The sequence below is a fragment of the Phyllobates terribilis genome, unplaced genomic scaffold, assembly GCF_046119375.1.
Source record: "Phyllobates terribilis strain yellow unplaced genomic scaffold, ASM4611937v1 Scaffold_9__5_contigs__length_417890890, whole genome shotgun sequence".
Taxonomy (NCBI): domain Eukaryota; kingdom Metazoa; phylum Chordata; class Amphibia; order Anura; family Dendrobatidae; genus Phyllobates; species Phyllobates terribilis.
Genome location: NW_027362769.1, coordinates 253594966 through 253883323, shown reverse-complemented (window position 1 = coordinate 253883323; position 288358 = coordinate 253594966). Strand labels below are relative to the sequence as shown.

At 45.1% G+C, this 288358-nt stretch overlaps 1 protein-coding gene and 1 long non-coding RNA gene across 3 annotated transcripts; both read left to right on the top strand.

The window, feature by feature from the left end:
• Positions 1-96886: 96886 nt before the first annotated feature.
• Positions 96887-259241, top strand: LOC141160950 (uncharacterized). 2 transcript variants are annotated; one of them, XR_012250592.1, is made up of 5 exons: positions 96887-96989; positions 97984-98190; positions 98692-98849; positions 218040-218112; positions 258755-259241. It is a non-coding gene; the product is annotated as an uncharacterized lncRNA (long non-coding RNA). The 2 variants fall into 2 exon arrangements; XR_012250591.1 differs by having other exon boundaries at positions 97984-98556.
• A 14633-nt stretch (positions 259242-273874) lies between these two features.
• On the top strand, positions 273875-275188 carry LOC141161339 (uncharacterized protein F54H12.2-like). Its single transcript, XM_073646150.1, has one exon. It carries the CDS (start codon positions 273875-273877, stop codon positions 275186-275188), a length of 1314 nt encoding a protein of 437 aa, XP_073502251.1.
• Positions 275189-288358: the final 13170 nt, after the last annotated feature.

The window sequence follows — 288358 nt, the reverse complement described above, 5'->3', positions numbered from 1 at the left end:
TTTTTAGGGCCACCCTGTTTCTTATGTGAGCAACTGAGCCCTGTCCCCTACCCCCACAGGTCCAAAAACAAACAAAAGTCCCAGTCTATGATGATGGGGTGCAATATGTCCTGGAAAACGCCTGCCTCATGGGACTCTGTACCTTGGGCCGTTTCAATGTCCACTCTTGCCACTGGATAGTCTTTAGCATTGTCATGAATGCAGCAGGTGCCAACCTTCTTCCCAGGGATGAGTTGGAGAGGAAGAGTGGCCCTCATGAGGGTCACCAAACTCCCTGAGTCTAGCAGTCCAGTTACTTGCCAACCATTTACTTTTACAGGACAAGCTTGTGACCCCTCACTAGGTGGACTGTTCACACTGCAGGCTGGATATTCATAGTATGAACAGCAGCGTCCCAGGCTATAGTCCATTTTCTCTGAGGCCAGGGGGAAACGGGCGGCTATATGGACTGGGTTGTAACATTTCCAGCATATAATATCACCAGCAGGGACCTTCGGCACTACCTTCCCCGCCTCTTTTGACCTTGGACGCCCAACCCCCTTTTGGGCCTCTTCCCCCTGTTGGGACCCCCAGTATGGAGTGGGATGCTTTCCAAAGGAACCCTTGACCCGATACCTCTCAACCAGTACGACCTGTTCTTCTTTCTTCTGGGAATCACCCTGGGCAACCGAAGCCTGTATTGGCCTCGGCAGTGAATGCACAAACCAGTCCATCACCACTCACTCTATCATCTGCCCAGGGGTAGAGGACTCTTGCTGCAACCATTTTTGGACCAGATGCAGTAGGTAAAACATTTGGGAGTGAGGGGGTTTGTCACGGTGATACGCCCAGCGGTGGACCCGCTGTTCCCTGACAGACATCGTCACCCCCAAGTGCACCAAAATTTCAGTTTTTAGCTTGCCATATTCCTTGGTGTCTTGCAAGGTCAACTCATAGTAGACCTTCTGGCATTCCCCCATCAACTATGGTGCCAGCACCTCTGCCCATTGCTCTGGTGGAAGTTTCTCCCTCTCAGTGACCCTTTCAAATACGGTCAAAAAGCCCTCTATGTCGTCCCATGGGATCATTTTCTGCAGGGTTCTCCTTACTGCTTTCCAGATGTAAAACTCATCCACTGACTTTGGAGATGAAGCTGTCGCCATGTCAAGAGCGGTCTCAGTGAGAAAATCGACACAATGATTGCCACTTTATTTGGTCTGAGAATATCATTTTGCCTAGAGGTTTGGCCCCATAACTTTTTTCTTGAAAGCATTGCTTAGGGCCTTAGAGAGCCAGAACAGCTTGCCACTGGTGAGTGGGTATGCCATTTGCACATACAATAGGGTGGAAACATCTGTGGCAAGGCAGAGAAGAGAGAGTATAGTAGTTGAGCGGGGATACACACTGACCCCTGGCTCCTTTTTGAGTGTTGTTTGTATTTATTTTTGGTGGTAGTGGTTATATCCTATTTTATTCACATACCGTTTGTTTGAATTTTTAAATAAATTATTAAAAGTTATATTTGATTTTTATGTAAAGTAATTTTTCACAGCACACTCAAAGGTTCCAATACAAATATTTTAATGGCTGTTCAAAACAAGTGCAAGTGGTAGACAAGGTAAATATATGTGATATAGGCGACTTTTTAATGTTTCGACCCGCTCCTGTGCCTTGTTCACATAGTCGCTTTAGGGGAGGGGGGAATAAGAACAAAATGTCAGTGCACGCATTAAACGATATATGCAAAACATTATTTACAAAAAATGATTTACAATGTTAACAGTATATACAATAAGTACAAAGGTTATTACAGTTTTAATGCAATGAATATAAAAACGTCACAGCAAACAAAGCATTGTGTGTGAGCGATGGTTGCTTGAAGTATACATCTCTTCATTAGTTCAATAAGAAACTTAGTGGAAGTGTTAACCATTGACAGTTATTAGATAAAAAATAAACAGGCAAAAAAGTAGGCAAACTATTGGCATACAACAGGCAAAAAAAATGAAAAACCGAAAAAAAAAAAAAAACAATGAAGAAAAGAAGAAGAAGGTTAGACAGAAAAAAGGAAATGATGGTAAGTAAATATGTTGTACCTGTATACGGATAGGAGGTTCAAAAGAAAAGTTCAGTGGAAAAGTATATGGCATATTCCTGGGAGGTAAGAAACAGGGCATGATGAAATGGAATCATTGACATAAAGGATTTAAAGGAGACAGTGAGTATGATGTACCTGTATGGAGATAGGAAATCCAATCTGTATAAATGGAACTCCACATGAATAGGAATGTGGCAAAATCCTGGGAGGTGAAAAATAAGGCATAGGTAATCCAGGCAATGAGTATAATGGCAAGAGCATACAACCTGTAGAGAAATTACCTTGAGGAGAGTAGTTGTCAGGGCGCACCTGCGCCTCCTGTGAACATGTCTAATGGTATGTGGATAGAATGTGGAGTTTTGAAACCATGTGGACTGGAAGTGAGGTCACAAGGGGCGGGCTTCCAAACCAGGTTATCTATCTATATAATTGTCTTATCCCGTCTGTCTGTCTGTCGGTCTGTCGGTCTGTCTTTCTGTCTGTCTGTCTGTCTGTCTGTCTGTCTTTCTGTCTTTCTGTCTGTCCTGGATATCCCGGGTCGCAGATTGGTCCGGCCGCGGCCAATCAGCAACGCGGCGTTTCAGAAAAACATGGCGGCCATTAGCGGCTCATGTGTGGCACGGAGGTCAGCGGCGATGCAGCTGGGAGATGCAGCCGGCTGCTCGCAGCATAAGTCCCCCGACCGCAGGCGCCGCTGACCTACATGCGGCTATCGTCGGAAGATCAGCGGCTACGGCCGCTTATCTCCTGAGGACAAGTGTGACGCCCCTCCCCTCCCCTCCTTTCCCGTCCTCTCCCCTAATCTCCTCTCCCCTCCCCTCTCCTCCCATCCCTCCCCCCGCTCGATCAGGACCCCGGCACCCGGCGTCATACTTACCCCACCCCGTGCCTGCGCAGCAGCTCCTGTGTCTTCCGCTGCAGCTCTGTGACGTCTCAGGTCAGAGGGCGCGGTGACATCTTTACACCGCGCTCTCTCCTGACCGGTCACAGCACACAGCGTGAAGATGCCGGCTATGCTGGAGTCCAGAGAAGCAGTGAGGTGAGTATTGGATTTTTTTTTTGTATGGGGCCATAGGGGACCTGCATGGGGCACTATGGGGGATGGGACATCCTGCATGGGGTATTATATAGGGGGGATGTAACAGCCTGCATGGGGCATTATATGGGGGGAGAGGTGACATCCTGCATGGGCCATTATTTGGGGGGAGAGGTGACATCCTACATGGGGCATTATATGGGGGAGAGGTGACATCCTGCATGGGGTATTATATAGGGGAGATGTGACATCCTGCATGAGGTATTTTATACCGGGGATGTGACATCCTGCATGGGGTATTATATGCATGGTGTATTATATACGGGGCATGTGACTTCCTGCATGGGGCATTATAAAGGAGGGTCGGGAGACATATGCTAGAATACCCGATGCGTTAGAATCGGGCCCCCATCTAGTCTCAGATAATGGAGGAGACTGGGATGAGGCGGCGGTAGAATACACACTTGTCTCTCAGACGCAGAGGTGTGTGGTGATATGAGTAGAGGGAGGAGGGGTCATGTGGTGTTGCGTCGCACACCACGTGATCAACGCTCATGGCAACTGAACTGTTATGTGGGTCGGAGCTTAAATAGAGCACGCATCCTGGCAGCTGGTGTGAGGAGTGACAACGGTCACGTATACGACGCTCACCATGTGATACGTTGCTAAGGATACTAATGTCGCTGTATGTGGAAGTGCAGTGTCTGTCTGCGGATGCAGTTAAAGGAATTCTTGTCCCTGTGTGCTAGCTATTTGGGGAAAAATTAAACCTGGTCATGCAAAAGATGCACTGCTGTCCAATGTTAAAGGGACAAAGTGATGGTACTGTGTCCAGTCAGTAGCGACCGATGCAGTGTGGGTATGGAGGAGGGAAAACCAAGCGAGCATAGCTCAGATGGTAGGTAGGGTGGGGAAGGATTTTGGTATACATGAGGGTGAGGAGGGGGAAGGAGCATTATAGACACAAGGGTATGACAAACATGAGACAAGGCACAGGTTGAGGCGGGATATGGGAAAAGGAAGGGGAAAGGGATGGGTATGAAAGGCAAGGAACTTACCATAGGCATACCACCAATGGTGGGATGTGGAAGAGGATGGGGGGTATCTCTTGCTGCCTGATTAGCAGTTCTGCAATGGAAAACAATTGATTAACAAACAATAATTATGGTAGATATAACCATAAGAATGATCAGACTAATTTTTTCATTAGTTATAGCAGAAGACCCAGCTCAGGATTAAGGCCCAGAGGGGCCAGGATTTGGTGTTTATGAATCCAAAAGGACTCTCTCCTTTTGAATAGTGTGACATGATCGCTCCCTCGGCGTGATCGAGGGACCTGTTCCAGGACTTGGAACCATAGTTGTGAAACGGTATGTCAAGCTGCAGAGAAATGGGAGGGGAGGGGTAGCCAAGTCTTGCCACATAAAATCGTGGACTTATGGCTGGCTATTCGATCCTTGATATGCTGTATGGTTTTGCCCACATAGAGGAAGCCTCAAGGGTACTTAATGACATAAACCATGAACTTAGAGTCGCATGTGTAATAACCCTTGATAGGAAATGCTTGTCCCACTTCATTGCATTTTATGACGAGGAAGCAACACAACTAAGACAAAGGATGTGCCAATTTTTCTTATATCCAGGAATTGTTGTGTGGGTATACCTGTGGTGCTGCCCATGTCTGCTCTGACATGACTATCCCTGACATTTCGGGGTCTGCTATTACACATTAGAGCAGATTGTTTAAAGGCCTCAATGGAAAGGTAAGACCGGTGTAGTAAAGGCCATTGTTTACAGATGATTCTGTGTATTTTGAGCATGGAGGGATGATAAGTGTACACAAAGGGGATGCGTTCCCTTTTGTGGTTTGGCATGTGGAGGTGGGAAGGGCAGGATCCTGTCTGTCTCTTGTTCAAGTAGGCAAGAGGGGTTATGTCTGTCCCTGAATCTATTGGACATGTCTCGTAGTCTGGATGGCAGTAAAGTTTGTCAGATAGTATCCTTGAGACCCTTTGAAATTGTGATCTTGGGAGGCTGTTCTTGGTGGACCTAGGGTGACAACTAGTGTTTTGCAGCAAATTGTTATAGTCTGTTGGCTTGGAATAAAGGTCCGTGGATAGTCTGTCATCAGGATTTCTGAGTATAATTGTGTCTAGGAATGGAATTTTATTGAGATCATGGTTGAGGGTGAAGGTCAGTTCAGGTCTTATTGCGTTGAGTGTGGTAATGAAGGTGTTGAGAGTCTTTAGTGGGCATATGCAGATGCAGCAGATGTCATTATTGTATCTTAGCCAACATTTAGCAAATTGTAGGAAGAGTGTGTTGGGGTATACATATTGTTCTTCAAACAAATTCATATATGCATTAGCATAAGTCGGGGCTATTTTCGAACCCATTGCAATCCCACAAGTCTGGAGATAGAATGTGTCGCCGAACAAGATGAAGTTCCTGAGCAAGACTATAAATAAGAGATTTAGAGAAAATTGTATGGAGTCATCCTGCATCCCAGAAGTGGAAAGTAAGTGGGAAACTGCCTCTAAGCCCCTATTGTGTTAAATGGAGGTGTAAAGGCTATTTACATCAAGGGTCATAAGTATGCCTTCATGGAGAACCAAGGGATGTTTATGGAGGGTCTGTATAAAATGTCAAGTATCAAGGAGAAAGGATTGTGTGTTTTTTGCAAGGGGTGTAATTATTTTTTCCAGTTAAATGGAGAGTGGGGACAGAATAGAGACCACAATGGGGCATCCTGGGGGATTGGTGAGTGATTTGTGTATCTCGGGAAATATGTAACATACAGGGGTAACTGGATGTACTTTAGTCAGGTAGGTAATGGTTTTCTGATCTATGATTTTCTTAGGCAAATAAGTGGAGAGTGTCTGCTGGATTTCATCTTGGATTGAGGGAGTGACTCTATAGGTATTTGTATCAGAGAGTTGTCGATTGACCTCATGTGAATATTGTATACGATCAATTATAACAATGGTTCCCCATTTATCTGCTGGCTTAATGACTATGTTTGTGTTGCGCTTGAGAGATTCTATTGCCTGTTTTTCAACTTTGGAAAGATTTTGGTGGGTGGGTAAGAGCCCTCGCCTGTGTCTCTCATTAAATAGCGGGACATCTCTTTTGATAAGATCAATAAGAGCTTCAGTAGCATGATGTGTGTGGGGTGGATAGAAATTGCTGGGGTTACATAGGCCTAGATTGAAGATAGAGAGGTCTGCAACAGGGGAACCCTCGAGTGCGGGTGTCCTGTTGACGGGTGTCTCGTCAATAAAGCCAAAGTGTGTTTTCAGTTTAATATTGCGAAAATAAACACTGCAGATCCCTCTCAAGCTGGAACGAATCCCAGTTAGGAGTAGGGCAAAAAGAGATTCCTTATTGGAGAACCGTAGTTTCTGCGGGTGAGAGGGTATACTGGGAACTATTGACTCCCAGGTCCCGCGTTATCATTCTGTCATTTCGATCTCTGTCGAGATCTCCACTTTGGTTTCATCCTCTTTGGGGTTTGGATACAAAAATGCCTGCTTTGCGGACCAGTGGAGGAAATGCTCCCAGAGCTGAACAAACCTTATGATCTTATACAAGGATTCCATGTCTAGAGTCTTGATGTAGAGGAGTCGGTCAATCGGTACACTCTTTTCTGGAGGTAGTCGCCTATCTCATGCTGGAATTTCTGTCTCTTTCTCTCCTGTAAGATTCTACGATGTTCCTTGAGGATAGTGTTGGTTTTATTTTCGAGGGTGGACCAGTCAGTGGATGGAAAGGTGTTGGAAAGCTGGGATTCGATCACTATAATGTTCTGTTGGGAGTCTTTTTTTGCCTGGTGGAGGAACTCAACAGTTAATACTGTATAATAATGTCAAGGGAATACTTATTAAGAATTCTTTGAAATTTCTTGAAGAAATCTGTGTTGTCTGAGAACAATTTAGGCCGTAAGTGGCTCCTCAGGTCTCGGGGTATTTTATTCTGTTGGTGGTAGTCCGCTAAGGGAGTGCAGTGGAGGTTGTAGATCAGTCTACACCTTTCCTTTTAATAATTTCTTGCATGAATGTCATTTGCAGGAGTTTTCAAAGAAGTCACTTGAATTGGTAACAAGTGATAGGATGCTGTTGACCGTTGTCACTCCTCACACCAGCCACCAGGAAGTGCGCACTATGTAAGAACTGCCCCAAATAACAGTTCAGTTGCCATGAGCGCTGATCACGTGGTGCATGACGTGACACCACGTGACCCCTCCACCCTCTTCTCAGATCACCACACACCTCTGCATTTGAGAGACACACGCTTCATCTAGTGCTGCCCCCTCCCCATCTCCTCCATTATCTGAGATAACCTGAAATGGAAACTTGCCCCTTGTGACCTCACTTCCGATCGACATGGTTTAAAAACTCTACACTTTGTCCACATATGCATGAGACATGCACACAGAAGGCGCAGGTGCATCCTGACAACTACTTTCCTCAAGGTGATTTCTCTAGGGTTTACATACACTTGCCTTTATACTCATTGTCTGGATTAACCATGCCTTATTTTCCACCTCCCAGGATTTTTCCACATTCCTAATCATGTGTTATTCAATTTATACAGATTGGACTTCCTATCTCCACACAGGTACATCATACTCACTGTCTCCCTTAAATCCCTTATATCCAAGATTCCATCTCATCATGCCCTGGTTCTCCTCTCCCAGGAATCTGCCATATACTTTTCCACTGTTGGATTTTTCCTAAGGCTTTTGGACCTCCCATCCATAAACATATTTATGAACCATCATTTCTTTTTTTTCTGTCTAACCTTTTCTTCTTGAAGTATCAGCCTAGGTTTACATTGGGACACACATTGTCTTTTTTGTTTTGCTTTTGTTTTTTTCGGTTTTTCAATTTTTTTTGCATGTTTGTTGTATGCCATTTTTTTGCCTACTTTTTTGCCTGTTTACTTTTTATTTAATAACTGCCAATGCTTAACGCTTCCACTAAGGTTCTTATTGAACTAATAAATAGATGTATACTTCAAGCAACCAACGCTCACACACAATGCTTTGTTTGCTGTGACCTTTTTATATTAATTGCATTAAAACTGTAATAACCTTTGTACATATTGCATATACTGTTAATATTGTAAATATTTTTTTGTAAATAATGTTTTGTATATATAGTTTAATGTGTACACTGTGTAAGGCAGCGCTAGTCATCATAATGGGGGATACTCGCTGCACCGGGTAAATTAAGCACACGTACAATGTCCTTCAGGTATTTTACAATACGGCCGTTTATTAATATCATAAACCGCAGTTCACACAGTCCATCTTAGCTTATCACCGGCATGTTTACACACTTAACATCCGGGAGTCTCTCAAGTAGCAGACAGGCCCAAATGGCCCAGGTCACAGCCTTCAGCAAGGTAATACTATTGCAATGTCCATAACACAGTCCATGTAACAAAGTGTATTACCTTTGCCGGGTTTAGTTGCTACAGTCCATTTATTCTGCCACCTCTGTGGCTTTGTGGCTTCCCAGGTAGGGGTCTCCAGCTGTCGTTCCCTCAAAGGCCACTGACATTCACACAGGATCCAAGCTTTGCCTTTCAGGACTCCTCACCAAGCCGGCTCTCCCTCAAAGGCCACTGACATCCACACAGGATCCAGGCTCGACCTTTCAGGTACCAGGCTTCACTCCAAAGCCGCTGCCTTCCAAGGCCACTAACATCCGCACAGGATCCAGTCTTTGCCTTTCAGGCTGCCAGGCTTCACTCGGCCTCACTAGGCCTCTTACAAACGGTGTCCCACACACACGGAGCACAGGCCTCACGCCTCACACCGAACACACCTGTCTCAAATCACCAGGGTTTACATATCCTGTGCACAGACACCCACATACTGACAGGACCTTGCTGATGTCACAGTCATGTGATCAGTCAGCTGTGTATATAGGTCCTGTGTGCTGTCCCAGTCATGTGTACAGACCTTTACTGTGCATACAGGACCTGTTTGATGTCACAGTCATGTGACCAGTCAGTTAAAGGGGAAGGTACATGGTCAGGTAAAACTCATCCTGGACCATTTACAGTAATGCTAGCAAGCTGCTGCATTACAACTGACATCCGATTCTTATTCCCCCCTCCCCTAGAGCGACTATGTAAGCAAGGCCCGGAAGCAGGTCGCAACGTTAAAAAGTTACCTATATCACATATATCTACCTTGTCTACCACTTGCACTTGTTTTGAACAACCGTTAAAATATTTGCTTTGGAATCTTTGAGTGTGGGGTGAAAGATTATTGTACATATGACCTAGGAGTTTGCCACTCCTTTACGCCTGCACCTCACCCTACAGCTGTGTGAGCGCCATTTTCTCTTGCAATATTTGATTTTTAGACAAACATTTAAAATAATTTCAACATTTTACCTGAAGGACCACTGTTTCCTGCAAGTGCTTTCAATAGCAATTCTACACATTTTTAAAAATCTATTCAATGGAAACATTAATTATTTACTTTCAGTGGTTAGACAAATGTATTCAGCTCTTGAAATGGCCATACATGTACAAAACTAAATACAGTTAACTAACACATTGTACAGTAGATCTGTTTTCCCACAAGCCGAAAACTTGACATGCGGCTATGACTTGACCAGAACTGATTCAGTCAAATAGAAGTTCAATGCATACAACTAATACAGAGATTATGCTTGAAAATGAGGTAACTGTTCATAGTACGAATATAATTTTTCTTTTGAAATTATAATAACCCATTAAATCATAATATATATTTTGTCAATATACATAAACAGTGTGGAAACTGGTGGAAACTTTCTGCATTGAACTTTTAAGAATGTGACCTTTAAAACTCAATGTACCATTAGGTGAATGATGTCACAATTTTGCAGTAGAGTCCTGTGTACTTCAGCCCGGTGGTATTTTATTGGAGTAATATCTTCATATATTTAGAAATGTTAATGTTTAAGGAATGCTCAGGTATAGAGCGTCTATTCTTATATACTTACTGCCTCATTAAATTCTTCATAAGATTTACAACGTGGCTATGCATCATTTGCAATAATAATTACGCAGTGATCAATTGATTGTATCTGCTTTTTCATTTGTCAGCATAGTATGCAAAATTCTTGTTTTCAACAGTGTTAACTTTTTTCTCTCTAATCATGCTCATCAGGTGTATGGAGGGTTATACTGCAGAGAGAGCACAATTTGTTAAGTGCGGTGATAAAACATTAACCTTTTTCCAAAATGAAGCATCACTTGTCATATTCTGAAAGTGGAAATTACTAAGGCAGCAATTTCTGAAAATGAGATAAAACATATTCTAATTTTATAAAAAGACTGTTCCAGTCTTACATGCATTTATTTCTATTGAGTAATACACGTATTTTAGATTGTTCGATTTTTCTCGGTAACCGAAGTAAAAATGCAGATGGAAAAAGCTTATCTTAAATATATAACGCAAATAGAATTTGAATGGCTGCAGTATATCATACAAGATGTCTATTACTGCAACGTGAGGATGGCATAGAGGCTATCTATATTCACTTTCATGTAATGTTTCTCTTTTAAGCTCCCTGGCACTTCTTATCTGTATTTTATTTTTGTGAGATTTCTTATAGTATTTTCAGTCATATTTATTGAATTGTGTTATAAGTAGTGTTGAGCATTCCGATACTGAAATATCGGGTATCGGCCGATATTCGCGGTATCGGAATTCCGATACTTAATTCCGATACTATTGCAATATCGTATACCGGAATCGGAAGTTCCCATAATGCAATGAGACATTTTCATTTTATTCAGCCAATGAGGATCCTAAGAAGTGTGGGCACATCCTGTTAGGCATGTAGGCATCTTAACTAATGGCATGGCTGTGATTGGCTGCTGAAATGATGTCATGATGCACTATAAAAGCCACCGCCGCCATTTTGAGCTCACTCTGCTGTGAATTCAGTTAGGGATAGGACGCTGTTGTTCTGAGGGACAGTTTTAGCTACCTATTTGCTCTATACTGCTTTACCCAAGCTACTTTCTAAATCACTGTGCCTTGCAGTGCTAGTGCACAGTTCCCTGTGCTGTTCACCGCTATCTGCAAGGTCTGTGTGTGTGAGTGCAGCTCACCCTGTAGTGTGTGCTTCAGCCAAGTCTGGTTGTAGTGCACTCAGTGTGTGTCACTGCCTCATACATTGTCCTTTTTTGCCAATTCATAATTTTTCCTGATATCTCCTATTAGTGTGGTGGTTCCATCTGTATTCAGCTAAATTGGTTCCAAACACACTATATAGGAGTAGATAGAGAAATTTTTTTCCGTCTTGCAGCACTAGTGCACAGTGCTCTGCATCTGTACTGTTCACCGCTGTCTGCAAGGTCTGGTGTGTGAGTGCAGCTCACCCTGTAGTGTGTGCTTCAACCCCGTCTGGTTGTAGTGCACTCAGTGTGTGTCACTGCCTCATACATTGTCCTTTATTGCCAATTCATAATTTTTCCTGATATCTCCTATTAGTGTGGTGGTTCCATCTGTATTCAGCTAAATTGGTTCCAAACACACTATATAGGAGTAGATAGAGAATTTTTTTCCGTCTTGCAGCACTAGTGCACAGTGCTCTGCATCTGTACTGTTCACCGCTGTCTGCAAGGTCTGGTGTGTGAGTGCAGCTCACCCTGTAGTGTGTGCTTCAACCCCGTCTGGTTGTAGTGCACTCAGTGTGTGTCACTGCCTCATACATTGTCCTTTATTGCCAATTCATAATTTTTCCTGATATCTCCTATTAGTGTGGTGGTTCCATCCATATTCAGCTAAATTGATTCCAAACACACTATATAGGAGTAGATAGAGGAGCCTTTCTGCAGCATTGGGCCCTGCAGCCCCAGCCAGATTAGTATTAGCCTATTTTTTGCAGCCTCATCTATTGCATTGTAGGTTACCTTCCTACATTGTAATAGCTACAAAAAGTTTGTGATACTATCGTTATTACATCTTTAGGCACATCCAGTGTCTTTTTGTGACAAAAAAAACCTAAATAAAGTTCACCAAACACTCCACTTTACAGTTGTGTAGGCCACATTAGCTCATATTAAAGTCTAGTCCACACTTTATAAAATTAGTGTTTCTTATACCTGTTAGCAGCTGTTCAGGAATAAGCACACTAAGCCCTTAGTACTTTTCTGCCTATCTTTATCAGTCTACCAAGATGAAGAAGGCAGGGAGTAAGGCATGTGGTCGTGGTCGTGGGCGTGGGCGTGGAGTTTCTGCAGGGAGAGGACGTGAGGATTCTGTGCCTGCAGGGAGAGGACGTGGGGATTCTGTGCCTGCTGCGGGCACCAGTGACTCAGCATCCCCCAGTTTTACCAGGGAACAGTCCTTTATGCGCAGCTTTGTAGGAGCTAGCCGTACCCCACTGCTGCGCGAGGACCAAATTGAAGCCGTTGTCGGATGGATGGCAGCTAACGCATCGACTTCAATTAGTTCCAGATCCTCTCAGGTCCTGAGCACTGAAGAGCACCCATCTGTCTCTTCACCACCTGCCAAATTGCCCAGGCAGTCAGAGAGCCCTGGACAGGAGCCATCTCTACTTCTGTTCTCTGAATCTCTTGGCTTGGAAAGAGGGGGCCAGCCAAGCAGAATTCGAGAATTTGAAGAAGAGGTAGTATGCAGTGATGCGCAACCGTTTTGTCTCTCTGAATCTGAAGAGGCGGGTGGGCCAGTGCCTATGGTCAGCAGCACACCTCAGTACGCATCTGATGATGAGACTCAGGTGACACTTTCTGGTGCGTACTGTGCTGTCGAGACTACCCAGGAGAAGCAGTTGTTTGAAGAGGGTGGTGTAGATGATGAGGTCCTTGACCCATCATGGCGTGAGGGACAGGAAGGTGGTGGGAGCAGCTCTGAGGAAGAGATTCCCCGAACGGCCCAAAAAGGAGGGAGAGGGAGGGGGCAGACTTGGTTGCCTGTAGCCTCCACTTCGGCACCCATTAGGAGCATGGCTCTTCCAAAATCCAAAGCGGGCGCTCCCAAGACTTGCAGTGCCTGGTCCTTTTTTGACACAGTTGCAGATGACATTTGCTTTGTCAAATGCAAGCTGTGTAATCAGAAGGTGAAAAGAGGGAAAAGTGTCAGCAACCTCAATACCACAAATATGTGGAAACATGTGCGGACCAAGCACGTGGTGGAGTTACACAAACACACTGAAGACCTAGGCCAACCTACAGCGCCACCTACCACCTCTTCAGCTCGTGTTGTAGCCTCTTCCTCCAGCTCACACACAGCTGGTTCGGCTTCCTCACAGGATCGCCATGGAAGAATCTCTGGCACTGTTGTACAGAGACACAGTGTAATTCCACCCACAGCACCACTTTCCCAGTCATCCTCACACTCCCAGGCCAGTCTACAGCCATCGTTAGCACAGGCATGGGAGAAAAGGCGCCCATACTCGGCAAACCACCCCCGAGCACAGGCTCTGAATGCTGGCATTGCTAAACTACTGGCCCTTGAAATGCTATCATTCAGGCTGGTGGAGACTGACACATTCCGTAACTTTATGGCATTGGCAGTCCCACAATACAACGTGCCCAGCCGCTTTTATTTCAGCAGGCAAGCCGTCCCTGCCCTGCAACATCATGTGGAGGGAAAAATTAAACATGCGCTACAAAACGCCGTCAGTAGCAAGGTCCACCTGACCACTGATGCGTGGACCAGTAAGCATGGACAGGGACGATACCTTTCCCTCACTGCCCATTGGGTAAATGTTGTGGAGCCGGGTACAGATCTTGAGAGTGGCGCTGTACGTGTTCTGCCAACTCCAAGGATTGCAGGAATCCAGTCTGTACACATTGACTCCTCCTCATACTCCAGTTCCTCTGAATCAGCGCTGCAGGAGCCGTCACGGTCTACCTCCACATCGACCCGTGAATGGTTACCTGTTATGATGACCGATATGAGCACAGCCGTGGCCAAACGTCAACAGGCCGTATTAAAATTAATTTCTTTGGGGAATCGAAGCCACACAGCGCAGGAGCTCTGGAATGCCATCAAGCAGCAGAGTGACGTGTGGTTTGTGCCAGCGAATCTCCAGCCAGGCATGGTAGTGTGTGACAATGGCCGAAATCTGGTGGCAGCTCTGGGCCTAGGCAACCTCACTCACATCCCATGTCTGGCACATGTGCTCAACTTGGTCGTGCAGAGTTTTTTGAGGGACTATCCGGATCTTGATGCACTGCTTCACAAGGTCCGCATAGAGTGCGCTCACTTGCGGCGTTCCAGCAATGCAAGATCACGCATTGCAGCTCTGCAGCGCCGATTATGTCTTCCGGAACATCGCATCATATGTGACCTACCCACCAGGTGGAATTCAACGTTACATATGTTGGAGAGGTTGTGTGAGCAGCAGGCAGCAGTAATGGAGTACCAGCTGCAGCAGGCGCAAACAAGTCGCAGTGAGCGCCGTTCACACTTCACCACCACTGAGTGGGCCTCTATGAAGGACATTTGCCACGTTTTGCGTGCCTTCGATTATTCCACGCGGATGGCGAGTGCAGATGATGCACTAGTCAGCATGACTATCCCCCTTATCTGCCTGCTTGAAAAAACACTGCAAGCACTAAGGGACGAGGTTTTGGAAGAGGTGGAGGATGAGGAGTCACAAATGCCATCTGCTTCTCTACAGTCTGCGCAACGTGGTTCCTCACAAAGGCCTAGGCAGGGGACACTTTGTGAGGAGGATAAGGAGGAGTCAATGGATGAGGAAGACATCTGTCCAGAGGAGGGAGGTACACAATGCTCTAGTAGTCAGTATCTAGAGCGAGGGTGGGGTGATGCAGAGCAGGCAGAGATCACGCCTCAAGCAGGGGACAGCGTTTCTTGGCCAGTTGGCAGTCTGCAGCACATGGTTGATTTCATGCTGCAGTGCCTCAGAAACGACCGCCGCATCGCCCACATTCTCAACACGGCTGATTATTGGGTGTCCACCCTCCTAGATCCTCGCTACCGGGACAACTTACAAAGCCTCATAACACCATTGAACCGGGAGCGTAAAATGCGGGAGTACCAAGACGCACTGGTGCATTCCATCATGTTCTCCATTCCAACCGAGAGCAGTGCTGCTAGTGCTTTACAAAGCAGCTCAGTGCGTCGAGGCAGTGGAGGAAGCTCTGCACAAAGAGGGAGCAGAAGCAGCGCCTCAGCACAAGGCAAGACCAGTATGGCCGAAATGTGGCAAAGTTTTGTGTCCCCGCCGCCACAAATGTCTACACCATCACAGACAGCTCCAGTCAGCAGGAGGCAACGTTTCCGTCAGATGGTGACAGACTACATGTCTTGCCCTCTTAGTGTACTCCCAGACGGCTCTTCTCCCTTCAAGTTTTGGGTCTGTAAGCTGGATACATGGCCAGAGCTTAGTCAGTATGCACTGGAGGTGCTAGCTTGCCCTGCTGCTAGTGTATTATCGGAACGCGTCTTTAGTGCCGCAGGTGGTGTACTAACAGACCGTCGCATGCGACTATCCTCCGATAACGTTGACCGGCTTACTTTTCTCAAAATGAACAAGGCCTGGATCTCTCATGAATTTGCCAGTCCTCTTCCAGAATAAATAATTGGTTGGCAACAGTATCCAGGTCTCCTGTTCTGTTCATGTTTCTACCACCTGAACTGTAATCCCTGAGCTCCAACACCGCCAGTTGGCGCTCGGAAGTGCCGTCTGCACAGTCAACACTTGCTGCCGTGTTATTGGGGTTCAGTAACGTCAGCTGTTCTCCTGCTGTGCGGACGGCAATTTCTCCTGCTCTGTCCACATTCTCACTACTACAGATTTTAAAGTTGCTCCAATTACACCTCTGGCTCCTCTGTTTTCATTCTTATCCCTGGGCTCCAGCACCGCCAGTTGGCGCTCGGAAGTGCTGTCTGCACAGTCAACACTTGCTACCATGTTATTGGGGTTCAGTAACGTCAGCTGTTCCCCTGCTGTGCGGACGGCAATTTCTCCTGCTCTGTCCACATTCTCACTACTACAGATTTTAAAGTTGCTCCAATTACACCTCTGGCTCCTCTGTTTTCATTCTTATCCCTGGGCTCCAGCACCGCCAGTTGGCGCTCGGAAGTGCCGTCTGCACAGTCAACACTTGCTGCCGTGTTATTGGGGTTCAGTAACGTCAGCTGTTCTCCTGCTGTGCGGACGGCAATTTCTCCTGATTTGTCCACATCCACTGTACTACACATTTTAAAGTTGCTCCAATTACTCCTCTGGCTCCTCTGTTTTCATTCTTATCCCTGGGCTCCAGCACCGCCAGTTGGCGCTCGGAAGTGCTGTCTGCACAGTCAACACTTGCTACCATGTTATTGGGGTTCAGTAACGTCAGCTGTTCCCCTGCTGTGCGGACGGCAATTTCTCCTGCTCTGTCCACATTCTCACTACTACAGATTTTAAAGTTGCTCCAATTACACCTCTGGCTCCTCTGTTTTCATTCTTATCCCTGGGCTCCAGCACCGCCAGTTGGCGCTCGGAAGTGCCGTCTGCACAGTCAACACTTGCTGCGGTGTTATTGGGGTTCGGTAACGTCAGCTGTTCCCCTGCTGTGTTCACGGCAATTTCTCCTGCTCTGTCCATATTCACTGTGCTACTTATTTAAAACTTGCTCCAATTACACCTCTGGCTCCTCCGTTTTTAGTATTTACCCTGGGCTCCAACACCGCCAGTTGGCGCTCGGAAGTGCTGTCTGCACAGTCAACACTTGCTGCCGTGTTATTGGGGTTCAGTAACGTCAGCTGTTCTCCTGCTGTGCGGACGGCAATTTCTCCTGCTTTGTCCACATCCACTGTACTACACATTTTAAAGTTGCTCGAATTACACCTCTGGCTCCTCTGTTTTCATTCTTATCCCTGGGCTCCAGCACCGCCAGTTGGCGCTCGGAAGTGCCGTCTGCACAGTCAACACTTGCTGCCGTGTTATTGGGGTTCAGTAACGTCAGCTGTTCTCCTGCTGTGCGGACGGCAATTTCTCCTGCTTTGTCCACATCCACTGTACTACACATTTTAAAGTTGCTCGAATTACACCTCTGGCTCCTCTGTTTTCATTCTTATCCCTGGGCTCCAGCACCGCCAGTTGGCGCTCGGAAGTGCCGTCTGCACAGTCAACACTTGCTACCATGTTATTGGGGTTCAGTAACGTCAGCTGTTCCCCTGCTGTGTTCACGGCAATTTCTCCTGCTCTGTCCATATTCACTGTGCTACTTATTTAAAACTTGCTCCAATTACACCTCTGGCTCCTCCGTTTTTAGTATTTACCCTGGGCTCCAACACCGCTAGTTGCTGCTCAGAAGTGCCGTCTGCACAGTCAACGCTTGCTGCGGTGTTATTGGGGTTCGGTAACGTCAGCTGTTCCCCTGCTGTGTTCACGGCAATTTCTCCTGCTCTGTCCATATTCACTGTGCTACTTATTTAAAACTTGCTCCAATTACACCTCTGGCTCCTCCGTTTTTAGTATTTACCCTGGGCTCCAATACCGCTAGTTGCTGCTCAGAAGTGCCGTCTGCACAGTCAACGCTTGATCCAGTGTTATTGGGATTCAGTAACGTCAGCTGATCCCCAGCTGTGTGTCCGGCAAATTCTCCTGCTTTGTCCACATCCACTGTAGTACGGATTTAAAACCTCCTCCAAATACACCTCTGGCTCTTCTGTTTTTAGTATTTACCCTGGGCTCCAGCACCGCCAGCTGGTTCTCGGCAGTTCCATTGGCTCTTGTACCTTCTGCTACCCATCCGGGTTCCAGTACCGTCAGCTGGTTCTCGGCAGTGTCTTTGGCACGGGTACTCCCTCCTGCCCAGCCTGGTTCCAGCACGCCAGCTGTTTCCGGGTAGTGTCAACGTCACTTTGCCTCCAATGCGTTGTCCTGTCGTGTTGCGGTCGGGTTAGCCGACTCTATGGTGCCTGCAGTTTAGGTGACTCCTATGTGGGCTGCGGGATCTGGCAATGAAGGCTGGTTCCATAGTGCCAATAGGACAAGCACCCTCTGTAGGACTGTGGGTTTTGGTAACTGCGGCCGGCTCGCGGCCTTGAACTTTTTTTTTACATGGGTACCTTCTGCTACCCATCCGGGTTCCAGTACCGTCAGCTGGTTCTCGGCAGTGCCTTTGGATTAGGTGCCTCCTTCTCGGTATCCAAGTTCCACCAACGTCTGCTGGTCCTTGGTAGTGCTTTCTGGCACAGGTACCTCCTGCTTAGTAACCGAGTTCCAGTAACATCAGCTGGTCCTCGGTAGTTCCATTGGCTCTTGTACCTTCTGCTACCCATCCGGGTTCCAGTACCGTCAGCTGGTCCTCGGTAGTTCCATTTGCTCTTGTATCTTCTGCTACCCATCCGGGTTCCAGTACTGTCAGCTGGTTCTCGGCAGTGTCTTTGGCACGGGTACTCCCTCCTGCCCAGCCTGGTTCCAGCACGCCAGCTGTTTCCGGGTAGTGTCAACGTCACTTTGCCTCCAATGCGTTGTCCTGTCGTGTTGCGGTCGGGTTAGCCGACTCTATGGTGCCTGCAGTTTAGGTGACTCCTATGTGGGCTGCGGGATCTGGCAATGAAGGCTGGTTCCATAGTGCCAATAGGACAAGCACCCTCTGTAGGACTGTGGGTTTTGGTAACTGCGGCCGGCTCGCGGCCTTGAACTTTTTTTTTACATGGGTACCTTCTGCTACCCATCCGGGTTCCAGTACCGTCAGCTGGTTCTCGGCAGTGCCTTTGGATTAGGTGCCTCCTTCTCGGTATCCAAGTTCCACCAACGTCTGCTGGTCCTTGGTAGTGCTTTCTGGCACAGGTACCTCCTGCTTAGTAACCGAGTTCCAGTAACATCAGCTGGTCCTCGGTAGTTCCATTGGCTCTTGTACCTTCTGCTACCCATCCGGGTTCCAGTAACATCAGCTGGTCCTCGGTAGTTCCATTGGCTCTTGTACCTTCTGCTACCCATCCGGGTTCCAGTACCGTCAGCTGGTTCTCGGCAGTGCCTTTGGATTAGGTGCCTCCTTCTCGGTATCCAAGTTCCACCAACGTCTGCTGGTCCTTGGTAGTGCTTTCTGGCACAGGTACCTCCTGCTTAGTAACCGAGTTCCAGTAACATCAGCTGGTCCTCGGTAGTTCCATTGGCTCTTGTACCTTCTGCTATCCATCCGGGTTCCAGTACCGTCAGCTGGTCCTCGGTAGTTCCTCAGCTTTCTTGTACCTTCTGCTACATTTCCAAGTTCAAGCTTTTTGAAATGGTTCTTGGTAATCACTCTGGATCTCCCTGACGAGGACCCTGAAGACGAGGACCCTGAAGACCAACCCTAAGAAGACGAGGACCCCGAAGACAATGACCCTGAAGACGAGGACCCTGAAGACCACCCCGAAGAAGACGAGGACCCTGAAGACCACCCCGAAGAAGACGAGGACCCTGAAGACCACCCCGAAGAAGACGAGGACCCCGAAGACGAGGACCCAGAAGACCAACCCGAAGAAGACGAGGACCCCGAAGACGAGGACCCCCGAAGACGACGACCCTGAAGACCACCCCGAAGAAGACCAAGAAGATGACCCTGAAGAAGTTGACCAAGAAGACAAAGAAGAGAAGACAAGCACCAAGATACAGAAAAACAAGAGACAGAAAACCAAGAAGCAGAAATACAAGAAGCTGCAGAACAAAAAGCGGAAGAACATTAAGCATAAGACTAAAAATCAGAGCAAAAGATAATATCTAAATTATAAGCAGAAGATGACTAAGCAGTGTATGGGGGTGAGTCCGTTCCTCCTCGTGGTGCCCCTGGAAAAGACCTGCTGCTGCAGGCCAAACTGAACGCGGACAAATCCTGTTGTAAATCTTTTGTGACGGGCAGAACGAAAGGTGTAATGTCCAACCTTTTATAGATAACAACTACAGGAATGCCTGTCACAAATAAGAATATGATGAAGAAGAAGAATATGAAGAAGATGAAGAAGTAGAATATGAAGAATGTAAAAAAAAGAATAATACGAAGAAGGTGAAGAAGAAGAAGGTGAAGAAGAAGTGGATGAAAAAGATGCTGAGGATGATGAAGGAGAAAGTGTGGGAGAAGTAAAAAAGAAGGTGAAGAGCATGGAAGTAGTGAAACATAAATATCTGACAAAATATAAAAATACTTAACATAGTTAATATTTCCGTAACTCAGAACATAATAAAAAAATATTAATTCCTGCTATTCCATTTGACTGGGCTAAACCTCTATGCCTTTATTGTCTCCCCCACCTCCCCCAATACATTCTACATTATTCTTAGTTGTTTTCCTTCATGTAGAAATAACCTACAAGGAAAGAAAGGGTTTATTTTAATTCCGATATTTATGTCCCATTGACTTGCATTGGTTTCCGGTATCGGAATCGGCGATATCCGATACTTTTTCGGTATCGGTCCGATCCAATCCGATCCGATATTTCCCGATATCGGAAGGTATCGCTCAACACTAGTTATAAGATATAAATGAAAAAAGTTTTCTAAGGTTGCCAATACAAATAGACTGGTCATTGACCTCCTAATGGCAGTTAGTTAAATGGTAATCTAACTTTGAAGTAACTTTTTAGAATAAAGTATCTTGCGTGTGTAAATCAGGAATAACACTATTGCTGACCAATATTTAACATGTATCCTGCATTTTCACCAAGTTGAAGACCTGCCTCCTATTTTACATAATGCATCTAGTAGTGCTGGGCTAGGTAAAATACGAGGCAGGTCAATCAGTGAGCTGTCATAAGAGCATACAGATGAATATGTAAGCAGAGCACCAGATAGAGCCCCCCCCTACAGGCCGCCCCGAAGCACAATCATATCATTATCTCCAAACTGAAAGTAAAGATTACACAAGAACCACAGGACGGATTTCATCAACCAAAGTATCATTTTAATCAGTGTAAAGTCGCCAACCTGACAGTGTATGTAGTCTACTGAGCACAATCCTGATGACAGGTGCGCTTTAAGCATACAGAGACAACAAACAGAATCGTGGAGGAAATTATACAACAGTCCTGAGCTGTTTGCCTTTGTGTCAGTCTCACATGAGAGGTAAAAGACTTGTTAGAAAGCTCAATATGATCTCTTTGTATCTCCCTCTAACTGTTTCCTCTCCCTGCTCCTCACTCCTTTTGCCCACTCACCTCTCAATATATTATAATGGCTGTATCACATGAAACCACAATATGTTGGCAGTCCATTTTGTCTAAGCAAGAAGGATTTTGAGTAATTTTTTCTAAGTTTATGGCAAGTTCAAGGGGCATGGGAGAGAGGAGAAGGGTCTGTAAGTGGGTAAGGGAGCAGATTTCTCTGAAGAGATATACTACAATGTTTCTGATATCTGCCTGTACTATTGATGTATAATAAAGTTCCTAATAATCACCTGTACTATTGATTCATACAGTTTTTGCTGACATAATGCTTGTGGCAAAATTGATAGACAATTCTCATTTTGGCAGTATGTTCTCAGTGCCAAAGTCAGCATTTTTCATTAACTTCTGAGAAGCCAGTCTAAATAACTAATATGGCAGCATTTCCTATTTTCATTGTTTGTCACAGTTATTTAACAATACCCACCATATCCACTATGTAATACATGTACGCATTTATTGTATTGTACAAATCAGTGATCCAGCACTATTTTTTTTACCATCCAATACTGGCATTGTCTGTAGCAATCTTTCCTGAACTTAATTACCTAAACCCTGGTATGTCTTGCCATGCCAAGTTCTACTTCATGTTACCACATACCCAGAGCCAGCCAAATAACTCAAACCTAACCAAAGTTAGAAGTTTTACAGAGAAAACGTCTCAGTTTGTGCCAGGAGCAGGATCCGCAAAATCTCATTATTGTCAACGTGAAGCATTACAATAAGAGCAAACATATTTATTAAAACTTGAGGTCGATATCACAAGATTCACCATTAAAAATAGTTGTACATTTTAGGTCACTGAAGTATTTTCCCCCATAATCTTGTAAAAAAAAATATATGAAAATATGCGGTATGGAGATAAGCCAAAATTAACTTTCTAGAGAATGTTAAGTGTTTTTGGATTTTACAAATTACTCTATTTATATTCAGTTTGGATGTGTACTCAAATTTACCTTAGCTCTCATCAAAAGTTCTGACTTGGTTACAGACCGGCTTCTTCATATTGGTTACTCACTATAAACTCATCAGAAATTCAGTTTATGATGTGCTGCCTCCTACCATTATAGCAAGAATGCAATGACAATAAACCATAAGAAGTTAAATCACCAGTAAAAATGAAAATGATCAGGTAACTGCCAAATACTTAGTCAAATGAACCTTGGCAAGGGGGGAAGCATGGAGAAGTTCTTTAACTTTTACCATCAATAATATTATATTTTTGCAAATTTTAATAATCACAGTTCCTTCTCATCTACACTGTGTTCCAAATTATTATGCAAATAATATTTTCTCAGATTTTCCCAAATTACCTATATGAATTGCAGTCATTGTAATTTTCCAGTCAAATAACTATTAGAGAACAATTGAAAGGTTTTTGTACAAACTGCCTATGATAACAGTATATTTTAAAAAAAATAAAACACTCAAACTGCACTCAAAATGCTTGTTCCAAATTATTATGCACAGCAGAGTTTTGAACCTTTTCATTTTAATAAAGAACAAAAAAAAGGTCATTTTTGAAATTATAAGCATTAGCAGGTTATTACAAATTGAAATCAAACAGTTTTCAACTCAAAACTTTATTCCAGGTGATGTTACATTTGCACATAGGACCCCTTGTCCGAAAGGAGCTTCTGAACTCTCTCGTCCATTGAATTTGTCAGGTTTTGGATGGTTTCTGCTTGAATTGTTTTGCATGAGGACAGAATACCCTCCCAGAGCTGTTGCTTAGATGTGAACTGCCTCCAGCCATCATAGACACTCCTTTTGATGATGCTCCAGAGATTCTCAATGGGGTTGAGGTCAGGTGAGCATGGGGGCCACACCATAAGTTTGTCCCCTTTTATGCCCATAGCAGCCAGAGATGCAGATGTGTTATGTACAGCATGAGACGGTGCATTATCATGCATGATAATGATCTTGCTGCGGAATGCACGGTTCTTCTTCTTGAACCATGGCAGGAAGTGCTGTTTGAGAAACTCAACATACATTATGGAGTTCATCTTTACCCCTTCAGGGATCCTAAAGGGGCCGACAATCTCTCTCCCCATGATTCCAGCCCAAAACATTACTCCACCTCCTCCTTGTTGGCGCCGCAACCGTGTTTGCATGGGGTGTCCATCAACCAGCCATCCTCCACTCCATCCATCTGGACCATCGAGCGTTGCACGGCACTCATCGGTGAACAAAACAGTTCGATGGTCCAGATGGATGGAGTGGGCATAAAAGGGGACAAACTTATGGTGTGGCCCCCATGCTCCCCTGACCTCAACCCCATTGAGAACCTCTGGAGCATCATCAAAAGGAGTGTCTATGATGGCGGGAGGCAGTTCACATCTAAGCAACAGCTCTGGGAGGGTATTCTGTCCTCATTCAAAACAATTCAAGCAGAAACCATCCAAAACCTGACAAATTCAATGGACGAGAGAGTTCAGAAGCTCCTTTCGAACAAGGGGTCCTATGTGCAAATGTAACATCACCTAGAATAAAGTTTTGAGTTGAAAACTGTTTGATTTCAGTTTGTAATAACCTGCTAATGCTTATAATTGCAAAAATGACCATTTTTTTGGTCTTTATTAAAATGAAAATGTTGAAAACTCTGCTGTGCATAATAATTTGGAACATGCATTTTGAGTGCAGTTTGAGTATTTTATTTTTTTAAAAAATATACTGTTATCATAGGCAGTTTGTACAAAAACATTTCAATTGTACTCTAATAGCTATTTGACTGGAAAATTACAATGACTGCAATTCATATAGGTAATTTGGGAAAATCTGAGAAAATATTATTTGCATAATAATTTGGAACACAATGTAATTCTCAGTGAAACCTATGTACAAAATTGTAAAATGCATGCTACATAGTGTTGTAAAACTGTCTGCTGCCTATTGACAGGCTGCAGTGAAGACACAAAATTGCATCTCCTTTGCTCTGAATATGAATTGCAACGGATAAACACTGAGAGGGATCTGTTAGTCATGGAAACTGTTCTTTAGGCTATGGCTATATTTCTACAAATTTGAGATATTGCATGAAGAGCTATAATAATTATCTTGGAGATGAAAGTGGTAAAAAGGTCAAATTAAGTGCAACTATTTTGCATTGCAGACAAAGACTATTAAAACTAAAAAATTAGTAATGGAACTCTGGCAAGTGACACCTAGAACTGTATCGATGTCAGAATATTATTGATACAGTTCAATCCTGTGGTAGAGCAGAGAGCCATTGGCTCCCTTCCCTACTACTCTATGTCTTGCGTATTGCAAGCTTAAGATGTTAGTGTGCTGCTACAGGAGGAGCAATTACATCACTTCTGCACTGCCAGCGCGAGCCCTTTCCTGAGCGTAGGGAAGAAAACTTGGTGTGCTAAAGGATCAGAAGCACCATTGGGTACATTATTACTAGAGAGGGCACGTTGGCATGATTTTAATGTGGGGGCAGTATTACAGAAAAGGGCATAATAGAGAGATTTTTACTGTGGGTGTATTATTATTGAAAAGGGCACAGTGAGGGCATTATTACTGGAGAAGTACTCTGTGGGCATTTTTATTGAAGTGGACACTTAGGGAACATTACTACTTGAGCTTCAGAATTAGTCATAGCAGCAGGATGGGGAGTTTGCGTAAGTTGTAAATAGCTGGGGACTGTGCGGGAAATGTGAGAAGCACATTGTGTCGGCCGTCATCCGACTGTGGACCCGCTTCCCCATATTCATGTTTTAATTGTTATGTGAACTAAAGAAGATTTTACCTCATGCAATGTGCCACCCCATGTATTTTTACGTGGCTGTAATTTTATGGACTTCACCTTTGGAGGTGCTACACCTGCTAATGAGGTTAGCTGCTTCAGCTGTCACTAACTTCAGAGCTCTGCACAGAAAGGTATGTTCTGCACGCGTGGTACCGGTTATTTCTCTGTTGCATATGACATTGTGTCTGTATTACAACATCTGTAGAAGCAATTCATCCAGATGTAGCCTTTGTTTTGTTAAGCAGAAGTATTATGTATTCACTATGTGGTGGTTATAATAATGTTTATGATGTGGCATCAATATTTTATCATAGCATAATTTTTTCGTATACAGATAATTATTATAAGATGCACCAGACAATAAGACGCACTAAGGTTTTAGAGGAGGAAAATAGAAAAAAAATGAAAGCAAAAAATATGGTCATGACTCACTGTTATTGGGGAGGGGATCTGCTGCTCACACTGTCATAGTGGTAATGCCCCCCAATTATGTACTAATATCCCCAACCTGGTACATATATATATATGTCCTCATAGTATATATGCCCCCCATCCTGATACATATATGTCCCCATCCAGGTATATAGTTACATAGTTACATAGTTACATAGTTAGTAAAGCCGAATAAAGACTTGCGTCCATCAAGTTCGACCTGTAAGTTATGTGGTTGCTAAAGTTGATCCAGAGGAGGGCAAAAACCCCAAATGATTTGGCCAATCTTCACCTGAGGAAAAATTCCCTCCCGACTCTGAAACCAGCAGTCAGAATAAATCCCTGTATCAACTTACTATTTTATTCTATTGTTAAGTATATGCTGAAATCTGCCTGGTATCTAGAAATGCATCCAGTCCCCGCTTGAACTGGTTTAGTGAATCCGACATTACCGTCTCCTCACTCAGTGAATTCCATATTCTCACTGCTCTTACCGTAAAGAACCCCTTCCTATGCTGGTGCTGGAACCTTTTCTCTTTTAGTCTTAGTGAATGCCCTCTTGTTACCGTAATATCCCTCCTTTTGAACAAATCCCGGGCAAGATCTCTATACTGTCCCCTAACATATATGTACACATTTATTATATCCCCCCTCAACCTTCTTTTTTCCAGGCTGAATAGTCCTAGTTTTGCCAACCTCTCTGGGTATTGCAGTCCCTCCTTTCCCCTTATTAATTTTGTTGCCCTCCTTTGTACCTTTTCAAGCTCGTTTATATCCTTTCTATATATTGGGGCCCATAACTGAGCACAGTATTCCAAGTGTGGTCTGACCAGTGCTTTGTACAGTGCAAGAACAATGTTCTCATCCTTTGCAGCTATACCTCTTCTGATACATCCCATTACCCTGTTTGCCCTTACAGCGGCGGCCTGACTTTGGGCACTCCAATTTAGTTTACTATCAATTAAGATGCCCAAGTCCTTCTCCATCTCTGAATTCCCCAATGATTTCCCATTCAGTGAGTACTGGTGACTTCCATTTTTCCTTCCCATATATATGACCTTACATTTCTCCTCATTAAACCTCATTTGCCATTTAATGCTCCACCTACCCAGTTTATCCAAATCCCTCTGTAGGTCTGCACTATCCTCTTTTGTATTAATTGTTTTACATAACTTTGTGTCATCTGCAAATATTGATATTTTACTATTTAACCCGTTGACTATGTCGTTAATATAGATATTAAATAATATTGGGCCTAGTACAGACCCCTGTGGTACCCCACTAGTGACGCTTACCCATTCTGAGTATATTCCATTTATAACCACCCTCTGCCTTCTATCCTTTAGCCAGTTAGCTACCCACTTGCAAACATTTTCCCCCAGCCCCATCATTCTCATTTTGTATACCAACCTATTATGTGGCACGCTATCGAACGCTTTTGAGAAGTCGAGATACACGACATCCACTGGTTCCCCCTGATCTAATCGAGAGCTAACCTCCTCGTAGAAGTCAATCAGGTTTGTTTGGCAGGAGCGATTCCTCATGAATCCATGTTGGTTCGGGGTTAATAGATTATTAGCATCAAGATGCTCCCTAATTGCCTCATTAATAAAGCCTTCAAAAATTTTGCCCACAACGGACGTCAGACTCACCGGCCGATAGTTTCCGGCGTCACTTTTTGCTCCCTTTTTGAATATTGGCACTACATTCGCCTGTCGCCAATCAAGTGGTACAGACCCAGTCTCAACAGAGTCCTTAAATATAAGATATAATGGTCTGTCTATCACATTACTTAGTTCCCTTAGTACCCGTGGGTGTATGCCATCAGGTCCTGGTGATTTGTTTATTTTAATGTTACTGAGGCGTTTCTGTACCCCAGCTTGGGTTAGATTTGTCATACTTAGTGGAGGATTAAGCTTGTCACTTCTCATTTCGCCTGTTAGTTCTTTTTCCTTTGTGAAAGTTGACGAAAAAAAATTATTTAATAGACTTGCTTTATCCTCATCTTTCTCTATGATTTTGCCTTCATCACTTTTTATCGGTCCAATATTATCCGATTTAACCCTTTTACTATTTATATACGTAAAGAACAGTTTGGGATTTGATCTACTTTCCCTAGCAATACATCTCTCTGTTTCCTCCTTCGCTATTTTTATTTGTTTTTTGCAGGTTCTCGTTTTTTCCTTGTAACACATTAGTGCCTCCTTGCTGTTTTCCTTTTTTAATCTCTTAAATGCCTCTTTTTTGCTATTCCAATCCTGGTATATAGGGCCCCCTCATCCCCATCCTGATATATATGGCCAATATATGGCCCTCTCATCCCCATCCCGATATATATATAGCCAATATATAGCCCTCTTATCCCCATCCTGGCACATATGGACCCCTCATCCCCATCCTGGTATTTATGGCCCCCTCACCTCCATCCTGCCATATATGACCCCCTCAACCCCATGCTGGTATATATGACCCCCTCATCCTCATCCTGGTACATATGGCCCCCTCATGCCCATCCAGGTAGATATGGCCCTCTCATACCAATCCTGGTACAGGTGACCCCCTCATCCCCATCCTGGTATATATTGCTACTTCATCTCCATCCTGGTAGATATGGTACCCTCATCCTCATCCTGGTACATATGGTCCCCTCATCCCCATCCTGGCATATATGCCCCCCTCATCCCCATTCTGGTATATATGGCCCCCTCATCCTCATCCTGGTCCATATGGCCCTCTCATCCCTATCCTGGTAGATATAGCCCCCTCATCCCAATCCTGGTACATATGACCCCCTCATCCCCATCCTGGTACATATGCCCCCCTCATTCCCAGGCTGGCATATATGGCCCCCTCATCCCCATCCTGGTATATATGGCCCCCTCATTCTCATCCTGGTACATATGGCCCTCTCATCCCTATCCTGGTAGATATTGCCCCCTCATCCCAATCCTGGTACATATGACCCACTCATCCCCATCCTGGTACATATGCCTCCTGCATCCCCATCCTGGTATATATGGCCACTTCATCCCCATCCTGGTATACATGGCCCTCAACACTCTGCACACATAAAAAAATAAATGATTCTACTTACCTTCCCTCTGCTTCTTGCAGTGCTGCCTCCTGTTCCGATGCCAGCAGCTGACATCAGAGTGAGAGCAGTGCATGATGTCACTGCCATGCGCCCTCACAAGCTGTATTCAGCTACCGAAATATTCACTGTTCCCCATGCCGAGATTATGGGAGCAGAGAGTGAATATTCATTCTCTTTAATAGCAGGGACACGTGACAGCCCAGCAGCTGTGGGAGCCGTGGCTGAGGAGAACAGTGTGATGGCTATTGAAGAAAATGAATATTCACTGCTCGCCATTCCCATGGGTGTGTGGAGCAGTGAATATTCATTCTTTTTAACAGTGGGCACACGTGATAGCTGCAGCAGCCGGCTACTGCCTTTGTGACCTTTTCCTCCGCCGCTTAAGCTCCTCACCCCATCCACAGCAGGTACATCCTGACTATAAAACTCATCCCCCGCTCTCCTCCATAATTTTGAAGGAAAAAAGTACGTCTTATAGTCCAAAAAATATGGTAATAAAATGAAATTATATACATGATAGTTACAGATAACATAGTTTTGTGTGAAAAGATTTATTATAATTGCATTTTATGCAATAAATTCCCTGAACTTTCGAGTCACAGAGGTCCAGTGGGAAGTCTCAATCAGTAATTACCAATTTTCCTTTTGTAAGTGTGGATGCAAAGATAGCAGTGAATCAATGATTAAAACTGCCCAATGGACCTGAGTGCACAGAAAGCAGAGATTTTATCAAATAAAATAATTTTTTTACTGTGTCTTTCCTATCAACACTATATATAAGTTTTTCACCTCCTCTTGCTCTTTAACATGCTTCTATCAGATCACCCTACATTTCCAAGCTGACAAGTGCCTTTTAAGCAGTGGGTGATGCATATGAGATGACATCCAACCAGGTTTGAGTTCCTGATAATTTAAGACCCAACCAATGTCCCTGGTCAGGACCCAAGAGAAAAAAGTGAATAATGGTTTAAGCTTCAGACTTTGTTCGATTACTTCCCAACTTCCCTGAGTACAACGCTGCAGTCTCAGCATCACAATTGAACACAGACAGCCACATTTTGTGAAAGAAAATAGGAATCATCAGAGTAGGCCACTTTCTTTTATTTTTTAATCCCATTTTATCAGCATCTTTTGGAACTGCACTGACCCGGTCATTTAACCATGGCAATTTGACTTATTAGAGTCATGAAGATCCTTTGTATACCAGTTTTTCTGCTTTCCACAAATCAAATTTGATGACTGAGGTCTCAATTCATCAAGTCTGGTGTTTTGTATGAACAGTGCACTGGAATATAATACACCAAATTAATTAATTGATGTTTACCTTTTAATGATTTTAGTATATCTTTCAGCTGCCATGTGCCAATTAGGGTCTGGAGTACTTTTCTGTGATAATTTACGCCACTCTTCTAGTGTAAATTATGATTCTCTTGCCAAACCACTCTCAGCCCCTCCCCATCCTAGCAAAGCTCTACAGACTTGTCAAAAAGTTGGTGGAGCTGTTCGGGACTTAAGTAAAAATATTCCTAATGACAAAATGAATTGCCTGTCCCAGTGTCACAAAGTCAGGTTCCAACTGAGTAAGAGGAGCAGGCCAGAAGCAGCAGCCCAACCCTGGCCCTTGTTATTTCCCCCTAGGCGACTGCAGTACCCGGGCGACGAAGGAGGGAGCAGAAAAATTAAGCTATCCGATGTCAGATTGACAGTAACGTTATGGACTCCACCTCCCGCACAATATCTGACGATGGTGAGGAAGCATTTTGCCGAAGTTTGGCTCAGCATCTATGCCAAATCCCACCACAATTAAGGATGCCCACAAAATCAGCCATCTTACACCTTCTCAATGCTGCCATCCCACCAAATACCCCATACAACATTTTTGCATATATTGAAAGAACCCATCAAACCCAAACTAAGAGACAATTAACATCCAGCATTGTCTCGTCACCAGGTCCATCTCGTCACCAGTTCCATCAAGGCTGGCATCAAGGAGTTCATCAGCAAGGCTCCTTTATTGGGCATTGCAGACAAAGAGCCTCCTGGCATTCAGAAAATGCTCCTGGTTGGCCATATTCTGTTCCAGAAGATTATGGGCATAGCCAAGAAACACTAAACCCACCCGCATCCACCCCCCTGCAAACATTGTGCCATTGCCTACAACCCACAACAACCCCCGAAACCACAAATATCCTCAACACCACCTTCCCCCTCCACATCACATCATTTATTTTTACAATTATAATTAAGTGTGATTGTTGACATTATTCAAGATTTGCCAAAGGAAAAAGCATTTTTGTTGTGCCAAAATCAAAACTTAAGTTTTAGTTGTTATAACAAAAATGTGTCTTTTCATTTAATAAGGGATGTGTGCATTCATTACATTATTTTTTAGGGAAAAAAACACATAGCCTGATTATTATAAATAAAGTCATAATCAAGAGCAAGATTATTTGACACATCATATGGAAAGATTTTCTTGCCAGGGTATGGATCCATCAGGTGTAAGAAAATAATCCTCAAGAAGTTCACAGACTCTGAGGCCTGAAAGATTCCTGTGTCTGAGCAAAGCCTGTGCAATTGAACCAGGATTGTTAGCTAATCCTCCCTCAGCATCCACAGACACAGGTGAATCGTGAATACAGGTAAAATTGTGTAGCACTACACAGACCTTAATGACACCATTGACATTTTGCTCGCTTAACTGGAGGGCACTAAGCAATACCCTCAATTTTGCGATCAAAATGACAAAGGCGCATTCTACCAGACGCCATGCCAGAGTTAGCCTGTGCTTAAATAAATATCCTATGACATCTGTCAAGATTACGTTGAGGGTGAGGCCTCATGATATAACGTGTAAGCTGAAATGCCTCATCAGCCACTTTTACATAGGGAAGTGGCTGACCAGCTGAAGCCAGATGAATCCGTGGGGGTGGCACACTCAGTTGATTGTCCTTAAGCTGCCGACCCATTAAGGAAGAACTGAAGATTTGAGAATCTCCAGTTCTTCCATAGGCCCAAATATCTACAATTATAAAAGAGCTGCTTTCAACTAATGCCAGCAGCACTATGGAAATATATTGCTTATAATTGTATTATTGGGACCCTGAGTTCGGCGGCTTCTTGACTCTGATGTGCTTCCCGTCTAAAGCACCCAGACAATTGGGAAAATGAGAAGTCTGGTACATTCCAAATGTGATCCATTCCCAGTGTTCAGAGGTTGGCGCCGGCATCACTTTCTCCTTAAGGCAATCCCAGATTTGTGAACAGGTGTGATTCACAATATTGGAAATGGTTGTCTTACCAAGAAGAAAGACTTGGGCAGCATAAGATTCTCCCATTGCAAGAAACATAAATTAAAATAATAATTAGATTTCAATAAAAGTATACATAGACTTTGAGCATATGAAAATGATGTGCCCCTTTAGGACCGTGGGGTACTCGCCACCGGGTCGGTTGGTTCCTTGGGATAGTCACGGGGGTGTGACCCGGTCCGGGGCCCTAGGCGGTCAATAAAAAGGACAGTTTATTTAGGGGAAAAGTTTTGTGACGCCACAAGTGGTATGCGGCTATAGGTGGCCCCCCATGCTGAAAGAGACTGCTGGGGCCGTTGATGACACAGCTGGGATGGATTTGCTCCCCACTGTTAGAGCGGGGCACCAAGGCTACCGGTACAGTTTATATAGGGAATTGTGGATGTTGGGGTGCTGGACTGAGGGTGCAGATAATGACTAGTGTTGAGCCACCCCTGTAGTGTTCGGGTTCGGTTCGGTTCGTCGAACACCGGGATGTTCGAGGAACTGTTCGTCGAACTGTTCGTCGAACACCTTAGAACACCGTCGAACACCGTTAAAACCAATGGCAGGCAAACAAAAACACATAGAAACACATAGAAAACACCTGCAAAGGTGTCCAAAAGCTGACAAACTGCTCAGAAGACACTCTCTTTAAAAAAGCCGGCCGGCAAATTCAGCAGCGGCATACACCGGTACCCGACAATTTAGACAAGAAGGAATAGAGCATCACACATAGATTAGATAGATAGAAACATGTCAGTCACACATATAAGAAGCACAGTGACAGTGTTGGTTACTGCACTTGTCATTTAGTGTAAAGGATTTATTAAAAAAAATATTAGTGTTTTCATGCACCGTCTCTTTAAAAAAGCCGGCCGGCAATTCAGCATCTGTACCCGACAATTTAGAACAGAAAGAATAGAGCTTCACACATAGATTAGATAGATAGAAACATGTCAGTCACATATATAATAAGTACAGTGATAGTGTTGCTTACTGTACTTGTCATTTAGTGTAAAGGATTTATTTAAAAAAATAATAGTGTTTTCATGCACTGTCTCTTTAAAAAAGCCGGCCGGCAATTCAGCAGCGGTACCCGACAATTTAGAACAGAAAGATAGAGCATCACACATAGATTAGATAGATAGAAACATGTCAGTCACATATATATGAAGTACAGTGATAGTGTTGGTTACTGTACTTGTCATTTAGTATTAAAATAAAGGATTTATTATTAAAAAAATTGGCGTGGGGTTCCCCTTAATTTTAGGCTCTAGCGGAGGTTAAGCAGACGGCTGGGGCAGATGTTTGAAGCCTGGGAAGGGGGTAATACCCACGGAGCTTCCCAGGCTACTAATATCAGCCCCCAGCTGAATACATAGCCTTTACTAGCTATTAAAATGGGGGACCCCCCAAAAAAAATGACGTGGGGTCCCCCCTAATTTAATAGCTAGCAAAGGCTAGGCAGACAGCTGGGGGCTGATATTAATAGCCCAGGAAGGGAGCCATGAATATTGGCCCTCTCCCAGGCTAGAAACACCAGCCGTCAGCCGCCCCAGAAATGGCGCATTCATAGGATGCGCCAATTCTGGCACTTACCCTCGCTCTTCCACGCTGCCCTGGTGCGGTGGCAGGGGGTAATAGGGTTGGGGTTGATGTCAGCTTATAATGCCAGCTGACATCAAGCCCAGGTTAGTAATGGAGAGGCGTCTATAAGACACCCCCATTACTAACCCCATAGTCAAAGTTAAAAAAAACACAAACACCCAGAATAAAGTCCGTTAATTGAAATAAAGACACAATCCTTTATTGTTCTAAATTAAACCATACTTACCATCACGCCCATTCCAGCTGAAGCCAACGATCTCCTGCAATAAAAGAAAAATAATAAAGCAACCTCATCCTTACCTTTCCATGGTTCCCACGACAGCTTCAGCTCTGCTACATCGAGATGACAGGCTGGACCGCAGCAGAACGCTGCCATCCAGCCTGTCATCCCGCAGACACTGAGAAGCGCAGGCTTGCTTGCGCTGCTCAGCGTCTCTCTGTGACGACATCCAGATGAGCCGAGTTCATGTCCAATGAACTCGGCTCACCTCATGCACGTAACTGACAGCGTGGGAAAATTCTCACGCTGAAGCGCTGATTGCAGGAGAATTTTCCCACGCTGTCAGTGACGTGCAGGAGGTGAGCTGAGTTCATTGGACATGAGCTCACCTCATGCACATCACTGACAGCGTGGGAGAATTCTCCTGCACTCAGCACTTCAGCGTGAGAATTTTCCCACGCTGTCAGTGACGTGCATGAGGTGAGCCGAGTTCATTGGACATGACCTCGGCTCATCTGGATGCCGTCACAGCGAGACAGTGAGGAGCGCAATCATGCCTGTGCTTCTCAGTGTCTGCGGGATGACAGACTGGATGGCAGCGTTCTGCTGCGGTCCAGCCAGTCATCTCGATGTAGCAGTGCTGAAGCTGTCGTGGGAACCATGGAAAGGTAAGGATGAGGTTGGTTTATTATTTTTCTTTTATTGCAGGAGATCGTTGGCTTCAGCTGGAATGGGTGTGATGGTAAGTATGGTTTAATTTAGAACAATAAAGAATTGTGTCTTTATTTCAATTAAAGGACTTTAGTCTGGGTGTTGTGTTTTTTTTAAATACTTTACTAGAAATTCATGGCGGTCATGTCTAATACTGGCGTGACCCCATGAATTTTGGGCTTGGGGCCAGCTGATAATACCAAGCTGGCCCTAACCCCTTTATTACCCAGTGAGCCACCGCACCAGGGCCCTGGATGAGTTGGGTACAGCGCCAGAAGATGGCGCTTCTATGAACGCGCCATTTTCCGGGGTGGCTGCGGACTGCAATTTGTAGCGGGGGGGGGCCCAGAAAGCTTGGGCCTCCCTGCGCTGCAGATTCCAGCCCCCAGCTGCCTAGTTGTACCTGGCTGGACACAAAAATAGGGCGAAGCCCCACGTACTTTTTTTTTAATTATTTCATGAAATTCATGAAAAAAAGGCCTTCCCTATATTGTTGTGTCCGGCCAGGTACAAATAGGCAGCTGGTGGTTGGGGGCAGCCCGTTCCTGCCTGCTGTACCTGGCTGGACACAAATATAGTGCGAAGCCCCACTTCAATTTTTTTAAATTATTTCAGGAAATTCATGAAATAATTTAAAAAAAATTGACGTGGGGCTTCGCACTATATTTGTGTCCAGCCAGGTACAGCAGGCAGGAACGGGCTGCCCCCAACCACCAGCTGCCTATTTGTACCTGGCCGGACACAACAATATAGGGAAGCCCTTTTTTTCTTAATTATTTCATGAAATAATTTAAAGAAAATTGACGTGGGGCTTCGCCCTGTTTTTGTGTCCAGCCAGGTACAACTAGGCAGCTGGGGGCTGGAATCCGCAGCGCAGGGAGGCCCAAGCTTTCTGGGCCACCCCCGCTGCAAATTGCAGTCCGCAGCCACCCCGGAAAATGGCGCGTTCATAGAAGCGCCATCTTCTGGCGCTGTACCCAACTCATCCAGGGCCCTGATGTGGTGGCTCACTGGGTAATAAAGGGGTTAGGGCCAGCTTGGCATTATCAGCTGGCCCTAAACCTGAAATTCATGGGGTCACGCCAATATTAGACATGACCACCATGAATTTCTAGTAAAGTATTTAAAAAAAACACAACACCCAGAAAAAAGTCCTTTAATTGAAATAAACACACAATTCTTTATTGTTCTAAATTAAACCATACTTACCATCACGCCCATTCCAGCTGAAGCCAACGATCTCCTGAAATAAAAGAAAAATAATAAAGCAACATCATCCTTACCTTTCCATGGTTCCCATGACAGCTTCAGCTCTGCTACATCGAGATGACAGGCTGGACCGCAGCAGAACGCTGCCATCCAGCCTGTCATCCCGCAGACACTGAGAAGCGCAGGCTTGCTTGCGCTCCACAGTGTCTCTCTGTGAGGGCATCCAGATGAGCCGAGTTAATGTCCAATGAACTCGGCTCACCTCATGCACGTCACTGACAGCGTGGGAAAATTCTCCTGCACTCAGCGCTTCAGCGTGGGAGAATTCTCACACTGAAGCGCTGAGTGCAGGAGAATTCTCCCACGCTGTCAGTGACGTGCAGGAGGTGAGCTGAGTTCATTGGACATGAGCTCACCTTATGCACGTCACTGACAGCGTGGGAGAATTCTCCTGCACTCACCGCTTCAGCGTGAGAATTTTCCCACGCTGTCAGTGACGTGCATGAGGTGAGCCGAGTTCATTGGACATGAACTCGGCTCATCTGGATGTTGTCACAGAGAGACGCTGAGCAGCGCAAGCAAGCCTGCGCTTCTCAGTGTCTGCGGGATGAGAGGCTGGATGGCAGCGTTCTGCTGCGGTCCAGCCTGTCATCTCGATGTAGCAGAGCTGAAGCTGTCGTGGGAACCATGGAAAGGTAAGGATGAGGTTGCTTTATTATTTTTCTTTTATTGCAGGAGATCGTTGGCTTCAGCTGGAATGGGCGTGACGGTAAGTATGGTTTAATTTAGAACAATAAAGGATTGTGTCTTTATTTCAATTAAAGGACTTTTTTCTGGGTGTTTGTGATTTTTTAACTTTGACTATGGGGTTAGTAATGGGGGTGTCTTATAGACGCCTCTCCATTACTAACCTGGGCTTGATGTCAGCTGGCATTATAAGCTGACATCAACCCCAACCCTATTACCCCCTGCCACCGCACCAGGGCAGCGTGGAAGAGCGAGGCTAAGTGCCAGAATTGGCGCATCCTATGAATGCGCCATTTCTGGGGCGGCTGACGGCTGGTGTTTCTAGCCTGGGAGGGGGCCAATATTCATGGCTCCCTTCCTGGGCTATTAATATCAGCCCCCAGCTGTCTGCCTAGCCTTTGCTAGCTATTAAATTAGGGGGGACCCCACGTCATTTTTTGGGGGGGGTCCCCCATTTTAATAGCTAGTAAAGGCTATGTATTCAGCTGGGGGCTGATATTAGTAGCCTGGGAAGCTCCGTGGGTATTACCCCCTTCCCAGGCTTCAAACATCTGCCCCAGCCGTCTGCTTAACCTCCGCTAGAGCCTAAAATTAAGGGGAACCCCACGCCAATTTTTTTAATAATAAATCCTTTATTTTAATACTAAATGACAAGTACAGTAACCAACACTATCACTGTACTTCATATATATGTGACTGACATGTTTCTATCTATCTAATCTATGTGTGAAGCTCTATTCTGTCTGTTCTAAATTGTCGGGTGCAGATGCTGAATTGCCGGCCGGCTTTTTTAAAGAGACGGTGCATGAAAACACTATTATTTTTTTTGATAAATCCTTTACGCTAAATGACAAGTACAGTAAGCAGCACTTTCACTGTACTTCGTATATATGTGGCTGACATGTTTATATCTATCTAATCTATGTGTGAAGCTCTATTCTTTCGGTTCTAAATTGTCGGGTACAGGTGTATGCCGCTGCTGAATTGCCGGCTTTTCATGTTTCACTGTTGGCACTGTTCCCATCGATTTGGGCAATCACTGTAATGCCACAACCACCATGGCTGTGGCATTACAGTGAGTGGCAGACAATCCCTGCATGATTGGTGCTCTAAATAGCGCCAGACATGCAGGACACGCTTTTGGTGCACGAACAGTTATCGAACATAACCTCGAACAGCCGAATTTTTTGCAAATCGTTCGGGTTCGTCGAACAACTCGAACACCGCCCAAAACAGCTCGAATTTGAGATTGGCGAACAGTTCTAGTCGAACACCGCTCATCTCTAATAATGACCAGACGACACAAGAATGGCAGTTTCCTCTACCTTTACTTGATGTTTGATGGTGCAGACCGAGGCACTGGTAGCAGAAGGTAATGGAGATCCGAGCAGCCTAGAAGCAATTTGGGATCCACCTTTCCAGGTGGAGTGGTAGGCCTTCCTTCTGCGCTGTCCTCTTTGGCCCTGCTGCCTAAAGCTATGCTGTGGCCCTCTTTCCTGAGTGATCATTAAATCCTAGCCCGTATGGCATGCAGCTCAAACCTTTTTCAGGTGTCGCTCTTTCGTGGCGGCTCCAGGCTCTAGTATGCTTCTGAGCCACCGGGTGTTTGGTGGGGCCATGTCCAGCAGTCTCCTGCCCTCCGGATTTAACTGCAGGGACTTCAGTACCCAAGCAACTATGGACTCCGGTGTCTGGTTTCGGGCACTTTTCTCTGGGGCAAGCTTGGTCACTGCTCCCCTCCCCAGGTTCTCCCTCGTCTCTCTCCCATCTACAACTGACTTTTCTCACTCCAGCTGACTTTTCTAACCCCCGCCTTCAGGCTCCAATTTAAAGAGAAAGCTTCCTTGAAACCGGGTTAGAGCTCCCCCTTCTGGTCAGGAGCCAGGAAATATGTTGGATGCTGGTGTTACCTGATAAGGGGACCCCTCCTTGCTTCCCCTGTGAGGGAGGCAATGCCAATGTGGCAACCGGACTCCTGGGGTGCCACACAAAGATTAGAGTTGATGGTTTGTTAATATTTCATCAAACCAATTTTTTTAGATGAACCAATCACATATGCTACATCAGAATTTTGAACACAGAGTGCAAATAAGTTTGAACTATGTAAAATAATACATTAAAATTACTTTAAGTTAAGCAGAAGGCGTTGTTCTTCTGAAATGCAAGGGCGAAAAAGTGAATTTTGAAATGTAATGGCTGGACGAAGCTCCACCAGTAGAATGTCAAAGGTCTGAAGTAACATTCTTGTGTAGGCCATAAATTTGTCAAGATGCCTGCATAGATGCCCATACAGCCTGAAAAAAATCCCTCTTGCAGGTCACTGGGAGGGGAGTGGATGCACCCAAAATCTATGACGCCTCCTCGAAGCAACAACAGGAGCATAGCCAACCCAATGCTCCTGAGATAACACCCAGTTGAAGAGGAGCTCCTCGGTAGGATCCAAACTGAGATTCCTAACATTCATACTTCCGTGAAAAAAAATGACAATACAATCCTGATGAATATATGGATGTGCTTAGCATCACACATGTTGCTAAAGTCGTTTATATAGTGATGGCACACTGCAACTCCCTACAAATCAAGGTTGCTTGTGCATTTCTATCTTCGGTGAAAAACTCATCACATACTGGGTGCATATGCGTGACATACGGATGTCATACGGATGTTCCATTTTAAAAATCGCATGACACTCCCATGACACGTGTACATTTTTTCAGTGCAGATAACAGAACATTTTTTCTCATATATGGGTATAAGCCCTAGTAATGATTCCCAGACAAGATTCCCTGAAACCTGTCTAGGAGTTCCTCAGAGGACAGGTAAATCAAAAGCTGTTACTTTTATTGCAGACCATGTTTAGATATTGGTTCTACCTGAAAAGCAGATTTTCTCTTATTTTATAAAAGGCCTGGAACTTTGGTAAAGTACAGTGCATTGTGAAAGTATTTGGCCCCCTTGAACTTTTCTACCATTTGCCACATTTCTGGCTTCAAACATAAAGATATAAAATTCAAATTTTGGGCGGAAGAATGAACAACAAGTGGAACACAATCGTGAAGTGGAACGAAATTTATTGGATATTTTAAACTATTTTAACAAATTAAAAACTGAAAAGTGGGGCGTGCAATATTATTCGGCTCCCTTGAGTTAATACTTTGTAGTGCCACCTTTTGCTGCGATTACAGCTGCAAGTCACTTGGAGTATGTCTCTATCAGTTTTGCACATCAAGAGTAGTGTTGAGCCACCCCCGTAGTGTTCGGGTTCGGTTCGGTTCGTCGAACACCGGGATGTTCGAGGAACTGTTCGTCGAACTGTTCGTCGAACACCTTAGAACACCGTCGAACACCGTTAAAACCAATGGCAGGCAAACAAAAACACATAGAAACACATAGAAAACACCTGCAAAGGTGTCCAAAAGCTGACAAACTGCTCAGAAGACACTCTCTTTAAAAAAGCCGGCCGGCAAATTCAGCAGCGGCATACACCAGTACCCGACAATTTAGACAAGAAGGAATAGAGCATCACACATAGATTAGATAGATAGAAACATGTCAGTCACACATATAAGAAGCACAGTGACAGTGTTGGTTACTGCACTTGTCATTTAGTGTAAAGGATTTATTAATAAAAATATTAGTGTTTTCATGCACCGTCTCTTTAAAAAAGCCGGCCAGCAATTCAGCAGCGGTACCCTACAATTTAGAACAGAAAGAATAGAGCTTCACACATAGATAAGATAGATAGAAACATGTCAGTCACATATATAATAAGTACAGTGACAGTGTTGCTTACTGTACTTGTCATTTAGTGTAAAGGATTTATTTAAAAAAATAATAGTGTTTTCATGCACTGTCTCTTTAAAAAAGCCGGCCGGCAATTCAGCAGCGGTACCCGACAATTTAGAACAGAAAGATAGAGCATCACACATAGATTAGATAGATAGAAACATGTCAGTCACATTTATAATAAGTACAGTGACAGTGTTGGTTACTGTACTTGTCATTTAGTGTTAAAATAAAGGATTTATTAAAATAAAAATTGGCGTGGGGATCCCCCATAATTTTAGGCTCTAGCGGAGGTTAAGCAGACGGCTGGGGCAGATGTTTGAAGCCTCGGAAGGGGGTAATACCCACGGAGCTTACCAGGCTACTAATATCAGCCCCCAGCTGAATACTTAGCCTTTACTAGCTATTAAAATGGGGGACCCCCCCAAAAAAATGACGTGGGGTCCCCCCTATTTTAATAGCTAGCAAAGGCTAGGCAGACAGCTGGGGGCTGATATTAATAGCTCAGGAAGGGTGCCATGAATATTGGCCCCCTCCCAGGCTAGAAACACCAGCCGTCAGCCGCCCCAGAAATGGCGCATCCATAGGATGCGCCAATTCTGGCACTTAGACTCGCTCTTCCCACTGCCCTGTAGCGGTGGCAGTGGGGTAATAGGGCTGGGGTTGATGTCAGCTTATAATGCCAGTAGTGTTGAGCCACCCCCGTAGTGTTCGAGTTCGGTTCGGTTCGTCGAACACCCGTGTGTTCGCCGAACTGTTCGTCGTACTGTTCGACGAACACCTTCGAACACCGTTAAAACCAATGGCAGGCAAACAAAAACACATAGAAACACATAGAAAACACCTTCAAAGGTGTCCAAAAGCTGACAAACTGCTCAGAAGACATAACTAACACATGGAAAAGTGACAAGTACATATAGTCATGCGAAAATAAAAGAGGTGGAGGAGTAAAAGGAGGGGGAGACACAGATATAGGCCTGTCATGCCCTTCTAAAATCCAAAAAGTGAGAAGCCGACACGGCCAGTCCGCTCCTGCCCGTGCCACCTCCGTGTCGCCGGGTTTGTGCCAGAGCCGCGGTGAACCCTGATGGCCAGCCCCCCTCTCCCAATACTGGTGCCTGTCCGCTGGTGGGTCGAGCGAGCCCCCCTGTGGTGGAGGCAGCTCTAAACTTTTTAATTTAAATTGTCTCTCTAATTTGAATGAATACACTTTAAATCCATTTACAAGGATCTATTGGAGGGCAAGTCTCATGCCAGCAGCCGCGTAATTCCAGCTCCAGTAGCGTCCACTAAAGCTGCTGCAGTTAAAAAGCTTTTATAAGGATCGAGCTCGGCTGTCCACCGCAAGGCATCCTACTGCCAGTCCCAGCCCCTATGCCTTGGGGTGCCTCCTGATGCTCTTCACTGAGTATCCCGTGGTCCCGAAGCATTTCCTTTGAAAAAATGAAGTGTCCAAACTACAGGTGTTGTAGCTTGCTTATCAGCCGGGATAATCCGCTGACTAGCAGACCCTGCTACTAGGCACAAAGTATTTCCTGGGCTAGATGCAGTTAAAAATTTGTAATTAGATACTCTCGTTGGATGCTGAGAAAGCATTCCATAGAGTCTCCTGGCACGCCATATATGATTCTCTTAAAAAGCTTGGGGTAGGGGTCTAGGGGACCCCTTTATAGCCAAAATCACGGCCCTGTATCGCAATACGTCACCTAGGCTGAAGATAAATGGAACTGTAGCACCCTGAGGGCTCGGTTGCTACAGAGGTATTGCACCTCACCCAGAGGTGTGATATCTCACTCTCAGGTAAGGATGTAGTGTGGATCAGGACCCGACACCTGCATGCATTACACCACATTGCCGTGGGGCAGGGCGACCAATATGCCCCTGAGATGGGCACGACAGTCCCTGTCCCTGGCTGGAGTGGGGGGAGGGAACACTGAGGAAGGGGAACCCTGTAGTGCAGGAGCAGGGAGGAAGCAGTTCCTGGGTGCATTGAGAAGGGAGTATAAAAGGTGGGCACCATCTTAGTTCAGTGCAGAGAAGTCTGAGCAGAAGTGGCAGGCAGCAGGGGCTCTGCATGAGCTCTGCTCCGGAGGCGGGCCTAGTAACAGAGGCCCAGGCCTGGAAGAGGGAGAAGGAAGGAAGAGGAGCGGAGAAGGCTCCAGGAACGAGGAACGAAGGGATCTCAGGGGTGCGGACGGGCGAGTCGCCACCGCACGCCAGAATCCACCTGCGTGGAGGGGTCAGGCCAAAGGGGGAGACCGGTCCCCGAAACTAGTGGAGGCAGGAAACGACCCTCAGCTAGAAACAGGAGGCTGTGACATTTTATGTGGCGCAGCCCCTCGCTACACCCGCTAGGAAGGCACCACATAGGGTCAGGGAAACTGGCGCCAAGTTTACCAAGAGGAGGCCCGAGGCAGCCGGACAGAAGGGTTGGTAAGAAAGGCCAGACAAAGGACACACAAAGGGGGTCCTGTGAAGCGCTCCAAAGTTATCTGGGAGTTGTCTGAGCCCTTCACCTGGTTAGCACAGTACGACGTGGGCAGCCGTTACCTGCAGACGTGGTCTGGATAATAAGAACTGTGAGTAAAGGCCCTGGACTGCATCACTGACTCCGTGTCATTACTGCTGCTGCCCTGCACCATCACCCCCATCCTCCGCATACACTGCCCTGAGGCTATACTCCTCCCGTGGGGAGTTATGCTACGCTCTGCTGCACCCACAACACCAGCCTCAGCGGTCTGCCCTGGAGCGGCGGTTCACTCTGACCGCAATCCACGGGTGGCGTAGTCGGACATTTAAACATCAAAACCACATAAATAGTTCCGCCACTGGTTTGACCGCCCTGAGCCACGGAACCGGGTTGCCGCCACGGAGACTACAACCACCAGCATCCACCAAAAAGGGTCCGGCTCCGGGTGTCCCAAGGCCCAGGGGGCGCATCAGAACATTTTCATCACCTTTCACAATCACCAATGGGACAAGGCAGGGATGTTCTCTGTCCCCTCTCTTATACATCCTACTGACGGAGCACCTGCTCTCATCAATTCGCCATAACCCCAATATTAGGTGGATTGAGGTGGGAGGCACCGAGTACAAGTGCTCTCTATTTGCTGATGATGTCCTAGTATATATCACTCAATCACATATATCCATCCATGCTGTTATGGCTGAAATAGATCACTTTGTTACATGGTCAAATTTTAAAATCAATGCAGCGAAGTCTGAGGCCCTCGATGTCTCCCTCCCCAAATCCATATAGGATTCCATCCAGTCCAACTTTCCCTTTGCCTGGCCCTCACAGGGTATCAAATACTTAGGAATTCCTATTCATAGAGACCTCTCCCATCTATGTTATCTTAATTTTGGGCCCTTTATTGAACAACTCCATACAGACCACGGTTGGCAGGTTAGAACTGTAAGATTCACTACGTGAACCACTGGTGTTTTGTGGAAAAGCACATGTACACTGTGTTCCAAATTATTATGCAAAAAGTGTTTAGGAGTGATAAGGGAAGAATTTGTTTGTTTGTCAGTTAAACTCATTGATGGTGATGTGTGTCAGGGCTCTTTATATCACTGTAAGCAATTGTAGACACCAGTGCTAATTAGTTTGTCAGGTGTGTCCAATGAAAGGCAAGACTACTTAAGAAGGCTCTCTCACATTATTCAGCAGCCTACATTTTCTGCCAAAATGGGAAAGAAAAAGGATGTGTCGGCTGCTGAGAAGCAACAAATTGTGGAGTGTTTAGGTCAAGGCATGACTACAATCAACATTGTGCGATGATCAGGATGAAGTGTCTTGGCAATCAAGAAGTATGTAGCTGATTCACAGTACACACGTGTGCGTGCTGATAAGGGCAAATTGAGGACTCTTTCCTACAGGCAATTACGTCAGGTTGAAAGAGCAGCGGCAAAAAAGCCTTGTCATAGCAGCAGACAAGTTTTTGAAGCTGCTTGTGCCTCCAACGTCCCCCGAACAACAAGATGCAGGGTCCTTCAGAGGTTTGCAGCTGTGCATACGCCATCCTGTCGACCTCCTCTATCCACTTCACACAAGCAGAAACGGCTCCAGTGGGCCAAACATTACATGAAGACTGATTTCAAAACTGTTTTGTTCACGGATGAGTGCCGTGCAGCGCTCGATGGTCCAGATGGATGGAGTGGAGGATGGCTGGTTGATGGACACCCCACGCAAACACGGCTACAGCGCCAACAAGGAGGAGGTGGAGTAATGTTTTGGGCTGGAATCATGGGGAGAGAGATTGTCGGCCCCTTTAGGATCCCTGAAGGCGCTAAAGATGAACTCCATAATGTATGTGGATTTTCTCAAACAGCACTTCATGCCATGGTTCAAGAAGAAGAACCGTGTATTTCACAGCAAGATCATTTTTCTGCATGATAATGCACCATCTCATGCTGCACATAAAACATCTGCATCTCTGGCTGATATGGGCATAAAAGGGGACAAACTTATGGTGTGACCCCCATGCTCCCCTGACCTCTACCCCATTCAGAACCTTTGGAGCATCATTAAAAGGAGTGTCTATGATGGCGGGAGGCAGTTCACATCTAAGCAACAGCTCTGGGAGGGTATTCTGTCCTCATGCAAAACAATTGAAGCAGAAACCATCCAAAACCTGACAAATTCAATGGACGAGAGAGTTCAGAAGCCCCTTTCGAACAAGGGGTCCTATGTGAAAATGTAACATCACCTAGAATAAAGTTTTGAGTTGAAAACTGTTTGATTTCAGTTTCTAACAACCTGCTAATGCTTATAATTTCAAAAATGACCATTTTTTTGGTCTTTATTAAAATGAAAAGGTTGATCGAAAAGTTTGGGGGATCTAAGAGTGTGGCAACCCAGTAGTCATGATTACTTCGAATTCTGACAATATGAGGGTCATGCTGCAGGTAGTGCAGCAAGAAGGCACTTATGTGTCTTCCGCATCTCGGAGCCCCAAAATTATTTTCCGGGCTAGATGCAGCTAAAAATTATTTTTAATTTTAAATCTGGTGGAGCTTATTATAGATGGCCTAATAGGATCAGTGCTGCACACTGCTACAAAGCCCAAATTATTTTCCAGTCAAGATACAGATAAACATGATTAGTAATTTGAAAGCTTAAAACGGTTGGTAGGGTGATTTTAAACAATCATCAAGCTTTTACTCTCCCCAGGATGACACAGGGGTAGAAAAGTCGTTTCGGATCCATGATTTGTTCATCTTTATGAACGTGAGTCTGTCTACATTATCAGTGGAGAGCCGCGTGCGCTTATCTGTCAGCACACCACCAGCAGCGCTGAACACACGTTCAGACAGAACGCTGGCTGCGGGGCATGACAAGATCTCCAAGGCGTAAGTGGCTAGCTCCGGCCATTTATCCAGATTGGAAGCCCAAAAAGAGCAAGGGTCCAGTGACACAGTCGTGGCTTCAATGTTTACTTGGAGATACTCCTGTACCATCGTCTCTAGGCGTTGACTATGTGTCAGACTTCTTGTCTCCTGTGGCCTTGCAAAGGATGGGCTAAAAAAGTGGTGAAATGATTCCGCAAAATTGATGTTACCAGCAGATACTGTGGTTCTGTTACGGTTTGAGTGCTGAACACTTGACGGTCCCACGGTTGGCAAGTTGGAACTGTGAGATTCACTACGTGCACCACTGTTATTTTGTGGAAAAGCACATGTAAGATTCTGCAACAGTCTCTGCTGATACTCCTGCATGCGTGCGTCCCTTTCTATGGCAGGAATAATTTCTGCAAATTTACTTTTGTACCGGGGATCTAACAGTGTGGCAACCCAGTAGTCAGGATTATTTCTAATTCTCACAATTCGAGGGTCATGTTGCAGGTAGTGCAGCAAGAAGGCACTCATGTGTGTTGCGCATCCAGGAGCACCAAGTCCCTGTTGTGTTGGTGGCGAAGTAACAATCATGCTTCCTTCCTCTGTCCTCTCCCCCCAACCTCGCACAACAGAAATGTGATCAAGGTCTCCCTCATCTGATGAGTCTTCCATCAGTTCGTCCTCCACTTCTTCCTGGGCTCCTGCACCTTCCTCACTAGTTTGGCTGCTACCATGCGCCCTGGTAAAACCATCTCCCCCACCCTCACATGCCTGCCGCCTTGGTGCTGCCGACCGTCTGGACCTTGCAGATGTTAGCCCTTCCGCATACAACTCCTCCTCCTCTACTTCCTCCACCTCCTCTTGTGCCACCACCTGACTCCGAATTCTGTTTAACATGTGCTCCAGCATGTAAATCACCGGAATAGTCATGCTGATAATGGCATCGTCAGCACTAAACATCTTCGTCGCCATTTCAAAACTGTGCAGAAGGGTGCATAGGTCCCTGATCTGAGACCACTCCTCCAGCGTGATTTGCCCCGCCTCTGAATCTCGTTGGCCCAGGCTATACGTCAGAACGTATTGCACCAGGGCTTGTCGGTGCTGCCACAGTCGCTGCAACATGTGCAGAGTTGAATTCCACCGGGTAGGCACATCGCATTTTAGCCGGTGAAGTGGCAGGCCCAACGACTTCTGTAGAGATGTAAGTCGCTGAGCTGCGGGATGCGAACGGCGGAAGTGAGCACACAGCGACCGTGCCCTCTGCAGAAGGCCATCTAGTCTGGGATAGTGGGCTAAAAATTGCTGGACAACCAGGTTCAACACGTGAGCCATACAAGGCACGTGTGTGACATTGCCCCGGCGAAGGGCCGCACCCAGGTTTGCAGCATTGTCGCACACGGCCTTCCCTGGTTTCAGGTCCAGTGGAGACAACCATTCATGAAATTGGTTCTCCAGAGCTGACCACAACTCCTCAGTTGTGTGACTCACATTTCCCAGACATTTCAATGTAAAAACCGCCTGATGACGTTGAGCCCTACTGCCAGCATAGTAAGGAGGTGTGCAGGATCCCTTCTGCGCAGTTAGAAAGCTTGTGGCATGACCAGACAGGCTTTGGGTGCAGGTGGAAGACCGAGAGGAGGTTGAGGAGGCAGAAGCAGTGGAGGAACTTTGACATAAAGAGGATTGACGCACAACTCGTGGGGACGGCAAGACTTGGACAGCAGCCCCTTGTCCTGCTGTCACCATAGTTACCCAGTGCCCAGTCAGCGACATGTAACGCCCCTGTCCATGCCTACTCGTCCAAGTGTCTGTGGTGAAATGCACCCTGTCACACACAGAGTTTCTCAAAGAAGCGGTGATGTTGTGTGCGACATGCTGGTGGAGCGCAGGCACACCTTTCCTTGAGAAGTAGTGCCGACTGGGCATCTGGTACTGGGGCACTGCGACGGACATAAGGTCTCGAAAATCCTCTGTGTCCACCAGGCGGAAAGGCAGCATTTCTGTAGCCAAGAGCTTGCAGATGGTGAAATTCAACCTCTTAGCTTTCTCATGGCTAGGAGGAAATGGTCTTTTACTTGTCCACATCTGAGGGACCGAGGGCTGGCTATTGTGCTTAGACGGGGTTGATAAGGGTGTCCCCGGCAAACTGCCGGTCTGTGAGGAAGATGCAGGCGGACATGTTAGGTTGCCTTGATCCAAAGGTGGTGCTATCGATGACGGACAGCGCTCAACACCAGCTGCTGTTACCACCTCCAAAGAAAATGATGACCTGCCAATCACGCTTGCTGTTGCGGGTAAAGAGGTGGCAGGTCTGCGCCCCAAAACAGGTGTGACTGCTGTCCCCCCAGTCACAGAGGATGAAGAGGCCGCGGATGCACAAGATATGGCAGACGGTGGTTGGCCCGGCCGGCTAGGCCGCATTGTAGCACACTGAGCTTCCCACTGCAACTTATGCTTCATGTCCATGTGCCGGTTCATGCATGAAGTACTCAAACTATGTATTTTTTGGCCTCTACTTAGCTTTTGCTGACAAATGTTACAGATAACACGAGTTGGGTCATCTTTATCGATCTGAAAAAATGCCCAGGCTATGCAAGGCTTAGCACCCATGCGACCTGAAGAGCCACCACGACTTGTGGTGAGAGGCAGAGTTGTGTTTGAGGATGCAGTTGTTGACGTGCTTCCAGTACTACGTCTCTGTCAAGGAAGGCGCAACCTGACCTCGTCGTCACTAGCATCTTCCTCCACCTCCTCTGCTGACCTCATCTCTTGGCTGACTGTGGGTTGACAGTAAGTGGGATCTCCAACCTCATCATCATCACCCTGTGTGTTATCACACCCGTCGTCCTCAGAGCCAACCTGTTCCTGCCCTGACAAAAAACTAAAGTTGTCGCTCCAATCAGGTATTTGAGTCTTATCATCGTCTTGCTCATTGTCTCCACCAACAGGAGTTACAGTTTGGGAATGAGGGTCTACATTATGGTCAGAACCTTCTGCGTCTGGTCCTGGATCCGACTCATAAAGATTCTGGGCATCAGTGCAGATCATTTCCTCGTCTGGATTCACAGAAGCGCTGGAGTCGACCTCTGATTCCCAGGCTATAGTATGAGTAAACAGCTCTGCAGACTCAACCATCTGTTCTACCTCATACTCAGACGGGCAGCTGGAGATTTGGGAGCTGTGAGGAAGCAAGTGCGATTTGGGTGACACCTTTGAGGACTGGAGTATTTGTGATGTTGAAGTTGATGTGGAGGAGAGCCCACTTAAAGGAGCACTTGATATCCGTTGAAGCACCTGCTGTTTTTGTGCCTCATCTGGAATTTGTAGCGATTGGCGTGGCCGTAAGAAAGGGATCTTATCACATTGACCGCTAAAAGAAGTAGACATTTTAGTTTGGCTGGAAGATGGTCTTTCTTCTGCAGATGTTACTGTTGCTTTAACACCTACCCCACGGACACAACCTTTTTTCCCCTTCCCAACACGCCTATTCCCCTTTCCACCAGCAGCAGGCCTTTTTCCACTCATTTTGGTGGTTAACTAATTCACAACTCTGGAGTTGTTGCACAAAAAAACAATGGATGGTAACCGAGCAGAGCTGAGTGGCCAAACTGTGGTATTAGGCCAAAACTATTGGCTGGGTTAGATGCAGAAAAAAATATATTCAGTTTGCAACCTGATGGAGGTCAGTATAGATGGACTAATAGAGAAAGTCCGACACACTGCTACAAGGCCAAATATTTTTTCAGAGGTAGATGCAGAAAAAAATTATATTCAGTTTGCAACCTGATGGAGGTCTGTATAGATGGATTAATAGAACAAGACCCACACACAGCTAGAAGCCCAATATTTTTTCAGAGGTAGATGCAGAAAAAAATATATTCAGTTTGCAACCTGATGGAGGTCAGTATAGATGGACTAATACAACAAGTCCCACACACAGCTAGAAGCCCAATATTTTTTCAGAGGTAGATGCAGAAAAAAATATATTCAGTTTGCAACCTGATGGAGGTCAGTATAGATGGACTAATACAACAAGTCCCACACACAGCTAGAAGCCCAAATATTTTTACAGAGGTACTGTAGATGCAGATACAAATTATTTTTAATTTGCAACCTGATGGAGGTCAGTATAGATGGACTAATACAACAAGTCCCACACACAGCTAGAAGCCCAAATATTTTTTCAGAGGTACTGTAGATGCAGATAAAAATTATTTTTAATTTGCAACCTGATGGAGGTCAGTATAGATGGACTAATAGAGAAAGTCCGACACACTGCTAGAAGGCCAAATATTTTTTCAGAGCTAGATGCAGAAAAAAATTATATTCAGTTTGCAACCTGATGGAGGTCAGTATAGATGGATTAATAGAACAAGACCCACACACAGCTAGAAGCCCAATATTTTTTCAGAGGTAGATGCAGAAAAAAATATATTCAGTTTGCAACCTGATGGAGGTCAGTATAGATGGACTAATACAACAAGTCCCACACACAGCTAGAAGCCCAAATATTTTTTCAGAGGTACTGTAGATGCAGATAAAAATTATTTTTAATTTGCAACCTGATGGAGGTCAGTATAGATGGACTAATACAACAAGTCCCACACACAGCTAGAAGCCCAAATATTTTTTCAGAGGTACTGTAGATGCAGATACAAATTATTTTTAATTTGCAACCTGATGGAGGTCAGTACAGATGGACTAATACAACAAGTCCCACACACAGCTAGAAGCCCAAATATTTTTTCAGAGGTAGATGCAGAAAAAAATATATTCAGTTTGCAACCTGATGGAGGTCAGTATAGATGGACTAATACAACAAGTCCCACACACAGCTAGAAGCCCAAATATTTTTTCAGAGGTACTGTAGATGCAGATAAAAAATTTTTTTAATTTGCAACCTGATGGAGGTCAGTATAGATGGACTAATACAACAAGTCCCACACACAGCTAGAAGCCCAAATATTTTTTCAGAGGTACTGTAGATGCAGATACAAATTAGTTTTAATTTGCAACCTGATGGAGGTCAGTATAGATGGACTAATAGAGAAAGTCCGACACACTGCTAGAAGGCCAAATATTTTTTCAGAGCTAGATGCAGAAAAAAATTATATTCAGTTTGCAACCTGATGGAGGTCAGTATAGATGGATTAATAGAACAAGACCCACACACAGCTAGAAGCCCAAATATTTTTTCAGAGGTAGATGCAGAAAAAATATATTCAGTTTGCAACCTGATGGAGGTCAGTATAGATAGACTAATACAACAAGTCCCACACACAGCTAGAAGCCCAAATATTTTTTCAGAGGTACTGTAGATGCAGATAAAAATTAGTTTTAATTTGCAACCTGATGGAGGTCAGTATAGATGGACTAATAGAATGATGCTATGCCCAAAAGATTTTACTTCACTAGGTGCAGTAAAAAAATTGGTATTCTATACACAGGTGGTATATCTTGCAGCACAGATAGGCTACTCCACTGACTAACACACTCTGCAATAGGCCAAAAAGGATTAGCTTTGCTAGATTCAGCCAAATGCTGTGAAAAAAACTTGCACAGCACTGGCACAGACCTGCCTGGCAAAAACTGATAGGAACTGATGTAACCTATTCCTGAAAAGGACTCCAATTACAATTAGTCTTTACTCCCACAACCTATCTATTTAAGAGCACAGACCTCCCTGATAAAAGTCGTAGGAAATGCTGTAACCTAGTCCTTAAAAGGACTGCAATCACAACTATTCCCTACTCCCAAGCTATCTGTATATTTGTGCGAAAATTGGCTTGAAATTAACAAGGTATAGCGCACACAGCAACAGCGGTGCCGTCTAACACGCAGCTGCAGCAGTGAGAAAATGGTGGCGACGGGGAAAATGGCTTGGTCTTATAGGGCAAGGACATGTGACATACACTGCCAATGACACATGCCCTTGCTTGTGTGAAAAAAAGCACTTCGCTCCGTGTGTGCGCTGCTGATAGGCTGACAGATTGCACCTCCCCACTGCAAATGCGGGAAAGAGAAAAAAAAATGGAGATCTTCATTGTTCCTGCAGAGATCCATCCCCTGCCCCTCCCCCCACCCCGCTGTACACTCAAACTGCGTATTAACATTAATTTTCATCATTACTGAGAAAAAATCCAGTTATGATTTTGGTGCACGAACAGTTATCGAACATAACCTCGAACAGCCGAATTTTTATCAAATTATTCGTGTTCGCCGAACGGCTCGAACACCGCCCAAAACAGCTCGAATTTGAAATTGGCGAACAGTTCGAGTAGAACAACGCTCATCTCTAAATGCCAGCTGACATCAAGCCCAGGTTAGTAATGGAGAGGCGTCTATAAGACACCCCCATTACTAACCCCATAGTCAAAGTTAAAAAAAACACAAACACCCAGAATAAAGTCCCAGTGAGCCACCGCACCAGGGCCCTGGATGAGTTGGGTACAGCGCCAGAAGATGGCGCTTCTATGAACGCGCCATTTTCCGGGGTGGCTGCGGACTGCCATTTGCAGCGGGGGGGGGGGCCCAGAAAGCTTGGGCCTCCCTGCGCTGCAGATTCCATTACTAACCAGGGCTTGATGTCAGCTGGCATTATAAGCTGACATCAACCCCAGCCCTATTACCCCACTGTCACCGCTACAGGGCAGTGGGAAGAGCGAGGCTAAGTGCCAGAATTGGCGCATCCTATGGATGTGCCATTTCTGGGGCGGCTGACGGCTGGTGTTTCTAGCCTGGGAGGGGGCCAATATTCATGGCACCCTTCCTGGGCTATTAATATCAGCCCCCAGCTGTCTGCCTAGCCTTTCCTAGCTATTAAAATAGGGGGGACGCCACGTCAATTTTTTGGGGGGGTCCCCCATTTTAATAGCTAGTAAAGGCTAGGCATTCAGCTGGGGGCTGATATTAGTAGCCTGGGAAGCTCCGTCGGTATTACCCCTTCCCAGGCTTCAAACATCTGCCCCAGCCGTCTGCTTAACCTCCGCTAGAGACTAAAATTATGGGGGATCCCACGCCAATTTTTTTTTAAATAAATCCTTTATTTTAACACTAAATGACAAGTACAGTATTAAACACTGTCACTGTACTTCATATATATGTGACTGACATGTTTCTATCTATCTAATCTATGTGTGATGCTCTATTGCTTCCATTCTAAATTGTCGGGTACCGCTGCTGAATTGCCGGCCGGCTTTTTTAAAGAGACGGTGCATGAAAACACTATTATTTTTTTTAATAAATCCTTTACACTAAATGGCAAGTACAGTAATCAACACTGTCACTGTACTTCTTATATATGTGACTAACATGTTTCTATCTATCTAATCTATGTGTGATTCTCTATTCCTTCTATTCTAAATTGTCGGGTACCGCTGCTGAATTGCCGGCCGGCTTTTTTAAAGAGACGGTGCATGAAAACACTAATATTTTTTTTTATAAATCCTTTACACTAAATGACAAGTACAGTAATCAACACTGTCACTGTACTTCTTATATATGTGACTGACATGTTTCTATCTATCTAATCTATGTGTGAAGCTCTATTCTTTCAGTTCTAAATTGTCGGGTACCGGTGTACGCAGCTGCTGAATTGCCGGCTTTTCATGTTTCACTGTGAGCACAGTTCCCATCGATTTGGGCAATCACTCTAATGCCACAACCACCATGGCTGTGGCATTACAGTGAGTGGCAGACAATCCCTGCATGATTGGTGCTCTAAATAGTGCCAGACATGCAGGACACGTTTTTGGTGCACGAACAGTTATCGAACATAACCTCGAACAGCCGAATTTTTTGCAAATCGTTCGGGTTCGTCAAACAACTCGAACACCGCCCAAAACAGCTCGAATTTGAGATTGGCGAACAGTTCTAGTCGAACACCGCTCATCTCTAATCAAGAGGCTGAAATTCTTGCCCATTCTTCCTTGCAAAACAGCTCGAGCTCATTGAGGTTGGATGGAGGGCATTTGTGAACAGCAGTTTTCAGCTCTTTCCACAGATTCTCGATTGAATTCAGGTCTGGACTTTGACTTGGCTATTCTATCACCTGGATACGTTTATTTTTGAACCATTCCATTGTAGATTTTGCTTTATGTTTGGGATCATTGTCTTGTTGGAAGATAAATCTTCATCCCAGTCACAGGTTTTTTGCAGACTTCAACAGGTTTTCTTCCAGAATGGTCCTGTATTTGGCTCCGTCCATCTTCCCATCAATTTTAACCATCTTCCCTGTCCCTGCTAAAGAAAAGCAGGCCCAAACCATGGTGCTGCCATCACCATGTTTGACAGTGGGGATGGTGTTTTGAGGGTGATGAGCTGTGTGGCTTTTACGCCAAACATATTGTTTTGCATTGTGGCCAAAAAGTTTGATTTTGGTTTCATCTGACCAGAGCACCTTATTCCACATGTTTGATGTGTCTCCCAGGTGGCTTGTGGCAAACTTCAAGCTAGACTTTTTATAGATATCTTTGAGAAATGGCTTTCTTCTTGCCACTTTTCCATAAAGGCCAGATTTGTGCAGTGTACGACTGATTGTTGTCCTGTGGACAGACTCTCCACCTCAGCTGTAGATCTCTGCAGTTCATCCACAGTGATCATGGGCCTTTTGGCTACATCTCTGATCAGTCTTCTCCTTGTTTGAGATGATAGTTTAGAGGGACGACCGGGTCGTGGTAAATTTGCAGTTGTCTGATACTCCTTCCATTTCTCTATGATCGCTTGCACAGTGCTCCTTGAGATGTTTAAAACTTGGGAAATCTTTTTGTATCCAAATCCGGCTTTAAACTTTGCCACAGCAGTATCTCTGACCTGCCTGGTGTGTCCCTTGGTCTTCATGATGCTCTCTGCACTTGAAACAGAACCCTGAGACTATCACAGAGCAGGTGCATTTATACGGAGACTTGATTACACACAGGTGGATTCTATTTATCATTACCAATCATTTAGGACAACATTGGATCATTCAGAGATCCTCACTGACCTTCTGGAGTGAGTTTTCTGCACTGAAAGAAATGGGGCTGAATAATATTGCACGCCCCACTTTTCAGTTTTTAATTTGTTAAAAAAGTTTAAAATATCCAATAAATTTCGTTCCACTTCACGATTGTGTCCCACTTGTTGTTGATTCTTCCCCCCAAAATTTGAATTTTATACCTTTATGCTTGAAGCCAGAAATGTGGCAAAAGGTAGAAAAATTCAAGGGGGCCAAATGCTTTCACAATGCACAGTATATTTGAAATTAACAGTAAACATTTAACTTCTTGAAATATTGAAACTGCATGTGGCTCTATTAGTCCATCAGTCCTTTAGGGAGTTTGACCTATGTTGCAGCATTTGCAGTTTTATTAATGGTTTAAGAAGAAGAAAACATTTTGAATTGACATAGCATGCATTTCTCAATGGAACTGGTCTTCCTTTATTTAGCATACAACATTCTTTTTCTTTCTTAAAATCCATTTGCATTTAGGTCCATAAATCAATGATTAATTACGTTAGACAATTGCATTGTATTGATATTTTGCCTTTGATAATTATCCCTTAATGAAAATAATTGTATTAATCTTCAGAAAAAAAATGTTTTACATTCTCAGAAATTTCTATCACATTAATAGCTTAATAATATGATGAATTCAGCAATTAATTTCAACATAAAATAATGTTTTGGCATTCTATTTACAAATTTTACTAAAGACTAAATAATTTTTGCAGTGACTGTCCAAGAATACTATAAAAATGCTGATGGTACCTGAACATTTATTTTCATTATCCCTAAATGATTTCTGTTATGGACTGCATAAGAAATATAAAAATCCATGCAACAATTAAACAAAAAACAGCTTATCTACATATGTTTTGACAATAGCATGCACAAATATAATAAACACCAATAAATAGTGGGTCAGGAAATAACTGTGCGGAAAACAAGGGACCATGTACACTACATTATATTTTTACACTTATACAATTGCATGGCCCTCTTCGGTAAGTTTGTATGTCTCTTTTTTTTTCATTTTATTCTAATTTACTGCACAATAAAATAAAAACCACAAATTGGAAATATTAATAATAAAAAAGAGAAATACCTTTCAGAAATCCACATTATCTCAGTTTAGTCAAATGACTCAAATGATAAATTCATCAGTTTCTAAAATGTCATGTTGAGTTCCTAATAGGGCCAAATTCTCAACTTTCCTGGTGCATTGATAGCAAAAGGAGCATCTTAAGAATAAAAACATTTTTCTCTAAAAAACATTAAAGTGGACTGGTGAATAGACTTTTTATTTTTCACTTTTTAGAAAATTCTGTGACAGTTAAATTGAACGTGTCTAAACCAAGGAGAGGCCATTTTACATAATCCACAACATTTATTCATGGACGGCTTTCTGTAGGTTAAGATCACTTGAATAGTTTTTGAAACATGCCCTTCTTAGTTGTGCGCAGCCTATTAACTTCTAAATCTTCAAATGGAGGATAGGGGAAAAAACTTATACTTGAAGAGGTTACTGTGAGGTCTAAAATCCTGAGTTCTCATCTCTAATGTCTCTACTATTCTTATGGGATGGACTATTAAAATTACTGAGGCTCCATCTCTCCTGAGTAGGTCCTAACTTAAATATGTCTCTCTATTTCTCTATCTCTATTTATATATCCACCTGGCACAGATAATACACTTATCCGAGCACTCAAGCAGCACACAATACTCGGCACTGCTCACTACTTGATTGAGCACCCCAATGCTCAAACTAGTATTGAGCAGTACCAAACATGCTTGCCCATCACTAGCAATAACTTATAAATTGCCTACTGTTGAAACACTAAGCAGAAAAGGTAACATGGCACTTCAATCCCATTTTCAGGTGCTCAAGTAGGGTTCAACACGTTATAACAAAGTGAGAAGAATTTGGCACTCGCTTTCAAATTGCAAAGTATAGCTGTTCTGTTTATTGTTTAGCAATCCAAAAATGTGACATTTTGGTCAAATTACATATGCAACCTTTCTCAAATATCTGTTGTGACAAAGTCACTGGCAAAGTACTAGAGGGGAGATATGTAGCACTACTGAGGTTGTTAAATTCAGTAATTTAAGCCTAGGAAAACTCATCCAGCACACTAAGTGCAGAGATGGGTTAAGCAGCAATGTTTAATGCTAGGATGATTCAGCAGCAGTGGGAGGAAGTCAGAGGATAAATAGCCAGTTTTCTAGAGCAGTATGTGGGGTAAGCCTGGAGTTGAAAGCTCTGGAGATGTGTTTATATGCTAAGGAAAGCTGGACCTTATGTTGATTGTTTCTGAAGTGGGCAGATTCCCGAAGCAGCAAGGACTGTGCCATACGTAATGTTTTTGTTTTCCTGTTAGGCCAGAAAGGCTGTGTTTGTTTTTTCTAACATTGCCTTGGTTTTATACAGTACTTTTACTAAAACCAGTGGAAGATTTAAAGAGAGAGTGTTCCTGTGTCTACCTCTATGTGCAGCCGAGTGAGTTAATCTACCAAACTGTGTATAATAAAAATATTAAATTAAAAACAAAATCAAAATACAGAAAGTGACATGGATGAAGATAGATCTCATCTAATATAAATATGTACAAATCTAATAAACATCATTTAATGTATTCAGGAAAATAGCATAAAGTTAAACATTCTACTCATACACAGCATACATAAGAAAGGAACCCAAAACAAAAATGTTGATTCCATAAGTGGAGTATTATTTTATAACAGAGGCAGGTTGATCGGTATAGAAATTGTCATTATTATTCAGTGCAACAGACATTTTATTGATCAACATTCTTCTTTTGGTTCCCTTCCTATTTGATATGTATGTTGTGTATGTTTTGCTTTATGCTGTTCTCCTGAATATATTTATATGATGTTTACTAGTTTACTAATCTATTTTCTTCCACGTGTCACTTTGATCATTTTGGTTTTGTTTATACTTTTGCATTATACACATATGCATGAGAGAGGTTACGTGATCTGAAAATCTGACAGAAGTGTCACATTTTTGGATTGCCTACAAACAGAACAGTTATACTTTGCAATTTGAGAGAGATTGTCAAGTTCTTTGTACTACAATATGTTAGTGAAATACTTACAGGAATAATACATTGTAATAAAGAAGCATTCCATTATATTGTTGAAGCGACCAAAAAATCACATGGTCAAGTCCCATAGTGTGACTAAATTATAATCTAAAATAAGAATAAAAAGTAAAAAAATGTTACAAAAAAATAAGAAAAAACCTTTTCACCTCTTAAGGTCACGGTCACACTTTCAGTATTTGGTCTGTATTTTATATCAGTGTTTGTAAGCCAAAACCAAGAGTGAGTGAAAAATGCAGAAGTGGTGCACATGTTTCTATTATACTTTTCCTATGATGGTTCCACTCCTGGTTTTGGCTTACAGATACTGATGTAAAATACTGACTAAATACTGAATGTGTGAATGTGGCCTTAAACACATGTTCATGACCACATATCGGTTACTGATAAATTTTTAAAAAATTGTAAAACACAGGCCCTGTTTCATCAAGATCAGCATGGTTCACACAAGTTTTAATGAGGAGGTGTAGAACCTATAGTATTCCTCTATAGATGAAATCCCCTCATTAAAAAATCTATATAGTAAGCCTATTGAGTGCAAAAAGAGTTTATGGGATACTAATGTATAAAAATATATAACTTTATTAATCCAAAATGACTCACTGCAATAATGAGGGGTTTACCTCGCAAGTGTAACCACATACATGAGATATATATGAGACAAATAATTGTAGACAGAAATCAAAAGCACAGTATGCCCCAGTATTATCTAAACATAACACTTGAAATGATGCTTAATAACTTGAAATATATACAGCCATCAATTTTACATTAGCATAATGTTATTCATTTGATTAATCTGTAAGAGTATATATAATCAGTAATATGCTATCAACATATATAACGTATAACATACGGATTATCATGTATAATGCGACAGACAAAACTCACATGTTATAGATCATAGATTGAATCGGAAATGTATAAAGCTATATAGAATAAAGTGTTGTATGGACATGCTTTGCATATATTAATTAGAGACAAGATATATGGAGGATAAGATGGCAAAAGCATATGACTTATAAAGTACATTCAGCCCATGTCCATATATCTTACCACCATGGTACATGTAACTAAAATGTATACACCTATTCAGTTAGAATAATGTTAATATTTCTTTTTAAATACTGAGTCAATATATGATCCTACTAAAAGTTACCTGTACTCATGGTGCCTGGAATGCCTGGTGTATAATAATGCCTCGACGCACGTTAGATCACATAAAACGCGGTTTTGTCAGGAGGTCGTTGATTGAGGTTGATGAGGAGATGTGTTGGATTGAGACACAGCTGATTCATTAAGATGCAACTTTCCACATTCTTATTCCAGTTGGGGACTGGAGTAAGATTTATGGTGTAAGGCATGCCATCACTCGACATGAATTACATTAGCTGGTGTTGCCATGCCTAATGCTGCTCCAGTTCTGTACCAGCTCACTCGACTTTGTAGAGCAAGTCAAAACTGGCAAGAAAATGCCAAAAGTCTCAAAAGTCAAGATTGTTTTGAAAATATGTTTTCAAAGTGCTTTATGTCAAATTTTTGGCTTAGTCGCTTTAATGAAATAGGACCAAAGTTTAAAACAAATGTGAGGTATTCTCCTATTAATTTTCTTCACTTTTACAGCAATATTGTAAAAATTCTTTGAAATACCTTCTACCTTTCTATGTCTGACATGTGGTCGACAAGCACTTTACAGCCACATACATGGCATTGCGGTAACACTGTACTAAGGAGAAAATATGCAACAAAATAAGGATTTTCTTTTCATTCCTATTACTCATTCACAAAATAAACAATAATGAGCTAAAGCTCTAATCTAATCAATACTACACTTCTCAAAAGAATAAAGGGAACGCTTAAACAACAGAATATAACTCCAAGTGAATCAAACTTCTGTGAAATCAAACTGTCCACTGTAAGGCAATGCTATTCATCTCGATATGTCCACTTGGCTCCAGATACAGCCTTCAGCAAGGTAACAATATCAATGTCCACATCAAGCAGAGTTTTTACCTTTGCCGGGTTTTAGCTTCTTCTCTGAGCTTGGTTCTGCCACCGCTGTGGCTTTACAGCTTCCCAGACGTGGTCTCCAGGACTCGTACCTTCCAAGGCTACTGATATGTTTACACACATAACATCCAGCCTCTGCCTTCCAGGACTCTTGCCTTCCAAGCCTCTCACCTTCCAAGGCTACTGGGATCCCCCACACACCCAGGGATCCAGCCTCTGCCTTTCAGGCTTCGCCAGGCTTTACCAGGCCTCTCTAGGCCTCACTCTCTCTCTAGCCTCTCCAGGCTAACGGTGTCCCACACACAGGGAACAGGCCTTGCGCCTTTTTCACACTGTTTCGAAAGCACCAAGATTTATATATCCTTCAGTGCACACAGGACCTGTGATGATGTCACAGTCATGTGATCAGTCCTTCTGTGTGCACAGGACCTGTGATGATGTCACAGTCATGTGATCAGTCACCTGAGGGGGAGGTACATGGTCAGCGAGAACACACCCTGGACCATTACAGAAATGCTGCAAGCCGCTGCATTACATATCCCCCCTTCTGTTCAAACTTGTGGGGTTGAACACATAATATACACAATCACATTATAACCCACAGTTCACACAGAGACCATGTGCTTGACAATTGCTCTGCTCAGCCCCTGGAACATTAGTCATCGACATTAGCCCATTCCTTAGGGACCTACCATCTGTCATTGTCACTGACTTCGTCAAGTCACATTTCCGGGTCGTAACCTTGTCAGAACTGCCCCGCTCCCAGCGGTCAATACAGCTGTGTGACTCACATGCCCTTGTATCCGGTTCGACTCCATACGTCCCGTACGCTATTGGGTCATTTGTATGGGCCTCTCAGATCTGAGTTACTGGAGGTCTCACTACCTCTAAACCCACACCTACTACTCTCAAGATATCTTGAAAGGTCTCTAACTTCAGCTGTAGCTGTTCTGTTATTTAGGGGGCCCTTTCTCTGTCTGGTATCACAATTTCTAGATGGATGCCACCTTCTGCTGCTCAGGCGATGCTGCCTTTCCATTCATAGTCTGGCGAGATTCAACTGTTTTACCTCTCGCAGGTAGGTCACTCGGTACTCCATCAGCATGCCTGTATATGCAAGACTTTCTTCCATTCCTACAGCGGAGAATGACACCATGCCGTCTTAATCTGGTATCCAGTCCTGACGATCACGTGGACTGCTTACTTTCATCACACAAGACTTCTTTACTAGTGTTGAGCCACCCCCGTAGTGTTCGAGTTCGGTTCGGTTCGTCGAACACCCGTGTGTTCGCCGAACTGTTCGTCGAACTGTTCGTCGAACACCTTCGAACACCGTTAAAACCAATGGCAGGCAAACAAAAACACATAGAAACACATAGAAAACACCTTCAAAGGTGTCCAAAAGCTGACAAACTGCTCAGAAGACACAACTAACACATGGAAAAGTGACAAGTACATATAGTCATGCGAAAAGAAAAGAGGTGGAGGAGTAAAAGGAGGGGGAGACACAGATATAGGCATGTCATGCCCTTCTAAAATCCAAAAAGTGAGAAGCCGAGACGGCCAGTCCGCTCCTGCCCGTGCCACCTCCGTGTCGCCGGGTTTGTGCCAGAGCCGCGGTGAACCCTGACGGCCAGCCCCCCTCTCCCAATACTGGTGCCTGTCCGCTGGTGGGTCGAGAGAGCCCCCCTGTGGTGGAGGCAGCTCTAAGCTTTTTAATTTAAATTGTCCCTCTAATTTGAATGAATACACATTAAATCCATTTACAAGGATCTATTGGAGGGCAAGTCTCATGCCAGCAGCCGCGTAATTCCAGCTCCAGTAGCGTCCACTAAAGCTGCTGCAGTTAAAAAGCTTTTATAAGGATCGAGCTCGGCTGTCCACCGCAAGGCATCCTAGTGCCAGTCCCAGCCCCTATGCCTTGGGGTGCCTCCTGATGCTCTTCACTAAGTATCCCGTGGTCCCGAAGCATTTCCTTTGAAAAAATTAAGTGTCCAAACTACAGGTGGTGTAGCTTGCTTAACAGCCGGGATAATCCGCTGACTAGCAGACACTGCTACTAGGCACAAAGTATTTCCTGGGCTAGATGCAGTTAAAAATTTGTAAGTAGATACTCTCGTTGGAAGCTGAGAAAGCATTCCATAGAGTCTCCTGGCACGCCATATATGATTCTCTTAAAAAGCTTGGGGTAGGGGTCTAGGGGACCCTTTTATAGCCAAAATCACGGCCCTGTATCACAATACATCACCTAGGCTGAAGATAAATGGAACTGTAGCACCGAGGGCTCGGTTGCTACAGACGTATTGCACCTCACCCAGAGGTGTGATATCTCACTCTCAGATAAGGATGGAGTGTGGATCAGGACCCGACACCTGCATGCATTACACCACATTGCCGTGGGGCAGGGCGACCAATATGCCCCTGAGATGGGCACGAAAGTCCCTGTCCCTGGCTGGAGTGGGGGGAGGGAACACTGAGGAAGGGGAACCCTGCAGTGCAGGAGCAGGGAGGAAGCAGTTCCTGGGTGCATTGAGAAGGGAGTATAAAAGGTGGGCACCATCTTAGTTCAGTGCAGAGAAGTCTGAGCAGAAGTGGCAGGGAGCAGGGGTTCTGCATGAGCTCTGCTCCGGAGGCGGGCCTAGTAACAGAGGCCCAGGCCTGCAAGAGGGAGAAGGAAGGAAGAGGAGCGGAGAAGGCTCCATGAACGAGGAATGAAGGGATCCCAGGGGTGCGGACGGGCGAGTCGCCACCGCACGCCCGAATCCACCTGCGTGGAGGGGTCAGGCCAAAGGGGGAGACCGGTCCCCGAACTAGTGGAGGCAGGAAACGACCCTCAGCTAGAAACCGGAGGCTCTGACATTTTATGTGGCGCAGCCCCTTGCTCCACCCGCTAGGAAGGCACCACATAGGGTCAGGGAAACTGGCGCCAAGTTTACCAAGAGGAGGCCCGAGGCAGCCGGACAGAAGTGTTGGTAAGAAAGGCCAGACAAAGGACACACAAAGGGGGTCCTGTGAAGCGCTCCAAAGTTATCTGGGAGTTGTCTGAGCCCCTCACCTGGTGAGCACAGTACGACGTGGGCAGCCGTTACCTGCAGACGTGGTCTGGATAATAAGAACTGTGAGTAAAGGCCCTGAACTGCATCACTGACTCCGTGTCGTTACTACTGCTGCCCTGCACCATCACCCCCATCCTCCGCATACACTGCCCTGAGGCTATACTCCTCCCGTGGGGAGTTATGCTACGCTCTGCTGCACCCACAATACCAGCCTTAGCGGTCTGCCCTGTAGCGGCGGTTCACTCTGACCGCAATCCACGGGTGGCGTAGTCGGACATTTAAACATCAAAACCACATAAATAGTTCCACCACTGGTGTGACCGCCCTGAGCCACGGAACCGGATCGCCGCCACGAAGACTACAACCACCAGCATCCACCAAAAAGGGTCCGGCTCCGGGTGTCCCAAGGCCCAGGGGGTGCGTCAGAACATTTTCATCACCTTTCACAATCACCAATAGGACAAGGCAGGGATGTCCTCTGTCCCCTCTCTTATACATCCTAGTGACGGAGCACCTGCTCTCATCAATTCGCCATAACCCCAATATTAGGTGGATTGAGGTGGGAGGCACCGAGTACAAGTGCTCTCTATTTGCTGATGATGTCCTAGTATATATCACTCAATCACATATATCCATCCCTGCTGTTATGGCTGAAATAGATCACTTTGTTACATGGTAAAATTTTAAAATCAATGCAGCGAAGTCTGAGGCCCTCGATGTCTCCCTCCCTAAATCCATATAGGATTCCATCCAGTCCAACTTTCCCTTTGCCTGGCCCTCACAGGGTATCAAATACTTAGGAATTCCTATTCATAGAGACCTCTCCCATCTATGTTATCTTAATTTTGGGCCCTTTATTGAACAATTCCATACAGACCACGGTGGGCAAGTTAGAACTGTAAGATTCACTACGTGAACCACTGGTGTTTTGTGGAAAAGCACATGTACACCGCGTTCCAAATTATTATGCAAAAAGTGTTTAGGAGTGATAAGGGAAGAATTTGTTTGTTTGTCAGTTAAACTCATTGATGGTGATGTGTGTCAGGGCTCTTTATATCACTGTAAGCAATTGCAGACACCTGTGCTAATTAGTTTGGCAGGTGTGTCCAATGAAAGGCAAGATTACTTAAGAAGGCTCTCTCACATTATTAAGCAGCCTACATTTTCTGCCAAAATGGGAAAGAAAAAGGATGTGTCGGCTGCTGAGAAGCAACAAATTGTGGAGTGTTTAGGTCAAGGCATGACTACAATCAACATTGTGCGATGATCAGGATGAAGTGTCTTGGCAATCAAGAAGTATGTAGCTGATTCACAGTACACACGTGTGCGTGCTGATAAGGGCAAATTGAGGACTCTTTCCTACAGGCAATTACGTCAGGTTGAAAGAGCAGCGGCAAAAAAGCCTTGTCATTGCAGCAGACAAGTTTTTGAAGCTGCTTGTGCCTCCAACGTCCCCCGAACAACAAGATGCAGGGTCCTTCAGAGGTTTGCAGCTGTGCATACGCCATCCTGTCGACCTCCTCTATCCACTTCACACAAGCAGAAACGGCTCCAGTGGGCCAAACATTACATGAAGACTGATTTCAAAACTGTTTTGTTCACGGATGAGTGCCGTGCAGCGCTCGATGGTCCAGATGAATGGAGTGGAGGATGGCTGGTTGATGGACACCCCACGCAAACACGGCTACAGCGCCAACAAGGAGGAGGTGGAGTAATGTTTTGGGCTGGAATCATGGGGAGAGAGATTGTCGGCCCCTTTAGGATCCCTGAAGGCGCTAAAGATGAACTCCATAATGTATGTGGATTTTCTCAAACAGCACTTCCTGCCATGGTTCAAGAAGAAGAACCGTGTATTTCACAGCAAGATCATTTTTCTGCATGATAATGCACCATCTCATGCTGCACATAAAACATCTGCATCTCTGGCTGATATGGGCATAAAAGGGGACAAACTTATGGTGTGACCCCCATGCTCCCCTGACCTCTACCCCATTCAGAACCTTTGGAGCATCATTAAAAGGAGTGTCTATGATGGCGGGAGGCAGTTCACATCTAAGCAACAGCTCTGGGAGGGTATTCTGTCCTCATGCAAAACAATTGAAGCAGAAACCATCCAAAACCTGACAAATTCAATGGACGAGAGAGTTCAGAAGCTCCTTTCGAACAAGGGGTCCTATGTGAAAATGTAACATCACCTAGAATAAAGTTTTGAGTTGAAAACTGTTTGATTTCAGTTTCTAACAACCTGCTAATGCTTATAATTTCAAAAATGACCATTTTTTTGGTCTTTATTAAAATGAAAAGGTTGATCGAAAAGTTTGGGGGATCTAAGAGTGTGGCAACCCAGTAGTCATGATTACTTCGAATTCTGACAATATGAGGGTCATGCTGCAGGTAGTGCAGCAAGAAGGCACTTATGTGTCTTGCGCATCTCGGAGCCCCAAAATTATTTTCCGGGCTAGATGCAGCTAAAAATTATTTTTAATTTTAAATCTGGTGAAGCTTATTATAGATGGCCTAATAGGATCAGTGCTGCACACTGCTACAAAGCCCAAATTATTTTCCAGTCAAGATACAGATAAACATGATTAGTAATTTGAAAGCTTAAAACGGTTGGTACAGTGATTTTAACCAATCATCAAGCTTTTACTCTCCCCAGGATGACACAGGGGTAGAAAAGTCGTTTCGGATCCATGATTTGTTCATCTTTATGAACGTGAGTCTGTCTACATTATCAGTGGAGAGCCGCGTGCGCTTATCTGTCAGCACACCACCAGCAGCGCTGAACACACGTTCAGACAGAACGCTGGCTGCGGGGCATGACAAGATCTCCAAGGCGTAAGTGGCTAGCTCCGGCCATTTATCCAGATTGGAAGCCCAAAAAGAGCAAGGGTCCAGTGACACAGTCGTGGCTTCAATGTTTACTTGGAGATACTCCTGTACCATCGTCTCTAGGCGTTGACTATGTGTCAGACTTCTTGTCTCCTGTGGCCTTGCAAAGGATGGGCTAAAAAAGTGGTGAAATGATTCCGCAAAATTGATGTTACCAGCAGATACTGTGGTTCTGTTACGGTTTGAGTGCTGAACACTTGACGGTCCCACGGTTGGCAAGTTGGAACTGTGAGATTCACTACGTGCACCACTGTTATTTTGTGGAAAAGCACATGTAAGATTCTGCAACAGTCTCTGCTGATACTCCTGCATGCGTGCATCCCTTTCTATGGCAGGAATAATTTCTGCAAATTTACTTTTGTACCGGGGATCTAACAGTGTGGCAACCCAGTAGTCAGGATTATTTCTAATTCTCACAATTCGAGGGTCATGTTGCAGGTAGTGCAGCAAGAAGGCACTCGTGTGTTGCGCATCCAGGAGCACCAAGTCCCTGTTGTGTTGGTGGCGAGGTAACAATCATGCTTCCTTCCTCTGTCCTCTCCCCCCAACCTCGCACAACAGAAATGTGATCAAGGTCTCCCTCATCTGATGAGTCTTCCATCAGTTCGTCCTCCACTTCTTCCTGGGCTCCTGCACCTTCCTCACTAGTTTGGCTGCTACCATGCGCCCTGGTAAAATCATCTCCCCCACCCTCACATGCCTGCCGCCCTGGTGCTGCCGACCGTCTGGACCTTGCAGATGTTAGCCCTTCCGCATACAACTCCTCCTCCTCTACTTCCTCCACCTCCTCTTGTGCCACCACCTGACTCCGAATTCTGTTTAACATGTGCTCCAGCATGTAAATCACCGGAATAGTCATGCTGATAATGGCATCGTCAGCACTAAACATCTTCGTCGCCATTTCAAAACTGTGCAGAAGGGTGCATAGGTCCCTGATCTGAGACCACTCCTCCAGCGTGATTTGCCCCACCTCTGAATCTCGTTGGCCCAGGCTATACGTCAGAACGTATTGCACCAGGGCTTGTCGGTGCTGTCACAGTCGCTGCAACATGTGCAGAGTTGAATTCCACCGGGTAGGCACATCGCATTTTAGCCGGTGAAGTGGCAGGCCCAACGACTTCTGTAGAGATGTAAGTCGCTGAGCTGCGGGATGCGAACGGCGGAAGTGAGCACACAGCGACCGTGCCCTCTGCAGAAGGCCATCTAGTCTGGGATAGTGGGCTAAAAATTGCTGGACAACCAGGTTCAACACGTGAGCCATACAAGGCACGTGTGTGACATTGCCCCGGCGAAGGGCCGCACCCAGGTTTGCAGCATTGTCGCACACGGCCTTCCCTGGTTTCAGGTCCAGTGGAGACAACCATTCATGAAATTGGTTCTCCAGAGCTGACCACAACTCCTCAGCTGTGTGACTCACATTTCCCAGACATTTCAATGTAAAAACCGCCTAATGACGTTGAGCCCTACTGCCAGCATAGTAAGGAGGTGTGCAGGATCCCTTCTGCGCAGTTAGAAAGCTTGTGGCATGACCAGACAGGCTTTGGGTGCAGGTGGAAGACCGAGAGGAGGTTGAGGAGGCAGAAGCAGTGGAGGAAAAATGACATAAAGAGGATTGACGCACAACTCGTGGGGACGGCAAGACTTGGACAGCAGCCCCTTGTCCTGCTGTCACCATAGTTACCCAGTGCCCAGTCAGCGACATGTAACGCCCCTGTCCATGCCTACTCGTCCAAGTGTCTGTGGTGAAATGCACCCTGTCACACACAGAGTTTCTCAAAGAAGCGGTGATGTTGTGTGCGACATGCTGGTGGAGCGCAGGCACACCTTTCTTTGAGAAGTAGTGCCGACTGGGCATCTGGTACTGGGGCACTGCGATGGACATAAGGTCTCGAAAATCCTCTGTGTCCACCAGGCGGAAAGGCAGCATTTCTGTAGCCAAGAGCTTGCAGATGGTGAAATTCAACCTCTTAGCTTTCTCATGGCTAGGAGGAAATGGTCTTTTACTTGTCCACATCTGAGGGACCGAGGGCTGGCTATTGTGCTTAGACGGGGTTGATAAGGGTGTCCCCGGCAAACTGCCGGTCTGTGAGGAAGATGCAGGCGGACATGTTAGGTTGCCTTGATCCAAAGGTGGTGCTATCGATGTCGGACAGCGCTCAAGACCAGCTGGTGTTACCACCTCCAAAGAAAATGATGACCTGCCAATCACGCTGGCTGTTGCGGGTAAAGAGGTGGCAGGTCTGCGCCCCAAAACAGGTGTGACTGCTGTCCCCCCAGTCACAGAGGATGAAGAGGCCGCGGATGCACAAGATATGGCAGACGGTGGTTGGCCCGGCCGGCTAGACCGCATTGTAGCACACTGAGCTTCCCACTGCAACTTATGCTTCATGTCCATGTGCCGGTTCATGCATGAAGTACTCAAACTATGTATTTTTTGGCCTCTACTTAGCTTTTGCTGACAAATGTTACAGATAACACGAGTTGGGTCATCTTTATCGATCTGAAAAAATGCCCAGGCTATGCAAGGCTTAGCACCCATGCGACCTGAAGAGCCACCACGACTTGTGGTGAGAGGCAGAGTTGTGTTTGAGGATGCAGTTGTTGACGTGCTTCCAGTACTACGTCTCTGTCCAGGAAGGCGCAACCTGACCTCGTCGTCACTAGCATCTTCCTCCACCTCCTCTGCTGACCTCATCTCTTGGCTGACTGTGGGTTGACAGTAAGTGGGATCTCCGACCTCATCATCATCACCCTGTGCGTTATCACACCCGTCGTCCTCAGAGCCAACCTGTTCCTGCCCTGACAAAAAACTAAAGTTGTCGCTCCAATCAGGTATTTGAGTCTTATCATCGTCTTCCTCATTGTCTCCACCAACAGGAGTTACAGTTTGGGAATGAGGGTCTACATTATGGTCAGAACCTTCTGCGTCTGGTCCTGGATCCGACTCATAAAGATTCTGGGCATCAGTGCAGATCATTTCCTCGTCTGGATTCACAGAAGCGCTGGAGTCGACCTCTGATTCCCAGGCTATAGTATGAGTAAACAGCTCTGCAGACTCAACCATCTGTTCTACCTCATACTCAGACGGGCAGCTGGAGATTTGGGAGCTGTGAGGAAGCAAGTGCGATTTGGGTGACACCTTTGAGGACTGGAGTATTTGTGATGTTGAAGTTGATGTGGAGGAGAGCCCACTTAAAGGAGCACTTGATATCCGTTGAAGCACCTGCTGTTTTTGTGCCTCATCTGGAATTTGTAGCGATTGGCGTGGCCGTAAGAAAGGGATCTTATCACATTGTCCGCTAAAAGAAGTAGACATTTTAGTTTGGCTGGAAGATGGTCTTTCTTCTGCACCTACCCCACGGACACAACCTTTTGTCCCCTTCCCAACACGCCTATTCCCCTTTCCACCAGCAGCAGGCCTTTTTCCACTCATTTTGGTGGTTAACTAATTCACAACTCTGGAGTTGTTTGCACAAAAAAACAATGGATGGTAACCGAGCAGAGCTGAGTGGCCAAACTGTGGTATTAGGCCAAAACTATTGGCTGGGTTAGATGAAGAAAAAAATTATTTTTATTTTGCAACCTGATGGAGGTCAGTATAGATGGACTAATAGACCAAGTCCTACACACCGCTAGAAGCCCAAATATTTTTTCAGAGCTAGATGCAGAAAAAAATTATTTTTAATTTGCAACCTGATGGAGGTCAGTATAGATGGACTAATAGACCAAGTCCCACACACCGCTAGAAGCCCAAATATTTTTTCAGAGCTAGATGCAGAAAAAAATTATATTCAATTTGCAACCTGCTGGACGTCAGTATAGAAGGACTAATAGAACAAGTCCCACACACTGCTAGAAGCCCAAATATTTTTTCAGAGCTAAATGAAGAAAAAAATTATTTTTAATTTGCAACCTGATGGAGGTCAGTATAGATGGACTAATAGACCAAGTCCCACACACTGCTAGAAGCCCAAATATTTTTTCAGAGCTAGATGCAGAAAAAAATTATTTTTAATTTGCAACCTGATGGAGGTCAGTATAGATGGACTAGTAGACCAAGTCCCACACACTGCTAGAAGCCCAAATATTTTTTCAGAGCTAGATGCAGAAAAAAATTATTTTTAATTTGCAACCTGATGGAGGTCAGTATAGATGGACTAATAGAACAAGTCCCACACGCTGCTAGAAGCCCAAATATTTTTTCAGAGATAAATGAAGAAAAAAATTATTTTTAATTTGCAACCTGATGGAGGTCAGTATAGATGGACTAATAGACCAAGTCCCACACACTGCTAGAAGCCCAAATATTTTTTTCAGAGCTAGATGCAGAAAAAAATTATTTTTAATTTGCAACCTGCTGGAGGTCAGTATAGAAGGACTAATAGAACAAGTCCCACACACTGCTAGAAGCCCAAATATATTTTCAGAGCTAAATGAAGAAAAAAATTATTTTTAATTTGCAACCTGATGGAGGTCAGTATAGATGGACTAATAGACCAAGTCCCACACACTGCTAGAAGCCCAAATATTTTTTCAGAGCTAGATGCAGAAAAAAATTATATTCAGTTTGCAACCTGATGGAGGTCAGTATAGATGGACTAATAGAATGATGCTATGCCCAAAAGATTTTACTTCACTAGGTGCAGTAAAAAAATTGGTATTCTATACACAGGTGGTATATCTTGCAACACAGATAGGCTACTCCACTGACTAACACACTCTGCAATAGGCCAAAAAGGATTAGCTTTGCTAGATTCAGCCAAATGCTGTGAAAAAATCTTGCACAGCACTGGCACAGACCTGCCTGGCAAAAACTGATAGGAACTGATGTAACCTAGTCCTGAAAAGGACTCCAATTACAATTAGTCTTTACTCCCACAATCTATCTATTTAAGAGCACAGACCTGCCTGATAAAAGTCGTAGGAAATGCTGTAACCTAGTCCTTAAAAGGACTGCAATCACAACTATTCCCTACTCCCAAGCTATCTGTATATTTGTGCGAAAATTGGCTTGAAATTAACAAGGTATAGCGCACACAGCAACAGCGGTGCCGTCTAACACGCAGCTGCAGCAGTGAGAAAATGGTGGCGACGGGGAAAATGGCTTGGTCTTATAGGGCAAGGACATGTGACATACACTGCCAATCACACATGCCCTTGCTTGTGTGAAAAAAAGCACTTCGCTCCGTGTGTGCGCTGCTGATAGGCTGACAGATTGCACCTCCCCACTGCAAATGCGGGAAAGAGAAAAAAAAATGGAGATCTTCATTGTTCCTGCAGAGATCCATCCCCTGCCCCTCCCCCCGCCCCGCTGTACACTCAAACTGAGTATTAACATTAATTTTCATCATTACTGAGAAAAAATCCAGTTATGATTTTGGTGCACGAACAGTTATCGAACATAACCTCGAACAGCCGAATTTTTCTCAAATTGTTCGTGTTCGCCGACCGGCTCGAACACCGCCCAAAACAGCTCGAATTTGAGATTGGCGAACAGTTCGAGTAGAACAACGCTCATCTCTATTCTTAACCATCATTTGCATGGTTCGGCCATTTCTCCCAATGAGCTTTCTTACCAGAGCCTGAGGCACCCGGATGACCTCTTCATGCAGACTTTGAGCTTTCCTCATAAGCTCCAGTTGTCTAATGGCTTGTTCCGTATTCAACCGGACAAACCGCTTTGTGCGAATACATTGCCAGTGCATATCACTTATGATTGCCACCCTCTTGATTCTGTGACTTTGGTTGTGGACAGGACCACCAGTTGTTTAGCTTCTGAGGTTGAGTACACCTTACAGGCTCCCACGTCCTTCTAAAACCCTTCATTCACAGACTCACTGGTGCATTTTTCTCTCAAATCCTCGAGTACATCTATGAGGCACTTGTACCGAGAGGTTTCTGTCTCACCAGTGGTCTCCAAACGATCATCTGTCTCAGGTTTCAGGGGCAACTGACTTTCAGCTTCTTCACCCTGTATGCTTCCCCTGAGCTGACTCAGAGGTACAAATTCAAGAATTTTCGTCTTGACCACTTGCATTTCATACTTATCTTCTGTTAACACTCTCTTAGCTCTCCTCAGGTCCACCTTCTCATGGTATAAAAGAGTAAGTGCAACTTGTTTGCCCTTTTCCTTCTCCAAGGAGGCCTCGTTCACTGAGTGAAACTTTGCCAGGCGATCTTTGAGCTCGAAAACTTCTTCCTCTAGCTCAGCTATTCACCTCTCAGCAGCCCATCTCTGAAGCTCTTCCTGCTTCAACTGCTCCTTTAACAGTAGAGTTCTCTCAGACCTCTCTGTCTCCAATGCGCCCACTTGACTCTCAACAGCCAGTCTGTCAAGCTTCTCTTGCTTCAAATGGGCTTGTAGCGACTCCTTGAGCTCCTTGATCTCGGCTCTAACATCCGCCGAATCATCCGAGCTCGTATTATTCGAGGAGGTATTTGTTTCATGCCTCCCATCTCCAGTGGCCAACTCCTGGCCCTGGTCTGTGGTTTCTCCGATAGACTCCTCCATCTTTTTCCGCTCAGCTTCCATCTTGCAGATTCTTTCCTTAAGCCACGTCTCTGCCCTCTGGAGATTACCACAGAACATCTGCAGCTCCTTCACCTGAGCTTCCAGACCTAGGGTCTTTCTGTGGAGATCATCATTTTCATCATGGGTGTCCTGCAGAGTGGTCTCAACCACTTGGCCCATGTGGTCTGCATCCGCCTTATCATCCTCTAGTTTTTCCTTAACCTTGAGGAGATCCTCATAGTCTCTCTTAATTTGTTGCAGTTCCCCACTGAGTTCACCATACTCCTTCTTGGATTCACACAGCTCTTTCTTCACTTGGTACAGCTCTAACTGTACCAGGGAGCAACGATCTTTCACCTCGCACAACTCATCTTCACACTCCGCTTTGTCAATCTCCAATTGAAAAACCTCCTCCTTGGTTTTGCGGCGGTCCTCCTTAATTTATTGGAACATTTCCTTCCATTGGTTAACTTCCTCGCTGCTTCCCTCCAGTTCTCATTGTAAGTTCCTCACAACCTGGTATATTTTCTGCCGTTTTGACTCCAGGCTCAGCTGGTCGGAGGACACGTTCTCCAGGTTTTCCCATAGTTGCTGCACATCATTCTGACACTGCTGCCTGATAGGCTCCAGCTCTTGGTCATGACTGGCCACCTCCTCTTTCAGGGCTGTCAGATCCTGATCCATCTGTCTCAGTACTGTACGGGAGGTTACTATTGGAAATGTCACCTCCTCTTCTGCCTCTAAATGAGGATCCACACTTGGAACAAAGGCATACAGCATTACATTTTCTTTATTTTCACTTTCAGCAAAGACTACAGGAGCAACCTTTTTGTGGCTCTTGCGCCATCGACGACGAGAGGGGTACTCTCTCCCCTCATCTAGCTCCTCCAGACTGAACTCTCTTTCTACTTTTGCAGTGTCACCGTCAGCTACGGGGTCTGTGTCACTCCCCATGGTGTTGTGGACTAACAAGTCACCTCCCACTTTGACGTCAACCCCTTCTACTGGAGCTACCCCGTTATCAATGGTCAAATTGTCATTTTTAGGGGGTACCAACCCACAACCAGTAACCAATTTTGGTTTTCTATACTCCACGCTCTTTTGAAACTCCACCCCCTTTCGAGACTCTGCCCCCTTTTGGACACCCACACCTGTAGGGGGATTTTTACAAAAAAATCAGCAATAGTCTTAGGACCCAGTTCACAACATCTCTTACCACCTCCCCGGGCACTCTGGGACAATACTGGTGCCCCCGGAGAGTGCACAGAATGGTCCACTGCCGCCATTCTATATGGTGCCAACAGCTCCTGCCATTCCTGCAGCATGTCCTGTAGACATTTCTCAAATACCTGCTGCGGTTTTAACTGGCACTTTAATCACTCAATAACTTCAGTCTCATTTGCTGCTCCATTCACAGCCATCGCGGTACACTGTTCACACTAAACACTTCACACCGCTCTCCCCGGAAATTTTTGTGGCCCCGCCGAGCCACAGCAAACCAGGTTTGAGTGCGAGGACAATTTTAGTAACCCCGCCGAGTTACAGCCAGATGCTTTAATCTTCGTGACCCCACCGAGCCACAGCAAACCAGGTTTGAGTACGACGACAATTTTCGCAACCCCACCAAGTTACAGCCAGATGCTTTCATTTTCGTGACCCCGCCGAGCCACAGCAAGATGCATGCATCCACATTCATCGTCCTATGCCATTACCCCTAGCAACCAGGCTGCAGTTGCCCCTAGCAACCAGGCTGCAGTTGCCCCTAGCAACCTGGCTGCAGTTGTCCCTAGCAACCAGGCTGCAGTTGCCCTCATTCTCCACCACATGTAAGGCAGCGCTATTCATAGGGGACACTCGCTTCACCGGGTCAATTAAAGCACACATGCAACATTTTTCCGGTATTTCACAATCCAGCAATTTATTACACTTCATATCTGCTTATAACATAGTCCATCTCAGTGGCTCACCAGCATGTTTACACACATAACATCCAAGAGCCTTTCAAGTGACAGATATGTCCACTTGGCTCCAGACACAGCCTTCAGCAACTTAACAATATCAATGTCCACATCAAGCAGAGTTTTTACCTTTGCCGGGTTTTAGCTGCTTCTCTCAGCTCGGTTCTGCCACCGCTGTGGCTTTATGGCTTCCCAGACGTGGTCTCCAGGCCTCATACCTTCCAAGGCTACTGGTATGTTTACACACATAACGTCCAGCCTCTGCCTTCCAGGACTCTTGCCTTCCAAGCCTCTCACCTTCCAAGGCTACTGGGATCCCCCACACACTCAGGGATCCAGCCTCTGCCTTTCAGGCTTTGCCAGGCTTCACCAGGCCTCTCTAGGCCTCACTCTCTCTCTAGCCTCTCCAGGCTAATGGCGTCCCACACACAGGGAGCAGGCCTCACGCCTTTTTCACACTGTTTCAAAAGCACCAAGATTTATAAGATTTATATATCCTTCAGTGCACACAGGACCTGTGGTGATGTCACAGTCATGTGATCAGTCACCTGAGGGGGAGGTACATGGTCAGCCAGAACACACCGTAGACCATTACAGTAATGCCACAAACCGCTGCATTACACCACTTAGGAAGCAACACTGATTGACAATGAATTTCACATGCTGTTGTGCAAATGGAATAGACAATTGATGTAAATTATTGGCAATTATCAAGACACACTCAATAAAGGAGTGGATCTGCAGGTGGGGACCACAGGCCACATCTCAGTACCAATGCTTTCTTACTGATGTTTTGGTCACTTTTGAATGTTGGTTGTGCTTTCACACTCGTGGTAGCATGAGATGAACTCTACAACCCACAGAAGTTGCTCAGATAGTGCAGCTCATCCAGGATGGCACATCAATGCGAGCTGTGGCCAGAAGGTTTGCTGTGTCTGTCAGCGTAGCGTCCAGAGGCTGGAGGCGCTACCAGGAGACAGGTCAGTACACCAGGAGACATGGAGGGGGCCGTAGGAGGGCAACAACCCAGCAGCAGGACTGCTACCTCTCGCTTTGTGCAAGGAGGAACAGGAGGAGCACTACCAGAGCCCTGCAAAATGACCTCCAGTAGGCCACAAATGTGCATGTGTCTGCACAAACTGTTAGAAACCGACTCCATGAAGGTGGTATGAGGGCCCGAAGTCCACAGATCGGAGTTGTGCTCACAGCCCAACACCGTGCAGGACGCTTGGCATTTGCCACAGAACACCAGGATTGGCAAAGTCACCACTTGTGCCCTGTGCTCTTCATAGATGAAAGCAGGTTCACAATGAACACATGTGACTGACGTGACAGAGTCTGGAGATGCCGTGGAGAGCGATCTGCAGCCTGCAACATCCTTCAGCATGACCGGTTTGGCAGTGGGTCAGTAATGGTGTAGGGGTGGCATTTCTTTGGAGGGCCGCACAGCCCTCCATGTGCTCGCCAGAGGTAGCCTGACTGCCATTAGATACCGAGATGACAACCTCAGACCCCTGGTGAGACCATATGCTGCTGCGGTTGGCCCTGGGTTCCTCTTAATGCAGGACAATGCCAGACCTCATGTGGCTGGAGTGTGTCAGTAGTTCGTGCAAGATGAAGGCATTGAAGCTATGGACTGGCCCACCCATTCTCCAGACATGAATTCGATTGAGCACATCTGGGACATAATGTCTCACTCCATCCACCAATGTCATGTTGCATCACCGACTGTCCAGGAGTTGGCGGATGCTTTACTCCAGGTCTAGGAAGAGATACCACAGGAGACCATCCGCAACCTCATCAGGAGCATGCCCAGGCATTGTAGGGAGGTCATACAGGCACGTGGAGGCCACACACAATACTGAGCCTCCTTTTGACTTGTTTTAAGGACATTATATCAAAGTTGGATCAGCCTGTAGTGTGCTTTTCCACTTTAATTTTGGGGGTGACTCCAAATCCAGGCCTCCATTGGTTAATAAATTTGATTTCCATTGATGATTTTTGTGTGATTTTGTTGTCAGCACATTCAACTTTGTACAGAACAAAGTATTCAATGAGAATATTTCATTTATTCAGATCTAGGATGTGTTATTTGAGTGTTCCTTTATTTTTTTGAGCAGTGTATAATCAACCCATGGGGTCAAAATGTACACATTCTAAGAAGAATCCCTACTGAGGATTAGTTTCCAAAATGGTGTCTTTTTAGATGTTTTACATGTTTTGATGTTCAAAACTTATTCAATTTTTTAGAATTCCTGTGAAAAATGTAAAAGGTCACCAAACATACAAAACTCAGTTTTGAATATGGGTGCAGTTGGTGTACTAAAATGAGGCGATATAAGGTGCTTTCTTTTTATAGGTTTCTGAAAGCCAGGTAAGAAGTAGTGTTGAGCCACCCCCGTAGTGTTCGAGTTCGGTTCGGTTCGTCGAACACCCGTGTGTTCGCCGAACTGTTCGTCGAACTGTTCGTCGAACACCTTCGAACACCGCTAAAACCAATGGCAGGCAAACAAAAACACATAGAAACACATAGAAAACACCTTCAAAGGTGTCCAAAAGCTGACAAACTGCTCAGAAGACACAACTAACACATGGAAAAGTGACAAGTACATATAGTCATGCGAAAATAAAAGAGGTGGAGGAGTAAAAGGAGGGGAGACACAGATATAGGCATGTCATGCCCTTCTAAAATCCAAAAAGTGAGAAGCCGACACGGCCAGTCCGCTCCTGCCCGTGCCACCTCCGTGTCGCCGGGTTTGTGCCAGAGCCGCGGTGAACCCTGACGGCCAGCCCCCCTCTCCCAATACTGGTGCCTGTCCGCTGGTGGGTCGAGCGAGCCCCCCTGTGGTGGAGGCAGCTCTAAGCTTTTTAATTTAAATTGTCTCTCTAATTTGAATGAATACACTTTAAATCCATTTACAAGGATCTATTGGAGGGCAAGTGTCATGCCAGCAGCCGCGTAATTCCAGCTCCAGTAGCGTCCACTAAAGCTGCTGCAGTTAAAAAGCTTTTATAAGGATCGAGCTCGGCTGTCCACCACAAGGCATCCTACTGCCAGTCCCAGCCCCTATGCCTTGGGGTGCCTCCTGATGCTCTTCACTGAGTATCCCATGGTCCCGAAGCATTTCCTTTGAAAAAATTAAGTGTCTAAACTACAGGTGGTGTAGCTTGCTTAACAGCCGGGATAATCCGCTGACTAGCAGACACTGCTACTAGGCACAAAGTATTTCCTGGGCTAGATGCAGTTAAAAATTTGTAATTAGATACTCTCGTTGGATGCTGAGAAAGCATTCCATAGAGTCTCCTGGCACGCCATATATGATTCTCTTAAAAAGCTTGGGGTAGGGGTCTAGGGGACCCTTTTATAGCCAAAATCACGGCCCTGTATCGCAATACGTCACCTAGGCTGAAGATAAATGGAACTGTAGCACCCTGAGGGCTCGGTTGCTACAGACGTATTGCACCTCACCCAGAGGTGTGATATCTCACTCTCAGGTAAGGATGGAGTGTGGATCAGGACCCGACACCTGCATGCATTACACCACATTGCCGTGGGGCAGGGCGACCAATATGCCCCTGAGATGGGCATGACAGTCCCTGTCCCTGGCTGGAGTGGGGGGAGGGAACACTGAGGAAGGGGAACCCTGTAGTGCAGGAGCAGGGAGGAAGCAGTTCCTGGGTGCATTGAGAAGGGAGTATAAAAGGTGGGCACCATCTTAGTTCAGTGCAGAGAAGTCTGAGCAGAAGTGGCAGGGAGCAGGGGCTCTGCATGAGCTCTGCTCCGGAGGCGGGCCTAGTAACAGAGGCCCAGGCCTGGAAGAGGGAGAAGGAAGGAAGAGGAGCGGAGAAGGCTCCAGGAACGAGGAATGAAGGGATCCCAGGGGTGCGGACGGGCGAGTCGCCACCGCACGCCCGAATCCACCTGCGTGGAGGGGTCAGGCCAAAGGGGGAGACCACTAGTGGAGGCAGGAAACGACCTTCAGCTAGAAACCGGAGGCTCTGACATTTTATGTGGCGCAGCCCCTCGCTACACCCGCTAGGAAGGCACCACATAGGGTCAGGGAAACTGGCGCCAAGTTTACCAAGAGGAGGCCCGAGGCAGCCGGACAGAAGTGTTGGTAAGAAAGGCCAGACAAAGGACACACAAAGGGGGTCCTGTGAAGTGCTCCAAAGTTATCTGGGAGTTGTCTGAGCCCCTCACCTGGTGAGCACAGTACGACGTGGGCAGCCGTTACCTGCAGACGTGGTCTGGATAATAAGAACTGTGAGTAAAGGCCCTGGACTGCATCACTGACTCCGTGTCGTTACTGCTGCTGCCCTGCACCATCACCCCCATCCTCCGCATACACTGCCCTGAGGCTATACTCCTCCTGTGGGGAGTTATGCTACGCTCTGCTGCACCCACAACACCAGCCTCAGCGGTCACTCTGACCGCAATCCACGGGTGGCGTAGTCGGACATTTAAACATCAAAACCACATAAATAGTTCCGCCACTGGTTTGACCGCCACAGAAGCCGGAAGGAGAAACGCGCGTCGAGGCGCTTGTGTGGATCCCCTGCCCTCTCTCCATAACGCTGTTATGTCCTCAGGTACAGCATGCATCTAACTTCTTATATTATGCTGCATTACACCCGCTTGGCGTTTTGTGCCAAGCTTACTTTGATCTTTATTTATATCTAAAGTCTTTGCTGTTCTAGAGGCTACTATACATGCTTATAATGTAAGGTGGTGGATTTCTGCCTACGTTGAGTAAGGGCAGGGAATTCTGTGGGTCTCTATGAGTCTCTATTTGCACACCATTGCTGTCAACATTTTAGCAACATATTCTTTCTCACCATTTGTGGATTTCTCTGTATGTATTATTATCTTGCCTTAATAAAATTATTTTGACATTTAAACCGTTCCCGCGGTTTTTTCTTTGGACAAAGAGTCCTTTGGTTCTTTCTCTCTCTGAGACTCACTTGAACCCATAGTTAATACTTTGATACTGTTTTAAAAAAATTTTTTTTTTTTTTTTTTCTGGGTTCAATTGCTATTATCATTTATTACAGACCTAAGGTCTTTGTCTTTCCTTTCTTCTTTGGTCTAATATATATATTCGGGTTAGATTCCACTTATAGTGGATTTGTTATAGGTTTTAAGCTTTTGAAGCTGCTTGTGCCTCCAACGTCCCCCGAACAACAAGATGCAGGGTCCTTCAGAGGTTTGCAGCTGTGCATACGCCATCCTGTCGACCTCCTCTATCCACCTCACACAAGCAGAAACGGCTCCAGTGGGCCAAACATTACATGAAGACTGATTTCAAAACTGTTTTGTTCACGGATGAGTGCCGTGCAGCGCTCGATGGTCCAGATGGATGGAGTGGAGGATGGCTGGTTGATGGACACCCCACGCAAACACGGCTACAGCGCCAACAAGGAGGAGGTGGAGTAATGTTTTGGGCTTGAATCATGGGGAGAGAGATTGTCGGCCCCTTTAGGATCCCTGAAGGCGCTAAAGATGAACTCCATAATGTATGTGGATTTTCTCAAACAGCACTTCCTGCCATGGTTCAAGAAGAAGAACCGTGTATTTCACAGCAAGATCATTTTTCTGCATGATAATGCACCATCTCATGCTGCACATAAAACATCTGCATCTCTGGCTGATATGGGCATAAAAGGGGACAAACTTATGGTGTGACCCCCATGCTCCCCTGACCTCTACCCCATTCAGAACCTTTGGAGCATCATTAAAAGGAGTGTCTATGATGGCGGGAGGCAGTTCACATCTAAGCAACAGCTCTGGGAGGGTATTCTGTCCTCATGCAAAACAATTGAAGCAGAAACCATCCAAAACCTGACAAATTCAATGGACGAGAGAGTTCAGAAGCTCCTTTCGAACAAGGGGTCCTATGTGAAAATGTAACATCACCTAGAATAAAGTTTTGAGTTGAAAACTGTTTGATTTCAGTTTCTAACAACCTGCTAATGCTTATAATTTCAAAAATGACCATTTTTTTGGTCTTTATTAAAATGAAAAGGTTGATCGAAAAGTTTGGGGGATCTAAGAGTGTGGCAACCCAGTAGTCATGATTACTTCGAATTCTGACAATATGAGGGTCATGCTGCAGGTAGTGCAGCAAGAAGGCACTTATGTGTCTTGCGCATCTCGGAGCCCCAAAATTATTTTCCGGGCTAGATGCAGCTAAAAATTATTTTTAATTTTAAATCTGGTGGATCTTATTATAGATGGCCTAATAGGATCAGTGCTGCACACTGCTACAAAGCCCAAATTATTTTCCAGTCAAGATACAGATAAACATGATTAGTAATTTGAAAGCTTAAAACGTTTGGTAGGGTGATTTTAACCAATCATCAAGCTTTTACTCTCCCCAGGATGACACAGGGGTAGAAAAGTCGTTTCGAATCCATGATTTGTTCATCTTTATGAACGTGAGTCTGTCTACATTATTAGTGGAGAGCCGCGTGCGCTTATCTGTCAGCACACCACCAGCAGCGCTGAACACACGTTCAGACAGAACGCTGGCTGCGGGGCATGACAAGATCTCCAAGGCGTAAGTGGCTAGCTCCGGCCATTTATCCAGATTGGAAGCCCAAAAAGAGCAAGGGTCCAGTGACACAGTCGTGGCTTCAATGTTTACTTGGAGATACTCCTGTACCATCGTCTCTAGGCGTTGACTATGTGTCAGACATGTCTCCTGTGGCCTTGCAAAGGATGGGCTAAAAAAGTGGTGAAATGATTCCGCAAAATTGATGTTACCAGCAGATACTGTGGTTCTGTTACGGTTTGAGTGCTGAACACTTGACGGTCCCACGGTTGGCAAGTTGGAACTGTGAGATTCACTACGTGCACCACTGGTATTTTGTGGAAAAGCACATGTAAGATTCTGCAACAGTCTCTGCTGATACTCCTGCATGCGTGCATCCCTTTCTATGGCAGGAATAATTTCTGCAAATTTACTTTTGTACCGGGGATCTAACAGTGTGGCAACCCAGTAGTCAGGATTATTTCTAATTCTCACAATTCGAGGGTCATGTTGCAGGTAGTGCAGCAAGAAGGCACTCATGTGTGTTGCGCATCCAGGAGCACCAAGTCCCTGTTGTGTTGGTGGCGAGGTAAGAATCATGCTTCCTTCCTCTGTCCTCTCCCCCCAACCTCGCACAACAGAAATGTGATCAAGGTCTCCCTCATCTGATGAGTCTTCCATCAGTTCGTCCTCCACTTCTTCCTGGGCTCCTGCACCTTCCTCACTAGTTTGGCTGCTACCATGCGCCCTGGTAAAACCATCTCCCCCACCCTCACATGCCTGCCGCCTTGGTGCTGCCGACCTTCTGGACCTTGCAGATGTTAGCCCTTCCGCATACAACTCCTCCTCCTCTACTTCCTCCACCTCCTCTTGTGCCACCACCTGACTCCGAATTCTGTTTAACATGTGCTCCAGCATGTAAATCACCGGAATAGTCATGCTGATAATGGCATCGTCAGCACTAAACATCTTCGTCGCCATTTCAAAACTGTGCAGAAGGGTGCATAGGTCCCTGATCTGAGACCACTCCTCCAGCGTGATTTGCCCCACCTCTGAATCTCGTTGGCCCAGGTTATACATCAGAACGTATTGCACCAGGGCTTGTCGGTGCTGCCACAGTCGCTGCAACATGTGCAGAGTTGAATTCCACCGGGTAGGCACATCGCATTTTAGCCGGTGAAGTGGCAGGCCCAACGACTTCTGTAGAGATGTAAGTCGCTGAGCTGCGGGATGCGAATGGCGGAAGTGAGCACACAGCGACCGTGCCCTCTGCAGAAGGCCATCTAGTCTGGGATAGTGGGCTAAAAATTGCTGGACAACCAGGTTCAACACGTGAGCCATACAAGGCACGTGTGTGACATTGCCCCGGCGAAGGGCCGCACCCAGGTTTGCAGCATTGTCGCACACGGCCTTCCCTGGTTTCAGGTCCAGTGGAGACAACCATTCATGAAATTGGTTCTCCAGAGCTGACCACAACTCCTCAGCTGTGTGACTCACATTTCCCAGACATTTCAATGTAAAAACCGCCTGATGACGTTGAGCCCTACTGCCAGCATAGTAAGGAGGTGTGCAGGATCCCTTCTGCGCAGTTAGAAAGCTTGTGGCATGACCAGACAGGCTTTGGGTGCAGGTGGAAGACCGAGAGGAGGTTGAGGAGGAAGAAGCAGTGGAGGAACTTTGACATAAAGAGGATTGACGCACAACTCGTGGGGACGGCAAGACTTGGACAGCAGCCCCTTGTCCTGCTGTCACCATAGTTACCCAGTGCCCAGTCAGCGACATGTAACGCCCCTGTCCATGCCTACTCGTTCAAGTGTCTGTGGTGAAATGCACCCTGTCACACACAGAGTTTCTCAAAGAAGCGGTGATGTTGTGTGCGACATGCTGGTGGAGCGCAGGCACACCTTTCTTTGAGAAGTAGTGCCGACTGGGCATCTGGTACTGGGGCACTGCGACGGACATAAGGTCTCGAAAATCCTCTGTGTCCACCAGGCGGAAAGGCAGCATTTCTGTAGCCAAGAGCTTGCAGATGGTGAAATTCAACCTCTTAGCTTTCTCATGGCTAGGAGGAAATGGTCTTTTACTTGTCCACATCTGAGGGACCGAGGGCTGGCTATTGTGCTTAGACGGGGTTGATAAGGGTGTCCCCGGCAAACTGCCGGTCTGTGAGGAAGATGCAGGCGGACATGTTAGGTTGCCTTCATCCAATGGTGGTGCCATCGATGTCGGACAGCGCTCAACACCAGCTGGTGTTACCACCTCCAAAGAAAATGATGACCTGCCAATCACGCTGGCTGTTGCGGGTAAAGAGGTGGCAGGTCTGCGCCCCAAAACAGGTGTGACTGCTGTCCCCCCAGTCACAGAGGATGAAGAGGCCACGGATGCACAAGATATGGCAGACGGTTGTTGGCCCGGCCGGCTAGGCCGCATTGTAGCACACTGAGCTTCCCACTGCAACTTATGCTTCATGTCCATGTGCCGGTTCATGCATGAAGTACTCAAACTATGTATTTTTTGGCCTCTACTTAGCTTTTGCTGACAAATGTTACAGATAACACGAGTTGGGTCATCTTTATCGATCTGAAAAAATGCCCAGGCTATGCAAGGCTTAGCACCCATACGACCTGAAGAGCCACCACGACTTGTGGTGAGAGGCAGAGTTGTGTTTGAGGATGCAGTTGTTGACGTGCTTCCAGTACTACGTCTCTGTCCAGGAAGGCGCAACCTGACCTCGTCGTCACTAGCGTCTTCCTCCACCTCCTCTGCTGAAATCATCTCTTGGCTAACTGTGGGTTGACAGTAAGTGGGATCTCCGACCTCATCATCATCACCCTGTGCGTTATCACACCCGTCGTCCTCAGAGCCAACCTGTTCCTGCCCCTGACAAAAAACTAAAGTTGTCGCTCCAATCAGGTATTTGAGTCTTATCATCGTCTTCCTCATTGTCTCCACCAACAGGAGTTACAGTTTGGGAATGAGGGTCTACATTATGGTCAGAACCTTCTGCGTCTGGTCCTGGATCCGACTCATAAAGATTCTGGGCATCAGTGCAGATCATTTCCTCATCTGGATTCACAGAAGCGATGGAGTCGACCTCTGATTCCCAGGCTATAGTATGAGTAAACAGCTCTGCAGACTCAACCATCTGTTCTACCTCATACTCAGACGGGCAGCTGGAGATTTGGGAGCTGTGAGGAAGCAAGTGCGATTTGGGTGACACCTTTGAGGACTGGAGTATTTGTGATGTTGAAGTTGATGTGGAGGAGAGCCCACTTAAAGGAGCACTTGATATCCGTTGAAGCACCTGCTGTTTCTGTGCCTCATCTGGAATTTGTAGCGATTGGCGTGGCCGTAAGAAAGGGATCTTATCACATTGTCCGCTAAAAGAAGTAGACATTTTAGTTTGGCTGGAAGATGGTCTTTCTTCTGCAGATGTTACTGTTGCTTTAACACCTACCCCACGGACACAACCTTTTTTCCCCTTCCCAACACGCCTATTCCCCTTTCCACCAGCAGCAGGCCTTTTTCCACTCATTTTGGTGGTTAACTAATTCACAACTCTGGAGTTGTTTGCACAAAAAAACAATGGATGGTAACCGAGCAGAGCTGAGTGGCCAAACTGTGGTATTAGGCCAAAACTATTGGCTGGGTTAGATGCAGAAAAAAATTATTTTGAATTTGCAACCTGATGGAGGTCAGTATAGATGGACTAATAGAGAAAGTCCGACACACTACTAGAAGGCCAAATATTTTTTCAGAGGCAGATGCAGAAAAAAATATATTCAGTTTGCAACCTGATGGAGGTCAGTATAGATGGACTAATACAACAAGTCCTGCACACAGCTAGAAGCCCAAATATTTTTTCCGAGGTACTGTAGATGCAGATAAAAATTATTTTTAATTTGCAACCTGATGGAGGTCAGTATAGATGGACTAATAGAGAAAGTCCGACACACTACTAGAAGGCCAAATATTTTTTCAGAGGTAGATGCAGAAAAAAATATATTCAGTTTGCAACCTGATGGAGGTCAGTATAGATGGACTAATACAACAAGTCCCACACACAGCTAGAAGCCCAAATATTTTTTCAGAGGTACTGTAGATGCAGATAAAAATTAGTTTTAATTTGCAACTGATGGAGGTCAGTATAGATGGACTAATAGAGAAAGTCCGACACACTACTAGAAGGCCAAATATTTTTTCAGAGCTAGATGCAGAAAAAAATTATATTCAGTTTGCAACCTGATGGAGGTCAGTATAGATGGATTAATAGAACAAGACCCACACACAGCTAGAAGCCCAATATTTTTTCAGAGGTAGATGCAGAAAAAATATATTCAGTTTGCAACCTGATGGAGGTCAGTATAGATGGACTAATAGAACAAGTCCCACACACTGCTAGAAGCCCAAATATTTTTTCAGAGGTACTGTAGATGCAGATAAAAATTAGTTTTAATTTGCAACCTGATGGAGGTCAGTATAGATGGACTAATAGAGAAAGTCCGACACACTACTAGAAGGCCAAATATTTTTTCAGAGGTAGATGCAGAAAAAAATATATTCAGTTTGCAACCTGATGGAGGTCAGTATAGATGGATTAATAGAACAAGGCCCACACACAGCTAGAAGCCCAATATTTTTTCAGAGGTAGATGCAGAAAAAACTATATTCAGTTTGCAACCTGATGGAGGTCAGTATAGATGGACTAATAGAACAAGTCCCACACACTGCTAGAAGCCCAAATATTTTTTCAGAGGTACTGTAGATGCAGATAAAAATTAGTTTTAATTTGCAACCTGATGGAGGTCAGTATAGATGGACTAATAGAGAAAGTCCGACACACTACTAGAAGGCCAAATATTTTTTCAGAGGTAGATGCAGAAAAAAATATATTCAGTTTGCAACCTGATGGAGGTCAGTATAGATGGACTAATACAACAAGTCCCGCACACAGCTAGAAGCCCAAATATTTTTTCAGAGGTACTGTAGATGCAGATAAAAATTATTTTTAATTTGCAACCTGATGGAGGTCAGTATAGATGGACTAATAGAGAAAGTCCGACACACTACTAGAAGGCCAAATATTTTTTCAGAGGTAGATGCAGAAAAAAATATATTCAGTTTGCAACCTGATGGAGGTCAGTATATATGGACTAATACAACAAGTCCCACACACAGCTAGAAGCCCAAATATTTCTTCAGAGGTACTGTAGATGCAGATAAAAATTAGTTTTAATTTGCAACCTGATGGAGGTCAGTATAGATGGACTAATAGAGAAAGTCCGACACACTACTAGAAGGCCAAATATTTTTTCAGAGCTAGATGCAGAAAAAAATTATATTCAGTTTGCAACCTGATGGAGGTCAGTATAGATGGATTAATAGAACAAGACCCACACACAGCTAGAAGCCCAATATTTTTTCAGAGGTAGATGCAGAAAAAAATATATTCAGTTTGCAACCTGATGGAGGTCAGTATAGATGGACTAATAGAACAAGTCCCACACACTGCTAGAAGCCCAAATATTTTTTCAGAGGTACTGTAGATGCAGATAAAAATTAGTTTTAATTTGCAACCTGATGGAGGTCAGTATAGATGGACTAATAGAATGATGCTATGCCCAAAAGATTTTACTTCACTAGGTGCAGTAAAAAAATTGGTATTCTATACACAGGTGGTATATCTTGCAACACAGATAGGCTACTCCACTGACTAACACACTCTGCAATAGGCCAAAAAGTATTAGCTTTGCTAGATTCAGCCAAATGCTGTGAAAAAAACTTGCACAGCACTGGCACAGACCTGCCTGGCAAAAACTGATAGGAACTCATGTAACCTAGTCCTGAAAAGGACTCCAATTACAATTAGTCTTTACTCCCACAACCTATCTATTTAAGAGCACAGACCTCCCTGATAAAAGTCGTAGGAAATGCTGTAACCTAGTCCTTAAAAGGACTGCAATCACAACTATTCCCTACTCCCAAGCTATCTGTATATTTGTGCGAAAATTGGCTTGAAATTAACAAGGTATAGCGCACACAGCAACAGCGGTGCCGTCTAACACGCAGCTGCAGCAGTGAGAAAATGGTGGCGACTGGGAAAATGGCTTGGTCTTATAGGGCAAGGACATGTGACATACACTGCCAATGACACATGCCCTTGCTTGTGTGAAAAAAAGCACTTCGCTCCGTGTGTGCGCTGCTGATAGGCTGACAGATTGCACCTCCCCACTGTAAATGCGGGAAAGAGAAAAAAAAATGGAGATCTTCATTGTTCCTGCAGAGATCCATCCCCTGCCCCTCCCCCCACCCCGATGTACACTCAAACTGCGTATTAACATTAATTTTCATCATTACTGAGAAAAAATCCAGTTATGATTTTGGTGCACGAACAGTTATCGAACATAACCTCGAACAGCCAAATTTTTCTCAAATTGTTCGTGTTCGCCGAACGGCTCGAACACCGCCAAAAACAGCTCGAATTTGAGATTGGCGAACAGTTCGAGTAGAACAACGCTCATCTCTAGTAAGAAGTGAATTTATTCCGAAAAAAAAAAGTTTTTGAGATTTTCTTACAAAAATGCTATAAAATGTAGGTCTTCTAATGTAATGAAAAATAAAAAGGATGTTTAAAAATTCTGGCAACATAAAGTAGACATTTGCTAAGAAACAAATAAAGTCAAACTTGTCATATGAGTTGAAAAATGGAGCTACACTATTGAAGGCCAAATGGGCTTATCCTAGATATTTCAGAAGCAGAAATGTCACCTTAAAGAGTAACCATGATGTAATTTTTATTTCAGAAATCAATCATAAATATGAAAGTAAGAAACTTTTTATTATATCTTATCAGGGAAATCTACTTCTTTCTCCACCAGGACTTATAATTAATTTTCAAAATTCTCAATTCCTGGTTAAAATCTGCATTCAATGAAGACAGATTTTTACATTATTGAGATAGGACATGGCAGTAATATAGGGAGAGAGGAAGATGATGGAGAACCAAGAATCAGAGCTCCAATCCTACTCCTCTCCCCTCCTTTCTACGTAGAATCTTATAAAAACCAACTGTATCCTCCTATATCAGTAAGGTAAAAATCTGTCTTCACTGTATGCAGATTTAACTCAGCAACTGAGATTTTTTTTAAATGAATGGTCAGTCATGTAGGAGAAAGCAGCTGATTTCTCTAATAAGATATACTGCAAAGTTTCTAATTTTTTTGTGTACTACTAATTTATTAAATAAAAATTAAAGCAATACAAAATACTGTATACTGCAAAGAGATTTTACCGGATGAAAAAACATAACTGCTTTATTTCAGAAACTTGGCTTAATTTGTTAACAGGTTTTTGCACAGGTAGTGGTGGACAAAGCATTGGTGCAAACTATACAACTACACAGTGATCCAGTAGGATAGTGAATAGAGATGAGCAGACCCGTGGAAGTTTGAGTTCTGGTACCCGACCCAAACTTTAGTTCAAAGTTCAGTTCGGGTACCAGGACAGTACATGAACTTGAACCTGAGCCCCATTTAAAACAATGGAGACCCGAACTTTGGATCTGGAAAAAATCTCTCTCTAGCTGCAATGGACTTCCCCTTGAACTCCGAAAATAGCAACGGATTTCCGGGAGAAGTCCATGTTTGACCTTTATCACTGGACCTAATTTATATGTATGACACGACAACTCAATGTATAGAAGAATATAATATATATTTTTTATTGGTTAAAAAGACTAAAAGTATAACAGAAATAGATGGAGGGATACACAACTAAGAGGGGCTGTTTGGGAAAGATGGTACTGAAATACACTTATTGTCATGAAAATTCATATTAAATGCCTGAACAGCACTTAATACATCCAAATGAGATAAAACATAAATTAAACAATAAAGTGCAAGGTGCTGATATAAATCTCATAAATGTAAACATGAGTTTATAAGATGGCTAGAACTACATAGGTGTTTATATGATCAATGAATATATATAAACAAATAAATAAATCAATAAACAGATGACTACATACAGCAGGCAGTAGATAAAAGAGTAAATGAAAGTGTATAAAGACCCAGTTGGCCCGATCCAACGCGCGTTTCGCCGAAGCTTTGACGAGGAAGAAGCTCCGGTGAAACGCGCGTTGGATCGGGCCAACTGGGTCTGTATACACTTTCATTTACTATCTTATCTACTGCCTGCTGTATGTAGTCATCTGTTTATTGATTTATTTATTTATTTATTTATTTATTTATTTATATATATTCATTGATCATATAAACACCTATGTAGTTCTAGCCATCTTATAAACTCATGTTTACATTTATGAGATTTATATCAGCACCTTGCACTTTATTGTTTAATTTATTTTCTTGTATGTCTGCCATCTTAGACCTCAGTTCACATTGTCTGGTTTTTTGACTTGTTTGCATTCTGTGCAATTTAAGGGTGTGGCATGCCCTTTGTTGAGCTGATTGGTATATATGTAGCTTACCACGGGCCTAGGTGGTCTGGAGTTGGGACCCGGTCCTATTTGTCTACCCTTTTATATGCATTACTTCAACTTTGATATACAGTAAGGTTTTTAATATAGGCAGTATAGGTACCGTCCCAATTTAGGGTCACCTTGCCGCTGGTGGGACGGCTTGTATACTTTTTTTGATCAAAAATAGTTCACTAAGTACCCTATATTTATTATGCAACTTTGCTTTACATTTATATATAATTATGGTAGGGTATGAGATATATTTTTGTCTTGCTTCTTTTTTGCTAGTGTGAACATGCCTCTGTTTCTTGTATGTCTGCCATCTTAGACCTCAGTTCACATTGTCTGGTTTTTTGACTTGTTTGCATTCTGTGCAATTTAAGGGTGTGGCATGCCCTTTGTTGAGCTGATTGGTATATATGTAGCTTACCACGGGCCTAGGTGGTCTGGAGTTGGGACCCGGTCCTATTTGTCTACCCTTTTATATGCATTACTTCAACTTTGATATACAGTAAGGTTTTTAATATAGGCAGTATAGGTACCGTCCCAATTTAGGGTCACCTTGCCGCTGGTGGGACGGCTTGTATACTTTTTTTGATCAAAAATAGTTCACTAAGTACCCTATATTTATTATGCAACTTTGCTTTACATTTATATATAATTATGGTAGGGTATGAGATATATTTTTGTCTTGCTTCTTTTTTGCTAGTGTGAACATGCCTCTGTTTCTTGTATGTCTGCCATCTTAGACCTCAGTTCACATTGTCTGGTTTTTTGACTTGTTTGCATTCTGTGCAATTTAAGGGTGTGGCATGCCCTTTGTTGAGCTGATTGGTATATATGTAGCTTACCACGGGCCTAGGTGGTCTGGAGTTGGGACCCGGTCCTATTTGTCTACCCTTTTATATGCATTACTTCAACTTTGATATACAGTAAGGTTTTTAATATAGGCAGTATAGGTACCGTCCCAATTTAGGGTCACCTTGCCGCTGGTGGGACGGCTTGTATACTTTTTTTGATCAAAAATAGTTCACTAAGTACCCTATATTTATTATGCAACTTTGCTTTACATTTATATATAATTATGGTAGGGTATGAGATATATTTTTGTCTTGCTTCTTTTTTGCTAGTGTGAACATGCCTCTGTTTCTTGTATGTCTGCCATCTTAGACCTCAGTTCACATTGTCTGGTTTTTTGACTTGTTTGCATTCTGTGCAATTTAAGGGTGTGGCATGCCCTTTGTTGAGCTGATTGGTATATATGTAGCTTACCACGGGCCTAGGTGGTCTGGAGTTGGGACCCGGTCCTATTTGTCTACCCTTTTATATGCATTACTTCAACTTTGATATACAGTAAGGTTTTTAATATAGGCAGTATAGGTACCGTCCCAATTTAGGGTCACCTTGCCGCTGGTGGGACGGCTTGTATACTTTTTTTGATCAAAAATAGTTCACTAAGTACCCTATATTTATTATGCAACTTTGCTTTACATTTATATATAATTATGGTAGGGTATGAGATATATTTTTGTCTTGCTTCTTTTTTGCTATTGTTTAATTTATGTTTTATCTCATTTGGATGTATTAAGTACTGTTCAGGCATTTAATATGAATTTTCATGACAATAAGTGTATTTCAGTACCATCTTTCCCAAACAGCCCTTCTTAGTTGTGTATCCCTCCATTATTTCTGTTATACTTTTAGTCTTTTTAACCAATAAAAAATATATATTATATTCTTCTATACATTGAGTTGTCGTGTCATACATATAGGTTAGGTCTGATAGAGACACATCTACATAATTATTATATTTTCTGTGCTTTTAATATATTCTTTATCACTGGACACCTAACTGTCGGGTACGAACCTCAAACTTTCAAGTTCAGGTTCGCTCATCTCTATTAGTGAGTCCATTGGAATCTTAATGTCAGGTTCACATCAGATTTAACCATGCATCAGTGGCTACCTTTGAGTTACCATATGAAACCTTGAAAAATGGGATTCAGGCCTATTTGCCAACTGGGGAATTGATGTTAATGAGTCATTTTGGACCTCAATTTTGGCAGTGTCTGTCTTTTTGAGGGGGGGGGGTACAAAACATGGCTGACTGTTTTTATGCCCAGTACAATAAATGAGATAACACCCATGCTAACTTACAAAAACTAGAATCAAAAGGAGGAAGGAGATTACAACATCTCCGAAACGCGTAAGGGATAGGATGAAGCTTTCCAGGCTTCCGTCAATGTGCACTTGTGTGGCCCCACACACCGTTTCTTTTCCCTACACGCGGGCCTACAAGCGGCAGGCTAGCCATCGGCCGGGGCTCCCTGCATGCTCCTACCGCGATCTATGTCTGCAAGCCCATAGCACTCTCTGCCTTCAAGGAGGATCTTCATAACAGTGTCACTGACTTTTCATCTCACCGTGCCGGCACCAGTGATGGATTTAACAGGTTTTATTCACAGTACATTGGTGTGATGAGATAAGACATGGAGAATGAAGCATAGATATTAAAGTTAGAGCTTTAGATTAGAGCGTAGATTAGAGGTAACAGGAGAATCCTCTCTTCAGTCCTGATGCATGTGTTGCCCAAAATGGCACTGATCACAAGAAGAAAGTGAGTAAACAACATAGGAGGAGTTGCAGAAAGAGAGATATTATGGGAAAGCACAGTCATAACTCACAATTATTGATTGATTGTGGGGGTTATGTTCCCACAGAGTTTTTTTCAGGAGTTTTTGGAGGAGAATCTCTCTAACTCTCTAATCAAAGCTTGTGATTTTTTTGCTCATTGTTTTTTGGAAAGAATCTTCTTCTAATTTCCTGAAAAATACCCAGTGTGAGCATACCTATAAATATTAAAAAATCAAGGAGTTTTATATGCAGATATGTAAGAAGTGGGCCACTTTGCTGCTCTTTCATATAGGTGCTCTACTGTCTATGTTCACCCTTGGTGGAAGCTGTAGCATCTCAGCTGCATTGATTTGAAAAAGGCTAAACTGCATCAAAGCTTACAACCAATGGACAGATGCGACTTGATTGTGCTTTATTCTGTTTATGTTTTTGTAATGGGGAGACCAGAAGCTGTGCATTCTCTGTAGCCTGGACTTACTCATTTCCATACAAGACACCAATACTGGCATTAACTGTATAATTTGATGTATATTTCCAAGCATCCAATATGTTGACACTTGAACTTATAGAGAGTTGCCAGCAGAATAAAACGGTTACAATTAGAGTCTCTGACTCTCTCCTTCTGTTCTGGTGCATGTAAGCTAGTTTCATCAACTGGAACAACAGTATACTTGCATTCACTTTAATTTATCAATACTTATTGCAGGCCCTGTCACAATCTTAGGATAATTTCACACTGACACTTGATGAAGCTAACTACCCTCGTCATCTCACTGCTGTTTTCATATCCAGACAGTCTACTCCTAAACATGCAGAACACCTTTCAGAGAGTCTTGCTTAACTTCATGCTACACTCCTAGGTCACTTCAAATGCTGTCTTTCTTTGGCCTACACTGACTATTCAAGGTGCACCTATCTGTTCATTCCTCTCTGCACTCATCTTAACCCTTCACAAAGGGCATTTGGCCTCAACATCTAGGACACTTACAGCATTCCACAGGTGGCTTAGGCACCATCCCCAATATCGGCTGTCATGCAGCAATGCAGTCTTCTACACTGTTCTTCCTTTCTAACTGACCCAACCACTTGGTCAGAACGCTCAATAAATACTTCCCCTCTTTGCTGATCATTTGTACCCTCCATACTTAAAAGCTTTTCACAACCAGCACTTACAGCTGGAACTCAAACAGCATTCAATTAAACCCAATCATACCTGATACATTTTTTGTGAAAATCAAGCAATAGTGGCTCTTTGGAAATGAACTTTACACATAAATGTAATTTGTGTAACATAAATTATAATGCAAATGCTTAAGCTGGCCACATTTCAACCAGAATAATTTGCCAACTTGGCAGTAAAGTGGAATATATATGTAGCGCCCCGAGGGTTCGGCCGCTACAGGGGTATTGCACCTCTGCCAGAGGAGAGATATTCCACTCCCAGGTAAGGATGGAGTATGGACCAGGGCTCAGTTAGCTGCATACAGCACACTCACCCCATTTCCGAGGGACAGCTCAACGGTACTCCCATTAGACAGAAATGCAGGTACGACAGACCATGTCCCTGGCTGGAGTGGGGAGGGGGGAGGAAAACCCAGTGATGTAGGAGCAGATAGGGGTTGGTTCCTGAGCGTAGGTAGGAGCCCATTGGTTGCTGGTCACCTGGGCTCATGGCTAGAGGGAGGTATAAAAGGTGGGCACCATCTTAGGACAGGGAGCAGAGTCAGTCTGTGCAGAGAGAGGAGGTGAAGGGGAGCTGTGGTTCCTTCTCAGCCCAGCTCCACGAGAAAGGAGAAGAAGGAGGAACAGAAAAGAGGAGAAGAAGAGACAGAGGAACAGAGGGGCTCAGGAACAAGAAGGTGGAAGGGACCCTAAGAACCCACGAGAATACCGGGTGAAGGGTCAGGCAGATTAAGGGTACCGGATCCCAAGTTGGTGGAGGAGAAACAACCCTCAGCCAAAGACCGGAGGCTGTGACCATTTATTGGTGCAGCACCTCATCAAACCTGCTAGGAAGGCACCATAAAGGACAGCGGGGAACGGGGCCCACGTTTACCCGCGCAGGTCCGCGGCAGCTGGACAAAAGTGGGTCACTGGTGAGGCAGGCCAGAGGAAGGATTGAAGGGGGTCCTGAGCCATACTTCTGAGCTGCCTGGGAGTTGACCGAGCCCCACACCTGGTGGACGCAGCACTGCTCGGGCGGTGACTGCTGACAGAAGTGACCCGGAACAAATGAATTGTGAGTAAAGACCCTGGACTGTAACTTGTTGTCTGTGTGCTCCTTCGCGCCTCCAGCACTACCGGTACTGGGACTCTCACCACCATCACTCCCACCATTCACTACACTGCCCTGGGGCTGCACTCTTCCCGTGGGGAGTCACACCACCTCAGCTGCACCCAACATCAGCCCCAGCGGTCGGCCCTGCAGTGGCGGTTCCTAATGACCGCAAATCCACGGGTGGCGTAGTCGGACATTACCTAAAACATATAAAAGGCTGCCACTGGTCTGACCACCCTGAGCCATGGGACCGGGTCGCCACTACTGCTCCCAGCATTGCCCTGATGCCCATTCCCGAGTGCCCCACGGCCCAGGGGGCGAGTCATATATATACTGCTGATAAGGGAATCTCAGTCTAATCACATAAGAAAACAACAAGCAAAAAAGTGACAAGAGTCTCCGCCCTCTAAGGGTAGGGCTACATCGAGTCATATGTCACACAACATTGAAAACACAGCGACAAATTACAACATTGGATGTAATGATTTCCTATGGTGTCAAGCTGCGACTTGCGATATACAGGTGTTTCTCACAAAATTAGAATATCATCAAAAAGTTAATTTATTTCAGTTCTTCAATACAAATACATATATTATATAGAGTCATTACAAACAGAGTGATCTATTTCAAGTGTTTATTTTTGTTAATGTTGATGATTATGGCTTACAGCCAATGAAAACACAAAAGTCATTATCTCAGTAAGTTAGAATACTTCATAACAACAGCTTGAAAACTGTTTTTAAAATCCAAAATGTTGTCCTACTGAAATGTATGTTCAGTAAATGCACTCAGTACTTGGTCGGGGCTCCTTTTGCATCAATTACTGCATCAGTATGGCGTGGCATGGAGACGATCAGCCTGTGGCACTGCTGAGGTGTTATGGAAGCCCAGGTTGCTTTGATAGCAGCCTTCAGCTCGCCTGCATTGTTGGGTCTGGTGTCTCTCATCTTCCTCTTGACAATACCCCATAGATTCTCTATGGGGTTAAGGTCAGGTGAGTTTGCTGGCCAATCAAGCAGAGTGATACTGTTGTTTTTAAACCAGGTATTGGTACTTTTGGCAGTGTGGACAGGTGCCAAGTCCTGCTGAACAGTGAAATTTCCGTCTCCAAAAAGCTTGTTGGCAGAGGGAAGCATGAAGTGCTCTAAAATTTCTTGGCAGATGGCTGCGCTGACTTTCGTCTTGATAAAACACGGTGGCCCTACACCATCAGATGACATGGCTCCCCAAACCATCACTGATTGTGGAAACTTCACACTAGACCTCAAGCAGCTTGGATTGTGGCCTCTCCACTCTTCCACCAAACTCTGGGACCTTGATTTCCAAATGAAAATTGGAACTCTTGGGCCTTGTGGAGTGTGTCAATGACTGCCTTCTGGACATCTGTCAAGTCAGCAGTCTTGCCCATGTGGAGCCTACTGAAACAGACTAAGGGACCTCTTTAAATGCTTAGGAAGCCTTTTCAGGTGTTTTTTTGGTAATTATTTTAATTTACTGAGATAATGACTTTTGTGTTTTCATTGGCTGTAAGCCACAATCATCAACATTAACAAAAATAAAAACTTGAAATAGATCACTCTATAGAATATAAGAGTTTCACATTTTGTATTGAAGAACTGAAATAAATTAACTTTTTGATGATATTATAATTTAGTGAGATGCACCTGTACTGTGACTGCGACACAGAGTTACATATGTTTCCAAATGTGTAGGATTTTCTGTTGCTGGTTACAAATCATATGTCACAAACTTGTTGACTTCAATGCAAGTCACACACTACATGCAGCTTGTCTGCAACTTGGCTATTTTATTTACACCAAAATCAGATCTCTGAAATAGTTGTGTGACAGCAGGGTGAAGACAGTTTGCACAAATGTTTTTGTTGCCCAATTTTTCTGAGAGTTAGTGTTGTGTGACACGTGTCACCATTTAGCCCTGGATATATTTTTACAAGGTAACAGTAGCAGATTTGTAATCCTTGCAGCACTGTAGCTTTGAAAGTGGAAAACTCAGACTTGCAGAAGGATCCAAACACCTAATGTAAACTCATTAAAAATAACGTAAATTAAACAAACTTCATTTAATCACAGGTCATTGTTTTATTTATTAATTACAGGTTCAGAAAATTAATTTTTTAAAATAGTCAAGATAAATGGCTCTTGAAAAATAATAATAGATCTGGATATTGGTCATTAAAATATATATTATAGCATTCTGTTTCCTCTTTCGTGTTATTTAGCAATTTAGTTCTATGACAAATATCTACAAATATGTGCTTTGTGCTTTTTTGTAGTAGTCCAGAAATTGATTGACATTACCGGTTGTTCATAAGGAAATACAAATTTGTCAGCATTTTGCGGTATGAACCTTGGGACTCTGTACAGCAGAACAATTTATTTCCAATGAGCATGCACAAAGTAAGATTTATGACTTTTGCTTCTCAGATGACATTCCTTACATAGTTGCCGAGCGACAGCAAATTAAACAGAGCTGTGAATACTATAGGGCGTGTTTTTGTAATGAGGGAGAAGAGACAGTGGCAATAAGAAGATAATTAAGGTAACAACATGTGAAAAATTAAAGTGTTTCTGTCTCTCATTTTTGAATCTCCGAGTATAAACTTTGCAGTTGTTAATTTAATTGCTGATGTTCACTGTATCCCTGTAGAATATTAAGGATTAATCATCTGCTTCATTCCAACAAGAGATAAGACCTGGGTGAATTTAAATATTACTGGTTTAACCCTATCATCGTCTAATTTGACTCAATTAACATTTTTAATTAACAGTGTATATTTATTTAGTAAGAATTGTAATTATTTTATTTCTAACTCGGCTGCTATTGCTATCACAATTCTCATGTCATTTGACACAGATCTATTTAATTCACCCATTTCTCATTATTTTGAAAACTGCCTTCAACAAATATTAATACAATCAGATTATACAAACACTGTAACAAAGATGGGATGAGATATTTTCATTATAATCGTGAAGGTAAACATCAGCATTACAAGATTCTCTCAATATGGAGGATGCAGAGGTCTGCGGTATCCTTCAGTGCCATAATCTTCTCCAACTAAAACAAAAGGTAGGAAATTTTGCTTTTCTTCCAAATAGTATGTAATATGTTAAAGGAGTTTTCTGGTCCAAATCGATAAGTCTACAGTCATTCTGTGTGACTGCAGACTTATGAATATCCCTAGTGATTGCACTATGGGCTGCAGTGATTTGCCAGTTTCAGACCCGGGAACAGAGGCTATGTATGTCTTATACATACTCCCGACAAGTGGGTGTGGCCTCTCTCCCGTACACTTGTTTACACTGGCTGGGAGTATGTATAACTCATACATACCCTCCAGTCCCCAGGTCTGAAACCGGCTCATCCCCGCAAGGCACAGTGCGCACGCTGGGGGGGATTCATAAGTCTGCAGTCACACAGAGTGACTGCAGGCTTATTGATTTGGTCCAGACAACCCCTTTAATAGTAGGGATTCAAGGGGTTGTTCAGGAATTAAATATTGAAGACCTATCCATAGAATGTGTATTGGAATTACCTTCTTATATTAGAAATTCGGGAGATGTACTTCAGAGGTTGTAGGATGTCACCTTTAAACCCGATATGTATTTAATTTCTGGGGACGTTGAGTCCCTATATACACATATTGACCATAGCTATTGTCTTCATGCGGCTTGTTTTTTTCTGACTAATAAGGGCATGGATAAGGAATTGATGGAGTTTCTGTTAAATCTTTTGGAATTTGTGCTCACTCATAATTAATTTACTTTTAAGGACCGTTTTTTTCTCCAATTGAAGGATGAGGCAATGGGGGCGACTTGTGCGCCCTCATTACGCCAACCTATTCATGGGTTTTTGGGAATGTGAGCACATGCTGCCCTGCCTCCATACCTTCTCAGGACCATTGGTGGTAAGCTGGAGGCATTTCATTGATGATGTCCTATTTATCTGGCAGGGCAACAAAAAGGAGCAAGATCAATTCCTGAAGCATTTGAATGACAATACCTGGAATGTAAAATTGACATTTAATATTACAACAAAAACAATAGATTTTCTTAATTTGCAGTTAACAATTGGCTCACTTGGGGATATACACAGAACCATTTTTTCAAAAAATGACGAGCACCAATTCACTATTACATGCGAGGTCAACTCATCCTAGACACACAATGCGGGTGATTCCAAAGGGTCAATTTATTCGTGCAAAGAGAATATGTGACACGGAGGAGGAATTTGAAGTCCAAGCTAAATCTGACTGAAAGGTTCTTACATCGTGAGTACAGACTGGATGATATAAATCAAGGATATTGTCAAGTTAAATGTATTAATCGGGATGCACTATTTCAACACAAAAATAAAAAGCAAAATGATTTTCAATTACGTGTCACCAACCATCATGCCAGATGGAAGGAGATGTCGGGAATTTTAAGTACATTCTGGCCCATTCTTAAGATCCCGAATTGGTGAAATTGATTGATGATAGACCTCATTGTGGCAAGAAGAAGTAAGACAATAGGCGACACATTGGTACACTGTCATTACGTCTCTCCAAGATCAACCTACATTTTTGATTCGAAAGGACTGAAATAGGGTTTCAGAGCATGTCGAGACTGCAGTGCATGTTATTATATGGTGAAAAGTGAGTTTTTTGTTAATTCTACCAAACAACGTACATTTAAAATTGTTCATTCTATCAATTTCAATTGTAGAACAACCTCGTGATTTACTATCTCACATGTTCATGTAACCTGATCTATATTGGTCTCACCTCCAGGCAGTTACGTGTGCGTATTTTAGAACATGTACCGGATATTAAAACAGCAAGATCAATACAGGATGGGGGAGATGAGGAAAGACAACAACTTCTGAATTTAAAAACCTTACCTGCCTATTTCCGTGAATCCCATCCGACTGGCCCCATTTGTTCTCCAGGTGAGAGGGATAGATGTGGTCCATTTAGGCATACGTGGGGTTAATCTAATGAATAAGTTGGCACGTAAAGAGTGTCACTGGATCACTACACTCTGGACAATGGAATCATTTGATCTGAATGACCAATGGGGTTTTTCGAGTTTTTTATAAGGCATGTATTGACTCTCTGGATATAAGATTTGATATCCTTAAAAACAAAAATGATATCTCTTTCTGGTTCTGAGTTGCTGCTTATCTATTCCTCGTCCCGGGCATACATATATGTTTTTAACTTTCGTTTTAGTTTTTTAGCCTTGTGTGTATTTTAACATGAGTAGTGAGCATTTTGTAAATTGCTTTTTGTAATTGGTACAGGTTTGTGTTTCACAGTAAATTGCTTTATGTAATTGGCAGACGTGGGCATCTCAGAGTCATGAGCCTTGGTTAGTATAATAGCTAAATCTTGCTGGTCACTGGATATTAGTTAATACAAGAAACCACATTCTTATTTCTTGTGAATTACAAGTTACTTTTTGCACTATGCACTTTATATTGAATCATGTCTTCTATTAGTGAAATATATAAAAGGTAAACCCTTTATCTTCTATTGGATCATGCTGCTGTAGATGCCTTTTAGCCCCCCCCCTTATTATCACACATTTTGTATCACGTCTTTTTTTAATTGTTATGTGGTGTCTCTAATAAAAATTTGTCAATTATTTGTGAAACTATTTCTGGCTATTTTTTGCTGATCTGATTAGACTGTGTAGGATTTCTATCCATAGATTTGGTATGACAGATGGTACTGTACCTCTGCAGGTCAGCATTAATTGTTAAAAAATATACAGAATGCAATAATTGTAAAGCTCTAAGATATAGGTGGAGATAAAGGCAGTTGAAACACTCCATTAAAGCAATTTGATAGTCGTAGAGAAAATGCAAAAAAGTGTTGGAGTATACAGCAGTGTAAGGCTTATGCTACTGAGACTTTATTAAGTAGATAGTAAATGGCGATGTGCAGGGCCGGCGTCAGCAAGTGCTGGGGCCCTGAGCAGATGCAGGGGCCCACTCACTGTCGGGGACCCCTGCATGCTATGAGACCCGTGAGCGGTGCGGTGCCAGCGCCAGCCTCCCCGCTTGCTCAGGGCACCGGCACAATGCTACAATACTTACCTCTCCCCGTGCCTCCGCAGAAGCTCCAGTCACTTCCACGGCTGCTGCACTGTGGCGTCTCAGGTCAGAGGGCGCGGTGACGTCTTTACACTGCGCTCTCTCCTGAGCAGTCACAGGCAGCGCAGAGCAGGAAGACGCCGGCGCGGGTGAGGAGTCTGGAGCAGCAGCAGCAGGTGAGAAGTGAGGTGAGTATTTGCTTTTTTGTTTTTTAATATATGGAGGCATGGGGCATTATAAGGTGGGGAGATGACATCCTGCATGGGGCATTATAAGGGGGGGTGACATCCTGCATGGGACATTATAAGAGGGGGTGACATCCTGCATGGGGCATTATAAGAGGGGGTGACATCCTGCATGGGGCATTATAAGGGGGGAACAGCCTGCATGGGGGATTATAAAGGGGGGTGACATCTTGCATGGGGCATTATGTGGGGGGAACAGCCTGCATGTGGCATTATAAGGGGGGGTGATATCCTGCATGGAGCATTATAAATGGGTGTGATATCGTGCATGGGGCATTATAAGAGGGGGTGACATCCTGCATGGGGCATTATAAGAGGGGGTGACATGCTGCATGGGGTATTATAAGAGGGGGTGACATCCTTCATGGGGCATTATGTGGGGGGAACAGCCTGCATGGGGGATTATAAGGGGGTTGACATCCTGCATGGGGCATTAGGAGAGGGGGTGACTTCCTGCGTGGGGCATTATAAGAGGGGGTGACATACTGCATGGGGTAATATAAGAGGGGGTGACAACCTGCATGGGGCATTATATGGAGGGGGGAGGTGACATCCTGCATGGGGCATTATATGGGGATGGGAGAGGTGACATCCTGCATGGGGCACTATAAGAGGGGATGACATCCTGCATGGGGCATTATATAGGGGGAGGGGTGACATCCTGCATGGGGCATTATATGAGGGGTGACATCCTGCCTGGGGCATTATAAGGGGGGAACAGCCTGCATGGGGCATTATTAGGTGGGGTGACATCCTGCATGGGGCATTATGTGGGGGGAACAGCCTGCATGGGGCATAATAAGGGGGGGGTGATATCCTGCATGTGGCATTATAAAAGGGTGTGATATCCTACATGGGGCATTATAAGAGGGGGTGACATGCTGCATGGGGTATTATAAGAGGGGGTGACATCCTGCATGGGGCATTATGTGGGGGGAACAGCCTGCATGGGGGATTATAAGGGGGGTGACATCCTGCATGGGGCATTATGAGAGGGGGTGACATACTGCATGGGGTACTATATAAGGGGGTGACATCCTGCATGGGGCATTAAATGGAGGGGGGAGGTGACATCCTGCATGGGGCATTATATGGGGGGAGAGGTGACATCCTGCATGGGGCATTATAAGAGGGGATGACATCCTGCATGCGCATTATATTGGGGGAGAGGTGACATCCTGCATGGGGCATTATATGAGGGGTGACAACCTGCATGGGGCATTATAAGAGGGGGTGACATCCTTCATGGGGGATTATGTGGGGGGAACAGCCTCCACGGGGCATTATAAGGGGAGGGGGTGACATCCTGCATGGGGCATTATAAGGGGGTGACATCCTGCATGGGGCATTATAAGGGGGGGTGACATCCTACATGGGGTATTATAAGGGGGTGACATCCTGCATGGGGCATTATAAGAGGGGTGACATCCTGCATGGGGCATTATAAGAGGGGGTGACATCCTTCATTTGGTATTATAAGAGGAGGTGACATCCTGCATGGGGCATTTTAAGAAGTGGTGACATCCTACATGGGGCATTATGTGGGGGGAACAGCCTGCATAGGGCATTATAAGGGGGGGTGACATCCTGCATGGGTCATTATAAGAGGATGTGACATCCTGCATGGGATATTATAAGAGGGGGTGACATCCTGCATGGGGCATTATAAGAGGGGGTGACATCCTGCATGGGGTACAATAAGAGGGGGTAACATACTGCATGGGGCATTATATGGGGGGGAGAGGTGACATCCTGCATGGGGCATTATATGGGGGGGAGCGGTGACATCTTCCATTTGGCATTATAAGAGGGGATGACATCCTGCACGGGGCATTATATAGGGGGAGAGGTGACATCCTGCATGGGGCATTATATGTTGGGTGACATCCTGCATGGGGCATTAAATGAAGGAAGACATCCTGCATGGGGCATTATAAGAGGGGGTGACATCCTGCATGGGGAAATATGTGGGGGGAACAGCCTGCATGGGGCATTATAAGGGGAGGGGGTGACATCCTGCTTGGGGCATTATAAGGGGGGTGACATCCTGCATGGGGCATTATAATAGGGGGTGACATCCTGCATGGGGCATTATGTGGGGGGAACAGCCTGCATGGGGCATTATAGGGAGAAGTGACATCCTGCATGGGGCATTAGAATGGGGTGATATCCTGCATGGGGCAATATAGGGTGGTGACATCCTGAATGGGGCATAATATGGGAGCAGAGGTGACATCCTGCATTGGGCATTATATAAGTTGAGAGGTGACATCTTGCATGGGGCATTATATGAGGGTTGACATCTTGCATGGCGCATTATATGAAGGGCGACATCCTACATGGGGAAATATAAGAGGGGGTTACATCTTGCATGGGGCATTATAAGAGGGGGTGACATCCTGCATGTGATATTATAAGAGGGGGTGACATCCCGCATGGGGCATTATAAGAGGGGGTGACATCCTGCATGGGGCATTATGTGGGGGGAACAGCCTGCATGGGGCGTCATAAGTTGGGTGACATCATGCATGGGGCATTATAAGGGGGGTCACATCCTTGCATGGGACATTATAAAGAGGTGACATCCTGCATGGGGCATTATAAGGGAGGGGAGAGGTGAGATCCTGCTTGGGGCATTATAAGGGAGGGGAGAGGTGACATCCTGCATGGGGCATTATGTGGGGGAACAGACTGCATAGGGCATTATATGGGGGGAACAGCCTGTGTGGGGCATTATTTTGGGGCCAGTATTCTGTATGGAGCATTATAAGGGTCCAGTTTCCTGTGCAGAACGTAATATGGGAGCCAGTATCATGCATGGAGAATTATTTGGAGGCCAGTATTCTGTATGGAGCATTATAAGGGGGCCAGTATTTTGTACAGAGCGCAATATTGGGGACAGCCTGTGTGCGGTTGCAATTGCCATGTCGCAATAGTACATACCTGGTCCATAAGGCCCAGGGACGTACTATTACTGACAATGTCAGAAAGGAGTTAACCATTCCAGTGTAATTTTTTTGTTTTATTGCTGAAGTAGTGCTTCTAATGTTAGCTATATGTCACCTTCCGGCGTCTTCACCTTTTTGCGTCGCAAAAAGTGCTCAATGCTAGTCTATGAGAGACTGAATTAGTCTCTCATAGACTTGTATTGAGTTGTGGATTTGTGCTCCCTCCAGCAAACACTGGAGAAATCCAATAGGAGACAAACTAGAGTGGTGGCGATAGAAGGGAAAGATGGCAGCAGGTAAGTATCAGACAGAGTGCAAGAACCTTATATTCAAAGCACTACTACAGCAATAAAATAAAAAAACACTGGAGTGGTGCTTTAAATATGCATAACCATTTCTTATCACCATTTCTCTTCTATTGCCTCTGTGTTACACTGTATATTGCTGGCAGCAGAATGAGTTAACTGAGAACCCACCTATTAGCCCATTCTGACAGTCTGATGGGGTGCTATGAGCTAGCAGACAATTGAGCAGAACACAAATAGGTGTCATTGACGGAATGAAAGTTATGCTACATACAACATTAGGTATTATGGCAGTGGAGGAATGGGACTGAGTACAATATTCACCCATCTGATGGTGTTGTGGTCAGATGCTACATCATCTTGCTGAGACTGAGACCAGTGATCTAGCATACAGTCAACTCTAAAAGTGTTGGCACCCTGAAAATTGTTCCAGAGAATGACGTATTTCCCCCAGAAAATGATTGCAATTACACATAATTAGCTATACACATGTATATTTCATTTGTGTGTATTGGAACAACACAAAAAACTGAGAAAAAAAGGCAAATTGGACATAATTTCACACAAAACCCCAAAAATGAGCGGGACAAACTTGTTGGCACCTTTCCAAAATGGTGGGTAAACAACCTTGTTGCACTCATGTGATGCTTGTTCAAATTCACTTGTGGCAAGTAACAGATTTGGGCAATATGAAAATCACACCTGAAACAAGATAAAAAGGGAGAAGATGACTCAATCTTTTCATTGTATGTCTGTACGTGCCACACTAAGCATGGAGAACAGAAAGAGGAGAAGACAGCTGTGTAAGGACTGAGAACCAAAATTGTTGAACAATGTCAACAATCTCAAGGTTACAAGTTCATCTCCAGATATCTTGATGTTTCTTTGTTCATGGTGCGCAACATAATCAAGAAGTTTACAACCCATGGCAGTGTAGCTAATCTCCCTGGACGTTGATGGCAGAGAAAATGCATGATAATACAGATGGTGGAAAAGCAGCCCAATCAAGTTCCAAAGAAATTCAAACTGTCTTTCGAGCTCTGGGTGCATCAGTGCCATCGCGAATGGTATGATATATTTATTTTTTCTCTATGACAATTTGTTGCCAGTGCCACTTGTTCATTAAACATACATTTTGGATACAAGTATAATGTTTACATAACTTAGAAAAAAAAAACATTTTTATTCTTAGTTAGCCTTGGAAAAATATGGAATCAGCCAGAAATGCTAGGTAGGGTAGACAGGATGACCAAAAATGCTAATGCCAAACCAGTTTGACTGCAATATTTGTGTGATGAGTATGTGTCTCCAATTTGACAAGCTAAACAGGTGTTCCAAAACAAACCTGCACAGATAAATGCTTTAATTTAATGTAATAATTTGCTTGCATATTTTTGCTTAAAGCAGAGTCATTTATTTTGCTCAAGAAGGGTGACATATAAACGAATGGCAAAAGACAGGAATACAGTATAAAAATTCTTCAAGAGCCGACACTATAGTTGTGGGGTGTACGTTTGAAAAAATTATAACTTTAATCCCTCTGCTTATATGGGTGTAAGCGTATGTCCACAGCAAACCGCTGTGGAACTAATGGCACTATGTAAATCAATAAAATAATAATAATAACTAATAGCATATTACGCAGCACATTGAAGTATCAGTTTTTTAACTTAACTAAATTATATAAATGGTCTAAAATTATCTCTTTTGGTGTGACAGATGCATGTATTGCTGTTTTTTCTAGACAGGTGGTGCAAATGGAATAAGGGGTGGCATTTTTACACAGCTGGGTGAAACAATTATCCCTGTTTGGGCAATATAAAGACCGATAGCTTTTTCATGTGCTGTCCAAAAATAATCTTTTTAATTAGAGAGACAAAGCAAATGTACTGTACTGTTTTGAATTTGAAAAAGTAATATCCTCTCAAAAAGAAGTGTAAAAATTACGGCGAATGATGATTAGGGAATTACAAAAGCTTTTTATCAAGCAATTAAAAAATTACACCATTTTTTCTAGAAATAAAAACCATTGCACTGCTTTGAATATAAAGAAGTTACAAGGCCTTGAAAAAAAACATAACCCTGTTTTGAGGGTTCAAAAATTTGAGAGTAGGTTTCCCAGCATCAGGTATACTGTCTAGTATTAAAAAACACAGTGGGCAGCAAGGAAGAGTGTAGTTGACATGGCTATGCAGAGGATGAGGCAGGAGTAAAAATGGGACAGGCAATGAGATGCTTGGCAAGTTAGGGCCAGCAACAGCATCCCTTGTAGCAGCAATACCACATAATATGTGTCTTGATTAGTGATGAGCGAGCATGCTCACTACTGCTCGGTGCTCACCTGAGAATCTCACTGCTCGAGATGCTCGGTGCTCGCCGGGTATTTCCAGGGTTGCTTGGCGGGAGCTCGGGTCCCCTCCCTGCATGTTTGACCCTCTTTAGAGCGCCAATCAACATACAGGGATTGTCTGCCACACACTGTAATGACACAGCCATGTTGGTTGTGGCATTACAGCGACTGGCTGGCCGCACAGCATCATCCGGTCTATATCAGACCTGGCACCGCCATGCTTGTCACAGTCTACTCTGCAATCAGGCAGTGTAGGGAGAGGTGCTGCTGAGCTAGGGAGAGATTCAGCTGCTTATTAGCTAGTGTAGGCATTCTACAAGATTCTCTACATATCCATCTCAACTAACAGTCCTTCTGAGGACTAATCCAGCTGCAGATATATCATTTCTAGGCAGACAGGGTATATAGCAGACTGCAGTGCACATAGCAAGAGGGTCCATTCCAGTTCTGTCTGCTGCTGGTGCTTTGACACATATTTGTAGAATAGCCCCAGGTATCAGGGGCCAGGAATCATTTTTTTATCTTAATCCTGATTAGTTGCTTAAAAAGCAATCAAGAGAACACCGTTTTTCTTTGCCATTTGCTTGTTGGCACTGCAGAATAAAGCCAGGGCCTTTCCATATTACAGCACTAAAAATCCAGCTATTTAAAACTGTGGTTTGTCTGTCACACGGATCACATATAATTTCGCTGAAAATATTGCCATTTCTGGCCTCCATTAAAATTTTGCTTCAGTGTGTCAGCGAAGTTATTGACACCAGTTTGCAGATAAAAATAGTTACCTACAGGCAAGCTATTTAAAACTGTGGTTTGTCCGTCACACGGATCACATATAATTGCACTGAAAATATAGCCATTTCTGGCCTCCATTGAAATTTTGTTGCAGTGTGTCAGCGAACTTATTGACATGAGGTCGCTGTTAAAAATAGTTACCTACAGCCCAGCTATTTAAAACTGTGGCTTGTCCATCACATGGATCACATATAAGTTCGCTCAAAATTCTGCCATTTCTGGCCTCCATTAAAATTTTATTTCAGTGTGTCAGTGAAGTTATTGACATCAGTTTGCTGTTAAAAATAGTTACCCACAGGCCAGCTATTTAAAACTGTGGTTTGTCTGTCACACGGATCAAATATAAGTTCGCTCCAAATTCAGCCATTTGTAGTGAGCGTGGAAGATATTGTCCTCCATTTAAAATGGGCAAGGCACGCAGCAAGGGACGGGGAACTGGATGTGATGGTGCATGCAGAGGCCAAGGCTGTGGCAAGCTGAAATTGTGCCACAACAAACACCCACATCTTCTCGATCGACCTTCCTGTCCCAATTAATAGGGGACCGCAGAATGCCACTATTGAACACAGAGCAGTGTGAAAAGGTTATTGGTTGGATAGCAAATAATGCTGCCAGTCACTTAGCCACCACCACCCTGTCTTCCACACGGTCAAGTCTCAGTAGCCGTGAGTCTGGACCGCATATTCCTCATCCTGATCCTCCTTCCTCCCACCATGCCGGGTGCTCGGAGATAAACGATCCCACACTTGGACACTCTGAAGAGCTGTTCACTTTTCCATTTATAGATTCGGACCTCTTGCCCGGTCCACTTGAAGAGGGGAAAAAGGAGATCACATGTAGCGATGCCCAAATATTTGAGCAGCCACGGTCAAACAAAGGTGACGGTGGGAAAGTGTTACAAGAGGTGGATGATGATGAGACACATTTGCCAGGAAGTCAGGAGGAGGACCAGGGTGAGGAAGTGGAAGACGAGGAGGTGGATGATATAGTAACTGACCCAGCCTGGCAGGAGGACATGCAAAGTGAGGACAGCAGCACACAGGGGGAGGGAGGCAGAGCACCCCAACAAGCAGGAAGAAGCAGTGTGGTGGCCGCAGACAGAAGGAAGGCAACCGTTTCCGGTAACACCAACATGATGGAAATTGCCAGTACAACTCTTAGGTCTTCCTGAGTCTGGTTGTTTTTTAAATACTCTGCCGATAACCCCAAAAAGGCCATTTGCACCACATGCCAGGCCAGCATCAGCAGGGGTGGCAAAACTAACAATCTGACCACCACCAGCATGATCAGGCACATGGCAGCAAAGCACCCGACTTTGTGGGCCAAACCCCAGGGTCCAGGAACAGTGTCTGCAGGTAGCACCATTGCTTCTTCCGCTGTTGTGCATGCAAGCCAATCCCCTGTCCATGGTGCATGCAAAGATGCCTCCTGCCCTGCACCTGTCCTTGCACACTCTCAAGTAGCAGCATCAGGAAGCACGTCCACGTCCTTGTCCCAGCGCAGCTTTCAGTTGTCCATACCCCAGTCCTTGGAACACAAGCGCAAATACGCAGCCAACGTCCCACAGGCCACACTTCTAAATTCTCACATTTCACGACTGCTTGTGCTTGAAATGTTGCCTTTTAGCTTGTGGAGACTGAAGCATTCTGCAGCCTGATGGCGGTGGCCGTCCCTCAGAACTCGATCCCCAGCCGCCACTATTTCTCCCTGTGTGCCATCCCTGCATTACACAAGCACGTGTCTCAAAACATTAGCCGTTCCCTGAACAACGCAGTAATCGTGAAAGTCCACCTAACCAAGGACATGTGGACAAGTGCTTGTGGGCAGGGACGGTAAATCTCACTGACGTCACACTGGGTTAACATAGTGGAATCCAGGACCCAATGGGACCTTGGGACGGAACACGTCCTCCCGACGCCAAGGATTGCGGCCCCTAGTAGTGTTGAGCCTTCCTCGTAGTGTTCGAGTTCGGTTCGGTTCGTCGATCACCCGTATGTTCGTCGAACTGTTCGTCGAACTGTTCATCGAACACCGTCGAACACCGTTAAAACCAATGGCAGGCAAACAAAAACACATAGAAACACATAGAAAACACATAGAAAACACTTCAAAGGTGTCCAAAAGCTGACAAACTGCTCAGAAGACACAACTAACACATGGAAAAGTGACAAGTACATATAGTCATGCGAAAAGAAAAGAGGTGGGGGAGTAAAAGAAGGGGGAGACACAGATATAGGCATGTCATGCCCTTGTAAAATCAAGAAAGGCTGGAGTAAAAATCTAAAATCAGCCTACCAACACCCAGACGTCGTGACAAGAAAATTAAAAAAAGAAATATCTTTAGGTAGAATGGCGGTTCCATTAAGAACACTTTCCTTACAAGACGTAGTGGTATCCCCATTGTGAGTTGTGCCAAAAATGGAACCCAATACATTCGGACTAATCCACCATTTGTCATATCCCAGGGGCAGGTCCGTAAACGACAACATCAACGCGGAACCAAGTACAGTAGTATATACTGTACATCCTTTGACAAGGCAATCAGGCAGATCAAGAAGTTGGGAAGGGTCACCCTAATGGCCAAAACAGACATTGATCCGGTGTTCCGGTTACTTACTACCTGTGCCTCCGAATAGTGTCCACCTATTGGGCTGCTTCTGGGAAGGAGCATACTATATAGATCGCTGTTTGCCCAAGGGGTGCTCCAGATCCTGCTCACTATTTGAGGCGTTTAGTGGCTTCCTCGAATGGGTTGTAATGGAAGTTTTTAAGGAGGCACATATTATCGATTACCTCGACAACTTCTTATGCCTGGGCCCAAAAGATTCGCCACAGTGTGAATACACACGGTAGTCCACCTGTGAGTAGGAGAGAGCTGGAGGGAGAGCGGACACCACAGAGCCGAGGGGTTAGATGGAGAACGGAAGAAGGAAAGAGGGCGAGGGAGGTAAGGGAGTACAGTGGAAGGCCGACCTGAGCTCCCCCATGTTCCTGCTGGGCGGGGAACAGCCCTGGGAAGAAAAGCCGCTTGCGCATCCCTTTGAGTTTACGGGCGCGTGCGGGCAGAGGGACTACGCTGGAGTGCGAAGCCGACACGGCCAGTCCGTTCCTGCCCATGCGACCTCCGTGTCGCCGGGTTTGTGCCGGAGCCGCGGTGGACCCTGACGGCCAGCCCCCATCTCCCAATACTGGTGCCTGTCCGCTGGTGGGTCGAGCCCCCCCCGCAGTGGGGGGGAGTAACATCTGCAGAAGAAAGACCATCTTCCAGCCAAACTAAGATGTCTACTTCTTTTCGTGGGCAATGTGATACGATCCCTTTCTTACGGACACGCCCATCGCTACAAATTAAAGATGAGGCACAAAAACAGCAGGTGCTTCAACGGATATCAAGTGCTCCTTCAAGTGGGCTCTCCTCCACCTCAACTTCAACATCATAAATACTCCAGTCCTCAGAGGTGTCACCCCAATCGCACTTGCTTCCTCACAACTCCCAAGTCTCCAGCTGCCCGTCTGAGTTTGGGGTAACACAGATGGTTGAGTCTCCACAGCTGTTTACTCATATTATAGCCTGGGAAACGGAGGTCTGCTCCAGAGCTTCTGTTAATCCAGATGAGGAAATGATCTGCACTGATGCCCAGAATCTTTATGAGTCGGATCCAGGACCAGATGAAGAAGGTTCTGAGCATAATGTAAACCCTCATTCCCAAACTGTAACTCCTGTTGGTGGAGACAATGATGAAGACGATGATGAGACTCAAATACCTGATTGGAGCGACAACTTGACTTTTTGGTCAGGGCAGGAAGAGGTTGGCTCTGAGGACGACGGGTGTGAGAACACACAGGGTGATGATGAGGTTGGAGATCCCACTTACTGTCAACCCACAGTCAGCCAGTCGCTGAGGTCAGCAGAGGAGGTGGAGGAGGATGTGACTAGCCCAGGGGATGGGGATGACTTCCTGCTGTGCGTACTCAGTGAGGGGCTCAGTCCACCCCCAGATAGATCCGGAGTACTTATCGGGACCCCTTTCTGTGTGTCCTTTCTCTGGCCTTCTCCCTGCACCTCACACCCAGTGACACTTCTATCTGGTATCCTCGGGCCTTGGCAGGCGACGTGTGTTCCGTCCCCTGGGTCTTTTGTGGCTACCTTCTTAATGAGACTGGTGTGGACTTTGGCCTGCAGTACATGAAATGCTGCAGCCTCCGGTTTCTAGTTGAACCTTGCTGTTTCTCCGCTAGTTGAGGGACCGGTTCCCCTTATCTGGCCTGACCCCTCTTCCTCCTGGTAGCAGCTGGCGTACGGGTGGCCTTCTGCACGGCCCGTACCCCTAGGGTCCCTTCGGTTCCTGGAGCATTCCTGCTCCCTCTCCTCTCTTCTCTCCTTCAGTCCTGGGCCTCCCAGGCTAGGCCCGCCTACGGAGCAGAGCTCATGCAGAGCCTCTGCTCCAGTCACTTCTCCTCCTCTGACTGGCTTGCTCTTTCTAAGATGGCTTCCTATTTATACTCTCCCTGTCATGTGCTCCCCTAAGCTGCTTTCTCCACCCACACCCACTACATAGGACCCTCCCACCAGCTAGGGACCAGGGACTGTGCTTTCCCTTAGGAGCAATCTCACCCAACCCCCACTGCGGACATGTGTTGGATGCAGGTGTTAGGGTCGCGAGCCATACTCCTTCCTTAGCTGAGGTTGAGATACCCCACCTCTGGGTGAGATGCAGTACCTCTGTGGCGGCTGAACCCTCCGGGGCGCCATACACCCTTCTGCACAGTTTTGAAATGGCGACGAAGATGTTTATTGCTGACGATGCCATTATCAGCATGACTATTCCGGTGATTTACATGCTGGAGCACACGTTAAACAGAATTCAGAGTCAGGTATTGGGACAAGAGGAGGTGGAGGAAGTAGAGGAGGAGTCGTATGCGGAAGGGATAACATCTCCAAGGTCCAGACGGTCGGCAGCACCAAGGCGGCAGGCATGGGAGGGTGGGGGAGAGGGATTACCCAGGGCGCATGGTAGCAGCCAAACTGTTGAGGAAGGTGCAGGAGCCGAGGAAGAAGTGGAGGACGAACTGGCGATGGGCATGTAAGACTCATCAGATGAGGGAGACCTTGATCACATTTATGTTGTGTGAGGTTGGGGGGAGAGGGCAGAGGAAGGAAGCATGATTTTTACCTCACTACCAACACAACAAGGACTTGGTCCTCCTGGATGCGCAAGACACATGAGTGCTTTCTTGCTGCACTACCTGCAACATGACCCTTGGATTGTCAGAATTCAAAGTAATCCCGACTACTGGGTTGCCACACTCTTAGATCCCCGGTACAAAAGTAAATTTGCCGAAATAACTCCTGCCATAGAAAGGGATTCACGCATGGAGGAGTATCAGCAGAGGCTGTTGCAGAATCTTACATGTGCTTTTCCACAAAACACCAGTGGTGCACGTAGTGAATCTCACAGTTCTAACTTGCAAACCGTGGTACTGCCGAGTCTTCATCACTCAAACCGTAACAGTAACACAGTATCTGCTGGTAACACCAATTTTGTGGAATCGTTTCACCACTTTTTTAGACCATCCTTTGCAAGGCCACAGGAGACAAGAAGTCTGACACATAGTCAATGCCTAGAGTGGATGGTACAGGAGTATCTCCAAGTGAACATCGAAGCTATGACTGTGTCACTGGACCCTTGCTCATTTTGGGCTTCCAATCTGGAAAAATGGCCGGAGCTCGCTTCTCACGCCTTTGAGATCTTGTCATGCCCTGCAGCCAGCGTTCTCTCTGAACGTGTGTTCAGCGCTGCTGGTGGTGTGCTGACAGATAAGCGCACGCAGCTGTCCACTGAGAATTTAGATAGACTCATGTTCATAAAGATGAACAAATCATGGATCCGCAAGGACTTTTCTTCCCCTGTGTCATCCTGGGGAGACTAAAAGCTTGAGGATTTGGTAAAATCACCTCACCAAGCAACTCTGGGGCAATTGATGCCACTTAAGTGGTGTCTGTGCCACAATATTTTAAAAAATGGAGACTCTTTTTGGAGTCCTGTTGCTGTGTTTTACGTGACGTTGGCATCGTCAATTCCAGGTGGGTTGGGTCACGCCCCCCCCTTTTTAACTGTAAGAAACTACATACACTATGGCTTGGGGTAACACAAATGGTTGAGTTTGAAGAGCTCTTTACTCAGAGGTCTGCTCCAAAGCTTCAGTGTCTGCTAGTCAGCATAGAATTTTTACCTGCATCTAGCCTAGGCAATACTTTGGGCGTAGTAGCCCAGCTGCCAAGCAAGCTGCGCCGCCTGTGTATCTAATAAGAATTTTTATATGCATCTAGCCTAGGCAGACTGTGGGGACCCCCAACCAAACCCAGACGCTCAGCCCCCCTACCGCCCCCCTTTCCTTGATAATACAATAATGTAACTCTTACAACTGGATGGGTGAGGATCGGTCACATCTTTATTAACTCTTTATACTCATTCCATTAAAAGGCATTTTATTTCTAAAATAATTCAGCTTGTTGCACCATGCCCTGGGTCTCCACACCGGCAAGTTGGCCAACAAGTGTAACTCTCCAACATGTCCTTTCTATTTCCAGGCCACGGAGGATCCTGCGTACTCGTATGCAGGACTCTGACCCCCATCCATCACTCTTAACGCTTGTTCCACTCCGTCCTGGAGTCCTGACAGGAATATGTCCAGTCCAATATCCATTAAGTGAACACCGTCGGGCCGTATGAGGCCTGCTTTATCTCCTTCCAGTTGTCGGTGAAGTATCACTACACCGCCTCTGTCTCTTCTAAATTTTGCCATCCGAATATTTATTACCCGCCTTGTCCGTTCGATGGACGTGATGTCTCGTGCACCTTGCCATACCGCTATCGGCACAGTCTCTGACCATACTATAGTTAGTTTTGTGAAAAATTCTCTGAAGCGCTCAGTGTCTAGTTTCATTATTGCCATTAGTTATGCGCACTTGTGATGACCTAGGTCGTTTCCCCCGGCCTGTATAACTAAGATGACCGGACCTCTTGCCTCTCTCCCTACCTTGATTACCTCCATTAGTACCTGTGGCCATAGCAGGCCTCTAATACCTCTCCAGTTGAAATATGTGTTATGAAACTCTAATTTCCTCCTGCTTGGGCGGACTTTCGCCCTTTTTTCTGCCCAATATATATACAAGTGGCCTATCACCCACACTGAAAATGGCGTTCCATCAATGTGTGATAGGAAGAAATTACTTTGTGATCTGATGGTTATATATGTTTTTACTATTATTACCCTACTCAGTGTACCGTTTGTGGGTTGTAGAAGTACCCAAGTGCCCCTGCCCGCTGGAACCCTTTTTGATTGGCGTATTCGTAGACGTATTGCATTATTGGCTATGACTACGTCCGGTGTAATAAGCCTCCACTGGAGGTAATTTTGGATTGAGGGACTAATTCGCTTATGCATAGCGCCCCGAAGAAGGCGATCGCAAATGCAGTAGACAGTAGTGTTGCTTCAAATTGTGAGTGTCATGTTAATGGTGTTAGGGATATGATGTGAGAAATCAGTTTTAGTGACACGGGATGGGACATCTACACTCCTGACTTGGCTGACCCCTTTTCCACTCTTTTATGGATTGTCTGATGATGAATCTCTTTGTCACATCTCCCCAATTCAGAGGTTGGAAGTGAAATGCTACTCCGGTCAGACACCGCTGCGCTGACACCCCTGATATGCCCCTCATCATTAGCTGGTGGAGAAATTCTATGGTGACTTGTAATCTGGCTTGTTTACATTGGTCAACACGTCTGCCTGCTACTAGTCATGTCCACTCTTCCCATGCCTTACCGTCTGCTTGACACGTCGACGGGGCAGCTGACGCTCTGATTAATTGCATCAACTATTCGCCACTAGATCCCATAGGGAGGGTGGGCAACTGTTGCCCGATGGGTGGGCGTTGGGGAGGAGCTTTGTGAAAATCTTCCAATTGAATTGTGATAAAGCATTAGCAGCAGCTTTAGACCCCTCAGCATCGTGGCTAGCGTGGACCCATACATTGTGTTTTAGGCACAGGAATGCTAGCCGGCGTAGTAGGCCTAGTACTGGGAGAGACGATGATGCCATCTCATTAATGCAGTGCGCTAGACTGGTATTTTTTGTTATGAAGCGTATATTTTTGTTAGCCAGGAATGCGCCCCATATTTCTATTGCTTCCACTATTGGGAAGAAAAATTATTTTCCGAGCTAGATGCAGCTAAAAATTATTATTAATTTCAAAACTGGTGGAGCTTGGTATAGATGGCCTAATACAATGAGTACCAAACACTGCTAATATGCCCAAAATTAGTTTACAGGCAAGATGCAGCTAAAAATTATTATTAATTTCAAAGCTGGTGGAGCTTGGTATAGATGGCCTAATACAATGAGTACCAAACACTGCTAATATGCCCAAAATTATTTTACAGGCAAGATGCAGCTAAAAATTATTATTAATTTCAAAGCTGGTGGAGCTTGGTATAAAAGGCCTAATACAATGAGTACCACACACTGCTAATATGCCCAAAATTATTTTACAGGCAAGATGCAGCTAAAAATTATTATTAATTTCTAAGCTGGTGGAGCTTGGTATAGATGGCCTAATACAATGAGTACCACAAACTACTACTATGCCCAAAATTATTTTTCAGGCAAGATGCAGCTAAAAATGATTATTAATTTCAAAGCTGGTGTAGCTTGGTATAGATGGCCTAATACAATGAGTACCACACACTGCTACTATGCCCAAAATTATTTTCCAGGCAAGATGCAGCTAAAAATTATTAGTAATTTGAAAGCTGGTGGAGCTTAGTAAACATGGCCTAATAGAATGAGTACCACACACTGCTAATATGCCCAAAATTAGTTTACAGGCAAGATGCAGCTAAAAATTATTATTAATTTCAATGCTGGTGGAGCTTGGTATAGATGGCCTAATACAATGAGTACCACACACTGCTAATATGCCCAAAATTATTTTACAGGCAAGATGCAGCTAAAAATTATTATTAATTTCAAAGCTGGAGGAGCTTGGTATAGATGGCCTAATACAATGAGCACCACACACTGCTACTAAGCCCAAAATTATTTTCCGGGCTAGATGCAGCTAAAAATTATTATTAATTTCAAAGCTGGTGGAGTTTGGTATAGATGGCCTAATACAATGAGTACCACACACTACTACTATGCCCAAAATTATTTTCCGGGCTAGATGCAGCTAAAAATTATTAGTAATTTGAAAGCTGGTGGAGCTTAGTATAGATGGCCTAATAGAATGAGTACCACACACTGCTAATATGCCCAAAATAATTTTACAGGCAAGATGCAGCTAAAAATTATTATTAATTTCAAAGCTGGTGGAGCTTGGTATAGGTGGCCTAATACAATGAGTACCACACACTGCTACAAGCCCAAATATTTCTTCAGAGCTAGATGCAGATAAAAATTATTTTCAATTTGCAACCTGGTGGAGGTTAGTATAGATGGACTAATAGAACAAGTCCCACACACTGCTACAAGCCAAAATATTTTTTCAGAGCTAGATGCAGATAAAATTTATTTTGAATTTGCAACCTGGTGGAGGTTAGTATAGATGGACTAATAGAACAAGTCCCACACACTGCTACTAGCCAAAATATTTTTTCTGAGCTAGATGCAGATAAAAATTATTTTGAATTTGCAACCTGGCGGAGGTTAGTATAGATGGACAATAGAACAAGTCCCACACATTGCTGCAAGCCCAACTATTTTTTCAGAGCTAGATGCAGATAAAAATTATTTTGAATTTGCAACCTGGTGGAGGTTAGTATAGATGGACTAATAGAATGATGCTATGCCCAAAAGGTTTTACTTCACTAGGTGCAGTAAAAAAATTTGTATTCTATACACAGGTGGTGTAGCTTGCAACACAGATAGGCTACTCCACTGACTAACACACACTGCAAGAGGCCAAAAAGAATTTGTTTGCTAGATTTAGCGAAATGCTGTGAAAAAAACTTGCACAGCACTGGCATAGACCTGCATTGCAAAAAGTGACAGGAACTGATGTAATCTAGCCCTCAAAAGGACTGCAATTACAATTAGTCTTTACTCCCAACCTATCTATTTAAGAGCACAGACCTGCCTGATAAAAGTCGTAGGAAATGATATAACCTAGTCCTCAAAAGGACTGCAATCACACCTATTCCCTACTCCCAAGTTATCTGTAGATTTGTGCGAAAATTGGCTTGAAATTAACACTCAAAGTATAGCGCACACAGCAACAGCGGTGCCGTCTAACACGCAGCTGCAGCAGTGAGAAAATGGTGGCTACGTGGAAAATGGCTGGGTCTTATAGGGCAAGGACATGTGACATACACTGCCAATGACACATGCCCTTGCTTGTGTGAAAAAAAGCAGTTCGCTCCGTGTGTGCGATGCTGATAGGCTGACAGATTGCACCTCCCCACTGTAAATGCGGGAAAGAGAAAAAAAAATGGAGATCTTCATTATTTATGCACAGATCCATCCCCTGCCCCTCCCACAGCCCCGCTGTACACTCAAACTGCGTATTAACATTAATTTTCAGCATTACTGAGAAAAAATCAAGTTATGATTTTGGTGCACGAACAGTTATCGAACATAACCTCGAGCAGCCGAATATTTTTCAAATTGTTTGTGTTCGCCGAACGGCTCGAACACCGCCCAAAGCAGCTCGAATTTGAGATTGGCGAACAGTTTGAGTCGAACACCGCTCATCTCTAGCCCCTAGGTCAAACAGGGTTGCCCCCATGGTCTACAGCTCCTGCACCTCATCCTCCTCAGCCTCCTCCTCCTCTTCAGCCTCCATCTCCGAAATGACCACATCAGTCACAAGCTGGAAGCACTGCAGCACTGCCTCTGCCAAGTGGCAACAGGCTGTGTTGAAGCTAATATGCTTAGGTGACAAACCGCACAATGCTGAAGAGCTGTGTACAGCTCTGAAAGAGCAAGCAGATCTGTGGCTCATACCGCTGAACCTACAGCCAGGCATGGTCGTGTGTGACAATGGCCAGAACATGGTGGCGACTCTGAGGCGAGGTGAGCTCACACACATACCATGCCTGGCCCATATGCTTAATCTTCTGGTTCAGCGGTTTCTCAAATCCTACCAGCAGCTGCCGGATCTGCTGGTTAAAGTACGCCGCCTGTGTGCCCATTTTAGAAAGTCTCCTACAGCTTCCGCCTCCCTTGCTGTGTTTCAGAAGCATTTGCAGCTTCCTGCTCACAGACTGGTGTGTGATGTCCCCACACGTTGGAACTCTACACTGCAGATGTTGGGAAGGATTTGTGAGCAGAAGAGGGTAGATGTTGAGTACCAGCATAAACAAGGTCGTCGGTATTCAGTTCTGACTCTACACATAAGACCTCAGGAGTGGACATGGATGTCAGACATATGTACCATGCTCGAAAACTTTGAGGACTCCAACAAGATGGTGAGCGGTGATGACACCATAATTAGCGTCACCATCCCCCTTCTCTGTCTTCTGAAACACTCTGTGCTCACAATCAAAGAGGATGCATTGCAGGCGGAGCACAATGAAATGGAGCAAGGAACCATACAGGATGATTACACACAGCCTAGCCTCATCTCATCCCAATGTGGATTGGGGGACAATGAGGAAGAGGAGGAGGAGGCAGAACAGGAGCTAGTTTCATGCACTATAGACGGTACTACCTGCACAGCTGTCATTCCTTCTGTTCAGCGTGGATGGCCAGAGAGGAGGAGGAGGAGAGCATGGTCAGTCATCCTCTTGGTGAGGACACGTAAGTCTTGCCTGTTAGTAGTCTGGCACACATGGCTGAGTTTATGTTACACTGTCTTTCCCATGTCCCTCGCATTCTCAAAATTTTGGGTAACAGCCATTACTGGTTGGTGAAACTTTTAGACCCACGCTACAAGGAGAAATTTATATTTCTTATTCCTGAGGCGGACAGGTGTGCAAAAATGGGGCTGTACCAGAAGGCCCTTGTTGCGGAACTATTAAAAAAATTTGCATCTGAAAACGCTGGCGGCAGTGGTCCCACTTCGTTGGACAACCAAGGAGTACAGGCGAGAGAGACACAACTTCAATCCAGCAGAGGCAGGGGAACACTGTCAAAGTTCTGGGAGAATTTTCTCTGCCCCTCCCATCGCACAAGCCCTGAGGAGCGGGGTACTCTCACAAGGAGTGCAAAGTTTGGGAAGATGCTGTGGGAGTACCTTGCCGACCATACCAACGTTCTCCATGATTCCTCTGTGCCTTTTAATTATTGGCTATCCAAGCTGGATACATGGAATGAACTGACTTTATATGCCTTGGAGGTGCTGGCCTACCCTGCCGCTAGAGTTTTATCAGAGCAGGTTTTTAATGCCGCTGGTGGAATTATAACTGATAAGCGCATCCGCCTGTCAACTGAAAATGCTGACAGGCTGACTCTTATAAAAATGAACAAGGGCTGGATTTGGCCAGACTTCTCAACACCACTGAATGATAACAGATAACAGCATAAACTCAAATCCAGTGTCTTTTCTTGGGAGGTCTATTCCCATGCACCTTTTCACACCCAGACAAGGGTAAGCCCTTCCTGATTTTGGCTGTTTGCTCTTGTCCTCCTCCTTCTCCTCATCCTCCACCTCCATATCACCAGGGTGACCGGTGATGCAACACCCACATTATTTTTTTAAAGGGTGTTTATGATCCCAGTAAAAAAAATTTTTTACACAGTATGTTCATGTATACCCCCCAGGGGTAAATGTTTGTCAGCCCAAACACTTAGTGCATGTGCATTACAAGTATAGAAGGCCCGCTCCTTTCTAATGGGAACATTTTTTTATGAGGCCCTTCTCCACTTCTCTTCCAAGGGGCATTGGAGTGCCTCCCAATTTTTGGCAGCCCTTGCATTCACTGCATAAGTCAACACTATGGGAGACCCACTTCCTAATAATGGGAACATTTTTTCATGAGGCCCTCTACGTCTCTTCCAAGGGGCATTGGAGTGCCTCCAGATTTTTGGCAACCCTTGCATAAACTGCGTAGGCAAACACAATGGGAGACTCACTTCCTAATAATGGGAACATTTTTTTATGAGGCCCTCCTCCACGTCTATACCAAGGGGCATTGGAGTGCCTCACAATTTTTGGCAGCCCTTGCATTCACTGCATAGGCAAACACAATGGGAGACCCACTTCCTAATAATGGGAACATTGTTTTCAGGAGGCCCTCCTCTAAGTCTCTTCAAAGGAGTATTGGGTGCATCCAAATTTTCAAAGTGGTATTGGGGTGCGTCAAAATTTTGGGCAGCCCTGCCACTCACTGCATACGCAATAACAGTATAGGAGACCGACTCTTTAGTAATGGAAAAAATAAAACATAGCCGATTGATGGCTCTCTAAGAATATTGAGGGCCGACTGCTGGCCTTTTAAGAATAGTAAAGGCCGCCTGATGGCCATATAAAAATAGGCTTTGTGACTTTCAGAGTCACCTTCATAAATGAAACACAATGTCTGATGATATCTCACACACCACATGGCCAGATAAGGTTGTAAAATGTTAAAATGACATTTCCTGGTGAATGCATTTGTCACGGTTGATAGCAATGCAAAAGTGAAAAAAGGCATCAAAAATGATACGTGTGAGCATAGCCCAAGGTGTGGAGGAGCATTTTTGTTTTTGGCTATTTATTTTGCTTTATATACAAGTCATTACCCTGGAATGGATGTTCCTTAACATATTTCCCAGGAAAATCCATTTTGGTTTTGTTTTGGTATGTTTTATTGTGAGTCCGTATAAGTGGCGTAATACCTCTGACAACGTTGTTGACAGAAGTAACCTGCGAGTCAGAAATACTTCCAGGGGTCTTCCATATGCTATCCTAATTTTAATTGGAGCACTGTTCCCATCGATTTGGGCAATTTTTAGGCCCTCTGCAGACCGCCGGGGGGAGCTGCCTGAAAAATGCTTGAGTTTCCCATAGACTTACATTGGGCACGTTGCTTGGGTCGAGCACCCGAGTATTCCATTGTGCTCAACCCGAGCATCGAGCACCTGAGCATTTTAGTACTCGCTCATCACTAATTACATGATTAATCTTCCTATGTGATTATTAGAATCCACAAGCGCACATCTTTACGGCTCTTTCACACGTCAGTTTCTCCGGTACGTGTGGTGACAGTTTCCACATGTACCGGAGACAATGACACACGCAGACACATTTAAAAGAATGGGTGTGTACACCTCTGTGTGTTTTTGCGGACCGTGTGTCCGTGGTTTTTTCTGGACACATGGCCGCGTAAAACGTACCACACGGATGCCATCCGTGTATGTCATCCGTGCGACACCTACCAGCTTCTAGGATTGTTGCTGTTCCCAGGCGCCAGTGCTGAACCATGCCCTCATCCTGGTTCCCTGCCAGCGCTGTGATCAGCAGCAGCAGGTACCATGATCAAGGTAGTAGTAATGTACTCTCAATGTCCCCACCCGTTAAATAAAGAATAAAATAATAAAATGCTTATACTCACCTCTCATAGGTATCCCCCGCTGTCCTCCATCCGACCGCTGCTGCAGAGAAGGCGGTGGAGAAAAAGTGGCTCCGAAGCCGCTCTCATTGAGTGACAGGACACGACTCCTGAGCTGCAGCTCCGGAGCCATTCTCTGGAGCAGCTCATTCACCCCAGCTCCTCGGCAGCAGCGGTCGCATGGAGGACAGCATGGGACACCTAGAAGAGGTGAGTCTATGAATTTTAATATTTTAGTCTTTATTTTAGAGGTGGGGACATTGAGAGTACACTACTACCCCCCTCATCATGGTCACGGCTGGCGATTATCGCAGTGCCGCAAGGGAACCATGATGAAGGCAGCATTCAGCATAGACTCCTGGCAATAGCAATAATTGTAGCATTGATTCCCAGGCACCCGTCTGTGTGATGCACACGACTGTCACACGGAAAACATACACGGCCCCACTGGCACAGATATCTCCAGTACCGGTTTTTACGGTACTGAAGATATCTGTACGTGTGAAACCGGTCTTACAGTCAGTATTCGGTCACTGTTTTTTTTCCGGAGAGGGAGTCAAAACGAGGAGTGGGTGATTGGTGACTTGTTTCTTCCTCACGTGTTTTTGTCTCCAACTCCAGAGAAAAAATAATGCCTGAATACTGACAAAAAACTGATAGTGGGGCCGTGGCAGCATATGTAGATTACAATAAAAAAAAGAAAAAAAAAAAAAAAGTTAATCGATAAAATATATATATATATAGAAATATTCATTTTAACTTACCGCAAGGTGATGAGCAGCCTTTCCTCAGCAGAGATGGCCCTTCTCTTTATGGTGTCACTGTAGTCAAGGTCGGGAGAAAGAAGTCTCAGCAAACGATCAAACGCAGCAATGGGAAGACAAAATGGCTGGAATTTTTACGGATATTTGTAAAAAAAAAAATATGTGCACACAGATTACAATATAATTTTTTTACCATAGAATAACAACTCATCAAAAAAAAAAAAATGAGGTACCCATGGATGACAATATACTTTTTTCACATATGACAATAAGTTACCTCCTTAAATCCTGATACAGCAAATTGAAGTGTCCCTTGTCCGACCGCTCCTGCACGATAGGGTGCACACACATTTTTTTTGGTCTTCTTCTCCTCCTAGACCGCTACTATGGAACAATAATTGGTTAGTACACACAACATAAAAATAAAAAAAAAATAATAATTCTACCTACATTTATCTTACCTGCTCACTGTGGAGATGCAGGAGATTTACCACAGTCATCAACAAAAGGTTCATATATGGTGTGCTGAGAGGCAGGGGCCGCTTTTCATGTGGCATTCTGTATCTTGCAAAAAGCAGAATGAAGAAGAGGGGATGGACAATGAAATTACATCAGTAGTTCCTTTTTTTCATTTTTTTTCACCTATCTTTATTTCTGTTCAAAAACGCTTACAAAATGCTTCAAAAAAAGCATGTCAAAACCGCATCAAAAACCACATTAAAAACGCATCAAAAATGCGTCAAAAACACATGTAAAGTCCGCATGCGTTTCTTCTGCCAAGGAGAGACAAAAACGCTCAGAAAATTTCTGCTTCAAATCTGCATCCTGGGCACATAGCCTTAAAATGCTACTATTACTGCCACTGCCCCTACCTCCCAGACTTAAAAAGCTAGCAACACAGCTTAACACTAGAATCATGTCCTTCATCTCCTTTGGCTCCATGTTATCTGAGTGCTAATGCTCACAGTTATTCATTTCCAATAAATCAAAAGTTGTTCTGATATAGTATGTTCCTTCCCTGGGGTGCTGTAGGTTATGAAATATGAAGCAAAATAGAAACAGGTATCAATGACAGAATGGAAACTCCGGTATGTACAACATTAAATGTTATGGCGACAGAGGAGATGGATTGAGCAGATCATTGACTTATTGTTTGCAGATTTTTGGTTAAAGCAGATTGATTCCCTGTGCCCCCAGAAAGACTACATAACAACAAACACAAAAGGTAATCAAACTGCATAAAAAAGCTGCAACAGCTGTAGTTGTGACATGTATGGTTGCCATATTTGAATATTATAACAGGTATGCAAAAAGTAAAATGAAGGGATAAAGTTTTCAAATTTCTTTGAACAATATTATATTCTCAACAAAAATTTGTATCCCAAAATGCTACGGTGGTTGTTAGGTACATCAAAAATAACTTGTGGCATTGACAGAAGATTTTTGTTGGGTGTAAGCTTGTCAAATTGTCCAGGTAAAATAGGTAAACAACTTTTGCGTTTTTTTTCTAGATTCTCTTCCTTAACAAAAAGTTCTTAACCCTAAAAATTTGTGTTGCCATTGTGGTAGACTGGCTCATTCGACTGCTCATGGAGACAGACACAGGAACATTTCTCATTTGAATCTTTTGCTGATTTATTAAAGTATGGCATAAACCAGTGCAAAGTTCATCAATATAAACATGGCCTTTCAGACATAATGGGAAAATGTATAGCACAGTCCATGTGGTTGTGGGTGTCCACCCGTTCAGGAACAACAACCAAGTTCAGCTCCATTAAGCATAAACAAAGCTCTGGAGAACTAACCTCCAGGCACACCGAACAATGAATGCTTCAGAAGGCTGACTATTTATCTTCTAAACCTCACCCTTGTATGGAGATATGGTGAATAGCCTCCCACCCACTCTTCAGCTGTTCACATAAAAACTTAGCCCTTAAAATGGCTGATTAATCCCTCTCAGCATTTAGTGTGCTGGAGCATTTTCCCTAGGTTCATATCACTGAAGCCAACAACCAGAATGATACATATCTCCCATCCAGTACTTTACCAGTGACTTTGTAATAGTATGTATGTACAGTACTGGCCAAAAGTATTGGCACCCCTGCAATTCTGTCAGATAATACTCAGTTTCTTCCTGAAAATGATTGCAATCACAAATTCTTTGGTATTATTATCTTCATTTAATTATTCTTCAATGAAAAAAAAAACACAAAAAGAATTGTCCTAAACCAAAATTGGATATAATTCTACTCCAAGCCTAAAAAAGCGGTTAGACAAAAGTCTTGGCACCCTTTGAAAAATCATGTGATGCTTCTCTAATTCGTGTAATTAGCAGCACCTGTAACTTACCTGTGGCACCTAACAGGTGTTGGCAATAACTAAATCACACTTGCAGCCAGTTAACATGGATTAAAGTTGACTCAACCTCTGTCCTTTGTCCTTGTGTGTACCACATTGAGCATGGAGAAAAGAAAGAAGACCAAAGAACTGTCTGAGGACTTGAGAAACCAAATTGTGAGGAAGCATGAGCAATCTCAAGGCTACAGGTCCATCTCCAAAGACCTGAATGTTCCTGTGTCTTCCGTGCACAGTGTCATCAAGAAGTTTAAACCCATGGCACTGTGGCTAACCTCCCTAGAAGTGGACGGAAAAGAAAAATTGATGAGAGATTTCAACGCAAGATTGTGCGGATGGTGGATAAAGAACCTCAACTAACATCCAAACAAGCTCAAGCTGCCCTGCAGTCTGAGGGTACAACAGTGTCAACCCGTACTATCCGTCAACGTCTGAATGAAAAGGGACTGTATGGTAGGATACCCAGGAAGACCCCACTTCTTACCCCGAGACATAAAAAAGCCAGGCTGGAGTTTGCCAAAATTTACCAGAGAAAGCCTCAAATGTTTTGGAAGAATGTTCTCTGGTCAGATGAGACAAAAGTAAAGATTTTTGGGAAAAAGCATCAACATAGAGTGTACAGGAATAAAAAAGAGGCATTCGAAGAAAAAAACACGGTCCCTACAGTCAAACATGGCGGAGGTACCCTGATGTTTTGGGGTTGCTTTGCTGCCTCTGGCACTGGACTGCTTGACCATGTGCATGGCATTAAGAAGTCTGAAGACTACCAACAAATTTTGCAGCATAATGTAGGGCCCAGTGTGTGAAAGCTGGGTCTCCCTCAGAGGTCATGGGTCTTCCAGCAGGACAATGACCTAAAACACACTTCCAAAAGCACTATAAAATGGTTTTAGAGAAAGCACTGGAGACTTCTAAGGTGGCCAGCAATGACTCCAGACCTAAATCCCATAGAACACCTGTGGAGAGATCTCAAAAAGCCAGTTTGGAGAAGGCACCCTTCAAATATCAGGGACCTGGAGCAGTTTGCCAAAGAAGAATGGTCTACAATTCCAGCAGAGCATTGTAAGAAACTCATTTATGGTTACCGGAAGCGGTTGTTCGCAGTTATTTTGGCTAAAGGTTGTGCAACCAAGTATTAGGCTGAGGGTGCCATTACTTTTGTCTGGCCCTTTTTTGGAGTTTTCTGTGAAATGATCAATGATTTGATTTTTACTTCATTCTCTTTTGTGTCTTTTCTTTGCAAGCAAATTAAATGAAGAGAATAATACCAAAGAATTTGTGATTGCAATTATTTTCAGGAAGAAACTGAGTATTATCTGACAGAATTGCAGGGGTGCCAATACTTTTGGCCAGCACTGTACATGCACAGAAAGCAAGTTAGAGAATCATTGCAGCACATATGCTTAATTTGGACTAGTAAAACAGTAGTGCAAAAATTCAACCTTTATTTTATATTTTTTAGATGTATTTTTTGCTTATATTTTACCTTCTTTAACAGGATCTAAGGAGTAACTTTTATCCTTGTAGAGAGAGGCATGTCTAGCCTGGCATACAAAAGTGAGGAGGCTTACAAGCCTTGCAATGCTACTATGGAAATTAAATATACAAATTGCCTCTTCAGAGAGGAGGAGCACTTAAACTCTAGTGCCACTTATTGGACGCATCAATCTTAAAAGTCACTACTGACTCTTTAACGGGCCTTGCCAAATGACTTAGGATAAAAGCCAAACCGCAATATCAATTTGAAGACATGGCAATTCAGGCTATTGCCCCTCATCAGTGCAAAGTATGAGATCTGATTTGGCTAGGTGAGAGGCTTCATAGTGGGATCTAAAGGATAAAGTTTCACCTTGTGGAGAGTGACATGCTTTGCCTGGCATGTCAATGTGAAGAGGCTTATAAGCTTTGCATTGCTCCTCTGGGAAATTAAATATGCAAATAGGCTCTTCAGAGTGGAAGTGGAATTAAACAATAGTGTCACCTATTGGAAGTAACAATCCTAAATGTCACTATCAACCTTTCAATGAGATTTGCCATATGAATTAGGCTAAAAACCAAACCAGCATCTCAATTTTCAGATATGGTGTTGGTGGGTATTACCCCTCTTTAACAAAAATTCCGGTACCCTAAAGAACTTTGTTGCTATGTAGGCACACCCACGAAAAGCTATTTACGGCAACTGCAAGCAGCATTTTTATAGCACGTATGATTGTTAAATTTGACTAGTAAAACATATATTTTTTTAATCTTTTTAAATTATCATCTTCTTGAGTAAAAAGGTAATACAACCCTGAAATGCTACATTGCAAAGAAGCTACATGTAAGTTTATGACCAGAAAAGAACATGCAGCAAAAGCAAATAGTATGTTTGTGGGATATACTGTTGTCCTTACTAAATTAGACAGTTAAAATTGAAAAGTGTCCTTTCTTTAAAAGAGTAAAAAAATAACACTCTCGGGCCTTTTTAAAAAAGGACTGAACAAGAAAAGCTTAAAAGGTTCACATCCCAAAATCAAACATCTGCATCAAGCCGCTGTATTCAAATGGCATTTATCGGTCTAATATTAGACCAGTACGATAACTAAGAGTGTGGAAAATATATCTATCTATCTATCTATCTATCTATCTATATATATATATATATATATATATATATATATATATATATATATACATATGTGTATAGATAGATAGATAGATAGATAGATAGATTACTACAAGTACACTTTGTGAGGAAGACAGTTGTTTCTAAATTCATGACTTTTATGTAGATTTTTATTTATTTATTTTTTTTATTAGAACTGCACACTAGTGATGGGTGAGCACTAAAATGCTCTTGTACTCGTTACTCGGGTCGAACAAATTGGAATACTCGGGTGCTCAACCCAAGCAACGAGCCCAAAGTAAGTCTATGGGAAACCCGAGCATTTTTTTCGGCGACCCCCCCTGGGGTCTGCAGAGGGACTAGAAATTGCGGAAATTGATGGTAACAGTGCTCAAATGACATGGGAACAGCATGGGGAAGACCCCTGGAAACTTTATGACTCCAAGGTCACTGCTGTGAACAATGTTGTCAGAGTATTATGCCACTTTTACAGACTGACAATAAAACATACAAAAACAAAAACAAAATGGATTTTCCTTGGAAAAATGTTAAGGAACATCCTTTGCAGGGTAATGACTTGTATATAAGGCAAAATAAATAACCAAAAACAAAAATGCTCCTCCACACCTTGGTCTATGTTCACATGTAGAGTTTTTGATGTGTTTTTGCATTTTTGCATTGCTTTCAACCGTGACAAATGCATTTACTGAGAAATGTCATTTTAACATTTTACAACCTTATCTGGCCATGTGGTGTGTTACACATCATCAGACACATGCATACAGTGCTGAAAAGACATGGGAACAGCATTGGGAGGACATCTGGAAGCATCTCTGACACCTATGTCACTGCAAATATGCCTTCCACCATGCACCTGTTCATGGGCGTACCCACCGTGGGGCAGTGGGGGGGCAGCTCCCCCCCCTAGAAGCAGGAATGCACGCCGCACACCAGGAACCCCTCACCGTCGGGCACCCCGCGCGCTATGGGACCCGTGAGCGGAGGAGAGCAGTGTCAGCCCTTGCTCCGCCCCGCTTGCTCAGGGCCCCGGCACCCGGCACAATACTTACCCCTCCCCGTGCCTCCGCAGCAGCTCCTGCATCCTCCGCGGCTGCTGCACTGTGACGTCTCAGGTCAGAGGGTGCGGTGATGTCTTTACACCGTGCTCTCTCCTGAGCAGTCACAGCGAAGAGCCGGATGAAGCCGGCGACGCTGGAGGCCAATGCAGCGGCAGCAGGTGAGACGTGAGGTGAGTTTTTGATTTTTTTTTTATTGTATGGAGGCCTGTGGCAGTATAAGGGAGGGAGGTGAGGTGGGGGTGTGTGACATACTGCATGGGGCATTATATGGGAGGGGAGGTGTGTGACATCCTGCATGGGGCATTATATGGGGTGGATGTGTGAAATCCTGCATGGGGTAGTATAAGGGAGGGGGGGGGTGGCATCCTGTATAGGGCACTATAAGGGGGGTGACATACTGCATGGGACAGTTTAAGGGAGGGGGGTGTGTGACATCCTGTATGGGGCATTATAAGGGGAAGCGGTGACATCCTGCATGGGGCAGTATAAGGGAGGGTGTGTGTGTGACATCCTGCATGGGGCATTATATGGGGTGGTTGGGTGACTTCCTGCATGGGGCAGTATAAGGGAGGGGGGTGTGTGACATCCTGTATGGGGTAGTATAAGGGAGGGGTGTGTGTAACATCCTGTATGGGGAATTATAAGGGGGGGTGTGACATCCTGCATGGGGCATTATAAGAGAGGTGGTGTCTGTGACATCCTGCATGGGGCATTATAAGGGAGGGGGAGTGTGACATCCTGTATGGGGCATTATAAGGGGGGGTGACATCCTGCATGGGGCATTATAAGGGAGGGGGGTGTGTGTGACATCCGGCATGGGGCATTAAAAGGGAGGGGTGGTGTGTGTCATTCTGCATGGGGCATTATAAGGGGGGGTGATATCCTGCATGGGGCATTATAAGGGGGGGTGACATCCTGCATGGGGCATTATAATGGGGGAGTGACATCCTGCATGGGGCATTATAAGGGAGGGGGGTTTGTGACACCCTGCATGGGGCATTATAATGGGGGGGTGACATCCTGCATGGGGCATTATAAGGGAGGGGGGTGTGTGTGACATCCTGCATGGGGCATTATAAGGGAGGGGGGCGTGTGACATCCTGCATGGGGCATTATAAGGGAAGGGGGTGACATCCTGCATGGGGCATTATAAGAGAGTGTGTGTGTGACATCCTGCATGAGGCATTATAACAGAGGGGGGGTGGCATCCTGCATGTGGCATTATAAGGATGGGGTGATGTCCTGAATGGGGCATTATAAGGGAGGGGTGGGTGACATCCTGCATGGGGCATTATAAGGGAGGGGGGGTGACATCCTGCATGGGGCATTATAAGGGAGGGGGGTGTGTTTGACATCCTGCATGGGGTATTATAAGGGAGGGGGGTTGTGTGACATCCTGCATGGGGTAGTATAAGGGAGGGGGGTGTGTGTGACTTCCTGCATGGGGCATTATAAGGGAGGGGAGGTGTGTGACATAATGCATAGGGCAGTATAGGGGAGGGGGAAGTGTGAGATCCTTTTTGGGGCATTGTAAGGGGGGGTGACATCCTGCATGGGGCATTATAAGGGAGGGGTTGTGTGTGACATCCTGCATGGGGCATTATAAGGGGGGGGGTGACACCCTGCATGGGGCATTATAATGGGGGGGTCATATCCTTCATGGGGCATTATAAGGGAGGGGGGTGTTACATCCTGCATGGGGCATTATAAGGGAGGTGGGGTGCCATCCTGCATGGGGCATTATAAGAGAGGGGGGCGTGTGTGACATCCTGCATGGGGCATTATAAAGGAGGGGTGTGTGTGTGTGATATCCTGCAAGGGGCATTATAAGGGAGCAGTGTGTGTGACATCCTGTATAGGGCATTATAAGGGAGGGGAGGTGTGTGACATCCTGCATGGGGCAGTATAAGGGAGGGGGAGTGTGACATCCTGTATGGGGCATTATAAGGGGGGTGACATCCTGCATGGGGCATTATAAGGGAGGGGGGTGTGTGTGACATCCTGCATGGGGCATTATAAGGGAGGGGTGGTGTGTGTCATCCTGCATGGGGCATTATAAAGGAGGGGGGGTTGTGACACCCTGCATGGGGCATTATAATGGGGGGGGTGACATCCTGCATGGGGCATTATAAGTGAGGGGGGTGTGTGTGACATCCTGCATGGGGCATTATAAGGGAGGGTGGCGTGTGACATCCTGCATGGGGCATTATAAGGGAAGGGGGTGACATCCTGCATTGGGCATTATAAGGGAGGGGGTGTGTGACATCCTGCATGAGGCATTATAACAAAGGGGGGGGTGGCATCCTGCATGTGGCATTATAAGGATGGGGTGACATCCTGAATGGGGCATTATAAGGGAGGGGTGGGTGACATCCTGCATGGCGCATTATAAGGGAGGGGGGGTGACATCCTGCATAGGGCATTATAAGGGAGGGGGGTGTGTGTGACATCGTGCATGGGGTATTATAAGGGAGGGGGGTTGTGTGACATCCTGCATGGGGTAGTATAAGGGAAGAGGTGTGTGTGACTTCCTGCATGGGGCATTAGAATTGAGGGGGGGTGTCATCCTGCATGGGGCATTATAAGGGAGGGGGGTTGTGTGACATCCTGCATGGGGCATTATAAGGGAGGGGGTGTGTGTGACATCCTGCATGGGGCATTATAAGGGAGGGGGTGTGTGTGACATCCTCCATGGGCCATTATAACGGAGGGGGGGTGTGACATCCTGCATGTGGCATTATAAGGGAGGGAGGGTTTTTGACATCCTGCATGGGACATTATAATGGGGGGTGACATCCTGCATGGGGCATTATAATGGAGGGGTGACATCCTGCATGGGGCATTTTAAGGGAGGGGGGTGTCACTTCCTGCATGGGGCATTAGAAGGGAGGGGGGGTGACATCCTGCATGGGGCATTATAAGGGAGGGGGGTTATGTGACATCCTGCATGGGGCATTATAAGGGAGGGGGTGTATGTGACATCCTGCATGGGGCATTATAAGGGAGGGGGTGTGTGTGACATCCTCCATGGGGCATTATAAGGGAGGGGGGGTGTGTGACATCCTGCATGTGGCATTATAAGGGAGGGAGGGTTTTTGACATCCTGCATGGGACATTATAACGGGGGGTGACATCCTGCATGGGGCATTATATCGGAGGGGTGACATCCTGCATGGGGCATTATAAGGGAGGGGGGTTGTGACATCCTGCATGGGGCATTATAAGAGAGGGGTGTGTGTGACATCCTGCATGGGGCATTATAAGGGGGGTGTGACATCTTTTATGGGGCATTATATGGGGGGGAACAGCCTGCATGGGGCATTATGTGGGAGGAACAGCCTGCGTGGGGCATTATGTGGGGGGAATAACCTGCGTGGGGCATTATGTGGGGGGAACAGCCTGCATGAGGCATTATGTGTGGGGAACAGCCTGCATGGAGCATTATATGGGGGCCAGTATTCTGTATGGAGCGTTATATGGGGGCCAGTATCCTGCATGGAGCGTTATATGGGGGCAAGTATCCTGCATGGAGCATTATATGGGGGCCAGTTTCCTGCATGGAGCGTTATATGGGGGCTAGTATTCTGTATGGAGCATTATATGGGGGCCAGTATCCTGTATGGAGTGTTATATGGGGGCCAGTATTCTGTATGGAGCGTTATATGGGGGCCAGTATTCTGTATGGAGCATTTTATGGGGGCCAGTATTCTGTATGGAGCATTATATGGGGCCAGAATCCTGTATGGAGCGTTATATGGGGGCCAGTATTCTGTATGGAGCATTATATGGGAGCCAGTTTTCTGTATGGAGCGTTATATGGGGACCAGTATCCTGTATGGATTATTTTATGGGGTCCAGTATACTGTGTGGAGCGATTCGCTGGTTTCTGAGCTATTATGGAATTTACAATAGATATCACTCATGTAATGTAAGAAGTTAAATCTTTGCATTGTACTATATATTTTTCTCTTCGGTATCTGTGCATCATGAATCGTGGTATGTGTTAAAGGGACCCACTTAGACTCTTTCGCCCAGGGCCCACAAAAACCTGGAGCCGGCCCTGCCGCACACACACTTAGATCACCTGCGGTCGCGGCCAGCGAAAGTTTTCTCTGCGGCAGGCTGCAGGTGACTGATCTGCTCTGCACCCGGCGGCCGGAACTGCGCAGTGTTACTGCATGGGGTCCGGCCGGGATTACCTTTGACACACGCTGAGGGACATAGCACGCTGCCTGCCTCCCCTGTTTCCTGTCTCTGAGAATCCCGCTGGAGCGGAGCGCTTGACCTGTTACTGTGGGCCGGCTGCCAGTGACTGTGGCTGCCAGCCAGTGTAAATTACACAACACACTCACTCACTGTTTAATTATTGAAATTTGGAAGGGCCTGGGCCCTGGGAGTAGGAAAACTGGTCCGGACCTGGAGAAAGGACAGGTGGTTAACGACATTGAAGTGGCTGCACTTTTTGAGGAGGCTAACATTTTTTCCCTGAAACAAGGCACGCACTCTTCATTTTAAGTGCTTTCCCGTCCACCACAGCTACTGTTGAACGATCTTTCAGCACCCTTCGAAGGGTAAAGACCTGGCTCAGAAGTACAATGGGAGAGGACAGACTGACTGGATTGTGTTTGATGAGCGTCCATCGAAAATTCTTCAAGGAAAATCAGAACTGGATTGAAACTAAAGTTTTGAACAAGTTTTCTTCAAACCCAAGAAAAATGATATTAGTATAAGACATGTAATTAGAATAAAAATCTAAATTTTTTGCAAGCAAATAATTGTAATAACTAATAAAGCACTTCTATAATTACATATAATTTTCTTAAAATTTTCATTTCATTCACCTTTTTCGTTTTAAATTTTACAACCTGAACGACCATGGCTTGCCCCCCCTAGTTTTGATCCTGGGTACGCCCATGCACCTGTCGTTGCAGACTTGCAACAATCACCGTCCATGTCCTTGTCCCACCGCAGTGTTCAGCTATCCCTACTTAATTTCTTGGAATGCAAGCGCAAGTATGCAGCCAGCCACCCACCCACAGGCTGCAATACTATGCTGCCAAATTTTTGACAGCTGCTGGCACTTGAAATGTGGCCTTTTAGGCTCCTGGAGGCGGAAGCTTTTCACAACCTTATGCTGGCGGCGGTCGAGTGTCCATACTTGGTCCCCAGCCTACACTATTTGTCCTTGTGTCGTCTCCGCCATCCACAAGCACGGGTCCTACAACATTGCATGTGTCCCCCCCAGTGCACTTACTGGGAAGGACCGCCTAACCACAAACATGGGGACAAGTGAATGTGGCCAGAGATGGTACGGAGCCATTTCACAGCTCGTCGGTGAGAGTTGTATTTCCCCACAGCCATATTCTTTAGCTTGGTGAAAGGACTTGGGAAACCGCATCTACTCCAGCTGTCATTTCTCCCCGGAAGTCCTCTAATGCATCTTCTTGCATATGCAATGGCAGCCCATCCAACATCAGCTCACACTTTTTGATGGAGCTTCGACACACAAACATCTTTCTTTGCCTCTTTAATTTCATGACTACATAGTTGGTCAATGGCCTGATCTGCAATGCAGTTTAAAAAATAACATGTATAAGCACATCCAATCCACAGTAAATAAAAAAGCAGCCATAGAGTGTCCGGGAACCTTCCCACACACTTTTCTTAGCCCGGACTGCTTCTCGGCAGGGTTGGACGGTCCCATCAAACAGTCCTCGGGTGGGCCCTTGCCTCTCCATCAGGAGAGTTCATGATGATAGCGCAAACTTTGCAGCTGCTATGGGGCTCTTGAGCGGGGGAGAAAGGTGGGCCCTCAGAATAAAATCCTCTGGTGGGCCCAATGTTTTTCAGTCTGAAACTGCTTCTCAGTGGGAGTTGTATTTCACCACAGCCATATTCTTTAGTTCAGTGAAAGGACTGGCATAGAGGGAAACCGTATCTATTCCAGCTATCTCATGAAAAATTTTTCCCATTATTAGGAAGTGGGTCTCCCAAAGTGTTTGCCTATGCAGTGAAGCAACAGGTGCCAAAAATTTGGAGGAACTCCAATGCCCCATGCAAGACACGTAGAAGAGGTGATATGGTAGATATGGTGGTGAATGATATGGTAATGGAGGAGAAGGAGAAGGAGGAGGACAAGAGCAAATAGACAAAATCAGGAAGCGTATACCCATGTGTGGGTGTGAAGAGGTACATGGGAATAGACCTCCCAAAAAATGGCACTGGATTTGAGTTTATGTTACACTTAGTGTTGAGTGAACATGCTCGACACTGCTCGGTACTCGCCCGAGCCTCACGCTACTCGAATTTCTAGGTTACTCGGGCGGGAGCTCAGGTCTCCGCCCTGCATGTTTGGCACTCTTTACAGAGCCAATGAACATGCAGGGATTGCCAGCCAGTTACTGTAATTCAGCAGCCATGTTGGTTGTGGGCATTACATTGATTGGCTGGCCGCACAGCGTCACCTCGAGTATTTAAAACCGGGCGCCGCCATCTTGGACACAGTCGCTCCAGATCAGCTAGTGTAGGGAATGCTCTGCTGAGTTAGGGAGAGATTTATACTGCAAAATAGTTAGTGTAGGGTCTGTAAAGGCTGCCAAATCAAACAAACAGTCCTTCTCGGGACTAATATCCTTCCCAAATATTGGGCAGGCAGGCTGTATAGGAGATGCAGTGGTTATACCAGCAAATGCTGCATTACAGTCCTGTGTGCTCCTGTTGCTGAAATTTCGGGACTTAGCTCCAGATCCTGGGGGGCCAGGATAAATCCTTTTTTTCATTTAAATCCTCTTTTTTTTCCTCCTTAACACTGTACAAATACCCGTCTTATTAACCGTTTGGTGTCCCCCCCCCTTCAAAAAAAAAAAATGCGTCTGTGACAGTTCAGACACAAATATATCTGTTTAAAAGAGTCTTGTGTAGGACAGAGAAACAGAAGTGTGGTTTTGCAGTTCCATGGTTCAAACCTCTGTATTATCCACTTTTGGGCAATTTTTACCTTAAAAAAAACAGTTTGAGTGTGTCGCTCACTGTTCAGCCGCAAATATATATATTTAAAAAAGTCTGGTATACACCAGTAAATTATAACTGTGGTTTTGCTGTTCCACGGTAAAAAATCTCTGTATTATCCTGCTTTTGGCATTTTTAGCCGTAAAGAAAAACAGTAATAGTGTCTCCTGATTGTTCGGACACCAATATATCTGTTTAAAAGAGTCTGGTATACACCAGTAAATTATAACTGTGGTTTTGCCATTCCACGTTAAAAAATCTCTATTATCCTGCTTTTGGCATTTTTTGCCGAAAAAAAAAACTGTAATAGTGTCTCCCTGATTATTCAGACGCAAATATATCTGTTGAAAATAGTCTGGTATAGGCCCGAGAAAAAGAAGTGTGGTTTTGCAGTTCCATGGGTCAAATCTCTGTATTATCCTGCTTTTGGCATATTTTGCCGTAAAGAAATACAGGAATAGTGTCTCCTGATTGTTCAGACACAAATATATCTGTTGAAAATAGTCTGGTGTAGGCTCGAGAAATAGAACTGCGGTTTTGCAGTTCCACGGGTCAAATCTCTGTATTATCCTGCTTTTGGCATTTTTTCCCGTAAAGAAACACAGTAATAGCGTCTCCTGATTGTTCAGACACAAATATATCTGTTGAAAATAGTCTGGTAAAGGCCAGAGATATAGAAGTGTCATTTTGCAGTTCCACGGTTTAAACCTCTGTATTATCCACTTTTGGGCCATTTTTGCCTAAAAAAAAACAGTTTGAGTGTGTCGCTCACTGTTCAGCCGCAAATATATCTATTTAAAATTGTCTGTTATACCCCAGTAAACAATAACTATGGTTTTGCCATTCCACGGTAAAAAATCTCTATTATTCAGCTTTTGGTATTTTTTTCCGTAAAGAAAAACAGTAATAGTTTCTCCCTGATTGTTCAGATTGTTTAAAAGAGTCGGGTGTAGGCCAGAGAAATAGAACTGTGGTTTTCCTCTTCCACGGTTCTAATCTACTTTTTATTACCCTTTTTCCATTGATAGTGCGAATGTAAGCTATTTTACTTTCTTTACAATGGACAAGGCGCGTGGCAAGGGACGTACAACTGGACATTCTGGTGATGGTGCGTGCAGAGGCCGGGGCGGTGGCCAAGGTGAAAATGTGCCACAACCAACAGCCACATCTTATCGCTCCCACTTCTTCACCGAATTACTAGGGAAGCACAGAACAACACCAGTATTACGAACTGATCAGTGTGAACAGGTTATTTATTGGATAGCAGATAATGCTTCCAGTTACCTAGGCACGACCACCTCCGGTCTGTCTTCCACACGGTCAAATCTTAGTAGCCGTGAGTCTCGACCGCATACTCCTCCTCACCCTGATACTCCTTCCTCCCACCATGCCGAGTGTCGTCAGACAGCAACTGATCCCACACTTGGACCCTCTGAAGAGCTGTTCACTTGTCCATTTCCATATTTGTGCCCCTCGCCTGCTCCGCTTGAAGTGGTGGAAGAGGAGATCCCATGTAACGAGGCCCAAATATTTGAACAGCCACGGCCACAGGAAGTCGATGCTGGCAATTTGTCACAAGAGGTGGACGATGACGAGACACAATTGCCAGGAAGTGAGGAGGAGGATCGTGGTCCGAAAGTGGAAGAGGAGGAGGTGGTGGATGATCTAGTAACTGACCCAACGTGGCAGGAGGACATGCAAAGTGAGGCCAGCAGTACACAGGGTGAGGGAGGCAGAGTACCCCAACAGGCAGGTAGAAGCAGTTTGGTGGCTGCACACAGAAGGCAGGCAACTGTTCCCCGTAACACCAACACGAGGGACATTGCTAGTACAACGTGTAGGTCTTCCAGAGTCTGGAATTTTTTTAAAGACTCTGCTGATAACCCCAAAATGGCCATTTGTACCACCTGCCATGCCAGCATCAGCAGGGGTGACAAAACTACCAGCCTGACCACCACAAGCATGATCAGGCACATGGCAGCAAAGCACCCGACTTTGTGGGGTAAACCCCAGGGTCCACGACCAGAGTCAGCGGGTGTCACCACTGCTTCTTCCGCTGTTGTGAGTGCAATAGTACCCCTGTTGTGTGTGCAAGGCAATCCCCTGTTCATACTGCATGCAAAGATGCCCCCTCCTCTCAGTCTTCACTTGTTATGGCAGTTTCTCAAGAATCAGCATCAACATCCATGTCCACGTCCCACCGCAGCATTCAATTGTCCATATCCCAGACCTTTGAACGAAAACGGAAATTCGCAGCTAACGACCCACAGGCCACAGTCCTAAATTTGCACATTTCAAGACTGCTTGCATTGTAAATGCTGCCTTTAAGGCTGGTGGAGACGGAATCCTTCCGTAACTTTATGGCTGTGGCCGTCCTTCGGTACTTGGTCCCCAGCCGACACTATTTTGCCCGGTGTGCCATCCCCACACCACACAATCACGTGTCCCTAAACATCTGCCGTGCCCTCAAGAACGCAGTTACTGGGAGAGTCCACCAGACAACGGACACGTGGACAAGTGCTTGTGGCCAGGGACGGTACACCTCCCTGACGGCACACTGGGTAAACATAGTGGATGCCGGGACCCAGTCGGACCTTGGGATGGGACACATCCTCCCCACTCTGAGGATTGCGGGCCCTATGTCAGTCAGAGTTGCCCCCACAGTGTACAGCTCCTGCGCATCATCCTCCTCCTCCTCCTCATGTTCAGTCTCCATCTCAGATATCACCACATCAGTTACAAGCTGAAAGCACTGCAGTACTGCCTCCGCCAAGAGGCAACTCATATGCTTAGGTGAGAAACCTCACACTGCTTGTGAGTTGTGGACAGCTGTGAAAGAGCAGGCAGGTCTGTGGCTGAGACCGCTGAACCTGCATCCAAGCATGGTCGTGTGTGACAATGGCCGAAACCTGGTGGCGTCTCTGAGGCGAGGCGAGATCACACACGTACCATGCCTGGCTCACGTGCTTAACCTCGTGGTTCAGTGGTTTCTTAAATCGTACCCCGAGTTTCCAGATCTGCTCGTCAAAGTACGCCACCTGTCAGCTCATTTTCGCAAGTCGGCTACAGCTTCCGCAGCCCTTGCTGTGTTGCAGCAGCGTTTGCAGCTTCCGTCACACCAACTGGTGTGTGATGTCCCCACACGTTGGAACTCTACTCTCCATATGTTGCAAAGGATTTGTGAGCATAAGAGAGCAGTTGTGGAGTACCAGCTGCAACAAGGCCATCGATATTCAGGTCAGACTCCACACATAAGACCCAGGAGTGGACCTGGATGTCTGACATATGTACCATATTGACAAACTTTGAGGAGTCCACCAAGATGGTGAGTGGCGATGACGCCATCATTAGCATCAGCATTCCACTTGTCTGTCTTTTGCAATGCTCTCTGCAGAGAATTAAAGAGGGGGCATTGCAGCCAGAGTATGATGAGATGAATCAAGAAGCTGTAGCGGTCGATTACACACAGCCCAGCCTCATCTCATCCAACGTGCATTGGGGGACAATGAGGGAGAGGAGGAGGAAGAACAGGAGCTCGTATCATGCGCTGTAGACGGTAGTACCTGTACAACTGTAATACCGTCGGTTCAGCGTGGGTGGCTTGAGGACAGAGGGGAGGTGGAGGAGGAGAGTATGGTCAGTCGTCATCTTGGTGAGGACACGGAAGTCTTGCCCGTTACCAGTCTGGCACGCATGGCTGACTTTATGTTACGCTGCCTTAACCGTGACCCTCGCGTTGTCAAAATGTTGGGTGACAGTCATTACTGGTTAGTGACACTTGTAGACCCCCGCTACAAGGAGAACTTTCACTCTCTTATTCCTGAGGTGGAGAGGTCTACAAAAATGGGGCAGTACCAGAAGGCCCTTGCTGCAGAACTGTTAAAAAAATTCCCATCTGAACACGCTAGCGGCAGAGGTCACAGTTCGTTGCCCAACCAAGGCGTACATGTGAGAGAGACGCAACTTCAATCCAGCAGAGGCAGGGGAACGCTGTCAATGTTCTGGGACAGTTTTCTCAGACCCTCCCTTCGGACAGACCCTGAGGCGCGGGGTACTCTCACGAGGAGTGGAAAGTTTCAAAAGATGGTGAGGGAGTACCTTGCCGAACGTACCAGTGTCCTCCGTGATTCCTCTGTGCCTTTTAATTATTGGGTATCCAAGCTGGACACTTGGAATGAACTCGCTCTGTATGCCTTGGAGGTCCTGGCCTGCCCTGCCGCTAGCGTGTTATCTGACAACTGACAATGCTGACAAGCTGACCCTTATCAAAATGAACCAGGGCTGGATTGGGCCAGACTTCTCATCACCACCAAATGACAGCAGAGTAACATAAAGTCAAATCCACTGTGATATTTCGGGAGGTGTATTCACATGCACCGCTTCACACCCACACATGGGGATAGGCTTCATCATTTCGGCTGTTTAATGTTCATCTCCTTATCCTCAGACTCCACCACCACTATACCACCAGTGTGACCGTGGTCCATGTTGCCATTATTGAAAGCTCCTCCGTCCTTATTTTTGTCATCTTTTGCTTGGAAGGCAAAAGCAAAGACTGTGGGAGACCCACTATCCAATAATGGGAATAATATTTTTAAGATGCTGTACTGTATGGCTCTTGTAAGGGTCAGTAAAACCATCTTGTTAAGCTACTGCGACCTCCACCACTTTCAAAGGGGCATTAAAACCGTCTTGTTAAGCTACTGCGACCTCCACGTCTCTTCCGAGGGGCATTAAAACCGTCTTGTTAAGCTGCTGTGACCTCCACCACTTTTCCAAGGGGCATTAAAACCATCTTGTTAAGCTACTGCGACTTCCACCACTTTTCCAAGGGGCATTAAAACCGTCTTGTTAAGCTACTGCTACCTCCACGTCTCTTCTGAGAAGCATTAAAACCGTCTTGTTAAGCTACTGGGACCTCCATGTCTCTTCTGAGGGGCATTAAAACCGTCTTGTTAAGCTACTGGAACCTCCACCACTTCTCCAAGGGGCATTAAAACCGTCTTGTTAAGCTACTGTGACCTCCACCACTTTTCCAAGGGGCATTTAAACCGTCTTGTTAAGCTACTGCGACCTTAACGTTTCTTCCGAGGGGCATTAAAACCGTCTTTTTAAGCTACTGGGACCTCCATATCTCTTCCGAGGGGCATTAAAAGCGTCTTGTTAAACCACTCTGAACTCCACAGCTCTTCCAAGGGGCATTGAAATGTTGTTTTTAATTAACTCTAACCTCCACGACTCTTCGAACGGGCATTGCATTTCCTCCTAATTTTTGGCCGTTTTTGCTTGGAAGGCATAAGCAAAGACTATGGGAGACCTACTCCCCAATAATGTGAATAATGTTTGTAATATGCTGTTCTGCATGGCTCTTGTAAGGTGCATTGAGAGTTCTTCCATCCTAATTTTTGGCAGCTTTTGCTTGGAAGGCATAAGCAAAGACTATGGGAGACCCACTCCCAAATAATGGGAATAATGTTTGTAATATGCTGTACTACATGGCTCTTGTAAGGGGCATTGCAAGTTCCTCCGTCCTAATTTTTGGCAGCTTTTGCTTGGAAGGCATAAGCAAAGACCATGGGAGACCCACTCCCCAATAATGGGAATAATGTTTGTGATATGTGGTACTGCATGGCTCTTGTAAGTGCCATTGCAAGTTCCTCCGTCCTAATTTTCGGCAGCTTTTGCTTGGAAGGCATAAGCAAAGACTATTGGGGACCCACTCCCCAATAATGGGAATAATGTTTGTAATATGCTGTACTGCATGGCTCTTGTAAGGGGCATTAAAACCGTCTTGTTAAGCTACTGCAACCTCCACCACTTTTCCAAGGGGCATTCAAACCGTCTTGTTAAGCTATTGTGACCTCCACCACTTTTCAAAGGGGCATTAAAACTGTCTTGTTAAGCTACTGCAACCTCCACATCTCTTCCAAGGGGCATTAAAACCATCTTGTTAAGCCACTGCAACCTCCACGACTCTTCCAATGGGCATTGCATTTCCTCCTAATTTTTGTCAGCTTTTGCTTTTCAATGCATAGGCGAACACTAAGGGAGACCCACTCCCCAATAATGGGTAGAAGGTTTTTAGTACACTGTAATCCACGTCTGTTTCAAGGAGCACTGCCGTTCCTCATAATTTTTGGAAAGCCTTCCATTCACTGCATACATATGGAAAAAATGGTTTAGTTAAGGCCCTCTGACCTCCGTGTCACTTCCAAGGGGCATTGGAGTGCCTCTAAATTTTTGGTAGGCATTGCACTCTGTAGCGTCGGCGTCCCTGCCTCCTGCTAGGCAGCGACTCTGTTCCCCTCACCTCTCCACTCCGGTCCCGGCGTCCTCCTCTCGCTTTGCTGGCAGCACGCGCTGCTTCCCGGCCACTGTGCTTAGGGCGCGCGCGCGCTCCCCCTCTCTTAAAGGGGCCGCGCGCGCCGTCCTAAGGAGTCCCTGGCCAATGGCCAGAGGACCTCACCATATATAAGGCACCTCCTCCAAAATGGAGGTGCCCGAGCAATGTTGTTGCAAAGCCTTCACTCTGCTTCAGCCCTCAGGTCCCGTTACCAGTTACCTGCCAGTCACTGTCAGATTCCTGCTTGATACCTGCCTGATATCCGTTTACCTGCTTGCAAGCCTGCGGTCCGACGGTCTGCCTTCTGACACCTGTCAGTCTCTCTATGGACCAGCCTGCCCACTCACCTGGGAGCGCTCATCTGCTACCTGCCAGCTAGCCTACCTGGAGGCTCCGCCGTCACTTGCCGTGACCACCTGCCTGTCCAGAGACTCTTGCCTGCTCACCTGGGAGCACTCACCTGCTACCTGCCTGCTAGCCTACCTGGAGGCCCCGCCGTCACTTGCTGTGACCACCTGCCTGTCCAGAGACTCTTGCCTGCTCACCTGGGAGCGCTCACCTGCTACCTGCCTGCTAGCCTACCTGGAGGCTCCACCGTCACTTGCCGTGACCACCTGCCTGTCCAGAGACTCTCGCCTGCTCATCTGGGAGCACTCACCTGCTACCTGCCTGCTAGCTTACCTGGAGGCTCTGCCGTCACTTGCCGTGACCACCTGCCCATCCAGAGACTCTCGCCCGCTCACCTGGGAGCGCTCACCAGCCACCTGCCGTGAGTACCCATCCTTCTACCCAGAGACTGTCCCTGTCACTTGCCGTGACTACCTGCCCTTCTACCCAGAGACTGTCCCTGTCACTTGCCGCGACTACCTGCCCTTCTACCCAGAGACTGTCCCTGTCACTTGCCATGACTATCTGCCCGTCTTCCCTGGGAGCCACCCGCTTCCTTACAAGGACTGCCCCCTTGTATAGTTGCTCAGAGGTTCCGCCTCCCAGACCCGTTACACACTCACTGTATGCCCTATAACTGTGTAGCCGAATCGCTCCTTTTGGTACAGAAACATATCCTTCAAGACATGTGTGGTTGACTGGCCAGATATTGATGTGAATAGTACCTGTTTCTCCTGCTCTTTCTCCTTTGCCACCACCTTATCCATCATTTATCAACTGAAGCTTTGTTTTAACGGGAGTCATAGAACTGGGATAGTAGCAGGAAAACATCCAGAAATCCTGGGAGAAGGTAGGATATGCGCCAAAACGCTGACCACCTCAGGCCTAGCCGCTACTACATACATGCGCTTGCATTCCAAGAAAACAAAGCAGATGCTAACTTCTATCATCATCATGCTCCTCACCTTGGCACTCTCAACTCCCCTGATGGAGAAGCCAGGGCCCACCGGAGGAGTTTGGTTCTCTGGTGGGCTCGTCCAATGCTGCCCTAAAGCAGGCCAGGCTAAGAAAAGTGTGTGGGAAGGTAACAGGAGAAATAGGGGTGGCTGGGGACCGTTTATGGACACCCGGCCGCCCCCAGGCGGCTGGGGACCGTGTGTGGACACCCGGCCGCGGGGCAGTTGAGGACCGAGTATGGACACCCGGCTGCCCCCTGGAGGCTGGGGACCTAGCGTGGACACCCGGCCGCCGGGCGGCTGGGGACTGAGTATGGATACCTCGCTGCTGAAGCAGCCATGAGGTAGTGGCCAGCTTCGGCCTCCTCCAAACTAAAAGACCCCATTTCAAGTGAAAGCTAGCAGTATGGTATTGCAACCTGCGGGTGGGTGGTTGGTTGGCTGCATATTTGTACTTGCATTGCAAGGAATGGGGAGGTACAATTGAACACTGCCCTGGGACAAGGACTTGCACGAGGATAGTTGCAAGTCTGCATCTTTTGATGCGGCAAGGATCACTTCTGATGGGCACACTTTTAGGCTGTGACCTGGGTGTCAGAGATGCTTCCAGGGGTCTTCCCTATGCTGTTCCCATGTCTTTTCAGCACTGTATGCATGTGTCACACAGCACATGGCCAGATAAGATTGTAAAATGTTAAAATGACTCTTCCTGGTGAATGCTTTTGTCACGGTTGAAAGCAATACAAAAATGCAAAAACGCATAAAAAATGCTACTTGTGAACATAGCCCAAGGTGTGTAGGAACATTTTTTTGGGGGTTATTTATTTTACTTTATACACAAGTCTTTACCCTGGAAAGGAACTTCCTTAACATATTTCACAGGAAAACCGTGTCATTTTGGTTTTTGAACGTTTTATTGTGAGCCCGTAAAAGTGGCTTAATACCTCTGACCACGTTGTTGACAGCAGTGACCTTGGGGGCAGAAATGCTTCCTGGGGTGATCCCCATGCTGTTCCCATGTCATTTGAGCACTGTCACTATCGTTTTGGGCACTTGTTAGGCTTTTAAAAGACTGCCGGGGGGTGCCGCCGCAAAAATGCTCGGGTCTCCCATAGACTAACATTGGGCTCGTTGCTCGGGTCGAGTATCCGATTATCACGGTGAGCTTCGAGCACCCGAGCATTTTAGTGCTCGCTCAACACTAATTACACTGCTGTCATTCGGTGGTGTTGAGAAGTCTGGCCCAATCAAGCCCTTGTTCATTTTTATAAGAGTCAGCCTATCAGCATTTTCAGGTGACAAGCGGATGCAGTTATCAGTTATAATTCCACCAAAAGCACTAAAAACCCGCTCTGACAAAATGCTAGCGGCAGGGCAGGCCAGGACCTCCAAGGCGCAGAGAGCCAAGTCATGCCACGTATCCAGCTTGGATACTCAATAATTATATGTCACAGAGGAATCATGGAGGACGTTGGTAGGTAGGAAAAGTACTCCCTCAGCATCTTTCCAAACTTTACACTCCTTGTGAGAGTACCCCACGCCTCAGGGCCTGTGCGATCGGAGGATCTGAGAAAACTGCCCCTGAACTTTGACAGTGTTCTCCTGCCTCTGCTGGATTGGAGTTGTGTCTCTTTCGCCTGTACTCCTTGGTTGTCAAACGAAGTGTGACCTCTGCCGTCAGCGTTTTCAGATGGGAATTTTTAATAATTCCGCAACAAGGGCCTTCTGGTACTGCCCCATTTTAGTAGACCTGTCCGCCTTGGGAATAAGAGATAGAAAGTTCTCCTTGTGGCGTGGGTCTAGAAGTGTTACCAGCTAGTAATGACTTTCACCCAAAATTTTGAGAATGCGAGGGTCATGGAAAAGGTAGCGTAGCATAAATTCAGCCATCTGTGCCTGACTGCTAACAGGCAAGACTTCCGTGTCCTCACCAAGAGGACGACTGACCATGCTCTCCTCCTCATCCTCCCTGTCCTCAGATCATCCTCGCTGAACAGACAATATGACAGTTGTGCGTATAGCACAATCTATAGCACATGAAACTAATTCCTTTTCTTCCTCCTCCTCTTCCTCATTGTCACCAAATCCACATTGTGATGAGATGAGGCTGTGCTGTGTGTAATCACCCTGTTTGGTTCCTTGCTTCATCTCATTGTGCTCCATCTCCAAAGCATCCTCTTTGATTGTGAGCAGAGAGCGTTTCAGAAGACAGAGAAGCGGGATGGTTACACTAATTATTGGTGGAGTCCTCAAAGTTTTAGAGGATGGTGCAAATGTCTGACATCCATGTCCACTTCTGAGGTCTTATGTGTGGAGTCTGAACTGAATACCGACAGCCTTGTTGATGCTGGTAGTCAACAACTACCGTCTTCTGCTCACAAATCCTTCTCAACATCTGCAATGTAGAGTTCCAACAAGTGGGGACATCACACACCAGTCGGTGAGCAGGAAGCTGTAAATGCTGCTGAAACACAGCAAGGGCGGCGGAAGCTGTAGGTGATTTTCTAAAATTGGCACACAGGCAGCGTACTTTGACAAGCAGATCTGGCAGCTCCTGGTAGCTTTTGAGAAACCGCTGAACTACGAGGTTAAGCACATGGGCCAGGCATGGTACGTGTGTGACCTCGCCTCGCCTCAGACCTGCCAACAGGTTCCGGCCATTGTCACACACGACCATGCCTGGCTGTAGGTTCAGCGATGTGAGCCACAGATCTGCCTGCTCTTTCAGAGCTGTCCACAACTCTTCAACATTGTGCGGTTTGTCACTAAGCATATTAGCTTCATCACAACCTGTTGCCGCTAGGCTGAGGCAGTGCTGAAGTGCATCCAGCTTGCGACTGATGTGGTCATTTCGGAGATGGAGGCTAAAGAGGAGGGGGAGGATGAGGTGCAGGAGCTGTAGACTTTGGAGGCAACCCTGATTGACCTAAGGCCCGCAATCCTTGGTGTCCGTCCCAAGGACCAACTGGGTCCTGGCTTCCACTATGTTAACTCAGTGTGCTATCAGTGATATGTACCATCTCTGCCCAAAAGCACTTGTCCACGTGTCCATGGTTATGTTGACTTTCCCAGTAACTGCATTGTTGAGGGCATGTTTAATGTTTTGGGACACGTGCTTGTGTAATGCGGGGACGGCATACTGGGAGAAATAGTGGCAGCTGGGGACTGATTACCATGTCCACGAGCCTAAAAGGCAACATTTTGAACACCAGCAGTCGCAAAATGTGTGAATTTGGTAGTGTGACCTGTGGGGCGTTGGCTGCATATTTGCGCTTGCTTTCCAAGAACTGGAGTATGGACAACTGAATGCTGCGCTGGGACAAGGATGTGGTCGTGCTTGCTGATGGTGCTAGTTGAGAGTGTGCAAAGACAGACGCAGGAGGCATCTTCGCATGCGCCATGGACAAATGATTGGCTTTCATGCACAACAGCGGAAGAAGCAGTGGTTCCATCTGCAGATACTGCTTCTGGACCCTGGCGTTCGGCCCATCTAGTTGGGTGCTTTGCTGCCATGTGCGTGATCATGCTGGTGGTGGTCAGGCTGGTAGTTTGGCTAGCCTTGCAGATGCTGGCTCGGCTGTTGGTGCATATGGCATTTTTGGGGTTATTGGAAGAATCTTTAAAAAACAACCAGACTTGAGAAGACCTAACAGTTGTACTGGCAACTTCTGTCGTGTTGGTGTTATGGGGAACGGTTGCCCGCCTTGTGTCTGCGGACACCACACTGTTTCTTCCTGCCTGTTGTTGTGCTACGCCTCCCTTACCCTGTGTGCTGCTGTCCTTGCTCTGTATGTTCCCTTGCCAGATTGGGTCAGTTACTGTATCATCCACCACCTTGACTTCCACTTCTGCACTCTGATTCTCCTCCTGACTTTTGGCAATTGTGTCTCATCAACCTCATCCACCTATTGTAACAGTAATTGCACTTTCCCACCGTTGCTTTCGTGTGACCGTGGCTGCTCAAATATTTGGGCATTGCTACATGCGATCTCCTCTTGCCCAGCTTCAAGTAGACCAGGCGAGAGGCCCGAATCTACAAATGGAAAAGTGATCCGCTCTTCATAGTGTCCAAGTGTGGGATCAGTTGTCTCCGAGCACTCGGCCTGGTCTCTGTGCAGCGCCGACATTTATAAACGGTCGGTGGTCCCGCAGTGCTCAGGACCCCCAGGGTCCTGCAGGCGCTGCGGTTGCAGATCAGATCAGTAGCAGTGACAGTCGACATCATCGGGACCTGATTGGATCATGTACCAATGATGTTAACCCTTTGCTATCTTCTAGATGGCGCGATCTATAGCGATCGCGGCATTTAGAAGATAGTGAGAGGAGAGGGAGTCGTCCACTTACCTCTCCGACAGCCCCCTGATGTCTGAGAGGACCTGCCGTTGTCATGGCAGCCGGAGGTCACAAGACCACCTCCTGATCTGCCATGTACGTTGTCCAGCTAGACTTAGCCTGCAGTTGAAGTCTAGCAGGAAACACTGACAGTGTGAAACTGTCTGCAAAGCTCTCATGCAATGAAATACATGTCTTTTGCATTGCATGAGAACAGTGATTAGAAAAATAAAAATTAATGTCCCATACAGGGACTAAGTAAAAATGTAAAAAAAAGGTCTAAAAATGTTTTCAAACTGTTAAAAAAAATCACAAAATAAATAAAAATAAATAAATAAAATATTAAACCAATAAATCCGTATATTTATGCAAAAACAAAAAAAGTACACATATTTGGTATCGCCGAGTCCGAAACAACCCGATCTATAAAACTGTCACACTAATTAACTCCTTCTGTGCACACCGTAATAAAAATAAATAAAAAACGGAGCAAAAAACTATGCTTTTTCATCATATCGCCAAGCAAAAAGTGGAATAAAATGCGATCTAAAAGCAAAATGGAAATAAAAATGGTACCGCTGAAAACGTCATCTTATTCCACAAAAAAAAGCCACCACACAGCTCCATCAGCCAAAAAATAAAAAAGTTATAGCTCTCAGAATAAAGAGATGCAAAAAAAATATTTTTTCTATAAAATTGTTTGATTGTGTAAAAGCGCAAAAACATTAAAAAAAAATCTACGGTAAGTGTAGTATCGCTGTAAACGTACTGACCTGAAGAATAATGCTGCCTTATCACTTTTACCACATGCAGAACGGCATAAAAAAAACTCAAACAACAATTCCTGAATTGCTGGTTTTTGTTAATTTTACATCCCAAAAAACGGAATAGAAAGTGATCAAAAAATGTCACGTACCCAAAAATGATACCAATAAAAATTCCAACTCGTCCCGCAAAAAACAAGCCATCACTTGACTCTGTCGGCCGAAATATGGAAAAATTAAAGCTCTCAAAATATGGCGATGCAAAAACTAGATTTTGCAAAAAAAAGCGTCTTTTAGTGTGTGACAGCTGTCAGTCATAAAAACCCGATATAAATCTGGTATCTCTGTAATTGCACCAACTCGAACAATAAAGTAATCTCATCACTTATACCACATGAGGAAGGGCGTAAAAAATAAATAAAACCAATTCTTCACCTGCTACTGATTTGTTTATTATGTTTCCCAAAGATCGCAGTAAGGCTCTGATCACATTTATCCTTCGCTCTGCGCAGAGCACTTACACCAGAGTTTCCGTGTAAATCTCTGAAATACGTGATTCAGACGGAACCCATGATGGAACATTCCCTGCAATGCGGCAGATATAGGCCACTGTGGATGCCTTCTGGCCTGTGATCCCACGGTGTCAGTTTTTTTAGGCGTGCATAAAAGTGTGCTTGGCCACAGTTTTATGCACTTCTGAAAAAATGGACATCGCTAAACAGAGGCCAGACGGAGTCCAGAGTAACTCTGCTGCCTCATTACAGTGAATAGATCCCGCAGGGGTTTCATCTGAATTACATCACTTCGAAATTTAGATGGAAAGCCCGATGTAAGTGCTTAGCATAGAGCGCCGGATAAACAATATGTAAAATGTTCCCAATAAAAGCTTCAACTCTGTCCTAAAAAAAAGCTAGTCCCAACTCAGGTCCGTTATCTGTTAAAATATAATGGACTTCCAAGTTACTGGTAGCAGAAAGGCTCTGGAAAAGCGAAATGGCCCTTGCCGCCCAAAAGAAATTCAGAAAATTTGTGCTCCCAAATCCAAATGCGTATTCTACAATAATTTGTTCTCCAATTGTCAAATAGCGCTCCATCCCTCCCAGATCTCGCCGTATGGCTAAGCGGTACAGTACAGCCACATATGGTGAATTTCCACATTTCGAACAAATTGTGTGACACATTTCGGCACCATTTTTACCAATTGCCCTGTGTGAAAATGTAAAATTTGAGGGTAAAACATATTTTTGTTGTCAAAATATAATTATGTTTTCTTCACTGCCTAATGGTATAAATTTAAAAATTAAAAAATACTCACTACTTCCCTAGATGTATTCCTTGAGAGGTATAGTTTACAAAATGGGGTCACTTGTGGGGGTTTCTGCTGTTTCGGCATGTTAGCGACTCTTCAAATGTGACATGGTGTCTGCAACCTATCCCAGCCAACATAGCGCTCCTTTCTCTTCTGAACCCTGCCGTACCCCAAAGCAGTGGTTTTCCCCCACATATGGGGCATCGGCGTACTCAGGAGAAATAGCACAACAAATTTCATGGTGCAATTTCTCCTGTAATCCTTATGATAATGCAAAATTAGGGGATGAAAAACATTTTTTGAGGGAAAAATGTGAAAATTTTATTTTTATGGCTCAATATTATAAACTTCTGTGAAGCACCTGGGGGTGCAAGGTGCTCACCACACATCTAGATAAGTTCCCTAAGGGGTCTAGTTTCCAAAATGGTGTCACTTGTGGGGTGTTTCCACTGTTTAGGCACATCAGGGGCTCCCCAAATGTGACATAGCGTCCGCTCATTATTCAAACAAATTTTACATTCAAAAAGTCAAATGGCGTTCCTTCCCTTCCGAACCCTACAGTGCACCCAAACAGTGGTTTTCCCCCACATATGGGGTATCAGCAAACTCAGGAGAAATTGCACAGCAAATTTCATGGTGCAATTTTTCCTGTTACCCTGATGATAATGCAGAATTAGGGGATGAAAAACATTTTTGTGGGAAAAATGTGAAAATGTTATTTTTATGCCTCAATATTACAAACTTCTGTGAAGGATCTTGGGGTGCAAGGTGTTCACCACACATCTAGATAAGTTCCCTAAGGGGTCTAGTTTCCAAAATGGTGTCACTTGTGGGGTTTTTCCACTGTTTAGGCGCATCAGAGGCTCCCCAAATGCAACATGGCGTCAACTAATTATTTAAGCAGATTTTACATTCAAAATGTCAAATGGCGCTCCTTCCCTTCCAAACCCTGCTGTGCACCCAAACAGTGGTTTTCCTCCACATACGGGGTATCAACGTGTATAGGAGAAATTGCACAACAAATTTCATGGTGCAATTTCTCCTATTCCCCTTGCAAACATGATGTGCAGTCTGGTTCCAGACAGAAGACCGCATCCAGCTGTTACAGGTAAGAGGAGTGTATGGCGCCGGAGATCGCAGTATGCGTAGACACTGAACGCATACTTACATACTTACCTGACCGGGAGGAGCATTGCGGCAGCACCTCTCTCTTCGCCGGAGACCGGGGCAGGAGTGAGGCGTCGGATCGGCGCATGCGCATACAGCTATCTGACGCCATTATACTGAAGACACATTTGCAGTGTGTCTTCAGCAAAATGGCGCCGGACAGCGCGGTGCTCCGGTGCCACACTCCTCCCCCGGCCTCCAGCAGAACAGGACACAGAAGCGCTGGAGCACAGAAAAGAAAGGTGAGTATAACTGTTTATCTTTTTGTATGTGTGTACAGCGTGAAAGGGATGAGGGGGCCACACATGCCAGGATTGTGGGGTGAGGGGACCATGCATACCAGGATTGAGGGGTGAGGGGGCCACACATACTAGTATTGTGGGGTGAGGGGACCATGCACACCAGGATTGGGGGGTGAGGGGATCATGCATACCAGGATTGGGGGGTGAGGGGACCATGCATACCAGGATTGGGGGATAAGTGGTACCACACATACCATTATTGGGGGATGAGGGGATGATACATACCAGGATTGGAGGGTGAGGGGTGCCATGCATACCAGAATAGGGATGAGGGGTACCATGCATACCAGAAGAGGGATGAGGGGTACCATACATACCAGGATAGGGATGAGGGGAGAGGGGTAACATACATACCAGGATAGGGATGAGGGTACCATGTATACCAGGAATGGGGATGAGGGGCACCATGTATACTAGGATTGGGGATAAGGGGCCAATGCATACCAGGATGAGAGATGAGGAGTGCCATGCATATCAGGATGGGGATGAGGGAGCCATGCATACCAGGATTGGGGATGACGGAGCCATGCATACCAGGATTTTGGATGAGGGGTACCATGCAAACCAGGATTGGGGATGAGGGAGCCATGCATACCAGGATTGGGGATGAGGGGTGCCATGCATACCAGGATTGGCGATGGGCCCATGCACACCAGGATGGGGGTGAGGGGTGCCATGCATACCAGGATTGGGGATGAGGGAGCCACGCATACCAGGATTGGGGATGAGGGGTGCCATGCATATCAGGATTGGAGATGAGGGAGCTATACATACAAGGATTGAGGATGAGGGGTGCCATGTATCCCGGGATTGGGGATGAGGGAGCCATGCATACCGGGATAGGGGATAAGGGGTGCCATGCATTCCGGGATTGGGGATGAGGGGTGCCATGCATACCGGGATTGGGGGTGAGGGGTGCCATGAATACTGGTATTTGGGATGAGGGGTGCCATGCATACCGGGTTTGGGGATGAGGGGTGCCATGCATAGCGGGATTGGGGATGAGGGGTGCCATGCATACCAGGATTGGGGATAAGGGGTGTCATGCATACCGGGATGTTGGTGAAGGGCCCATGCATACCAGGATGAGGGATACCATCCATAACGGGATTGGAGATGAGTGGTGCCATGCATATAAGGATTGGGGGTGAGGGGTACCACGCATACCAGGATTGGGGATGAGGGGTGCCATGCCTTCCAGGATTGGGGTTGAGGAGTGCCATGCACACCAGGATTGGGATTGAGGGGTGCCATGCATATCAGGATTGGGGATGAGGGGTGCCATGCATGCCAGGATTGGGGATGAGGGGTGTCATGCATACCAGGATTGGGGGTGAGGGGTGTCATGCATACTAGGATGGGGATAAGGGGTGCCATGCATACCAGGATAGGATGGTGGGGACAGGAGGGGAGCAGCACAAATACCAGGATGGGAGCAGCACATATCAGCATGGGAGACCATATATCAATAAAAATGCTCGCCACCCGGGCGTTGAACGGGTTCAATAGCTAGTATATATATATATCCATCTGAACTAACAGTCCTTCTGAGGACTAATCCAGCTGCATATAATCAGTGCTAGGCAGGCAGGCAGTGTATGTGGCAGGCTGCAGTGCATATAGCGCAAGAGGGTCCATTGAAAGTCCTGTCTGCAGCTGCTGTAATAATTACAGATATTTGTAGACATAGCCCCGATATCAGGGGCCAGAGCAATTTTTTTTATCTTAATCCTGGTTATTTACTTAAAAGGCAATCCAGAGTAGACCATTTTTCTGCCCCATTTGCTTGTTAGCACTGCAGAATACAGCCGATCTGCTCCATATCTAAGTGATAAAAATCCAGAAATTTGAACTGAACCTGGAAAATATTGGCTCCTTTTCCATTATGTTGCAGTGTGTCGTCAAGCTATTCAAACTAGGTGTCTGAGAAGACTAATATTAGCAAATTACAGGCCTGCTATTTAAAACTGTGGTTCTCTGTCAGACATATCACCTATAACAGTGTTCCAAAATCAGCCATTTCTTCCATTTTCATTTTGTTGCAGTGTGTCGGTCAAGCTATTCACACTAGGTCTCTGTGTAGAATAATATTAGTAAATTACAGGCCTGCTATTTAAAACCGTGGTTCTCTGTCAGACATATCACCTATAACAGTGTTCCAAAATCAGCCATTTCTGTCTTCCATTTCACTGCAGTTTGTTGGTCAAGCTATTCACCCTTGGTCTCTGTGTAGAATAATATTAGTAAATAACAGGCCTGCTATTTAAAACCGTGGTTCTCTGTCAGACATATCACCTATAACAGTGTTCTAAAATTAGCCATTTTTGTCTTCCATTTTGTTGCAGTGTGTTGGTCAAGCTATTCACACTAGGTCTCTGTGTAGAATAATATTAGTAAATTACAGGCCTGCTATTTAAAACTGTAGTTCTCTGTCAGATGTATCACACATAACTGCATTCCAAAATCAGCCATTTCTCATGAATGTGGAAAATATTTTCCTCCATTTAAAATTGTTGGTTGGATAGCAGATAATACTTCCAGTCACTTTGTCACCACCACCCTGTCTTCCACAAGGTCAAGTCTCAGTAGCCGTGAGTCTGGCCAGCCTATTCCTCACCCTGATCCTCCTTCCTCCCACCATGCCGAGTGCCTGGAGACAACGGATCCCACACTTGGACACTCTGAAGAGTGGTTCACTTTTCCATTTGTAGATTCGGTCCTCTCGCCCTGCCAGCTTCAAACGAATCAAGAGGAGAACGCGTGTAGGGATGCCCAAATATTGGAGCAGCCATGGTCACACAAAGGCAATGGTGGGAAAGTTCAATTATTGTCACAATAGTAGGATGATGATAATGAGACACAATTTCTAGAAAGTTAGGAGGAGGACCAGGGTGCAGAAGTGGAAGACGAGGGGGTGGATGATATAGTAACTGACCCAACTTGGCAGGGGGACATACAGAGCGAGAATAGAAGCACACAGAGGGAGGGAGGCGTAGCACCACAACAGGCAGGAAGAAGCAGTGTTGTGGCCGCAGACACAAGGTGGGAAAGAGTTCCTTGTAACGCCAACAAGACCGAAGTTGCCAGTACAACTATTAGGTCTTCCCGAGTCTGGTTGTTTTTTAAATACTCTGCAGATAAACCCATAAAGGCCATTTGCACCACCTACCAGGCCAGCATCAGCAGGGGTAGTAAAACAAGCAGCGTGACCACCACCAGCATGATCAGGCACATGGCAGCAAAGCACCCGACTTTATGGGCCGATCCCCCAGGGTCCAGAAACAGTGTCTGCGGATGACACCACTGCTTCTTCCGCTTTTGTGCGTGCAAGCCAATCCCCTGTCCATGTCGCATGCCAAAATGCCGCCCACCCTGCACATGTACTTGCACACGCTCAACTAGCACCATCAGCAAGCATGTCCACGTCCTTGTCCCAGAACAGTGTTCAGCTGTTCCTACCCCAGTCCTTGGAATGCAAGCGCAAATATGCAGCCAATGCCCCACAGGCCACACTACTAAATTCACACATTTCACTAATGCTTGTTTTGGAAATGTTGCCTTTTAAGCTCGTGGAGATGAAACCTTTCCGCAACCTGATGACGGCGGCCGTCCCTCGGTACTCAGTCCCCAGCCGCCACTATTTCCCCCGGTGTCCCGTCCCCGCATTACAAAAGCACGTGTCCCACAACATTAGCCGTGCCCTCAACAACACAGTTACTGAGAAGGTCCACATAACCATGGACATGTGGACAAGTGCTTGTGGGCAGGGATGGTACATCTCGCTGACGGCACACTGGGTTAATATAGTGGAAGCCAGGACCCAGTCGGACCTTGGAACGAAACACGTCTTCCCGTCACCAGGGATTGCGGGCTCTTGGTCAATCACAGTTGCCCCCCTTTATTTCTTTATTTTGCCTTATATAGTGAATGCAAAGACAAAATAAATAACCAAAAACAAAAATACTCCTCCACACCACAGGCTATTTTCACACATTGCGTTTTTGATGCATTTTTGCACTTTTGTATTGCTTTGAACAGTAACAAATGCATTCACCAGGAAATGTAATTTTAACATTTTACAACCTTATCTGGCCATGTGATGTGTGAGACATGATCAGACACATCCTGTTTCATTTATGAAGGAGGGACTCTGAAAGTCACAAAGCCTATTTTAATAGGACCATCAGGCGGACTTTAGTATTCTTAAGGGGCCAGCAGTCGGCCATCACTATTCTTAGAGAGCCATCTGCCGACTATGCTTTGTTGTTCCCATTACTAAAGAGTGGGTCGCCTATACTACTATTGCATATGCAGTGAGTGGCATGGCTGCTCAAAATTTGGATGCAACCCAATACCCCTTTGAAAATTTGGATGCATCCCAATACCCCTTTGAAGAGACTTAAAGGAGGAATTCCTGAATTAAAATGTTCCCGTTAATAGGAAGTGGGTCTCCCATTGTGTTTGCCTATGCAGTGAATGCAAGGGTTGCCAAAAATTTGGAGACACTCCAATGCCCCTTGGAAGAGACGTGGAGGTCAGAGGGTCTCCTGAAAACATTGTTCCCATTATTACAGGAAGTGGGTCTCCTATAGTGTTTGCCTATGCAGTGAATGCAAGGGTTGCAAAAAATTGGGAGGCACTTTAATGACCCTTGGAAGAAACGTAGAGGGCCTCATGAAAAAATGTTCCCATTATTAGGAAGTGGGTCTCCCATAGTGTTGGCCTATGCAGTGAATGCAAGGGCTGCCAAAAATTTGGGGAGCACTCCAATGCCCCTTGGAAGAGACGTGGAGGTCAAAGGGCCTCCTGAAAACAATGTACCCATTATTATGAAGTGGGTCTCCCATTGTGTTTGCCTATGCAGTGAATTCAAGGGTTGCCAAAAATTGGGAGGCACTCCAATGCCCCTTGCAGGAGGCATCTTAGCATGCACCATGGACAAGGGATTGGCTTGCATGCACAACAGCGGAAGAAGCAGTGGTGCCACCCACAGACACTGTTCCTTGACCCTGGGGTTCGGCCCACAAAGTAGGGTGCTTTGGTGCCATGTGCCTGATCATGCTGGTGGTGGTCAGACTCGTAGTTTTGCCACCCCTGCTGATGCTGGCCTGGCAGTTGGTGCAAATGGCCTTTTTAGGGTTATTGGCAGAGTCTTTAAACAACAACCAAACTCGGGAAGACCTAACAGTTGTACTGGCAACTTTCTTTGTGTTGGTGTTACGGGGAATGTTTGTCTGCCTTCTGTCTGCGGCCACCACACTGCTTCTTCCTGCCTGTTGGGGTGCTCTGTCTCACTCCCCCTGTGTGCTACTGTCCTTGCTGTCTATGTCCTCCTGGCAGGTTGGGTCAGTTCCTATATCATCCACCACCTTGTCGTCCACTTCCGCACCCTGGTCCTCCTCCTGACTTTTTATTATTATTATTATTATTATTATTATTATTTATTATTATAGCGCCATTTGTTCCATGGCGCTTTACATGTGATAGGGATATACATAGCAAAAACATTTACATAATCTTAACAAAACGAGTCACCGACTGGTACAGGAGGAGCGAGGACCCTGCCCACGAGGGCTCACAGTCTACAAGGGATGGGTGAGGATAAAGTAGGTGAGAGTAGAGTTGGTCATGCAGTAATGTGGTGGAGCGGTGGTTACTGCAGGTTGAAGGCTTGTCGGAAGAGGTACGTCTTCAGATTTCTTTTGAAGGCTTCCATTGTAGGCGAGAGTCTGATGTATTGGGGTACAGAATTAAAGAGTAGGGGCGATGCACCAGAGAAATCTTGTATGCAGTTGTGGGAAGAGGAATTAAGAGGGGAGTAGAGAAGGAGATCTTATGAGGATCGGAGGTTGCGTGCAGGTAAGTACCGGGAGACTAGGTCACAGATGTATGGAGGAGACAGGTTGTGGATGGCTTTGTATGCCATGGTTAGGGTTTTGAACTGGATTCTCTGGGCAATGGGGAGCCAGTGAAGGGATTGACAGAGGGTGGAGGCCGGGGAATAGCGGGGGGACAGGTGGATTAGTCGAGCAGCAGAGTTTAGGATAAATTGGAGGGGCGCAAGAGTGTTGGAGATGATGATGGCATGTATTAGTGTTTTTACAGAGTCTTCGCTGAGGAATGCACGGATCAGGGAGATATTTTTGAGTTGGAGTCGGCAGGAAGTGGAAAGGGCTTGGATATGTCGTTTGAAGGAGAGATCAGAGTCCAGGGTTACCCCAAGGCAGCGAGCTTGTGGGACTGGGGAGAGTGAACAGCCATTGACGTTGATGGATAGATTAGATGGGGGATATGAATGAGAGGGTGGAAAGATGATGAACTCTGTTTTATCCATGTTGAGTTTTAGAAATCTGGCAGAGAAGAAGGATGAGATGGCGGACAGGCATTGTGGGATTTTCGTTAGTAGGGAGGAGATATCGGGTCCAGAGAGGTAGATCTGTGTGTCATCAGCATAGAGGTGATACTGAAAGCCGTGAGACTCTATGAGCTGTCCCAGACCAAAGGTGTAGATGGAGAAGAGCAGAGGTCCTAGAACTGAACCTTGGGGGACACCGACAGATAGGGGGCGAGATGAGGAGGTGGTGCGTGAGTGGGAGACGCTGAATGTCCTGTCTGTTAAGTATGAGGAGATCCATGATAGGGCCAAGTCTGTGATGCCAAGAGATGAGAGAATCTGTAGTAAGAGGGAATGGTCCACTGTGTTGAAGGCAGATGACAGGCCCAGAAGGAGGAGGATGGAGTAATGTCGCTTGGATTTGGCAGTTAGTAGGTCATTGGTGACTTTGGCCAGGGCAGTTTCAGTCGAGTGATGCGGTCGGAAGCCAGATTGCAGGCGGTCGAAGAGGGAACAGGAGGAGAGGTGGGAGGACAGTTCAAGGTGGACATATTGTTCTAGTAGTTTAGAGGCAAAGGGGAGGAGTGATATGGGGCGGTAGCTAGTCAGAGAGGATGGGTCAAGGGAGGGCTTTTTGAGGATGGGTGTGATTGCGGCATGTTTGAAACATGAGGGGAAGATACCGGTTGTTAGTGACAGGTTGAAGAGGTGGGTTAGGGTTTGGATGAAGACTGTGGTAAGGTTAGGGATGAGGTGGGATGGGATTGGGTCAAGTTCGCAGCTGGTGAGGTGTGATTTGGAGAGTAAAGAGGAGACTTGACCTTCTGTAATGGTGGAGAAGTGGGGTTTGGAAGAGGAAGGTTGAGTAGATATGAGGAGGGGTTGTGCGGGCTTTAGACAAAAGCTTTGTCTGATGGTGTCAATCTTCTGCTTGAAGAATGAGGCAAAGTCTTCGGCTGAGATAAGAGAAGAGGGAGGAGGTGCTGGGGGACAAAGGAGAGAATTGAAAGTGTTAAATAGCTGTTTAGGGTTGTGAGACAGGGAGGATATGAGAGATGAGAAGTAGGTTTGTTTTGCTGTAGTGAGTGTGGACTGAAAGATAGTGAGGGATTGTTTGAATGCGATGAAGTGCTCAATGGAGTGAGACCTTTTCCATCTCCTCTCCGCAACCCTGGAGGCCCGTCGCAATTCTTTAGTAAGTTTGGTGTGCCAGGGTTGCCTGTTGATTGTGCGAGATTTGGTATGTGTGAGAGGGGCGATGGAGTCAAGAGCTGCAGCTATTGTGGTGTTATATGAAGCGTCAGCAACATCTGCATTGTGTAAGGAATTTATGTCTGTAAGAGGGAGGAGGGATTCAGAGAGTGAGTGTAGGTCAAGGTGTCTGAGGTTTCTGCGAGCGTGTGTAAGTTTGTGGAGTGGGGATTGTGCACTTGGAGAGGAGAGGGTAGAGAATGTGAGGAGGTTATGGTCAGAGAGAGGGAGGGGTGAGTTAGAGAGGTTAGACAGGGAACAGAGGCGGGTGAAGATGAGGTCCAGTGTGTGGCCATCTTTATGAGTAGCTGCCGAAGACCATTGAGCAAGGCCGAAGGAGGAAGTGAGGGATAGGAGCTTAGAGACAGACGAGTGGGAAGTGTCAATGGGGTTGTTGAAGTCACCCATTATGATGGTGGGGATGTCAGTGGAAAGGAAGTGAAGAAGCCAGGTGGTGAAGTGGTCTAAGAAAGTGGTGGCTAGCCCTGGGAGTCGGTAAATGATGGCAAGTTGGAGGACAGAGGGGGAATAGATGCGCACACAGTGCACCTCAAAAGAGGGGAGTGTAACAGAGGGTGGCAGTGACATTTGGGTGAAAGCACAGGTATCTGATAGGAGAAAACCTACGCCTCCACCATGTTTGCCGTTTGGGCGAGGGGGTGGGAAAGATGGAATACGCCATATGAAAGTGCAGCTGGGGAGGCTGTGTCAGAAGGGGTGAGCCAGGTTTCGGTAATGGCAAGGAAGGAAAGTTTGTTAGTAATGAAAAGGTCGTGGATGTAGGAAAGTTTCTTGCAGAAGGAGCGAGCGTTCCATAGAGCTCCTGTTAGAGCAACTAAGGAAGTGGGGATTAGTTGGATGAGTATGAGGTTAGAAGGGTTGCGACATTTTGTGGAAGGTCGTGGATAGGAGGTAGAATTAACTGTGGGGATATGGCGAGGAGGAGCAGAGAAAGTGTTAGCAGTAGAGATGAGCGCCAATCTCAAATTCGAGCTGTTTTGGGTGGTGTTCGAGTCGCTCGGCGAACACGAACAATTTGAAAAAATTCAGCTGTTCGAGGTTATGTTCGATAACTGTTCGTGCACCAAAATCATAACTGGATCTTTTCTCAGTAATGCTGAAAATTAATGTTAATACGCAGTTTGAGTGTACAGCGTGGCGGGGGGAGGGGCAAGGTATGGATCTCTGCATAAATAATGAAAATCTCCATTTTTTTTCTCTTTCCCGCATTTACAGTGGGGAGGTGCAATCTGTCAGCCTATCAGCAGCGGACACACGGAGCGAACTGCTATTTTTCACACAAGCAAGGGCATGTGTCATTGGCAGTGTATGTCACATGTCCTTGCCCTATAAGACCCAGCCATTTTCCCCGTCGCCACCATTTTCTCACTGCTGCAGCTGCGTGTTAGACAGCACCGCTGTTGCTGTGTGCACTATACTTTGTTAATTTTAAGCCAATAGTTGTGGTTACATCATTTCCTATAACTTTTATCAGGCAGATCTGTGCTCTTAATTAGATAGGTTGGGAGTAAAGACTAATTGTAATTGCAGTCCTTTCCAGGGCTAGGTTACATCAGTTCCTATCACTTTTATCAGGCAGGTCTGTGCTCTTATATAGATAGGTTGGGAGTTAAGACTAATTGTAATTGCAGTCCTTTTGAGGGCTAGGTTATCTCAGTTCCTATCACTTTTTGCCAGGCAGGTCAGTGCCACTGCTGTGCAAGTTTTTGTCACAGCAATTGGCTAAATTTAGCAAAGCAAATCCTTTTTGGCCTCTTGCAGTGTTTGTTAGTCAGGGGAGTAGCCTATCTTTGCTGCAAGCTATACCACCTGTGTATAGAATACAAATTTTTTTACTGCACCTAGTGAAGTAAAACCTTTTGGGGATAGCATCATTCTATTATTCCATCTATACTAACCTCCAGCAGGTTGCAAATTCAAAATAAATTTTATCTACATCTAGCTCTGAAAAAATATTTCGGCTTGTAGCAGTGTGTGGGACTTGCTCTATTAGTCCATCTATAGTAACCTCCACCAGGTTGCAAATTCAATATAATTTTTTTCTGCATCTAGCTCTGAAAAAATATTTCGGCTTGTAGCAGTGTGTGGGACTTGTTCTATTAGTCCATCTATAATAACCTCCACCAGGTTGCAAATTCAATATAATTTTTTTCTGCATCTAGCTCTGAAAAAATATTTCGGCTTGTAGCAGTGTGTGGGACTTGTTCTATTAGTCCATCTATACTAACCTCCACCAGGTTGCAAATTCCATATAATTTTTTTCTTCATCTAGCTCTGAAAAAATATTTTGGCTTGTAGCAGTGTGTGGGACTTGTTCTATTATTCCATCTATACTAACCTCCACCAGGTTGCAAATTCAATATAATTTTTTCGGCATCTAGCTCTGAAAAAATATTTCGGCTAATAGCAGTGTGTTGGACTTGTTCCATTAGTCTATCTATACTAACCTCCACCTGGTTGCAAATTCAAAATATTTTTTTTCTGTATCTAGCTCTGAAAAAATATTTTGGCTTGTAGCAGTGTGTGGGACTTGTTCTATTAGTCCATCTATACTAACCTCCACCAGGTTGCAAATTCAAAATAATTTTTTTCTGCATCTAGCTCTGAAAAAATATTTTGGCTTGAAGCAGTGTGTGGAACTTGTTCTATTAGTCCATCTATACTAACCTCCACCAGGTTGCAAATTCAATATAATTTTTTTCTGCATCTAGCTCTGAAAAAATATTTTGGCTTGTAGCAGTGTGTGGGACTTGTTCTATTAGTCCATCTATACTAACCTCCACCAGGTTGCAAATTCAATATACTTTTTTTCTGCATCTAGCTCTGAAAAAATATTTCAGCTTGTAGCAGTGTGTGGAAATTGTTCTATTAGTCCATCTATACTAACCTCCACCAGGTTGCAAATTCAATATAATTTTTTTCTGCATCTAGCTCTGAAAAAATATTTTGGCTTGTACCAGTGTGTGGGACTTGTTCTATTAGTCCATCTATACTAACCTCCACCAGGCTGCAAATTCAGAATAATTTTTTTCTGCATCTAGCTCTGAAAAAATATTTCGCTTTTAGCAGTGTGTGGGACTTGTTCTATTAGTCCATCTATACTAACCTCCACCAGGTTGCAAATTCAATATAATTTTTTTCTGCATCTAGCTCTGAAAAAATATTTAGGCTTGTAGCAGTGTGTGGGACTTGTTCTATTAGTCCATCTATACTGACCTCCACCAGGTTGCAAATTCAGTATAATTTTTATCTGCAGCTCACCCAGCCAATACTTTTGGGCTAATACCACAGTTTGGCCACTCAGCTCTGCTCGGTTCCTATCCATTGTTTTTTGTGCAAACAACTCCAGAGTTGTGAATTAGTTAACCACCAAAATGAGTGGACAAAGACCTGCTGCTGGTGGAAAGGGGAATAGGCGTGTTGGGAAGGGAAAAAAAGGTTGTGTCCGTTTGGTAGGTGTTAAAGCAACAGTAACATCTGCAGAAGAAAGACCATCTTCCAGCCAAACTAAGATGTCTACTTCTTTTAGCGGACAATGTGATAAGATCCCTTTCTTACGGCCACGCCAATCGCTACAAATTCCAGATGAGGCACAAAAACAGCAGGTGCTTCATTGGATATCAAGTGCTCCTTTAAGTGGGCTCTCCTCCACCTCAACTTCAACATCACAAATACTTCAGTCCTCAGAGGTGTCACCCCAATCGCACTAGCTTCCTCACAGCTCCCAAGTCTCCAGCTGCCCGTCTGAGTATGGGGTAGAACAGTTGGTTGAGTTTGCAGAGCTGTTTACTCATACTATAGCCTGGGAATCAGAGGTCGGCTCCAGAGCTTCTGTGAATACAGACGAGTAAATGATCTGCACTGATGCCCAGAATCTTTATGAGTCGGATCCAGGACCAGACGCAGAAGGTTCTGACCATAATGTAGACCCTCGTTCCCAAACTGTAACTGTAACTCCTGTTGGTGGAGACAATGAGGAATATGATGATGAGACTCGAATACCTGATTTAAGCGACAACTTTAGTTTTTTGTCAGGGCCGGAAGAGGTTGGCTCTGAGGATGACGGGTGTGTTCCACTTACTGTCAACCCACAGTCAGCCAGTCGATGAGGTCAGCAGAGGAGGTGGAGTAGGATGCTAGTGACGACGAAGTCAGGTTGCGCCTTCCTGGACAGAGACGTAGTACTGGAAGCATGTCAACAACTGCATCCTCAAACACAACTCTGCCTCTGACCACAAGTCGTGGTGTCTCTTCAGGTCGCATGGGTGCTAAGCCTAGCATAGCCTGGGCATTTTTTCAGATCGATAAAGATGACCCAACTCATGTTATCTGTAACATTTGTTAGCAAAATCTAAGTAGAGGCCAAAAAATACATAGTTTGAGTGCTTCATGCATGAACCGGCTCATGGATATGAAGCATAAGTTGCAGTGGGAAGTTCACTGTGCCACAATGAGGCCTAGCCGGCCGGGCAAACCACCATCTGCCACATCTTGTGCATCCGCAGCCTCTTCATCCTCTGTGACAGGGGGGACAGCAGTCACACCTGTTTTGGGACGCAGACCTGCCACCTCTTTACCTGCAAAAGCCAGCGTGATTGGCAGGTCATCATTTTCTTTGGAGGTGGAAACACCAGCTGGTGTTCAGCACTGTCTGACATCGATAGCACCACCTTTGGATCAAGGCAACCTAAAATGTCCACCTGCATCTTCCTCACAGACCGGCAGTTTGCCTGGGACACCCTTCTCAACCCCGTCTAAGCACAACAGCCAGCCCTCGGTCCCTCAGATGTGGACCAGTAAAAGACCATTTCCTCCTAGCCATGAGAAAGCTAAGAGGTTGAATTTCACCATCTGCAAGCTCTTGGCTACAGAAATGCTGCCTTTCCGCCTGGTGGACACAGAGGATTTTCGAGACCTTATGTCCGTCGCAGTGCCCCAGTACCAGATGCCCAGTCGGCACTACTTCTCAAAGAAAGGTGTTCCTGCGCTCCTCCAGCATGTCGCACACAACATCACCGCTTCTTTGAGAAACTCTGTGTGTGACAGGGTGCATTTCACCACAGACACTTGGACGAGTAGGCATGGACATGTCGCTGACTGCGCACTGGGTAACTATGGTGACAGCAGGACAAGGGGCTGCTGTCCAAGTATTGCCGTCCCCACGAGTTGTGCGTCAATCCTCTTTATCTCGAAGTTCCTCCACAGCTTCTGCCTCCTCAACTTCCTCTCGGTCCTCCACCTGCACCCAAAGCCTGTCTGATCATGCCACAAACTTTCTAACTGCACAGAAGGGATCCTGCACACCTCCTTACTATGCTGGCAGTAGGGCTCAACGTCACCAGGCGGTTTTTACTTTGAAATGTCTGGGAAATGTGAGTCACACAGCTGAGGAGTTGTGGTCAGCTCTGGAGAACCAGTTTCATGAATGGTTGTCTCCACTGGACCTGAAACCAGGGAAGGCCGTGTGCGACAATGCTGCAAACCTGGGCGCGGCCCTTCGCCGGGGAAATGTCACACACGTGCCTTGTGTGGATCACGTGTTGAACCTGGTTGTCCAGCAATTTTTAGCCCACTATCCCGGACTAGATGGCCTTCTGCAGAGGGCACGGTCGCTGTGTGCTCACTTCCACCGTTCGCATCCCGCAGCTCAGCGACTTACATCTCTACAGAAGTCGTTGGGCCTGCCACTTCACCGGCTAAAATGCGATGTGTCTACCCGGTGGAATTCAACTCTGCACATGTTGCAGCGACTGTGGCAGCACCGACAAGCCCTGGTGCAATACTTTCTGACGTATAGCCTGGGCCAACGATATCCAGAGGTGGGGCAAATCACGCTGGAGCAGTGGTCTCAGATCGGGGACCTATGCACCCTTCTGCACAGTTTTGAAATGGCGACGAAGATGTTTAGTGCTGACGATGCCATTATCAGCATGTCTATTCCGGTGATTTACATGCTGGAGCACATGTTAAACAGAATTCGGAGTCAGGTGGTGGCATAAGAGGAGGTGGAGGAAGTAAAGGAGGAGGAGTTGTATGGGGAAGGGTTAACATCTGCAAGGTCCAGACGGTCGTCAGCACCAAGGCGGCAGGCATGTGAGGGTGGGGGAGATGGTTTTACCAGGGCCCATGGAAGCAGCCAAACTAGTGAGGAAGGTGCAGGAGCCCAGGAAGAAGTGGAGGACGAACTGATGGAAGACTCATCAGATGAGGGAGACCTTGATCACATTTCTGTTGTGCGAGGTTGGGGGGAGAGGGCAGAGGAAGGAAGCATGATTGTTACCTTGCCACCAACACAACAGGGACTTGGTGCTCCTGGATGCGCAAGACACATGAGTGCCTTCTTGCTGCACTACCTGCATCATGACCCTCAAATTGTGAGAATTAGAAATAATCCTGACTACTGGGTTGCCACACTGTTAGATCCCCGGTACAAAAGTAAATGGGCAGAAATTATTCCTGCCATAGAAAGAGATGCACGCATGCAGGAGTATCAGCAGAGACTGTTGCAGAATCTTACATGTGCTTTTCCACAAAACACTAGTGGTGAACATAGTGAATCTCACAGTTCCAACTTGCCAACCGTGGAACCGTCGAGTGTTCAGTACTCAAAACTTAACAGTAACACAGTATCTGCTGGTAACATCAATTTTGCGGAATCATTTCACCACTTTTTTAGCCCATCCTTTGCAAGGCCACAGGAGACAAGAAGTCTCACTTATAGTCAACGCCTAGAGACGATGGTACAGGAGTATCTCCAAGTAAACATTGAAGCCATGACTGTGTCACTGGACCCTTGCTCTTTTTGGGCTTCCAATCTGGATAAATGGCCGGAGCTCGCCACTTACGCCTTGGAGATCTTGTCATGCCCCGCAGCCAGCGTTCTGTCTGAATGTGTGTTCAGCGCTGCTGGTGGTGTGCTGACAGATAAGCGCACGCGGCTCTCCACTGATAATGTAGACAGACTCACGCTCATAAAGATCAACAAATCATGTATCGGAAACGACTTTTCTACCCCTGTGTCATCCTGGGGAGAGTAAAAGCTTGATGATTTGTTAAAATCACCTCACCAACCGTTTTAAGCTTTCAAATTACTAATCATGTTTATCTGTATCTTGGCTGGAAAACAATTTGGGCCTTGTAGCAGTGTGCAGTACTGATTCTATTTGGCCATCTATACTAAACTCCACCAGATTTAAAATTACTAATCATGTTTATCTGTATCTTGGCTGGAAAATAATTTGGGCCTTGTAGCAGTGTGCAGTACTGATTCTATTAGGCCATCTATACTAAACTCCACCAGATTTAAAATTACTAATCATGTTTATCTGTATCTTGGCTGGAAAATAATTTGGGCCTTGGAGCAGTTGGCAGTATGGATTCTATTAGGCCATCTATACTAAGCTCCACCAGCTTTCAAATTAACAATAATTTTTAGCTGCATCTATCCCGGAAAATAATTTTGGGGCTCCTAGATGCACAAGACACATGAGTGCCTTTTTGCTGCACTACCTGCAACATGACCCTCAGATTGTCAGAATTCGAAATAATCCTGACTACTGGCTTGCCACTCTCTTACATCCCCCACACTCTTCGATCAACCTTTTCATTTTAATAAAGAACAAAAAAATGGTCATTTTTGAAATTACAAGCATTAGCAGGTTATTAGAAACTGAAATCAAACAGTTTTCAACTCAAAACTTTATTCTAGGTGATGTTACATTTGCACATAGGACCCCTTGTTCGAAAGGAGCTTCTGAACTCTCTAGTCCATTGAATTTGTCAGGTTTTGGATGGTTTCTGCTTCAATTGTTTTGCATGCGGACCGAATACCCTCCCAGAGCTGTTGCTTAGATGTGAACTGCCTCCTGCCATCATAGACACTCCTTTTGATGATGCTCCAGAGGTTCTCAATGGGGTTGAGGTCAGGGGAGCATGGCAGTCACACCATAGGTTTGTCCCCTTTTATGCCCATATCAGCCAGAGATGCAGATGTGTTATGTGCAGCATGAGACGGTGCATTATCATGCATGAAAATGATCTTGCTGCGGAATACACGGTTCTTCTTCTTGAACCATGGCAGGAAGTGCTGTTTGAGAAACTCCACATACATTATGGAGTTCATCTTTACCCCTTCAGGGATCCTAAAGGGGCAGACAATCTCTCTCCCCATGATTCCAGCCAAAAACATTACTCCACCTCCTCCTTGTTGGCGCCGTAGCCGTGTTTGCATGGGGTGTCCATCAGCCAGCCATCCTCCACTCCATCCATCTGGACCATCGAGCGTTGCACGGCACTCATCGGTGAACAAAACACTTTTGAAGTAAGTCTTCATGTATTGTTTGGCCCACTGGAGCTGTTTCTGCTTGTGTACAGTGGATAGAGGAGGTCGACAGGATGGCTTACGCACAGCTGCAAACCTCTGAAGGACCCTGCATCTTGTTGTTCGGGGGACGTTGGAGGCACTAGCAGCTTCAAAAACTTGTCTGCTGCTATGACAAGGCTTTTTAGCCGCTGCTCTTTTAACCTGATGTAATTGCCTGTAGGAAAGAGTCGACAATTTTCCCTTATTAGCATGCACACGTGTGTACTGTGAATCAGCTACATACTTCTTGATTGTGCGATGATCAGGATGAAGTGTCTTGGCAATGTTGATTGTAGTCATGCCTTGACCTAAACACTCCACAATTTGTTGCTTCTCAGCAGCCGACACATCCTTTTTCTCTCCCATTTTGGCAGAAAATGTAGGCTGCTTAATAATGTGGGACTGCCATCTTAAGTAGTCTTGCCTTTCATTGGACACACCTGCCAAACTAATTAGCACAGGTGTCTGCAATTGCTTACAGTGATATAAAGAGCCCTGACACACATCACCATCAATGAGTTTAACTGACAAACAAAAAAATTCTTATCTTATCACTCCTAAACACTTTTTGCAGAATAATTTGGAACACAGTGTACATGTGCTTTTCCACAAAACACCAGTGGTTCACGTAGTGAATCTTACAGTTCTAACTTGCCAACCGTGGTGTGCATGGAGTTGTTCAATAAAGGGCCCAAAATTAAGATAACATGGACGGGAAAGGTTTCTATGAATACGAATTCCTAAGTATTTGCTACCCTGTGAGGGCCAGGCAAAGGGAAAGTTGGACTGGATGGAATCCTGTATGGATTTGGGGAGGGAGACATCGAGGGCCTCAGACTTCGCTGCATTGATTTTAAAATTTGACCATGTAACAAAGTGATCTATTTCAGCCATAACAGCAGGGATGAATATATGTGATTGAGTGATATATACTAGGACATCATCAGCAAATGCAGAGCACTTGGTCTCGATGCCTCCCACCTCAATCCACCTAATATTGGGGTTATGGCGAATTGATGAGAGCTGGTGCTCCGTCACTAGGATATATAAGAGAGGGGACAGAGGACATCCCTGCCTTGTCCCATTGGTGATTATTAAAGGTGATGAAAATGTTCCATTTATCTTCAGCCTAGATGATGTATTGAGATACAGGGCTGTGATTTTGCCTATAAAAGGGTCCCCTAGACCCCTACCGCAAGCTTTTTAAGAGAGTAATATATGGTGTGCCAGGAGACTCTTTGGAATGCTTTCTCAGCATCCAACGAGAGTATCTAATTACAAATTTTTAACTGCATCTAGCCCAGGAAATACTTTTTGCCTAGTAGCAGTGTCTGCTAGTCAGCGGATTATCCCAGCTGTTAAGCAAGCTACACCACCTGTAGTTTGGACACTTAATTTTTTCAAAGGAAATGGTTCGGGCCCCCGGGACACTCAATGAAGAGAATCGCGGAGGCACCCCAAGGCACAGGGGCTGGGACTGGCGGTAGGACGCCTTGCGGTGGACCGCCAAGCTCGATCCTTATAAAATCTTTTTAACTGCAGCAGCTTTAGTGGACGCTACTGGAGCTGGAATTATGTGGCTGCTGGCATGAGACTTGCCCTCCAATAGATCCTTGTAAAAGGATTTAAAGTGTACTCATTCAAATTAGAGAGACAATTTAAACTAAAAAGATTAGACCTGCCTCCACCGCAGAGGAACTCACTCGACCCACCAACGTACAGGCACCAGTATTGGGAGAGGGGGGCTGGCCGTCAGGGTCCACCGCGGCTCTGGCACAAACCCGGTGACACGGAGATCGCATTGGCAGGAACGGACTGGCCGTGTCGTCTTTGCACTTTTTTGGTTTTAGAAGGGCATGACATGCCTATATCTGTGTCTCCCCCTCCTTTTACTCCTCCACCTCTTTTCTTTTCGCATGACTATATGTACTTGTCACTTTTCCATGTGTTAGTTGTGTCTTCTGTGCAGTTCGTCAGCTTTTGGACACCTTTTATGGTGTTTTCTATGTGTTTCTATGTGTTTTTGTTTGCCTGCCATTGGTTTTAATGGTGTTCGACGGTGATCGACGAACAGTTCGACGAACAGTTCGACGAACATACGGGTGTTCGACGAACCGAACCGAACTCGAACACTACGGGGGTGGCTCAACTCTAGTTAGCATGTGGGAGCAAGAGAGAGCATGAGGTGGCTGTCTGTGTTTGGAAATCCAGGATTGAATGTTGAGAAATAATTCGGAGGAGGAGGTGAGATGAATGGGGAGGATGGAGGGAGAGATGAAGAGTTTCTTACTAGGTGTAGGGATTTGAGGGGTTACTAGAAAGTGGAGGACTATAAAAGGAAAAAGTGAGAGCTAACAGAAACATAGTTAGAAGAGAGTAAGTGGTCAAAGTGTTGGTTACCTGACTCCTGCCCTGACTATCTGCCTCTGAACTAACTGCCCCTTATCTCCGAAGCCGCTTTGCACAAGAAAATGCGTGCACAACCCAGCACGCGTCCACCCCTTAAAGAGCTTCTAAATATATAGGTCATACTAAACCATCAGTTGAGGGGCATTGGGAGCTGCTTATGGCTAAATTAGCAGCTGGTCTTCTCACCAGGAGATGGCTGGGTGATCAATGACAGAGCTTGGACTCTGTAGGCTCTGCAGTTTAGCACCTCTAAACATCAGATAAAGTCTACAGTGGGGAAAGGACAGGCATATGTGAGTATTGAGTGGAAAGGGACAGATAAAGCAGAAATATCAAGCAGAGAATTCTACCAGTGAGTTGAATCTGGAGAGAAGAGCATTAGATGGCGGCATATACAGCAAGCAGAGGAATTATGCAGGAGAAGAGCATGTACCAGTGAGTTGAATCAGGAGAGCAGAGCATTAGATGGCGGCATATACAGCAAGCAGAGGAATTATGCAGGAGAAGAGCATGTACCAGTGAGTTGAATCAGGAGAGCAGAGCATTAGATGGCGGCATATACAGCAAGCAGAGGAATTATGCAGGAGAAGAGCATGTACCAGTGGGTTGAATCAGGAGAGCAGAGCATTAGATGGCGGCATATACAGCAAGCAGAGGAATTATGCAGGAGAAGAGCATGTACCAGTGAGTTGAATCAGGAGAGCAGAGCATTAGATGGCGGCATATACAGCAAGCAGAGGAATTATGCAGGAGAAGAGCATGTACCAGTGAGTTGAATCAGGAGAGCAGAGCATTAGATGGCGGCATATACAGCAAGCAGAGGAATTATGCAGGAGAAGAGCATGTACCAGTGAGTTGAATCAGGAGAGCAGAGCATTAGATGGCGGCATATACAGCAAGCAGAGGAATTATGCATGAGAAGAACCAGAACTTTCTGGCAACTGTGTCTCATCATCATCCACCTCTTGTGACACTTTCCCACCATCGCCTTCGTATGACCGTGGCTGCTCAAATATTTGGGCATCGCTACATGCGATCTCCTCTTTACACGTTTCAAGTGGACCGGGCAAGAGGCCCGAATCTATAAATGGAAAAGTGAACTGCTCTTCAGAGTTTCCAAGTGTGGGATCAGTGGTCTCCAGGCACTTGGCATGGTGGGAGGAAGCAGGATCAGGGTGAGAAATATGCAGTCCAGACTCACTGCTACTGAGACTTGACCATGTGGAAGACCTGATGGTAATGGTGGCAAAGTGACTGGAAGCATTATCCGCTATCCTGCCAACAACCTTTTGACACTGCTCTGGGTTCAATATTGGAGTGCTGCGGTCCCCTAGAATTTGGGACTTGAAGATCGGATGAGAAGATATGGGTGTTTGCTGTGGCAGAGTTTCAGTTTGCCCACGGCCTCGGCCTCGGACTCTGCATGCACAATCACCATCATGTCCAGTTCCCCGGCCCTTGCCATGCGCCTTGCCCATTTTAAATGGAGGATAATATCTTCCACGCTCACTACAAATGACTGAATTTGGAGCAAAGTTATATGTGATCTGTGTGACGGAGAAACCACAGTTTTAAATACTTGGCCTGTAGGTAACTATTTTGAAAAGCAAATCGGTGTCAAAAACTTCACTGACACACTGAAGCAAATTTGTAATTGAGGCCAGAAATGGCAGTTTTTCTGAAAACGTATATGTGATCCGTGTGACGGACAAACCACAGTTATAAATACCATGCCTGTAGGTAACTATTTTGAACAGCAAACCAATGTCAAAAACTTCACTGACACACTGGAAAATGTTTTTTAATGGAGGCCAGAAATGGCAGTATCTTCTGAAAACATATATATGAGCCGTGTGACGGACAAACCACAGTATTAAATAGCTGGCCTGTAGGTAACTGTTTTGAACAGGAAACCGATGTCAAAAAACTTCACTGACACACTGAAACTAATTTTTAATTGAGGCCAGAAATGGCAGTATTTTCTGAAAACGTATATGTGATGCATGTGACGGACAAACCACAGTTTCGAAAACCTGGCCTGTAGGTAACTATTTTGAACAGCAAACCATTGTCAAAAATTTCGCTGACACACTGAAACTAATTTTTAATGGAGGCCAAAAAATGGCGGTATTTTTTGAAAACGTATATGTGATCCGTGTGACGGAGAAACCACAGTTTTAAATACCTGGCATGTAGGTAACTATTTTGAACAGCAAACTGGTGTCAAAAACTTCGCTGACACACTGAAACAAATTTTTAATGGAGGCCAGAAATGGCAGTATTTTCTGAAAACGTATATGTGATCCATGTGACGGAAAAAACACAGTTTAAAATACCTGGCCTGTAAGTAACTATTTTGAACTGCAAACTGGTGTCAAAAATTTCGCTGACATTTTTTAATGGTGGCCAGAAATGGCAGTATTTTCTTAAAACGTACATGTGATCCGTGTAACGAACAAACCACAGTTTTAATTAGTTGGATTTTCAGCACTGCAATATGGAAAGGACCTGGCTGTATTCTGCACTGCTAACAAGCAAATGGCGCAGAAAACAGTGTTCTCTGGATTGCTTTTTAAGCAAATAATGAGGATTAAGATCCAAAAAATATTATTTCTGGCCCCTGAGACCTGGTCCTATGTCAAGAAATGTCTAACAGCAGCAGTAGCAGAAAGAACTGGAATGGAGCATCTTGTGCTATATGCACAGCAGTCTGCTATATACACTGCCTGCCTGCCTATATATACTGCCTGCCTGATATCTCTGCAGATGGATTAATCCTCAGAAGGACTGTTTGTTGAGATGGACATATGTAAGATACTTCTGTTCTAACTATACTACCTAATAAACAGGCATGTACATTGGGTCTGTAAAGCACGCCAAATATGCAGGGAGAGGACCCGAGCATCCTCCCGAGCATCTCGCAAGTACTCGGTGAGCTCCGAGCATCTCGAGTACTGAGATGCTCGGGCGAGTTCCGAGTGCTTGCGTGTATGCTCTCTCATCACTAGTCATTACCCTGGAAAGGATGTTCCTTAACATATTTCCCAGGAAAATCCATTTTTGTATGTTTTACTGTTAGTCTATAAAAGTAGCATAATACCTCTGACAACATTAATGACAGCATTGACCTGGGAGTCAGAAATGCTTCCAGGGGTCTTCCCCATGCTGTTCCCATGTAATTTGAACAATTTTACCATCAATTTGGGCAATTTTTAGGCCCTCTGCATACCGCCGGGGGGAGCCTTCGGTTAAATGCTTGAGGTTCCCATAGACATACATCGGGCGCGTTACTTGGACCAAGCGCTCGAGTATTCCAATTTGCTCGACCCGAGCAACGAGTACCCAAGCATTTTAGTGCTCGCTCATCACTACTAGCATTGTCATGCATCAGAAGGAACCCAGGATCTTCTGCACCTGCATATGATTTCATAATGGTTCTGAGGATCTCATCGTGGTACCCAAAGGTACTATTATTTCTACCTGCTGTGTGTTCCATTTGCACAACAGAAGAAGAAATTGATTCACAATCAGTGTTGCTTCATAACTGGACAGATTGATTTCACAGAAGCGTGATTGACTTGGAGGTACATTGTGTTGTTCAAGTGTTCCCTTTATTTTTTGATCAGTGCATTTTCTACTAGTCCCTGCTTCTGAAGCTTCACTACTTGACTGTTGTGTGGAAGAGCAACAATTGCCTTTGCAAAGTCAATATGTATCACAATGGCTAACATCCAGATTTGCATTTATCTCCTCATAGACACCTAGCATGTTGTTATGTTGGTTAGACAGTACTTGTATTGTCAGTTAACATTTTGTTCTGAGCAATAAAATTTTGCAAGATATCTTTTTTAATGACCTTAAAATTTTGGACACCACTGACGCCAAACTTAACAGATGGTAGTTACTTGAATCAGATCCACCTTCTTACACTTCATGAATATCAGTACCATATCAGCCATCCTCCAATTTTCTGTCACCAACCTTGTTACAAGAGATACTAAGAAGATGAGATACATACGTGTATGAATGCCATCTGACCCGGAGGCTTTGTCAGTATTTAATCTGCTCAGACACAATTGTACTTCTTCTTGTACTTTAACTATATTTAATGGTCAATCTTGATTACTGCTGAACTGAATAATCCATGGCGCAAGCAGTTCATTGGTTAACATAGATGAACAGTACATGATTAATATCTCAACCTTTTCTTTATCCCCTACAGTTATATTACTATGGTCATCTTTTAGGGGCTTCGATGCCATCGGATTCTTTTTTTTTTGGGTGGGGGGCATTAATATATTTGTAAAAAAAAATATTTTAATGTCTTTGGCAATTTGTTTCTCTGTAGATAACTTTGCTAGCTTGATTTCTTTTTTACATTTCTTATTGAGATCTTAATATGCCTGGAATGCTATTTCTGACCTCTTGGGTTTCAATTTTTTAAATGCCCTTTGTTTTGTCTTTTTATATTTAAAGAGAACATGTAATGTTTTATAATGCTATCAACCTGCAGATATAGGTTTAATCTGCAGGTTAGTAGCGTCAATATACTGAAAGTGTGGTACCCGAGAGAAAATAATTTTTACTTCCTCCAGCAAAATACTTGTTCCAGCAAAATGCATGGCTTTCAGTCATGCAGGCATGTGGACATGGCTTTAGTCACCACTCAAAGCACTGTAAGAAACCCTCAAAAGTTTGACAGCACTAATGTATTGCTGAGACAGCTGTCTGTCAAAGTGCTGGGGCGTTCTAAACAGTCGTCGCTGCTTACAGTGCTCTGAGCCATGACTGTAGCCGAGACGGCAAGCTTGTGTGACTGAAAGCTGATCGCTCCTGGGAGAAATTAAAGTTAATTTTCCCTTAGCAGCCCCACTTTCAGTACAGAGTCCTGTCACATTTATAATGCCATTAACTTGCAGATCAATCCCAGATCTGATAGCTTTCCAAATCATTACATTCTTGTTTTCTTTACAATTTACACAACTATCCAACTTTTTGAATTTGGGTTGTACATATATATTTTTTTCTGTTTAGTGTTTCTGCCTTCTAGATCCCTACAGGAAACTGTTCATTTCAGTAAAACAAATGTTCCTATTGCTATTCCTCACTTGTACTTTCCCTAATACTGGGTGCAAGGATTGACATCTGGATTGACCAGCTTCTTCAAAAGACTACTCTTATTGAGCCTTGGAAAATTTGTTTAAGTGAGGGATAATTCCATTTCAGATAACCAACATGATGTGAATGAATTTCAACTGGAGATTGATGTATGATGATCTCTATAAAAACAAAGAGAGGAGGGAGAAACACTATAAATAAGTTCTACATACTGTACGTGGGTGCAGATCATCCAGGGGTGAACTTGAAAAATAAATGCATAAAAAGAGAATAAGACAGCACTCCAAACTTCAAGAAAAAGTTGTGTTTTATTCATCTAAAATTCAGAGACATGTATGCTACGCTTCAGCTCTTCTATTGCTTCATTGTCGATCTTGACATTTAAGGTGCTGGCTGCTTTCTTCACAATTTTTAAACCTTAATAATCAGCATGCACTAACATAAGAAAATAAGGTGGTCCTCCCTCTTACCAGCCCACATACAGGTCGGCAAACAAAGGAATACAGGAACTCCCCATGGCACTCCAAAGATGAATTTTCAAATGTGCCCCAGGAGTTGTGCAATAATGGAATTAAAGAAACTATTAATTAAAAGATAGCAGATTAAAGCATGACATTATAGTAGAATGCCTAAATTATAAGAATGAATTCAGACTGCTGAGGTATACCTCTTAAATATAAAATTTTTGGGAGGTTGAAAGATGTTACTCTAATCCTAATGATCTTCAGTTACAGATTTCTGTCTTTATTCATTATCAACACTTTTCCCACTTTGTGGGAAGATTGCTTATACCATTATTTGTCATGAATACTGCCCACTAGCTGCACATTTGGCTTAGATGCGACAATAAAGGAGCACTCTGCTTCTCAGACTCACTTGGCCACTTACCTGTAGGCTGACAATAAGCTAAGTGCACCGCACAGCCAGTTCACGCATCCACATCACACTTTACACTGCCATCATCCACTATTTTTCAAGGCCACTTGGGTGCCTACACTGAGTAATACACTAGCATGTACGTCATCCAGCTTTCCAAAGCACCGGACAGGTACGCCTCTTGTACTCTGCCATAACAGAAGTAAGTTATACTTTCCCTCTTCAGGGTTGTGGGTACGTTTAGAGCAACAAGGAACAAACTTGTTCAACTTTAGAATTAATATACAAAAAGAGTGCGGTCCTTACAACGTTACAAAAAGATGAAATAACAAAAAAAAAACATAAAAACATAAAGCAGAAAGCAAAAAAGATACACAAAGAAGCATCTTATGATGAGATTGCTTCTCATAGGGACTGACCATGAGTTTTTCTGGTCAGGTAAGAGGAGAATGAATAATTGTATCCATGGAAGCATCACGGCAAACACTTTTTTTCTAATTTATGCAATATTTTCCTGCAAAAACCGCTTAGTAATATAATATGGCCTCCATATTTCTGAGCAAATAATCACGCTCCTAGATACATTAAACACAATTATGATGTATCCATAGTTCAGGTTGATATTACTGTGGTTTAACCCCTTCACGATATATGACATATATTTCTGTCATGTGTCTTTTCTTTCTCAACATATGAGAGCTGATTTAATCAGTCATCATGTGCCTTTAACACCCCCTGTTGGAGTGGTGCTCCTCAGTAGGACACAAGGATTTAACACTGATAGGGGCATGCGTCATTTCATGCTCCCATCGGAGCACCCATTACATGGTCGCGGGGTGCCGATGGGATATTATGACAGCCAGAGGTGTGCTGATGACCCTGTGTCTGTCATCAAGATCCTCCTGTGATTGCCAGCCTGTGGTTGGTGTTCAAAAGAGATTGTGATTTCTGCTATACATAGCAGTGCTGAAGCACTGATAGGTATAGGACAAGCGATCGGGCGACCATGAGCTTCAAGTCCACTAAGGGGACTATTAAATAAGTAAAAATGATACAAAAAGTTTAAACATTCAAATCAAAACATTGTATCTACCATCTACCCCAAGATGGTATCATTAAAAAAGTCTGCTCAGGGTACAAAAAGTAAGCTCTCACACAGCCCCAGATCCCAAAAAATGAAATAGCTAGGGTTGCTGGAAAATGACGACAAAAGCAAAAAAAATTTCTTATACAAGTTTCCCAAATTTTTTAAAACTGAAATAAAAATAAAAACTATACATGTTTGGTATCATTGTACTTGTACTTACCTGGAAAATCATATTACCAGGTAGGTGTTACCATATAGTAAATATGGTAAATAAAAAACCCGAAAGAACAATTGTGGAATTGCACTTTGTTAGGAATTTCACTGCACTTGGAATTTTTTCCTGTTTTCCAGTACGCTATATGGTAAAATCAATGGTGTGATTCAAAAATATAATTTGTCCTGCAAAAAGCAAGCTTTCATACAGCTATATTGATGGAAACAAAAGTTATGGCTCTTGGAAGAAGGGGAGGAAAAAACGGAAAATGACCCAGGGATGAAAGGATTAACAAGGCCAAAAATTCTAAACCTACAGAAACGATTACCGTATTTTTTGGACTATAAGACGCACCAGACCATAAGGTACACCTAGGTTTTAGAGGAGGAAAATAGAAAAAAATTGAAGCAATAAATGTGGTCATGATTAGAGATGAGCGAACATGTTCGGCAAACGTTCTCCAATTTCAAATTCGGCACGAACGTTGCACATTCGGATTTGTGATTGGACCCCTGAGCGTTTTTATTTAAAATTAGCAAAAATCAGTAAAGTACAGGAAATTATCGTTTTTCCACTACAGTATTTTTATCACTTTGGCTAGAATCTGTATGATGAGCATGTTTGATGAGGGGAGGGAGTAGGGAGAGGTCAGAGCAGCGACGTGCTGTTAATCTAATTTTTTTTCTTTCTTAATTTAATGTGTGTATATTCCGGCAAGCCAACCAAGGCGCAGGAACCATCCACAATGTCCAGACACAAAGGCTTGTGCCATTGGCTGCTAACATCACATGTTCCTCTCCATAGAAAGAGCGCACATGTTGTTTTAGCACCATTTTGTATTAGCGCAGAGAGGATGCTCTGAGAGATTTTAAATAGTTAGCTAGGTGGCTGCTTCTAAATCAGATAGTTTAGATAGATAGGATTCTGTGTGGCTGGGAATTCGACCTTCCAGCAGATCAATGATTTTTGCAATTAGTGAGGTACAGACAGAGATAGCAGGGCACTGTTGTGCACTGCTTATAGTGTGCTCCATGCTCGAGTACACCTTTGAAACTCTATTTTTTTCTGTTCCTGTTATGCTACTGTAGCATCAGCATCTCAGCCTCCTACCGGGCAGAGACGCCGTTCCCCTCACTGCCGCTGTCCCGGTCCGGCGTCTTCCTGCTCCCCTGCTGCTGCTGTGGCGCGCACCGCGAGCAGCTTCCCGGGCCCTGTGCTTAGGGCACGCGCTCCCTCCCTCTTAAAGGGGCCACGCGCACCATCTTAAAGAGTCCCCGGCCAATGGCCGGAGGACTTCCCCTTCATAAGGCACCTCCTCCAATATGGAGGTGCCTGTGCAAAGTTTTTGTTTTGTGTGCTAACACTTTCCTCAGCTCTCAGGTCCTGCTGCCTGTCAGTCTAGTCCGCCAGTCTGTCTAACAGTCCAGCCCGCCAGTCTATCAGTTCTGTCCGCCAACCAGTCAGTAACCTGCCTGTTACCTGTCGTGCTCGCCACCCTGTCTACCTGGAACACCTGCCAGTAACCTGCCGGGTCCGCCAGCCTGCCTATCTGGAGCATCTGCCAGTAACCTGCCGTGCCCGCCAGCCTGCCTATCTGGAGCACCTGCCAGTTACCTGTCATGCCCGCCAGCCTGCCTACCTGGAGCACCTGCCAGTTACCTGCCATACCGCCAGTCTTCCTGCCATGCTCATCCGCTGTACCGGTCAGCTTCTGTCATCTGATCCTTGGGAGACACCTGCTCTCACACATGGTCGGTCCCAGAGTGGCACCTGGTTCACCTGCCCGGTTCCTCCCTGGTTCACGGAGTCGACTAAGCTGCCGTGTGACCTGGGTCGGTCCGAGTAGGCACTTAGTTATGCCCCTCTGGTCCCTCCTTGCACCGAAGTGCAGAGGTTCCACCACCCGGACCCGTAACAGCTACATTAAGCAAGCCACATCTGACCTTGTAATTGTTTTGCACTGAGATTCAGCTGTATCCAGGGCTCTACAGTAAAAAAAAATATTTTTCTATTACTACAATTATACATACAGGAAGTCACATCTCAGCTTCAATTTTTTGACGCATATATTCTACTGTATGCAGAGCTCATTCACAGTAAAAAAAATCTATTTTTTTCTCATACTAATGTGATACAGCAGGTCACATCTCAGCTTGAATTTTTTGCTGCATATATTGTACTGTATACAGGCCTTGTCCACAGTAAAAATCTAATTTCTTCTGTTACTAAAGTGATAAAGCAGGTCACATCTTAGCTTGAAATTTTTTGGTGCATATATTCTACTGTATACATGCCTCACCCACAGTAAAAGAATCTAATTTCTTCCGTTACTAATGTGAGACTACAGGCCACATCTCAGCTTGAAATTTTTTGGCGCATATATTCTACTGTATATAGGCCTTGTCCACAGTAAAAATCTAATTTCTTCTGGTACTAACGTGATACAGCAGGCCACATCTCAGCTTTAAATTTTTTGGTGCTGATATTTTTCTCCATCCAAGGGTTCACATGATAAAATCTAAATTGTTTTTCTTACTACAGTTCTACATAAAGCAGGCTACATTTCAACTTTTAATTCTTTGGTGCTCATATTGTTCTCCATACAGGGGTACACATGATAAAATCTAAATTGGTTTTCTTACTACCGTGCTACATAAAGTAGACTAAATTTCATCTTTTAACTCTTTGGTGCTGATATTGTTCTCCATACAGGGACTCACATGATAAAATCTAACTTTGTTGTCTTACTACCGTGGTAAAGAAACCATGCCATATTTTAGCTTTTAATTTTTTGGTGCTGATATTCTTCTACACACAGGGGTTCACATGATAAAATTTAAAATTGTTGTCTTAATACCATGATAGATAAAGCAGGCAACGTCTCAGATTCTATTTGCTTTGCACTGAGATTCTGCTGTATCCATGGCTCGGCCACAGTAAAAAAAATTTTTTTTCAGTAACTAGCATGCTGCATAAATTAGGCCACATATCAGCTTTTAATTCTTTGGTGCTGATATTCAGCTCCAGCCAGGGGTTTACATTATAAAATGTTAATTTGTTACTACCATGCTAAAGAAACCATGTCACATTTCAGCTTGTAATTCTTTGGTGCTGTATGTTGATACAGAGGTTGACATGATAAAATATAAATTTGTTCTGCTACTATCATGCTACACAAACTAGGCCACATCTGAGGTTGTAATTGTTTTGCACTGAGATTCTGCTGTATGCTGGGCTCCACAGTAAAAAAAAACTAATTTATTCTGTTACTACCATGCTCCAGAATGCAATCCACATTTCAGCTTTTAATTATTTTTTGCTGGTATTGTGCTACAGTCAGGAGCCAACATTTCAGAATCTAAATTGGTTGTGCTAATAGTGTGGTCCTGAAACATTGCAACATTTCAGCATTGGACAGGGCTTGAAGCAGCAATTTTAGCCTAAATTTGATCAGTAACTGGTGAATGAGTGACAGGTGTAGGCCTGGTGCTCTGAGAGCTCGGCCAAATTCAGGCAACTTACTTGAAGAAGATCAAACTTAGATACCAAACATTTCCGATAATTATGGGCAGTTATCGCTAAAGTGGCATCAATTTCAATTTATTTATTTTACTCACTTACATAGCACCATTAATTCCACAGCGCTTTACAGACATTATCAATTTCCCCATAGTAGCAATAGTATAATGGGGCTCTGACACCCCTTCCACTACAGGCAACCCATCAAATGGAGACCCAACTTGGAGTCTCCACATTTCAAAATTTTTTTAGTAACATCAGCAGCACTAGTAACAACAGACACAGAAGCCACGACAAAGGTGTCACAGACAGCAATTATGCAAGATCAATGCAGCATTCTAAAATGTACACCATTGCCTAGTCTTCCCCATCTGCGACTGGGGTGAAAAAGTCATTGAAGATCCATGACTTGTTCATCTTGATGAAAGTTAGGCGGTTTACACTTTCAGGGGACATCCGTATGCACTTATGCATGAATACACCAGCAGCACTGAAGACATGTTCTGAGAGAACATTGGCTGCAGCCCATGACAAAACTTCTAAGGCGTCACAGGCGAGCTCAGGGCACTCTACAATTTTTCTAGGCCAAAATTCATAAGGGTCCAAAACCCCCTGATGGCATTGTTATTGAGCTTGAGATACTCCTGCACCATCTTCTCCAGTTGTTAACTACGTGTCAAACTTGTACTCTGTTCTGCAGGTGCACAGTCTGGTCATAAAAAAGGAGTGAAACGATTCCCAGAATTTTTTTTTTTCATTTATTTTACTCATATAGCGCCAATAATTCCACAGCTCTTTACAGACATTTACAGACATTTGTGGAACTGTCCCCATTGGGGCTCACAATCTAAATTTACTATCAGTATGTCTTTGGAGTGTGGGAAGAAAAATGAGTACCCAGAGAAAACCCTCGCAAACATGAGGAGAACATACAAACTTCTTGCAGATATTGTCCTTGGTGGGGTTGGAAAGCAGGACCCCAGCACTGCAAGGCTAGTAGTTTTTGCATTTAAGATTCAATGTTCCCGGGGTTGGAAGTCTATAACTGCGATGTACACTCTGTGCCTCACTGTGGTCTTGGAGAAAACCACTCTCAAGATTGTCTTCAAGCATGTTTAGATATTCCAGCATGGGTGCCTCCCTTTCCAGGGGGAAAAGCATCTAGCAAAATTTACTCTTGATCCGTGTGGATCGAACAGAGTGGCAACCTAGTAGTCAGCACTATTTCGAATCCTAACAATACAGGCAACAATCATGCTACAGATAGTGCTGCAAAAAGGCGATCACGGCTCGGTCTCTTTCATGGAGTCCAAGTCCATAATGTGTTGGTGGCAGGATAATACTCAAGCTTGCTCCCTCCATTCCCTCCTGACAACCACGGACAACAGAGAGGGAATCATTATCCTCATCATCTACTAACTGTTGCTCGTCAATCACCTGTTCCTCCTCATCCTCCTACATTTGTTCCTCAGCTTTTGCAAGTTCACTAACAGTTTGTCTGGTACCATGAGTTCCCTCTGATGACTGTAATCCACCCTCCCAAAGCAACCACCTGTGCGACGACAGTCCAGAACTTAGAGATATTGTTAGGCCTTCCGCTTACTCCTCTTCTTCCTCGGCATGGATATCTATCTATGACTCTTGATCTGTATTGCTGCGATCTCCAAGGCATATTAATTTAAACATTGCCTAATTGCGGTGATCCCTGGCTGTGCAGTACAGATGTGGGAGCGATCTCTCTGCACTGTTGGAATGTGTGTATTTGTTTCATTCTCCAACCCTAGGTGTTTAATAGTTTTGTTCTCCAACCCCTGTTGTCTAGTAGTTGCCTTCTCCATCTTCTGGTGGATAGTGGTTTATTTCTCCATCCTCAAGTGCCCTGCAAGCCTTGGGGTTTCCAAGACTTGTGGAGCAGCCCATTCCCCGCCTTTCCGTACAGCCACCAGAGTCACACAGTGCCCAGTCAGCAAGATGTAACACCCCTGGCCATGCTTGCTTGTCAAGGTGTCAGTGGTGAAATGCACCCTGGCAGGCATAGATCTTTTCAAGAATGGGTGATGTTGTCTGCACCATGCTGTTGCAGTGCAGGCACATCTTTCTTAGAGAAGTAATGGTGACTGGGCAACTGGTACTGGAGGACTGTAACAGCTATCAGCTTTCGTAAAACGTCTGTATCCACCAGGCGGAAAGGCATCATTGTTGCGGCCAATAGATTGGAGATGATGAAGTTCAAGTTCTTTGCTTTGGCATGTGTTGGAGGAAACAATCGCTTACATGACTGCAGGACCGAGGGTTGGCTGCTGTGCTGAGAAAGGGTGGAGTCGGGTGAACACAGCAAACTGCTGGACTGTGAGAGAGATGCAGGACTGTGAGATGCAGCAGTTGCACTTAATGGGGCTGCCGGTGGTTGGCGAGGCCCGCTAGTCTGCAGTTTATCGCAGTGAGATTCCCAGTCTAACAAATGTTGATCTCGCATGTGCGAGTTCATGCATGTAGTAGTAAAATTGTTGCAATTTTTGAATCTACTTAGTCATTTTTAACAAAGTGGGCAGATAACATGACTTGTGTCATCCTTTGCGGTCTCCAAAAAGACCCAGGCAGGCAACCCTTACCGCCCCTGCAAACTGCAGACCCAGTGCTTGTCATGGTTGCATCACTCAGTGTCTGTTCGGGAAGCCGCAACATAAACTCCAAATCTTCCTCCTCCTCTATCTCCTCTGCTGAGCTACTCAGCTGTATGTCTCTGGGCTCACACCAAGTGGGATCTACCACCTCATTGTCATCCTATCTATTCTCCCTCTCATTCCCTGAGAGTCACCCTCCTCCTCATCCTGCCCTGACAGCATAGTACAGTCTGTGTGCACCTCAGGTATCTGAGACTTATCAGTATCACCAAATTCATCATCTCTCCACCATCTCATTTAACCCCCCCAACTGACCTATTCATCAAAGTCAAGGGCGGCCTGCTCTCCCCAGTCCAGCAAGCTTGACTCTGATCTCTCCTTCAAACATCAGATCCAATCCCTTTCCACTTCCTGCTGACTCCAACTTTAAAATTTCTCCTGGATCCGCACATTCCTCAACCATGAATCTACATAAACATAAGTGCAAGCCCTCATCATTTCCCGCCTCAACTACTGCAACCTCCTGTTCTGTGGCCTCCCTTCTAAAACTCTCACACCACTCCAATCTATCTTAAACTCTGCTGCCCGACTAATCCACCTGTCATCCCACTATTCCTCAGCTTCTCCCCTCTGTCAATCCCTACACTGGCTCCCTGTTGCCCAGAGGCAGTACAAAACCTTAACTTTGACATACAAAGCAATCCAAAACCTGTCTCTTCAATACATCTCTGTCCTAGTCTCTAGCTACCTTTCTGTGTGCATCCTCACAAGATCTCCTTCTCTACTTCCCTCTTATCTACTCTTCCGAAAATCGCATACAAGATTTGTCCCGTACATCTCCCCTACTCTGGAACTCTCTACCACAACACATCAGACTCTCACCTGCCGTCGAAACCTTCAAAAGGTAACTGAAGACACACATATTCCAACAAGCGTACAACCTGCTGTAAAGTACTGTATCCTCATCCATCCTTTGCAGTTGTTTGTGAGCGCTCACAGGCAAGGTCCTCTTTCCTCCTGTACCAGTCGGTGACCCCTTTTCACATGTAAAGTGCCATAGAATAAATGACACAATAATAATAATTATCATACTACTTGTACTGTAGGTCAATTGATACCACTTTTCCTGGGGTCTGCGCCTAATTTGAGCTGTTTTGGCAGCTTTTGGGCCCTTTTGAAGGTGATGTGAATGCGTTTGGTTTTGCCTCCCATTGAATGCAATGGGATTTGGATATTATTACTATTATTTATTATTATAGTGCCATTTATTCCATGGAGCTTTACATGTGAAAATGGGGTATAAATAGCAAAAACAATTACAATAATCTTAAATACAATGTGACAGCGACTGGTACAGGAGGAGTGAGGACCCTGCCCGTGATGGCTCACAATCTACAAGGGATGGGTGAGGATACAGTAGGTGACGGCAAAGCTGGTCATGCAGCGGTATGGTGGTGCGGTGGTTACTACAGGTTGTAGGCTTGTCGGAAGAGGTGGGTCTTCAGACTCTTTTTGAAGGTTTCCACGGTCGACGAGAGTCTGATGTGTTGGGGTAGAGAGTTCCAGAGTAGGGGGAAAGCACGGGAGAAATCTTGTATGCGATTGTGGGAAGAGGAGATAAGAGGGGAGTAGAGAAGGAGATCTTGTGAGGATCGGCAGTTGCGTGCAGGTATGTAACGGGAGACTAGGTCACAGATATATGGAGGAGACAGGTTGTGAATGGCTTTGTATGCCATGGTTAGGTTTTGAACTCGAGTCTCTGAGCAATGGGGATCCAGTGAAGAGACTAACAGAGATGAGAGGCCGGGAATAGCGGGGGGACAGTTGAATTAGTCGGGCAGCAGAGTTTAGGATGGATTGGAGAGGTGCGAGTGTGTTGGAAGGGAGGCCACAGAGCAGGAGGTTGCAGTAGTCAAGGTGGGAGATGATGAGGGTGTGCACTAGTGTTTTTGCAGATTCATGGTTGAGGAATGTGCAGATCCGGGAGATATTTTTGAGTTGAAGTCGGCAGGAAGTGGAAGGGGCTTGGATCTGAGGTTTGAAGGAGAGTTCAGAGTCCAGGGTTACCCCAAGGCAGCGAGCTTGAGGGACTGGGGAGCGTGGGCAGCCATTGACGTTGATAGATTGATCAGTTGGGGGGGTTGAATGAGATGGCGAAAAGATGATGAATTCTGTTTTGTCCATGTATAGTTTTAGAAATCTAGTAGAGAAGAAGGATGAAATAGCAGACAGACATTGTGGGATTTTGGTTAGTAGGGAGGAGATATCGAGTCCAGAGCGGTAGATCTGTGTGTCATAAGCATAGAGGTGATACTGAAAGCCATGAGACTCTATGAGCTGTCCCAGGCCTAAGGTGTAGATGGAGAAGAGTAGGGGTCCTAGAACTGAACCTTGGGGGACACCGACACATACGGGGTGAGATGAGGAGGTGGTGAGTGAGTGGGAGACACTGAATGTCCAGTCTGTTAGGTATGAGGAGATCCAGGATAGGGCCAAGTCTGTGATGCCGAGAGATGAGAGAGTTTGTAGTAAGAGGGAATGGTCCACTGTGTCAAAGGCAGATGACAGGTCTAAGAGGATGAGGACAGATTAGTGTTGCTTGGATTTGGCAGTTAGTAGGTCGTTGGTGACTTTAGTCAGTGCAGTTTCAGTAGCATGGTGTGGTCGGAAACCAGATTGTAGGCGGTTGAAGAGGGAGCAGGAGGAGAGGTGGGAGGACAGTTCAGAATGGACGTGTTGTTCCAGTAGTTTTGAGGCATAGGGAAGAAGTGATATGGGGTGATATCTAGTCAGAGAGGATGGGTCAAGGGAGTTCTTTTTGAGGATGGGTGTGATTGAGGCATGTTTGAAGCATGAGGGGAAGATGGCAGCTGTTATTGACAGGTTGAAGAAGTGGGCTAGGGTTGGGATGAAGATAGTGGTAAGGTTTGGGATGAGGTGAGACAAGATTGGGTCAAGTTCGCAGGTGGTGAGGTGTGATTTGGAGAGTAAAGAGGAAAGTTGATCTTCTGTAATGGTAGAGAAGGTGGTTTTGGAGGAGGAGGAGGGTTGAGTAGGTGTGGGGAGGGGCTGTGGAGGATTTAGGCAAAAGCTTCGTCTGATGGTATCAATATTCTGCTTGAAGAATGAGGCAAAGTCTTCGGCTGAAATAAGAGGAGAGGGAGTAGGCACTGGGGGACGGAGTAGAGAATTGAAGGTGTTGAATAGTTGTTTGGGGTTGTGGGACAGGGAGGATATGAGAGATGCGAAGTATGCTTGTTTTGCGGTAGTGAGTGTGGACTTGAAGGTAGTGAGGGACTGTTTGAATGCGATGAAGTGCTCATTGGACTGGTACCTTTCCATGTACGCTCAGCAACCCTGGAGGCCCGTCGCAGTTCTTTAGTTAGGCTGGTGTGCCAGGGTTGTCTGTTGATTGTGCGAGCTTTGGTATGTGTGAGGGGGGTGACCGAATCGAGAGCTGCAGCTGTTGTGGTATTGTATAAAGTGGCAGCAACATCTGCATCATGTAAGGAGCTAATGTCTGTAAGAGGGAGAAGGGATTCAGAGAGTGAGTGTAGGTCAAGGTGTTTAAGATTTCTGCGAGGGTGTGCAAGTTTGTGGAGTGGGGATTGTGGCCCTGGAGAGGAGAGGGTAGAGAATATAAGTAGATTGTGGTTAGAGAGAGGGAGAGGTGAGTTAGAGAGGTTAGAAAGGGAACAGAGGCGGGTGAAGATGAGGTCCAGTGTGTGGCCGTCTTTGTGGGTGGGTGTGGAAGACCACTGAGTAAGGCCAAAGGAGGAAGTGAGGGATAGAAGCTTAGAGGCAGCTGAGAGGGAAGTGTTAATGGGGATGTTGAAGTCGCCCATGAGGATAGTGGGGATGTCAACGGAGTGGAAATGAAGTAGCCAAGTGCTGAAGAGGTCAAAGAAAGTGGTGGTTTATCCTGGTGGGCAGTAAATGACAGCCAGTTGGAGGTTGGAGGGGGAGTAGATGCGCACGCAGTGCACTTCAAAAGAGGGGAGAGTAATGGAGGGCGCCAGTGAGATATGGGTGAAGGAGCAGTTATCTGATAGGAGGAAACCTTTTCCTCCACCATGCTTGCATATGTTCTATGAACCGTTAGATGAATTGTTCGGAGAACATTGGGAAGTAAATCGAACCATTAGAGGTTCGCTCATCTCTAATCATGATGCACTCTTATGGGGGGTCTCCTGCTGACACTGTTATAGGGGTAATGTCTCCCAATTCTATACTAATATCTCCCATCCTGGTATATATATGTCCTCATCCAGGTATTTATGATCCCCATCCTGGTATATATGTCTCACAATCCAGGTATGTATGGCCCCCAATCCAGTTATACATGTCCCCCAATCCAGGTATACATGGAATCTCATAAAGGTATACATGGCCCCCATCATAATCCTTGTATGAATACCCCCCTCATTCCCATCCTGGTATACAGTGGTGGCCAAAAGTATTGGCACCCCTGCAATTCTGTCAGATAATACTCAGTTTCTTCCTGAAAATGATTGCAATCACAAATTTTTTGGTATTATTCTCTTCATTTAATTGGCTTGCAAGGAAAAAACACAAAAGAGAATGAAGCAAAAATCAAATCATTGATCATTTCACACAAATCTCCAAAAATGGGCCAGACAAAAGTATTGGCACCCTCAGCCTAATACTTGGTTGCACAACCTTTAGCCAAAATAACTGCGAACAACCGCTTCCGGTAACCATCAATGAGTTTCTTACAATGCTCTGCTGGAATTGTAGACCATTCTTCTTTGGCAAACTGCTCCAGGTCCCTGATATTTGAAGGGTGCCTTCTCCAAACTGCCATTTTAGGATCTCTCCACAGGTGTTCTATGGGATTCAGGTCTGGACTCATTGCTGGCCACCTTAGAAGTCTGCAGTGCTTTCTCTCAAACCATTTTATAGTGCTTTTGGAAGTGTGTTTTAGGTCATTGTCCTGCTGGAAGACCCATGACCTCTGAGGGAGACCCAGCTTTCTCACACTGGGCCCTACATTATGCTGCAAAATTTGTTGGTAGTCTTCAGACTTCATAATGCCATGCACACGGTCAAGCAGTCCAGTGGAAAAGGCAGCAAAGCAACCCCAAAACATCAGGCAACCTCTGCCATGTTTGACTGTACGTACCGTGTTTATTTCTTTGAATGCCTCTTTTTTTTTCCTGTACACTCTATGTTGATGCTTTTTCCCAAAAAAGCTCTACTTTTGTCTCATCTGACCAGAGAACATTCTTCCAAAACGTTTTAGGCTTTCTCAGGTAAGTTTTGGCTTTGCCTTTTTTAAGTCTCGGGGTAAGAAGTGGGGTCTTCCCAGGTATCCTACCATACAGTCCCTTTTCATTCAGATGCCGACGGATAGTACAGGTTGACACAGTTGTAACCTCGGACTGCAGGGCAGCTTGAACTTGTTTGGATGTTAGTCGAGGTTCTTTTTCCACCATCCGCACAATCTTGCGTTGAAATCTCTCGTCAATTTTTTGTTTCCGTCCACATCTAGGGAGATTAGCCACAGTGCCATGGGTTTTTAACTTCTTGATGACACTGCGCACGGAAGACACAGGAACATTCAGGTCTTTAGAGATGGACTTGTAGCCTTGAGATTGCTCATGCTTCCTCACAATTTGGTTTCTCAAGTCCTCAGACAGTTCTTTGGTCTTCTTTCTTTTCTCCATGCTCAATGTGGTGCACAAAAGGACACAGGACAGAGGTTGAGTCAACTTTAATCCATGTTAACTGGCTGCAAGTGTGATTTAGTTATTGCCAACACCTGTTAGGTGCCACAGGTAAGTTACATGTGCTGTTAATTACACGAATTAGAGAAGCATCACATGATTTTTCAAACAGTGCCAATACTTTTGTACACCCCCTTTTTTAGGTTTGGTGTGGAATTGTATCCAATTTGGCTTTAGGACAATTCTTTTTGTGTTTTTTCATTGAAGACAAATTAAATGAAGATAATAATACCAAAGAATTTGTGATTGCAATCATTTTCAGGAAGAAACTGAGTATTATCTGACAGAATTGCAGGGGTGCCAATGTTACTGTAAAAGTCAGAAGGCCGGTAAAACCTAGGATTTACCCGTCAATCTGGACATTTACCGAGGCCGTCGGTAAAAGCTCAAAATGAAAAGTAAAATTGGACTTTTACCTGTGAAGTCTTGGTAAATGTTAACATTTACCGTCGCGCGTGGTAAAAGTCAGAAATATCAGGTGTGAAGATGGAACATCTGACTTTAACCAAGCGCAGTTGGTAAATGTGCACATTTACCACGGCTTCTTGGTAAATGTAGCTGAGAAGGGTGTAAGCGCAGTTGGTAAATGTGCACATTAAAATGTAGCTGAGAAGGGTGTAAGCGCAGTTGGTAAATGTGCACATTTACCACGGCTTCTTGGTAAATGTAGCTGAGAAGGGTGTAATGAAAAGTGTAAGCCACCGCGGGAAAGGTGTCTGATTAGGCAGATACGGCGAGGAAATGGAGGACACAGTGGGAAAGGTGTCTGATTAGGCAGATACGGCAAGGAAATGGAGGACACAGTGTTCAAAGTTTTTATAAATGTAATAAGAGTAAATGGGGAAAATATGGTAATAACAGTGAACAAAATCTGCTGCCCTGTAAGGTATCTGCTACCCTGTAACGTATGTACGTTCTATATATACAGATGTCAATCCTGACTATCCTTAACGTATGTATGTTCTATATATACAGATGTCAATCCTGACTATCCTATGATTATTGTTTTCCGATCATACAAAAAGTGCCCACTTCCCGCTAACATACAACCACTAACCCCACACTAAAATATGCAAAAGAGAACGTCCTATGAATCTTAGGGTATCAGTGTTCCGCAGCACTCTCTCACAAAAAGTTACAAGAAGTACACACGCTGCCGGTGTAGTAGTGTATAAATTGTCCTGTACTTAGCTTCCTGTAGAGCGCAGATTCCAAAGTCTTTCCAAGGGCCCCTTGCAAGGTGGACGCTAACGCTGCTCACACGATTTACCATTACCGCGCCAATGTGGTAGAACCAGAAGATATGCAGATAAGCTCTGAGCCGGAGTTGCTGGGTGCCATGAACGGTTCCACCCGAGCACTGTAGTCTCTGATCAGGGGAATCAGAAGACAGCGCATTCCGAGAAAAGGCTGGAAGGAAACAGCGCAACAGCCCTCTCTGGGCTCAGTCTAGTCAGCACAGCACCAGTCCTCTCACTCTCCCTAAAATAGCTCCTGCCTCAAGTCATTGTTTCCTGGGGTTCTCTTCTTAAATTGCTGCCAAATCACTGCCTGAAGAAAATCACTAACTCATCAATGGCAGTGTTAGACCAGTAGCTGGTGCTGCTGTACAGTCTTTCACACAATGCAGAGTAACCCTATTACAAAAGAACATAGGATTCTTGCCAAGCTGTGTGTGTAAATGGGCATAATTCCTGTTTGTGTCCTCATGCTGGACGACTGCCTGAGTGTTTTGCAAGCTGCACATACTGCTCAAAGCTGCATAGCCAAATGCCTGTCAAAGCTGCACAGACACTAGCTGATTGTCAGATCATGAGTGAGGAAATGAAAGATCGTTTTTCGGAGCTCTTGAATGAAGTGGTGGAGAAAAAGCGAGATAATAATTTTTATCTCACGGACGATAAATACGAGAATATATTGAAAGAAGTGAAGGAGGCTAAGGTGGCGGTACCTAAACAGAGTATTCACTACAGGCGTTTGAAGAGGTACGACATCATGACCGTCGGAAGTGATGAAAAGTTAATTGCACCAATCTCGTGTGAAAAAGACAACGTGTTGCATTACGTTCGGTGTGCAGAACTCTTTAGTGTCATTCATAATGCGCACATCAGTACCGGCCACGGAGGGCGGACCAGGATCCTAAAGGAGGTGAACCGTAAGTTCAAAAATGTCACAACGGAGTCAATAGTTATTTATCTGCGACTCTGCCAGCCATGCCAGAAAAAACAGAAGATTACCAAAAAAGGCCTTGTTGTGAAACCCATCCTACACAGTGAAATGAATTCTCGTGCTCAAGTCGATCTCATTGACATGCAATCCAATTGTGATAATGATTTCAAGTTCATATTCGTCTATCAAGACCACGTCACTAAATTTGTTCTTCTACGTGCTTTATGCACTAAAAGAGCAGAAGAGGTTGCGTACCACCTCCTTGACATTTTTTCCACTTTTGGTGCCCCGTGTATTCTGCATTCTGATAATGGGAGGGAATTTTGTAACAAGGTCATACAGAGTTTGTGCGCGATGTGGCCTGATATGAAAATAGTGCATGGTAAACCAAGACACAGCCAGTCCCAAGGCTCCGTGGAAAAAGCAAATCAAGACATTGAAAACATGTTGTCAACGTGGATGGAAACATATAAGACACCCAAGTGGTCTGAGGGCCTTTGCTTTGTACAAGCAATGAAAAACAGAGCATACCATGAGGGAATAAAATGCTCGCCCTATGAAGCTATGTTCGGAGTACCAATGCAGATGGGTCTAGATACCTCCAAAATTCCTACTGATGGGATCAGAAATCTCTCTTCAGAAGAAGATCTTGAAAAAATGTTTGTTGGTTTGCAAGAGGAACCTAGTGATCCGACATCACCAACAGAAGCCGAAGGGTCAGATGAATCTAACTTTCATCACACGTCAGCACCAACAGCAGCAGAAGCTTCGGATGAATCCAACTGTCATCAGCTGTTCACAACGGAAGGAGAAGCTTTGGACTTATCCAACTGTCCGCACACCTTAACAGCATATGAAACTCCACCAATTTTGCCATCCAAGAATAATGAAGACCTAAAAGAAAAAAGTGTAGAGTCAAAGCCTTCTAAGAAAGATGGAAAACTTCATGATGATCAGCAACCTGACGTTTTGATTTCGCATACAATCAATGGAAGAATTGGTGCGGTCAGAAGAGTTTGAAAAGCTGCAAGAGAAGGACTTGAGACACAGGCCAAGAAAACGTTGAAATGTTCCAGTCAAAAATTACCTGAACCTAACATTGGACAGAACATCAGAATCAGAATTCCAGACGTCGACCGTTCAAAAATGGACCCTAAATCGATCATTGCGATTATTATAAAAAAAGAAGATGACTTCACTTAAAGATCACTACTTACCGGAGGCTAGCAGAGGCTTCCCATGTCTCGTCGGCCGGCCGCATCCTCCTTCTTCCGGGTCACATGACTGCATACGTCACCACGAAAGTGACAGGTGCATAAGTCATGTGACATGAGTTGTGTCACATGACTTACGCATGCGTCACTTGCGTGGTGATGTATGCAGTCATGTGACCCGGAAGGAGAATGCGGACGACGAGACCTGGGAAACCTCCGGTAAGTAGCAATTTAGCTTTATACCTGTCTGCCCTGCACACTCGCACCATCCATGCCTTCCGATGATGCATGAAACATATATATCCGACAGATATCGGGATTATCCGTATCCGTACAGCCCGTTATCCGCTCGGATAACGGGTCTGGACGGATCTATCCGCTTATCCCTAGTCACAATTACAGAATTACATAGTTTTGAAGTTGCGTTATTCTTGTATTTGCGGTAATTTGTCATTTTTAAGAAGTATTTTCCTACATAAATGTTTTCTATTTTCATTTTCCTATTTGCATTCAGAATTACATAGTTTTGAAGTTGCGTTATTCTTGTATTTGTGGTAATTTGTCATTTTTGACAAGTATTTTCCTACATAAATGTTTTCTATTTGCATTTTCCTATTTGTATTTGTTCATTTGCATTTGCATTTTTAAGAATAAAAATATTTCTAACGATTAAGGCCTTCATCAGAGTCGGAAATTGCGTTTAGTTAACTTTTACCACCATCATCTGCTGGTAAGAGTCAGAATTCTGTGACTCAAAGTTACTTTTACCAACACATGCTGGTAGTTACTTTTACCAACACATGCTGGTAAATGTAAAGATTTACCAATTCGCGCAGGTAAAAGTCCAAAATCGTTCGTTTATATGGAATACATCTGACTTTTACCAACGCTGTTGAGAAATGTTAAGATTTACCAAGACTTCACCGGTAAAAGTCCAATTTTACTTTTCATTTTGAGCTTTTACCGATGGCCTCGGTAAATGTCCAGATTGACCGGTAAATCCTAGGTTTTACTGGCCTTCTGACTTTTACAGTAACACCAATACTTTTGGCCACCACTGTACATGGACACCTTATCCCCATACTGGTATACACGACCCCCATCCTAATCCTGGTATGCATGGCCAACTCATCCCCATACTGGCATACCTGGCCCCTTCATGCCCATCCTGGTATACGTTCACCCCCCCATCCTGGTATGCATGGCCCGCTCATCCCCATCCTGGTATGCATGGCCCCCTCATCCCCATGCTCTTATGCATAGCCCCCTCATCCCCATCCTGGTATGCATGGCATCCTCATCCCCATCCTGGTATATATGACCCTCATTATGCTGCACACATAAAAAATAAACAATTCTACTTATCTTCCTTCCCTCTCCTCCAGTGGTGCATCCTTTTCTGCTACCAGCAGATGATTTTAGCATGTGTAAGCAGCACATGATGTCACTGCCAAGCGCTTTCACATGCCAACATCAGCTGCAGGAATATTCACTGCTCTCCACTCTCGGGACTATGGGAGTGGAGAGTAGTGAATATTAATTTCCATTAATAGGGGGCACAGTGTTAGCTGCAGCCACTGGCTCCTACAGCGGCTCGGTGACCACATCTGCCCGCTGTCAAAGAAAATGAATATTCACTGCTCTCCATGCCCAAGGGAGTGGGAAGCAGTGAATGTTCATTCTCTTTAATAGCGGGCACATGTGATCGCCCAGCTGCTGCAGGAAGCCGGCGGCTGTGGATAACATTGTGTTCGCTATTAAAGAAAATGAATATTTACTGCTCTCCACTCCCATGGACGTGGAGAGCAGTGAATATTTATTTTCTTTAACAGCGAGCACAGTGTTAGCTGCAGCAGCAGTCTCTTGCCTCATGTGACCCACTCCTCAGCCGCTGCTGCTCCTCCCATCCACAGCCACAACCATAAGGTACATTCGAACTATAAGACACACCCCCCACTTTCCTCCAAAATTTTGGAGGAAAAAGGTGTGTCTATAGTCCAAAAAATGCAGTATGTCCCACATTCACAAATATACATTTGGATGGTGTTAATGGTCTGATGGATGAAGGAGCTTTTAAACTAGGATCTGGGAGAGGGAGGGTAGTTGTGCTGATAAGGGGATAGGTAGAGTAGACAGAGAGAGTGAGACAGTAGGGGTTAATGATGGTTTAGGGGGGTTGGGAAATGCAAGGAAAGTAGGGAGGTGAGTAGGAATAATAAATCTGCTAATAGTATAAAATGTCTGCTGGCAAATGCAAGAAGTCTTGCAAAGAAAATGAATCAATTGGAGACTCTTATGTCGGCCACAGAGTACAATATGGAGTGCATTATGGAAACTTGGCTGCATGACTGGGTGACAAACGTAGAGAGTTAGGGCCCCGTCACACTAAGCGATGCAGCAGCGATCCGACAACGATACGACCTGTCAGGGATCGTTGCTGCATCGCTAATACATCGCTGGTGAGCTGTCAAACAGGCAGGCTCACCAGCGATCAGGGGAGCAGCGATATCGTGGAAAGAATCGTTCCACGATGTCCTGCTCCCGTTACCAGCCTGCTGCAAGCAGGAGCAGGCTGGTAACTATGGTAAACATCGGGTTACTAAGTGCGCGTGTGCCCCTAGTAACCCGCTGTTTACCATGGATACCACTCTGCTACGGTGCGCGGGAGCCTCCACGCACCGTAGCAGAGTGGTATCCATGGTAAACAGCGGGTTACTAAGTGCGCGCGTGCCCCTAGTAACCCGATGTTTACCATAGTTACCAGCCAGATCGTTGGTCCCGCTGGTCACACACAGCGATGTGTGCTGGCCAGCGGGAGGCCAACGACCAAAAAATGGTCCAGGACACTTTGCAACGATCAGCGACCTCACAGCAGGGGCCTGATCGTTGCAAAGTGTCACACACAGCGACATCGCTGGTGAGGTCGCTGGTGAGTCACCAAAACCGTGACACAGCAGCGATATCGCTAGCGATATCGCTATGTGAGACGGGACCATTATACTACATTTAGAAAGGACAGAAAAGACAAAAAGGTGGAGGGGTGTGTATTTTCATAAATTCCAACTTAAAACCTGTGCTCAATGATGACATTGGGGGGAGCTTCGACAATGTAGAGTCAGTATGTGTAAATGTACATGGGGATGGCAATAATGGAAAGCTTCTAATTGGAGTTTGTTACAAGTCTTCTAACATAGCTGAACTGGTAGGGGATGAAACGCTGCAACAAATTAAAAAAGCAGCAATAATATTAGGGTCATTATTATGGGGATTTTAACTATCCAGACATTCAATGGGACATAGAATCTTCTGGTTGTGCAAAAAGCTGCAAATTCTTATCTGCAGTTCAAGACAATTATCTATTTCAATAGTAATAGGGTTTCAGTGGCGCTGGTAGGTTTGCCTGTTGGGACCTGCTGCAAGTAAGACAACTTACTACAAGTGGTCAAGGGATATCTGAAATAATATAATTATAAACTTGCGCTGGATCCAGGCATATAAGAAGGAAATGATGAGGACTTGTTCCACAACTGGCCAAATACCACTTTGACACAGAAGAAAGATTGCCACCCATTCAATGACATCCCGGATCATGTATTCCCTTCTCCTTTTTTAAAACTATTTTAAAAACTGTTGATATTAATTTCTATACTTCTATTTTAATAAATTGTCATTTGTTTCATTAATTCATTCGTCATTTCCTTCTTATGCATCTAGGTCCAGTGCAGGTTTATAATTAAATTATCTATTTCAGTTGGTAAATGAACTAACCAGGGGAGGTAATCTACTGGATCTACAGGTCCAGGAGCATTTGGGATGCAGTGACCATAATATGGTAAGTTTCAGTGTAATATTCAATGAAACATTTCAAAGGGGAAATGCAAAAACCTGGAATTTTAAGAAGTCTGCTTTCAGCAAATAAAGGGAAGAGCTTAATTATGTAGACTGGGACCATGTCATGGTAACTTGAGTTACCGAACATAAATGGGGCATGTTTAAGGATATACTACTCGAATCCTGTAGAAAATGTATACCCTCTGGTAATAAAATGTCCAGGGATAAAAAGAAACCAATTTTGATAAATTCGGATAAATAAGACAGTACAAAGCTTAGAAAGACAAAAACAAAGGGCATTCAAAATCTTGAAGGCCGAGAATACAGAAATTACCAAAACAGAATAAAAACAAGTTTAAAAATTGGCTGCACTGCTGGAAAGAAAACTCAAGCTGCAGTATTCATTACAAGGTTCTTTATTGTCCACCACATGTTTTAATGGTGTACTTTTTAAACGTGTTTTTATTCTGTTTGGGTAATTTCCTTCTGGCGGATCTTTCCCCCAACCACGGGGCAGCAGAAGCTGGCTATCTAAACCTTTAGGCTATGTGCCCACGATGCAGAAATGAAGCAGAAAATTTCTGCAGCATTTCTGCATCTCCCTGGCAGAAAAAAACGCATGCAGATTGTGCATGCGTTTTTCCTGCAGAATACATGCGGATCCACATGCGTGTTCACATGCGTTTCCGCATGCAGATTGACAAGCACTTTCCAGGCGATAGCATCACTTGGAAAGTGCTTGACAACTAGGTCACACTGTATAAATCCATGCAAACAGCATGGATTTATACAGTGTGAACCGTAAAAATTAAAACAAATAAAGCTATACTCACCCCCGAGGCCCCGGCGTGGCTGCAGCGCTCGTTCCTCTCTGCTTCCTGGATGCCGGCATATCGCGAGACAGAGCGGTGAAGGGCCAGCGGTCACATGACTGTGACGTCACCGAAGGTCCTTCAGCGCTGCTGGCATTCAGAGAGAAGACGCCGGACAGGTGAGTATAAACTTTATTTGTTATTTTATTCTTTTTTTACAGGTACAATGGTACCCAGGTCTGGATGAGAATCTCCTCTCCTCCAGAACTGGGTACCATCCGCACATAGAGACTAGAGATGAGCGGTGTTCGACTAGAACTGTTCGCCAATCTCAAATTCGAGCTGTTTTGGGCGGTGTTCGAGTTGTTCGACGAACCCGAACGATTTGCAAAAAATTCGGCTGTTCGAGGTTATGTTCGATAACTGTTCGTGCACCAAAAGCGTGTCCTGCATGTCTGGCGCTATTTAGAGCACCAATCATGCAGGGATTGTCTGCCACTCACTGTAATGCCACAGCCATGGTGGTTGTGGCATTACAGTGATTGCCCAAATCGATGGGAACAGTGCTCACAGTGAAACATGAAAAGCCGGCAATTCAGCAGCGGCATACACCGGTACCCGACAATTTAGAACCGAAAGAATAGAGCTTCACACATAGATTAGATAGATAGAAACATGTCAGCCACATATATATGAAGTACAGTGACAGTGTTGCTTACTGTACTTGTCATTTAGTGTAAAGGATTTATCAAAAAAAATAATAGTGTTTTCATGCACCGTCTCTTTAAAAAAGCCGGCCGGCAATTCAGCAGCGGTACCCGACAATTTGGAATAGAAAGAATAGAGAATCACACATAGATTAGATAGATAGAAACATGTCAGTCACATATATATGAAGTACAGTGACAGTGTTGCTTACTGTACTTGTCATTTAGTGTAAAGGATTTATTAAAAAAAATAATAGTGTTTTCATGCACCGTCTCTTTAAAAAAGCCGGCCGGCATTTCAGCATCTGTACCCGACAATTTAGAATAGAAGGAATAAAGCATCACACATAGATTAGATAGATAGAAACATGTCAGTCACATATATAAGAAGTACAGTGATAGTGTTGATTACTGTACTTGTCATTTAGTGTTAAAATAAAGGATTTATTTAAAAAAAAATTGGCGTGGGGTTCCCCTTAATTTTAGGCTCTAGTGGAGGTTAAGCAGACGGCTGGGGCAGATGTTTGAAGCCTGGGAAGGGGGTAATACCCACGGAGCTTCCCAGGCTACTAATATCAGTCCCCAGCGGAATACCTAGCCTTTACTAGCTATTAAAATGGGGGACCCCCCCAAAAAAAATGACGTGGGGTCCCCCCTATTTTAATAGCTAGCAAAGGCTAGGCAGACAGCTGGGGGCTGATATTAATAGCCCAGGAAGGGTACCATGAATATTGGCCCCCTCCCAGGCTAGAAACACCAGCCGTCAGCCGCCCCAGAAATGGCGCATCCATAGGATGCGCCAATTCTGGCACTTAGCCTCGCTCTTCCCACTGCCCTGTAGCGGTGGCAGTGGGGTAATAGGGCTGGGGTTGATGTCAGCTTATAATGCCAGCTGACATCAAGCCCAGGTTAGTAATGGAGAGGCGTCTATAAGACACCACCATTACTAACCCCATAGTCAAAGTTAAAAGAAAACACAAACACCCAGAATAAAGTCCTTTAATTGAAATAAAGACACAATCCTTTATTGTTCTAAATTAAACCATACTTACCACCACGCCCATTCCAGCTGAAGCCAACGATCTCCTGCAATAAAAGTAAAATAATAAAGCAACCTCATCCTTACCTTTCCATGGTTCCCACGATGGCTTCAGCTCTGCTACATCGAGATGACAGGCTGGACCGCAGCAGAACGCTGCCATCCAGCCTGTCATCCCGCGGACACTGAGAAGCGCAGGCATGCTTGCGCTCCTCAGTGTCTCGCTGTGACGGCATCCAGATGAGCCGACAATGAACTCGGCTCACCTCATGCACGTCACTGACAGCGTGGGAGAATTCTCCTGCACTCAGCGCTTCAGCGTGAGAATTTTCCCACGCTGTCAGTGACGTGCATGAGGTGAGCCGAGTTCATTGGACATGAATGAGCTCACCTCATGCACGTCACTGACAGCGTGGGAAAATTCTCACGCTGAAGCGCTGAGTGCAGGAGAATTTTCCCACGCTGTCAGTGACGTGCATGAGGTGAGCTCATTCATGTCCATTGAACTCAGTTGACCTCATGTACGTCACTGACAGCGTGGGAGAATTCTCACGCTGAAGCGCTGAGTGCAGGAGAATTCTTCCACGCTGTCAGTGACGTACATGAGGTGAGCTGAGTTCATTGGACATGACCTCGGCTCATCTGGATGCCGTCACAGCCAGACACTGAGGAGCGCAAGCAAGCCTGCGCTTCTCAGTGTCTGCGGGATGACAGGCTGGATGGCAGCGTTCTGCTGTGGTCCAGCCTGTCATCTCGATGTAGCAGAGCTGGAGCCATCGTGGGAACCATGGAAAGGTAAGGATGAGGTTGCTTTATTATTTTACTTTTATTGCAGGAGATCGTTGGCTTCAGCTGGAATGGGCGTGACGGTAAGTATGGTTTAATTTAGAACAATAAAGAATTGTGTGTTTATTTCAATTAAAGGACTTTTTTCTGGGTGTTGTGTTTTTTTTAAATACTTTACTAGAAATTCATAGTGGTCATGTCTAATATTGGCGTGACCCCATGAATTTCGGGCTTAGGGCCAGCTGATAATGCCAAGCTGGCCCTAACCCCTTTATTACCCAGTGAGCTACCGCACCAGGGCCCTGGATGAGTTGGGTACAGCGCCTGAAGATGGCGCTTCTATGAATGCGCCATTTTCCGGGGTGGCTGCGGACTGCAATTTGCAGCGGGTGGGGCCCAGAAAGCTTGGGCCTCCCTGCGCTGCAGATTCCAGCCCCCAGCTGCCTAGTTGTACCTGGCTGGACACAAAAATAGGGCAAAGCCCCACGTATTTTTTTTTTTAATTCATGAAATAATTAAGAAAAAAAGGGCTTCCCTACATTGTTGTGTCCGGCCAGGTACAAATAGGCAGCTGGTGGTTGGGGGCAGTCCGTTCCTGCCTGCTGTGCCTGGCTGGACACAAATATAGTGCGAAGCCCCACGTCAATTTTTTTTAAAATTATTTCATGAAACTAGATGGTGGCCCGATTCTAACGCATCGGGTATTCTAGAATATGTATGCGGCAGACCCGGCGCAATCAGCAGAGCGGTGTTTAAATTTGGCGCCAAAATCGCTGACTGGTCGCGGCTAGCAACCGCGACCAATCAGCAAAGCGGTGTTGAAATTTGGCGACTATATCACTGATTGGTCACGGCCGGCGGTCGCGAATAATCAGCAGAGCGGGGTTTAAATTTTGCGCCAATAATGCTGATAGGTTGTGGTCGCGACCAATCAGCAAAGCGGTGTTTAAATTTGGCGCCAATAATGGTGATTGGTTACGACCTCGACCATTCAGCAGAGCGGTGTTTAAATTTGGCGGCAACAATGTTGATTAGTCGCGGCCGGCGGTCGCAAACAATCAGCAGAGCGGGGTTTAAATTTGGCGACAATAATGCTGATTGGTCGCAATCGCCGGCCGCGACCAATCAGCAGAGCGGTGTTTAAATTTGGCGTCAAAATCGCTGATTGGTCGCGGAAGGCAACTGTGACCAATCAGCAGAGCGGGGTTTAAATTTGGCGCCAATACTGCTGATTGGTCGCGGCCGGCAACCGTGACCAATCAGCCGAGCAGGGTTTAAATTTGGCGCCAATACTACTGATTGGTCGCGGACGGCGACCGCGATCAATCAGCAGAGCGGTGTTTAAATTTGGCGCCAATAATGCTGATTAGTCGCGGCCGGCATCCGCGACCAATTAGCTGAGCGGGGTTTAAATTTGGCGCCAAGCTCGCTGATTGGTCGCGGCCGCTATTTAAATGTGGCCCCCAAATCGGTGATTGGCCGCGGGCAGCGTCCGCGACCAATCAGCAGAGCGGTGTTTAACTTTAGCGCCAAGATCACTGATTGGTCGCGTGCAGAGAGCGCGACCAATCAGCTAATCGTATTGGTGAGGACCGGGGAGCGCCGCTGCCTGGTCGGATACTTCCGTTGCGAGAAGCCGGGAGATGAGCGACTGCTCGCAGCAGAAGTATCCCGACCCGCAGCGCCGCTCCCCGGTCCTCCCTTCACACCCTAGCCGCTGATGTCCCCACAGTATCCGCATGGTGTTACAAAGATCCGGACATTTGTGTTAAAAATCGCTGATTGGTCGCTGGCGCTGCCCGCGACCAATCACCGATTTGGGCGCCAAATTTAAATATCGGCCGCAACCAATCACCGATCTTGGCTCCACATTTAAACACCGCTGTGCTGATTGGTCGCCGACGCTGGGCGCGACCAATCACCGATTTTGGCGCCACATTTAAATAGCGTCCGCGACCAATCAGTACAGCGGTGTTTAAATGTGGAGCCAAGATGGGTGATTGGTCGCGGAGGATATTTAAATTTAGTGCTCAAATAGGTGATTGGTCGCGGCTGATATTTAAATTTGGTGCCCAAATCGGTGATTGGTCACGGGCAGCGCCAGCGACCAATCAGCGATTTTTAACACAAATGTCCGGACCTTTGTAACACCATGCGGATACTGAGGGGACATCAGCAGCTAGGGTGTGAAGGGAGGACCGGGGAGCGGCGCTGACATCCAATTGGTCGCGGCCGCTATTTAAATGTGCCGCACAAATCGGTGATTGGCTGCGGTCTTGGCGCGCGACCAATCACTGATCTTGCCGCCAAAGTTAAACACTACCGTGCTGATTGGTCGCGGACGCTGACAGCGTCACTGACAGTGTGGGAAAATTCTCCTGCACTCAGCGCTTCAGCGTGAGAATTCTCCCACGCTGTCAGTGACGTGCATGAGGTGAGCCGAGTTCATTGTCGGCTCATCTGGATGCCGTCACAGAGAGACACTGAGGAGCGCAAGCATGCCTGCGCTTCTCAGTGTCTGCGGGATGACAGGCTGGATGGCAGCGTTCTGCTGCGGTCCAGCCTGTCATCTCGATGTAGCAGAGCTGAAGCTGTCCTGGGAACCATGGAAAGGTAAGGATGAGGTTGCTTTATTATTTTTCTTTTATTGCAGGAGATCGTTGGCTTCAGCTGGAATGGGCGTGACGGTAAGTATAGTTTAATTTAGAACAATAAAGAATTGTGTGCTTATTTCAATTAAAGGACTTTATTCTGGGTGTTTGTGTTTTTTTTTTAACTTTGACTATGAGGTTAGTAATGGGGGTGTCTTATAGACGCCTCTCCATTACTAACCTGGGCTTGATGTCAGCTGGCATTATAAGCTGACATCAACCCCAACCCTATTACGCCACTGCCACCGCTACAGGGCAGTGGGAAGAGCGAGGCTAAGTGCCAGAATTGGCGCATCCTATGGATGCACCATTTCTGGGGCGGCTGACGGCTGGTGTTTCTAGCCTGGGAGGGGGCCAATATTCATGGTACCCTTCCTGGGCTATTAATATCAGCCCCCAGCTGTCTGCCTAGCCTTTGCTAGCTATTAAAATAGGGGGGACCCCACGTCATTTTTTGGGGGGGGTCCCCCATTTTAATAGCTAGTAAAGGCTAGGTATTCAGCTGGGGGCTGATATTAGTAGCCTGGGAAGCTCCGTGGGTATTACCCCCTTCCCAGGCTTCAAACATCTGCCCCAGCCGTCTGCTTAACCTCCGCTAGAGACTAAAATTAAGGGGAACCCCACGCCAATTTTTTTTTTAATAAATCCTTTATTTTAACACTAAATGACAAGTACAGTAATCAACACTGTCACTGTACTTCTTATATATGTGACTGACATGTTTCTATCTATCTAATCTATGTGTGATGCTCTATCTTTCTGTTCTAAATTGTCGGGTACAGATGCTGAATTGCCGGCCGGCTTTTTTAAAGAGACGGTGCATGAAAACACTAATATTTTTTTAAATAAATCCTTTACACTAAATGACAAGTACAGTAACCAACACTGTCACTGTACTTATTATATATGTGATTGACATGTTTATATCTATCTATGTGTGAAGCTCTATTCTTTCTGTTCTAAATTGTCGGGTACCAATGCTGAATTGCCGGCCGGCTTTTTTAAAGAGATGGTGCATGAAAACACTATTATTTTTTTAAATAAATCCTTTACACTAAATGACAAGTACAGTAAGCAACACTGTCACTGTGCTTCTTATATGTGTGACTGACATGTTTCTATCTATCTAATCTATGTGTGATGCTCTATTCCTTCTTGTCTAAATTGTCTGGTACCGGTGTATGCCGCTGCTGAATTGCCGGCCGGCTTTTTTAAAAAGAGCGTCTTCTGAGCAGTTTGTCAGCTTTTGGACACCTTTGAAGGTGTTTTCTATGTGTTTCTATGTGTTTTTGTTTGCCTGCCATTGGTTTATCGGTGTTCGACGGTGTTCTAAGGTGTTCGACGAACAGTTCGACGAACAGTTCCTCGAACATCCCGGTGTTCGACGAACCGAACCCAACCCGAACACTACGGGGGTGGCTCAACACTAATAGAGACGCATAGAAGCCGCTTGTAAAAATGTACAGTCGCGGTTTCTGTGCGTCTCAATGCAAGTCAATGGCGGGAGTTCCGCTGCACTTCCGCAAAATTAAATGACATGCTGCGGATTTTTGTACGCAGCATAAACGTTGCAGAAAAATCCGCAGCATGTGCATAGAACATGCGGAATCCCCTTGGGGACCATGGGGTGCGGATTACCTAGCGTTTTACAAGCGTTTCCGCTGCGGAAATTCCGCAGCATAAACGCTTGAAAAACGCTACGTGGGCACACAGCCTTAGGCTAAGTGCCCACGATGCAGAAATGCTCCGGATTTTTCCTGAGCGTTTCTGCATCTCCCTGGCAAAAAAAAAGCATGCGGATTTTACTTGCTTTTTTTCAGCCAGCGACAAGTGTTTATCACGCATTTTGCACATGGGATTTCGCATGCGAGTTGTCAAGCGCTTTTTCCAAGCGATTTTAGCATCACTTGGAAAAGTGCTTGACACCTTGGTCACACTATATAAATCCATGTGTGACGCCTCTACTCGAAAGCCCTTTTCTTTACCCTGGGAGATGGGGGACTCGGAGTCGGGTCCTATGATGGAGAGATGGGGTGCAGCCGTGGCCCGGACCCGACCCATGCTCAGGGCCGTCACAATTAAAAGGATGGTGTGGGCTTATCCGGGTTGAGTGGCTGATTCTGACTACGCCTCCTGTGGCACCTGGTGAAGGCCACCAGCGCCGCTGCAGTCCGGTGTGGCATGGTGGTATAGCGGCAAAAGTTGTTACTACTCCCCACAGGCGGAGCAAGGCCTCAGGGCAGAGGGACAGGATGGAGGGGGTAGTAGTAGAGGAGTACGGGCGCCGCGTCGTGCGGTGTAGCGCAGAATAAACAGTCCAGAGGCCATAGGGGTGAACTTCCAAGGCTTTACTCACATTCGAGATGGCAGAAGGAAGGCGACTCCCTGCTCCCCGCGGAGTCTTGCGGTCACCAGGGACGGGGGTCCGACTACCTCTGAGCAAGTCCAGCATTCAATCAGGACCCCGCACCAGAGTGTTCCTGAACTGCAGACAGTATCCTTTCCTGTCCGTGTGTGTAGATAGGCAGGGTCTCCCTCTGAGCTCCTCTCAGAACAAGGGCACGGGTGGCAGCTCTGCTCCGTCTGATAACCAGTGGTATCCTCAGGGCCTACCGGGCTTTCCCGACCAGGACATAGAGTAGCAAGGTCTGGTGTCGGGGCCAGTACCCCTCTTGCAGCCGGACTTCGTCTGAATATATCAGGTTGGCGAGGACAGGTGGCGTACTCCGCTCCTTCTGCATCCTCCCTGGGATCCATTTGTTGTGGAGCTACACTCTTAAGCTCCGGGCCTTCTTGGTCGTGGTCTTTGACCGGGTTGAGACATTCCTTGTCTCCAACCTGCCCCTCGTCCCAAGGCTGGGGTACGAGGGCTGTGTCCCCATCCGCTGCAGGTCCACACAGGATCCATTTTCAGGGTAGAAGATCACAGTACATGATAGCCAGGCAAGTTGACTAACCAGGACCATCAAGAAACTAGACCCCCCAGGAACAGCGAAAGACACGAACCAAGATGGCTTTTTATTAAATATGAAATTTGCAGTGTCACTAAATTTTGAGTCCTCCACCCTCACCCACTAACTGGTTCCCCTAACTCTTGGTTCCCCAGTCTCCCTGTAACCAGGAGGGCAGCACCTAGTGCATACTAGCCCCCTCTGGTGGAGAAGTGTGGTGTTGGATGTAAAGGAAGGGTCCTGACCATCACGCTGTTCTTACCTCAGAGGAGGAACACTACACTCCATTAGAGAAGTGCAGCATGCAACCGGCATGGATTTATATAGTGTAACCAAGTTAATAGTTAAAAAAAGAATAAAATGGTAAAAAAGAAAAGAAAACATTATACTTACCTTCCAATGAACCCAGTCTCCTTCTCTTTTCTCCCCGGTGGCTCGCGATGGTGTAAAAGGACCTTCCATGACGTCATTAAGTCATGTGACAGGTCACGCGACAGGTGATGTCAGCGGTCGTGTGATCTGTCACATGACTAAATGACGTCATGGAAGGTCCTTTTACACCATCACGAGACGTCGTGGAGCCTGGACGCACTGTACAGGAAACCGGGGGCCATCAGAAGATGAGTATAATGTTTTTTTTTAGTCTCCTCTTCTCCTGACCTGGGTACCATCCGCACAGTGAATCGCTTAATATCCGCATGTGCACATGTAGTCATGCGGATATTAAGCGATTCAATGCAATTCTATGGCGGCAATTACGCTGCGTGTCCGCAAAATTAATGGACATGCTGCATATTTTTCCGCAATGATAATCCGCAGCATAAATTTCCACAGAATGTGCACAGCACATAAGGATTATTATTGGGGAACATAGAAGACCTTCTGCCAAGCGTTTTTTAAGCATTTTCGCAACTGAATTGCTTCTGCGGAAACGCTTAAATAAAGCATTGTGGGCACGCAGCCTTATAGTGATTGTGTCTTCACACAACCACCCAAGGTGAGAAAACCTATTGTTTTTACTGCTTCCTTTATTAGGGTTTTATCCTATTGTGTGCTTCTCCCTTCACAGTCATTGTTTATTCGAGAATACAGAAATAGCATTTCAGGAGTATAGAGATCTCAATAAGAAATGTAAAAAAAAAATCAAGCTAACAAAGTTAACTACTGAAGCACAAATCACCAGAAACATTAAATTAAATCCCAGAATTTTTTATAAATATATCATTGCAAAAAAGAAAAAAATGGATGGTATTGGCCCCTTAAAAGATGATAATCACAAGTTATTATAAAGGAAAAAGAAAAGGCTGAAATATTAAACTAGCACTTTTCATCCGTGTTGACCAATTAACTGTTCCAGGTATCATTCAACAAGTCAAAAATCACCACCAAATGTAACTGCGTCTGACCAAATTAAACATTGACAAATTCTCCAGGCTAGATGGCATTCATCCATGTATATTGAGGGAATTGAGCTCAGTAAGTGACAGTCCGCTGTATCCCATATTCTTAGATCCTCTTGTAACAGGGATGGTGCCACAGGATTGAAGGATGGCTGATGTGGTACCGATATCTAAGAAAGGTAAGAAGGTGGATCCAGGCAAATGCGGTCCAGTAAGTCTGACATCAGTAGTGCGCAAAGTTTTTGAGGGCATTATAAGAGATGACCAGGAGAAATATATTGCAGAGAATAATATAATAACTGACAACCAGCATGTATTCATGAAAGATAAGTGGTGTCCAACCAAAATGTTGGGTTTTTAAGAGGAGGTAAGTGCAAATCTGGATGTTGGTAATGCAGCTGATGTGATTTATCTGGACTTTGCAAAGGCATTTGATACTGTACCACATAACAGCCTTATACTGAAGCTACAGAAGGAAGGACTTGGGGGAACTATATGCAGATGCGTAAGGAATTGGCTACTATATGCAGATGCGTAAGGAATTGGCTAAATGATAGGAAACAAAGAGTCGTCATAAATGGTACGTTCTCTAAATGGGATATAGTTAGTAGTGGGGTGCCGCAGGAATCTGTGCTAGGACCGATTCTTTTTTACCTCTTTATTAATGATCTGGTGGATGGGATTAACAATAAAGTGTTGGTCTTTGCTGAGAACACCAAACTATGCAGGATATTAAAAAGTGACCTTGACGTTAGAATATTACAAAACTATCTGGATTAGATGTCTGAATGGGCATACACTTGGCAAATGAGATTTAGTGTTGATTAGAGATGAGCGGTGTTCGACTGGAACTGTTCGCCAATCTCAAATTCGAGCTGTTTTGGGCGTGTTCGAGCCGGTCGGCGAACACGAACAATTTGAAAAAAATTCGGCTCATCGAGGTTATGCTCGATAACTGTTCGTGCACCAAAATCATAACTGGATTTTTTCTCAGTAATGCTGAAAATTAATGTTAATGCGCAGTTTGAGTGTACAGCGGGGCGGGGCGAGGGGCAGGGGATGGATCTCTGCAGAAATAATGAAGATCTCCATTTTTTTTTCTCTTTCCCGCATTTACAGTGGGGAAGTGCAATCTGTCAGCCTATCAGCAGCGCACACATGGAGCGAACTGCTTTTTTTCACACAAGCAAGGGCATGTGTCATTGGCAGTGTATGTCACATGTCCTTGCCCTATAAGACCCAGACATTTTCCCCGTCGCCACCATTTTCTCACTGCTGCAGCTGCGTGTTAGACGGCACTGCTGTTGCTGTGTGCGCTATACTTTGTTAATTTCAAGCCAATTTTCGCACAAATCTACAGATAGCTTGGGAGTAGGGAATAGTTGTGATTGCAGTCCTTTTAAGGACTAGGTTACATCATTTCCAATGACTTTTATCAGGCAGGTCTGTGCTCTTAAATAGATAGGTTGGGAGTAAAGACTAAATGTAATTGCAGTCCTTTTCAGGGCTAGGTTCCATCAGTTCCTATCACTTTTTTGCCAGGCAGGTTTTGCCAGTGCTGTGCAAGTTTTTTTCACAGCATTTGGCTAAATCTAGCAAAGCAAATCCTTTTTGGCCTCTTGCAGTGTGTGTTAGTCAGTGGAGTAGCCTATCTGTGTTGCAAGCTACACCACCTGTGTATTGAATACAATTTTTTTTACTGCACCTAGTGAAGTAAAACCTTTTGGGCATAGCATCATTCTATTAGTCCATCTATACTAACCTCCACCAGGTTGCAAATTCAATATAATTTTTTTCTGCATCTAGCTCTGAAAAAAATATTTCAGCTTGTAGCAGTGTGTGGGACTTGTTCTATTAGTCCATCTATACTAACCTCCACCAGGTTGCAAATTCAATATAATTTTTTTCTGCATCTAGCTCTGAAAAAATATTTCGGCTTGTAGCAGTGTATGGGACTTGTTCTATTAGTCCATCTATACTAACCTCCACCAGGTTGCAAATTCAATATAATTTTTTTCTGCATCTAGCTCAGAAAAAATATTTCGGCTTATAGCAGTGTGTGGGACTTGTTCTATTAGTCCATCTATACTAACCTCCACCAGGTTGCAAATTCAATATCATTTTTTTCTGCATCTAGCTCTGAAAAAATATTTTGGCTTGCTTGTAACAATGTATGGGACTTGTTCTATTAGTCCATCTATACTAACCTCCACCAGGTTGCAAATTAAAAATAATTTTTATCTCCATCTAGCTCTGAAAAAATATTTTGGCTTCGGCTTGTAGCAGTGTGTGGGACTTGTTCTATTAGTCCATCTATACTAACCTCCACCAGGTTGCAAATTCAATATAATTTTTTTCTGCATCTAGCTCTTAAAAAAATATTTTGGCTTGTAGCACTGTGTGGGACTTGCTCTATAAGTCCATCTATACTAACCTCCACCAGGTTGCAAATTCAATATAATTTTTTTCTGCATCTAGCTCTGAAAAAATATTTGGGCCTCGGATTGTAGCAGTGTGTGGGACTTGTTCTATTAGTCCATCTATACTAACCTCCACCAGGTTGCAAATTAATAATAATTTTTAGCTGCATCTTGCCTGTAAACTAATTTTGGGCATATTAGCATTGTGAGGTACTCATTCTATTAGGCCATCTATACTAAGCTCCTCCAGCTTTCAAATTACTAATAATTTTTAGCTGCATCTTGCCTGTAAAATAATTTTGGGCATAGTAGCAGTGTGTGGTACTCATTGTATTAGGCCATCTATACCAAGCTCCACCAGCTTTGAAATTTATAATAATTTTTAGCTGCATCTAGCCCGGAAAAATTTTTTTCTTCCCAATAGTGGAAGCAATAGAAATATGGGGCGCACTCCTGGCTAACAAAAATATACGCTTCATAACAAAAAACACCAGCCGAGCGCACTGCATTAATAAGATGGCATTATTGTCTCTCCCGTCTACGCCGGTTAGCATTCCTGTGCCTAAAACACAAAGTATGGGTCCACGGTAGCCACGATGCTGAGGGGTCTAAAGCTGCTGCTGACGCTTTATCACAATTCAATTGGCAGATTTTCACAGAGCTCCTCACCAATGCCCACCCATCGGGCAACAGTTGCCCACCCTCCCTATGGAATCTAGTGGTGAATAGTTGATGCCATTAATTAGAGAGTCAGTTGCCCCGTCGACGTGGCAAGCATACGGTAAGGCATGGGAAGAGTGGGCACGACTAGTAGCAGGCAGACGGGTTGACCAATGTGAACAAGCCAGATTACAAGTCACCATAGAATTTCTCCACCAGCTAATGATGAGGGGCATATCAGGGGCGTCAGCGCAGCGGTGTCTGACTGGAGTAGCATTTCACTTCCAACTACTGAATTGGGGAGATGTGACAAAGAGATTCATCATCAGACAATCCATAAAAGGGTGGAAAAGGGGTCAGCCAAGTCAGGAGTGTAGACGTCCCGTCCCGTGTCACTAAAACTGTTTTCTCACATCATATCCCTAACACCATTAACATGACACTCACAATTTGAAGCAACACTACTGTCTACTGCATTTGCGATCGCCTTCTTCGGGGCGCTATGCATAAGCGAATTAGTCCCTCAATCCAAAATTACCACCAGTGGAGGCTTATTACACCAGGATGTAGTCATAGCCAATCATGCAATACGTCTACGCATACGCCAATCGAAAATGGTTCCAGCGGGCAGGGGCACTTGGGTACTTCTACAACCCACAAACGGTACACTGAGTCGGGGAACAATAGTTAAAGCATATATAACCGTCAGATCACAAAATAATTTCTTCCTATCATACATTGATGGAACGCCATTATCAAGATACCAGTTCCAAGCTATATTTAATAAATGCATAACATCGGCAGGGAACCACCCCAAAGATTACGTGACACACTCATTCCGCATAGGCGCGGCCACGGAAGCAGCAAGAGCAGGACTGTCAGAAACAGAAGTTCAGAGGATAGAGAGATGGCTATTCACGTGTTTGGCGAGATACATAAGACCGGACTTGTTATCTTAACGTGGTTTGTTTCTTTTACAGGTGAAGCTAAGCCAACAGTGTGGGTGAAAGGCCACTCGTATATATATTGGGCAGAAAAAAGGGCGAAAGTCCGCAAAGGCGGGAGGAAATTAGAGTTTCATATCACATATTTCAACTGGAGAGGTATTAGAGGCCTGCTATGGCCTCAGGTACTAATGGAGGTAATCAAGGTAGGGAGAGAGGCAAGAGATTCGGTCATTTTAGTTATACAGGCCCAGGGAAACGACCTAGGTCATCACAAGAGCGCATTACTAATGACAATAATGAAACTAGACACTGAGGGCTTCAGAGAATTTTTCACAAAACTAACTATAGTATGGTCAGAGATTGTGCCGATAGCGGTATGGCAAGGTGCGCGAGACATCACGGCCATCGAACGGACAAGGTGGGTAATAAATATTCGGATGGCGAAATTTAGCAGAGACAGAGGCGGTATAGTGATACAACACCGACAACTGGAAGGAGATAAAGCAGGCCTCATACGGCCCGACGGTGTTCACTTAATGGATATTGGACTGGACATATTCCTGTCAGGACTCCAGGACGGAGTGGAACAAGCGTTAAGAGTGATGGATGGGGGTCAGAGTCCTGCATACGAGTACGCAGGGTCCTCCGTGGCTTGGAAATAGAAAGGACATGTTGGAGAGTTACACTTGTTGGCCAACTTGCCGGTGTGGAGACCCAGGGCATGCTGCAACAAGCTGAATTATTTTAGAAATAAAATGCCTTTCCAATGGAATGAGTATAAAGAGTTAATAAAGCTGTGACCGATCCTCACCCTTCCAGTTGTAAGAGTTACATTATTGTATGGTCAAGGAAAGGGGGGCGGTAGGGGGGCTGAACGTCTGGGTTTGGTTGGGAGTCCCCACAGTCTGCCTAGGCTAGATGCATTTAAAAATTCTTATTAGATACACAGGCGGTGCAGCTTGCTTCGCAGCTGGGCTACTACGCCCAAAGTATTGCCTAGGCTAGATGCAGTTAAAAATTCTATGCTGACTAGCAGACACTGAAGCTTTGGAGCAGACCTCTGAGTAAACAGCTCTTCAGACTCAACCATCTGTGTTACCCCAAGCCATAGTGTATGTAGTTTCTTACAGTTACAAGTGGGGGGGGGAGCGACCCAACCCACCTGGAATTGACGATGCCAACGTCACGTAAAACACAGCAAGGAGACTCCAAAAAGAGTCTCCATTTTTTCCAAAAATTGTGGCACAGACATCACTTAAGTGGCATCAATTGCCCCAGAGTTGCTTAAAACGGTTGGTGAGGTGATTTTACCAAATCCTCAAGCTTTTAGTGTCCCCAGGATGACACAGGGGTAGAAAAGTCCTTGCGGATCCATGATTTGTTCATCTTTATGAACGTGAGTCTGTCTACATTCTCAGTGGACAGCCGCGTGCGCTTATCTGTCAGCACACCACCAGCAGCGCTGAACACACGTTCAGAGAGAACGCTGGCTGCAGGGCATGACAAGATCTCCAAGGCGTGAGTGGCGAGCTCCGGCCATTTTTCCAGATTGGAAGCCCAAAATGAGCAAGGGTCCAGTGACACAGTCATAGCTTTGACGTTCACTTGAAGATACTCCTGTACCATCCTCTCTAGGCGTTGACTATGTGTCAGATTTCTTGTCTCCTGTGGCCTTGCAAAGGATGGTCTAAAAAAGTGGTGAAACGATTCCACAAAATTGCTGTTACCAGCAGATACTGTGTTACTGTTACGGTTTGAGTGATGAAGACTCGACTGTCCCACGGATGGCAAGTTAGAACTGTGAGATTCACTACGTGCACCACTGGTGTTTTGTAGAAAAGCGCATGTAAGATTCTGAAACAGCCTCTGCTGATACTCCTGCTACTACTTCTATGGCAGGAATTATTTTGGCAAATTTACTTTTGTACCGGGGATCTAAGAGTGTGGCAACACAGTCGTCGGGATTACTTCAAATTCTGACAATCCGAGGGTCATGTTGCAGGTAGTGCAGCAAGAAAGCACTCATGTGTCTTGCGCATCCAGGAGGACCAAGTCCTTGTTGTGTTGGTAGCGAGGTAAGAATCATGCTTCCTTCCTCTGCCCTCTTCCCCCAACCTCGCACAACAGAAATGTGATCAAGGTCTCCCTCATCTGATGAGTCTTCCATGCCCATCGCCAGTTCATCCTCCACTTTTTCCTCGGCTCATGCACCTTCCTCAACAGTTTGGCTGCTACCATGGGCCCTGGTTAATCCCTCTCCCCCACCCTCCCATGCCTGCCGCCTTGGTGCTGCCGACCGTCTGGACCTTGGAGATGTTATCCCTTCTGCATACGACTCCTCCTCTACTTCCTCCACCTCCTCTTGTCCCACCACCTGACTCTGAATTCTGTTTAACGTGTGCTCCAGCATGTAAATCACCTGAATAGTCATGCTAATAATGGCATCGTCGTCAGCACTAAACATCTTCGTCGCCATTTCAAAACTGTGCAGAAGGGTGTGTGGCACCCCTGAGGGTTCAGTTGCCAGAGGTACTGCATCTCACCCAGAGGTGTGGTATCTCACCCTCAGGTAAGGAAGGAGTATGGCTCGGGACCCTAACACCTGCATCCAACACATACCCGCAGAGGGGGTAGGGCGAGATTGCTCCAAAGGGAGAGCACAGTCCCAGGTCCCTAGCTGGTGGGAGGGTCCTATGTAGTGGGCGTGGGTGGAGAAAGCAGCTTAGGGGAGCACATGACAGGGAGAGTATAAATAGGAAGCCATCTTAGAAAGAGCAAGCCAGTCAGAGGAGAAGTGACAGGGGAAGAGGCTCTGCATGAGCTCTGCTCTGGAGGCGGGCCTAGCCTGGGAAACACAGGACTGAAGGAGAGAAGAGAGGAGTGGGAGCAGGAAGGCTCCAGGAACCGAAGGGATCCTAGGGGTATGGGCCATGCAGAAGGCCACCCATACGCCCGCTGCTACCAGGAGGTAGAGGGGTCAGGCCAGATAAGGGGAACCTTTCCCTCAACTAGCGGAGAAATAGCAAGGCTCAACTAGAAACCGGAGGCTGCAGAATTTCATGTACTGCAGGCCAAAGTCCACACCAGTCTCACTAAGAAGGTAGCCACATAGTACACAGGGGACGGAACACACGTCGCCTGCCAAGGCCCGAGAATTCCGAATAGAAGTGTCACTGGGTGTGAGGTGCATGGAGAAGGCCAGAGAAAGGACACACAGAAGGGGGTCCTGCTAAATACTCCAGAGCTATCTGGGGGTGTACTGAGCCCCTCCCTGAGTACGCACAGCACGACGGGGGAGATTGCTCTGGTACCTGTAATCTGGACTGCAACAACTGTGAGTAAAGATCTTGGGACTGCATCACATGGACTCTGTGTTCATTACTGACTCCCTGCACTACAACCACCATCATCCACCCACACTGCCCTGAAGCTACACTCTTCCTGTGTGGCGTAATAATACCATTGCTGCAAAACCACCATCTTCTGAGAACTGTTCCGCAGAGGCGGCCCCTTTGGCCGTAATCCACAGGTGGCGTAGTCGGACACTATAAAACCCATATATATAAATTACCCTTGGATTTACCGCCCTGGGTCACGGACCGGGTCGCCGCCACAGTGACTACAACCCCCAGTGTCTACCGGCCCGGCTCCGGGTACCCCACGGCCCAGGGGGCGCGTCAACTTCATAGGTCCCTAATCTGAGACCACTCCTGCAGCGTGATTTGCCCCTCCTCTAGATCTCGTTGGGCCAGGCTATACGTCAGAACGTATTGCACCAGGGCTTGTCGGTGCTGCCACAGTCGCTGCAACATGTGCAGAGTTGAATTCCACCATGTCGGCACATCGCATTTCAGCTGGTGAACTGGCAGGTCCAACGACTTCTGTAGAGATGTAAGTCGTTGAGCTGCGGGATGTGAACGGTGGAAGTGAGCACACAGCAACCGTGCCCTCTGCAGAAGGCCATCTAGTCCGGGATAGTGGGCTAAAAATTGCTGGACAACCAGGTTCAACACGTGAGCCATACAAGGCACGTGTGTGACATTGCCCCGGCGAAGGGCCGCACTCAGGTTTGCAGCATTGTCGCACACGGCCTTCCCTGGTTGCAGGTCCAGTGGAGACAACCATTCATGAAACTGGGTCTCCAGAGCTGACCACAACTTCTCAGCTTTGTGACTTACATTTCCCAGACATTTCAAAGTAAACACCGCCTGATGCCGTTGAGCTCTGCTGCCAGCATAGTAAGGAGGTGTGCAGGATTGACGTACAACTCGTGGGGACAGCAAGACTTGGACAGCAGCCCCTTGTCCTGCTGTCACTATAGTTACCGAGTGCCCAGTCAGCGACATGTAACGCCCTTGTCCATGCCTACTCGCCCAAGTGTCTGTGGTGAAATGCACCCTGTCACACACAGAGTTTCTCAAAGAAGTGGTGATGTTGTGTGCAACATGCTGGTGGAGCGCAGGCACACCTTTCTTTGAGAAGTAGTGGTGACTGGGCATCTGGTAATGGGGCACTGCGACGGACATAAGGTCTCGAAAATCCTCTGTGTCCACCAGGCAGAAAGGCAGCATTTCTGTAGCTAACAGATTGCAGATGGTGAAATTCAACCTCTTAGCTTTGTCATGGCTAGGAAGAAATGGTCTTTTACTTGTCCACATCTGAGGGACCGAGGGCTGGCTGTTGTACTTAGACGGGGTTGAGTAGGGTGTCCCCGGCAAACTTGCCGGTCTGTGAGGAAGATGCAGGTGGAAAAGTTAGGTTGCCTTGATCCAAAGGTGGTGCTCTCGATGTCGGAGAGCGCTCAACACCAGCTGGTGTTTCCACTTCTAAATGAAATGATGACCTGCCAATCACACTGGCTGTTGCGGGTAAAGAGGTGGCAGTTCTGTGTCCAAAAACATGTGTGACTGCTGTCCCCCCAGTCACAGAGGATGAAGAGGCCGTGGATGCACAAGATGGGGCAGACGGTGGTTGGAACGGCCCGCTAGGCCGCATTGTAGCACAGTGAGCTTCCCACTGCAACTTATGCTTCATATCCATGTGACGGTTCATGCATGAAGTACTCAAACTATGGATTTTTTGGCCTCTACTTAGCTTTTGGTAACAAATATTACAGATAACACAAGTTGGGTCATCCTTATCGATCTGAAAAAATTCCCTGGCTATGCAAGGCTTAGAGCCCATGCGACCTGAAGAGCCACTACGACATGTGGTCAGAGGCAGAGTTGTGGTTGAAGATGCAGTTGTTGACGTGCTTCCAGTACTCCGTCTCTGTCCAGGAAGGCGCAACCTAACCTCGTCGTCAATAGCATCTGTGACGCCCAGCTGCGCTGAGTGCATTGATGGAATCCTCCACAAGAGGCCCCCATAAACATTCACACATCTCCACCTTCCACCTCAGACCAGCAGAGGGAGCTCGTTAGGGATATAAATAGGGAAGGTGAAGCTAGGCAGTTCAGTTCCTCTGAAGAGTTCCTGCAGTAGAGAAGCCTAAGAGAGGTCAGTCTGCAGTGGAGCTCAGTCTAGTCTAGGGAACTCAGTTAATAGTTCAGAAGTGGAATACGAGGCTCCTGTTAGCTAGATTCAGGGAGCCCAGTTAGAGCTTAAGGTGTGCCGGTGCCATAAGATCGGTGAAGCGTGGCAAGTTGCCGTTAGTGTGTATAGCCTAGTGAGGGCCCGAGTAGGACGAAGGCGAGTGGAGTTAGTACATAGGGGGCATAGGAGCTTAACCGGCTCACCCCGAAGCATTTACCGGACACTGGATCCGAGCTTATCGGGATCTCGATGACCCAGTAAGGCATAACCGGAATCCCGGGAGAGCTACAAGTCCCATGATCGCTAAGGTCCTGATACGTAACAGAGCCAGGAGACGCTTAGGCCCCGCATACTGGGAGCGTGAACTCCAAGACAAGGCCCTACCACAAGGTCAGCCAGCGCAGGACAGAGACAAAGTTAGGCCTAGCTCCAGGCAGGTCAGAAACTTACTACGCAGAGGCAAGAAACAGGAGGCCCTACACCTGCTCATTGTGGAGGATCCTGATATACACCCTTCACCCTACAGTGCTCCGGGATGTGCCTGAATTTCCACCAGTAAAAGGTACTGAAGTGACTACCCTGTTCGTTCCCGTTCTTGCTCTGATCCAGCTGGGTCTCGCCTGTTCTGCATTCCCCCTGCATACGCTTTTCTGAGGCCTAGCTCCACCTGTGGGGAGCTATACCATCGAGCTGCCTTATCACCGGCCTCAGTGGACTACTGCAGTGCTGGTGATTCTCACCAGATACCACAGGTGGCATCACGAACTCTTATAAAATTAACAATTATCCACCCTTTTAAAGACTGACCCCAGGGTACGGGCTCGGGAGCCGACCACCGCGACATCCCAAAGGCCAGGCAAAGGCCCGGGTACCGAGTCATCCCCATCCCCTGGGCTAGTCACATCCTCCTCCACCTCCTCTGCTGACCTCATCGACTGGCTGACTGTGGGTTGGCAGTAAGTGGGATCTCCAACCTCGTCATCATCACCTTGTGTGTTCTCACACCCGTCGTCCTCAGAGCCAACCTTGTCCTGCCCTGACCGAAAAGTCAAGTTGTCGCTCCAATCAGGTATTTGAGTCTCATCATCGTCTTCATCATTGTCTCCACCAACAGGAGTTACAGTTTGGGAACGAGGGTCTACATTATGCTCAGAACCTTCTTCATCTGGTCCTGGATTCGACTCAAAGATTCTGGGCATCAGGGCAGATCATTTCCTCGTCTGGATTAACAGAAGATCTGGAGCAGACCTCCGTTTCCCAGGCTATAGTAGGAGTAAACAGCTGTGCAGACTCAACCATCTGTGTTACCCCATACTCAGACGAGCAGCTGGAGACTTGGGAGCTGTGAGGAAGCAAGTGCGATTGGGGTGACACCTCTGAGGACTGGAGTATTTGTGATGTTGAAGTTGAGGTGGAGGAGAGCCCACTTGAAGGAGCACTTGATATCCGTTGAAGCACCTGCTGTTTTTTTGCCTCATCTGGAATTTGTAGCGATGGGCGTGTCCGTAAGAAAGGGATTGTATTACATTGTCCACGAAAAGAAGTAAACATCTTAGTTTGGCTGAAATATGGTCTTTCTTCTGCAGATGTTACTCCCCCCCACCGCAGGGGGGCTCGACCCACCAGCGGACAGGCACCAGTATTGAGAGAGGGGGGCTGGCCGTCAGGGTCCACCGCAGCTCTGGCACAAACCCGGCGACACGGAGGTCGCACGGGCAGGAACGGACTGGCCATGTCGGCTTCGCACTTTTTTGGTTTTAGAAGGCATGACATGCCTATATCTGTGTCTCCCCCTCCTTTTACTCCTCCACCTCTCTTCTTTTCGCATGACTATATGTACTTGTCACTTTTCCATGTGTTAGTTGTGTCTTCTGAGCAGTTTGTCAGCTTTTGGACACCTTTGAAGGTGTTTTCTATGTGTTTCTATGCGTTTTTGTTTGTCTGCCATTAGTTTTAACGGTGTTCGAAGGTGTTCGACGAACAGTTCGACGAACATAGAGGGTGTTCGACGAACCGAACATAACTCGAACACTACGGGGGTGGCTCAACACTAATGTTGATAAATGTAGAGTAACGCAGCTAGGATGGAGTAATCCTATTGCTGCTTATACATTAAATGGGAGTATACTCGGGATTACAGAACAGGAGAAGGACTTGAGAATTCTGGCTACAAGTAAGCAGTACTCAATGTCAAGCAGTAGCTGCAAAAGCAAATAAGATTTTAGGGTGTATAAAAAGAGATAGAAAATCCAGCAATCCCAACGTATCGTTACCCCTTTATAAATCACTTATGAGGCCACATCTAGAATATAGGAACCAGTTTTAGGCTCCACATTTTAAAAAGGATATTCAGAAGTTATAGTCAGATGAAGCTAGATTATTACAAGGGATGGAAGGCCTCTCATATGATGAGAGGTTGGAAACATTGGGCTTGTCCAGATAAAAGACGTCTCAGAGGAGATCTCATTTATATGTAGAAATAAGGACCATACTAAGGACCAGGGGGCATTCATTATGAGTGGAGGAAAGGCGATATGAAAGACTTCTTTACAGTCAGAGCAGTCAGACTGTGGAATGCCCGACCACAAGAGGTAGTAATGCAGACACTATAACAGCTTTTAAAAAAGGGCTGGATGATTTCCTCTATACACATAACATTGTGGGTAATTGTTAATTTAGTGATAAAATGTATAATTGGTGGAGAAAGATTGAACTTAAGGATCCAGGTCTTTTTTCAACCTATGTAGCTATGTAACTGTATGTAACGTCAGATTATTATCGATATGGTGTGGAAATATTGTGTTTCTATTGCCAGGTTTGATGAACATGTATCGCCTACCTTAGGGGCAGTTCTATACAACTTTGATGTAGCACCTCTTTCCTAACAAGTAAGGAAATGTTTTCTCTTCTAGAGAATGTCAGCTGCTCATTAATTAATTTAGCTTCACATAGAGAAGGATGTTTCAGTGATTTTGAATTTTGTTTTTTCTGGTCCATAATTCATTCACAACATTACTTCATATATTTTTTGCACAATAATGTTTATATTTATTATATAGGCAGCATATAGAAGGTGTCACCCTTTGAAGATTTGCATTCCTGGATATTAATAGTTTACCATATTATTCGAACTATAAGACGCACTTTTTTCCCAAAATTTGAGAGGAAAATAGAGGTGCGTTTTATAGTCCAAATGTACATTGTGGGGGAAAAGGGAATGGCGATGGTGGAGCAGTGTTAGTGGAGGCAGGGTTGCCACTGCAGGAAGCCGGCGGTGGCAGGAGTGGGCCGATGCTGTGAGCCCTGGGCTGGGAGGAGGGGGTGTACCGGCAGTGTGAGGCAGGAGACATTGATCTCCCACTGGTGGGCTTCAGGAAAATGGTGCCACTACATGCACAGATTGAGATCTCAGCTCATCATTGAGCCGAGAGCTAAATCTGTGCATGCACCAGTGCTATTTTCCTGAAACACATCACTGGGAGAACAATATGGGCAGTGTAACTCAGCTCCTGCCTTGCACCACCATCATTTTCTTGAAGTCCACCGCCAGGAGATCATTGGCTCCTGCCTCGCACTGCTGTGAAACCCCCTTCTCCCAGCCCAGATACCCTAACATCGCCACACTCCTGCCGCCATTCATTTTCTGCAGAAGCAACCCTGCTCCTGCCTTCTGTGATCCCGCTCCACTGCCGCTACCCCCCCCACGGTAAGATCAATTTGAATTATAAGACGGACCCCTATTTTCACATTAAAAATTATTTTTTTTGTCCTACTTTCTTCCTTTACATTTGGGGTGCGTCTTTTGGGCCAGTGCGTCTTATAGCCCAAAATATACAGTATACACATTTTGGCTAAATGCAGAAGCTGCACCCTGGTATAAGGAATGAAGGCAGAAAGGTAACAAATCTACTAGAAAGACATCTTAAAGACAATAATTGAAGGGTAAAACGTAACCTTTTTATTGCAAAAACTATTGAGGTGAATTTAACAAATACACAGGGGCTTGTCTATGATATTTTTATATATCGTCATTTTGAATTGCATGTATTTGTACAGTACAGACCAAAAGTTTGGACACACCTTCTCATTTAAAATTTTTTCTGTATTTTCATGACTTTGAAAATTGTACATTAACACTGAAGGCATCAAAACTATGAATTAACACATGTGGAATTATATACTTAACAAAAAAGTGTGAAACAACTGAAAATATGTATTATATTCTAGGTTCTTCAAAGTAGCCACCTTTTGCTTTGATGACTGCTTTGCACACTCTTGGCATTCTCTTGATGAGCTTCAAGAGGTAGTCACCGGAAATGGTCTTCACTTCACAGGTGTGCCCTGTCAGGTTTAACAAGTGGGATTTCTTGCCTTATTAATGGGGTTGGGACCATCAGTTGTGTTGTGCAGAAGTCTGGTGGATACACAGCTGATAGTCCTACTGAATAGACTTTTAGAATTTGTATTATGGCAAGAAAAAAGCAGCTAAGTAAAGAAAAAAGAGTGGCCACCATTACTTTAAGAAATGAAGGTCAGTCAGTCCGAAAAATTGGGAAAACATTGAAAGTGTCCCCAAGTGCAGTTGCAAAATCCATCAAGAGCTACAAATAAACTTGCTCACATGAGAAACGCCCCAGAAAGGAAGACCAAGAGTCACCTCTGCTTCTGAGGATAAGTTTATCCGAGTCACCAGCCTCAGAAATCGCAGGTTAACAGCAGCTCAGATTAGAGACCAGGTCAATGCCACACACAGTTCAAGCAGCAGACACATCTCTTCAACAACTGTTAAGAGGAAACTTTGTGCAGCAGGCCTTCATGGTAAAATAGCTGCTAGGAAACCACTGCTAAGGACAGGTAACAAGCAGAAGAGACCTGTTTGGGCTAAAGAACACAAGTAATGGACATTAGACCAGTGGAAATCTGTGCTTTGGTCTGATGAGTCCAAATTTGAGATCTTTGGTTCCAACCACCATGTCTTTGTGCGACGCAGAAAAGGTGAACCGATGGACTCTACATGCCTGGTTCCCACCGTGAAGCATGGAGGAGGAGGTGTGATGGTGTGGGGGTGCTTTGCTGGTGACATTGCTGGGGATTTATTCAAAATTGAAGGCATACTGAACCAGCATGGCTACCACAGCATCTTGCAGCGGCATGCTATTCCATTCGGTTTGCGTTTAGTTGGACCATCATTTATTTTTCAACAGGACAATGACCTAAAACACACCTCCAGGCTGTGTAAGGGCTATTTGACCAAGAATGAGAGTAATGGGGTGTTACGCCAGATGACCTGGCCTCCACAGTTACCAGACCTGAACCCAATCGAGATGTTTTGGGGTAAGCTGGACCGCAGAGCGAAGGCAAAAGGGCCAACAAGTGCCAACCATCTCTGGGAACTCCTTCAAGATTATTGGAAGACCAATTCCGGTGACTACCTCTCATCAAGAAAATGCCAAGAGTGTGCAAAGCAGTCATCAAAGCAAAAGGTGGCTAATTTGAAGAACCTAGAATATAAGACATATCATCAGTTGTTTCACACTTTTTTTGTTAAGTATATAATTCCACATGTGTTAATTCATAGTTTTGATGCCTTCAGTGTCAATGTACAATTTTCATAGTCATGAAAATACAGAAAAATCTTTAAATGAGGTGTGTCCAAACTTTTGGTCTGTACTGTATATATTTCTATTTTAATGCAACTCAGACTGCTTTTGTCTGCCTTCCCACCTATGATGTCTCTCCTAGGCTCATGTACATGCCAATTATTGGTTGAAAAAGCACAAAGGTGGTATTATAGTTCATTTTTCAAAATTAATTTCCCATGATGCTTCATAATTCAGCTTGTGCCCTGTTTTTGTATTCCCATCAACTTTAATGTGTTTTGTTTTTCCAGAGCTCAACTTGTTCAAACATATTTTTTGTGACTATATGCCTATTTTTGATTTTGCACCTTTCTGCACAATCTGTATCTATAGAAGATTCAATGAAGGGCAACAATTTAGGGATTTTCTGCAGAATATTTTAAACCTACTTTTAAAACTTCAAAAGTAAAATTAGAGGATACAATTTCCTAAACAGCTGTCAAAAGACACAAGGGATTTACTCCAGATTTAAGTCAACACTAGAAGATTTGGCAGTTTACAAGCTAATGTAATAAGAAAGAATAGTGGTATCTTGCCTACTATCTCACCTAATTACCACACCTTGAGTAAAATATAAAAATACAAAATTGGAATTCATCAGGATTTTATGGATTTTGATTAAAAATATGTCTAATATCAGACATTACTATGGTAGTGCAAAAAGAGTAAAGAGAGAACCTAAATTGGCCATAATTTTGTTTTTTAAAGTTTAGTTCATCTTTTAAACCTCATATGGTTTAATAATAATTTAGTCCTTTAATGTTTTTAAACAATGTTTTTTAAGTGATTTGAAAATTTTAGGCAACATCAATGTGAGCGCCCATTGCTACAATAATACACTGCTCAAAAAAATAAAGGGAACACTTAAATAACACAATGTAACTCCAAGTCAATAACACTTCTGTGAAATTTACCTGTCCAGTTATGAAGCAACACTGATTGTGAATCAATTTCTCCTGCTGTTGTGCAAATGGAACAGACAACTGGTAGAAATGATGGGCAATTAGCAAGACACCCCCTATAAAGGAGTGGTTCTGCAGGTGGTGACCACAGACCATTTCTCTGTTCTCATCCTTTTTGGCTATTGTTTTGGTCATTTTTTCATTTTGTCACTGCTCTCACCCCTATAGGTACAGTAGCATGAGGCGGTGTCTACAGTACAACCCACTGCAGCATCCTTCAGCATGACCGATTTGGCAGTGGGTCAGTAATGGTGTGGGGTGGCATTTCTTTGGAGGGCCGCATAGCCCTCCAGGTGCTCTCCAGAGGTAGCCTGACAGCCATTAGGTACCGAGATGAGATCCTCAGACCACTTGTGAGACCATATGCTGTTGCGGTTGGCCTTGGGTTCATGTTAATGCAGGACAATGCCAGACCTCATGTGGCTGGAGAGTGTCAGCAGTTCCTGCAAGATGATGGCATTGAAGCTATGGAATGGCCCGCCCGTTCCCCAGACCTGAATTCGACTGAGCACATCTGGGACATCATGTCTCGCTCCATCCACAAACGTCACGTTGCACCACAGACTGTCCAGGAGTTGGCAGATGCTTTAGTCCAGGTCTGGGAGGAGATCCCACAGGAGACCATCTGCAACCTCATCAGGAGCATGCCCAGGCATTGTAGGGAGGTCATACAGGCACGTGGAGACCACACACAATACTGAGCCTCATTTTGACTTGTTTTAAGGACATTACATCAAAGTTGAATCAGCTTGTAGTGTGTTTTTCCACTTTAATTTTGGGGTTGACTCCAAATCCAGGCCTCCATTAGTTAATAGGCTTGATTTCCATTGATGATTTTTGGGTGATTTTGTTGTCAGCACATTCAACTTTGTACAGAACAAAGTATTCAATAAGAATATTTCATTCATTCAGATCTAGGATGTGTTATTTGAGTGTTCCCTTTATTTTTTTGAGCAGTGTATTTTTGCATATTCATGTCATTTATTATATGCCTAAAACACCGTAAAACTATAAAACTACTGTTTTTACAATGAGGACATGAACAGAAAAGTATTGTTGTAAATGTGTTAAAATCAATCAATTGATTTTTTTATCCTGATGCAACAAACATGTATCCACATACCTTGGAAATGGTAAATGAGACATTCAACTCTAGAGAGTCATATAAAAGGGAAAATCATTGTAAATTTTTCTTATTTTTTTCCTCATGCTTATTTTGAAAGCACATTTTGAAACGGCAGACTGTATACTGTATATATTTGTTATTGTAATTTGAACTTGGGAATGATGGCTAGAATTCACAACTTGGCATAGTTACTTTATCAATCATAATGCTCAAGATGGAAAGCCATCTTTTCAGCTAGTAAATAACACCAAATTGTGCTTCATGTGTGACAATAACATCTGTCTAAGATTTTTTTTGTTGTAATAACAGCCTCTGGGCCACTCCAGCTGATCATATGCTACTTTTCCATCATTCATACTGTGCAACTAGGAACTAAACAAGCTTTTTATTATGACCATAGTGCTGACTATATTATAAGCATTCATTCAAGAGAGCTTTACAGCTAGACAACACTCATATGAGATCCACATAATGAAATATGAAAAAATACACAACATATTCAGAGAAGTATAATGTTGCATTTCCCCTATGGCCTTGCTTATGTTCCTAAATCTGTCAAGTTGATACTGTACTTCAAAAGTGTAGTGTTTACTCCATAAAATATTTCAACTGTTAAGTAAATTATGTTGTTGAATATATAGTTTTTTATTAACAGAATTCCTAATAGTAAAATTAACTCCAAAGAGAATTTAATTATTATTATTTTGAATTTTTCACTGATATTTTAAAAATGTATCTTTTTCTGATGTCCTTTTGAGAATTATATGCTTCTATAAAGATCTAATTAGAATATGTTTAGGGACTTTGTAAACAAAAAGCTTCATTACTGTAAAGATCTGAGGTTGTGGGTTGTAAGTAGTGATGAGCGAGCAGGCTAGCCACTGCTCGGTACTCGCCCGAGAATCTCAGTACTCGAGATGCTCGGACGGGAGCTCGGGTCCCCGTCCTGCATGTTTGGCGCTATTTAGAGAGCCAATCATGCAGGGATTGTATGCCACTCACTGTAATGTCACACCCATGGTGGTTGTGGCATTACAGTGATTGCTCAAATCGATGGGAACAATGCTCACAGTGAAACATGAAAAGTCGGCAATTCAGCAGCGTCATACACCGGTACCCGACAATTTAGAACAGAAAGAATAGAGCATCACAAATAGATTAGATAGACAGAAACATTTCAGTCACATATACACTGCTCAAAAAAATAAAGGGAACACTTAAACAACAGAATATAACTCCAAGTAAATCAAACTCTGTGAAATCAAACTGTCCATTTAGGAAGCAACACTGATTGACAATCAACTTCACATACTGTTGTGCAAATGGAATAGACAATAGATGGAAATTATTGGCAATTATCAAGACACACTCAATAAAGGAGTGGTTCTGCAGGTGGTGACCACAGACCACATCTCAGTACCAATGCTTTCTGGCTGATGTTTTGGTCACTTTTGAATGTTGGTTGTGCTTTCATACTCGTGATAGCATGAGACGGACTCTACAACCCACAGAAGTTGCTCAGGTAGTGCAGCTCATCCAGGATGGCAGATCAATGCGAGCTGTGGCAAGAAGGTTTGCTGTGTCTGTCAGCGTAGTGTCCAGAGGCTGGAGGTGCTACCAGGAGACAGGCCAGTACACCAGGAGACATGGAGGGGGCCATAGGAGGGCAACAACCCAGCAGCAGGACCGCTACCTCCACCTTTGTGCAAGGAGGAACAGGAGGAGCACTGCCAGAGCCCTGCAAAATGACCTCCTGCGGGCCACAAATGTGCATGTGTCTGCACAAACGGTTTGAAACCGACTCCATGAGGGTGGTATGAAGGCCTGACATCCACAGATGGGGGTTGTGCTCACAGCCCAACACCATGCAGGACACTTGACATTTGCCACAGAAAACCAGGATTAGCAAAGTCGCCACTGGCGCCCTGTACTCTTCACAGATGAAAGCAGGTTCACACTGAGCACATGTGACAGAAGTGACAGAGTCTGGAGATGCTGTGGAGAGCGATCTGCTGCCTGCAACATCCTTCAGCATGACTAGTTTGGCAATGGATCAGTAATGGTGTGGGGTGGCATTTCTTTGGGAGGGCCGCACAGCCCTCCATGTGCTCGCCAGAGATAGCCTGACTGCCATTAGGTACCGAGATGAGAACCTCAGACCACTTGAGAGACCATATGCTGGTGCCGCTGGCCCTGGGTTCCTCCTAATGCAGGACAATGCCAGACCTCATGTGGCTGGAGTGTGTCAGCAGTTCCTGCAAGATGATGGCATTAAAGCTATGGACTGGCCCGTCCGTTCCCCAGACCTGAATTCGACTGAGCACATCTGGGACATCATGTCTCGCTCCATCCACAAACGTCACGTTGCACCACAGACTGTCCAGGAGTTGGCAGATGCTTTAGTCCAGGTCTGGGAGGAGATCCCACAGGAGACCATCTGCAACCTCTTCAGGAGCATGCCCAGGCATTGTAGGGAGGTCATACAGGCACGTGGAGGCCACACACAATACTGAGCCTCATTTTGACTTGTTTTAAGGATATTACATCAAAGTTGGATCAGCCTGTAGTGTGTTTTTCCACTTTACTTTTGGGGGTGACTCCAAATCGATGCCTCCATTGGTTAGTAAATTTGATTTCCAGTGATGATTTTTAGGTGATTTTGTTGTCAGCACATTCAACTTTGTACAGAACAAAGTATTCAATGAGAATATTTCATCCATTCAGATCTAGGATGTGTTATTTGAGTGTTCCCTTAATTTTTTTGAGCAGTGTAATAAGTACAGTGACAGTGTTGGCTACTGTACTTGTTATTTAGTGTTAAAATAAAGGATTTATTAAAAAAAAAATAATAGAGTTTTCATGCACCCGTCTCTTTAAAAAAGCCGGCCGGCAATTCATCAGCGGCATACATCGGTACCCGACAATTTAGAACAGAAAGAATAGGGCATCACACATAGATTAGATAAATGTAAACATGTCAGTCACATATATAATAAGTACAGTGACAGTGTCGGTTATTGTATTTTAGTGTTAAAATAAAGGATTTATTAAAAAAAAAAATTGGCGTGGGGTTCCCCGTATTTTTAGTCTCTAGCGGACATTAAGCAGATGGCTGGGCCAGATGTTTGAAGCCTGGGAAGGGGGTAATACCCATGGAGCTTCCCAGACTACTAATATCAGCCCCCAGTTGAATACCTAGCCTTTACTAGCTATGAAAAAGGGGGACCCCAAAAAAATTATGTGGGGTCCCCCCTATTTTAATAGCTAGCAAAGGCAAGGCAGACAGCAGGAGGCTGATATTAATAGCACAGGAAGGGTACCATGAATATTGGCCCGCTTCCAGGCTAGAAACACCAGCCGTCAGCCACCCCAGAAATGGCGCATCCATAGGATGCGCCAATTCTGGCACTTAGCCTCTCTCTTCCCACTGCCCTGTTGCGGTGGCAGTGGGGTAATAGGGATGGGGTTGATGTCAGATTACAATGCCAGCTGACATCAAGCCCAGGTTAGTAATGGAGAGGCATCCAGATTAGCCGAGTTCATGTCCAATGAACACAGCTCACCTCATGGATGTCATTGACAGCGTGGGAGATTTATCCTGCGCATGCGGTGCCGGCAAATGACGTCACCGTTTGAGCAGGAGAATTCTCCCACGCTGGGACGGCATAGAGATGGCAGGCTGGATGGTAGCAGAACGCTGCCATCCAGCTTGTCATCCTTCAGAGACACTGCGGAGCGCAGGCATTGAGATGGCAGGCTGGATGGTAGCAGTACGCTACCATCCAGCATTCCATTCTTCAGAGACACTGCGGAGTGCAGGCAATGTCTCTGAAGGATGAGAAGCTGGATGGCAGCATTCTGCTACCATCCAGCCTGCCATCTCAATGCCGTCCCAGCATGGGAGAATTCTCCTGCTCAAGCGGTGACGAGGAGCTTCTCAGTGTCTGCGGCACGTCAAGCTGGATGGCAGCATTCTGCTGCGATCCAGCCTGTCATGTCAATGTAGCAGAGCTGAAGCCATCCTGGTAACCATGGAAAGGTAAGGATGAGGTTGGTTTTTTTATTTTACTTTTATTGCAGGAGATTGTTGGCTTCAGCTGGAATGGGAGATACGGTAACTAGAGTTTAATTTAGAACATTAAAGAATTGTGTCTTTATTTCAATTAAACGACTTTATTCTGGGTGTTTATGTTTTTTTCTAACTTTCACTATGGGGTTAGTAATGGGGGTGTCTTATAGATGCCTCTCGATTACTAACCTGTGCTTGATGTCAGCTGGCATTATAAGCTGACATCAACCCTAGCCCTATTACCCCACTGCCACTGCTACAGGGTAGTGGGAAGAGCGAGGCTAAGTGCCAGAATTGGCGCATCCTATGGATGTGCCATTTCTGGGGTGACTGACAGCTGGTGTTTCTAGCCTTGGAGGGGGCCAATACTCATGGCACCCTTCCTGGGCTACTAATATCAGCCCCCAGCTGTCTGCCTAGCCTTTGCTAGCTATTAAAATAGGGGGGACCCCACGTCATTTTTTTTTGGGTCCCCCTATTTAATAGCTAGTAAAGGCGACGTATTCAGCTGGGGGCTAATATTAGTACCCTGGGAAGCTCCGTGGGTATTATCTCCGCTAGAGACTAAAATTACGGGGAACCCCACGCCAATTTTTTTTTTAATAAATCCTTTATTTTAACACTAAATGACAAGTACAGTAACCAACACTGTCACTGTACTTATTATATATGTGATTGGCTCCACTATGTCTCAATCTACACTCACCTAATGAGATTATTGGCTGTTGAAACAATGGACTCCTGAGATAAAGATGAGATTAGTGGAATTCTGGACATTTTACAAGTGAATTTTACATACTAACAAGTAAGCAGAACTATATAAAACATAACAAGTAAATCACTAATAATACACAAGAATAATATTGACAAAAATGGTGGTCCGTTGCTGGAAAAGTATCATAGTCTTTAGTAAGTGAGCAGCTCCTCACATAGCTCCCCCACTTTTTCAGCACGGACATGAATGTAAGAGGTCTCACCTTTATGAGAACGAAACTTTACATCATCCAGTTTCCTCAAAGCATATTTCATGTCGTCCTTGCAAATATACTCCACAGTCCCCATTCCACCCTGGTATACGTCAGCGTAATAGACATCTCCAGCTTCTCTCATATGGTCTTTCAGATCCTGACAACTTCCCGATGAGGGAAGCCCTGAGACGAGGACTCTGTATTTAATTCGCTGGATCAGGGGTCTGTCCTTTCCGCGGGGTCCTCCATTTCCCCTCCCTGATCCCTGGTTTGACCTGGGAAACTCCCCACATGCCCAATGAGAGCCAAACTTGTATCCATTGAGACCACCCCCAGAGTGGTGATACCCAGTTAGGGGGATGGTCACTTGGCGGCCTGGTAAAGAGAGCTCTGGGGGGACAGTATCTGGGCTGACCAGGGTGATGGTAGATCCAGTGTCCCGAAGTCCCTGGGCCTCCTCCCTGATGTAATTTACCTCCCTCAGATTACATTCCTTCATTGTGACAGTCATTGCATTTTGTGTATCACTCACCGCTGACATGTTGATATTGCTCGTTTCCCTATCGGCTGATGCAGTGTGAACTGGTCCTTGGCTTCCGGTTACAACATTGGCCCAGTGGCACACCAATCCTGCTCCCAGATTGTTTCCCAGCAACACATCTACTGGTAGGTGCCGCACTACTCCTACATTCACCATTCCATGACTGTGACCCCAGTCTAAATGTAGTCGGGCCCTATGAATGTTAAAAGATTCTCCTCCGGCTACATTGACTAACATACGGCTGCTGGAGACAATACAATGGTCCGGTACTAAATGGTCTTTTATCAATGTGACTGAGGTTCCGGAGTCAAGCCTTCCTCGCTCCAACACGGGCCATACTTGGGCAACCTTCCCCTCTCTGTGAAGTCCGAGCTCCCTGCCGTTCCTCCTCTAGCCAGTCCATGGGTTTCAATGCCCTCTCTGTATGCTCCTGTTCCCGACTTACTGGGGCTGTACTTCCACGTTGCCCTGGTCGATTAGCAGACCAATTATCAGCCAATCTTGCAGCCTCATCCAGGCTGAGTGGTTTTCTATCTGCCACCCATTCTTTTAAATTACCTGGGAGCTTTGACATAAATTGTTCCAGCATGACTATATCCATTACATGTTATGCTTCCTGAGCCCTCAGTCCTTCTATCCACCAAGTTCATGCCATATGTAGTGTGTTGGCAAACTCCCGATGTGGGTGTGCAGCGGGCTTGTCAGTCTCCCAAAACTTCCTCCGGTAGGTTTCCGGAGTGACCGCATACCTCTCTAGCAATGTGCTGCGAATGGTATAGTAACATCTCTGATCCCCAGAAGACAAGTTATTAAAAGCTTCTCTTGCTTTTCTGGTCAGGCCAACACTCAAAAATCTGGGCCAGTCACTGACTGATACCTCATGAGGCATACAGAGGTTCTCAAATAATCGGAGTTGTTCATCAACATCCGAGGTGTCCTCATTGAACTGTGGTATATCCCGCTACCTTAAATATGCGGGCCCCTCTCTCCTGTTATCCACTGTCCTCTGCAATGGAGCGGGTTGGTGTACTGCTACAAGCGCACCCAGATATTTGCTTAACACAGCCGCCTGCTCTATCTCCGTAACCCGATCTCCTAGCAAGTCCAGCATCCGCCTCAACTTAGTCTGTCGATCCTCCACCATCTGGATGACTGCCCTGGGCTGTTGTCCCTCATCCACATCTGAACTGACCTCCTCATGTGGTTGTTCCTGGTCTCAATCGTCCAAGCGTTGCATTAAGGTCGCCCGATTGTCCTCTGGCAACCTCTTTAGCTCTCTCTCAGAGCAAAGGGCTCTCAGCTCCTCCTTCTTGAGCCTCTTGTAGATGGAGTCTGCCATTTATTCTGCTAAGTCACCTCTCAGTAACTTTCCCTGGTATGCTGTCCAGAGATAGGTGATCCTACAGCTGCCACCACTTGTAAAGATCTGAGGTTGTGGGTTGTAAGTAATCACCTAGGTAGGTTAACGATGCAACAATATTTTATGGATCACAGCCATGGTAATAAAGCAATTCCAGGTAAATGGCCAAAATACAGTTCTCTCAGTCCTCAAGTTCCACTGGCTTTGTATAAGGCCATACTCACTGTCTCCCAACTTTTGTTTGGCACACAAATTTCTTATCTCCCGCCAGTATAGTCTGTAGCCACAGTCCATGGTCCTCTAGACAGCAGATAAAATGATGAAAGCACAGGTATCCAGTAGCAGCAGTCCTTTTAAGAACGTTTAAATCCAAACGACATAATCCATAATGGTCACATGTTTATCAATCCATCCTTCCAAGTCCACGGTCTCCATCCTCTTCCTTCAATCCTTTCACACAACTCTGACTAAAACATGTCTGTCCTTTCTTTTGCTGGGATCAGTCCCATCCCAGTTCAGAAGTGATCACTCTCCCCCTTAAGCATTTACTGTTAGCTAAAAAGCAATGAAGAATTTTCTAGAAGCCTTCATCTGAGACTGCCTGTAAGACCCCCTGTGGTGACGGCTCCACTGTGTCTCAATCTACACTCACCTAATGAGATTATTGGCTGTTGAAACAATGGACTCCTGAGATAAAGATGAGATTAGTGGAATGCTGGACATTTTACAAGTGAATCTTACATACTGACAAGTAAGCAGAACTATATAAAACATAACAAGTAAATCACTAATTGCACACAATAATAATATTGACAAAAATGGTGGTCTGTTGCTGGAAAAGTATCATAGTCTTTAGTAAGTGGGCAGCTCCTAACAATTACTAAAAAAGTCCTCATTTTATAAAAATAAATATTATGTTAGAATATCAATAAAAACCTTGTCACGGTATGAATTTATGAACAGAAAAGTACATCAAAATGTTCCAAATCTCATCTTTGGTTCTCAGATGAGAAGAAGCTGGAAGTTTTTTACTTGGAATTTTACACATACCTTAAGATGTGTCCTGCTCAATAGAAACTTTAAATGTGGGTATTAAAATTTTGAGTGAACTATCAAATTCATCAGATCACTTAATTTTGGCTAGGAAATTGTACATCTAATCAAATGTTATTATTAGCACTTGGGTCCCTCCAGACTTCAGATCATAACAAGTATAGGGTGTCAGAGGAAAAAAAAAAAATAATACTCTCCTCATCGCTTACATATCGCATTGCGACAGCCTGTATTCTCTCTTTTACTGTTCCACCATGCATGATATTCTCTTCCTCCATATCCATGCTGCACTAGGTCTTCCAGTGCTGAATAGGCCACTGATGTCATTACGCACATCATAACACTATGACAATAATCGGTGTAGCCCAAGACATTGGTAAGGAATTGGGCAACACATATTGTGGCAACATGTGCCATGATGTGCGGCCTATATCCAAACAAAAAGCAATGCAAGAGTGATGAGAACACCCATAAAAGTCAAAATTTTATTATACACAAAACACAATACAAAGTTATAAAAACATTACATTATACACTATATCAAGTGATAAAGGGCACAAATGCAAAAGATATAAATGCAGGAGGTAAAAAAACACTGATTATGCCATAGACGTGGACCCAGATTATATTAAACAATTACTGACTATAAAGGGCATAAAAAACAAGACATAAAAAGCTGCATAACCAAAAATCAAACCAAGCACATCCTAAGTCCCTATTATTAGGTCCTGTGGTAATAGTGTTGACCAAAAGATGAGGTAAATACCACAATCAAAATTGCAAACTTAATAGTGAGAAGCAACCACAAATGGAAATCAATTGGCAAATACCCTCAAGAACTCCGGTAAAAATGATCCAATGCGAGAAAAGGATAGGGGTTATGAGAGACATGGCGATGTGCATAGCAATAGAATAGAAACCTACATGGCCCATGAATCAAGAAGATAACCCCCACGCATATCGCTGCATGCGTGCAGCTTCATCAGGGGAAGTGTGAAGGAGTCTATAGATAGGAGATAATCTCATCAACCAAATCTATTACCAATGGCAGAGTTATATGGGAGAACTCATGCAAACAGGATATCCGGTTTCTAAGGTGACACAGGCGTAATGGTGCTTTTGCAACACTAAATGGCAAGCTGCTTGCCCATATGTAAATGGAGCATGTGTGAATAAGTAAATAGGTAACCCCCTCATTGAGTATGTTTTCCGGCACTGCCTTGCCCATCTGCACTGCCACCAATGGTCCCCAATCGACCCTCCTAAAGAAGGGATCAATCGCAGTTGCGCATAGCAAGGGGCTAAGCTGACAGTCCTGATGGATAGCCCTGACTGACACCCTGCCCCACCCCAAAGGGTTGTTCAACTCAATCATTCACCAGAGGGAATGTCTCAGTCCCTGCATACAAAGTCTTCAGCCAGCCCATGAACCACCCAAGGCAGACCATACTTTAAGAGAATGGACCAGAAGTACTAATGGTTGACCCGATCTGACTCTCTCAATAAATTTGTCAAGGTACCTGAGAATAGTCACTCAATGAATACCTGGGTCATGAGAGGGACCAAGGAGTCCCTAAAAGTCATGTAAAATGTGGATGTTAAGCCAACTAGACCTGGTGATTTTTTGGGCAGGAACCCACTAATTGCAGTCTAACTTTCTCTTCTTTGATCTCCAACATCAAAACACCAAGCAAGAGGTTTACTCCAGGCTCAGGGACAGCCTCAGCCAGGAAAGTCAACATCTTCCCCTGATCCAGCTCCTTCCCTCAGAAGAGATGGGAGTAGTAGGCACTGACGACTTCCAGAATCCCTGTTCTGGACCTGCTCAGTTAACCTATACTATCTATCAGACCCATCACTATCTTATAATTCACTTACAACACACAGCTTTTGCAAGGGTTGGACAAGCGGTACTTTCCATAATCTCTCTCAAAAACCAAGGATGCATGCTTAACATACTGGCATCTCTTAAGCAAGGATTTCTGTTAAGGGGACGGTTGCAAACAACTTTATTAAATAATGGAAAGCAACCGAACCCGGGGTCCGCGATGCAGCCTGGAGGACTGCAGCTGAACACCTTCCGGGTAAGAAGGTAAAACAATCAACTTAAATAACAATCCCTTCCGTGTTACTGCACACCGGAACGGGAATAGAGATTCGCACTATCTCCGTTAACTGCATGAGAGATGTACGATAAATAATGTATCTGTAGCCCTGTTTACAGCACAGGGACTACTCAGAAGGTGCTAGGATACGTGTGTGATACACGCCAGCGTATACGTGCTTCCAGCCGCTGTGCTACCGGACTGAGGAGTATCTCTCCACGTGGCTTACAGGCGGTGCCGGGAATACGGCATCTGCAGACTGCTCGGGGTGTATGGCGACCCCTTTGTCGGAGCCAGACTGTCAGACGAAGCTACCTGCCTCCCTCCATCTAAGGCTGTCTATCCCCCACTAAACCAGCCTGACAGAAGCTAAAGCACACGTGGAGCCCAAACGACCAAGCATCAACACAACAACACCATCATAGCTCAATGATCAGAGTGCGCCACCATGTTTGTGGGCGGGCTATTTAAAGATTAAGCCCTGCCCACCATTGCACTATTGGTGACGTCACCCACGACCAATCAGGCGGTGCCAGGTCACCGGATCAGCTGACTCCCAAACCACCAATCACGGTCCGCCATGTCACGGGCATGCTCAGTGCAGTGAATCCTGGACTTCGGCTGTAGCAGCCCTGTTTCCCTTCGCAACCTATGCTTTGTGTTGCTAGGAACAAAGACCCGAGAGACAACTTGTACATCTCGTGCACCAGCTAGGCGTTGGGACTGACAACGATGCTGAGCAGCATCAGCCCTGGCTGGACCAGAATAGGAGACCACAGAATCCACTCATGGTTCTGAACCCATTTCGAATCCAGCAAATGCCCGACGCCTAACAGATTTCACTCTGGAGAATGCCTCTTGGCAACCATCTTTGAGACAAGATGCTCGAGTCTTCTCTTCAGGCTCTGATACAGGCAATCTCTCGTCATGCTTCTGAGTTTCAAGAGCTGTTGGAATAATCTTGCCATCTGTTGTTTGAATATCTCCCACCACTCTGACTTGGCATTGCTAAGGCCTAATAATGGTACCTGGTGCTGAAGAAAATCCTCAAAGGACTGTCTCCCTGCTGCTTCATCAAGGAGTAATGAATTCAAGTTCCAGTAACCTCCTCCTATTCAAGAAGTCTGTGAGAAATTCAAAGAAAACATAATCAAACACTAAGTAAACATTCTTGCATCTCTTTTGGCAGTGCCCATTCACACAAGCCCTGTTGGATGTCCTGAAAAATTAGCTCTGAGTCTCTGTCCACAGGAGAAACCTAAAGCACACTTTGGTGCAAAAGCAGGATAGTTATGCTGCAAATTGCACAGCAGTCAGTAAGCTAGTACTTGCAAGAACAACTGCAACACTGTCAGATTGGCAGCATCTGTAGCTGACTTGTGAAATGGGCGCACACGTGGCGTACCTTCACGAGTACCTCAAGCAAATCTGGGTAGGCTTTTATAAACCGCTGAACCACTAAGTTGAGCAGGTGGGCCAGGCATGGTATGTGTGAGAGGTTGCCAAGCTTCAGAGCCGTCACCAGGTTACAGCCATTACAACACATGACCATGCCTGGTTGTTGGTTCCACGATGGTTGCCACAAATCTGACTTGACTACTGTACCTTTGTACAACTCTGTAGTGGTGTGCTGTTTGTCACCTAAACAAATGAGATACATCAGAGCCTGTTGCTGCTTTGCCAAGGCAGTGCTGCAGTGCTTCCAACTTGTGACTAATATGGACTTCAATTCGGAGATGGAGGATGAGGCCCTCCAAAATGTATGAGTGAGGACCGCCTGCTAGGCTTCCAAAATTTATGAATAAGGTCCGCCTAATGGCCCTTTAAAATGTATGACTAAGGATGAGGTGGCAGTAACCCTGATGGAACTATGGCCCAAAATCCTAGGCATCGGTAATACTTGTGCCATATCAGGGGCTTACTCGGTCCCGATGATGTTACGGGACACAACTAGTGTAAGGCGGGAACATCACCCTGAAAAAAATAGTCAAGGCTGGGGAGGGAGTACCAAGGGATGGCAATGTGGCTGCTTAGTGTCTGGGCCTGTGGGTTGGTGGCTGAGTGTTTTCTTTTGCATTCCAAAGCCAGGAGTAGACAAAGCTGAACGCTGCACTGGGCCAAAGAAGTGGACATGGTTACTGATGGTTCTTGCAAATGTACAACACCAGGTCGTGGCGAGAGGCATCTGCACTATCATCCTGGACAGGGGATTGACAAGCACTTAGTAAAGGGGAAGAGGCCGTGGTTTCACCCACAGACACTGATTGTGGAGAAAGGCTTTTGTTCCACATAGTTGGGTACTTTGATGACATTTGCCTGAGCACGCTGGCAGTGGTTCTGCCCCTGCTCATATTAATATGGCACTGGTTGCAAATGACGATTGTTTTATCCTCCGCACTTTCTTTAAAAATGCGCCAGACTGGGGAACACCTAACCCTTCGTTTGGGAACTTGCCACGTGTGAGTGCTCTGGAGAACAGTTTCCCAAACTCTCTCTCTGGCCACCCCACTGCTTCTGCCTGCTTATTGTGGTGCTGCAGATCCCTCCCCTTTTGCACTGCTGTACTCGCTTTGCATGGCAGCTTCCCAGGTTGATTGTTCTTTGTTGCCTCCTTACATTCACATCATATAAAATATAGCAACAAGTCATATCATTAAGATATTATTGTTAAGATCATCCTTTAATCTCTAATACAGCTTTAACCAATCTAAGCATGGGCTCCAAAAAACCTCTGGAGATCTTGGTATCTTGATCCAAAACATACAGTCCTGCTCATCGTTATTGGCACCCATGAAGTTTAAGTACATAATGTGGAATATCTCCTGAAAAAAATTGAATCAAGTGAAACAGTTTTTTTGTATAGATCACTCAATATCTCCTGAAAAAAATGAATCAAATGAAACAGTTTTTTTGCATAGATCCCTCGAGTTATAAACAAAAGAGCAAATGTGAAACAATAATTTAATACAAAAAACAATGAGAGGGAAAAATAGAAAAACCTAAAGCTTGCTGTGGCGCTGGTATTGGCACCCTTTACATTAATTTAGTATGGAAACACATTTTGACTCGCCTGTGGTAAATTACAATAGAGATTCACCTGTGATTAATTGGCCCATGTGACATAAATTAGCCAAAGAATGATGACTTCAGTGTTTTAAAAAGCCACATGGTACGCCCTGTTCCTTTGTCACAATGGTGAAGACACAGGAGCTGTCTAAGGACATCAGAACTGCTATTATTAGCAAACACAAGAATTTCAAATGGTATAAGGCCATCTCCAAAGACCTTGGTATTCCAGTTTCAACAGTGAGCAATATTATTAAGAAGTTTGCCAAGCATGGAACCGTCAAGAACCTCCCTAGAAGTGAGAGAAAGAGGAAAATTGACAAGAAATTTCATTAAATGTTGGTGCGAATAGTGGAAAAAACACCATGTCAAACATTAAAGACCTGGAGGCCAGCCAGGAACAGTCTGGAGCCATAGGAAGAAACCATTGCTGATGAAAAGACGTGAAAAGGAATGACTAATCTTTGCCAAAGATTACCTTGACAAAACACCTGTGGACAGATGACACAAAAATAGAGCTTTTTGGCAATGCAGAGCAACAGTTTATTTACAGACTGTGCAATGAAGCTTATAAGGAAAGGAACACCTTACCAACAGTTAAGCATGGTGGTGGATCCATCATGCTGTGGGGTTGCTTTGCAGTGTCTGGTACTGGAGGCCTTGACGTTTCACAGGAATCATGAAATCAGAGAATTATCAACAGATTTTAGAGCATAATGTTTTACCCCGTGTAAGAAAACTTGGTTTGAGTCGAAGATCATGGGTCCTCCAGCAAGACAATGACCCAAAGTACACATCCAGAAGTACACAGAAATAGTTGAAAAAGAAAAATGAACTGTTTTAAAATGGCCAGCAATGAGTCCTGACTCCTGACCTCAATCCCATTGAAAATCTTTGGGGCGAGATGAAATCTGCCATTGGGAAAAAGAAACTGCAAATATTCAAGAGCTTGAACAAACTGCAAAGGAAGATTGGGAGAAAATTCCAGCTTAAAATTGCAAGAAGCTTATAGATGACTACAAGAAACGTTTGGAGGCTGTCATCAATGCCAAAGGGTGTGCAACCAAGTATTAATTAGGGGTGCCTTAATTGCTGCACATGCTGTTTATTCTGTTTCTTCTTTGAAATACCAACATGAAAGTTGAAAAACAATGTTTTATTGTTGCATTATGTTGGATTACTAAATAAAAAATCCTGAGGATATAACTTTGGTACATTTCCATTTATTTCTGAGGATATTGTACAGTCTATGAAAAAAATGAAGGGGTGCCAATAATGGTAAGCAGCACTGTAATTACTCAAACTTTAAGGTCATGCAAGTAGCAAGGTGGGAATCAACAGACCAGTCTTGTTTTGCCAGAATATTGCACAAATGTCCAATTGGATTGTGATCTGAGATATATATATGTCAAGTCAACTCTTTATCATGTTCGTAAAACCATTCTAAAAAAATTTTTTCAGTGTGGGAATGCATTATCCTTTTGAAATAGGTCACTGCCAGTAGGGCATACTTTTGCTATGAAAAGATGTAATTGGCCTGCAAAAATTAGCTGAAACATGTCAAAATAACACCTACAAAATGTGAATGCCAGGATCCGTGGTTTCTTAGGAGATCAATGACCAGAACCTCAAACTACCTTCACTGATTTCCTATAGTCATTGTGCGTTCTGATAACATATCTTCCCCAAGAAGGCAAAGTGCACACACAGTAGTCCACCTATGTTAAAGAAACAATGCTGAATCAGACCAGGCCACTTCTTTCTGTTACTCCATGGTCCAGTTCTAATGTTCACAAGAGACAAAAGTCAGCATTGTATGATATCCAGCTTTAACTCTGCAATTTGCGCTTCAATATATTTTCTGTTTAAATGGACAAGCCCTTTTCTTTACTCTCACATTTAATGTGCCTTGATCACTCATAATGTTCTTGCAAGTTTACCAGATACTTCCTTTGACCACTTTTTGTGGAGCTAACAATTGAATATTGGGAGGATCCCTCAAGTAATTTCTGCTACTTTGTAGACTATTTTTCTCAGTAGTCTATCAAGATTTGGCCTCTTTTAGTTGCTCAGATCCTTACTCTTGTTATATATTTGTTCATTTTTCTTACACAATATCAAAAGATCAAAAGAACAATTATGAATATTTAATATCCATTTTATATTGTTATGTGTTATTATTCAAGAGAAACTGGATTGAAATTAAATTAAGATTGAGTTTTGAAGGTCTGATATTAAGCCTGACATTTCTGCACTAAATAAAATTGATTTATTACATATGTGACATTTAATTTTTTCGTTCTCTGTTTATTGACACATTTCCCAACATGGCTAAAACCAAACTGTTCTATTTAGTTGGAAAAGAAAAAATCTGCATGTTAATATTTTCTTTTGTACAAATCATATATTCTGAGTTTTTGCATTTCTTAATAGTTTTGTTAAATCAAAATGAAAGTAAAGTTTTAGGCCAGTTTCCCACATCATTTTTTTTTCTTGAACATGATAACCCTTTTTTTATCTTTTTTTGCTCTGTTTCACAGTCTTTACAATTGTTAAAGCAATTATTTTTCTTATATGAAGAAAATTCTTAGCTTCTTCTACCCATTAAACAGTAAAATACAACAACGCATAAATGACAGACATGAGCTATTTTTTTTCATGAAGCCATTTAACTAAATTGGCAAGTTTCCATAACATAGATCAAAATGTTTCTACTTTTTTATGGACAATCAGTCTACAAAAAGGAGATGTAAAAAAATAACACATTAAGGCTGTGTGCCCACTATGCGTTTTTTAAGTGTTTCTGCAGCGGCATTTCCACTTCAGAAATGCTTAAAAAATGCTTGGTAGAAGGTCTGCCATGTTCCCCAATGATAATCTGCATGTGCTGTGCACATGCTGCGGAAACTTCCGCTGCGGATTATCATTGTGGAAAAATACGCAGTACTTTATTTTGCGGAAGCGCGGCGTTTTTCGCCGCCATTGACTTGCATTGGAATGCATGGAATCCACATCACTACATATGTACATGCAGACTCCATGCGTTTCAATGTGCGGATGGTACCCGGCTTTGGAGAAGTGGAGACTCTCCTCCAGACCCGGGTACCATAGTACCTGTAAAAAAAAGAATAAAATAAAAAAATATACATTATACTTACATTCTGATGGCCCCCGGTGCCCTTGTCTCGGCTTGCCGGCAGCTTGTGGTGGACTTAAGGACCTGCCATGAAGTCATTTAGTCATGTGACGGGTCACGCGACCGCTGACGTCGGCAGGTCCTTTAGTCTTCCACTTGTCCCTGGCAGGAAAAATGCATTGTAATGCAGCGCCTTGCTTGGCATTACTGTATGGTCCAGGGTATGTGTAACGGGTCTGGGAGGTGGAACCTCTGAGCTACTATACAAAGGGGCAGTCCCTGTAAGGAAGCGGGTGGCTCCCAGTGAAAGCAGGCAGGCAGTCACGTCAAGTGACAGGCACAGTCTCTGGGTAGAAGGGCAGGAGGTCATGGCAAGTGATGGGGACAGTCTCTTGACAGGCGGGGGGTCACGGCAAGTGACAGCAGGATAAGAGTCTCTAGACAGGCGGGTGGTCACGGCAAGTGACAGCAGGGTAAGAGTCTCTCGACAGGCAGGTGGTCTCGGCAAGTGACAGCAGGATAAGCGTATCTGGACAGGCAGGTGGTCACAGCAAATGACAGCAGGGTAAGAGTCACTGGACAGGCTGGCAGGAAGGCAGGTATCAGGCAGGTATCAGGCAGGTATCTGGCAGGTGCTTCCTGGTCCGCAGGCGGACTGATCCATAGACAGACTGGCAGATGCTGGTAGGCAGACTGTCGGACCGCAGGGTTGCAAACAGGTAGAGAGGTATCAGGCAGGTATCAGGCAGGTATCTGGCAGGTACTTCCTGGTCCGCAGGCGGATTGATCCATAGACAGACTGGCAGATGCTGGTAGGCAGACTGTCAGACCGCAGGATTGCAAGCAGGTAGACAGCACTGGAAAACAAGCTGGCAACGGGACCTGAGGGCTGAAGCAGAGTTGAAAGGCTTTGCAACAAGATTGCTCGGGCACCTCCATTTTGGAGGAGGTGCCTTATATATGGTGAGATCCTCCGCGCCCTAAGCACAGTGACCGGGAAGCAGCGCGCGCTGCCAGCAGAGCGGGAGGAGGACGCCGGGCATGGAGCGGAGAGGTGAGGGGAACGGCGCCCCTGCCTAGCAGGAGGCAGGGACGCCGACGATACAGTATGTTTTGGCCGACCAGGTAACTCCCCCTCAGCTGACTGGTCACATGACTGTGACATCACACAGGTCCTTTTGCACACAGAAGGTCTGAACACATGACTGTGACATCAACTAAGGTCCTGTCTGTGTATGTGTGTGTGTGTGCTACAGGATATATAAACCCTGATAGACTTGACACAGGTGTGTATGTTAGGCATGAGGCCTGTTCCCATGTGGCACACCATGTTACAGTGAAGCCTGGCAGCCTGAAAGGTCGAGGCTGGGTCCTGTTTGTAGATGCCAGTGGCCTTGGAGGGAAAGCCGGCTTGGAAGGCAAGAGTCCTGGAAGGCAAAGGCTGGATGTTGTGTGTGTGAAACATACCAGTAGCCTTGGACGGGACGACGGCTAGAGACCCCCATCTGGGAAGCCGCAAAGCCACAGTGGTGGCAAACCAATGGGACTGAAGCAGCTGTAACCCTTTAAAGGTAAAGACACTGCTTATTGTGGACATTTAAGTTAGTACTTTGCTGAAGGCTGTAACTTGGGCCAATTGGGTCTGTCTGCTACTTGAGAGACTCCCGGATAGAGATGAGCGGTGTTTGACTAGAACTGTTCGCCAATCTCAAATTCGAGCTGTTTTGGGCGGTGTTCGAGTTGTTCGACGAACCCGAACGATTTGCAAAAAATTCGGCTGTTCGAGGTTATGTTCGATAACTGTTCGTGCACCAAAAGCGTGCCCTGCATGTCTGGCGCTATTTTGAGCACCATTCATGCAGGGATTGCCTGCCACTCACTGTAATGCCACAGCCATGGTGGTTGTGGCATTACAGTGATTGCCCAAATCGATGGGAACAGTGCCAACAGTGAAACATGAAAAGCGGCAATTCAGCAGCGGCATAGACCGGTACCCGACAATTTAGAACAGAAAGAATAGAGCATCACACATAGATTAGATAGATAGAAACAAGTCAGCCACATATATACGAAGTACAGTGACAGTGTTGCTTACTGTACTTGTCATTTAGTGTAAAGGATTTATCAAAAAAAATAATAGTGTTTTCATGCACCAACTCTTTAAAAAAGCCGGCCGGCAATTCAGCAGCGGTACCCGACAATTTAGAATAGAAAGAATAGAGAATCACACATAGATTAGATAGATAGAAACATGTCAGTCACATATATGAAGTACAGTGACAGTGTTGCTTACTGTACTTGTCATTTAGTGTAAAGGATTTATTAAAAAAAATAATAGTGTTTTCATGCACCGTCTCTTTAAAAAAGCCGGCCGGCAATTCAGCAGCGGTACCCGTCAATTTAGAATAGAAGGAATAGAGAATCACACATAGATTAGATAGATAGAAACATGTCAGTCACATATATATGAAGTACAGTGACAGTGTTGCTTACTGTACTTGTCATTTAGTATTAAAATAAAGGATTTATTTAAAAAAAAATTGGCGTGACGGTCCCCATAATTTTAGGCTCTAGCGGAGGTTAAGCAGACGGCTGGGGCAGATGTTTGAAGCCTGGGAGGGGGGTAATACCCATGGAGCTTCCCAGGTTACTAATATCAGACCCCAGCTGAATACCTAGCCTTTACTAGCTATTAAAATGGGGAACCCCCCCAAAAAAATGACGTGGGGTCCCCCCTATTTTAATAGCTAGCAAAGGCTAGGCAGACAGCTGGGGGCTGATATTAATAGCCCAGGAAGGGTGCCATGAATATTGGCCCCCTCCCAAGCTAGAAACACCAGCCGTCAGCCGCCCCAGAACTGGCGCATCCATAGGATGCGCTAATTCTGGCACTTAGCCTCGCTCTTCCCACTGCCCTGTAGCGGTGGCAGTTGGGTAATAGGGCTGGGGTTGATGTCAGCTTATAATGCCAGCTGACATCAAGCCCAGGTTAGTAATGGAGAGGCGTCTATAAGACACCCCCATTACTAATCCCATAGTCAAAGTTAAAAGAAAATACAAACACCCAGAATAAACTCCTTTAATTGAAATAAAGACACATTCCTTTATTGTTCTAAATTAAACCATACTTACCACCACGCCCATTCCAGCTGAAGCCAACGATCTCCTGCAATAAAAGTAAAATAATAAAGCAACATCATCCTTACCTTTCCATGGTTCCCACGACAGCTTCAGCTCTGCTACATCGAGATGACAGGCTGGACCGCAGCAGAACGCTGCCATGCAGCCTGTCATCTCGCAGACACTGAGAAGCGCAGGCATGCTTGCGCTCCTCAGTGTCTCGCTGTGACGGCATAAAGATGAGACGAGTTAATGTCCAATGAACTCAGCTCACCTCATGCACATCACTGACAGCGTGGGAGAATTTTCCTGCACTCAGCGCTACAGCGTGAGAATTTTCCCACGCTGTCAGTGACGTGCATGAGGTGAGCTCATTCATGTCCAATGATCTCAGCTCACCTCATGCACGTCACTGACAGCGTGGGAGAATTCTCACGCTGTAGCGCTGAGTGCAGGAGAATTTTCCCACGCTGTCAGTGACGTGCATGAGGTGAGCTGAGATCATTGGACATGAACTCGTCTCATCTTTATGCCGTCACAGCGAGACACTGAGGAGCGCAAGCATGCCTGCCCTTCTCAGTGTCTGTGGGATGACAGGCTGGATGGCAGCGTTCTGCTGCGGTCCAGCCTGTCATCTCGATGTAGCAGAGCTGAAGCTGTCGTGGGAACCATGGAAAGGTAAGGATGAGGTTGCTCTATTATTTTACTTTTATTGCAGGAGATCGTTGGCTTCAGCTGGAATGGGCGTGACGGTAAGTATGGTTTAATTTAGAACAATAAAGAATTGTGTGTTTATTTCAATTAAAGGACTTTATTCTGGGTGTTGTGTTTTTTTTAAATACTTTACTAGAAATTCATGGCGGTCATGTCTAATATTGGCGTGACCCCATGAATTTCGGGCTTAGGGCCAGCTGATAATGCCAAGCTGGCCCTAACCCCTTTATTACCCAGTGAGCCACCGCACCAGGGCCCTGGATGAGTTGGGTACAGCGCCAGAAGATGGCGCTTCTATGAACGCGCCATTTTCCGGGGTGGCTGCGGACTGCAATTTGCAGCGGGGGGGACCCAGAAAGCTTGGGCCTCCCTGCGCTGCAGATTCCAGCCCCCAGCTGCCTAGTTGTACCTGGCTGGACACAAAAATAGGGCGAAGCCCCACGTATTTTTTTTTGAATTATTTAATGAAATTCATGAAATAATTAAGAAAAAAAGGGCTTCCCTATATTGTTGTGTCCAACCAGGTACAAATAGGCAGCTGGTGGTTGGGGGCAGCCCGCTCCTGCCTGCTGTACCTGGCTGGACACAAATATAGTGCGAAGCCCCACGTCAATTTTTTTTTTAATTATTTCATGAAACTAGATGGTGGCCCGATTCTAACGCATCGGGTATTCTAGAATATGTATGCGGCAGACCCGGCGCAATCAGCAGAGCGGGGATTAAATTTGGCGCCAAAATCGCTGACTGGTCGCGGCCAGCAACCGCGACCAATCAGCAAAGCGGTGTTTAAATTTTTCGCCAATAATGCTGATTGGTCGCGGTTGCGACAAATCAGCAAAGCGGTGTTTAAATTTGGCGCCAATAACGGTGATTAGTCACGACCGCGACCATTCAGCAGGGCGGTGTTTAAATTTGGCGGCAACAATGTTGATTAGTCGCGGCCGGCGGTCGCGACCAATCAGCAGAGCGGGGTTTAAATTTGGCGCCAATAATGCTGATTGGTCGCAATCGCCGGCCGCGACCAATCAGCAGAGCGTTGTTTAAATTTGGCGCCAAAATCGCTGATTGGTCGCGGCTGCTATTTAAAGATTCGCCCAAATCGGTGATTGGTCGCGGGCAGTTTCCGCGACCAATCAGCAGAGCGGTGTTTAACTTTAGCGCCAAGATCACTGATTGGTCGCGTGCGGAGAGCGCGACCAATCAGCGAATCGTATTGGTGAGGACCGGGGAGCGCCGCTGCCTGGTCGGATACTTCCGCTGCGAGAAGCCGGGAGATGAGCGACTGCTCGCAGCAGATGTATCCCGACCCGCAGCTCCGCTCCCCGGTCCTCCCTTGACACCCTAGCCGCTGATCTCCCCACAGTATCCGCATGGTGTTACAAAGATCAGGACATTTGTGTTAAAAATCGCTGATTGGTCGCTGGCGCTGCCCGCGACCAATCACCGATTTGGGTGCCAAATTTAAATATTGGCCGCAACCAATCACCGATCTTGGCTCCACATTTAAACACCTCTGTGCTGATTGGTCGCCGACGCTGGGCACCGATTTTGGCGCCCCATTTAAATAGCGTCCGCGACCAATCAGTACAGCGGTGTTTAAATGTGGAGCCAAGATGGGTGATTGGTCGCGGCCGATATTTAAATTTGGCGCCCAAATCGGTGATTGGTCGCGGGCAGCGCCAGCGACCAATCAGCGATTTTTAACACAAATGTCCGGACCTTTGTAACACCATGCGGATACTGTGGGGACAACAGCGGCTAGGGTGTGAAGGGAGGACCGGGCAGCGGCGCTGCGGGTCGGGATACTTCTGCTTCGAGCGCCCGCTCATGTCCCGGGTTCTCGCAGCGGAAGAATCCGCACAGGCAGCGCCGCTGACATCTATGCGGCTAGGGCGTGAAGGGAGGACCGGGGAGCGGCGCTGCGGGTCGGGATACTTCTGCTGCGAGCGCCCGCTCATGTCCCGGGTTCTCGCAGCGGAAGTATCCGCACAGGCAGCGCCGCTGACATCCATGCGGCTAGGGTGTGAAGGGAGGACCGGGGAGCGGCGCTGACATCCAATTGGTCGCGGCCGCTATTTAAATGTGCGGCACAAATCGGTGATTGGTCGCCGTCTTGACTGCGACCAATCACTGATCTTGCCGCCAAAGTTAAACACTACTGTGCTGATTGGTCGCGGACGCTGCCCGCGACCAATCACCGATTTGCGCGCCAAATTTAAATATCAGCCTCATGCACGTCACTGACAGCGTGGGAAAATTTTCCTGCACTCAGCGCTTCAGCGTGAGAATTCTCCAGCGCTGTCAGTGACGTGCATGAGGTGAGCTGAGTTCATTGGACATGAACTCGTCTCATCTTTATGCCGTCACAACCAGACACTGAGGAGCGCAGGCATGCTTGCGCTCCTCAGTGTCTGCGGGATGACAGGCTGGATGGCAGCGTTCTGCTACGGTCCAGCCTGTCATCTCAATGTAGCAGAGCTGAAGCTGTCGTGGGAACCATGGAAAGGTAAGGATGATGTTGCTTTATTATTTTACTTTTATTGCAGGAGATCGTTGGCTTCAGCTGGAATGGGCGTGATGGTAAGTATGGTTTAATTTAGAACAATAAAGAATTGTGTGTTTATTTCAATTAAAGGACTTTATTCTGGGTGTTTGTGTTTTTTTTTAACTTTGACTATGGGGTTAGTAATGGGGGTGTCTTATAGACGCCTCTCCATTACTAACCTGGGCTTGATGTCAGCTGGCATTATAAGCTGACATCAACCCCAGCCCTATTACCCCACTGCCACCGCTACAGGGCAGTGGGAAGAGCGAGGCTAAGTGCCAGATTTGGCGCATCCCACGGATGCGCCATTTCTGGGACAGCTGACGGCTGGTGTTTCTAGCCTGGGAGGGGGCCAATATTCATGGCACCCTTCCTGGGCTATTAATATCAGCCCCCAGCTGTCTGCTTAGCCTTTGCTAGCTATTTAAATAGGGGGGACCCCACGTCATTTTTTTGGGGGGGTCCCCTATTTTAATAGCTAGTAAAGGCTAGGTATTCAGCTGGGGGCTGATATTAGTAGCCTGGGAAGCTCCGTGGGTATTACCCCCTTCCCAGGCTTCAAACATCTGCCCCAGCCGTCTGCTTAACCTCCGCTAGAGACTAAAATTACGGGGAACCCCACGCCATTTTTTTTTTAATAAATCCTTTATTTTAACACTAAATGACAAGTACAGTGATCAACACTATCACTGTACTTCTTATATATGTGACTGACATGTTTCTCTCTATCTAATCTATGTGTGAAGCTCTATTCTGTCTGTTATAAATTGTCGGGTACCGAGGCTGAATTGCCGGACGGCTTTTTTAAAGGAGACGGTGCATGAAAACACTATTATTTTTTTAAATAAATCCTTTTCACTAAATGACAAGTACAGTAACCAACACTGTCACTGTACTTATTATATATGTGATTGGCATGTTTATATCTATCTATGTGTGATGCTCTATTCTTTCTGTTAAAAATTGTCGGGTACCGCTGCTGAATTGCCGGCCGGCTTTTTTAAAGAGACGGTGCACGAAAACACTATTATTTTTTTTAATAAATCCTTTACACTAAATGACAAGTACAGTAAGCAACACTGTCACTGTGCTTCTTATATGTGTGACTGACATGTTTCTATCTATCTAATCTATGTGTGATGCTCTATTCCTTCTTGTCAAAATTGTCGGGCACCGGTGTATGCCGCTGCTGAATTGCCGGCCGGCTTTTTTAAAGAGAGCGTCTTCTGAGCAGTTTGTCAGCTTTTGGACACCTTTGAAGGTGTTTTCTATGTGTTTCTATGTGTTTTTGTTTGCCTGCCATTGGTTTTAACGGTGTTCGACGGTGTTCTAAGGTGTTCAACGAACCGAACCGAACCCGAACACTACGGGGGTGGCTCAACACTACTCCCGGATGTTAAGTGTGTAAACCTGCCGGTGATAAACTAAGATGGACTGTATGATATGCGGTTTATGATAAAATATTAAACTGCTGCATTGTGCAATACCGGAAGGACATGGCATGTGTGCTTTAATTAACCCGGTGCAGCGAGTATCCCCCAGTATGATGACTAGCGCTGCCTTACATGTGGTTCGAGAATGCGGGCAACTGCAGCCCGGTTGCTAGAGGCAACGGCACAGGACGACGAGTGTGGATAAAGCATCTGTCTGCAACTCGGTGGGGTTGCGAAGATTGTCCTCGCACTCAAACCTGGTTTGCTGTGGCTCAGTGGGGCCACGAAAAATTTTCCGGGGAGAGCGGTGTGTGTGAATAGTGTCCTGAGGAAATGCAGGAGCAGATAATGATGGCTGTGAAGGGAGCAGTAACTGAGTCTGAAGCTATTGAGCGATTAAAGTGCCTGTTAAAACCGCAGCAGGAATTTGAGTAACGTCCACTGGACATGGTGCTGGAACCGCAGGAAATGTGGGCACCGTATAGTATGGCGGCAGTAGACCATTCCGTGAACTCTCCGGGGGCGCCATTGTTGTCCCAGAGTGCCCGGGGAGGTGGTAAGAGCTGTTGTGAACTGAGTCCTAAGACTATTGTTGATTTTTCTTGTAAAAATTTCCCTACTGGTGTGGTTGTTAAAAAAGGGGGCGGGGTCTAAAAAAGGGGCGGTTGTTCAAAACAGCGTGGAGTATAGAAAATCAAAAAAATTTACTGGTGGTGGGTTGGTACCGCCTAAAAATGACAATGTGACCGTTGATAATGGAGTAGCTCCAGTAGAAGGGTGTGACGTCAAGGTGGGAGGTGACTTGTTGGTCCAGGACGCCATAGGGAGTGACGCAGACCCCACAACTGACGGTGACACTACAAAAGTAGAAAGAGAGTTCAGTCAGGAGGAACTAGACGAGGGGAGAGAGTCCCCCTCTCGTCGTAGACTGCGCAAGGGCCACAAAAAGGTTGCTCCTGTAGTCTTTGCTGCAAATAAAGAAAATGTAGTTCTGTGTGCCTTTGGTTCAAGTGTGGATTCTCCTTTAGAAGCAGAAGAGGAGGTGACATTGCAAATAGCAACCTCCGGTACATTACTGAGTCAGAAGAATCTGACAGCCCTGAAAGAGGAGACCGCCAGTGCTGACCAAGAGCTGGAGCCTATCAGGCAGGAGTATCAGAATGACGTGCAGCAACTAAGGGAAAACCTGGGGAATGTGTCCTCAGACCAGCGGAGCCTGGAGTCTGAACAGCAGAAAATATACCAGGTTGTGAGGAACTTACAGCGAGACTGGAGGGAAGCAACGAGGAAATTAATCATTGGAAGGAAATGTTCCAGGAAATTAAGGAGGACCGCCGCAAAACCAAGGAGGAGGTTTTTCAATTGGAGATTGACAAAGCAGAGTGTGACGATGAGTTGTGCGAGGTGAAATGTCGCTTCTCTCTGGTACAGTTAGAGCTGTCTGCCCTCAAGGAGGCGCTGCAGGATGAAGTTTCTGGGCGTGAACAAAACCTAGAACGAATGCGCGAACAGTTCAACCGGGAGCTGTGTGACTCCAAGAAGGAATATGGTGAACTCATGAGGGAGTTGCAGCAATTCCAGGACCAAGTAAAGCCTCTAATGCAGGAGAAGGAGCGGCTGGTGGACTCTCTGTACCAGCGAGACCGGGAGCTATCCGCCCTGAAAGAGGCAATAAAAGATGAAGTCACTGGTCACGATCGTGAGGCAGAAAAGAGGCATGAAAAGTTCAATTGGGAACTGCAACAAATCAAGAGAGACTATGAGGATCTCCTCAAGGTTAAGGAAAAACTAGAGGATGATAAAACTGAGGCAGAGCACATGCGCCAAGTGGTTGAGACCACTCTGCAGGACACCCGTGATGAAAATGGTGATCTGCACAGAAAAACCCTAGGTTTGGAAGCTCAAGTGAAGGTGCTGCAGACGTTCTATGTTAATTTCCAGAGGGCAGAGACGTGCCTTAAGGAAAGAGTCAGCAAGATGGAAGCTGAGTGGAAAAAGTTGGAGTCTATCAGAGAAGCCACAGACCAGGGCCAGGAGTTGGCCACTGGAGATGGGAGGTATGAAACAGATGCCTTCTCGAATAATGCGAGCTCGGACGATTCGGTGGATGTGAGTGCCCAGATGAAGGAGCTCAAGGAGATGCTACAAGCCCATTTGAAGCAAGAGAAGCTGGAGAGACGGGCTGCTGAGAGGCGAATAGCAGAGCTAGAGGAAGAAGTTTTCAAGCTCAAAGGTCGCCTGCCAAAGTATCACTCAGTGAACCAGGCCTCCTTGGAGAAGGAGAAGGATCAACAAGTTGCACTCACTCCCTTATATCATGAGAAGGTGGACCTGAGGAGAGCTAAGAGAGTCGTAACTGAAGATAAAGGTGAAATGAAAGAGGTCAAGACGAAAATTTGTGACTTTGTAGCTGTGAGTCAGCTCAGGGGAAGCATACAGGGTGAAGAAGCAGAAAGTCAGCTGCCCCAGAAACCTGAGCTAGATGACCTTTTGAAGACCACTGGTGAGACAGAAACCTTTCGGTACAAGTGCCTCATAGATGTACCCGAGGATTTGAAAGAAGAATGCGCCAGTGAGTTCGTGCATGACGAGTTTAAGAAGGCCGTGGGTGCCTGTAAGGTGTACTCGACCTCAGAAGCTAAACAGCTGGTGGTCCTATCCACGACCGAAATCACAGTGAAGAGGGTGGCTATCCTAAGTGTCATGCACTGGCGATGTATTCGCACGAAGCGGGTTCTCCGGTTGAAGACGGAACAAGCCGTTAGACAACTGGAGCTTATGAGAAAAGCTCACAGTCTGCGGGAAGAGGTCATCTGGGTGACTCATGTTCTGGTGAGAAAGCTCGTTGGGAGAAATGGTCGAGCCATGCAGATGATGGTCAAGAAGTCGGGTGTGGTGAAAGTAAGCAATCCCCGTGATCGTCAGGACTGGATACCAGACGAAGACGGCATGGTGTCATTCTCCGCTGTAGGAACGTAAGAAAGTCTTGCATTTATGAGCATGCTGATAGAGTACAAAGTGACCTACCTGCGAGAGGTAGAACAGTTGAATCTTGCTAGACTGCGAGTGGATAGACAGCAACATCTGAGCAGCAGAAGAGGGCAGCCGTCTAGAAATTGTGAGACCAGACAGAGAAATGGCCCCCTAAATAACTGAACAGCTATAGCTGGAGTTAGGGACCTTTCAAGATGTCCTGAGAGTAGTGGGCGTGGGTTTAGAGGTAGTGAGACCTCCAGTAACTCAGGTTTGAGAGGCCTATACAAATGACCCAATAGAGTACAGGACAGTACGAAGTCTAACCGGACCTTAGATACCAGGGCATGTGAGTCACACTGCTGTATGACTAACCGCTGGGAGCGAGGGAGACCTGACAAGGTTATGACTGACCGCTGGGAGCGGGGAAGACCTGACAAGGTTACGACTGACCGCTGGGAGCGGGGAAGACCTGACAAGGTTACGATTGACTGCTGGGAGCGGGGAAGACCTGACAAGGTTACGACTGACCACTGGGAGCGGGGGACCTCTGACAAGGTTACGACCCGGAAAGGTGACCTGACGAAGCCAGTGACATTGACAGATGGTAGGTCCCTAAGGAATGGGCAAATGTCGAAGACTAATGTTCCAGGGGCTGGACAACGCAAATGGCAAGCACATGGTCTCGGTGTGAACTGTGGGTTATAGTGGTTTGTGTATGTTATGTGTTCAACCCCACAAGTTTGAACAGAGGGGGGATATGTAATGCAGCGCCTTGCTTGGCATTACTGTATGGTCCAGGGTATGTTTTGGCCGACCAGGTAACTCCCCCTCAGCTGACTGGTCACATGACTGTGACATCACACAGGTCCTTTTGCACACAGAAGGTCTGAACACATGACTGTGACATCAGCTAAGGTCCTGTCTGTGTATGTGTGTGTGTGTGCTACAGGATATATAAACCCTGATAGACTTTACACAGGTATGTGTGTGTTAGGCGTGAGGCCTGTTCCCATGTGGGACTCCGTGTTACAGTGAAGCCTGGCAGCCTGAAAGGTCGAGGCTGGATCCTGTGTGTAGATGCCAGTGGCCTTGGAGGGAAATCCGGCTTGGAAGGCAAGAGTCCTGGAAGGCAAAGGCTGGATGTTGTGTGTGTGAAACATACCAGTAGCCTTGGACGGGACGACGGCTAGAGACCCCCATCTGGGAAGCCGCAAAGCCACTGTGGTGGCAAACCAAAGGGACTGAAGCAGCTGTAACCCTTCAAAGGTAAAGACACAGCTTATGGTGGACATTTAAGTTAGTACCTTGCTGAAGGCTGGGCCAATTGGGCCTGTCTGCTACTTGAGAGACTCCCGGATGTTAAGTGTGTAAACTTACCGGTGATAAACTAAGATGGACTGTGTGATATGCGGTTTATGATAAAATATTAAACTGCTGCATTGTGCAATTCCCGAAGGACATGGCATGTGTGCTTTAATTAACCCGGTGCAGCGAGTATCCCCCAGTATGATGACTAGCGCTGCCTTACAGCATGTACAATCCGCATGCATTTTTTCTGCCAGGGAGATGCAGAAACGCTCAGGAAAAAATCTGGAGCATTTCTGCATCGTGGGCATATAGCCTTATTGTAATGGCTCAGTGATCCATCTGTAAAAATCATGGATAGCACACGTCACTCACACGAAACAAACTAATATATGAAAGGACTTTTTTAAGAAAGACTTGCAAGACAGCAGTGGACATTGAATCACACGTTTGTTTGACCCTTTTTACTTTGGTCCAGACTAACTATGGTCTTTCACTTACTTATACTGCAACTGACATATACACTGGTCTAAATAATATAGAAAGCCTAACTGGGATCTTACTTTAGAACTCTTAAAGGGGACATCTGTGACTTTAAAAAAAAATGTGTCTAAGCACTAACAGGCTTGTAGTTGCTAACAGAGGCAATTATCTGTCTGTTGTACCTCGCGCCATCATTGACAGCTCCAGCTGGAGATTCATCTGCTACCTGTCAACAGAGCAGCGGTTTCTCTTCCTATTGACAGGGCGAGACTACTATGCTCATGCTGATGGACAACCGGTTTACCCTGTATTAGGCAGCAGAGAGACAGCTGTCAATCAGCATGACACCAGTAGTCCCACCCTGTCAACAGGAAAAGAAACCGCGGCTCTATTGATGTGACATCAGAGGAAGTCTGTGACTGCTCTGTGCTGGTGGAGGATGGCGCCGGGCACAATAGGTAGGTGAGTAGCAACTACCTGCCTGTTAGTGATTGGCACATTTTTTTTAAGTCCCAATATTCCCTTTAAGGTAAAGTTTATTGTGAGGAATTTTTCAAGTCAAATATCTTAAAATCCAAACATTTAACTGTGACAGTCTACTTCATACAGTTTACATGTGGCAAACAATATTTTTTGCACATTTGTTTTAATAGTCAAATTTTACATCCATATACACCACACATATAAAGCACCCTGCATTAGGTGCTAGCTTTTTGGTCATGTACGTATTTCTTAATATATTATTTTTGAGAAGAAGGTTGAAAAGCTAGAAAATAAATATGTAGACATTTAACTACACATCAGCATTTGCACTCCTGTTTTACAAGTCCAAAATGTCAACTGTACATGTTGCATACCTATATTGTGGCCTGATATCACATTTTCCTTTCTGTACATATACTTACCTACCAAGCATTTTTTGTTACGTTTTTTTTTTTTTGGCAAGGGTTGAGTAATTTAGGTTGAAAAGTTTGTTAGTTATTGATACTGTTGAAAAAAATGTAAGGTAATAGAAAAAGTGGCAATGGCAATGGACAAGATAGTGTAAAAGAAAAAAAACATACCACAACTAAGAATGTGGGAGCCACTGGCAGCTGCAGTAGAAACACCTTGTGCATTAGTACTGCCAAGCACAGACCACAATTGACCTCGTTTATTTCAAGCATGCGTATTAGGAAGCATTGTCACTTGACTATGTCTGACAGGGTGCATTTCACCACTAACACCTGGACAAGCAAGCTTGACCAGGGGCGTTACATCTCGCTGATTGGGCACTTGGTGACTCTGGTGGCTGTGGAGGCAGGCGGGGAATGGGCTGCTCCACAAGTCTAGGAAACCCTATGGCTTTCAGGACACTTGGGGATGGAGAACCAAACCATAACACACCTAGAAGATGGAGAAGTAAACTTCTAGACAACAGGGGTTGAAGAACTAAACTACTAAACACCTAGGGTTGGAGAACAAAATAAATACACACCAGAACATGGAGAATTAAGCTAATAGACAACAGGGGTTGGTAAACTAAGCTACTAAACAGCTAGGGATGGAGTACGAAACAAATACACACCATGGGATGGAGAATTAAACCACTTGACACCAAGTCTTGGAATCCCGAAAAGACTTGCAGGACAAACCTCTATATCTAACACTTACTCCAGTGCTTCTGCCTCCTCCACCTTCTCTAGGGCCTACACCTGCACCCTCAACCTCTGCCTTAATGAGATACGCATTCCAACAGTGCAGAGAGATTTCCCCCATCTCCGTATTGCGCTGCCAGGGATCACCGCATTAAGGCAGTGTTTAAATGAACGTGCCTTAGAGATTGCAGCCATACAGATAACAAGAGTTGTAGACAGCTATCAATGCAGAGTTTCAGCAATGGCTGTCTCCACTGAACCTTGAGCAAGGGAAGGCCATGTGTGATAATGATGCAAACCTGGTGGCGGCCCTATGCCGGGGAAACCTCACACACATGCCTTGCATGGCTCACATCCTCAACCTGATGGTACACCCATTTCTCCGCAACTATCCCGGTCTGGATGTGCTGCTGCAGAAACCACGGTTGCTGTCTGCTCACTTCCATCTTTCGCAACCAATGGGTCTTCGACTTGCGTCACTACAGAGATATTTCGGCCTGCCGGTTAACCGGTTGATATGTGATGTGCCGACATGGTGTAATTCAACTCTTCACATGTTGCAGTGACTGTGACAGCAGCAATGAGCCCTAACTCAGTATTTCATGTCGTATAGCTTAATCAAACAAAGTATGATGTGGTGCAAATTATACTTGCGGAGTGGACACAGATGAAGGACTTCTGCACCCTTCTGCACATTTTAGAAAAGGCTACAAAGATGGTTAGCGCTGACAATGCCATCATCAACATCACTATTCTGGTCATCTACATGCTGGAAGAGATGATTGACGCATAATGAAGAGGATAATGATCTCCTCTCTGTTGTTCATGGTTGACAGGAGGGGATGGAGGAAGCAAGCTTGAGTATTATCCCGCCACCAACACACTATGGCCTTCGACCTCATGAAAGAGACCAATCCACGATCGCCTTCTTGCAGCACTATCTACAACATGATTGTTGCCTGTATTGTTAGGATAAGAAATAGTGCTGACAACTGTGTTGCCACTCTGTTCAATCCATGGTACAAGAGTAAATTTTGCAGGATGCTTACTCTCCTGGAAAAAGGTTCGCACCCATGCTGAAGTATCTAAACATGCTTGAGAGTGTTTTTTTCCAAAGACAGCAGTGAGGCACACAGTGTGCATCACAGTAATAGACTTCCAACCCTGGGAATGTTGAATTTTAAATGCAAAAACATTACCAATCTTGCCGTGCTGGGGTCCTGCATCCCAACCCCATCAAGGACAACATCTGCAAAGAGTTTGTATGTTCTCCTCGTGTTTGTTTGGGTTTCCAACATAACAAGTGAATTACTTGTTATGCTTTATATAGTTCTGCTTACTTGTCAGTATGTAAGATTCACTTGTAAAATGTCCAGCATTCCACTAATCTCATCTTTATCTCAGGAGTCCTTTGTTTCAACAGCCAATAATCTCATTAGGTGAGTGTAGATTGAGACATAGTGGAGCCGTCACCACAGGGGGTCTTACAGGCATTCTCAGATGAAGGCTTCCAGAATATTCTTCATTGTTTTAGCGACCAGTGAATGTTTAAGGTGGAGGGTGTGATCACTTCTGACCTGGGAGAGGACTGATCCCAGCGGAAGAAAGGAGAGACATGTTTTAGAGGGAGTTGGTGGAAGGATGCCGGAGGGTTAGGATCTGTGGCTGTGGACCTGGAGCTGTTGGATGGATGACTTACGGAGTGTTGAAGATCTGTTATCAACTAAAGTGGATAGACGTGCTTCAGTTGTGCATATGTCATTTGGATTTAAACTTTATTGAAGAACGGCTGCTACTGGATATCTGTGTTTTCATCATTTTATCTGTCATCTGGAGGATCATGGACTGTGGCTACAGACTATACTGGCTGGAGATATGAAATCTGTGAGGCAACTAAAAGTTGGGAGACAGTGGGTATCACCTGATACAAAGCCAGGAGAACTACTGATCCCATGTTGAGAACTTAAGGACTGAGAGAACTGTATTTTGGCCATTTACCTGGAATTGATTTATTACCAAGGCTGTGATCAATAAAATATTGTTGCATCGTTAACCTGCCTAGGCAATTACTTACAACCCACAACCTCAGATCTTTACAAGTGGTGGCAGTGGTGGGATCACCTATCTCTGGACAGCATACCAGGGAAAGTTACTGAGAGGTGACTTAGCGGAAGAAATGGCAGACTCCATCTACAAGAGGCTCAAGAAGGAGGAGCTGAGAGCCCTTTGCTCTGAGAGAGAACTAGAGTGGTTGCCGGAGGACAATCGGGCGACCCTAATGCAATGCTTGGATGATTGGGACCAGGAAAAACCACATGAGGAGGTCAGTTCTGACGTGGATGAGAGACAACAGCCCAGGGCTGTCATTCAGATGGTGGAAGATCGACGGACTGAGTTGAGGTGGATGCTGCATGCGCTAGGAGGAAAACAGGAGAGAGGGGCCCACATCTTTAGGGTATCGGGATATGCCACAGTTCAATGAGGACACCTCGGATATTGATGAACATCTCCGGTTATTTGAGAACCTCTATATGCTGCATGAGGTATCAGTCAGTGACTGGCCCAGATTTTTGAGTGTTGGCCTGACCGGAAAAGCAAGAGAAGCTTTTAATAACTTGTCTTCTGGGGATCAGAGATGTTACTATACCATTCGCAGAGCATTACTAGAGAGGCATGCAGTCAAGCCGAAAACCTAACGGAGGAAGTTTCGGGAGACTGACAAGCCCGCTGCACACACATCGGGAGTTTGCCAACACACTACGTATGTCATGCACTCGGTGGATAGAAGGACTGAGGGCTCAGAAAGCAGAACATGTAATGGATATAATCATACTGGAACAATTTATGTCAAAGCTCCCAGGTAATTTAAAAGAATGGGTAGCAGATAAAAAAACACTCAGCCTGGATGAGGCTGCAAGATTGGCTGATGATTGGTCTGCTAATTGACCAGGGCAACGTGGAAGTACAGCCCCAGTGAGTCGGGAAGAGGAGCTTACAGGGAGGCCATTGAAACCCATGGACTGGCCAGAGGAGGAACTGCAGGGAGTTCGGACTTCACGAAGAGGGGGAGGTTGCACAAGTCCCCAAGTACGGCCCGTGTTGGGGCGAGGAAGGCTTAACTGCCATAACTGTGGACGCATGGGACACTTTGACAGGGAATGCGGGGAACGCTTTAGTCCACTTCATCCGCGTCCCCAACCTGTGAACACTGTGCTGCAATGGGGCTGGAATGCTGAGGGAAAGAGGATCCCACTACCCCGTCTGAAAGAAGAAGAGGCATATGTTCTACAAGGAGAAGTCTCCCAGACTAGATGGGACACCACAGAGTCTATTAACCAGCATTTGCGGCCGGTCTGGGTAGAGGATGTGGAGGCTGTAGGGTTTCGTGACTCCGGAGCCTCAGTCACATTGATAAAAGACCATTTAGTGCTGGACCAATGTATTGTCTCCGACAGCCGTATGTTAGTCAATGTAGCCGGAGGAGAATCTTTGAACATTCGGAGGGCCCGACTTCATTTAGACTGGGGTCACAGTCATGGAATGGTGGATGTAGGAGTAGTGCGGCACCTACCAGTAGATGTGTTGCTGGGAAACAATCTGGGAGCAGGATTGGTGTGCCACTGGGCCAATGTCGTAACCGGAAGCCGAGGACCAGTTCACACTGCATCAGCCGATAGGGAAACGAGCAATATCAACATGTCAGCGGTGAGTGATACACAAAATGCAATGACTGTTACAATGAAGGAATGTAATCTGCGGGAGGTAAATTACATCAGGGAGGAGGCCCAGGGACATCGGGATACTGGATCTACCCTCACCCAGGTCAGTCCAGATACTATTCCCCCAGAGCTCCCTTTGCCAGGCCGCCAAGTAACCATCCCCCTAACTGGGTGTCAGCTCTCTGGGGTTGTTCGCAATGGATACAAGTTTGGTTCTCATTGGGCATGTGTGGAGTTTCCCAGGACAAACTGGGGATCAGGGGGGGATATGGAGGACCCCTGATCCAGCAAACAAAATACAGAGTCCTTGTCTCAGGGCTTCCGCCATCGAGAAGTTGGCAGGATATGAAAGACCATATGAGAGAAGGTGGAGATGTCTATTACATTGACGTATACCAGGGAGGAATGCGGACTGTTGTGTATATTCGCAAGGACGACATGGAATATGCTTTGAGTAAACTGGATGATACAAAGTTTTGTTCTCATAAAGGCGAGACCTCTTACATTCGTGTCCGTGCTGAAAAAGTTGGGGAGGTATGTGAGGAGCTGCCCACTTACTAAAGACTATAATACTTTTCCAGCAACGGACCACCATTTTTGGCAATATTATTATTGTGTTTTATTAGTGATTTACTTGTTATGTTTTATATAGTTCTGCTTACTTGTCAGCATGTAAGATTCACTTGTAAAATGTCCAGCATTCTACTAATCTCATCTTTATCTCCGGAGTCCAATGTTTCAACAGCTAATAATCTCATTAGGTGAGTGTAGATTGAGACACATTGGAGCCGTCACCACAGGGGGTCTTACAGGCAGTCTCAGATGAAGGCTTCTAGAATATTTTTCATTGTTTTAGAAAACAGTGAATGTTTAAGGGGAGGGTGTGATCACTTCTGACCTGGGAGGGGACTGATCCCAGTGGAAGAACGGAGAGCCAAATTTTAGAGTGAGTTGGTGGAAGGATGCCGGAGGGTTAGCATCTGTTGCTGTGGACCTGGAGCTGTTGGATGGATGACTTACGGAGTGTTGAAGATCTGTTATCAACTAAAGTGGATAAGCATGCTTCAGTTTTGGATATGTTATTTGGATTCTAACTTTATTGAAGGACTGCTGCTACTGGATATCTGTGCTTTCATTGTTTTATCTGTCATCTGGAGGATCATGGACTGTTGCTACAGACTATAGTGGCTGGAGATACGAAATCTGTGGGCCAACCAAAAGTTGGGAGACAGTGGGTATCACCTGATACAAAGCCAGTGGAACTACTGTTCCCAGGTTGAGAACTTAAGGACTGAAAGAACTGTATTTTGGCCATTTACCTGGAATTGCTTTATTACCATGGCTGTGATCCATAAAATATTGTTGCATCGTTAACCTGCCTAGATGATTACTTCCAACACACAACCTCAGATCTTTCAACTCCAGGTACTCATTTTTCTACAAAGACATACTGGTAGGAAATTTAGATTGTGATCCCCAATGTCTGTAAAGTGCTGTGGAATTAATGGCACTATATGACTTAAATTAAAGTTAAAATAATAAAATTCTTTGAGTCTTTTCACTACTTTTTTAGACCAGACCAAGCACCTGCAGAACAGAGTACAAGTCTGACACGTATTGAATGACTGGAGAAGATGGAGCAGGAGTATTTTGAGCTCATAAGCAATCCCATAAAGATGGTTTGGACCCTTTTGAATTTTCGCCTAGAAAAATCGAAGAGTGCCCTGTCACACGTTAGAAGTTTTGTCATGGGCGGCAGCAACGTGTTTTCAGTGCTGGTGGTGTATTCATGGACACATGAATGGCTGTCCTCTGAAAGTGTAGACTGCCTAACTTTCATCAAGATGAACAAGTCATGGATCTCCAATGACTTTAGCACCCCTGTTGCAGACCGGTAAGACTAGGTGATAGTGTACTTTTTAGTGTGCTGCATTGATCTCGAGTAATTGCAGTCTGTTACATTTTTGTTGTGGCTTCTGTGCCTGTTGTATGTAGTGCTGCTGATGTTACTAAAAAATTTTTGAAATGCGGAGACTCCAAGTTGGATCTCTATGTGATGGCTTGCTTATAGTGGAGGGGTGTCAAAGCCCCATTATACTATTTCTACTGTGGGGAAATTGATAATGTCTGTAAAGTGCTTTGGAATTATTGGCACTATATAAGTGAGTAAAATAAATAAATAAATAGAAATTGATGCCACTTTAGTGGTATCTGTCTATAATTATTGAAAATGTTTGGTCTCCAAGTTGGATCTCCTTCATTTGTGTTGCTGAATTCGGTAGAGCTCTCAGAGCACCAGGCCTACACCAGTCACTCATCCACCAGTTACTGATCAAAGTTCAAGTTAGAAATGCTGCTTCAAGCCCTGTCCAATGCTGAAATGTGTCATGGTTTCAGGACCACGCTATTAGCGCAACCAATTTAGATTCTTAAATGTGGACTCCTGGCAGTTGCAAAATACAACCCCTGGCAAAAATTATGGAATCACCGGGCTCGTAGGATGTTCATTCAGTTATTTAATGTTGCTGAAAAAAAGCAGATCACAGACATGGCACAAAAGTAAAGTCATTTTAAATGGCAACTCTAGGGCTTTAAGAAACACTAAAAGAAATCAAGAAAATAGATGTGGTACTCAGTAAGGGTAATTTTTTTTAGATCAAGCAGAGGGAAAAAATTATGGAATCATGAAAAACAAACACACAAAAGAACAGTCCAATACATCACTAGTATTTTGTTGCACCACCTCTGGCTTTAATAACAGCTTGCAGTCTCTGAGGCATGGACTTAATGAATGATAAACAGTACTCTTCATCAATCTGGCTCCAACTTTTTCTGATTGCTGTTGCCAGATCAGCTTTGCAGGTTGGAGCCTTGTCATGGACCATTTTCTTCAACTTCCACCAAAGATTTTCAATTGGATTGAGATCCAGACTATTTGCAGGCCATGACATTGACCTTATGTGTCTTCTTTCAAGGAATGTTTTCACAATTTTTGCTCTATGGCAGAATGCATCTTGAAAAATGATGTCATCATCCCCAAACATCCTTTCAATTGATGGGATAAGAAAACTGTCAAAAATATCAATGTAAACTTGAGCATTTATTGAATATGTAATGACAGCCATCTCCCCAGTGCCTATACCTGACATGCAGCTGCATATCATCAATGACTGTGGAAATTTGCATGTTCTCTTCATGCAGTCATCTTTATAAATCTCATTGGAACGGCACCAAACAAAAGTTCCAGCATCATCACCTTGCCCAATGCAGATTCGCGATTCATCACTGAATATGACATTCATCCAGTCATCCACAGTCCACAATTGCTTTTCCTTAGCCCATTGTAACCTTGTTTTATTCTGTTTAGGTGTTAATGATGACTTTTGTTTAGCTTTTCTGTATGTAAATCCCATTTCCTTTAGGCGGTTTCATACAGTTCGGTCACAGACATTGACTCCAGTTTCCTCCCATTCGGTCCTCATTTGTTTTGTTGTGCATTACCTGTTTTGGAGACGTATTGCTTTAGGTTTCCGGTCTTGACGCTTTGATGTCTTCCTTGGTCTACCAGTATTTTGCCTTTAACAACTTTCCCATGTTTGTATTTGGTCCAGATTTTAGACACAGCTGACTGTGAACAACCAACATCTTTTGCAACATTGTGTGATGATTTACCTTCTTTTAAGTGATTGATAATCCTCTCCTTTGTTTCAATTGACATCTCTCGTTTTGGAGCCATGATTCAAGTCAGTCCACTTGGTGCAACAGCTCTCCAAGGTGTGAGCACTCCTTTTTAGATGCAGACAAATGAGCAGATCTACTTTGATGCAGGTGTTAGTTTTGGAAATGAAAATTTACAGGGTGGTTCCATAATTTTTTCCTCAGAATTGAGTGATTCCATAATTTTTTCCCTCTGCTTTATCTGAAAAAATTACCCTTACTGAGTACCACATTTTTTTTCTTGATTTCTTTTAGTGTTTCTTAAAGCCATAAAGTTGCTATTTGAAATGAGTTTAGTTTTGTGCCATGTCTGTGATCTGCTTTTTTTCAACAACATTAAACAACTGAATGAACATCCTCCGAGCCCGGTGATTCCATAATTTTTGCCAGGAGTTGTTCTATCACAAAATAATTAAAAGCTGAAATGTGGCTTAGTTTCTGTAGTACGGTAGTGACAGAAAAAAAATTAGATATCATCATGTGAACCCCTGTATGGAGTACAATATCAGCACAAAAGAATGAAAAGATGAAATGTAGCCTGTTTTAGGTAGCACGGTAGTTAGAAAACCAAATTAGATTTTTATCATGTGTACCCCTGAATGGATAACAATATCTTCACCAAACAATTAAAAAATTAAATGTAGCCTGATTTAGGTAGCACGATAGGAAGAAAACAATTTCGATTTTATCATGTGTACAACTATATGGAGAACAATATCAATACAAAAAAAATTCAAAGTGAGATTTGGCGTGCTTTTTTTTTTTACTGTGAATGAGGCCTGTATACAATAGAATATATTCCCCAAACAATTTCAAACTGACATCTGGCCTGCTGTATCACGTTACTAACAGAAGAAATTATTTCTTTAACTGTGGATGAGGCCTGTATACAATAGAATATATGCTCCAAAAAAATTCAAACGAAGATCTGGCCTGCTGTATCACGTTAATAACAGAAGAAATTATTTTTATACTGTGGATGAGACCTGTATATAATAGACTATATGCTCCAAACAATTTAAAACTGTCATCTGACCTCCTGTATCACGTTACTAACAGAAGAAATATTTTTTTTCACTGTGGATGAGGTCTGTATACAATAGAATATATGCTCCAAACAATTTCAAACTGACATATGGCCTATTATATCACATTTCTAACAGAAGAATTTTTTTTTTTTTACTGTGGGCGAGGCCTGTATAAAATAGAATATATGCTCCAAGAAATTTCAAACTGAGATCTGGCCTGCTGTTTCACGTTACTAACAGAAGAAATTAGATTTTTTTACTGTGAATGAGCTCTGCATACAGCTGAATTTCAATGGCAGAAAATTACAAGCTAAGATGTGGTGTGCTGCATCACGTTAGTAACAGAAAAAAAATAGATTTTTTAACTCTGAACAAGCTCTGCATACAGCTTAATTTCAACTACAGAAAATTACAAGCTGAGATGTGGCATGCTGTATCACCTTAGTAACAGAAAAAAATTGATTTTTAAAGGTGTACTCGTGCATGGAGCATAATAGAAGCAGTGCCCAACAGAGTTCTATGCTGAAATGTGCCATGCTGTCTTTGTCTGGACCTCACTAATAGCACAAAAAAAATCAGCTGGAAGGTTGATTTCAAAGCAACATAAGACTCTATCTATATAAACCAGCTGACTTAGAAGCAACCACCTAGCTAACAATCTAAAATCTCTCAATAGCCAGGAGCAGTGTCAGGAGCATCCTTTCTGAGATGTTATACTGACAAAATGGTGCTAAAACAACATGTCCGCTCTTTATGTAGAGAAGGAGTAGTAGTAAGAGCACCCACCTCTCGTCAACACGCCCACTTCCGGTTTTTGACAGGTGCCCCGACCCTTTTTGGCACTTGTTCCGCCTCCACTTCCGGTCTAAACCCCTCCCCTCTCCTCCCCATTCTCCGCCCACTCTCCACCCCTATGTGTGTCAATACCTGTTACTTCAGTTCCGTCCCCGCCCCCGGAAGCCAACTCTTACCGCCCCTATGTGTGTCCAATATCTGTTACGTCAGTTCCGTCCCCGCCCCGGAAGCAGCCCATGTTCAGCCTCTGTTACGTCCCCCATGACCACCCACATGCCCTTCACCCAAGGTTGTAGGTTAATGTGTAAGCGCAGTATGTAAGAAAAACATGTCAAGACATGTTTTTGTGACAAAAGGCAGCCCCAGGATCCCTAGGGTTAGCATTCTGTAGTGTTCATAATAATGACGTAATAAAAGTATTTAAAAAAATATACATTTATTGTAGATTCACTTAGAGGTATGCAAAAATCAAGAAATGGAAAAAGGTGTACATAGATTTCAAAATACAACATTATACAAGCAAATCTATAGGTTACAATACATTTCAATGCTAATATTTACAAAGTTAACCATGCGCTCGGCGAAAGCGGCGCGATTCTCTGCTTCGACAGCAAACATCCTCTAGCGGCCGGCGTTGAGGTAGCGAGTACTTGTGATGGTGTTTTGAAGGGATTTGACGGCACACTCAACATCATTTTTAATTCGTTCAGAGCGTCTCTGGTCGTATGGTGACCGATCACGCTCGAAGGTATGTTTAACTCGGCCATAGCCCTCATAAAAACGTCCCATCCTTGTGGAGTGTTCTTATTGCTTAGTCCGTGACTTTGCAGAGTGCTCCGTACAAGGTCCAACATATGGGTGCCGGGAATGACGGTCCCTTTGTAGACAAATTCACCTTTCTCAGTCCATGTAGCAATGTCTTTGTGTTTCAAGAAACTGTTGAGTAGTATATCTGCATTTTTTCTGAAACGGGGTTGAGGTGATCTACAAACTGAGGGGCAAAGGGGCGTATCTCTATTTCACTCGCTGGTGATGGTGCTTGTTCACTGTCAGGAGGGATCACAAGGTTTAAACATGTAAGTTCAGAACCTTCGCGCTTAGCATGCAACAAACTTCTCTGTAGTATTTCGGTGTATCTTTTAATCTTTACGTCGTCAGGCAAATCAGTGCGGCGTAGAATGTCGCCGATTTCGTCGTCTAACCTTTGGAGTGTCGTCTGACGCACGGTAGGCACCGTCGGACTGACGTTTTTTAGTCTGTTACTCTCATGCGCCGGAACAAAGTACATTTTTTCAGCACGTTCCATCATCTACCGGTTATTAAACTCGTTATTAGCGGTATAGCAAAAGCTAGAAGCGGCCCTATGAAGCCTCCAGACTGATTCAATAGATACTGTTTTCTCCGAATGGACACTTTTTTGTCACTCAGATTTCTTATAGCTCTACGCCATTTTTGTAATATTTTTCTTTGGCGCTCTTTGAGAGGAAGCTGCCCTTTCAGAATATTGAGAGCTATTTCCGCGATGGCAGTGATTAAATCTCTGCCAGCGGTCTTCAGAGTAAGCTCTCTCTCCGACGCGTTTGCTTTCACCAGCTTTTTCAAGAGAGCCCAGTTACGCCTCACTCTCTCAGACATGTTGACAGAATGAAGGTTACGGGTATGAATAATCACAGCAGTGTAAAAAATTCACTTTTTAGAACGAGTTTTACCTTTTTGAACGTACGCTGCTGGTAAGCTGGTGGAAATAAAGCAGTTCTTAAGCGATATTCCTCAGGCATATCACCTCTCAAATCTACGAGCAAGAATCCGTAAGGCTCTCGCGTAGCGTCTTCGAAAGCTTCTAAGAAGAAACGCGAGTTCCTCGGATACATCTGTCTGGCTAGCGTCACAATTTGTATTTTATCGCGGGGGTTATTAAATAGGACCATGTACTTGGTATTCAAGGTGATGGTTCTACTCTTTTTCCCCTGACAAAAAACATTTTGAACCAAATAGAACAGGCTCAAGCTTCTATGATGAACATATTTAGTAAATGCTTTTTCCAGTTCTGAATTACAGCTAGCGGCCTCCATGAGATCGTCCACCACCGCCAAGTTGATCATGTCAGGCGGGAATAGTTCGTCATCTACAAACGTCTGCGGCAAACCTTCGATAAAACTAATACTGGGGAAGCAATGACTCAGTTCATCGTACATTTTTTGCCAACAAGAATAAAACCAAACAATATTATCGGGTTTGTGAGATAAATGTGTTGTCGCGAGAGCTAAAACCTGTTTGACAAAATAGGATTTTCCTGAGTTAGAGGGGCCCGCTAGAATGCATGAGAATGGGTGTTGTAACCGGGGATCCATGATGTTGTATGTTTAAGACCTGTAGCGCCACGGAGTAAACTCGTCGAGCACATTTCTCTTTAGACTTCATGACTCTATCTATAGCTACGCGTCGGTCGTTTGATGGTACGGTAGTCTGTAGCGTATTCTGCACCTGTAGCGGAGATAAAGGTACGTCAGTTGTTTGAAGAAAAGGGAATTCATCGTTAATATCCGTAGGGTAAAGAAGTAAAGTCATCAAACAACTGCCTCTTGGTATAGATGCAGCGTTGAGATTTGCGTAGGGGTCGCGTTACAATATCCCAGTACTTTTTGATCCGCACAATACCATTCTGCTATACAACGATCGTCTTTTCATTTCCAGGATCTGCAGAGTTCTTGTAAGCTAACACTAAATCTTTTAGACTGTCGAAATTGATAACGCCAGCGTTAGCGATATTAAGCGTGATACCTTTCACTTTCAAGATCATGTCACCTGTGTTTAATTTGTAGCCGTAAGTTTTTGGACCGGCGGATACAAATTCTGTGATTTGACTCCCCTGGGGTATTTCGCTGGTGAGTTCACCCACGTAATCACCTAAGGGAGGCTGCCACTCGCCGTCACGACTTACAAAAATGACGGAGTCTGTGTCGTGGTAAAGACAGCGCTCCTGCAGTTTGTCTAGAAGGGTGTACAATTCTAAGCGCGCATAAGCTGTAGTGAAGCATGCAATGAAAATGTTGGTGTTTTTGTTGACGGTGCGGTGTTCTTTAGTGTATTTCCAATTGACAGTCGCCATATCGTCGCTGATAAAGTTTAACTCAGAAATCTCATAGTACGGGAGAAAGGCATACTCAAAGAGTTCATCGGCGTTGTTCACGACGCTGGTGGTAGGTAAATTAGAACGCTGCGCAAACTTTCCCCATAAAGAGTTTAGGAATAGTTTGGCGATTTGTCTTTTAGCTGAATTTGGTTCTATATGATCGGGGTCTAACTTTATACTTTCTTTTTCAAGATAGGCGGCTACATAGTCTTTTTTCTTGGTTTCGTTCGTTCACCACGAGGGATACCCCGAGGCTTCCTAAGATGTAAATCGATGTATTGCGCAAATAGATCGGTCGTCGTCTCCTCAAAATGCCACACCTCGTAAATGTGTGCGAGTCTGTAACCCTTCTCCAAAGCCATTTCTACCTCTATTGTGCACCACGTACCCGTCAGAGCCCTCTCTTCCTCTGAATGAGCGCAGGGATCCGCTTCTGAATGCAACGCGCATGTGTGACAGAGGGGGAAGATCAATTTCTTGTTCATTTTAACAGGGAGCACAGGGAAAAACAAATCCCTGGGCGGGTAGATTTTCACTTTGGCGATGCCAAAGTACTGCTTAATATAACCAAAGTGGTCATAGATTATTTTAGGATGTTCTACGGGGTACACTTTTGTTTTATTCACGTACGGGTATAAACTGGTGAAATCGTAGTACTCTATAGTTTCACTGAGTTCTTGTCTGTGATAGAGTTTGATAGCGTTAGTATGACCACCGTACAGAGCGTCACGAGGCTCTAAAGGCTCAGGGAACTGTATGTGGCGCAGAAACGCTTGTAGGTCAGAGCTTTTTTCAACCAACTCTCGCCACTCGTGTTCCCACAATACGCGGACGTCGAACCCCTGTTGAAGCAAGAAACGTTTTTTCACCTCAAACATTCGATACATTTGCCCGTAAGTGGTCTTTGTGAGTTTGTTCGTGTCATTATCGCTATAGCAAACGGGACACCCGTGGTAAAAACACTCCTGAAATTCAAAAGCCGTAGGGCGACCGCTGACTCTCGCATAGCCATCTAGAAAAAAGTTTCCTACTCTTTTCTCACCACCTTTCAAAGCGCGTGGCAGATCTAGGTTCTCTGTATGCGCTACGTACATTAACCATTGAATAGCCGGGGACGAGTAACGTTTGTGCTTTTGGTGATAATTATCCGCAGGCAAAATGGCTATTTTGTCTTCGGGGAGAAATTTAAAGCGGTACATGGCCAGACTAAACAGATGCTACTGTCGTGAGCTGAAACGGATCTATACTGATGAGATTTTCAGTAAATTTATTTTTGCGCTTAAAGAACTGTATTTGTTTTTTGGCTGTCATTTCTACGACGCGCTCGCGATACACTACGCAGGCGCGCCTCAAGACCTCTACGTCCTGTTGACAGTATGCTTTGAGCTCTGCTTGCAAATCAAACGTATTGTTTTTCACCGATTCGTACCATGTTGTGAATTCCTTTTTCTCACTATGCGCCATGTACTCTACGCCATAATAGTTAGCATCTGGCATAGGCCCTACATAGGACTGATTTTCATCAGTGTTAAAAAAAATGTGGAAAGTGACACTTAGCGCCTGAAAATCCCATAGCTTGCAGCAACTTACTGAGCTTCATGGGAATGAAATTTAAAGAGTCGATGAATCTCATGTCTAAATCGGGTAATGATACGCACAAAAGGCGACCGCCTTGTGCTATCATGTTGACGCGCAGCTTCTCACGGATCAGCTCTTTAACGATAAAGTAGGAATCGTATCGAGCAGCATTGTGAGCTATAAAAGTGTAACCTAAATACCCACCCTTTGTAAAAGAATGTAGAAAGTCGGTAGTACATGTTTTACCCACAAACTCCCAGCTAGATATCCATGCAAATCTGTGGCAAAAACGTAATTGGGATGGTGCGTTCCCGTCTTTTGCGTACATTCAAAATCGTAAAAGATGTATTGTTCCGTAGATTTCTTCGGTGTATAGCGCTGCATGTAACATAGATGATTATCGAATCTGCTCACCGGAACACCGCAAATGGAGCATCGTACACCGACGCATCGGTGTTCATCATCTACGATTTGGGGCACATAGCGATAGCATCGCTCGCAGAAAAATTTAAGTTTACAAAATGACCAGTCAGTCTCAGCGAGACTTCTGTGGAGTTCTAAGCAGCTCGCTGAACGACAAAATCCACGGCAGCGTGGGTACTGCAGATGCTCTGCAGCTGTATCAGAGCAATCCGACCTCTGACACGCGGAGCAAAAGTATTGACAAGAGTGATTATCTTTGTGATGAAATGCAGAACTGCACTTTTCCCAAAAGAATTTAGCTCCTATGAATCCTTTTATATTTTTTATACCGTAATAATGATTATCATGATGTAGAATATATAATATTTTGTCTGTGGGTTCTTTATCCATGTGAAAATAGCGCCAGTCTCCCTGACTAAAGTATAGAACTTTAATGGTAACGTTCAAATACGTCTCAAACGCTCTGATGTCGCAAAAGCTCACTAGTTGATCGTCGGTTATTTTCAAATTTCTGTGCAGCTCCGCCACACGTTTCATTAAATCATCGTCAGGCGGGTCGTCTTCAGCCAGTAAGGCGTTGAGAGCCGTGGCCAAACACTGATTAGAGCCGTAATTGTTAAAATCAAACAACATTTGACGTTTCTGATGATTAATTCGTGTATAAACTATAGATCTCAGTCGTCTGCGTTTTATACCTCCCCGTCTATTCCTAACGACGCTTACTATCAATTTCAAGCAGTCGCCGGCTATGCACTCGGCTTTGCTTTGCAACGCATTGCCCACGGCATTTAGGAAAGCAGTCGTGTCAAATTGTTCTCTACATTGTTTAAAACCGTAGACTGGATTTAGTCTTCCGTCCCCTTCTAATCTTAATTGTATAAAGTCGCCCGGCTCCATATCCCTCACGATCCTATCCAGTAACGTTTGAATAGAACCGTGTATGATCTCCAAACTTTCTTCAAAGGAGCGTATACGGTCTAAATTCACAAATCTAAAATGATCAATATACTGATAGGCGTTGAGGTTATTCATCTCCCTACGAACATGAAATAAGTGTTCCAAAAAGCGTGAATGTTCACTTATGGCCGGTGTATGAGGAGGTGAAAACTGTGGCGCTGCATCTTGTCGATCATCGTTCGAGATTTCAACGCCGGAGACTGTAGGTGTATCCTACGCGAAATTCTGCGGCGTGTCTAGGAATTGAGAATCTATCGAGGATTCGCGTTCTGCCGTCTCAGTGATGACTGTCGACGAAAGCTGAAGTGTTGTAGTGTTCTGTGGGGGTCGTCCTTGCGTCACGTGTGGTGAGTCAATAGCAGTGCGCTTTACCCTATTCTTTAGTTTTTTTCGCCTCTTTAACGCGCGTGTAGCGTTTGTTGCTTTTTTAATACAACGTTTTATGACGCGTGGTTTATTGAAAAAACCTTTACGCGGGGGTCTGCGTTTCACACTGCGACCCGTCATGCCTAGTCATAATGTACGAGCCCTCGGTAGGTTTTTAACGGCTTCAACAGCCTCTGTGTACAGCGGTTCTAAAGCCATTATTTCTGAAATGCTGTCTCTATCCGGACATTGTGCGGACAGTTCTGTACAACGATCCAACAGGTAAGCTAAATGATTGTGTGCGTTGATAAGCATCATGGTATAACTGTATAGGTTGTTAAATACTCTTTTACATCTAGGGGCCATTGTTTGAACGATGATATACTGTCTCGAGTTTTCTGTTTTTTAGGTTTTATTGGCCGTATTGTGGTGTTACGCGGCCGTTTCTGAACTTTAGGCTTCTGTGGTGTAGCTATAGTGTCACAAACCCGTAATACATTTGGTTCAATACTCATTGACCTACCTGAGGGTCCTGCAGAGATTGTTTCAGAATCATGGGATGTCGAGGTTCCTGCATTTAGATTGCCGCTTTTGCTGACAGATCTGGTTTTAGGGCTTGGATGAAATGAGTTACTTGTGGCTTTTTGCTCTTAGGGGTGCGGAGGGTTTACTTCTATAAGTTGAGTGGGTTGCTTCCACAGATGTTCCAGCGGCGACCTGCGTTCAAATTCTTTTTTCACAAAAATAGTTCTGAAGGCTTGTCTACGTGCTGTCTTTCTAGGCGCGCCTGCGTAAGAAAATGGAGAGCTTGTAATTAATCTATGGTGCATCTTAGCAAAATAGGAAATTGAGAGTAAACATTGTTGTAACGGATTAGTATGGTTTAAAAAACTTACACGTCAGGTTGATAGGTCTCCAGAGCGGTTGGGTGGGGGATGAATAAGACGTTGACGGGTGTGTATAATTTTCTCTGGTTCTTGTACCGGTACCGAGTAGTGAAGCATTTTCTTTGTCTTCTGTTTCATCGTCTGATCCGGTTAAATCGATGATGGTCTCTGAAATAAATAACCGGTAATTTACCACACAGCTGGCCGTTCTATTGTAGAGCACGGCGACATTTGTAGTTGACAATACCTTCCGTAGATGTTGACGGGTACGTAGGGCTCCATATATCCCGGCCTGTGACTGAATATACAGGTTGTTGCGTATAAGCTTCATCGTCGCTTGTGTTGGCGGACGGACGGTCATCGTCAGAGACTGTACAATCTATGAAACTCTCTGAAATAAATAGACGTCGAATTACAACAAAACTTCACAAGATAATGTAGAGTACAAAGAGCTTTTTGTTGCCAGACTTACCATACATAGGTAGGCTGTGTATATCCAAGGTCCTGGAGTTATCTTGAGACCACTCGGCCATTACTTCAGCGTCCAATTGCTGCGATTCGGTCAGTAGTTCCTGTGAGTCTGGGTATTGAGGATCTTCCGCTAGATCGAAATTAACATGACGGCCCCCAGAGACCGTTTCACGTTGCGCTTCAACCATCAGACACTGTGTCGCTGCGTGGCATTCCTCTTCCATATCGGCGTCTAGGAATCTAGCTTTTAAAATAAAATAAAAGCGTGGTAGGTATCCCCCATCCTATAACTTCATTTTCACACATTCTCTCTAAAACTTTACTTACTTAGTTGGCTGTCCGTGAGTTGCTCCTCGCCGGCGCCGTGATCGTTAAAATTACGGTTCATCTGTAACAAGCACATAACGTCATACAATATATAGCGACAAAATAAGCGCATAAACTATAAAATACTTACAACAATTACAATGAAAAATTAATATACAAGACATAATAATGGTGACAATCAGGCATTCAGTATTAAATAAACATTATACAGACCCATGATATGCTAAAAGATAATTACTTACATTGATGGTATTCAATATCTTGTCACCTCTTCAGACTCAGTGTTCTGATAATCTGAATGAACAATTCGCACGGATATATATACACGGTTGACTACGTCACGTGAGCAGTTTTTTGCTGCGATATACTAAAAAAATGTTAAGTAGGTTGGGAAAAATCAATCCATACCAGTTTTACCATGTATAACTATATTAGCTAGTTAATTAAGGACTGCCCTTAATTATCTTGTCAGAAACCAATAATCATTAACATTATTGTATTGATTGATATGGCTAGTTAATGTTACTTCATAGCCTGGGAATAGTTTTTTGCTGCGTCATACTAAAAATGTTACCTAGAATGGGAAAATCAAACCATGCCAGTTTTACCCTGTATAACTATAATAACTAGTTAATTAAGGATTGAATCTAAACCCGGCACCATTTTGTTTTCAAAATGGCTAAGGTCGAAACTCTGTTACACAAGCATTAATATACAGCAAAGTGTCCCGGTTCCTACGGAGGGATACAGCGGCTCTATAATGCCGTTAAGAAATATGGCGTGCGTAGAAAGACTGTCGCAGAGTGGCTTAGCGATCAAGAAGCGTATTCTCTACACAAATCCGTAAGAAGACGGTTTATCAGAAATCGGACCATAGTTAGCGATGTGGATAGTCTCTGGCAGGCGGATCTCATCTGCATGAATGACTACGCTAACGATAACGACGGTTTAAAATAGATTTTAACAGTCATAGATGTTCTATCCAAATACGTCTGGGCCATCGGCCTGTGGACCAAGACCGGCAAGGAGCTTGCAAAAGCTTTTGAGATGATTTTTAAAAGCGAACGAAGTATCCCCCAAAAACTACAAATGGATCGCGGGAAAGAATTTATGAATAAGCCCGTCGCTACGCTTTGTAAAGAGTATAACGTAGATCAGTTCTTTACGAATAATACGGTGAAAGCTGCGGTCGTGGAAAGATTTATTCGCACGTTGAAAGCTCGTATGTGGCGCTATTTAACGGCTCATAACACATTGGGATATATAGACGTATTACCTGATTTAGTGCACTCTTACAATAATGCTTATCATCGCACTATAAGATGCAGTCCTGCCTCTGTCACGAAAGCTAACTCCATGACCGTATGGCGCAGCGCTTATCAAGACGTCTCTGCAGCGAAAAGATTTAAACCTCTATTAAAACCGGGGGATAACGTCCGGATTGTACGGCATAAGCATATCTTTTCAAAAGGCTACGAGCAAACCTACAAGCGTGAAATTTTCGTGGTCTCGTCCGTAAATACACGATTCAGAAAACCTCTCTACGCATTAAACGATTTGAGCGGTGAAAACGTAGAAGGGTCTTTTTATGAAGACGAACTACAAAAGGAGCTGCAAGACGCTAATAGGATCTACAAAGTTGAAAAAGTGTTGAAAAAACGCAGGCGTCGCGGTGCAACTCATTATTTTGTGAAGTGGCTCAGATATCCCGATAAATTCTATAGTTGGATAGAAGAAAATCAATTAACGACCATATAAAGCATGGAAGACGATTCGTTTTACGTTACACTACCTAGCAATTTATCATCCAAAATCTACCCTGAAAATACTATTTCGAGTTACACCACCAAGCTAGCAAAGGCCGTTCATCTTTCAGGAGCTTATGAAGTGGCATTAACGGAAATACAGTACCCCCATACGTGGAACACGTTCGACGCTTTTGAAGGGAACTTCTACGCTGCTAAACACAACGAGCCGTTAGAGGTTTATCATGTAAAATCAGGATTTTACCCGAACATTCAAAAGCTGGTCGGTACAGTCAATGCGCGAATAGAATCGCTGAATTTATCCACGCCTGCCTATAGGATACGTTATGATGATCTACGTCGAGAGGTAATCCAACCCGACCCATCACCTATACAGTTTGCTCTGTCTACTAAGCTAAAATTTATTTTCGGACTACAGACCGTCGATGATTCACCCGCAGCTTTAATGCCGTGGAATCACCGCTTTTACCCCGATTCAAAGGTGGGTTTTTATTCACTTTTTGTATACACTGATATAATTCAACATCAGCTTGTGGGCGACAGCTACGTTCAACTGTTACGGACCGTAGAAGTTAGCGGCGATGATAAAGATATTGTCACAGTGCGCTACTCGCGGCCAGATTACATACCGCTGTGCAAACAACACTTTGACTCCGTAACTGTTACTGTCATGTCGGACCAGGGTACGCCGGTTAAATTCAGATATGGAAAGTGTATAGTGCGATTACATTTTAGGCCTCGCAAGACTACGCCACGGTAAAAATGATGTCTCAAAGAGTTTACGGCGATCCCGCCTTGTACGCCCGGTACTATGTAGCTCAAGCAGGGCATGGCTTAGAGGGGTTCCGCGGTGATGAATACATGTACGGCGCCGGTCTCGGTGGTCTGTTTAGAAGTCCTTTTAGAATAGCAGTACCGCTTTTCAGAAAAGGCCTAGAACTAGTCAAACCGCATGTAAAAACAGCCGTAAGAAACATTGCTAAAGACGCTATCACGAGTATGTCTACGGCCGTAGTGGACAGATTGAATCGCACCTCTAAAAACAATCAAGAGGGCGACGGACTAATCTACGTAACCACAAAATTGCGTAAAAGAAAAAGAGAAAGAAACTCTTTACCACGAGAGAAAAGACCCCGCTCACCGCGATTCCCGCCGCGCCTCATGAATAACACCGCTCAACGTAAATCGAGTTCGCGTCAGAAGTCCGCAAGACGCTTCATGAGTGACATCTTCTAATAACAGGTCATGGCGTTTTTTCACGATGCGTCGATAGAGTGCGCTAAAAGCGAACTGGAAATCTTTACCGTGCCTCCCACGCAGACTAGCGTCGAAAAATCATTTTTTGTCGAGGTGCAACCCATCGCCGCTTTAGCCGATAACGCACCCCTGGAATTTTTCGTATCGGGAAGCGGAGAATATTATTACGATTTAAATAATACACTCTTGAACGTCCAGTGCCGCATCCTGAAACAGGACGGTACGGTTCTCACTGCCGGCACGCGTGTGGGACTTATTAATTACCCCATAGCCACACTTTTCAATCAGGTGGACATTACTCTGGGGGACCGTTTGATTTCACAATCTGATAACCTTTATAGTTACCGGGCCTACATTGAAACGCTTTTAAACTACAGTACGCAAGCATTGAGATGGCAATTTACAGCGGGGTTATCCTATAAAGACACTGCAGGCCATCACCAGACCACCGTACTCGACGGCGAAAATCAAAATTATGGGTTCGCCCGCAGAGCCCACACAATCCATCTCTCAAGGCCTGTGGAACTCGTGGGCCCGATCTTCGGTGACATTTTTAATCAACCGAAACTCATTTTGAACGGTCTAGATCTTAAGATCAAGTTATCAAGAAATAAGGACTCGTTTTGCCTTATGACTCCCGAACAGGAACAGTTTAAGGTTCAGATCGTGAACGCAGCCCTCTACGTAAAGAGAGTACAAGTCTCTCCAGCCGTCAGGATAGGTCACAGCCAAGCTCTTCTATCAAGCCCCGCTAAATACGCTCTAGACATGGCCTGTTTGAAAGTCTATAGCATCCCTGGAGGAACGAGAAATAGTAATCATGAAAATCTTTTTCTTGGCCAGATACCAAAAACGGTGATTCTTTACTTTGTGGACAACGAGGCCTTCAGCGGCAGTTATCAGAAAAATCCACGTTGCTTTCACCATTATAGGATCAACCACGCTGCTCTGTATTTGGACGGACAGCAGATCCCCGCCAAGCCGTTTCACCCTAATTTTGACGCTGAACATGCTGTGAGGGAATATATGGCTCTTGTTCACATCTCCGGAAAACAAAAAGCCGACGCAGGATTAAGCATAGACCGTGATGATTTTATGAGCGGCTACACTTTCTTCGCGTTCGATTTGTCGCCGGATCAGGAACCGAGCGCTCACTTTTCGCTCATTAAAACGGGCAACCTACGGGCCGAAATTCATTTTGCGGATGCCACACCACACACGGTGAATATGATCGCTTATGCTGTCAACACGGCTGTACTGGAGATTAACCAATGTCGAGAAGTCCTATACGACTTTAATTAAACTTTTGTGACTCCACAGTGGATTTCGTCTATAATGAATACTATGCAACTGTCATGCATTTTGAGCCGAAATCCCGTTACTCGGAGTATGTTTGGCGGGGTATTTCCCTGCGACCTCTTACCACGCCATATTATCAGGTATAGACCTAGAGCCTATATCGTCAACACAGATTCTTCGGAAGAGCCCGGTACGCATTGGCTACTCATTATTCTATGCAGGAACAAATCCTTATTTTTTGACAGTTACGGGTTACAACCTGACGCCGCCGTATTTCCGAATACGATTTTACAATTTTTAAGAAGAAACACCACGACGTATTACTATCAGAACCGCCAGCTGCAAGACTCTATGTTGAGTTTTTGAGGACAGTTTTGTATTTACGTGTTGTATCACGTCGCTGCGGGAATAACATTGAAGCAATTACTGAAAAACTTTACAAATTATTTAAAACATAATGATCGTCTAGTAGATGCATTTGTACAAAATCTTTCTAACTCTATCACGATTTTACATACGCCATTATGCGATTATAATCAGGTTTGCAAACCGCCCTGCGAAACATGATCTTGCTCTATTTCTGCTATAGAACTAATGTGGTTTTATAACAATATTTCCTTTTTGTAATGTGTACTAAAAATGTTTATATCTTAGTATTTCTTGTTCAATAAATCATTCAATCTATTTTGCTGTGCCAGTTAACATTAACCCTGGGACTGCTTTTTCTCACAAAAAAACATGTATTGACATGTTTTTTCTTACATAAGGCGGTTACTAGTGTTGAGCGAGCACTAAAATGCTTGGGTGCTCGAAGCTCGGGCCGAGCTCACTGTGATACTCGGGTGCTCGACCCGAGCAACGAGCCCAATGTTAGTCTATGGGAGACCCGAACATTTTTGCGGAGGCACCCCCGGCAGTCTGTAGACAGCCTAAAAAGTGCCCAAAACGATAGTGACAGTGCTCAAATGACATGGGGAAAGCATGGGGATCGCCCCTGGAAGCATTTCTGACCCCCAGGTCACTGCTGTCAACAACGTGGTCAGAGGTATTAAGCCACTTTTACAGGCTCACAATAAAATGTTCAAAAACAAAAGTGAAAGTGCTTTCCTGTGAAATATGTTAACCCCTTAATGACCATGGGTCTTTCTGTTTTTGTGTTTTCCTTTTTTGCTCCCCTTCTTCCCAGAGCCAGAACTTTTTTAATTTTCGTTCAATATGGCCATGTGAGGGCTTATTTTTTGCAGGACGAGTTATACTTTTAAACACCATCACTGGTTTTACCATATCGTGTGCTGGAAAATGGGAAAAAAATTGCAAGTGCAGTGAAACTGCAAAAAAAATGCAATTCCACAGTTGTTTTTTGGGTCCTTTTTTTACCACGTTCACAGATTGCTAAAACTGACCTGCCATCATTATTTTCCAGGTCGTTACGAGTTCATAGACACCAAACATGTATAGGTTCTTTTTTATTTAAGTGGTGAAAAAAAAATCCAAAGCTTGCTAAAAAAACAAAAAAAAATGATGCCATTTTCCGAGACCCTTAGCTTCACCATTTTTCGGGATCTGGGGCCAGGTGAGGGCTTATTTTTTGCGTGCCGGGCTGACGTTTTCATTGATACCATTTTGGGGTAGATCCGATGTTTTGATCTCCCGTTATTGCATTTTATTGCAAAGTTGTAGCGACCAAAAAAACTTAATTCTGGCGTTTAAAATTTTTTTCTCGTTACGCCGTTTACTGATTGTATTAATTCTTCTTTTATATTGATAGATCGGGCGATTCTGAACGCGGCAATACCAAATATGTGTATGTGTTTTTTTTTTATATATATATATTTTATTTTGAATGGGGCGAAAGGGGGGTGACTTAAACTTTTATATATTTTTTATTTTTTTATTTTTTTAAAAACTTTTTTTTACACTTTCTGCTTGCTTCTATAGTCTCCAGAGGAGACTAGAAGCAGCAGTTGTCTGATTGCTTCTACTGCATACAAGCGATGAGCAGATCGCTTGTATGCAGGAGAAATGCTCACTTGCTATGAGCGCTGACCACTAGGTGGCGCTCATAGCAATTGAGACATGACAACCACAGGCGTCTGCTGCAGACCCTGAGTTGTCATGCCCACGCATTGGTGACACTCGATCATGTGACGGGGTCACTGATGGGCGGGGCTTAGGACTCCCGGAAGCGCGAGTTAAATGCCACTGTCAGAGATTTAACATATTAACAGCCGCGGGTGGATTGCGATTCCAATAATCAGCTGACATGTGCTCGCTTCAGTGCGGGCTCACCGCCGGAGCCCCCGCTGAACCGGCCTTCCCGACCTGGTGCGTACTATTACTGACTAGGTCGGAAAGGAGTTAAGGAACATCCTTTCCAGGGTAAAGACTTGTGTATAAGGTAAAATAAATAAACAAAAACAAAAATACTCCTCCACACCTTGGGCTATGTTCACAAGTAGCATTTTTTATGCGTTTTTGCACGTTTGTATTGCTTTCAACCGTGACAAATGCATTCACCGGGAAATGTCATTTTAACATTTTACAACCTTATCTGGCCATGTGCTGTGTGACACATGCATACAGTGCTAAAAAGACATGGGAACAGCATGGGGAAGACCCCTGGAAGCATCTCTGACACCCAGGTCACTGCCTAAAAGTGTGCCCATCAGAAGTGATCCTTGCCGCATCAGAAGATGCAGACTTGCAACTATCCCCGTGCACGTCCTTGTCCCAGGGCAGTGTTCAATTGTACCTCCCCCATAACTTGCAATACAAGCGCAAGTATGCATCCTGCCACCCACCCACCCCCCAGGCTGCAATACCATACTGCTAGCTTGCTTGCACTTGAAATTGGGCCTTTTAGGCATGTGGAGGTGAAATCTGGCCACCACGTCATGGCTGCGTCGGTAGCCTGGTATTCATACTCAGTCCCCAGCCGCCCGGCGGCCGGGAGTCCACGCTTGGTCCCCAGCCGCCAGGGGGCGGCCGGGTGTCCATACTCAGTCCCCAGCCATGTGGGGGTGGCCGGGTGTCCATAAACGGTCCCCAGCCACCCCTATTTGTCCTGGTGCGCCTTATACACAAGCGCGCATACCAAAACATTACCTGTGCCCTCCCCAGTGCATTTAATGGGAAGGACAGACTAACCACAAACACGTGGACAAGTGAATGTGGCCAGGAATGGTCCATCTCACTGACGCCTTCACACTGGGTTAATATTGTGGAAGCCGGGACACAGTTGGACACTGGGATGCAACACGTCCTCCAGACATAGAGGATTGCGGGTCCTGGGTCAATCAGGCTTCAACACAAAGTTCAGAAGGTAGACAGCAGCAGTGGTCGGCCTCCTACACAACGAGTAAATTATTCATGATCATGAGGCCATCTACCTCCTTAGCTTTCTGTTCCTTGCTTGGAATGCAAGCGCATGTATATAGTAGCAGCTAGGCCTGAGGTCAGCGTTTTGGCGCATATTCTACCTCCTTCGAGGATTGCTGGATGTTTTCCTGCTACTATCCCAGTTCTATGACTCCCGTTAAAACAAAGCTTCAGGTGATGAATGATGGATGAGGTGGTGGCAAAGGAGAAAGAGCAGGAGGAACAGGGACCATTCACATCAATATCAGGCCAGCCAACCACACATGTCTTGTAGGATATGTTTCCGTACCAAAAGGAGCAGTTCAGCTACACAGTTATAAGGCATACAGTGAATGCAATGCCTACCAAAAATTTCGAGGGGTGTGTGTGCTGTATGCAGCTAACTGAGCCCTGGTCCATACTCCATCCTTACCCGGGAGTGGAATATCACACCTCTGGTCTGAGGAGCAATACCCCTGTAGCGGCCGAACCCTCGGGGCGCTACATTCCCCCCTGGTAAAGCACACCACGTCCTCGGGCTGGAAAAGAGCAAAAACAGATAATTACAGGACATGCAAAACTTTTTCAATAACTTTTCACATCAGAAAACAGGTAATACGTAGAGATGAGCGTTGTTCTACTCGAACTGTTCGCCAATCTCAAATTCGAGCTGTTTTGGGCGGTGTTCGAGCCGGTCGGCGAACACGAACAATTTGAGAAAAATTCGGCTGTTCGAGGTTATGTTCGATAACTGTTCGTGCACCAAATTCATAACTGGATTTTTTCTCAGTAATGATGAAAATTAATGTTAATACGCAGTTTGAGTGTACAGCGGGGTGGGGGGAGGGGCAGGGGATGGATCTCTGCAGGAACAATGAAGATCTCCATTTTTTTTTCTCTTTCCCGCATTTGCAGTGGGGAGGTGCAATCTGTCAGCCTATCAGCAGCGCACACACGGAGCGAAGTACTTTTTTTCACACAAGCAAGAGCATGTGTGATTGGCAGTGTATGTCACATGTCCTTGCCCTATAAGACCAAGCCATTTTCCCCGTCGCCACCATTTTCTCACTGCTGCAGCTGCGTGTTAGACGGCACCGCTGTTGCTGTGTGCGCTATACCTTGTTAATTTCAAGCCAATTTTCGCACAAATATACAGATAGCTTGGGAGTAGGGAATAGTTGTGATTGCAATCCTTTTAAGGACTAGGTTACAGCATTTCCTACGACTTTTATCAGGCAGGTCTGTGCTCTTAAATAGATAGATTGTGGGAGTAAAGACTAATTGTAATTGGAGTCCTTTTCAGGACTAGGTTACATCAGTTCCTATCAGTTTTTGCCAGGCAGGTCTGTGCCAGTGCTGTGCAAGTTTTTTTCACAGCATTTGGCTGAATCTAGCAAAGCTAATCCTTTTTGGCCTATTGCAGAGTGTGTTAGTCAGTGGAGTAGCCTATCTGTGTTGCAAGATATACCACCTGTGTATAGAATACCAATTTTTTTACTGCACCTAGTGAAGTAAAATCTTTTGGGCATAGCATCATTCTATTAGTCCATCTATACTGACCTCCATCAGGTTGCAAACTGAATATAATTTTTTTCTGCATCTAGCTCTGAAAAAATATTTGGGCTTCTAGCAGTGTGTGGGACTTGGTCTATTAGTCCATCTATACTGACCTCCATCAGGTTGCAAATTAAAAATAATTTTTTTCTTCATTTAGCTTAGAAAAAATATTTGGGCTTCTAGCAGTGTGTGGGACTTGTTCTATTAGTCCTTCTATACTGACCTCCAGCAGGTTGCAAATTGAATATAATTTTTTTCTGCATCTAGCTCTGAAAAAATATTTGGGCTTCTAGCGGTGTGTGGGACTTGGTCTATTAGTCCATCTATACTGACCTCCATCAGGTTGCAAATTAAAAATAATTTTTTTCTGCATCTAGCTCTGAAAAAATATTTGGGCTTCTAGCAGTGTGTGGGACTTGGTCTATTAGTCCATCTATACTGACCTCCATCAGGTTGCAAATTAAAAATAATTTTTTTCTTCATTTATCTCTGAAAAAATATTTGGGCTTCTAGCAGCGTGTGGGACTTGTTCTATTAGTCCATCTATACTGACCTCCATCAGGTTGCAAATTAAAAATAATTTTTTTCTGCATCTAGCTCTGAAAAAATATTTGGGCTTCTAGCAGTGTGTGGGACTTGGTCTATTAGTCCATCTATACTGACCTCCATCAGGTTGCAAATTAAAAATAATTTTTTTCTGCATCTAGCTCTGAAAAAATATTTGGGCTTCTAGCAGTGTGTGGGACTTGGTCTATTAGTCCATCTATACTGACCTCCATCAGGTTGCAAATTGAATAAAAAAAATTTCTGCATCTAGCTCTGAAAAAATATTTGGGCTTCTAGCGGTGTGTGGGACTTGGTCTATTAGTCCATCTATACTGACCTCCATCAGGTTGCAAATTAAAAATAATTTTTTTCTGCATCTAGCTCTGAAAAAATATTTGGGCTTCTAGCAGTGTGTGGGACTTGGTCTATTAGTCCATCTATACTGACCTCCATCAGGTTGCAAATTAAAAATAATTTTTTTCTTCATTTAGCTCTGAAAAAATATTTGGGCTTCTAGCAGTGTGTGGGACTTGTTCTATTAGTCCTTCTATACTGACGTCCAGCAGGTTGCAAATTGAATATAATTTTTTTCTGCATCTAGCTCTGAAAAAATATTTGGGCTTCTAGCGGTGTGTGGGACTTGGTTTATTAGTCCATCTATACTGACCTCCATCAGGTTGCAAATTAAAAATAATTTTTTTCTGCATCTAGCTCTGAAAAAATATTTGGGCTTCTAGCAGTGTGTGGGACTTGGTCTATTAGTCCATCTATACTGACCTCCATCAGGTTGCAAATTAAAAATAATTTTTTTCTGCATCTAGCTCTGAAAAAATATTTGGGCTTCTAGCAGTGTGTGGGACTTGGTCTATTAGTCCATCTATACTGACCTCCATCAGGTTGCAAATTAAAAATAATTTTTTTCTTCATTTAGCTCTGAAAAAATATTTGGGCTTCTAGCAGTGTGTGGGACTTGTTCTATTAGTCCTTCTATACTGACCTCCAGCAGGTTGCAAATTGAATATAATTTTTTTCTGCATCTAGCTCTGAAAAAATATTTGGGCTTCTAGCGGTGTGTGGGACTTGGTCTATTAGTCCATCTATACTGACCTCCATCAGGTTGCAAATTAAAAATAATTTTTTTCTGCATCTAGCTCTGAAAAAATATTTGGGCTTCTAGCGGTGTGTGGGACTTGGTCTATTAGTCCATCTATACTGACCTCCATCAGGTTGCAAATTAAAAATAATTTTTTTCTGCATCTAGCTCTGAAAAAATATTTGGGCTTCTAGCAGTGTGTGGGACTTGGTCTATTAGTCCATCTATACTGACCTCCATCAGGTTGCAAATTGAATAAAAAAATTTTCTTCATCTAGCTCTGAAAAAATATTTGGGCTTCTAGCGGTGTGTGGGACTTGGTCTATTAGTCCATCTATACTGACCTCCATCAGGTTGCAAATTAAAAATAATTTTTTTCTGCATCTAACCCAGCCAATAGTTTTGGCCTAATACCACAGTTTGGCCACTCAGCTCTGCTCGGTTACCATCCATTGTTTTTTTGTGCAAACAACTCCAGAGTTGTGAATTAGTTAACCACCAAAATGAGTGGAAAAAGGCCTGCTGCTGGTGGAAAGGGGAATAGGCGTGTTATGAAGGGGAAAAAAGGTTGTGTCCGTGGGGTAGGTGCAGAAGAAAGACCATCTTCCAGCCAAACTAAAATGTCTACTTCTTTTAGCGGACAATGTGATAAGATCCCTTTCTTACGGCCACGCCAATCGCTACAAATTCCAGATGAGGCACAAAAACAGCAGGTGCTTCAACGGATATCAAGTGCTCCTTTAAGTGGGCTCTCCTCCACATCAACTTCAACATCACAAATACTCCAGTCCTCAAAGGTGTCACCCAAATCGCACTTGCTTCCTCACAGCTCCCAAATCTCCAGCTGCCCGTCTGAGTATGAGGTAGAACAGATGGTTGAGTCTGCAGAGCTGTTTACTCATACTATAGCCTGGGAATCAGAGGTCGACTCCAGCGCTTCTGTGAATCCAGACGAGGAAAAGATCTGCACTGATGCCCAGAATCTTTATGAGTCGGATCCAGGACCAGACGCAGAAGGTTCTGACCATAATGTAGACCCTCATTCCCAAACTGTAACTCCTGTTGGTGGAGACAATGAGGAAGACGATGATAAGACTCAAATACCTGATTGGAGCAACAACTTTAGTTTTTTGTCAGGGCAGGAACAGGTTGGCTCTGAGGACGACGGGTGTGATAACGCACAGGGTGATGATGATGAGGTCGGAGATCCCACTTACTGTCAACCCACAGTCAGCCAAGAGATGAGGTCAGCAGAGGAGGTGGAGGAAGATGCTAGTGACGACGAGGTCAGGTTGCGCCTTCCTGGACAGAGACGTAATACTGGAAGCACGTCAACAACTGCATCCTCAAACACAACTCTGCCTCTCACCACAAGTCGTGGTGGCTCTTCAGGTCGCATGGGTGCTAAGCCTTGCATAGCCTGGGCATTTTTTCAGATCGATAAAGATGACCCAACTCGTGTTATCTGTAACATTTGTCAGCAAAAGCTAAGTAGAGGCCAAAAAATACATAGTTTGAGTACTTCATGCATGAACCGGCACATGGACATGAAGCATAAGTTGCAGTGGGAAGCTCAGTGTGCTACAATGCGGTCTAGCCGGCCGGGCCAACCACCGTCTGCCATATCTTGTGCATCCGCGGCCTCTTCATCCTCTGTGACTGGGGGGACAGCAGTCACACCTGTTTTGGGGCGCAGACCTGCCACCTCTTTACCCGCAACAGCCAGCGTGATTGGCAGGTCATCATTTTCTTTGGAGGTGGTAACACCAGCTGGTCTTGAGCGCTGTCCGACATCGATAGCACCACCTTTGGATCAAGGCAACCTAACATGTCCGCCTGCATCTTCCTCACAGACCGGCAGTTTGCCGGGGACACCCTTATCAACCCCGTCTAAGCACAATAGCCAGCCCTCGGTCCCTCAGATGTGGACAAGTAAAAGACCATTTCCTCCTAGCCATGAGAAAGCTAAGAGGTTGAATTTCACCATCTGCAAGCTCTTGGCTACAGAAATGCTGCCTTTCCGCCTGGTGGACACAGAGGATTTTCGAGACCTTATGTCCGTCGCAGTGCCCCAGTACCAGATGCCCAGTCGGCACTACTTCTCAAAGAAAGGTGTGCCTGCGCTCCACTAGCATGTCGCACACAACATCACCGCTTCTTTGAGAAACTCTGTGTGTGACAGGGTGCATTTCACCACAGACACTTGGACGAGTAGGCATGGACAGGGGCGTTACATGTCGCTGAGTGGGCACTGGGTAACTATGGTGACAGCAGGACAAGGGGCTGCTGTCCAAGTCTTGCCGTCCCCACGAGTTGTGCGTCAATCCTCTTTATGTCATTTTTCCTCCACTGCTTCTGCCTCCTCAACCTCCTCTCGGTCTTCCACCTGCACCCAAAGCCTGTCTGGTCATGCCACAAGCTTTCTAACTGCGCAGAAGGGATCCTGCACACCTCCTTACTATGCTGGCAGTAGGGCTCAACGTCATCAGGCGGTTTTTACATTGAAATGTCTGGGAAATGTGAGTCACACAGCTGAGGAGTTGTGGTCAGCTCTGGAGAACCAATTTCATGAATGGTTGTCTCCACTGGACCTGAAACCAGGGAAGGCCGTGTGCGACAATGCTGCAAACCTGGGTGCGGCCCTTCGCCGGGGCAATGTCACACACGTGCCTTGTATGGCTCACGTGTTGAACCTGGTTGTCCAGCAATTTTTAGCCCACTATCCCAGACTAGATGGCCTTCTGCAGAGGGCACGGTCGCTGTGTGCTCACTTCCGCCGTTCGCATCCCGCAGCTCAGCGACTTACATCTCTACAGAAGTCGTTGGGCCTGCCACTTCACCGGCTAAAATGCGATGTGCCTACCCGGTGGAATTCAACTCTGCACATGTTGCAGCGACTGTGGCAGCACCGACAAGCCCTGGTGGAATACGTTCTGACGTATAGCCTGGGCCAACGAGATTCAGAGGTGGGGCAAATCACGCTGGAGGAGTGGTCTCAGATCAGGGACCTATGCACCCTTCTGCACAGTTTTGAAATGGCGACGAAGATGTTTAGTGCTGACGATGCCATTATCAGCATGACTATTCCGGTGATTTACATGCTGGAGCACATGTTAAACAGAATTCGGAGTCAGGTGGTGGCACAAGAGGAGGTGGAGGAAGTAGAGGAGGAGGAGTTGTATGCGGAAGGGCTAACATCTGCAAGGTCCAGACGGTCGGCAGCACCAGGGCGGCAGGCATGTGAGGGTGGGGGAGATGATTTTACCAGGGCGCATGGTAGCAGCCAAACTAGTGAGGAAGGTGCAGGAGCCCAGGAAGAAGTGGAGGACGAACTGATGGAAGACTCATCAGATGAGGGAGACCTTGATCACATTTCTGTTGTGCGAGGTTGGGGGGAGAGGACAGAGGAAGGAAGCATGATTGTTACCTCGCCACCAACACAACAGGGACTTGGTGCTCCTGGATGCGCAACACACATGAGTGCCTTCTTGCTGCACTACCTGCAACATGACCCTCGAATTGTGAGAATTAGAAATAATCCTGACTACTGGGTTGCCACACTGTTAGATCCCCGGTACAAAAGTAAATTTGCAGAAATTATTCCTGCCATAGAAAGGGATGCACGCATGCAGGAGTATCAGCAGAGACTGTTGCAGAATCTTACATGTGCTTTTCCACAAAATACCAGTGGTGCACGTAGTGAATCTCACAGTTCCAACTTGCCAACCGTGGGACCGTCAAGTGTTCAGCACTCAAACCGTAACAGAACCACAGTATCTGCTGGTAACATCAATTTTGCGGAATCATTTCACCACTTTTTTAGCCCATCCTTTGCAAGGCCACAGGAGACAAGAAGTCTGACACATAGTCAACGCCTAGAGACGATGGTACAGGAGTATCTCCAAGTAAACATTGAAGCCACGACTGTGTCACTGGACCCTTGCTCTTTTTGGGCTTCCAATCTGGATAAATGGCCGGAGCTAGCCACTTACGCCTTGGAGATCTTGTCATGCCCCGCAGCCAGCGTTCTGTCTGAACGTGTGTTCAGCGCTGCTGGTGGTGTGCTGACAGATAAGCGCACGCGGCTCTCCACTGATAATGTAGACAGACTCACGTTCATAAAGATGAACAAATCATGGATCCGAAACGACTTTTCTACCCCTGTGTCATCCTGGGGAGAGTAAAAGCTTGATGATTGGTTAAAATCACCCTACCAACCGTTTTAAGCTTTCAAATTACTAATCATGTTTATCTGTATCTTGACTGGAAAATAATTTGGGCTTTGTAGCAGTGTGCAGCACTGATCCTATTAGGCCATCTATAATAAGCTTCACCAGATTTAAAATTAAAAATAATTTTTAGCTGCATCTAGCCTGGAAAATAATTTTGGGGCTCCGAGATGCGCAAGACACATAAGTGCCTTCTTGCTGCACTACCTGCAGCATGACCCTCATATTGTCAGAACTCGAAGTAATCATGACTACTGGGTTGCCACACTCTTAGATCCCCCAAACTTTTCGATCAACCTTTTCATTTTAATAAAGACCAAAAAAATGGTCATTTTTGAAATTATAAGCATTAGCAGGTTGTTAGAAACTGAAATCAAACAGTTTTCAACTCAAAACTTTATTCTAGGTGATGTTACATTTTCACATAGGACCTCTTGTTCGAAAGGAGCTTCTGAACTCTCTCGTCCATTGAATTTGTCAGGTTTTGGATGGTTTCTGCTTCAATTGTTTTGCATGAGGACAGAATACCCTCCCAGAGCTGTTGCTTAGATGTGAACTGCCTCCCGCCATCATAGACACTCCTTTTAATGATGCTCCAAAGGTTCTGAATGGGGTAGAGGTCAGGGGAGCATGGGGGTCACACCATAAGTTTGTCCCCTTTTATGCCCATATCAGCCAGAGATGCAGATGTTTTATGTGCAGCATGAGATGGTGCATTATCATGCAGAAAAATGATCTTGCTGTGAAATACACGGTTCTTCTTCTTGAACCATGGCAGGAAGTGCTGTTTGAGAAAATCCACATACATTATGGAGTTCATCTTTAGCGCCTTCAGGGATCCTAAAGGGGCCGACAATCTCTCTCCCCATGATTCCAGCCCAAAACATTACTCCACCTCCTCCTTGTTGGCGCTGTAGCCGTGTTTGCGTGGGGTGTCCATCAACCAGCCATCCTCCACTCCATTCATCTGGACCATCGAGCGCTGCACGGCACTCATCCGTGAACAAAACAGTTTTGAAATCAGTCTTCATGTAATGTTTGGCCCACTGGAGCCGTTTCTGCTTGTGTGAAGTGGATAGAGGAGGTCGACAGGATGGCGTATGCACAGCTGCAAACCTCTGAAGGACCCTGCATCTTGTTGTTCGGGGGACGTTGGAGGCACAAGCAGCTTCAAAAACTTGTCTGCTGCTATGACAAGGCTTTTTTGCCGCTGCTCTTTCAACCTGACGTAATTGCCTGTAGGAAAGAGTCCTCAATTTGCCCTTATCAGCACGCACACGTGTGTACTGTGAATCAGCTACATACTTCTTGATTGCCAAGACACTTCATCCTGATCATCGCACAATGTTGATTGTAGTCATGCCTTGACCTAAACACTCCACAATTTGTTGCTTCTCAGCAGCCGACACATCCTTTTTCTTTCCCATTTTGGCAGAAAATGTAGGCTGCTTAATAATGTGAGAGAGCCTTCTTAAGTAGTCTTGCCTTTCATTGGACACACCTGCCAAACTAATTAGCACAGGTGTCTGCAATTGCTTACAGTGATATAAAGAGCCCTGACACACATCACCATCAATGAGTTTAACTGACAAACAAACAAATTCTTCCCTTATCACTCCTAAACACTTTTTGCATAATAATTTGGAACGCGGTGTACATGTGCTTTTCCACAAAACACCAGTGGTTCACGTAGTGAATCTTACAGTTCTAACTTGCCAACCGTGGTCTGTATGGAATTGTTCAATAAAGGGCCCAAAATTAAGATAACATAGATGGGAGAGGTCTCTATGAATAGGAATTCCTAAGTATTTGATACCCTGTGAGGGCCAGGCAAAGGGAAAGTTGGACTGGATGGAATCCTATATGGATTTAGGGAGGGAGACATCGAGGGCCTCAGACTTCGCTGCATTGATTTTAAAATTTTACCATGTAACAAAGTGATCTATTTCAGCCATAACAGCAGGGATGGATATATGTGATTGAGTGATATATACTAGGACATCATCAGCAAATAGAGAGCACTTGTACTCGGTGCCTCCCACCTCAATCCACCTAATATTGGGGTTATGGCGAATTGATGAGAGCAGGTGCTCCGTCACTAGGATGTATAAGAGAGGGGACAGAGGACATCCCTGCCTTGTCCCATTGGTGATTGTGAAAGGTGATGAAAATGTTCTGATGCACCCCCTGGGCCTTGGGACACCCGGAGCCGGACCCTTTTTGGTGGATGCTGGTGGTTGTAGTCTTCGTGGCGGCGATCCGGTTCCGTGGCTCAGGGCGGTCAAACCAGTGGCGGAACTATTTATGTGGTTTTGATGTTTAAATGTCCGACTACGCCACCCGTGGATTGCGGTCAGAGTGAACCGCCGCTACAGGGCAGACCGCTAAGGC

Excerpts from the sequence above, each read along its gene's own strand:
- LOC141161339 (XM_073646150.1), top strand. The coding sequence starts at position 273,875 with ATGGCGTTTTTTCACGATGCGTCGATAGAGTGCGCTAAAAGCGAACTG.